This window comes from Carassius gibelio, chromosome A18 (genome assembly GCF_023724105.1).
Source record: "Carassius gibelio isolate Cgi1373 ecotype wild population from Czech Republic chromosome A18, carGib1.2-hapl.c, whole genome shotgun sequence".
Classification (NCBI taxonomy): domain Eukaryota; kingdom Metazoa; phylum Chordata; class Actinopteri; order Cypriniformes; family Cyprinidae; genus Carassius; species Carassius gibelio.
Window position 1 is genome coordinate 14297456 of NC_068388.1, and position 243793 is coordinate 14541248.

Sequence of the window (243793 nt, forward strand, 5' to 3'; positions counted from 1 at the left end):
AACATCTTTGAACAGGCCAGTCGATATGAGTTGTTCAGCTTTTTGTGTGGATTTTCCACCACTTGCTTTCATGGCTGTGAAGACGTCAATGGTTTGCTGAATGTGGCAACTTGCATCAACTAAAGATGTTTGTTTGCGTTGCAGTTTTAGCGACAGATTTTGTAGTTCTCGCAGGACATCCTTCATACATGCCAAATCAGCCAAAAAACCTGTGCTTGTAAGGAGTTTGTGCAGGCCCCTAAATTTCTGCCTCTCTGTGTCGCAGCGAGATGTGTCTTCCATGGCTGTTCTGAATTGGTGCGCCAGTGCAGGATAATCGTTCCATACTGCCTTCACAGTGTGAAAACTACTAGCCACCCAACGTATTGTAAAGATTTGACCTATTTTTAGGATTTGCATGTTCAAACCTGTAGCTGCCTCCTGGAGCAAACGGGCGTTTTTTGATGACTGGTTATAGAGGGCGTAAAGTTTTGAGATAAAAAACTAAAAATTGGTTACATCCAGCTACTTCCTTAAGTGAGTCTTTGACAGCTTACTCAAGTCGGTGAGCTAGACAGTGTATTGACTGAACTTTGGGGAAATCTTGTTTGAGTTTAGTGACGAGTCCGCCGACTCTGCCCGTCAGTACCACTGCTCCATCCGTTGCAATGCAGTTGAGATTTTTTCCCAGAAACTCATCATCCAGTCCCACTTGTCTCAAGCTTTTCCTCAAACTTTTGTACATCGATTCGGCATCCGTGCCTTCTGAAAGCTCAACGATATCTGAAAAAACATTATCCACTTCCCCCGTTCCTGTCATGTCACACCGCACATAAATGATCATATATGAACTGTGCTCTCATATATCGTGATACTGATTCGTGATCTCAGTTCTTTTATTTTTGAAACAAATTTAGCTCTCATTTCACTGGCAATATGTCCGATTATTTCAGCACAAGCATGGTCTGATTTCCCACATTTGCACCATTAGGTTTTTGAATGGACATTACAGCAGGGAGCTTTCTGTAGGTCATTTTTTCCTTGGCCACCATATAAGCAGATCTGAAAGACATAGCTGTTTCTTGCATTAAATTAGCATTTACTTCAAGTACCTTGTTTTGGAGCACATACTTTTCCTTCATCTTTGAAATCTCAACAACTCTTTTGTGTGGCAAACTGTCCCAATGCTTGTACATTTTTTTCCGCAGGTTATTCTGTGGTTATTCTGCAGGTTATTCCTCCATGCATACTGTACATCGTAACTTCTGATTTTTGGAGTAGAGCCATGTATTCCTGATTCTCCACTCCACTCCATTGCTTTGTTGTCCAGTTGAAAGGTGTTGCATGATCGCCTGGTCTGCCTGGTCCGCTGCAGGTCACAGCGGTGGTCTCTGGCGCCAAAGTCTCGCTATCCTCGGTGCTGGTGCTGTCACTAGCAGAAACTTTTAGCGGTGTTATAGCGGCGTTAAGCTAGTTGTAGCTGGTGCGCTGTCATCACTCCTCTTCGTTTGTTTTGTAAATCCAAATTGACTGAGGTTTGGCTGCTTTCTTTTTGACATTCTTATTAGTATCCACAGAGTGTTCCAAAAAACTAATAAAGTATGTTTTGAACTTGAAATTAAGCTAACATTCAAATACCAACTCAGTGAGAAGTTCAAGTGGTGACGTAAACGTAGTAATTTCAGTGCAGTGCCGCCACGCATGGATGGTCACAGCAGGAGACACAGTGGAAAATAGTGTTCGGAAATAGTAATGTAATGAGCGAATAAACACACAACATTGACACATTTTTAATATTATCATTTATTTCAGGAACCTTAATGTACAGAAAATCTAAATCTATATGTGACAAAAAAAATGGACAGTGTTTTAGAGCTCCCCCTAAATGTCTCAAAGTAGGTTTTCAGGGGAGCCCAGGTCCTTAGCTCCCCCGTTATTCGAACCTTGGCGTTACTCATGTATTGTGTAAAAGAGCATTCTGTGGCAATTTTTTTTGTTTGTTTGTTTTTTAAATATCTGAAGATGACTGATGTCAGTCTTACAAAAGTCACAAAATGACTCAGAATAAAAGTGATATTTACCTTGATTCCTTTACAAATAACACAAATCTCATCTTAAGCTCTTCATCTTAACTGTATCACTAGCGTTAAAAAAAAAGACAAAATAAAAGAAAAATAGAAGCAAAATTATTTGTTGGCAATGTGGTGGCTCATGAAATGGGAATTTTTTTTTTTATTGGCCTACAGTAAGATTTTTAATGTTTTTGAAATAAGTCTCTTGTGCTCACCAAGGCTGCATTTACTTGATCAAAATACACTAAAAGAGTAACATTTTGAAATATTATTACATTTTATTATTTTATTTTTACCTTAAAATTATTTATACATAATTTAAAATGTAATTTATTCCTATGTGTTACAATCATCTCTTGTTAGTTTTATAGTTGTGTTCTGTTTAGTTTATACTGTAGGTCAGGGTTGTCAATTGTCTCTGCTTGCACTGAGTTTTCATTAATTTGTTATCATGGTTTCTCATTAGTAACAAATCTGTTCCTTGTTTGTTGATAATCTGTTTCAATGTATTTAAGCCCTTTGTTCGTTGGTAAAGTAAGTGTTTAAGGTGTGTGTGTGTACTTCTGCTTTGTGGATCTCAACTGTTCAGTGGCACCCTGTCTGCTTTGGCTTAATCTACATACATGCCAATATGAAACTGTGATAGAAAAGCAGAAGTTTCAGCAGTCATTACTCCAGTATTCATTATCACATGACCTTCAGAAATGATTCTAATATGCTGATTTGGTGTTCAAGAAACTTTTGTTATTAATAAGAAAAAAAATATTTTTCCTGTATTGCTGTTCTTTATTATTATTATTGTTGTTATTATTATTATTTATTTATTTTGGTGTGTGTGTGATCCGTGTATATATATTTTATTTTTATTTTTTTTTGGGGGGGGGGGGGGGGGGGGCGGGGGGGTTATGAATATAATTTATTTGAAATAGATTTTTATTTTAATTATTATTTCTTTATTTTTTTTTACAAAGTAAAAGTGTAAACAAATTTCACCCAAAAAATAAATTTTATTGTTTATTTTAATACTTGTTTAGATTATAATAGTTTTCAACAAGTAGCCTTATAATTCAAATTTGTATTAAAAAAAATTCTATACTTTAATTCCTTAAATTTGAATCTGGGTCAAAGGGTAAAACAATAAAATCTACAAAAATTTATAGAAAATCTATAGTTAATCTAAGTTATGATAAAAAGTTTTTAAGGCTGTTGTAATGTGACCTGCATAGAATAAAATGTTTGAATAAAGATTAACCATGGAATACAGAGCAAAGTTTTTTTTCGGTTTTATTTCCAGGGTTCCAAAACAATTCCAATTACATTAATGTGAATGGTAAAATATAGCTTTCTCTAGGTGTGATTGGCCTCCTTGGTTTCTGTACTGTCAGGTGTTCCACATGATACCTCCATTTCCCCTCCTCCTGCCCTTTCCACACACAACCTTCTCCTTTTTCTCTTTCTTTGAAACACAATCCCACTGCAGTGTATGCCTCAGCTCAGGCCAATGTCACCCCAAACCTGCACACTCAAACCCACATAGCTCAGCATAGTGACACTGCACTTTCTATTCTGGGCTGTTACCATGGGCTTCTCATCTGTCACCCACACAGAGGGCATGGGACACACACACTCACTAACACAAACACACAATTCATTTCCTGAATGTAAATAGAAGCGATAACTTTTCCCCAAGCTTGTACAAATGAACGAACCATAATATCCTGAGCACAAAATGAACCCAGCCAGTTCCACCTGTGATGTCATTGAGGATACTATTAATATTATCACACATTAACAAACTATTTAAAAAACAAAAATTCATATTTAGTCAACTGTTTGTTTGCTCACATAACATAACCTTGAGTGTCGCTGCTTGTGGCTACATTCCTGTGGTGTGTGCTGGACATCTGAAATGAAGGGACATAGTCTTCTATTTGCTATTTATTTTTAAGTCTGGTGTACAACAAGGTTCCATTTAATGTTTAAAGCCATTTTTGTGTTTTATGTCATTTTTTCAGTAAATATTTCTGCATTTTACATTTTTACATTAGCATGTGGGAACAATTGACTATATTTAATTGAACCATTCACTCTACACCTACACATTCATTCAACAAAACAAGTGAGTTTAAGTGAGTAATTGAATGATTCACTCAAACAATTCATTTAAACTCTGAGACGTTAGCTGGCTGAGTTTGCTGTGATTCTGTTGCTTTCACTGGTGGAGCAAAATAAACCAATTAACTGCCAGTATTGACCTAAAATGTAAGTTAGTTGTTAACTAAATGCATATTATACATCCATTTCCATTTGTTAACATCTGAGGTGGACATAACTGCAAAAGGTCTTGAAGTATCGAAGAATAACAATAACATCTTTGATTCTTTTACTCTGAGCAAAGAGATTGTTAATCAATGGTACATACATTTGTTGAAGCCAGCAACCCACACTGACTCTTAAATCATATTCGCTTCACTGCTATTCTAAAATTATCTCAATAAATCCTCTGGCATGGGCTCATGGGATTGTAAAGTGTCCACTGCATGAACATTTTTGTCACCCTTGTAGCCGTTTTCATACTCTTTCACATTCACTTCATTTCACCTACTGTATAATAGGAAAGTATGCGATTTCGGATACAGCCTCAGTTTCTTAAACTACAAAAAAGAAAAGAAAAAGAAAAAGAAAAAGAAAAAGAAGAACCTACTTGTATATTTGTACTTGTATAAATCAATAGTTTTATATTTCTCTATTGTAATCAGCCAATCACAGTGACCTGGATGCACTACTCCCTTTCCTCCACAAAGGAATAATAAACACTGTTGTCTGAATATGCTGGTATAATTATTGAACAGTCATTGGATCAGTTACACATTATTTGATCTCCTATTTTGTATTAGGAGCAATAGTTCTGTTATTAGCTTATGGAGACTAGACGAGACACTTCCTTTAAAGCCAGACTAAGCATAAATGATCACTGCTCATATTCATATGTATTATATCCCAGTTGAGGAAGCTTGAGTCACAGCTGTGATCTGTGGGATGAGGGGACCACTGAGTCACTCGGTAGCATGGGAATTACGGCTTATTGCCAGTCTCTGAAACTATTCAGAGTGCCATTATTAGGTTGAGACATTATTCAAATTAGAGAATGTGTGTCTCTGTGTGTGTGACAGAGCAAGCAAGATAAGGAAACATTCAAAATTTTGTAGACATTGTTGTATGGTTTTAATTTTCATGCAAATAACTTCCTGCTATTCAACTCTATCAGCACAGATTTCAAATATATTCTAGCACAGCGGGTGCAATTATCTGAGATGAATGGTGAAAAGAAAGTTGCAGCTAGAATTAATAAAGTGAATGTCAATCATTTAGCTGAGACAACTGAGCTGTTGACTTGTGACACATTTAACAACCATACGACAATGTAGAAGAAATGCCACTGATGTGTAGTGCTAATCACATTTTTCTTTATTATTATTCTGTGTATTTTGATAACATCACTCTTATATCATTACTGAATTTCGATCTTAGTAAGAGGATGTTTATCAGGCATGATCATTAACACGACTGCAAATATGCAGGACTATCACACTTTTTCTGCTTTCAGTTGTTAACTGTGGTTTATTTATTTATATTTTAGCCTTTTTTATTTGAGAAATTATTTTATAATTTTTTTTACAGCTACAGGTATAAAGCTCTCAGGATGGGCTTGATATGTAGGCAAATGAAATTCTGTATTTTGCATTAAATTAAACCAAACAAAAAAGAATATTAGCAACAACATCATGATTTTCTTAAAGGGATACTCCACCGTGTTTTCATATTTAAGTATGTTTTTCCCTTAACTAAGACGAGTTGATACATACCTCTCTCGTCTCAGTGCGTTCACTCAATCGCTTTGACACGCGGTGACACTTTGAAAGCACTTAGCTTAGCCCATTCATTCAATATGGGCCAAGCTGAGAAGCTACCAAACACCTCCACGTTTTCCCTATTTAAATACAGTTACTCGCGTAGTGTAACTCGACCTAGGACGGTAACACAAAACAAAACGTTGCGCTTTTCTAAGCGTGTAAAATGGATAACTATATTCTATGGCGGAATACCATGGCAAGTGCCTGTAGTGACTTACAACAGAGTCACAGGTTTTATTCTGGCTATTTCTCAAGTCTCAACTGCCAAAGCAAAGTTTTCCTTAAAGTGTTCATTTTGGACATTGGTTAGGATATTCAGTGCTGTGTGGGACAAAATTTAGCAATTTCCTGTTTCACAATTTTCTTGTGACTTTGTGATACTTTAATTTATGCGTTTCAATTGCCACTCATGAAGTCAAGGCCTGTTGTGTAATATTCCATGTGGTAGTAATTAGCATTACATTAGGAGACTGTTGAGTTCAGCTGAGCTTGCAGAATTGAATGCTAAAAGAACGGATCAGTGGACCCTCCATTGTTTCATTAATCACTCTCTAAAATGCACTTTTGATTAATGCCAAATAGGCAAAAAAAAAAAAAAAAAAAAAACCCCGAATTGAATCGAATTGACCAATTTATCAATAATGTGTTTATTATCATAATGTATGCACTAAACAAAGAATTACAAATACATTACTTAAGATAATAAATCACACAGAGATATTCTTTTAATTTACAAAACTATTTATCTATAATATGTATTTTGTTAAAGTTTGTTTTTGTGAAAAGTGGGGACATCCCATAGGCGTAATGGTTTTTATACTGTACAAACTGTATATTCTATGGCCCTTCACCAACCCTACACCTAACCCTAACCCTCACAGGAAACTTTGTGCAGATTTACTTTCTCAAAAAAAAACAAAAAAAACTAATTCTGTAAGGTTTATAAGCATTTTGAAAAATGGGGACATGGGTTATGTCCCCATAAGACACCCTCTCCCTGTAATACCTGTGACATAACCATGTTATTATACAGAGTTGTGTCCTGATATGTCACAAACCCCCCCCCCCCACACACACACACACACTTTTGTAGCAATGATACTTTGTAAGATAGCAAAACTTTCAAATGTCTTAATTTTCAGCAGTGATGAAGCTTGATACGGCAAAGCAAAACTCTCTCTATATAATTATATCCATACCAGTATCCCCCCCATATTTTGGTACACATATAAAAGGCTAGAAACATAACTTATTTAACATCGACATGACCTGAAAATCAACTTATGAACCAGATACATCTGTACATTTTACCTCAAAATATGTGATGTTCATGCATGATAATGATTATATCCTTGTAGCTCATTTTTTAACGTGGCCTAGTCAGTAACTACAATGTGTCACTGTAGTGACCTGTATGTGTGACGTCTTAAAAAAAAATCTATATTTTCATCATTATACTTTTTATCTTTCAACAGTTGTCCTGTTTCTTCCCAGTCCTTGCTCTGCCCCGTAACCCCGCTGATATAATGCATTGTAAATGTGTCATTCCAGTACACCGATGTTATCAGACGTCCGTTCCCAGGAGTTCAAGAAAAGAGATATGTGTGTAAATCTATCTGAGCAAGGATCCATGTCTGTGGTCATGTTGTTAATCATCATTTTGACCAGCCACAGTGTGGCTGAAGAACAGTATAGGGAATACATCTGCATGCCTGCATGGTAAACATGGACATCTATTCTCTTTTACTAACATAGTTTCCTTCGAGACATATTTCACCTTTTCTATCACCTAAGACACAACAACAGAAGTCTTTTCATACATGCTATTTCAAATGGCAAAGCTCCATTTACCCACCATCACCTCCCAGCTTAGCCTGGCTGAGAGCTGATAAACCTCTAATGGCCGCTGGGGTGAATGCAATCACATGACAGCACCTGCCGCCTCCTGAACATTAACAATCATCTGCTCTTTGTTTACTGGGGTGGATTAGGCTTGAGAACAGTTGGATATGTGAAGCCCAATCAGATGTTCAATGCTTCAGACAGGAAGAGACACCTCTCATAATTATTTAGGTTTCAGCATGGTGGCATAGCAATGCTGGCTAATGAGGCCTATCCACAGAAGACAACAATGGGAGTAAATGACAGGTACATTTACATTTTGATGAATTTTGAAGATGCTTTGCATTTAACTTCAAGCTATTATTTATTTATTTTTTTCAGTATATGCATTTCAGCCCAGGCTTATTGGGAAAACGTGCCTATGGCCACATGCCTGCATGTTTTATAAAACTTTCAAAGTGTATTGTTCAAAAATTAAAAATAAAAAGGTAAAAATACATTTATTTATAATTTACAATTTACAATTACCAGTTTTGCAAAAATGCAGGTAGAGTCGTGTTTTCCCAGTGAGTTAATGTTAAAGCATTTCCTTGGAATCAAATTCACGACTATGGTGTTGCTGGCACCATATTTTATCGATAAGAATATAATTTTATAGTGTGTATAAAGTTACATATTCTCTTTTCTCATACGTTTAAATACCTCTTATATAACATATGAGATGACTGGTATTTTTAAGAAATAAAAGCTATAATAATAATAATAATAATAATAATAATAATAATAATAATAATAATAATAATAATAATAATAATAATAATAGATGTAAACCACTGCCATATAGGATAGTTGCTGCATTAAGAGACTGGAGGTGAAAACTTTTTGCATTTGAAGATCAGGATAAACTGAATATATATTCTGGGAAACATGTAAGTATCTTCTGGAGCTTCTGAAGGGCATTACTAAATGAAAAAAAGAAAAGAAAAAAAGATAATACCTTAGGGAGCATCAGTTACCATTTGAACCTATTGTAATAGTTGCATATCAGTCCTTCATTTGCCGCAATGTGAAAAGATGGATCTGAAAATTATACAATCATTGTTGGAAAGGCTCAAATACACAAAAGATGTTGGAAAATCACCAAATTTGACACCATGAGGGATTTTTCTGAAGAACAGTGGGCAGTGTGAAATATCTCATTCAGGTCAGTACTTAATAAAAAAATAACATGCATTTTATATGATCCCTCTTATTTTGGTTAAATAATTAACACACACACACGCACGCACACACACGCACACACACACACGCACACACACACACACACACACACACACACACACACAAACATTATTTTGATTAGCAATTTTGTTTTATTGTTTACATTTTTGTTGAAAAGCCTGTAGTCTGTTAAAGATTATGTTCCGTTGCGACATCCATATTAATGTGACAAAATTGTATTTTATACAAACCAGTTTTATCTTTTTTTATGTTACTTTTCTCTAACAATGAGAAATGGTCCTATAAAAAAGCAAGGTCATGGGTTGATTAAGAGAATGAACTTGATAAAATGTATACCTTGAATACAGAATAAAAAATAAATAAAAGTGTCCGCCAAATGCATAAATGTAAATTCCTTTTGTGTGTGTGTGTGTGTGTGTGTCATGAATTGTTTTGTATTTTTATTACCTCAAATTGTAAGTTTACCCCATTTAACCTTTTATATTATACCTTTTAAAAGTGGAAATGGTTTCTAAATAAATAACCAAACAAATAAAGATTAATTATTTGATACAATACAAGTCCCGTAGTTCACAATGTGGCATCCAAAGTGTCGATGCCATCAAAAACACCAGGTTTTCATTATGCATTTTGATGAGAAATCGGCTGAACATGATGTGTTTAGTTATTTATTCACATTCCTCTTTGCAGATAAAAAATAAATAAAAATAATTATCATAATCCAAACACGAAGAAAGGATTTTTGGATCCAGAAATGAGAAGGGGGGGGGGGGGGGGGGCGCTGGTGGCTTCACTTTAGTTGTACAGAGATGGCAAGCAGCTTGTTACGAGTCAAGGATAAGATGTTATGATCACTTTTACTTGAGGCAGGGTTACATCTTATCACCCAACATGTCAGGAAATTAGGCATGCACTGTAGTAGGATACATATTTTTGTGAAAAAGGTGAGATAAAGCCATCCTTTCTTCTTCTGGTTCTTTGTGTGCTGGCCAACTGTTCATGTCCCATCTCTAAAATGTCATGCAGAACACAAGGAAAGATATTCAGTATCACCTGCTGCAGATACACATGGCAGAATTGATCAATATGAGCTGAAACAGGGCTGCTGTTAGAGCTCAGTACGCCGCCTTTGACAAATGAGCTGAGCTCTGGCAAGCACATGCTGAGCTCAAATACTCAATCTTCCCACTTTTCGATGCTGATTACAGAGGAAAGTGACATTCTTTGAAATGAAGAGAAACAAAAGATGAATGGAATTCTCTTTTTAGGGCTTGGTCTTTTTTGTCACTGAAAAGAGATTAAATAAACAAGAAACCAGATTTTTTTAATTATTTTTTTTTACAAAGCCACGGCTGGACCGAGGCGGTTCCCCTCTGCCAGGCGATGCTCTTTTATCTGTAGGATGCAGACGTGTTTAATGTATTCAAATGCCATAGGCAAAACATTATTCTGGAAAGAAGAAAATGACAAGCACCTCTTCTGGCATTGTTTCTGCCCTAGATGCAGCATTGCCACCTGTTTATCTGAAGGAGGGGCTTAAAGGTTCATCAGTGTGAGCGCAATGATATGGAAGCATAATTTCCCCATCCGCAGCAATCTGCCATGCCACTTCGTAGCACTGACATGACAATCTGTCACATAGAGCAGAATATTATCATCCCTGTCCTTCAGCGCAACTGACAGCCTGTCCCTAAGCTGTCTGACTGACACTATGCAAAATATGTTAACGAGACCGACAACAGCGCACCCCTTGCATTGTAGCTTTTAGTTGTAAACACAAAAATCAAGAAAGATACTAATGTAGGGGATCTATTAGATCTATACTGACCAACAAATCTCAAGAGATGGTTGGTTTTTGCCGTCTGTCTTTTATTTATTTGCCACTAGAGAGGCATTGTGGGAGTGAATATCTGCCCGTTAAGAGGTTTGATAACAGATTGTATCATTTAACTCTTATTTTCATGTCACATGTCATTTGTAGTTGATAATATGACTTGTTGAGAGTGATCGCATCTGTCAGCACGTCTTTTCTAATAGATGATTTTGTAAAACTTCACATTGTCTGTTATTAGTTAAATTGTAACTTCCACTTTTTCTAGTAAAATGTGTTGATATTTACAATATTATAGTAATAACTTACTGTACAAAAACCTATACTTGAACTTGCCATTGTGTTTTCCTAATATCGTAGATCTAATGATAAATAACTTTAAATGAGGACATTTGCAGGGTCTGCTAAATTAATAAAAGTAATGTAATGTAATTGTTGTGAGGGAACTCTATGGGGTTTGCGAGTATTCATATATCCCAAAACAAAAAGCTTTGGGTTTACAGTTAAACAAGTGCTATATAAATGCAACATTCATTCATCTATACATTTATAGTGCACTGAAGCCAGAGATTTATGCCACTGAGCTTGAAGTACTTTATATGTCCCATCACCACTGTAGTCATAAATAATGGAGCAAAATGCAATGGGAGCTTGTTTGCCATGGTAAATCAGTGAAAAGTTCACTGGGTTTCATGGTTGTGCTTGAAAAACTGAGAATAAAGTCTTGCAGTGAATCTTGCAGGAGGAAAAGATTTGAAAAGCAGATTATCCTTTCATGGTGCACAGGATTGTGATGACTCTCATCATGAATATAAAAAGTGACTTTGAAATGCACTTGTTCCAAAAACAGACATTTTCTGAGTGCTGTAAGCTTTAAAAGTATTATTTTGTTTGATGTACCAATACAGCAAGCTTATTCACTTGTGACTGTCAGACGCTGAATATTTATTCTAAAGTACATGATTTGTCCTTTTAACATTTACTGTGGCTAAAAATCAGAGGCATTGCACTGGTTTCAAATCTGATTCTATGATTAAACCTTTTGAAAAAGCAGTGTTTCAAAAATAGCAGTTCATCTATTTCGTTTTCATCTGCGAAACACTGTGTACTGTTGAAGGACGCAACGAGACTCTTGATCATTCAAGAGCCTTTGAACCCTTGCTTCAGTTAAAACTATAGCCAAGCAGCAAACAACTTCTGCCTTATGGCCAATCATGCAGCAGGGAAACTTGGGGATACATTCCTTCCACTTCTATAGACGGTTTCAACGGCATCAACATAAACAAACGTTAATGCGCGTGAGCGCTTTTGTGGACCTAACTTAACTTCCGGTAGACTCCAAATAGAATCAATAACAACAGCCAAGTCCCTCTAGAGTAGATATTTTTTGATAACAAACAAAATGTGTTTTCTGTGTGGATCAGGCGGACTTAATGAAAATGCTAATTCATTATTTGCCAGCAGGAGATGTTTTAAAGCATAGACATAAAGCGCGAGAAATAGAGGTTTCCCCAGTAACAGCCGTAAACAAAGCAGAGCTGGTACGCTCACACGCTGCTTTATCAGGCATATAACATGCAAGTCTTCTTTCAGGAATACATCGATATAAAAACACCCGTGCCTCGTTTTGATATTTAAACATAAATGTAAGGAATTATTATTATTAAACGTGCAGTACGTTACGTAACGTTACGTTACTCATGTTTATTTAACGAAGCCTTTTTGAAAATCGATCAGTTTTAAAATTGTTGCGAGTCTCCAAAAATAAATAAATGTATGGGAAACACATCCCGCAGCACAGCCACCTGAGCCCAACTTCAGTCTACTCATCACCTTGACTTTAACTGCGTTTGTAGATGGCACCGCAGCCAGACCGATATACACAACACAGACCGGAAGTTAACTTAGGTCCAGGCGCGTGCGCCCGATGAAACCGTCTATAAGTTTTTAACCCCCTGCATATTCATTAAGAATAAAATGACCAAACAAAATCCAAATGGACATGTTGGTAATGTACAAGCAATAAGTGTTAATCACAGGAATTACGTACCAATCATTGTCTTTTAGAAAATCAGTTCAAAATTCACATCACATTATTAATCTTATTTAAATTTGTGAATATTGTAAAATATGCCTTCCTGAACTTCATATATATTACTAGAAATGCCATATGCAGACGTGTCTGGTTGGTAATTATAGCCAAAGAGTATCAACATCTTCTCGGACAGTCCAGACCAATACAAAGGTGTCACACTTTAAAAGCAAGTGATTTTCAATAAATGAGACTGTACAAGAAAAGAAAATACAAAAAATATATTTTGTCAAGAGAAGGCAATAGGCACAATGTTAATTGATTTCTTTACTATGACCAGTTTTGGGAAGCTCATCTAATTACGAATGATGGAAACAGAAACCACTCATTTCACACTAAAAGGCCAGTGGTAATTTAGAAAGGGATTAGTAGAATTATTTGAAGGTTTAGATGTAGGTATGTTGTTTCATTTCAGGACATGCTCTACTAAGTTTTGTTATTGCACTATTTTTCTTTGCATATTGTATATACAGTCTACTATATGTTTTGAGAATATCCAATTTGTGTGGGGAGAGAGGTTTTATACCAATAAGCACCATTCTGAAAAGTTTTTATGCAGTTGTTTATAAGTATATTTTATCCTTTGACTGTTATCATGCATACATTTTATGCCGTCCAGATATAATTGTTGAAATAAATGTGCTTCTTTCACTGTCACAGCTGCATTGTAGAGGTCAAGGATATTAGGTGTCAGAAGGTAGCTCAAACCGTGAAAATGACATTTTCACTCCTGGTGCGACTTTTCCTTCTTGGTTCCCAAATATTCCCAAACTAATTACTGGAGAGCAGTCTGCAGTGATCCTTCCCCACTATCTGCTGTGACACAGCTGCAGGTTAATCAAGGCTTTTCAAACTAATTATGGAAATTGTCTGGAGGAAAATGTGATTAAACTTGCTTCACATCTCCTATCTGCAAATACAAGACAAACAAAGTATGACAACGTCAGAGCATTGTCCAGATGGAATGTAAATTCACAGGCGATGGAAAGTTTTGTCATCAATCAGGACTTTCATTAATGATTAAGATCTTTGCTAACATCTTTTGGGGTTAAAAAAGCGATGGTCAGGATTTAATGACATGTAGTAAGCTATGAAATTGGCTATGAAAATATGCATTTGTATGAGTTTCCCTTTTATGAATTTTGATGACCTACAAGACCACACACTCAGGAAGGGATGTGATGGTAGATTAATACCAGGCTTGATTGGTGTTGGGATGTGGAGTGCATCAGTATTCGGGTAATTGTGAATGAGTGGGTAGACCTAAAGGATCTGGGGTTACTGCTGACTCTGTGACAGTACCCCCTTGTCCACGCAAGATGCCAGGCCAAGGACTGCCACGGCCCCTGGATACTGGATGGTCTGGATGATGAGTGTGGAACTCTGTCAATAACTCAGGATCAAGCCTATCATCACGTGCTCTCCTTGGGGTTGAATCCCTCACAGCTATTGGAGTTGGAAGGAGGGAAGTCCTTAATGAAGTCTGCTTTAAAGTGGGACCGGGGTCGATGAGGAGTGGTTAATATTGGGTTAGTTATTTAGTTAGTTAACGTGGGTGGTGGGTTTGTTCCCCCTTGCCTAGGGGTGGAAGATATATGACAAAAAAAAAGATTTTTATAATCACAATTCATGATTTTATCATGATTCTTTTTTCATGTTGGTTTTTCTATTTTGCAAGCTGTCTGAGCATTACAGCAAAACAAATGTCACCATTATAAAGACAAATCCTTTCAAAGTAAGAAAATCTAATAAAAGGACAGATATTCCAGTTGGTTAGCTCCCTCCAACCAGTGTCGCCAAATCTCTATGGAAAGATCTGCTCTGCCAGAAACATCTTCCTAGAGGAGAAGGCACATGGAAAGAGTGTAGGAGGCTCTCCATGACAATACCACTCCTACTGTATATTTATTTATTCTTAATCTTAAGTAGTAAGGTGAGAGGTGCACAGATCTCACTAAAGTCAGCAAAGAAATGGTGGTAGGAACTGGCAAAGACCAGGAATATGCTTCACATGATGGCGTTCTTTGGCCAGGTTCCAGGAGAAGATGAGGATATCATTGATGTATACAATGATGAACCAATGGAGGAACTCCTGGAACACCTCATTCATTAATCATGGAAGACAGAGGGTGAGTTGGAGAGGCCATACGGCATCACCTGTTATTCATAGTGACCTGATGGTGTTATGAAGGCAGTCTTCCATTCATCATTCACCCTCGTGGATTCGAATAAAGTTGTGAGCACTACACAGGTCCAGTTAGGAGAAGATGCGAGCCCCACAAAGCTGTTCCAGGATGGCTGGAACCAGAGGAAGTGGGTAGCGATATTTTACATTTTGTGCCTTCAGGATATTGTAATCGATACATGGCCTTAAGCCTCCATACAGTACTTCTTGCTGACAAAAATGAAACTGGATTCTACTGGTGAAGTAGAAGGGCGGATGAATTCCTGCTTGAGAGCCTCCTCGATGTACTCCTCCATGGCCCTCTGTTCAGGGATGGACAGTTTGTATACCATGGATACCAGAATGGTAGCATGGCCTCAGGCAGCAGGTCAATTTAGCAGTCCCATGGCTGATAAGGTGGCAATTCCGTTGCTGCCTGCCTGCTGAAGAAATCCTGGAATGCCCTGTAGTGAGGTGGAATCTCAGGAGGTTTCTGGACTCTCCATAGCCACGGAAAAGATGGACACCTAAGTATTCGTGGATGAGGATGGAGCTGTAGATAACTTCTGAACAGGAAGCATTCAGTTTTGGAGATAAACATCACTCCATTGGAGCATCTCACCTGTGTCCCTCTTGACTTGAGGGTAATGTTAAGTCAGCCAAGGACCTCCCAGGTTAATATTGGCAGGATATCGGCAGGGTGATAACAGTCCGGCACCAGAAAGGAGATGGATTCCCGATGCAGACAGCCAATGCGGAGCATGATGGTAGGATCTTGCCTCTTGCTCGCGGTTTTCCCAGGATAGTGTGAGTTTTGAGCGGTTGAGAGCAGGTTTTTCTCTTGAGGTTTAATATTTGTTAGAGATCCAAAGAGGGCTTGCGCTGAAACAAAATGGTGAGCAGAGGTTACCCACATGGTGGTGCATGATATAGTGCAATCATAGGTTGCAAATGTAGGTACTCACGACTGGGCATGGTGGACAAACTGTGCAGACCAAAATCAGATGTCCTGCTACTCTGCAGTACAAGAACAATCCATTAATAATTCTCTGTTGACTTAGCTGAATAATCACACTGGTGTCTTTGCAGGTGGTGATGGACCCGGACAGCTGAACCGAAGACTAAAGATGAACAGGTAAGAAGATCAGGTAAGGAGCCAGGGATGTTGATGCAAGAATGTGAACAACAAGACAAGAAAATGGGGAAGGGATGAAGGGAGATGACTTTATACGGGCTTGATTGTTGTTGACAGGTGAAATCCATCAGTATTCGGGTGATTGTGAATGAGCAGGAGGAGCTGAAGGATTTGCCATTGCTGTTGACTCCGTGACAGTGGCTACATTTATATGCAACCAAATAATATGTTTGAAATCGGATTGAGGGCTCAATCGTACTAAAAAGCCTTCATGTAAACACCTCAATCAATCCAACTGAGCTTGATCATAATGAAATTTCGATCAGATTGAAATGGGTGGTTTATTCCTCTCGATCGGATTGAACCACGAAACACAAATGACTGCGCATGTGCAATGATGCAGAAATAAGTAATAACATATGATATGCAGAAGGAGCAGCTCTTCTATGAAGTTAATTTATTGGCAAAAAGATTTGCATACACAGGGTAAGAGTTGTTTAAGTGAACATAAGACTGTAAGCGTAAATTACATTTGCATGCGCAAGAGAAGCTTTTTGTAAAGGTGTAAACTTGCAAATCACTGTTCACAGGCTTGCAGTGCTTTTGACCGTCTTTTAGTGAAAACAACGTGCCAAAAGTGTAAGCACGGAAAAATGAAAGTCAGAAGAATTTAGATCATATTTATTTAGCTTTAGCATGAAGCTGTAGTTTCACAAAACTTGAATTACACATATGAGTAACAGTAAAATGCTGCAAATCAGTTTTTTCTTATGCTTGAAATGCGATTTACACCTTTACAAAGCTTCTCTTGCGCATTTATATTTAATTTATGCTAATGTAGCGGGTAGGGCGTAGGCAGCTGGAATTGCGCCTTGATTGAATCAGGTGGTGGGCGTTTGGCGTTGCACCTTTAAATGTAGCAAGCTGGCGGTTCCTCTGATTAGTGTTACTATAGATTCTTGGTTCCTTGGACTCTTGGTTGGTTGTACGAGTTGATCTCGACTCGGTGTTTGTGGGTTATTCAGTGCGGTGGTTACATCTAGCCCCGTCTTCACGAGCCCTCACCGGCTACGGATTGTGTCTGCGCGTTTCAATGAAAATTCGCTGATTTAGAGTATGACCTCTACGAAGTTTGCCGAGTGCGGTTTGTTGTGCTGAGAATATTGGCCTGGGAATGTATGAGTAAAAACCAGACGGAATAAGGCGATTGCTACAGTATTACAACTAAACAAGCTCTTGGTTCGACGCTGCGGTCTGTGTCCATACAGGAGGACCGTCATATGCCATCTTGGCCACTGTTTTTCCTGTGCCCTGTTTTTAGTATTCAGTTGTGTGTGTGTGTGTGTGTGTGTGGGAGGAAGGCCCACTGTGTTGCTCATTAGTCTTCATCTGTGTGCGTTGCTGTATGTTTTATGTTTGTATCTTGGGCCATTGGGTTGGTGCAATATCCTGGGACAGGGAATAACAATTTTGTTGTGTGGTCACTGGTTTACTGAGTGTAAATTTATTTTGTTTTCTGTGCATATGATTTGTGATGTGCCTTATTTATTCTGTATTTGCTGATTTGAGTTTTGCTGATTTTTGTTATACACATTTTGATTCTGCACTTTGTTGTCCCTGTCCCTGAATTTGTTGACCAGAGGCCTAATGTTTGTTATTTTAAGTGTGTCTAACTGGAGAAAAATAAAATAAACTGTTTCTATTTTTATAATACTCCAGTCCCTCTCTCTCCTTTTATTTCCCTTTATTGGGATAGCCTGCTTGTGAATATATACAATTTAGATTGGTTTGACATGGCCCCCTAGGGGTTACATTTGGCGTAGTCGGCAGGGTGCGATTGGGACTGGTGTAATTTGTTGTTGTTGTTTTTTTGTGTGTATGTATTGAGTGCAGGTAGAGTACAGGAAAAGCAGTGGTTGAGGACTGGGCCTGGACGGCGGTTCTGCAAGTGACCAGTGGTTTGTATATATAAAAAAAAAAAACTTTCTCTCTTCCCTTCTGGCTTTGTTCGGTTCGAAATGTCCCAGGATTTGGAGGAACGGGTCGGGCAGCTAATGGAGCAGATTAAACAGTTGCAGGTTGACAATGAAAGGCTACGTCAGGGAAGTGTAGCATCTGCTGGGGCTGTAGAACAGGGAGAGCAGAGTCAGCAAGAGCCAAATCGCCAAGAGCCAAATACTCAGGAGCCAGGGTCTTCCGGATTAAGATATGTGTATGTTCCTAGAGAACATAAATATCCTAGGTTCTCTGGTAGTTCAGAGTCTCCTCCGGTGGAGGAATGGATTGAAGAGGTCCGTCGATGTTTACAGGTTAGGCATATGTCCATAGGTGAGCAGGCGCATTTCGTGTATGATCTTCTGGATGGGGAGGCAAAGCTAGAAATTAAACTCCATCCAGCTCCAGTTAGATCCGAACCTGAGAATATTTTCTCTATACTAACTGAGACTTTTGGCTGTAGCCAGTCTTATATTGACGCTCAACAAAAATTTTTCCAATGTCGTCAACGGGAGGGAGAAACGTTGCATGAATTTTCACACTCATTAATGTCACTTATGGAAGTCGCACAACGTAAAAATACAACTGCAATTGCTAAACCTGATTGTGTTCTCCGTGATCAATTTGTAGAAAACGTTAGAGACAAAATGCTGCGTAGAGAATTAAAACAATACATCCGCCTTAATCCTGATTCCTCCTTTTTGGACTTGCGTCGTGAGGCATTTCGCTGGGCCGATGATGGTGAGGGGCCCCGTCCTGTTCGTGCAAGGGCATTTTCGTGTGACGCTAGTTCAAGGGTGGTGGGAGCGCAGCAGGCAGAAGCTCAGGTTGTTGTAGCACAACAAAGTAATGAATTGACCGAGCTGAAAGACTGTTTGCGTAGGCAGCAGGCCCAATTAGATACTATTCTTAAACATCTGTCCTCTGGCTCAGGGCCATCCAATCTACCAAATAGGCAGACCAATCATCAGAGGCGGTTTCGTTTTGATGTGGATGGCAGACCTATTTGTCTGCGTTGTGAGCAAGTAGGCCATATGGCTAGGGATTGTCCGGTTGGCTCCCGGCAGACACAGCGTGTGGGGGTTGGGCCTAGGCTGCCCATTGGGAATGGGAGGGATGACTCTTCCAGCAGGCAACAGGGAAACTAGCACCCTCTAGTGCATGGAGCCAAGCACTGGAAGGGGGTTTGATGGGCTCAGACTCGTTTATATCTTCTTTGTCCTGTCCTTCTGCATTGGTGGGCGAGTGTCCAGTGGCAGATGTTCAGATGGGCGGTGTAGCTGTTACTTGTCTTATAGATACCGGTTCTATGGTATCTACTATCACGGAGTCCTTCTTTAATGACCATTTTCGAGTTTTGGGGTGTGATCAGTTACGTTCTTGTGGTTGGTTACAGTTAAAAGCAGCCAATGGCCTGGATATCCCATATCGAGGATATTTAGAATTGGATGTAGAAGTCTTAGGAAAAGTTCTTCCTTCCATAGGCGTCTTGGTGGTTCAAGATCCACCGGACTCCAGACTTAAGACAAACAAGGACTCTGTCCCAGGATTGATCGGGATGAATGTCCTCCGTTGCTGCCTGCAAGAGTTTTTTTGCCAAGACGGTGCAAGTTTGTTTATTTCCGGGTTAACAGTCCCAGCCATTTGGGAACATGCCTTAGTAGCGTGTCAACGCTTCGAGGACTTTTCTACGTCTGGGGTTCTAGGCAGGGTTTTGACTGCCCCTGGGTCCTCTATCTGTGTTCCAGCTGGATCTTTAAAGTTTGTGTCAGCCACTTGTAGGCAGGGGCTTGGCCCATTGATTTCTTCTGTACTGTTAGAACCAGCAGGGACAGGGTGGCCACCAGACTTAATTGTTCCAATCTCCTTGCTCCCCATTGGAAATGGTACCGTACAAGTGCCAGTTGTTAACGTGGGCCAGGTAGATCGGTGGATAAAACCACGTACCCTGTTGGGGGAAATGTATTTGATCACTGCACATTCCGCTAGTAAATCCATCTGCTTCCAGGAAGAAAATGGCACCCAAGGCCCTGTCGCGTTTATTCGGTCAATGGAGGCTGCTACAACTCCCTCGCTGGGGTTTGCGGACCTTTCCTGGCCTAATTTAACTGAGTCCGAGCAATGGGAAGCAAAGTCTTTACTTCAGAAGTATAGTGACACTTTTAGCTGTAGTGAGGCACTTTTAGGCTGTACTGACTTGATCGAGCACGAGATTCCTTTGACTGACGACATTCCGGTGCGGCAGCGCTATAGACGACTTCCACCATCCCAGTATGATGTAGTGAAGACTCATATCCAGGAGCTGTTAGATCAGGGAGTGGTAAAACCAAGCTGTAGTCCTTATTCCTCACCCATCGTGGTGGTGGAGAAAAAAGATGGATCTATTCGTCTTTGTGTTGACTATAGACAACTAAACGCAAAGACCAGGAAAGATGCCTTTCCTTTGCCAAGAATTGAGGAATCTTTGGATGCCCTCACAGGTGCGTCTCTCTTCTCCACTCTTGACCTTGCGAGTGGTTATAATCAGGTGTCAGTTGCTGAAAGGGATCGGGCTAAAACCGCTTTTTGCACGCCCTTTGGCCTGTTTGAGTTCCAGAGGATGCCATATGGGTTGTGCAACGCACCCGGGACTTTTCAGCGGCTGATGGAAAGAATATTTGGGGACCAGCATTTCCATTCCCTTCTCCTGTATTTAGATGATGTGGTCGTTTTTTCATCCACGTTCAAACAACATCTGGAACGTTGGAGTCAGTATTTAGTCGTCTACGCGAGCACTGTCTTAAGCTTAAACTAAAGAAGTGTCATTTTTTTCAGCCTGAAGTAAAGTTCTTGGGCCATGTTGTTTCAGCCTCTGGGGTTTCTACAGACCCTGACAAGATCAGCGCAGTTAGGGATTGGAGCACTCCATCTACAGTCGCAGAGTTGCGATCGTTCCTTGGGTTTGCATCGTATTATCGGCGTTTTGTGCAGGGGTTTGCGAGGTATGCGGCTCCTCTACATAAATTGGTGGCAAAGCTCCAGCCACACCCTAACAGAAATAGGATGGGACGTAATGCCAATTTGCGGGACCATTGGGACTGGGGTTGTGATCAAGCGTTCAATACTTTGAGGGACAAATTGATAAGCGCACCAGTTTTGGGTTACGCCGACTTTAGTAAACCATTCGTCCTCGAGGTAGATGCTAGTGGGCTTGGGCTTGGTGCCGTTTTATCTCAAGAACAGGACGGAAGACCTCGGCGTCCAGTCGCGTATGCAAGCAGGGGCTTGCGACCAACTGAGCGAAACATGGATAACTACTCAGCCATGAAACTTGAACTGTTGGCACTTAAGTGGGCAGTAACAGACAAGTTTCGGGATTATCTGCTCGGTACCAAATTTACTGTTCTGACCGATAATAATCCGCTCTGTTACTTACAGACAGCTAAGTTAGGAGCTGTAGAGCAACGTTGGGCTGCGCAACTAGCTCTTTTTGATTTCACCATCGAGTACCGTCCTGGCGTATGTAACAAGAATGCGGACGCATTATCCCGCTTGCCGGCACCACCAGTCTCAGTCTCTATGGATGGGATTACCTCGGGGATCTTTGTGCCGGCCGAAATTAAGAGTGTGGTCGTGTCCCCTTCTGTTGAAATACAGACCATAGATGCATGCCCTACAAGAACTAGGGCAAATCTCCAACTTTTGCAGGCTGAGGATCCTGTTTTGAAGGCCTTCCTTGTATATTGGAAGAGGGGTAGTCCTCCTACAGCCTCAGAGAGGTCCACTGAGTCCCCTGCTGTTGTGGAGCTTGTCCGTCAATGGGCAGACCTAGTAGTCTATGAGGGGGTCCTATACAGGAAGACGCATGTCCCTGGCAGTACTGAAAAGGTCTTGCAACTACTGCTGCCCCAGGCTCTTCAGACAGAAGTGCTCACAGCCTTGCATGATGATCATGGCCACCAGGGGGTAGATCGAACAGTTAGTCTTGTCCGCCAGCGATGTTATTGGCCCTTTATGCGGAAGGATGTCGACCGGTGGTGCCGTGAATGTCGGCGGTGTGTGGTGGCCAAGGCAACTCAGCCAAAACTGAGGACCTTTATGGGTAGTCTGTTGGCATCAAGTCCCCTAGAAATTGTAGCCATTGACTTTTCCATATTGGAAAAATCTAGTGATGGGAAAGAGAATCTTTTGGTTGTTACTGATGTGTTCTCTAAATTTGCACAGGCATATCCTACAGCAGACCAGAAGTCGTCAACGGTAGCTCGAGTCTTGACAGAGCAGTGGTTTTACACTTATGGTGTTCCACTACGTATCCATACTGATCAAGGGCGAAATTTTGAAGGTGAGCTGTTCCAACAATTGTGCAGAGTGTATGGAATTCGTAAATCTCGCACTAGCCCATATCATCCAGAAGGCAATGGACAATGTGAGCGATTTAATCGCACATTGCATGACTTGCTTCGTACACTACCTCCTGAAAAGAAGAGACGGTGGCCGTACCATCTACCACAGGTTTTGTTTGCTTATAACACCACAGTCCATCAGTCTACGGGGTTTTCTCTGTATGAACTGATGTTTGGGCGTAAGCCCACTCTTCCACTTGATTCCTTGTTGGGCACAATTGATATTCCATCAGACTCTACTACTGCCGAGTGGGTTCAAGAACACCAGAAGCATCTCTCAGCAATCTATAGCCAGGCCCGGGCTCATTTGGAGGCAGCCGCTCAACAACGAGCAAAGAATCATTTGGCTCCTTTGCCACTCCTGCGCCCTGGTACACTGGTGTATCGTCGCAGTCACCCGCATGGACGGCACAAGATTAGTGATCATTGGGAAAATGTGGTGTATGAGATTGTGAGGTGCCTTGATGAGGTTGGTACACTTTATAAAATTAGGCCAAGAGATCAGTTAGGTCCCGAGAAGAATATCAATCGGAAAGAACTGCGCCCCCTCCCAACTGACCCAGGTTTACCACATCTTGTATATGGGGGTGAGATGCTTAATGTAAGCATGCCAAATTTCATAGGGGATGATGTTGATGGCAGTATGGATGAAGGTGATGATTGTGGAGTATTGGTGGCAATTGATGCACCTCCTGTAAGAGGATCAATACCTTCCATGGAGTTTGGAGTGTCGCAGCCTCTAGCTCTTGAACAGCAGGGGCAGAGCACACCTCAACATTTAATACGTGACTCCTTGGGTGTTGAAGGGGAAGTATCAACATCTGGTAAAACCCTTGTTTCAAGGAGAACTGTTAGAACAAATGCAGGCCACCATCCCAATCCTCACAACCTCCTATGCACGACTGTCAGAAGACCACCTGTGGCCTTGGCAGAAAGCGCTTTGACTATCTCCTCCCATAGCACTGGTTTTAGGCCTTGGGTTTGACCCTTGCCCTAGCCACCGGGACGGTGACATTTAAGGGTGGGTGAATGTAGCGGGTAGGGCGTAGGCAGCGGGAATTGCGCCTTGATTGAATCAGGTGGTGGGCGTTTGGCGTTGCACCTTTAAATGTAGCAAGCTGGCGGTTCCTCTGATTAGTGTTACTATAGATTCTTGGTTCCTTGGACTCTTGGTTGGTTGTACGAGTTGATCTCGACTCGGTGTTTGTGGGTTATTCAGTGCGGTGGTTACATCTAGCCCCGTCTTCACGAGCCCTCACCGGCTACGGATTGTGTCTGCGCGTTTCAATGAAAATTCGCTGATTTAGAGTATGACCTCTACGAAGTTTGCCGAGTGCGGTTTGTTGTGCTGAGAATATTGGCCTGGGAATGTATGAGTAAAAACCAGACGGAATAAGGCGATTGCTACAGTATTACAACTAAACAAGCTCTTGGTTCGACGCTGCGGTCTGTGTCCATACAGGAGGACCGTCATATGCCATCTTGGCCACTGTTTTTCCTGTGCCCTGTTTTTAGTATTCAGTTGTGTGTGTGTGTGTGTGTGGGAGGAAGGCCCACTGTGTTGCTCATTAGTCTTCATCTGTGTGCGTTGCTGTATGTTTTATGTTTGTATCTTGGGCCATTGGGTTGGTGCAATATCCTGGGACGGGGAATAACAATTTTGTTGTGTGGTCACTGGTTTGCTGAGTGTAAATTTATTTTGTTTTCTGTGCATATGATTTGTGATGTGCCTTATTTATTCTGTATTTGCTGATTTGAGTTTTGCTGATTTTTGTTATACACATTTTGATTCTGCACTTTGTTGTCCCTGTCCCTGAATTTGTTGACCAGAGGCCTAATGTTTGTTATTTTAAGTGTGTCTAACTGGAGAAAAATAAAATAAACTGTTTCTATTTTTATAATACTCCAGTCCCTCTCTCTCCTTTTATTTCCCTTTATTGGGATAGCCTGCTTGTGAATATATACAATTTAGATTGGTTTGACATGGCCCCCTAGGGGTTACACTTACAGTCTTATGTACACTTCCACAACTCTTACCCTGCATAGGCAAATCTTTTTGCCATTAAATTACCTTCATACTCTTCCTTTTGAATGAAGTGTTGTATAAATGCCTGTCCTGTCATTATAAAACTTTTCTTTCACTCTTTAACTGTGAAGTGGAGCAGGACCACCTCCCACCAGTCCTTGTTTTGATAACTCATCCACAGGCAAGCATTTTGGGTGCGGGGAGGGGCTTTTTTGTATGTGGGTGTGATAAATATGAGCAGCACGGCACAGCACAGCAGTATATATGTTTATTTATCCATAAGATTTATACCCCTAAACAGATAAATATCAGTTCTGCTGTTAAAAACAAACAAAGAAACTGTGTAAGAGAGTGGTTATTATGTACAAACAGTGAGAAACTCTATATTTGTGTAGTGTGAACATGTCAAAAAAAAGAATCAATTCTGATTTGAAGCTTGTGACACATAAATGTCACTTTATTTAGCATTCATGTAAACACTACAGTCAGATTCATCAATCGGAATGAATTCAGTCCGATTTAACTAAAACTTTTGCATGTAAACGTAGCCAGTGTGTATATTGCAGACTGAATAATTTATATACGTTTTTATTAATCTCAATCTTAATCTTTCATCTTTTCAAAAAATAGAATGCAAAATTAATTCCAAATGTAGAATTTTAAATATGGATATGCACAGTATGTTGCTACATAATAAATGTAAATGAGTTTCTAAGCGCATTACACAGGAATAAATATGTCACTGATTAAATAAGTGATATTTTAAGGTCATATCCAGAAGACATATTTTTCATGGAACAAGATTAACTTATAATGAGTACCGTAGGCAAGCAAATGAAAGAAAATCCTATTGAATGCCTTGACTAACACAAGGTGTGAAGAGGATGAATGTGTGCATCGGTGTATCTCAGTTTCTAATCAAAAACGCATCTAGGGACCACAAATATGTGTAGTTCTATTTTGTAATTAGTTTTGTTGGGCTTGATTTTGGTTGATGAATCGCTGCTTTGTAAGTGAGATTAAGTGCAGGGATGAAAATGTCATGAATTTGTGCCTAATAATTAAAGTGTCACATTTTATAAGCGCTGACTTATTAAACATTTTGCAGTGTGTTGATATCTGCATCACTTTGCACCTTTTAAGTTGATTCAGGGAAAATTATCATGAACATTATCTAGAACTTGTTTTCTTTCAAATATGGCAAGCTCAACTGTTGGATTGTTCATGTTTTTTTTTTTCTTTTTTTTATATAGATAGAATTTTTTTATACAGAAAGAATTTAACATATCAATGAAATTGGAAATATTAATTTGATGGCTTAGTACCTCATACTATTCGGTTGTTAAGTGATGACGTAAGAAGCGCTGCTTCCGGGTCCAAGCCTCAACTCGCTTCACTTGAGAATACTACCTCAGCAGCCGTTTATGAGCACTGTTTATTCATATTAATCATTAAAGCTAAACGCTTTCAAATTTACGGTATACACTACATTGTCTGGCTATCTGGGACTTCAGTATGGAGTTAAAGGTTAAGATTATAACTTTTTCGCTAGTATTCTATCACATTGTGAGTTTATATTAGCACCTTTTGTTGTTTTCTCGTGGTAACTGATAGAGCGTGTTGACTCGTGTGTTATAAATGAACTGGCAAAGAGCACTGCTTTATAATCTGTGGGTTTATTGACCGCACGTACACATCACACCACCTCCAGAGTGAGGGGGAGAGACGGGGCTTGTTAGGGAGGTCACGTAATCACGTACAATTGGTGATGTCACACATATCAATGTACTACATCCCCTTTCCTAAGCATGGTCTCTAAACATAAAGCAAGATTAGACTCTGGATGTGTTTACATCAGATTTCTTCTTTAGAACATCAAAGGTATTTTAAACTAGCAACAGTAGCAATGACCAACAGGAACTATTATGTAATGTAAATTAATAAAATGTAAATTAAACATATTGCACTATAAAGAAACTGGTATTGTTAACCAAGATAACAATTAAATAAAATAAATGTGCAATTCAGCAACATATCAAACATTTCAGTCTTTGTACTTAGGGTTCGGGCATACAGTGTGTCCGGATCGTGTCACATAAGGACTGTCTTTCTTTTGTGCTCGTGTTTGAGGGGTTACTTGACCTGTGGTTCTGTGAATAAGTACATCTGGTACTTTTACAACTGGATCATTCACTCTGGTTGGACCAGGGATCACCTGGTGACCCTCATCATCATTATCATCAAGTTGACTTGGCCTAGGCTCTTTCACAGTTAGGAGATGTCTGCGGTTCCTCCTATATTCTTTTCCTCCAGACAGGACAATGTAAGATCTTGGTTCACTGCAGACTTCCTTCACAACTGCCTTACTGTCATAACCATGAGGGGTTTGCATCCTCACTACTTGCCCTTTTGAGAGAATGCTCAGTTGTTTACTGCTTTTGTCATAACTGATCTTTTGACAGAGTCTTTTCTTCGTTAACTGTGCACGAATTTCATTGGAAGCCAGAGGTGAAGGTTCCAGTAAAGAGCTGTGGAGTGGCAGGGTGGTGCAAGTTTGTCTGGACATTAATCTCTGAGCTGGAGAGCCAAGCTTAGGATCTCGTGGAACATTTCGCAGATTCAGCAAGTTGAGATAGATGTCAGTACCATCTCGTTTGGACTTGTCCATGAGTTGTTTAGTGCTGCGGACTGCGCGCTCCGCCAGGCCATTAGATTGAGGATAGTATGGACTGCTGGTTTTATGAACAAAGTCCCAGGCCATGGCGAAGTCTTTAAACTCTTTGCTCACAAACTGTCTCCCATTGTCTGTGATGAAGGTGTGAGGCGATCCATGGACAGAAAAATGTCTCTTTAGCTTTTGTATAACACCTGATGAGGTCAAATTCTGTAGCTGATCGATCTCGTACCATCCTGAATACGAGTCAACAAGCACCAAGAACTGATGACTGTTCCAGTCAAAGATGTCAGCTGCTACTATTGACCATGGCAGGCTTGGAACTGCATGCAGCTGAAGGGGTTCTTTTTGCTGATGGGGTTTGGTGCTGTTGCATGTGGCACAAGATGTGATGTAAGCATCAATGTCTTTTGTCATGTTAGGCCAAAAGAATATGCCACGTGCGCGTTGCTTGGTAGATTCGGCTCCAGGATGACCTCTATGAACGATTTGCATGTACTCCAGCTTAAGTGTTTCAGGGATGATCACTTTGTGGCCTTTCCATACAAGTCCATCATCTGTGATCAGTTCATGTCTGTATGGGTGAAATGGTCTTATTGCTGGGGGGAGACTGTGCAGTTTAGTTGGCCATCCATGCCTGATTGTGTTGACAAGCATCTAAAGCGTGGTGTCGTTGTCTGTTTGGCGTTTCAGTTCATCCATACGTGATGGTGAGATGTTGCAAACATTCATTACCTCAAAGGTATTTTCTTCCATGGCCTGTTCATGTACAGATTCTTGTGGCGCCCGTGACAAAGTGTCTACTATATACATGTGTTTTCCTTTTTTGTAGATAAGGGTGATGTTGTATCGTTGGAGCTGGAGCAACATTCGTTGGAGTCGCGCAGGAGTGCTGTGTATTGGACGTCTGGTGATTGTCACCAAAGGCTGGTGGTCAGTTTCAATGGTTACTGGTTTACCATAGATGTAATCATTGAACTTAGTGCAAGCAAAAACTACAGCTAGGAGCTCTTTTTCTATCTGCGCATAGCGCATTTCAGTTTGTGTTAGGACTCGTGAGGCGTAAGCGATAGGCTTGTTGTCCTGCAGGCACGCAGCTCCTAAACCAAACTGAGAGGAGTCGCATGTTAAAGTGACAGGCCTATCGACGTTGTAATACGACAGGACTGGAGGACATGTGAGGCATTTTTTCAAGGCTTGGAAAGCATCCTGGTGCTGTTGCAGCCAACACCATACTGTGTCTTTGTGTGTGAGCTGGCGGAGTGGGGCAGCTATGTCACTGAGGTTAGGGATAAACTTGCCCATGTAGTTGACCATGCCAAGAAATCTCTGAAGAGCTGTCGTGTTTGTAGGTTCTGGCATGTCACTGATAGCTTTGATCTTTGATGGATCAGCATGCAGGCCATCACTGCTGAAGACATGGCCCACGTAGCTCACTTCCTTCAGTCTGAATTTGCATTTCAGTGGATTCAGCCTCAGATTAACTTGTCTCGCCCGCTCTAGCACCCTTTCTAGGTTTTCATCGTGTTCTTTTACTGTGCATCCACCGACCAATATATCATCTACAATTACAGCACAAGGGTAACCAGCGTAGATTTGCTCCATTGAGCGTTGGAAAACTTCACTAGCTGAGTTTATACCAAAAGGCATTTTTAGGAATCGATATCGGCCAAAAGGGGTGCTGAAAGTTGTAAGTAGTGATGATTTATGGTCTAAGGATATTTGCCAGAACAAATTTTTTGCGTCTAGCACAGAAAAGATGGTGGAATTTGACATCTGGGCAGCAACTTCCTCGACTGTTCTCATTGGGTGGTGGGGTCTTTGTATAGCTGTGTTCCGGTCTCTCGGGTCTATACAAATTTGGATGTTGTTAGAGTCTTTTTTATGAGCAGCAACCATAGAAGACACCCACTCACTTGGTTCAGAGATTGGCGTAATGACACCAAGATCAGTCATCCGTTGAAGTTCCTTTTTCACCTTGTCTTGCATAGCGACTGGGATGCGTCTTGCTGGTCGGACGACTGGCAGTATGGTGGGGTCGATTTTCATGGAATATGTGACAGGTAGTCTTCCTACCTCATCTTTGAAAAGGTCAGCATATTTGGTGAGAATTCTGTCTGTGAATTCATCCTGACTGGATGTGTTCAGCTGGTGGACTTCTTTGTCAAGTGTAAGAAGTCCCATGCGTAGACAGTCAGGTAGACCCAATAGTGGCTGTGCAGAGCTTTTGATGACATAGAACAGCAGGTCATAAGTCTGTCTGGCTAGACAGCATGGTAATGCGACTGTGCCAAGTGTGTGTAGCTCACTGCCACCGTATGCTATTAGCTTTGTTGTGTTTAACACGTTAAGTTCTTCCTCTTTTCGCAAGTGCTGAAAAGTGTTAAAATCCATTACATTACATTTGGCTCCAGTGTCCACTTTTAGTTCCACTGGCTTGCCATATACGTGTACAGTGCTGTACAGTTCACTTTTTTGTGTTAGGTCAGTCATGGAATCAACAGACTTTGAAGTTACTCCATCAATGAAGAACGAATCACTCTCTTCACTGTTTGTCTGGTCTGGTTCAACATTGTGGACAGTTCTGGTATAACCACGTTTTGCTTGGTTTGGTTTAGTGGACCTACAGCATTTTTTAAAGTGGTTCCACTTCTTGCAGCTGTTGCATTGTTGACCGAATGCAGGGCACTTATCTCTTTTGGCTGGGTGGTCACTACCACAATTGTTACAGTTCTTTATGATCGGCGGTGCTTTGCTATCTGGTTTGTGGTTTGATTTGGAATGTCTAGTCCTTCTTGCAAACGCCTGGTGCACAGCATTGACCGTCGCAGTTGTTGTTTGGAGTGTTGCAAGGTCTTTAGTGTGCTGTTCAGTTTGTTCATAGATCTGACATGCTGATATGGCTCTAGTTAAAGTAAGTTCTGGATCACGCAGCATTGATTTTCTTAGAATGTCACTGTTTACTCCACAAACTAGTCGATCACGAATGAGTTCGTCTTGTAATGTACCAAATTTGCAGCTTTTTGCTTTCAGCTTTAAATCGCTGATATAAGATTCAAAAGTCTCACCGGGCTTCTGTGATCTCATGTTGAACTTGTGTCGTTCCATTGTGATGTTGATATGGGGAGCGCAAATCTCGCGGAACTTTCTCTTTAAACAGTCAGGGTCTTCCCTTGACTCAGCCGGCGTAATGATAATGACACTGTCATTTTCACCGGGAACGCTCACCTCTTGTGCATAAACAAAGGACCATTCACGTTCGATGGCTTCGGGACCCGCGAGGTTGAGGAAAATGAAAGCTTGTGTTCGACGCGGTTTGTCTCCATGAGCTGCAGCAATGAAGATATCAAACTCTTGTTCAAATATACGCCAGTTCTCTGCAATATTTTCATTGAAAACGAGAGGATCGGGTCTTCGGAATTCCCCTGCCATTGCTGGCGCGTGTGATGCAGCAGTTTACGTAGCTTAGCGGCTAGTTAGTTATTTAGGAGTCGAGAGACTTGCATGGACACTTTTCCAGTGTAGACTAAACTCACTTTCGCGTGTAGTTGTAGGACACTTCTGACACCATGTTGACTCGTGTGTGATAAATGAACTGGCAAAGAGCACTGCTTTATAATCTGTAGGTTTATTGACCGCACGTACACATCACACCACCTCCAGAGTGAGGGGGAGAGACAGGGCTTGTTAGGGAGGTCACGTAATCACGTACAATTGGTGATGTCACACATATCAATGTACTACAGAGCGTTTGGACACGGAAGCGCTGCTACGTGACGTCAGACTTAACAAGCGAATAATGCTTGATTTCCACTGTGACCAGTCCTCAGATCACACTAGCTTTGCTTTGGGACCTATCAATCTTTCTTCAGCTCACACTATTTTATCCACAATAAACATCTGAATTCCAATACAAATCTCTAAACAGGGAGCAATGAATTAAGTGCTCATTTGGAGCTATCTAATGTGCTGACTAGCCAGCTAAACTCATTACTTGCCAAGCGCAGTTTTTCAGTGGATCAAGAAATCTCTGACTCTGGCCAAGAGGTGAGGAGGGCAAAATACTCCATTATGTTAATATATGAGATGCTATGCAAAAACAAAGGCTTTACATAATTCTTTTACAGGATACTAAATAGAAATACTACCAAATGTCATCAACTCTGTGTTACCCCAGTGTATATTGTGTTATGTGCATGAATTCAGAATTCATCTCGTGTCTTTCTGTTAGTAAACATACATTCTGTGAATATCTGCTTAAGATATTTACACTTTTATCAGAAACTAAAATTGAACTGAAACTTTAAAATTAAAAATTAAAGTGTAACTGGCCTTTGAAGGCTCATAATATATTTCATGAGTCATATGGGCAATTTATGATTCTTTTGTGGTGTTTTTCTTTTTCAGATCTTGGCAGCTGTGGCAACTTTGGAAAATATGTGCATGAAGGTTCTTATTTTGTGTGTGTGTTCCATGGAATAAACAACCACAAATGACAATGACATGACGATAATGATTTTCGTATATATGTGCTGTGTTCATACACAATGATTTAGATGGAAAACCTTGCAATGAATGCTAATCATGAATAAACTGAGGATGACATGGATGATAAACATAAGCACATATATGTAGTGGAAAAATTAATGACTGTTTGATGGAAAAAGTTCAAGCTACTTGCAAAAAATACACACAAGTAGTAATTTATATTCTCATGTTGCACTAAAAAAAGTATGCAGCATTTTCTATCTCTCTCTCTCTCTCTCTCTCTCTCTATATATATATATATATATATTCATCATTACACACTAAAATACTGTAAAATGTCCCCTTCACAAACGAGATATGACACTTTTCTGAAGAATTTACATGAATATAAACTGTTCATCACCAAGATATTAGAAAAATGCACAAATCTATAAAAGTGATATTTGTGCTCCATATTGAGATATTGTTGTATGAGTTTAATTGACATGTAGGGTGCTGTTCTTATTTTGACAGAGAAAAAGTGCAGCAGAATGACCTATCGCCTCAGGCTCTTCTGAAATGAAAGTGTTTTCCACTAACAGGCAGCAAGGCGACTGCATATCAGCTGAGGCTATGCATGAAATTCAAGTCCATGATCACATTACTCTGAAAAACTCATGTGAATGCTCATAATACTGAGCCTTTTTTTAGGTATATGTAAACACTTTGCAAAGCATTTAGTACATAAAATGCTTTAAAAGACTGTGTATTTTCTAGATGGAGGCTCTAGATTCCAGCAATTTAATTCCAACAATATTCCAGGGCATAACTTTGAGGAAAGAGGGAACTACTTTTACTTTATTATTTTTTTTTTTAGATGTGTTTGATTAGGAAGAGTTTGAAAATGTATGTGCCTCCATTAAAAGGTTGAGAAAGACTGCTTCAGAAATAGTTAAAAAAGGGTACCTTAACCCTTGTACTCGGATGCAGTTGTTTCTGCATGAATATCAATTCAGTTGGAAATTGGACATATTCAAACTTACACCTATAGGCCAGATACTAACCCCTAAGACATTTAAACAGTTCTGTCTTCATGTTGATGACCCACTTCTCTGAAACAAGGCTTTTTGAATCTATGATCTATAACCCACCCCTTTAACACCATAACCCTTTTTTGTGTGAAAAAGTACATTGAAGTACCTTTCAATACAGTAGAGTTAAGCAGCTAATGCATAACTGAAATAAGGTGATTTAATGAGTGATCTTTGCTACTGTCACAACTGAAATGTTTGGTGTATGGTGGTAGGACGTGTACTGATTAATATTGATATCCAATTCTTCAGTGAAATGCTCTAACTGTTAAAGGATTCAGAGGACTGCAGATGCGTTTGTGAGTGAATTGCTCTTGGATACTGTGCACATGTATGCATATGATTTAAAAAGCCATATATTTTATTATGGGAAAATTGATTTAATGCATATTATTTATCACTTCTTAAAAATAGACAGCATAGCTGAGTGGCAGAGGCAGAGGCGGAGCTCTAGATCTAGAGTCAAGAAAATGGCTGAAGGGCCAAGATGGCTGTGACTCTAGCACTAGAAACACGCTTTGTTAGGACCCTTTGTGATCTTGTTGACTTGAGTAAGAGAGTTTTTTGCAGTCGAAGAGCTCTCTCTCAAGTTATCTGGATCTTAGGGTGGCCTTTGTTGATGTTCAGATCAGTGTCAATTTCATTGACTAAATATTTTCGTCATTATTTTCGTCACGAATATGTTTTTGCGGACGAAAACGAAACGAAAACTAAAAAATAAGTCACTGATGGAGACTAAAACTATGACTAAATTGATTGACATTAGCGTCAACGAATAAAGGACGAGACGAAAATAGAATGTGACGAAAATCCAATCAGCAGACGGGAGAGATGAGTGAAAAGTGAAGTGACATTCAGCCAAGTATGGTGATCCATACTCAGAATTTGTGCTCTGCATTTAACCCATCCGAAATGCACACACACAGAGCAGTGAACACACACACACACACTGTGAGCACACACCCGGAGCAGTGGGCAGCCATTTATGCTGCGGCGCCCGGGGAGCAGTTGGGGGTTCGATGCCTTGCTCAAGGGCACCTAAGTCATGGTATTGAAGGTGGAGAGAGAGCTGTTCATGCACTACCCCCACCTACAATTCCGTCCGGCCCGAGACTAGAACTCATAACCCTTCGATTGGGAGTCCAACCCTCTAACCATTAGGCCACGACATCCCCGATGCGAGGAATCACCAAAAGAACCGGCAAAACGGAACATACTGCAATGAGAGAAGAGAACCAATCAGAGCCTGACTTATTGAGACGTGAAGGGAAGGTATTCAGTTTTTGACTGAGCTCCCGGGAAGTCGGCATTCGAAGAGGTAATGTCTAAAAGAGCGACAAAATGTCCACAGCTGGGAGAAAAAGAAGGGGAGGCTTGTGGGCTCACTTCACGTGTGACGACGAACAAAACAAAACAAAGTGTAAGGCATGCGGAGCGATCATTCGTGGCAAGAACACAACCAATTTGAAAAGACATTTACAGTCGAGCCACTCTGACATTTTCTCAAAGGTAAATTCACAACGATGTTGAAAAGTACTGTAAAATAGCCCCTTCTTCAAGTTAGATGAGAGCACCATACTAATACGTAAAATTATGCGACATACATTTGATTAATTCTAATGTTTAGTATATTTTATAATGTTCTACTTGTTGACAATATCACAAATATTTATAGATTAGTGATGTGAAACGTGATCATTATACATACTAATCTAGCAATATTGTGGTATTTAAAACATACAATATTGCTAGACAAATGAATACCTTATAAAATCTTGTACTTTTTTTTATCCACCTAGCTGCCAACTTATTAAAGGGACACTGAGTAGGAATTACTCCCATCTAGTGGTGAAATTGTATTTTGCATTCAAACTAATTTTGCTCTCCAGTGCCTCGCTTTTTCAAATGCACGTTGCATCTACGGTAGGCGATATGAACCAAAAAGCTTTGACAGGATGTATTCTAATAGCACTTCGTCGAGTTTTCCTTCAGGTGAACAGGTGTGTTATTTCAAACAAACTGCAACATGACAACTAACAAACGAATGTTACAGTATGAATTACTGACTGTGGAAAACATGAAATATTGTAATTAGTAGTTATGTCTAATTTATTCGTTATATTTTCTAAATTATATGCATTGTTATATATAAAAAAAATATTATAATATAGACTGTAACACTGACTTACCTGTCGAGAAGAAAACTGGCCACTTCAGCGTCTCTTTTGAAATCTTTATCAAGCATTAGCTCTTTCCACCTAGAAAAAGCTTCCCCGACATTAACTCTTGTTTTCTGTAATCTACAGTCACGTTTCCTTTTACGTTCTATTTTTGACTGTTTTGGCGACGATGTTTTCTTCTCCTGTGGCGCGGCATATGTATGGTCCATAATAAGAATGCAATCCAGACTTTTAAACTTGCCGGTGCAGTTTCAAGCGCCTCTCACTGCTCTGCACCTGCGTTTCTGGCTCTGACCGAAAACGCGCTGTGGAAACGCGTTGGCTTAGTACTTTTTGTCCCTCTCTGCTATTATAGTTTTGCAAGATGGCGGAACTACATGGAAGCCTCCGTCGACCTACCCGTCCCATGTATATAAAGATAATAAATTCTTCATTTACAAGGATTAGTTTAAACATTGGCATAGGTATTTGTACACCATTGAGGGCATATTTATGAATAAAAATATTGATTTTAGATAATAAAATACCTAAAAAGTTACTTATTGTCCCTTTAAATATTTACTTTAAATTAAAAATGTTTGCACTTATTTTTCAGCTCAGCTGTAAGCTTTAAGGTCCTGGACCTAACTTTATTTTTCTTTTATTGATGGTCAATTGGCAGCTAGTAATTGTTTACATTATCATGACAGTGTTTGTTGCTGCATAAAAGCTTTTGAATTGAAATAAAGACACAGTTGTGTTGTAATAAAGTTGAATTTGTGTTTTATATGTGGAATAGACCAGGAATAGACCACTGAATGTTCCTTCAGTGATTACTCTTGACGGACATGAAATACAGACTGTTACAACTTATAAGTATCTTGGAATTGTTATTGATGATTGCCTGTCATTTAAGCCTCATGTTCACTGTCTAGTGAGAAAGTTGAAGCTAAAATTGGGTTTTTACTTTCGAAATAAGCTGTGTTATTCTTTTAATGTTAAAAAACGGTTAGTGGCATCCACTTTTTTATCTGTGCTGGACTATGGTGATATATTATATATGCATTCATCTGCTCAATGCCTTCAAATGATTGACGCAGCCTATCATGCATCACTGAGATTTATTACTAATTGTAAAGCTCGCACCCACCACTGTGAGCTGTACTCTCGTGTAGGGTGGTCTGCTCTGGCCACACGGAGGCTTTGTCATTGGTACATATTTATATATAAGGCTATTCTTGGTGTGCTTCCATCCTATTTATGTTCACTTCTTATGAAAAAAAGTGCTGGTCATTACTCTCTGCGTTCTCAGGCTGTTGTCTTGTTTTCTGTCCCACATATCAGTACTGAGCTGGGTAAAAAGGCCTTTGTTTATTCTGCTCCTTTTACATGGAATTTGCTGCAGAACAACTTAAAACTTAGTAAATTGATTCCTTTGAGTGTTTTTAAGTTAAGAATGAGATGTTTTGAGTTGGACTCCCTCACATGTCAATGTTTTTAATTGAGATTTCATTGTAAGTGCATAATTGGCTTTCAAACTGTTTCTATTAATTAATATTTTATTTTCATGGTTTTTTGAGTGTGTGTCTTTGTACGTATGTAATGATGTGATGTAATTCAGCTGCCTATCTTGGCCAGGTCTCCCTTGCAAAAGAGATTTTTAATCTCAATGGGCTTCTCCTGGTTAAATAAAGGATAAATAAAAAAAAAAAAAAAAAAAAAATATATATATATATATATATATATATTTTGGTTAAGTTTGTTTCCTATACCAGCTGTAAAAAATTGTCTAGTAAATCGATTATTGATTTTAGTCTTATTTTAGTCGACTAAAATACCAAGCAATTTTAGTCGACTAAAATAAGACTAAAATTAAAACAAATCAGATGACTAAAACTAAAAAGAATTATAGTCAAAAGACTAAGACTAAAACTTAATTAAAATTTTGTGTCAAAATTAACACTGGTTCAGATTAGCGGATATAGGAAGAATCTACTTATATGCCTTCTTCTATAGGTCCAACTGAATAGGATGACAGGAAGTGTACTTCTGTCATGACAGGGGAGTCAGGGCCAGTGAGTTATAGACCCGAATGGAATGCTGAATAAATTGTTCCAGACCCATGATGTCATTGTACTTGAGGGTAGTATTAAGTCCTTGTGATGGTCTTCTAAAATGAGTGGACACTAAAGGAGGAGGACCGCATTCTTCCTCCAAACCTGAAGATTTCACTGGAGTAGCAAAGAGGCCTGTAGGCTGCCCAACGTGTATCAGAGAAGACCAAGTGGTGGTAGATACACCTACTGATACAGAGGTTGATGCAGGAGCGATTGGAAAGCTGAATCGGGGATAACTCATGGTTGCAGCAGAGGTAGCAATGAGTTGAGTTTCTAGTTGAGTAATCCACCAAAAAACAAAACAAACAAACAAACAAAAAAAAACTCTAAATGTCAGCAGCATCTTGCACGGTGACATGCTATACTACATCTAAAATTGAAAACATTCACGTTCCAGTAAAACACACATTAAGGAGCTTATATTATATTAAAGGGTACATAACATACACAGTTTCACCTAATCTCATGTTAACCTTGAGTACGAGTAGTACTGCATCTTTCATATCTCCAAAAGGTCTTTAGCTTTATCATATTCATAAAAAAAAAATACACCTTTCCTATTCTCCCTGGAAAAAGCTGAGCTCCTGAAAGGCGTACCGTGGGCGGAGTCATAATATTGATGTTTCGTGTTGTTTCCATGAACATATATTCACTTATGTGCTGATTTCCAACAAAAGACAGAAATCTGATGCAGATTTACTTACATTAATTTTTTTTTTTTTTATCACTGGGACCACTTCATTTTTTCATAGCAAACGATCCAGCATCGACCTGGGCCTTGTTTATAAAACATTCGTCACTGAAATGACGAGAACACACAAAGGCACTTGATAAACTCCGTTGCTGCCCCGTAAAAACAAACTGCATCCACTGTTCATGTAACGCTGGGTTCTTTGGGAACTTTCCCTCACATCCAAAAACACACTTATTTGGAGACATTCTCGAACAAATCCTATGCAGCGCTGCCGACGATTTCCCAATGAAGCGCGTTGATGTGTGCGGTCTCGCTCTCCTCTGGTCGACGTGTGCATGGGCACACTTTTCTAAGAGAAATGCTCATATAAGGAGTTCCACCATTGTCTACATCATTAGATCCATGATCGAAAAAACTGCTGAAACTTCGACCAATCCGGAAGTACGATGTTCGGCACAAAAATTTTGTCATTCTTCCAAATAACTTTTTACAACTTTTGCCATGTTTAACATAAGAATCCATCTCTTTGACACTGTTCACAACTCTGAATACACAAAACACCATTGTACCCCCCTTTAAACACTGTAGGACTATTTGTTCCACATTTGCTCTTTGCTGTTTTCCATCAGGACAGGGAAGGGAAATTCTAGATTGGAGAAGAAATTAAAATGGTAGTATGGCTTTGCAGATATTGAATTAAGAGTTTGTGTGTTTTGACAATAAACAAACCCTTAATTCTTGTTGCCAGTTTGCTATTATTTTCCAAAGACAAGCTCCTCCTAATTGGAGTTTAGAGGACATCACAGATCAGGCTTGTTGTTGGAGGATGTCAACAAAGAACCTGGAGTGGGGAGGCTGTCGGTACTCCAATCAGATGTAGGGCAGACTAGAGCGGGATAGACATTAGTGCTCCAATCAGACACTGGAGCTTGGAGGACATTAACATCGATCCCAGCCTGGCCAGTGGGGAGGACTTCTGGGACACTGGTACAAGGTTCCCGATGATTTTGTATCTCCTCAATTAGAATGACTGCCACTTTAGCATGATTGAAGATGTACATTTTTCCTTTGTGGCCATATTCAACCAGAGTTTATTTATATGTCTCCCATTTCTCAATTTCATTCAGAAACATCAAATTGGAATGTTCAGTCTTAATCTTTGGAGCAAATGAAAAGAAAGATGGGAAACCAAAAATATGAATTTATTTGTACCACAGTAAAAATTGGATTAGAAATCTTGCTGAAAAAGCTTCCAAAATATGCACCTGAAACTTCATTCAAAGTGTCTGATTTTGTAAAGTTAGGTTTACGATGTTTGTTTCTTCACATTTTTGAACATATCATTTCAGCACAGTAAAGCAGGAGAGGCTAGGGCTAGATGTCACATGGTGCTGTATATGAAAATCATCTTATATACGATTTTTGTTCATTACAATTTATATTTTTTTACTGTTTCATGTTTTTTTTTTTCATTTGTTTTACTGTTGTTTTGTGTTTATACAAACCATGATCCATTATAAAAATATATCAATTATAGTGTGACGGTTATGCAGAAAATAAAAAAAAATGTAAAAATGTATTAACCTCCTAAGAAATATTAAACAATACTTTAATTTCTTTGTTCTCAGTTGTGGGGTGGTTTGGTGTATTAAATAGGGTCATTATGATTAACTGCATCAGGGTTAATCAGCAAGAGCAAAAAATCGACAGTGAATAAAAAGATGACAAAGGGTGGGAATGAACTGTCAAAGGAGTGAAGTACCATTCATTATTATTATTATCATCATCAGAATATGGTATAAAAAGTGTGTGTGTGTGTGTGTGTGTGTGTGAACAGAATAATAGCCATCGGGTGGACTCTACCTTTACTGACAGTGAAAAAATTATTAACATTAAGTGTCCTAACCTCAGAAGATGTATTCACTTCTCATGCTTGTGAACTTATAACTAGTTTTGGTAAGAACATCTCTGAAAATAAAAAAACATAAAAGGAAAACAAAGAACCAGGACACAGTTAATGACACAAATAATTTGTCTAAATATAATTGTAAATGTGAAAATTTGTGAAAAATAAACTCATTATAATAATATGCTTTAATTCCTGACACAAGAAACCCACAAAATCTATATAGATTAATTCCACAAAGCCGGGACTAGAAATACAAGGTCAAAATCACCAGGATAAACCCTCAATCTATGTATTGATGTCAATTACTCAAGCAAGCACTTAGCGTAGCAAAACAGGCTAAATTTACTCATCAGTCTTGGAAAGAGATTAGACTGCATTATTGAGAGATGATCAATGTCTAATGCTATAAATGATCTAGTTGGATTCCCCAAGCTGCTTTGGTTTGTTGGAGTATTGAAATAAGGTCTTAGAAAGACACTTCACCATCCACTGGGAAATGTGATATGTGATATTTTTTCTCTCTCTCATTCTGTGGGAGTCTGGTTAAATCAGATCAAACATATTTCTCAGGATGCTGCAGACTTGAGGCCAAACTAACAGAAAGAAACACACTGCTATCCACTATCAAACAAATTCAACTGTTCTCTAGCCTCAGTTCAGGTCACAGAGGTGTATGTTTTGCTTGCTTCTGCTAGCCAGCAGAGAGTAGAGTTATACTTTCCAATATACTGCTAATGTGATCAAACAACGATGTACATGTAGCTAGATAATATGTACTGTTGCTTGGAATTATGGGTAACACTTTATCTTTTTTATTTTGAAATCCTGTTGTATCAATAATGAATAACTACACAGGAACAATATTAACATTCTAGTACCTATTATTTACTAACAGACTTATTAACAAATTAGTAATAACACAGTAATAGCAGGCAGTTGACTATTAACTACAATTTTTTCATACTTTGCAGAACACTACTAAGAACTACTATTTCCAAGTTCATAATTAAAGTGAATACATAATGTATTATTTATTTTATAAATGAAGATCATGGTTTTTTAAACCATTTAAAATAAAAGGCCCAACTTCCTTAATAATTTTAGTTTAGTTAGTACATACAGCATAATAATATTTTACAAATTTTGCATAGTTTGACAAAATAACAGCTTGATTGGAAATGAAATAGTAATAAAGAAATCATGTTTACCTGAGATATTTTAAGATATTTAATCTCCTAATATTTTCTCCTTTCTGAAACTTTGTAAATGTGTACACAAATGTTTGATATACACAATTGAGGGATAAAATACTTTACGTATTTATTTAAAATTAGTAAATATATAAATATGCATTTCACTCATTGTTTAGATTAGACCTCAGTTTTATGCATACAACGTAATGAATTGTGCTGTATGATGATAAGTCTGGAATTAGTAAAACTGTAAAGAAACTACAACAATATATATTATTATATTAAATATTATTATAATATTATATATAATATTGCATTGAAATTTTCTGGTTTTAATAAAAATCAATGCCATGACATAAAAGTGCCTTTTAAAGAAACATTTATTACTTTTGAAAATTCTTTCCCCATTCCTGGAAACAACTCACTTTGGCTACAATGTTTGCTTTTTAATATTGCTTTTTCAATAAGGGAGACATGCTCATTTCATCTGTTGTCTCACTTCACAGATAAACTTCTTTTCTTTTAATAAAGCAGAGAGTGTAGCCAATTAAAAACATTAAATAAATATGGTGCACTAAAGAGCATGTAATTAATAGGCCTATTAGTAGCATTCGAATAAACATGATCAGTGCTGTGTGGTTTCAATTTGACATTACCTGTACATAAATAAATAAATTAATTAATTAATTTAAAAAACTTGCAATTGCACTGCAATTAGGTAAAAATTATAGCAATCATGCAAATAGATCAAGTCTGTAATTTCAATCAAGATCGCCTACAGACATGATATGCAACAGGTAAGAGCATCCATTTGACACCTTGTTTCCTCAACTGCACCATTTGAATTTGAATATACTTGCTATACTGGTTTATAATTTTTTTTTTTTTTTGTGTGTGTGTGTGCTTTGTTGTAGCCCTTGTCTAGTAATAGCTAATAAAAAAGCATATTCAGGATTGTACAGAGTCAGGATTGCACCAAACTTTTATTACAATAAAAATTAATAACCATTCAACATTTTTCATAATCAGTTCATTAACGATTATTTACAAAATTAATGCAAAAAAAAAAAAAAAAAGTCTTTGTAGTAGATCTTTTGAGGGGTCATTATTTACCGTTACCTAAGTAAACGTCATCTGTTTTATGTTGCTATGTGAATTGTGATTAGGATCTACCTGCTCTTCACAGAAGCCTGTTACCGATTGTGAGAGCATGTTCTCAATTCCACTTACAACAGTCACCTTATCTGTTTCCACAGAATCATCTTTTGAGTTTTCTGAGACCACACTCACCTCATGCGAGGTACTCGGTGTAGCACCTTCAACAACTGACACCTCCAATGATACAACAGTCATATTTAACTCACTACTTGCCTGGTTGTTACTTTATTAACAGCGGCAACCTTGATATTAACTTTCACTCCATTTTTATTCAGACAAGACTGCTGAACATGCCCAAATTCTCCGCACACAAAACATTAAACCGTCTCTGAACTAATAAAAATCGTATAATCTTTACCATCAATACTCAACTTGACGGACAAGTTCAAAGCCTCATTCTGGGAATTAAAAATCATAATTGCTTGGCGTCCAAATGACATTACATGTTTAAGTTCGACACACATACAAGTCCCACAAGTGGGATCAGCGTGATAGGACCCATTAGCTTACTGTACCTCCAAAGTATCTCCTCAAAATTTTCACTTCTTACAAGCACCGGTACATATGAAAGAACAACTTTTTTTGTTGGACTTGACAGAGGTAGAACAGGCACAAATGTGTCCTTAATTGTTTAACCATGCTCAATCAAAGTATCCTCCAACTGAATTTCACTTAGAAACAGCACTATAGCCGTATTAATGCATTATGCAGACCTAATGTTTGCGCCACTGATCACAGAACTCACAGCTAATATAAATCCTTCACTGAGACCGAGGCATCTGGGATGCATTTACACTTATGCCTAACAGTCATCCCCAGACAATCTCCTGCATTTGTCTCCATTACTCGGAGCACACTGACCAAAGGCTTTTAATCCAACTAAAAAACTGCACAAAAATAGAAAGTAGAAAAATTAAACTCACTCAAGAACGCTCACTCATGCCAACCAACTCCACTGTACTCACATATGTGCGCACAGATACACACATGCACGCAAGCACACAAACATACAAGCACACACACAAACACACACACACACACACACAGAGAGAGAGAAAGAGAGAGAGAGAGAGAGAGAGAGAGAGAGAGAGAGATTATTTCATGAAACTGAAGGTGTGTTTATCAATTCTTCCAATTTAACAAATTAACATTGTCTTATTATATCACTGTCTAACTAGTTTCAATAACCACTGCTCATATGCCCTCAGAGCTGATTCACTACTGGGCCTGCTGTGTAAAGCTAATAATTTACTAACAAAGCTGACAAATTCCCTTGCCTGCCATTTGTTTAGCCTTTTGCTAGCATTTTACCATAAAGTTCACATCTATTATGCATTGCAGGTGCATGCATTATAAATAGGCTAAAAGGGCACTATAATAAGACCAGCACCTGCAGAGTTCTAAGAATTGGTACTAAGCAGCCAACATCAACATTATAAATGTACAAAAAGTCATAAATATATTTTGAATTACACATGAACCCTTTACCCATTTTGAAAATAAACACCACAGGAGCTAACCATTCCTCCTTTTACTGTTTAATAATATTCAGAGGCTGTGTTTACAGTCATGTATACAATGTCAGCCTAAATGTATAACTCTGATGGTTCTGTTATTAATACAAGGATGTAACTGTGTAATTGAATCTATTTGACATAAAACATAATGAAAAAGTTTAAGGTCATTCTGTATACATGTTTTGGCTGATTTTCTCAACATTCCCATTTGTTTGCAACAAGAAACAGCAGGAGTCTTTAACAAATTGGCTATAGTTTCCATGGACCGAATTTAGATTGGATTCAAGAGGGTTATTCTGAAAGTCAGGAGATTACTGATTGGGCTTAACAGATGAGCTGTTAGAGAAATAAACTGAAGCAATTCAGTAAAAGGATGGATAAATTATGAATATACATGATGTTACTCTTATTCCAATAGTTTGATTAATTTTAATCAGTGGTTTTGTCAAGGAAGCAGTATAAAGCTTCAGCTGTAAAATGAAGTGATTGCCATAATTCTGAGGTTGAATATGTGTGTGTGTGTGCTCTTGTGACATATCAGGACACAACTTTGTATAATGACATGGGTATGACACAGTATTACAAGGAGAGGGTGACTTATGAGGACATAACCCCATGTCCCCATTTTCAAAACGCTTATAAATCAAACAGAATGTGTTTTTTTGTTTGAGAAAGTAAAAATGCACAAAGTTTCATGTTAGGGTTAGGGTTAGGTGTAGGGTTGGTGTATGGCCATAAAATATACAGTTTCCACAGTATAAAAACCATTATACCTATGGGATGTACCCACTTTTCACAAAAACAAACATGTGTGTGTTTTGTGTGTATGTATATGTACAGTATATGATAAATAGGATTTTTGATGCACTGAAATTTCTTATTACCAATTTCAATATCACAAAAAATACTTGCCCAAGTAAAACATAGTTTACTAGGTGGCTTATTCGTTCGAATGAGCACACCTAACCCCACCCCTAAACCTAACCCTCATGCTAAATTATGACTTACTGAGCATATACATTATACGAGCACATCCGTTCCCTGGGATCGAACCCATGATAGCATGATTGCATATCAAGGTATACCGCAATAATCTACCTACAGAACTACACGAGACGCAAATCACAGTGCAAATAAAAGACTACAAAACATTAATATGAAAACTAACTTTTGCCGATGGGGCACAATTGTAGTATACGCTCTGGTGGGTCGTATTTCAGGGATTTGGACAAACGACCTATATGAGCATATTGGTTGGAGGACAGGTTGTATAAAACAGTAGTCCAACAACAACTTCAGTGATTCCTATAAAAAAAACTCTGTCCACCCAGTGTGTCGTTAAACTTAGCAAAGACATGGGGCACACGTCGGAGCTCCAAATGTTTGTGGTAAAGCTGATTGCATGCCCGTCTTTCAGCATACACAAAATGTGTTCCCTAACTGTCTCGTATAATTTAGGAGGCGCAGTTTCAGAGATATATTTATGACCTGGCAAACAGTCCATTGGCTCCAAATGCTCCATTAAGCGGCGCAATCCCACATTTTCAAAAACATACAGGGGTTGGTCATCCAGGACAATAAACTCTGCAATTTTGTTGGTTATTTTTGTTGCTTTTTGGCTGTCTTTGGGAAATTTATCTCGTCGATGGAAGGCAGTTTCCAGAGTTTGCTGATGCAGTTTTCGGCGTGCTCTTTAATGAACTTTAAAGAACTGTAAGCTAACAGAGCTAACCAGTAAATAGATTCCTATTTCTAATAAATTACATGGTATCGGATCGGTGCCTGGCCTCAAGTACTCGCTGATTCCGATGCCAGAATTTTCTGCAGTATCGGAGGCATTTCCAATAGTGGTATCAGAATCGGAACAACTCTAGTAGCAATCACCTGATAGATACGTGTAGTTCATTCAAAAGTCAAATACAGAATAAATGCATTTGATTGGTAAACCAAATTCAAATGTGACGTTTCTATTTCTAATGGTAATACACAGAATTTATGGCAAAACTCCACTAAATAATAACGCTAATAAGTGGGGGCATGGTTGGGTGTTTTCGCAATTGCCACTCCAGTCAATCTACTCCACAGCCAATCACAGGCATCCTCCTTGCTCGGGCCCTGGGGCTTCTGCCCCACCTAGCCCTATTATTAATCCGGCCCTGATGTCCAGTAATCCACTGTTGTCTTTAATTAAAAAACGGCAGTACTGATTCTATCTAAATTATGAAATAAGACTCATTAAGCAAATCATTGATAAATGTACTTATTCTTTCTGATCATATTGACTCTGGGTGTAGTGCCTCTCATTAACATTACTGACACTGAGACTCATGTTAGGTTATGCAGAAGGCAAGCAATCTTCATCACTTCAATAATAATGGTAATTGCTATGGTTTATAATTGAATATAGCTAGCTGTCATTCAGTTCTGGTTTCAGTTTCATGGACTTTTAGTTTTGCATCTTATTGTTTCCCGTGTTTTCTTTTCAGTTTCCATAGTTGTCATGGTTTCTCAGTGTGTTCCAATTTGTTATAGTTTAGCCATTCAAGTCATGTTTACTTTACTTTTTTATACTGTTATCAAGACTATAATTGTGTAATACAAACCCGATTCCAAAAAAGTTGGGAGACTGTACAAATTGTGAGTGAAAAAAGGAATGGAATAATTTACAAATCTCATAAATTATATTTTATTCACAATAGAGCATAGATAACATATCAAATGTTGAAAGTAAGATGTCATGCCAAATATTGGCTCATTTGGATTTCATGAGAGCTACACATTACAAAAAAGTTGGGAGAAGTAGCAATAAGAGAAAGAGAAAGAGAAATGTACATATAAGGAACAGCTGGAGGAACAATTTGCAACTTATTAGGTCAATTGGCAATATGGTTGGTCATAAAAAAAAACTCTCAGAGTGGCAGTGTCTCTCAGAAGTCAAGATGGGCAGAGGATCACCAATTCCCACAATGCTGAGGCGAACAATAGTCGAGCAATATCAGAAAGGAGTTTCTCCGAGGGAAATTGAAAAGAGTTTGAAATTATCATCATCTACAGTGCATAATATTATCCAAAGACTCAGAGAATCTGGAACAATCTCTGTGCGTAAGGGTCAAGGCCGGAAAAGCATACTGGATGCCCGTGATCTTCAGGCCCTTAGACAGCACTGCATCACATACAGGAATGCTACTGTAATGGAAATCACAACATGGGCTCAGGAATACTTCCAGAATACATTGTCGGTGAGCAAAATCCACCGTGCCATTCGCCATTGCCGGCTAAATCTCTATAGGTCAAAAAAGAAGCCATATCTAAATCAAGAAGCGAAAGTTGTTTTCTCTGGCCCAAGGCTCATTTAAAATGTACTATGGCAAAAAAGAAAACCGTTCTGTGGTTAGACAGATCAAAATTTGAATATCTTTTTGGAAAATTTGGACGCCATGTCGTCCGGACTAAAGAGGACAAGGACAACCAACAAGTTGTTATCAGCGCTCAGTTCAGAACCCTGCATCTCTGATGGTATGGGGTTACATGAGTGCGTGTGGCATGGGCAGCTTACACATCTGGAAAGGCACCATCAATGCTGGAAGGTATATCCAAGTTTATGCTCCATCATATGCTCCCATCTAGACGTCATTTCTTTCAGGGAAGACCTTGCATTTTCCAACATGACAATGCCAGACCACGTACTGCATCAATTACAACACCATGGCTGCATAGAAGAAGGATCCGGGTACTGAAATTGCCAGCCTGCAGTCCAGATCTTTCACCCACTGAAAACATTTGGTGCATCATAAAGAGGAAGATGCTACAAAGAAAACCTAAGACAGTTGAGCAACTAGAAGCCTGTATTAGACAAGAATAGGACAACACCTCCTCAGTCCCCAGACATTTGCAGACTGTTACAAAAAGAAGAGGGGATGCCACACAGTGGTAAACATGATCAACTTATTTTTCCCTTAAAATGATACATGTTCTCAGTTTAAACATTTGATATGTCATCTATGTTGTATTCTGAATAAAATATTGAAATTTGAAACTTCCACATAATTGCATTCTGTTTTTATTCACAATTTGTACAGTGTCCCAACTTTTTTGGAATCAGGTTTGTATAATTATACATTTAACATTTAGCAACAACAACAACTAACATGTAAAACAATATAAAAATAAATTAAGTTTGGAAAAGTGTTACTTATGACCCAGCTCAGAGAAGGCTTTCATATGCACTGCAGTGCTGTTGTTACTCTCTGCACAGCAAGGGTTTCTAATGTGCATACAGCATAGACTTTTAAAAAAAGTTTCTTTACTGGCATTGATGGCTCCATGAAAGAACCTTTAACAGCCATGGACCCTTTCAAATGCACAAAAGGTTCTTTACAGTAAAAAAAGGTTCTTCAGATTATTTAAATATTCTTCACATTAAGAAATGGTTCCTTTATGACAAGTGAAAGGTTCTTTAGGAAAATCAAAGAGGTTCTTCTATGGCATCGCTGTAAAAACCTCTTTTTGAGTGTACAGACCAATGTTCTTCAGGGTCAAGCCCCTTAATGACATGTAAAACTTTCTCTCCACTGCTCTTATTGAAATCAAAGTGAGTATTTTTGTCATAATCCATGAATCTAGCCTTTTGTGAACAATTGCATTGCACATAAATCAGACGTTTTCATTGTACATGTTTCTTTAATGACCAGTGAAGGTGAGAGGAATGCTGATGGGACATTGTGACCTACTAAAAGGGCAAAGATGGTAGCGGCATGTGGCAAGAGCTCCGTTGATGACTCAAATAATGTTATTTAAGCTTTACAAATCCATTTCAGTCACTTTTCCTTTGCAGAGTTATAGCTGCAGAGCTTTGAATAAATCAATAGAAAGCCTCAATCAATAAGCTATTTGGGATTAAATTCTGTCACTGTCCTCTCTCTGGAGCTGGACTGGCACAGGTTCCATGAGACAGCCAAGAAATGCATCCTCTCGCTAAATGCTGGAAAGTGTGATAGCAAATGTGTTTGTGAGAGAGTGTTTGTCCAGGGTTTTTTCTTTTTCTTTTGGCTCACTGTTTGGTGTCTTTTATCAAAGTCTCAGATGGATGCTGTCTTGGCATGTGGCTTTAGGTTTTCAAATATCAATGTATAAATAAATATTTCTAAAGCTCTTTAAAAATCTTAGCTAAACCCTGATGGGTAAAACCAGGCCTAAAGTAGTTTGATGGTTTTCACTAGTTTAGGTTGATCTAGTTGGTCTCTCTTCCTGGCCAAACTGGTTGCTGGTTTTGATTATTACATTAGTATTTATCTCAGTTTTGTTGAAATATTATAATATATATATATATATATTAATATACTATTAAGACATGTAATTTGCTAATTCTGTGTTTCAGGTTCAAATTAATCAGTAGTTAATCAAATTAGATTTAGTCAGTTGTTATCTGTGAATCAGATTGCATCCAAAACGAATGCTCTAGTACTTAGAAAATAGCATCTTTAGTAGTAGTCAAAAGCAGTAGTTTGACAAACTTTAAATTTACATAATTGTACACTTGTAGTTAGTTGGTCAGTGCAAGAGGTCTACAAAACAAAATCAGGATGTGGCTCTGTCTCTAGCTGAATTTTTTTTTTACAGTTCATAGCCTTTTACAATTCAGTTCAAGGTGCTGTGGCACTTATGGTGCTTAAGATTTTATAATTGGGATTTGAACATTTTCTCCTAATAAATACATTGACAATGACGTTATTGACAGGCAAGAAAAAAATATGTAGAGACAAAAAATATATGTAAAATAGCCCTACCAGTGTGAAAAACAAACATATGGCCTTGTCCACAGGTAACATGAAATATGATTTGAGTACTCAAAAACAGCACTTGGCTAGGATCCAACCCATTTGTTTTTGAGCTAAATTATAAAGCTTTTTAGTCAACATGTTTGTATTGCAACCTGAAAGACTATGCGAAAGTATTATGGTAACCACTCTTTAGAATCTTTTGGCAAACGCATTGCTTCATTGGTGTCCAATTAATGAGACAAAAGGCTGTATGCACCACTGTTGTCTTTAGAGCTCAGTGGTGCAAACACATTGCTGTCATTTCTGAACATATTTCTTTTTGTTTGCTTCTGGCATGAAACACCCTTGGTGAAAGCAAAAATCCTACATTTTCTCAGTGAAACCTGTACTGTGACACTGTAAATGTGAGAGTACATCAAAAAAGGTTTTTCCCTGTTGCTTACAGTTAAATATTTGTTGTCCGTTTGTTAAGGTATTATTCAATGTGCATTTTGTTTTGTTTGATTTTTGTTTTGTTAATCTCTTCATCTGTGAACTGAAGTGGATTTTTAAAACGACGATTGAAAAAGACAGCAAATTCTGTTCTATATAGCACTTAATTTACCACTTAGTTGAGACCACACAATAGAAAATGGGATCTCTATTGAATTTCAGTGCTGATGTAATAGGCCTAGACACAAATCATGAAGTTACAAACCCTCTTAGCTCCACATTCAGGCAAAGGTTGACCCAATTCATTAGATAAAGGTTGCCATAATAAATGGGCCTATAATTAGAACTCACAGGCATTATTTAATGGTGAAAGATCTCTCAACGATGATTACCCCCAATTAAAATATCTGTAATGCTAGCTTTTGCTTGTGAATTAGAAGCATTTTTCACTGTACATTAATTGCAATGCAATACATTTATGTGCCTACAGTTTCTTTTAAGATTTGTGTCTTTCTTCCAAGCCAGCTGAAGCAAATTACAGAGACCAATTTGACTTCAAGAGATAGAATCAGCACACACACACACACACACACACTATTTGACTGACAAAAATACTCCTCCCATATGCAAGCAGTTTTCAAACAACATACATTCATTTCATTCACATTCAGCATTATTAAAGCTGTGAAAGTAGGCCACAGTTTAGCTGTTCACAAACTGTCAGGTTTTCTTTTTCACTCATCATCAGGTTAAGCAGTGCTAAACGAAGAGGAGATATGAATGTTTAATTTCTTAAGACCTGGCAAAACATTTTAGGAAACAAACTTTTTTATTATTATTACTATTATTTTAACAATTACATTGTTTAGAGCATAAAAATGAATGTATGAATGACATGAATGTACATGCAGAGGCAAAAAACTATATATATATGGGAGCTGGGTCTATACTAAGCAAGCTATGATGACTTTCACCTTGATATTTTATATAACCGACTAGCTGAGGCCAGCCTAAAAAGATGCTCAGGACTGTTGACGGGCCACTGCTGCGCATCGTCACTAAAGCTTATATTTTTTCACGTGTTTTTAAAACTGCGGTAGGTAACTTTTGACGCTCTAGCGGTTAATAAACAGAACTGCTTGCGTCTTGCGGAAGAACATCGTAGCCGGAGCTACTTCTCTCTGTTTATGTCTATGAAGAATCACAAAGGTACTGGGTTACTCCGCCGCGGTACCCCCGAAGCAATCTGAAATAGTCAGAATATAAACACTTATTATAGGTGCACCCTAGTTATTCAGGAGAAGCTAAAAACACGGTTTGGAAAATTGATTCATGGTGTATTCGCTTATTATATACATTTTTCTACATTTTGAACACAAACAAAGTTACAGACCGCAACTCTGATTGGTTATTTTTTACCAGGAGTGATTGAGTTTCTGCAAATGGCAATAGGACTACTGGGAGGAGCCAGAGGAGCTTGATTTTTTCACAGATTATCTGTGTCATATTCTACTGTCAGGACATAATGACAGGTTTAACAAATATGTAAAAAATATATTTTTACAAAAGTTACCTACTGCAGCTTTAAGCCTTACCGCTTGTCACTTTAATGCTTTAATTTAAACATTAAAGCATCGAAAAACAAGATGCGGAAAAGCTTAACAGAGTAGCTGGTTACTCGCGCGCTGTATTCGGTGTGCACGAGAGAGAGAGAGAGAGAGAGAGAGAGAGACACGCATCACGGACAGCGACACTGAACCGAGCTCTCTTCTGCGAAGTTCTCCTCGAAGTACCCCCTGCAACTGAACGAACAAATACAAATCGCAGTTTGAACAAACAAAAAGATGTGAAAGAGCCCAATTCAGTACTCGCGATGTTCTGGTGTTGTGGGCTCACGCAGAGAAAGGAGTCTCAAAATGCTTGTACATTGAATTTGCTTGTTTTTGCTCTTGTGCCGACAAATATATACAAAATATGTCATAATATGTACCTTGGAAATTATGCCCGAAAAAACTGTCAGTTATTTCTTAAGTGAAAGTAAACAGTTGAAGAAAAAAATGGGATGTGTATTACATTGGATGCGTTCATCGTCTCTTAAAGTGACCGCGCCTAATTTAGCTACTGGCTGCAGTAATGTTAATCCAAGAAAATGAAAGAAAATTACTCACTGCTCTTGACTGAATTACTTTGTAGTTTTAACAGTCAAACCAAAACTTTTTCAGACACTAGACACTGTAATAATGTGCAAAATATTGAAGGTGTCTGGATAAATGTAGGTTTGACTGTATATTTCATTTTTACATTGAAGACTATCCAGTGCTATTTTACATTTAATTATTTGGTTTCTGTACCTTGACACCTACAAACTTGAAAAAAACTTAAACATTGTGTAAATAGCACAAATAAATAAAAATAAATTAACATACAAATTAAACTATTTCAAACAGGGCCCACTGGTACAACCTTCACCGGGTCCCCGCTGACCCTAGCTAAGGCCCTGTTCACACCTGTTTCACACATACTTCGTCTGTAGTGCGTATGCAGTCCGTGTGCATATTAATGTGTTATTGGGGCAACTTGTAATGAAAAAAATAAATGTAATAATGGGAGTAATAATTGACAAGATTTTCATGGTAATATTAAAGGAATATTGAAATATAATTTATTTCCCTATTCATTTGTCATGTCTACCAAAATGTGTAATAAACATGATTTTAGTCACGGTGTCTGTTTTGTAACAGAAAGTTATATTTTGATTTGAAACCCCATAACATTTTCCTGAAATGTTGATTTATGACACAAAGTTTAAAAATTAGTCAGATTGAAATGCTAATTACAAAATATTATAAGTCCACCCAAGTAGAGGGAGTGGTCATGGTGAAACATCCAAACATATAGTCTCTGTAAAAAGCCCTGGATGTGCTCTGTACAGGACATCCAGACTTAAAAATGTGGCATGTACAGTCTCAGAGACAATAAAATATAATCTCCTCATATGAGGATGCTGGGTCTCAGGAGGATAACACAACTAAACACTAAATAAATGTCTCATCAAGAATATGAAATTGTTAATAAATTATATTTCTTTTAAATGTACTGTACCACCTCTCAAATGCCTTAGTTTATTCTTATATCAAAACATTTCTTTTTGACTATCTAAAGCAACTCTGTTCTCTAGCCAATGTATGAGACTATCGTCAACAAACTGTCTGAGCATCATGATGACTCATGGAGCCTGAACCTTCTGTATTACTCTTCACAGCGAGACATTCAGCGGAAAGTTCAATTTTTTATTCAAAGAGCTGCAGAGGACACTCGCTCTCCCCATGTCATTCTTGAGAAACAAACTGGGGTCATTTCCACAGCTCACCCCCACATGCTGGGCTCTCTGGAGGTTTAGCACATTTGTTTTTGAGGTCATTTGGGAGGCTTTAAGACAGACTAAGTCTTTTATGTACAGATTTTCCTTGACTTCGTCTTTTATTATAGAGGCTAATACACACACAGTCTCTCTTTCATTGCTTAAGTGTGCTTTATGAGCATTCAAATAGGAGTAGAGACTGAGACAATAATTAATTAAACAGAACAGAGCAAAACATAAAGTCAGTATTTTAAGTAAATAAATATATATTGAAAGAAAATTTAAAATAATAAGGAAGACAAGGCAGATGTGCTTTTTTATGTGTTTTCATGAACGCCAAATCAGTCAAAACAATAATTAAAGATTGCAAAAATCCCATTCTGTAGCTAAAGCTATGTGCTAAAGCTATATCTGTGGCCTAAGCGAGAAACAGAAGCCAGCAAAGCATGTCAACTTGAATGTTCTCATGAAATACATTTCTTATACATATAAGCATCATGAAAATCACTTTCTTTATTATATCAGAGGTAAATTATATATGTTACAAAGGAGTCTTCTGGCATATCTTCTAGTATATCTCTTCATGTTTAACTGGGCCACTGTTATCAGATAAACGTCTTGAACGATAATGGCATCTTGGATCTGAAATTGCATCCCATGAAGTGTAGCCAATTAAACTGACTGGATATGTCTACATGGAATGTCTTCTAAAAAAGAGTGACTGATTTATGCAATGAATTTGTAACAAATTCAGAGTACTTCTGAACATTGCTGTCTGGAAGCCTAGGCCTGCTTAAGAAAATTAATAAATCTTTAAGAAAGTGCAAATGTTCACGTTTTATGCTGTAGGTATTTTATTCTATTTTAACATTAACTATTGATACAAACATTTGTATTTAATTGTGCACATATTAGCTTATTAATGGCAAGTGTGTCATGTATATGTGATTTGCCTTAATGTATAATTAGTTTTTAAAAAATGAACATTAATTTGAAAAATCACAGAAATAAACAGTATCAGTATTGTTAAACTTGTAACAAAGTATTGCATCTAAATAGAGACCTAAATATTCTAAATCATATAATAATATGGAACAATTCTAACTCCTCTAACTTTAACAGATTTTAATAATAATAATAATAATAATAATAATAATAATAATAATAATAATAAACTTACATTGCTAAATCAACATTACTGCAGGTACTATCAAATGCAATTTTTAAGAGTCTGATTAACTAAAAGTAAACCATATTTTTTTATCAGTTTGAAATATACAGTGCAGAAATGGCAAGATAATCATTCATCAATGAGGGACACGTTTAAAATATAATATTTAATGAAAAAAAAAAAATCAGAAAGCTTTTCCAGTCCAAAGTGTTCAGTATTTGTGGGTCACTGATGTAAAGTAGAATCTGTGTACAGTTCCATTCTATATTAATAACGAGGTGGACAAGGAAATTTGAATTCACAATCTGAACAAGAGCAAGACGGGTTTGGTATAACAGCCTACTTGTCAAACTAACTTTGCTGTAGTATAACAGCATAAGAATGTAACTCAGCTTCAATTCTGTGGTGTGTCTTCTGGGAAATGCCGTACTTGCTGTGTTGTTATTCAGGCATACTGCTGAGAGGCTCTCCTTCCATTGGCTGGGGAAGTCTGCATCTCAAATTCTATTAGATTTACTGAGAGAAAAGGGCTGCTTCCACCAACTTGCTTCACATATTCTATTCCTCCCAACGCTCTGTGTCCTACATATGCATAACTGTATATTACAGTTCAGCTGTATTACCATAATTCCCCCCCACCCGGTACTCCTGTTAAATTCAATACATTTAACATCTTAGCAATTCATGAGACTGGCATTTTCAGCTGTATATATCGTTGTTTTTGCCTGAACATAGCAGAGCATTTGAAATGTCTCCTGAGTAAGGTGCACAAAAGGTAGGTTAATGCAACTCTGTTTGTGGATTTCAATATACCATCTATATGAGCAAATAATGTTGCTTACCAGCAAATAAAATCTCAGAGACAATGTGAACTCTCAAAGGCACATTCAATAACTGTGAACCTGGACAATATAGAAAACAATGGCTTCCACTGCACTGCATTTTTATAAATTTGGTGACCATTACTGTAAATCTACTTTCATGCCTGTCAGAGGAGTGCAGCAATAACCCAGAATTGATCTCACTGAGATGCAGTCTATTAATCTGCTCAAGTCACTGTCAATCAAGTTGTCTCAATATTAAAGGTATGGTTCACCCAAAAGAAAAGAAAAAAGAAAATGAATATTTAAATATTATTATTTTCTCTCTCTCTCTCTCTCTCTCTATGTGTGTGTGCATACTATATATATATATATATATATTGTAACAACTTGTAGTTGTTCTATTACCGTGGGCTGACTAGAGCTAAGCTAGACTGTTTGTTTTTAATCTAACGGCTAGCAGGGTGCTAACGTCTATACGTCGCAACTTATCTTCACCAGCGGGCAGAGCGAGCACTCGCGTCCCATACACCGCACGACCGTGAGTGTCTCTGTGAGCAGAGTTATTAACAAACCAGCCAACAGGAGGCAATAAGTGTCTGTTACTCTTTAATTCAGAACACAATCAACAAACTGCACAGGCAAGGCCATATCACAAGTCACTCCTCAACACATCTCTCTCCATGACGGTGACAGTCATCCTTTTTTATAACATGGCAGTAAATGAACCCAAATCAACTCCAATTAACTTAGACATGAACATGTATAACATTACTAATATTAGAACTCAACCATCTTGCTTAAATAACCCATAATTGAACGCTAAACAAATACCCATAATGCACCTGGCTGTCAGTGCTGACTTTCGGGTCATTACATAGCCCCCCCCCAAGAGGGTTAGTGTCCCCACAACCCTATTCTCCCACAACAAAATCTAACAAATGTCCTGGCCAACGTCGAACACGCTTCGGCCTCTCGGATGTTTTACCCCCAGCGCCAGGCTCAACCCTGAGTCCGTTATTGTCCGTTGCAGCGCTGGGAGTGGATGGTGGGGAGCCTCCCTGGCCTCCACCATTCTCTTGTTCTGGGGCCAGTGGGTGGTACGGTGCCAACCGATCCTTGTGAAGCACCACCCGCCTACCCCGTCCAGGCATTCGGACCCGGAAAACCACCTCCGAAATTTGATTTAGAATCTCTCCAGGTCCCTGCCAATGATGAGTCAGTTTGGGTGACAACCCGCGCTTCCTCTGGGGGCAGAACACCCACACTCTGTCCCCTGGCTTAAGGGTAGGCCCGTGGCCCGGGTATCGTACGCCCGCTTCTGGCGGGCTCCAGCGTCCTCTAGAGCCTCTCTGGCCAGTTGATGGACTGTGCCCAGACGCTCCTTTAATCGCCGGAAGTAGTCCAGTTCTGGTCCACCAGCAATCTCCGGCTCGGGAGGCGACCCGAACACCAAGTCCACCGGCGTGCGGAGCTCCCTTCCAAACATCAGCGCTGCCGGCGTGCACTGACTTGACTCCTGCACTGCTGTCCTATATGCCCACAGGACCAGGGGCAGATGCTGGTCCGAATCTCTCTCTGACTGCTGACTAGTCAAGATGGCAAGTTGGGTGGCCAGGGTGCGGTTGAACCGCTCAACCAGTCCATCGCTTTGAGGGTGGAGGGGAGTGGTTCTTGTTTTCTTTACCCCCAGCCGCTGACACACCTCACTGAACAACCGACTTTCAAAGTTCCGCCCCTGGTCACTGTGAAGTTCGTCCGGCACCCCGAAACGGGCAAACATCTCATCCACTAGTCGCTGTGCCGATGTGGAAGCACTCTGATCCGGCACCGCATATGCTTCAGGCCACTTTGTAAAATAGTCCATAGCTACCAGGACAAAGCGGATGCCGGCCTCTGTGATGGGAAATGGTCCCAAGATATCCACTCCGATCCTCTCCATGGGTGCCCCTACTAGGTACTGCTGCAACGGTGCGTGAGAGCGTTGGCTGGGTCCCTTCTGCGCCGTGCAGACATCGCAGCAGTGAACATGTAGCTCTGCATCCTGCCGACACCCCGGCCAGTAGAACCGCTGCCGCAGCCGCCGCACTGTTTTGGAGTTCCCGAAATGGCCAGCTCCAGCTGCCCCATGAACCCAATGGAGGACTTCTGGCCGCAGAGCGTGGGGAACTAGAAGTTGGAGATGGTCAACTCCCCCCCTGGGTGCCTGCCACCGCCTGTAGATCACGTCATCGTGGAGCTCCAGGCTGCCCCACTGAGCATGAAGTGATTTGATCTCAGGCCCCTGTGAGGACACCGCTGGCCAGTCCGGACGTGCTCGAGCCTCCAGCCAACCCTTCACCTTCACCAGAACTTGGTCATTTGCCTGCTGTTGTCTCAGCTGCTCGATGGTGAATGGCCCTCCGTCTCCATCACTGCCACCCGGCTCTGTGGCTGCCGACGATGGGCCCAGATCTCGTTCTTCCTGACGAGCACAATACCGACATTCATCAGCAAGGCATGGACGTCTGGAGAGGGCATCAGCGTTGGCATGCTGCCGCCCTGGTCGGTGCTGAACCTCGAAGTCATACTCTTGGAGGATCTCCAGCCACCTTGCCACCTGACCCTCTGGTTGGCGGAAGTTCAGCATCCAGGTGAGGCTAGCGTGGTCGGTCCTCAGTGTGAACCTGGTGCCCAAGAGGTAGGGCCTGAAGTGACGGACTGCCAGGACCACAGCTAACAACTCCCGCCGGGTGACACAGTAGTTTCTTTCAGAACGACTGAGGCTGCAGCTATAATAGGCCACCACTCGCTCTCCAGTCTCCCCCTTCTGGGAGAGTATGGCGCCAACCCCCACGTTGCTGGCATCAGTGTCCACCAGGAAAGGTTTGTTGGGATCAGGGTAGGCCAAAACAGGAGCATCTATAAGAGCGGCTTTTAGCTGGTGGAAGGCTGCCGCACAGTCCTCGGACCACCCAAATCGCCGACCCTTATTTGTCAGCTGATGTAAGGGGCTGGCGATGGTGGCAAAGTCTCTGACATACCTTCTATAATAGGAGGCCAGGCCTAAGAAACTCCGCAACTCAGTGAGGTTGGTTGGTGGGGGCCAGTCCCTCACTGTGGCCACCTTTGTTGGGTCGGTGGCCACTCCGCTCTCACTAACAACATGACCCAGGAACTGCGTTTGGCGGGTGAGCAAGTTACACTTGGCCGGGTTCAACCGCAGCCCAGCATTACGGATGGCTGTCAGAACCTCCCTTAAATTGTGGACAGCGTGGTCAAAGTCTCTGGCATGGACTAACAGATCATCCAAATAGACCACACAGCGGGTACGGGGAATGTCTTTAAGGACCCGCTCCATAAGCCTCTCAAAGGTGGCTGGGGCATTACACAGCCCAAAGGGCATCACCTTAAACTGCCACAGTCCTTGCCCTATGGTAAACGCAGTTTTGGGCCGGGCCTCCGCCGCCAGCTCCACTTGCCAATACCCACTGCGCAAGTCCAAAGAGCTGAACCAACAGGATCCAGCAACATAATCCAATGCGTCATCAATGCGCGGAAGTGGGTATGAGTCCTTGCGGGTGACCGAATTTAGCCGACGAAAGTCCACGCAAGGGCGCCACCCCCCCGTTTTCTTCCGCACCATGACCATAGGTGCAGCCCAGGGACTGTCTGAGGGCTCTATAATGCCATTAGCTGCCATATCTCTGATCATTTCCTCAGCAGCCTGGCGCTTGGCGAGAGGCAGTCTGTGGGGCCGCAAGCGAATGGGAGCAGCGGGACCAGTGTCAATGTGATGCTGCACCAAAGCTGTTCTAGTACAGTCCTCCTCTCGAGCTGCAAAAATGTCCACAAAGTCTTTCAATAGGCATTGCAGCTGCTCCTGCTGCAGCACGCTCAGATGCTCACTACTTCGTCGCCCCAACTCCTCAACAGCAGCAACAGTCTCAGGTGATGGATGGGTGAAAGGAGCGTGCACTGATAATGACTGGGATGCACTGGTCTGAGTTGCAATACACCCCGGGAGCACCCCTTGAGTCTCTAGAGATCTTGTATGGCGGCTGGGGGCTGGAGCCAGTGAACACTGGTGTCTAAGCGGTGGCAGCGGGGCGGCAGCCTCTCCATGATGGCTCCGACCCGACCGGAGTGGCACTCTCTCGTTACCTAAGCACAGTGTGGGCCCCAGCACGTCGACACATGCTCCCCAGTGGGCTAACAAGTCCAAACCAACAATGCACTCATCTCTGATGTCGGCGAGCCAGAACTCATGGCTTGTCTGGCTCATCCCCACCGATACAGACAACAACTTCTTCCCAGGCATTACTGTCTTTTCACCCGTGACGGTGAGGAGTTCGGTATTGGTGGGGGTCCAGTCCCCTGGAAGAGGACCGGCTGTCCCTGGCAACAATCCTTTTTGTAATAAGCAAATGGTGGACCCCGTATCCACCAGGGCACTGCAGGGCTGTCCGTCAATAACACAGTCAAGGTACAATCCTCTGATAAGCCCACAGCGCCCCACAACAGGGCAGTCATTGTGGAGGGGTGCCAAAGAACGGGGTGAGGGTCCCCTCACTGCCTCACTCCAAGGTCGTTTCCCGGGGGTGATGTTGCCCGGGGCCGGGGACTCGGGGCAGGGCAGTCCCTGGCGAAGTGCCCCGGCTCTCCACAGCGGTAGCAGCGGTCTAGTTTCGACCTCCGTCGGGGGGTCACTGGTTGAACCCGGCTGACCTCCTCCTCCTGAGGCTGAACTCCGTCAAGCCCTTTTCTGCTGCTCTCGTCAGCTGGCGCTGTAGTTGAGATCGACCTGTTGTCGGCCCAGCCTGCAGCACCTCCTCAGCTCGCTCAGCCTCTCTCAGTGCCTCACTCAGGTCTTGGGGTGATGACAAACGGACATGCTGACGTAGGCGCTCAGGTGTCAGGCCCCGCAGGAAAGCGTGGAGGCTCAGCTCTTCCCTCGCTGTGGCTGGGAAGGTAGGGTAGCCTTTCCGAGTATGGACCCGTATGTCAGCGGGGAATGCACCCACACTCTCTCCTTCACGTCGACGTCGGTTAGTAAGCTCTTCCCTGCTCTGCTCTGCAGAAGTTCTCTGCCCGAAGCGGCTGTTAAGGGCAGCGGTGAGGGCCTGGATATCACGCCGCTCTTCGGGAGACAGATCGCTGAGGACCTGAAGTGCAGGACCCTCCAGGGCGAGGGCCAAGTGAGTGGCAGTCTCCTCGCGGGTCCATCCATCGTGGAGAGCAGCCAGATCGACCTGGGCCAGGTAGGGTTCCAGGGGCGTCAACCCGCTGTATCGTGGTAGCTTTGCGGGTGATCGTGGAAGGAGGCTAGACTGGACACTAATTTGGTGCATTGGTGTGACAGTCGAAGGTTCATTCTGCCCATGCATAGGAGAGCGATGCACAGTCCGGGGAACGCTGGCGCCATCAGGCCAGTACGGAGCCCTTCTCCGCGTCGACTCATTTGTCAAGCGCTCCAACGTGATTCGGTTCTCTCTGAGAGCACGCTCTATTTCGCCTATACTTCGCTCCATAGCTGCGTCTTCTAAACGGCCTAGATCCCGCTTCTGACACCAGTGTAACAACTTGTAGTTGTTCTATTACCGTGGGCTGACTAGAGCTAAGCTAGACTGTTTGTTTTTAATCTAACGGCTAGCAGTGTGCTAGCGTCTATAAGTCGCAACTTATCTTCACCAGCGGGCAGAGCGAGCACTCGCGTCCCATACACCGCACGACCGTGAGTGTCTCTGTGAGCAGAGTTATTAACAAACCAGCCAACAGGAGGCAATAAGTGTCTGTTACTCTTTAATTCAGAACACAATCAACAAACTGCACAGGCAAGGCCATATCACAAGTCACTCCTCAACACATCTCTCTCCATGACGGTGACAGTCATCCTTTTTTATAACATGGCAGTAAATGAACCCAAATCAACTCCAATTAACTTAGACATGAACATGTATAACATTACTAATATTAGAACTCAACCATCTTGCTTAAATAACCCATAATTGAACGCTAAACAAATACCCATAATGCACCTGGCTGTCAGTGCTGACTTTCGGGTCATTACAATATATATATATATATATATATAAATATAAATATATATATATATATATATATATATATATATATATATATATATATATATATATATATATATGGAATTCTGCCTTAACAGTAGAGAATAAAAAAGGAGGACTGTCGGATTAAAAAAAATTATATATGTTAAAGGGAGCTTATCATCTGAACACTGAATTTTATTAACAAAAAGATAGACGAGTAAATAACACTACTACTAAATATGGAAGAAGATTAGGCCAAGCAATAATAATAATACAAAACTTAAAAAAACATCTCGAGATTAAAGTCATTATAATGCAAGATTAAACTCGTTTAATTTCAAGAAAATATCAAAATAAAATGTTGAGAATAAACTCATTATATTATGAGTAAAAACTTGCTAAATTTAGATAAAATAAAGCTGAAACTAAATGTTGAGACTCATGAAATTAAAGAAATAAAGTCGAAATAAAATGCTTAGAATAAACACACTTATGTCATGTTCATTTTATATTGTTGGACAGTGTTAGTGAGCATCTGCATTGGCGTAGGGTGTCGGGCGTAGATCGTAGACAGTATTACTCGTGAGTGAAGCATATGCAGTCGACCAGAGTTCAAATGCCCTTTTGCCGAACTCGCTCTACTTACTTTTTCATCACGTCACGTTGGATGTTGTTTACACTAAGTAAAAATAATGATATATTCTATTTACACTACAGTAGCATTTTCAGTGATGTGCTATTTACATTAAAGCTGCGGTAGTTAACTTTTGACGCTCTAGCGGTTAATAAACAGAACTGCTTGCATCTTGCGGAAGAACATTGTAGCCGGAACTACTTCTCTCTGTTTATGTCTATGAAGAATCACAAAGGTACTGGGTTACTCCGCCGCGGTACCACCGAAGCAATCTAAAATAGTCCGAATATAAACACTTATTATAGGTGTACCCTAGTGATTCAGGACAAGCTAAAAACACGGTTTGGAAAATGGATTCATGGTGTACTCGCTTATTATGTTCATTTTTCTACATTTTGAACACAAACAAAGTTACGGACCGCAGCTCTGATTGGTTGTTTTTTACCGGGAGCGCATGACTTTCTGCAAATGGCAATAGGAGCACTGGGAGGAGCCAGGGGAGCTAGATTTTTTTCACAGATTATCTGTCTCATATTCTACTGTCAGGACATAATGACAGGTTTAATAAATATGTAAAAAATATTTTTTTACAAAAGTTCCCTACAGCACCTTTAAGTGAAAAATAGCATTACTAAAGTATTTATGCTATGTAAAAGTAGCACTATTACTATGTAAATATTAATTCGGTGCTATTTATACTTATAAATGGTGACAGACAGTATTTTATACATTAACAGGATGCAATAATTGGGCCTAATTGGGGCAACAAAGTCCTCCCTATACCCTACCTACTCATAAACCTACTCAATTAATACATCATCATTAAACACTCTTTAAGCAATTGATTTTCCCTCTCTGATGTGATATTTAATGAAAAAAAGAAGAGTGAGTTCGGCAAAAGGTGGATTTGCACTCTGGTTGACCACATATGCTACATCCACGAGCATTGCTTGCTACGATCTGCGCTACTACTGCTGATTAATATTGTCCAATGAGATAACATGACATGAGTGTGTTTATTATCAGCATTTTATTTAGATTTTTTTCAATTAATTTAATGAGTTTATTCTCAACATTTAATGTCAACAATTTTTCTTGAAATTTAATGAGTTTTTCCTTTAAAACCCCTTAACTGTCACTCACATTTTTGAACATTGACTTTGTAGTGCACAATCCAAATTTACATTTTTATAATTCGTGAATGAAAATATTTTATAACATGATATTGATGTACCATTTACATGGTAATGCACTGTCTGATTTTAAAATGGGTTTTAAAGGATGAGTTTTGAGATTTTAAGTTTTCAGCAGATATATAATTTCTGATTATTTCTGAAATGTGATAGAGAAAAAGGCAACAAAGAAGTCTTTTTTTTAAACAAAGGTCAAAACTCCTGTTATAATTTAGATTTTTGAGGGTGCACTCTTGTCATAACTAAATCAGTTACTCTTCCTACATAATTTTTAACAAAAATATTGGTAAAATATATATTTGGGAGTCTTAGACCTTTCCAACGAGATATAGTTTGTCAAGATTAGATTAGATTTAATTGTAATATGGTGAAGTAAATGTAGGCGTCCCACAGAGGGGACGGGTGACAGTTAACTTAAACACAATGACTTTTTTTCGTGTAATTTAATCTTAAATCTCAGAAAAAAATATAAATAAAATAATAATCTGCCATTATAATGACTCTAATCTCAAAATGGTTTTAAATTTTTTATTATTACTTGGCCATAATCCTCTTCCGTAACTTCATATACTTCATTATACCATGAATGGGTAAAAATATAAAGTGCTTAAGATGCACACAGTATAACGTAAGTGATTAAGAATATAATGATGAATAATTAGGAATAATCTGCTTCTCTAAATATAATAATGTGAAATCCCTTATTATACATCAAACAAATAAATGGAACATCATTTGTTGTTAACTGTGACATCAGCTACTTTATATAATATCTAATGCAAAATTGGAAAACATTGGCAATTGAATGAGCACTCTGTAATGAGGCTTTATATTGCTTTCCCCACATCAGTACACTCCATAAACCATAATGACAAAGCAAACAACAGAATTATGATAACTTCATTAATATATATAAATATATATATATATATAAATATATATATATATATATATATATATATATATAAATATATATATATATATATATATATATATATATATATATATATATATATTAATGAAGTTATCATAATTCTATACTTACATTTCGTAAGTATATCCCTTAACGCAGAAGCCTCAGGTCTATTTGGGTATGACAGTTACCCACGGATTATGGGGATTTTCTGACATTCTTTTTAGCAGATCATCTCAAACTCTGTCAGATTGGATGGAGACTGTTAGCGGACAGCCATTGTCAGGACTTTCCAGAGTTGTTTGATTGGGTTCAAGTCGAAGCTAAGGCTGAGCTACTCAAACATAACCACAGAGTTGTCCTTACCTTAAGAAACCTTGATTTGTCTTGGCTGTGTCCATATCGAGTGTGCTTTTGGAAGGTGCTCCTACCCTGATCAGTTCCTCAGGCCCTGCCAAAAATACCCCAACAGCATCATGCTTTCACAACAACTCTGGCACTGGTATTGTGCGGGTCCTGTGTCTGAGCACTGAAAGGAGTTATTTTGATCACGTGGCTTGATTTTTGCTCTAATAAGCATGTTATCACAAATCTGGTTTATCACAAATGCTCTTTTTTTTTGTCAATATGGGGTATGGAGTGTTGACTGATTTAAATTAGGAATATGGGTTGTCAAGCTGATTATTTGACAACATCTTAAATGTGGTTTATAACAAGAGCAGACAGTACATTTTTCTAAGTATATTTTTATTTTTTACGTCAACTATTCCAATTCAAATGGGATTAAATACAGAGAACACTGTTGTTTAAGGCTGAAATATCCTTTTTATGGCATTAGTCTGTATTCACCAGAAATATTTGGCAGTCTATAGCTGTAATCTCAGAGGACGTGAGAGGACTGTTTCAATATTTCATTGAGCGAGTAACCATAGTGTCTAAAAAGTGAATTTCTAGACACATAGGTCACTTACTGTGAAGTCACATATCAAAGAGGCAATGAATAAAGGCTGAAGTTGAGACAGACTTGTGATCAAGGGAATACAATAGCAGACAGATGCTCTATCTGCAAAGTTGCCACTAAATCAATATTCGCTGCTTAGAAAACAACAGTTGACACAGAATGTGGAGCCACATAGTCAGACACTGGAGAGATGGGTGGACATATAAAAACCGGTGAGTCCGATAGTAGCAGCAGGTCGAGCAGCAATAATGACTCCCACTGAAAACAGCCCTTAAGTCTACCTGACTTTAAATCCTACTTGGTTATTAGGCTGCTTGGGTTCCATTCTAGCTGTACTCCATTGAAATGTCATGCTTTGGAGAGGCTTTAAGATCATCCTCATGTCTGAGTGCTCATTTAAGGACTTTGCTTTCCATTAAAGCCTCAACGAGACTGAACCTCACTGCTTCTGGCCAAACGTGGCTCATCTTCGGAAATTGCTCTGAAAGGTGCTTGAAAGAGTCTGATGTGATCCCACCATGGTGGCTCACCCTCCCTTGTGGTCCTCTCTGCAAGGGTTTATGATTGAGAGCAGTGCAATAGTGTTATAATGGAGTCTAGCATTACCCTTGAGCATAGTATGGTTTAAGCCACATAACTAAGAGCTTTATTCTGTTTCTTTTGGGTGAGGGTCTCCATCTCCCACACGGCATGTGAGACAGCCAGATCCATCTGCCTGCCTGGCATTCTGCTCTATAGGGATGGAGCCATTTTTCTCTGGCTCTCTTAGTTGATTGACAGGATTGTTTGGAGTCAAATTTGTATATCTTGGAGATGTATGATGTGAACAAAGTACTTTACAGTGGGACATACCTCAACTCTGACATGATGGAGAGAACACAGATGACATTAAGTTGCACAATTAAAAATGTCAGTGTATATGAAACATGGGAATTTTATTATCAGTATTTTTATTAATATTATACCATACAGTGTCATAGATTTTATATATTTACTGTGAACTGACATCGTACATGATTTGGTGGTAGTTTCTGCACCACTATCATCACCAAAAGGAACTGACAGATTTTCTGAGCCAACACTACAGACTTGTATACGAAACTCTGAGGAGAAGATATTTTATCTTTAACACATTTTCATGACAGTATGTAAATATGGTGGCTAATTCAATCTTACTTATACATTTTCATACTACCTGATTACACCTCACTGACAATAAGTTTAAGGGGTGAACCTCCTAGTTCACATTGTACAAATTAATACGAAATCACCATGTCGTAAAATAGTTATATATTCTGGGTTTTGTGTGTATATATATATATATATATATATATATATATATATATATATATATATATATATATATATATATATATATATATATATATATATATATATATATATTATATACAGGCAACCAAATTGTATTGTAACCAAATTGTAACCAAATTATTTTAATTTCAATGAATGTCATTATCATTCAATTTCTGTTCTGTTTTTTTTTTTTTGGAGTTTGATTTTGTTAATTAGTAAGCATATTTAATATGCTTGTGTTGGCACATTTATTAATATGCCAAATTTGTTGATCTGTTCAAGATGCGTCCTAGATAATGCTAACAAATAAATAATTGCATTTGTGATTGAAAAATCAAAGTCAAAGCAACCAAATATATTTTTTGATCAAATTCTTGAATTTCCGTGAACCTGTGATGAGAATAAACAAGAACATGCAGTGGTTTAGCTAAATAAATGCTGCAGAACAATTTTAAAAAATCAAACTGTTGAAAGTGGTTTTGGCTGAAAAGAACTTCATAATAACTGCTTGTATTGATTCGATACATATCATATACACCTTAAATCTTGCTCCCCCCACTAATCAAGGCACTTGTTCATCCACCCTTTCTTTTGAACTGTTTGCATTGTACCATTACAGACAGCTAAATGTCAATATTCTTTCTCCTGAGAACTGCTGGCTCTGAAAAAGGGAGTCATTATGAAGGCCTTTGAATAAAAGAGAAAGTGTTGTGAGTTTCTTTCAAAACGCATTGCACCTTGAGGTTCAGACACTTTTGGCTCTGAATCAATATGTCCATAAATATGGTCTTGTGGCCTGGCAGAAGAATTTACATCACAATATCAGTGTAGCTTTTAATACTGTAGGTGGCTGTTTTTTGTTTGTTTGTTTTTTAAGTGTTTTTTTCAATATACTATTAATATATATATATATATATATATATATATATATATATATATATATATATATATATATATATATATATATATACATATACAGTACAGACCAAAAGTTTGGACACACCTCATTCAAAGAGTTTTCTTTATTTTCATGACTATGAAAATTGTAGAGTCACACTGAAGGCATCAAGGGCTATTTGACCAAGAAGGAGAGTGATGGGGTGCTGCGCCAGATGACCTGGCCTCCACAGTCACCGGACCTGAACCCAATCGAGATGGTTTAGGGGTGAGCTAGACCGCAAGTGCCAACAAGTGCTAAGCATCTCTCGGGGAACTCCAACAAGACTGTTGGAAGACCATTTCAGGTGACTACCTCTTGAAGCTCATTGAGAGAATGCCAAGAGTGTGCAAAGCAGTAATCAAAGCAAAAGGTGGCTACTTTGAAGAACCTAGAATATTTTCAGTTGTTTCACACTTTTTTATGTATATAATTCCATATATAATTCCACATGTGTTAATTTATAGTTTTGATGCCTTCAGTGTGAATCTACAATTTTCATAGTCATGAAAATAAAGAACTCTTTGAATGAGAAGGTGTGTCCAAAATTTTGGTCTGTACTGTATATATATATATTATTTACATTTATATGTACATTAATTAATGTGTACAGATTATTTTCATTATTAGTCTGAAAAAACAAAAACAAACAAACAAACGTAGTTTGAATAAAGTATAAATTCCCTGCCTATAGAATAAAGATGAATTTGTTAGCTTCCTAGATACACATCAAAGATACATGTTTGATGCCTGACTCTAATTTGCATATCAAACAGTTCAGACTATGAAAAGACAATGCAGAAATGCAGAGCGGATGTGGCGGAAGATGAAACTTGAAATTCACTATAGCATCTATAAAGACATGCTTTTAATGTGAACCTAGCCACAGCTAGCCAGAATTTCCTCTCAAACCTTATAAGCAGTAACTTAAACAACACTCATACTCTTTTTGCCACTGTTAAGAGATTGACAAAACCCCCAAGTCAGATTCCCAGTGAAATGCTTTCGGACAGCAAATGCAAAGAGTTTGCTTCCTTCTTTTCTGAGAAGATCATCAATATCAGGAAGGCGATTAGCACATCCTCAAGTAATTCAGAAGTCAGATTCAGCCAAAATATCAAAAGATACTATGCCTATTTTTGAAGCAATTGATAGCAAATTTTGGAAAAAATAGTGCAGCACCTAAAATTGTCAACCTGCTATCTTGACACACTTCCCACATCTTTTTTTCAAAAGTGTGCTTAACTGTTTAGAAGCCTTAAAGTGGTGAATTCCTCACTTCTTTCTAGGACATTTACAAACTCCCTGAAAACTGCAGTTGTTAAGCGCCTCCTGAAAAAGAGCAATCTTGATAACACCATTTTGAGCAATTATAGACCAATATCTAATCTTCCTTTTATAGGCAATGTTATAGAAAAGGTAGTTCAGACAGGACCAATTGGCAAGTTTACTTGAGTTTATTGAACACAATTTATCTTTGGCAGTATTGTTCCTTATGGGGGTTCTTGCTCCCAAAATAACTGAACATACAAGAGCTTTAAACATTAACCCCCCAAACCTAATAAGAGGTATTACTGCCTGAAGAAGAACCCCCCAAAACCAACCTTGTTCCATTCCTGCAAAAGAGAAAAGACAAGTATTATTGAGATATTTGTAACGGAAATGCAGGTCATCGATTCATGGGTTCTGAACTAATGAATCACGGTTCGTTGAATCTAAAACAATGCAAACCCAACACTTGTAGATTTTGAATTCAGACAGATTCAGACAATGTAACTTCATGTTTTGATAATTTATATATGTTATTTTTGGTATCTGTTTAATCGTCATGCTTTGACATACTCACTTATATAAAAGAAATGAATGAAAAATGTATTAATCTGGAATTACAAACTTGCTAGAATATCACTGTTGAAATCTGATAAGCCCGATGTTTTAAGGGTGGGTGTTTCCACAGAGACAAAGGAACTTTTTCCCGCTTCAGATCACGGACAGTCATTGGTTGTTCACGCGAACAGAGGCGAGATCCATGTCAAGCTATAAGAGCTGACCCAGGAAGTTCCTCGCACTCTTCGACCCTCTTAGCTCTTCGCTTCCGCACTTCTGCTCGTCCCTCTGCGCAGCCTTGGGCCGTTCTCCTATCGCCGTCCCTCTCAGCACGGCGGCTGAGAGGACAGCCGTTCTCATGGCTCCCTCGGGAGCTTCCATTTCCGTTGTTTTAGTCTAGCCACAGAGACCATGCTCACTCAGAGACCATCCTCTCTCTCGTCCTTTCTCTCTCATTCATTCTCTCTCTCTCTCTCTCTCTCCCTCATTTGGATTCCGTTATGTCTTGTACAAAGTTTACTGTCTGTATTGTCGTACGCGTATTTACTCTGTGTGATTTGTAGTTTGATGTATTATTAGTTCAATTATTAAAGACCAATATATATTCATGATTGCCTCTGAACCGCTTACATTACGAGTCAATGAAGTGTCTGATCTAGCTACACGCTCTTTACTTTTTAGAAAACAATTTCATAATGATAGGATAATGTTTTCATGGCCAGAGAATATTTTCCTTGAATTATAAGAAGTGATAACTTTATTGAAAATTGATAAGTTAATCTTACGGCCGTTTGCTGGACAAACCACTGTTTGATTTGCAGTAATTTACAGTAAGAGATATCACTATAATTGATATGAAGAATGGAATATTGACATATTAATGAGTAAATTACAGTGCCCTGTAATGAGTTATTGATATAAGCAAATGAGCTATTTTTCATCTTCAACAATTTTAATGTAACTGTCATATGAGATATATGTATTAATCATATTCCTGATTAATTATTCAAATTCCCTATATCAGTGGTTCCCAACCTTTTTCAACTCGCAAACACACAACCAAACACATATGTTTGCGCGGCCCACCTCAAAAAAATTAACTGACCCCGCTATTGTTGGGTTAATAACTTAGTACTCAGAAGCTAGATTTTAAACTGCATTTATTGAATAAACTAGGGCTGTGTGATATGGACAAAAAAAAAAAAAAAAACTATCACGATTTTTTTCATCAATTTTGCAATTGTGACACACACCGATATGCTTTTACAGTCATAAATGCATTCAGGATTAATTTGAAACATATTTCCAAAAGAAAACCAATCAGAGCTTTAACAAAAATCTCTAGAACAGACATAAGTCAAAATTATCACTATAGTGAAGATGTAAAAAAATGTAGAGACTTGTGGCAAAAAAAAAAACAAAAAAAAACAAATCCTGTATACAGGGACTTTTTTTTCTTTTTTGCCATGCATTGTTCATAGAGCTCATTAATTGTAGCGGTGCCTGAGGTGTTTGCAGTGTGTATACAGTATGTGTATGCGGTCAGCAGTGAGAGCGCATAAGTATAACACGAAAGCACATTAAAATAATGCACGAGTGCGAATCTCTCTGTTCGCAGCAGATTTCCTTTGCTCTGTCACAAAACCAGTCGTGCTTGCTCAGATACACGCTGCTTTGCGAGGAGAGAGTGTGCACACTTAAAAAGTGTCTCCTCTCACTTAAACTGCATCCTGTTCACTAACAAATTCACTCTATGCTCATGTGTTAGACATGAATTATTTTCGCACGTTTTTATTTCTAGCCTTTTACCGCAGTGAGAACGCTCTGATCCGTCAACATTAGCTCAGAAAAAGGCGCATCACAGACAGTGTGTGAACCTGGAGTTAGGCATATGCCCAGTCTCTGTTCTCGCGCTAGGCGCAACGCATTCTGATGGGATCGGATACGGGAGGTCATGGCCGCGGAAAATTGTGCTATAAAGCGATTTAGAAATCGCACACGCTCAAATCGTGATTTTAGGACGTTTTCTTTAAATCGCACAGCCCTAGAATAAACTGGAAATGAACAGAAAATAATTGGCGGTCCACCTGCAATACCACCGCAGCCCACCAGAATAGACTCCCCAAAATTGTCCTTGATCCATTCCTGCAAAAGAGAAGATAATGTGCTTAATGCAGCCTATTAGCTAGGAGAGGGGTATTCTCCCATCCAAACAGGAGAGAGAGAATAGCAGTCCCCTCTATAATTTAAGTAGCAGGGGTGATATCCCCTGCTGAGGGATGAACAGCAGTCCCCTACAGTTATGGCAGCAAAGGGTGTTCTCTCCAGCTGGAGAAAACAGCAGTCCCTTTTTCTTTTTTGAGGGGTGTTCGTCCTTCACTGAGGGATAGAAAAGCAGTCCCCTACAGTTATGGCAGCAAAGGGTGTTCTCTCCAGCTGGAGAAAACAGCAGTCCCTTTTTCTTTTTTGAGGGGTGTTCGTCCTTCACTGAGGGATAGAAAAGCAGTCCCCTACAGTTATGGCAGCAAAGGGTGTTCTCTCCAGCTGGAGAAAACAGCAGTCCCTTTTTCTTTTTTTGATGGGTGCTGTCCCTCACTGAGGGATAGAACAGCAGTCCCCTACAGTTATGTGAAATTCAATCTTGAAACAGCTGTGTCGTCTTCATTGCTCCTGCAGTCACTCTTGAGAACTGCAGCGGCTGAGTCAGCCGGCTGCCCTCCAAATACTCTCATGGTACTTAAATGCTACACATGACGGTCATGTGGTGCCGGCGTCTTAAGTTGGACAAAATTTCAAAAAGTCAGATTGCGATCGGTTTGCGCAGTGCTGTTCGAGCCGAACGCACCCAATGCCTGATACTCAGCTGCCAGACTCAGAGTCATGTAAACAAAACCAAGCAGAATTTACGGGGCTACTCATATTTCTATCTCATTTTACCTTAATTTGTCATTCTGAGCCATTGCTGACTGAGCAGCACCCTCCGCAAGGTGTTTTTTTCTTCTAATGGAGGGAGCGCGTAAATAAAGAGCACGCTACAGCCACACACGCAGACTCGAGCGGAGCTGCTTATTTTATGAAACCATGATTAAGCATTCAGTAAGACAGCTAATTATTATGACCCAATGCACTGCATTTTCAAGCACTTATCTAAATCCAAGCATTTTTAATTAAACCTTGAAAACACTGCAATAAATTTCAGGCATTTTCGAGGATTTCAAACACCTGTATGACCCTGTACGACGGTGAATGTGACGAGTATAAAGCCTTGACGTTTGGTTGGGTGCGCGTGTAGTCCGCGGATGCTTGCAAGTGGAGCCAGCGAATGCATAAATCCTGCTTATGCAACGGCAGATCTAGCAGCACATGATACTGGACACTATATACGCCTCACAAGCAAGCAGTCCCAATACCCTGATAGCTTTAAGCAAAGACCTTCTTAAGTGCAAAGAGTGGGGCAGGATCCCTTTAAAGAAGAATCGAAGTAGTGGAGGGTGCTCTTTTAAAACAGCTAAAAAGATCAGCATGCACCTTTAAAGCAGTACACGATGTGGTCAGTAACGTTACTCGAATTTAGGCAACAGCATTAGCCTTGTCCAGATAAAGTTTTAGGATTGATACGAGTTGTACATGTAGTATCAATTACTTTATCGATACACTAGCTTGGGCAACATCAAATCACTGATTTAAACCCAGTGTGTTGGAAATAGTCGGAAAAGTTTAATGAAATCATCCCCAATAGATGAGCCTGAAGCAGGAGCCCATTAATATCAACAGCCTCCATTGCCTGACTGAACTAACACTGCACTAAATTTTTTAATCAGCTGAACAAATACTTATACTTTAATGGATACCTGGACAATTTTCAATCTGGTTTCTGACTGCATCACAGCACGGAGACAGCACTCATTAAGATAATAAATTATATTCGCTTAAATTCTGACTCTGGCAAAATATCAGTGCTGATATTGCTAGATCTCATTGCTGCGTTTGACACTATCAGTCATAACATACTACTAGAGAGACTGGAAAACTGGGTCAGGCTTTCTGGGATGGTACTCAAATGGTTCAGATCATACTTAGAAGGGAGAGGTTATTATGTGAGTCTAGGAGAGCATAAGTCTAAGTGGACGTCCATGAAATGCAGAGTCCCACAAGGCTCAATTCTTGCACCGCTCTTGTTTAGCCTGTACAGTATATGCTGCCACTAAGTCAAATAATGAGAATCAACCAAATTTTCTATCACAGCTATGCTGATGATACCGATTTACCTAGCCTTATAAATGACTACAGCCATATTGACTCCCTCTGCCAATGTATTGAATAAATTAATAGTTGGATGTGCCAAAACTTTCTTCAGTTAAACAAGGAAAAAACTGAAGTTATTGCATTTGGAAACAAAGATAAAGTTAGTAAGGTGAATGCATAGCTTGACTCTAGGGGTCAAACAACTAAAACTCAAGTCAGGAATCTTGGTGTGATTCTGGAGACAGACCTTAGTTTTAGTAGTTATGTAAAAGCAGTAACTAAATCAGCATACTATCATCTAAAAAAACATTGCAAGAATTAGATATTTTGTTTCCAGTCAAGACTTGGAGAACTTGTTCAAGACTTTATCACCAGCAGGGTTGACTATTGTAATGGTATCCTCACCGGCCTTCACAAGAAGACCATAAGCATATAACATCAATGCTTTAGTTTTGATGTGCAGCTGTTAATTACATACAAATAAAATAAGCATTTGGGAAATGATTCTTACACATATTTGAAGAATGATCCTCTGAAACCTGTTGTTTGTACTTGATGTGAGCTTAAAACATTTCAAATAAAGCTCCCGTGTTCTTCTCCTAGGATCTACAGTAATAAATGGAAACACACTGATGATGTGTGGAGTTGTTATGACTTTGTGTCAAGCCATCTTTCTGAAATAAATGGTCGCCTGTTTATTTTTGGCACCCATGGGTAACATACAAGTAGGCACAGCAAGAGTGTCTTAGAAAAAGAAAACAACATGAAATCAAATCTGTTGTGCTGTAATGCACCTCCGGACACACTATTAAACCCATGAGCCACATTTCAAAATTTCATTATGCCACCAATTTGCCTTCTTGCTGTGCCCTATAGGAGTGATATTCAGCATTAACAGCAGCTTAAACAGAAAACTGGCAATAACACAGGTCTGGTCAACACACATATATTGACAAATTTACATGCCAAGACATTGGCTGCATTACACTGGAGAATGTGGACTACCTGATGATTCTGAACACATATGTTATCATATACAGTATTGTTCAAAATAATAGCAGTACAATGTGACTAACCAGAATAATCAAGGTTTTTAGTATATTTTTTATTGCTACGTGGCAAACAAGTTACCAGTAGGTTCAGTAGATTGTCAGAAAACAAACAAGACCCAGCATTCATGATATGCACGCTCTTAAGGCTGTGCAATTGGGCAATTAGTTGAAAGGGGTGTGTTCAAAAAAATAGCAGTGTCTACCTTTGACTGTACAAACTCAAAACTATTTTGTACAAACATTTTTTTTTTCTGGGATTTAGCAATCCTGTGAATCACTAAACTAATATTTAGTTGTATGACCACAGTTTTTTAAAACTGCTTGACATCTGTGTGGCATGGAGTCAACCAACTTGTGGCACCTCTCAGCTGTTATTCCACTCCATGATTCTTTAACAACATTCCACAATTCATTCACATTTCTTGGTTTTGCTTCAGAAACAGCATTTTTGATATCACCCCACAAGTTCTCAATTGGATTAAGGTCTGGAGATTGGGCTGGCCACTCCATAACATTAATTTTGTTGGTTTGGAACCAAGACTTTGCCCGTTTACTAGTGTGTTTTGGGTCATTGTCTTGTTGAAACAACCATTTCAAGGGCATGTCCTCTTCAGCATAGGGCAACATGACCTCTTCAAGTATTTCAACATATGCAAACTGATCCATGATCCCTGGTATGCGATAAATAGGCCCAACACCATAGTAGGAGAAACATGCCCATATCATGATGCTTGCACCTCCATGCTTCACTGTCTTCACTGTGTACTGTGGCTTGAATTCAGAGTTTGGGGGTCGTCTCACAAACTGCCTGTGGCCCTTGGACCCAAAAAGAACAATTTTACTCTCATCAGTCCACAAAATGTTCCTCCATTTCTCTTTAGGCCAGTTGATGTGTTCTTTGGCAAATTGTAACCTCTTCTGCACATGCCTTTTTTTTAACAGAGGGACTTTGCGGGGGATTCTTGAAAATAGATTAGCTTCACACAGACGTCTTCTAACTGTCACAGTACTTACAGGTAACTCCAGACTGTCTTTGATCATCCTGGAGGTGATCATTGGCTGAGCCTTTGCCATTCTGGTTATTCTTCTATCCATTTTGATGGTTGTCTTCCGTTTTCTTCCACGTCTCTCTGGTTTTGCTCTCCATTTTAAGGCATTGGAGATCATTTTAGCTGAACAGCCTATCATTTTTTGCACCTCTTTATAGGTTTTCCCCTCTCTAATCAACTTTTTAATCAAAGTACGCTGTTCTTCTGAACAATGTCTTGAACGACCCATTTTCCTCAGCTTTCAAATGCATGTTCAACAAGTGTTGGCTTCATCCTTAAATAGGGGCCACCTGATTCACACCTGTTTCTTCACAAAATTGATGACCTCAGTGATTGAATGCCACGCTGCTATTTTTTTGAACACACCCCTTTCAACTAATTCAACTAATTGCCCAATTGCACAGCCTTAAGAGCGTGCATATCATGAATGCTGGGTCTCATTTGTTTTCTGAGAATCTACTGAACCTACTGGTAACTTGTTTGCCACGTAGCAATAAAAAAATATACGAAAAACCTTGATTATTCTGGTTAGTCACATTGTACTGCTATTATTTTGAACAATACTGTACAGAGTCTTTGACAAATCTTCAGACCAAAGCCTCACATCTTTCAACAATGATGAAAGTTTTAAATGCATCTGTACTGCTTAATAGTAGCATTTGTTTATGTTTGTACCATAAACACTTTTTACTAGCAGATAATTTCTTATTATGTTAATGGCTTACCGTCTGTTGATCACAACAGCTGAAAATATGTGAAACTAAACACTTTTTGTAAGTTGCTTTGGATATGAGCCATGGATGATTGTGGATCCTATTTAGGGGGGCTTCACTCCCTTAAATATCTGTGATCTCCCCACCCCCCTTAAAATACATTATTATGTGCTGCTTAGTGCTTAGTAAAAAATTCATTTAAACATTCAAGTGGCAATAAGACTGTTATACTCTTTAAACACTACATTCCTAAAACAAAATACCATGTAAACTGGAATTTATAGGTAACAATAACCTATTTCTTTCTATTAAGAGAAATATCTAGTTGATTTGGCAACTAATTTTGAAAAAGCAAAATACTCAAAGTAGTTTGAGTTTAATTATTTATTTATTTGACCTAAAAATAAACACCATACACACGTGTTGCTTCACATGTGTTACATTAACATACACAACAGCAGCTGCTATATTCTCATATTCTCACATCCCAAACTGTAAGCTTTGTACTGGCTCCTTGTTCTATTCTTGTTCTACTTTTGTCTTTGTCAAACACCAATTTACCAGGACAAATTCCTTGTACATGTTTACATACAGTACTTTGCAATAAATGTGACTCTGGTTCTGATTTATTGAATTATTTGTTTTGATTTATTCTGGCGATGATGAAAGGCCTAAGGAATTACACATCTAGTAAAGCAGCAGATTTTACTGTGCACATGTTAATAAAAATAAATAAGAAATAGAGTACAAATTAAAAATACATAAATAATAATAATCCAATAATTGTTACAGACACGCCAGGCTCCAACACCAACCAATCACAGCGCACACCCTCAACTGAATACTAATTACACCCACCTGCAATCAGCCAAAAGTCACACACGCAGTCACCGTCCGGTCTCGTTCGCAACTAGGTCAATACCTACCTGCTAATTCTAAAGGACTAACCATTTACCTGACTTACCTCTCTCCAGCGTCTTCCAGTCCCCATTGTGTGTGTGTGTGTGTGTGTGTGTGTGTGTGTCGTCTGCCTCCATCGCCTTGTACTACTACCCTCCGGATCATCTCACCACTCCAGTCACCAGCACCTTATTCTCACCTATTGCTTCTCCATTCATCACCTGCTCCTCTGCTTGTGTCTTAATAAACCATCATTCTCTGTTATTCCAGTCTCCTGTCCCTGACTACCGTAACAATAATACAGTCTTATACGAATTGTGATTAAGCTGGTAACTTTTTATTAGAACATTTCCCTGAGATTAACTTTTCTGATGTACTTCAGTGAAACAGGGTCATTTTATAATATTTACTTTATATTTTATTTACTTATATAAATGGCACAGGACTGGCACTTAATATGTGGTTCATATGTTGATTTTAGCCACCAGTGCTAAAAATGCAGGTTAGCTTAATGTTTATAATAATCATGATCAAATTGATGATGGCAGCCCTGTTGATATATTGTTGGTGATTCTTGCCTTAAGGATTTAGCATATAACAACATGACATTTTGTTATGAGGTTCATCATGATAATATCAAAGGTAAAGGCAAATATGAAGGCCTTTGATGGGGGGTAGTGTGAATACAACTTCAGCATGGTGTTTATATGCAGGTGCCCCAATTTGAAATCCACCGTGCTGTATTATGTTAACTATTAACATTTATAATGGTAAGAAATGTTTAGTACCAAATCAGCATATTGGCAGGTATAATGGCTGCGTGCTAGGTGACTGGGGTAAGCAATCCTTATTCAGCCTTATTCAGACATTGCGTGTAAAAGATGTAATGTAAGGTGGGTAGTTTGGTGCCTATAATGATTTCAGCTTCTCTCACGACTTTCTGGAGAGCTTTGCGATCACTGATGGAGCAGCTTCCATACCAGACAACCAAGCACCTGTCATGATGCTTTCAGTGGTGCATCTATAGAAGTTTGTGAGGATTTTGGGGGAGAGGCCAAACTTCTTGAGCCTCTATAGAAATTAGAGTCGCTGACGGGCAGACTGTACTACTGACATGACATGCAGGGACCAGGACAGGTCATCAGAGAGGTGCACACAGAGAAACTTGATGCTCCTGACACTTTCCACAGCAGTTCTTTCAATGTGTAGGTGTCACGATCTCGGTGGGTTCTGAGGCCTTGTTGTCTTGGAGCACATGTCCTTTTGTTTTGATGGCCCGCCATGTGTTCCGCTGCGATCGCTATGTTTTCTCAGTCCCTCTTGTCATCCCTGTTACCATGTTCTCCCTCACCTGCACCCTGTTTTTTTCTGATTATCTTCCCTTTATTATCCCCTTGTGTTTGCTATTTTGTGTCAGTTTATAAGCATTGTTAGAAGCTCTGATCTTTTCATTGCCAGTCGTCTTTCTGACCCAAGCCTTGTTTGTTTATTTTTTCCAGTTTAGTCAGTCTGGTGTTCCGTTTTTTTCTTTTACTCGCCTGCTCCTCTAGGACTCTGGGGTGCTTTCCACCTTGTCTCTTGCTTTTCGTAGCCAGGGTCTTCTAGGCAGCTGACTCCACTCTGCTCACTCTCGCCGCTGCCTCTGGAATTCAGTGGCGGCTATACACCGCTATAATTAGTGTCAGAACAGCCCCACCTACTGTTCAAAAGATATATAAAAATTGACATTTCTTCTTATAACTTATGACCAGTTATACAATGTTCCTATGTTGGTCTTTTTGGCCATCTGTCATTTTGAGTTTTGTAGTAAAATGCTGTATCAACAAATGTCTTTAACAGGGGTCTCCAACCCTGCTCCTGGAGAGCTACCATACTGTAGAGTTCAGCTTCAACCTTAATCAAACAGATCTGAAACTTCTAATCAAGGTGTTCAGGGCTACTTAATTGCAGACAGGCGTGTTGAAGTAGGGTTGGAACCTATAAAGCCGGGCATACACTGTGCGATTTCGGCAAGGTACCAACTAACACTGTATGAGTAGGTCGCATGCGTTGTAAAGCCAAAGCTCACGATTTTTATGTGTTCACTTTACAGTCCGATCGTCGAGTTGCGATTTGACTGCTCACACTATACTTGGGGAATCAACAAGTAGGTTCCCTCAGAACCCAGATGTTTGTGGCTGTTTCAGAATAAACATGCTTTTTTGAAACGTCAAAAAAAAAAAAAAAAAAACGGCGTATCTGGATGCAGATACGTGCATCCAGAAGACGTGGCCAATATGGTTTATCAATTTTGCAACGTGAACTGGAGGTAAGCAGGCGTTTTCTTCCCTCTTTTATTTTTATTTTTCTTTGGCATAACTTCACAACTTTCCACTCCATCACTTCAGTCCACACTACAAGCCGTGTCACCATGGTTTCATTTATGGATTCGCGCATGTGCAGTGAGGGAAACGTGGAAAATCGGTTCGTAGGCCTCACAAGAGGCAACCAAAATTTCGGACATGTCAGAAATCCATCCGATCAACCGACTGCCGGTCGGGAGAGGTTAATTTCCTCTTGTTTCCCCTTGTACACTGCACGGACACTGCATGACAAACGACGCATGAAAATGCTGAAAATCGGCCCGACCCGAAAAAGAGACACACGAGTCAGAATTCGGCTCAAAATCGTATGAAAATCGCACAGTGTATGCCCGGCTTTAGTCTGCAGGAAGGTAGCTCTCCAGGAGTAGGGCTGGAGAACCCTGGTCTTTACTGAGTAATTAAAGACAGCTCCTTGGCTCTTCATTTTACCGGTTGTGCATCTATATTTATTATTTTTATTAATATTTTATTTTAAAAATGATAAAAATCTGTATAAAATACAACAAAAATATTCTCTAACACACTTAGCAATTTCTGCCTCAACAAATATCATGAATTTTGGCCAGGGTTTTTTTCAGGGTGTTCATAAAAATGAACGAAACTTTATAAAACTGAATGTAACTCTTTCAATGCAAAAATTTAACAGGCTCTTCAAATATGCTTCATTCTTTGTTAATGTTTTTCAAAGATTTGTTTTCACTTATCATGGATTCTGAATGCATTGCCACAGATTTTGCTTATGCTTCGCAGTTTTTCATTTGGTGTTTTGAAACAAACTTCTCGTGGGGGCGGGCTTAACAGTGATCTACTCTGATTGGATAGTGAGCTTTTGATGGACAGGTGTTCTCTGACCGGGAAGTATAGACGTGAAAAATGCCACCTCACAAAGTTCAGCTATACACCATAGCAACATTGATAGCCTGCGAGGTCAAACAAACCATGTGTATAAAGACAACCTTGTGAAGGCAGTAAGGATGGCTTTTTCTCATCTCAGGAAAAACAAAGCCAAAATCTTTATTAATGCAGTGAGTGTAGGACAGACATGTGACTGTAATGTGAAGACAGCCAATGAGAGAGTCAGTGTGCCTAAACGTACCTCCTTCCAAATCAAGTGTCGAGTAGAGGCACCACTTTTCAGAGAGGATAAGACTCTTATCTTTGAACCTGATGATAACCCACGTTGGCCTGAAGGACTAGAGTTTTGTGGCACTCTTGTGTCAGTGAAGGCAGGGGTGACCCCGAAAATTATTGACATTATGCTGTCTGTGAGGACTGTTATTGGAACTGTACAGTCGGCCGGGTAAGTGTATCCTGCCAACATATTTAAAACAGATAACCTACCAACCGCATCCATTCACCATGTCTAGGCTCAGAATTCTAGTGGAAGCACCCCTGCCCAAGAACAATGGGAACCTCCTGTTGATTTGACTCACCTTAATGAACACCAGAGGTAGACAGTCGGTCAGATGTTAAGAGAAGAGTCAGAGTCATTCTCCAGGTCTGAAAATGACATAGGCTGTGCAGAGAATCTGCTAATAGACATTTCACTAAAATACAGTGATCTAGTGTCAAGAACGTACCTCTCTTTTCCAAAACCTTTATATAGAGAGATGAAAGACTATTTACAGGACTTGATAGCACAAGGGTGGGATGAAAAACCGACCTCTTCCTACTCCTCTCTAGTTGTTTGTGTCAGAAAAAAAGATGGTACTATGCGCTTATGCATTGACTACAGGGAGCTCAACAAGAAAACCCATCCAGATCACCATCCCCAGAGTGCAGGATATTATGGACACCCTGGGAGGAAACCTCTTTTCACTGCTGGATCAGGGTAAGGTGTACCACCAGGGATTCATGGCAAAGGGAAGTAGACATTTGACAGCTTTTGTTACCCCATGGGGCCTATATGAGTGGCTTCGGATCCTGTTTGGACTCATGAATGCACCTGCAGCATTCCAATGTTGCATGGAACAGTGCTTAGAAGGCTTAAGGGATGAAATATGTTATTGCAAAAACACTTGAACGAGCTGTGTTCAAACAAGTCTCTACATTTCCACACACAACAATCTCCTTGACAGCAACCAATCTGGCTTCAGAAGTGGACATTCAACTGAGACGGCCTTGCTCTCAGTTGTTGAAGCTATAAGACTGGCAAGAGCAGAATCCAAATCTTCAGTACTTATCCTGCTTGATCTGTCCGCTTCTTTTGACACGGTTAACCACCAGATCCTCCTATCAACGCTACTGGTGAAAGGCATCTCAGGAACAACACTTCAATGGTTTGAGTCTTACCTATCAGATAGGTCCTTCAAAGTATCTTGGAGAGGTGAGGTGTCCAAATCTCAACATCTAACTACTGGGGTGCCTCAGGGCTCAGTTCTTGGACCACCTCTCTTCTCTGTCTACATGGCATCATTAGGTTCTGTCATTCAGAAACATGGCTTTTCATACCACTGCTATGCTGATGACACTCAACTCTACCTCTCATTCCATCCTGATGATCCGACGGTAACTATTCGCATCTCAGCTTGTCTAACAGACATTTCTTCCTGGATGATGGACCATCACCTTCAACTCAACCTTGCCAAGACAGAACTGCTTGTGATTCCAGCAAACCCATCGTTCCATCACAATTTCACCATCAAGTTAGGCACATCAACCATAACTCCTTCAAAAACAGCTAGATGCCTTGGAGTTATGATTGATGATCAGCTGACTTTCTCAGACCACATTGCTAAAACTGTCCTATCCTGCAGATTTGCTTTATCCAACATCAAGAAGATCAAGCCCTTTCTTTCGAAACATGCTACACAACTCCTTGTTCAAGCTCTTGTTCTGTCCAGGCTGGACTATTGCAATGCCCTCTTGGCAGGTCTTCCAGCCAATTCTATCAAACCTTTACAATTAATTCAGAAGATTAATTTTTAATGAGCCAAAAAGAATACACGTCACACCTCTGTTTATCAATTTGCACTGGCTTCCAATAGCTGCTCGCATAAAATTCAAGGCGTTGATGCTTGCCTACAAAACTACCACTGGCTCTGCACCCATTTACCTAAATTTGTTACTTCAGACTTATGTGCCCTCTAGAAGCTTGCGTTCTGCAAGTGAACGTGGCTTGATTGTGCCATCCCAAAGAAGCACAAAGTCACTTTTACGGACTTTTAAATTAAATGTTCCCTTCTGGTGGAATGAACTCCCCAACTCAATCTGAGCAGCTGAGTCCTTAGCCATCTTCAAGAATCAGCTTAAAACACATCGCTTCCATCTTTATTTGACCCTCTAACTTTAACACTCACTATTTTAATTCTAATCTTTAAAAAATCTAACTACCTTTCTAATCTTTTTGTATTCTATTTTCTTTTCATTTATTATGCAATTGTATATGTATGTGTGTGTGTATGTGTAAAGACCTCTAACTAGCTTGCTCTATTCTTTTATTTTTTATTCTATCTGTTTTCTTTTTATTTATTATATTAGTTAAAATCCCATGCTACGTGTACTGTGTTAACCTAACTGAGACTTGTTATAGCACTTATATATCATTGCTCTTTTTGTTGTTTTTGATTGCTTCCACTGTCTTCATCTGTAAGTCGCTTTGGATAAAAGCGTCTGCTAAATGAATAAATGTAAATGTAAATGTAAATATGTGTGCCATATCTCGATGATGTTCTTGTTTTTAGCAGAACGTTTGAGGATCATGTCATTGATGTCAGAAAGGTGCTGCAATGGCTGAGGTAGCATGGGATAAAACTGAAACCCAGAAAATGTGACCTGTTTAATAGAGAAGTGCGGTACCTTGGGAGAATTGTGTCTGCTGAGGGAAACAGAATGGACCCTGTTGATACTGCTGCGGTAAGAGCCCTAAAAGTTAAGCAACCAGTTACTGTTGGCGAGTTGAGAGCATTTTAGGACTGTTGAGTTATTATCGGCAGTATATCAAGGATTTTTCATCTATTGCCAGCCCCTGCTCAAAGCACCTGTCGAGACGGAGACCCTGAAAAATAAAAAGAGAAAGTGGCAAACAAAACAAAACAGTAGAGGAGTTCCATCCTTTGACCATATTTGAACAGTTGATAGACTATATATATAGTCTTATTCAGCCCCCTGTTCTAGGTTTCCCAGAATTTTTACAGCTATTCACCCTCCATACTGACCCTTCCAATCAGGGGCTAGGGGTGGTAATATATCAAGGACAGAATGGAAAGCTACATGTGATTGTATATGGCTCCCGTACTTTGACTGCAGCAGAGAAAAATTATCATTTGCACTCAGGCAAGTTAGAGTTTCTAGCCCTAAAGTGGGCGATCACACAGAAATTTTCTGACTACTTATACTATGCACCATTCTTCACCATCTACAGTGACAATAATCCACTCACCTATGTGCTGTCCACTGCTACACTGAATGCAACAGGCTGCCGCTGGGTAGCAGAGCTGGCCGATTTCCATTTCACAATAAAATACCACACTGGTAAAGAAAATATAGATGCAGACAGTTTGTCCAGAATGCCTTTGGATGAGGAGACGTTTATGAAAGAGTGTTCAGAGGAAATGGCATATGATGTGATTGGAAAAGCGACACAAGCAGTGGAAAGTCAGGATAAGTCCAGCGTATCTTGGTCCATGGGTATCTCAACTGAATGGAAAATGCTAGCTACAGACACATTACTCAGTTACAAATGACCAGAGGAATGACCCCACTGTGGGACCCGTGGTTCATTTCAAATTGACAGGAGATAAGCCATCAGGTAACAAACTAAGACAGCTCAGCCCACAGAACACAAGCCTTCTTAGAGTGTGGGACAAACTGGACATGAACAAAAACGGGATATTGCACAGGAAAACGACAAGCAGAAAACAACTGGTGCTTCCAGAAAAATATAAAAGTACTGTGTTAAAGGAGCCTCACGATGAAATGGGCCACCAAGGTGTAGACAGGACTACGTCACTGATCCGAGACCAGTTTTACTGGCCCTATATGCAACGAGAGATAGAAGACTTTGTCACAAGGAAGTGTGCTTGACTCAAACACAAGAAGCCAAGCCGTGAGACCAGAGCCCCCATGACGAGCATTGTCACCACTCAACCATTCGGACTTGTCTCAGTGGATTTCTTACATCTTGACAAGTGTAAAGGTGGCTACAAATGTATTCTTGTAATCCTTGACCACTTTACATGTTTTGCCCAGGCATATGCCACAACTTCAAAATCAGGAAAAACAGCAGCAGACAAAATATTTAATGACTATACACTGAGATTTGGCATCTCCACAAGAATACACCACAATCAAGGTGGTGAATTTGAAAATCAACTGTTCACACAGTTGAAAAAGTACTGTGGAGTTGCTGGGTCAAGAACTACTCCCTACCGACCCCAAGGGCATGGACAGGTAGAGTGGTTTAACCCAACACTACACACAGCAAGTGATAGCAGAAAGCACACGGGGACCTGCACCTGCACTTGCATTACAGTGATAGATATTTTCATATGTACTAACCCCTTAAAGCTAAAAATAAATTGAACTGTATGAGATTTATCATGAATTATTTCAATACTGCCTAAGTAAAACAATTCTTCATATCTGTCTGCATTATGCCTGACATATGGTATTACTTCATAATGTTGTTATTAGTGAATCAGAATGCGATCATGTCCATTATTTCGACAATCCTCTTTATATGAATCCGTGTCCTGTGCTTCTCTATGGGCAAACAAATTCTTATGCCTTGAAGGGTTTGTTCAGAAAAAAATAAGAATTAGTCAATAAATTACTCACCCTCAAGTCATCCTAGGTGTATATAAAAAATTGTTAAATGTCAAGCCATTTAATGCCACTCAGTGGGTGTTGCATACATCAGTCCAAAAGATGTTAAATAAAAAGCGCCCATCCATAAAAAATAAGTGTCTCACCTGACTGCGGGGGTGAACAAAGGCCTCATGTAGAGAATGAATGCGTTTTTGTAAGAAAAATATAAATGTTCAAAATGTAATAATCATTTTAATGTAGTTGCACTCACTGTTGTAAACGGAAGCAGTTCCAAGGGAATGATGTATGAGGTCAGAGGTCAGAATCAAAGCGGAGAGATCAAAACAAAACAATGGTCAAAACAACAGTCACTACTTAGAAGTACAAATCGAGGATTTCGAAATAAGCCAAGAGGAGACTGGTTTCCCTTTGCTAAAGTTAGGAAACTTTGCTTCCTGTGATCTTGTAAACAAACGCTGATATTCACAAGACCCACTGGCGCATGTGCAGGGCCGACCTCATACATCATCACCTTGGAGCTGCTTCTGTGTACAACTGTTGGTGCAAGCTACATTAAAGTGAAAAAACGATTGATTTGATGTAGGAGGCCTTTGTTCAATGCCCGGAGCTGTGTGAGACACTTTTTTTTATTTTTATGGATGGGCGCATGTTTTTTTTTTTTTTTTTTACATCTTTTGGACTGATGCATGCAACACCTGCTGAGTGCCTTTAAACAGCTTGAAAGATCAAAGATATTTTTTTAATTTGAAAGAAGAAAGTCATATACACCTAGGGTGACTAGAGGCTGAGTAATGTATGGGCTTTTTTTGGGGGGGGGGGGTGAACTCATCCTTTAAACATTAGCTTTTTATTTCTGTCATCAAAAGATGAGCAGATAATTTTGCCCTCTAGAAATGGAGCCAAAGCCAAACTTTCTTGGCTTTATGACCTCTACCTCACCCTCAGTCCATCTGGCTGAATATGTCTCAACTAACCAGAGAGTTTTGGAGTTGCATTATCCCATATGTGCATGAAAATCCTGCCTTTCACAGTTCAGTTGGCTGCAATATAACTTCTGTTTCAGCCAGCATGCTTCTTTATTGCTAGATGGATACTGTCCAATCCTACTGCTGCTGAGAATGCTGATTATCCTCAAAGATCAGTGAAGGATGGTAAATTATGCTATAATTCATACCCCACAGTAAATTTGTTCTTTGATTCCACTTGCATGGGCTCTGTTACTGAAGGGCTGTTGGCGGGAGAACCAGACTGGTGGACTGCTTCAACAATTGTGCAGGTGGCTAGGTGCTGTGATATGCGATTGGCCTTTAGCATAAAGTTCTCCAATCCGATGGAGTCTTCATAGATCGCCATCTGTGCATGGATCCGAAGATTAAGATCTTGACGATGGGTGCTTAGAAGCGCTGCTTCATTCTATCCACTAGCTGGCAATGTTTGAAACAGGAAGGTGTATTCACTTGTCGTTTCACCCTGATGCAACTGCAGTAGTTGATCGTCTATATATATTTCATCCACAGATGAGCTGAACACTTCTTCAAAGTGGGCGTAAAAGCTTCATAAGAGTTATTTATGGCTCTGTTTGCATCCCATATGCCCTTTGCCCATTGCGGGGTTCAACCAGACAGTAGAGAAATTAGGAAGGCTAACTTGGAACAATTGGTGGAGAATTTCTGCGGTTGCGCCTCAGCGAGACCTGGAGAAGAAAGCCGCCACATCCAGCTGATTCCCCCGCATTTAACGCAGGCAGTGCCATGGGACTGGCGGAGGCAGATCGGGGAGTGGATGAAGCGGTGAGTGCTGACCGGAGGAGGTTGCCCAGCTCCTGCGGAAGGTCTACAGGAGAGGATGACTGGTTGATGGAAGTGGATGTTGATCTTTTGTCACAAACGAAGATGGAGGCAGAGGGTTTTATTGCCAGTGAACAGTTTATAAGTGGTAATGTGACAAGGTGTCGTTGAGATGATCACTGTCAGAGCTCTGAAGAGTAACACACAGAAAGTCAGCTAAGGAATGTCACTGGAGATCGTCGTTGGGATATCTGAAGACATAGGAGAGACAGGTTATTAGAGAGAGGTCGGGCACCAGTTCGGGGTAGTGGGAGGTAGACCGGACATCGGTGATTGGGATCGTGGTTGATGAGAGTCAGGTGAGGGTGATGATTAGGGTGACTGTGATGGAGATTTCCTGACAGTAACATAGAACTTTTGAAGGTGTAAGCTGAATATTTATATAATAAAACATTAAATTAATCTGAATTATTTAGAGTTAGAAATGAATGCATTATTGATCATGTTGACTTCAAAAATGTCTTTATTCATTACTTTAAACTAGATAGCCACTTCACTTCAAAAACAGGCAGTTTTATCAAGGCAGTTTTAAGTTTTAACTGAAACATAGGGTGCAAAAAATGTGTGTGTGATTAAACTATGCTTTCTCTTAATGACAAATTTTTTTATTTATCTTATATAATATTTAAATTACATTATTAAAAATATAAAACTCTTCACATGAATTAATATTGCAATAAGCACAATGACAAATACATTTAGGCCAGGGTTTATACAATATGAGGTGTCAGTGAGTCAACAAAGAGTTATTAGCGTGAAATCATTGTTTTAGCTCACTGTAACCCTTTTACTCGGTCTGGCAAAGAAAGCTTCTTTTTAGTAAATATATCCCTTCATCACGTCACACATATTTCAAAACAAGCAGAATGAAACAGGACAAACAAAGTCACTGCACTTCAAACCAAATCATTTCTTATTCATAGAGGTTTAACTATATGTTTTCTGTTGCATGGGACATCCTCTAGTCTCTTCATTTATCTGTGCTCCGAGTTATCTCTTCTTCTCTTTTATTTTTCTGCTGCCCTCCGTTGCTCTCCAGCATGCGCTCTGCAGAGCTGCTTGTCTCCTGGATCCTACACTTTGATGTGCAGGAGAGAAAGCAAAAGAGCCTGCTTGCTGAGGGCAAAGTCACACTAACACATTATTCGCTCAGTGGCGATAAGGAGACTTTATGCCATTTTGTCCAAAATGCTTTCATTAACATCACTATTTCCCCCAGCTCCTGTATACATTTGGCCACTAACATCCACTGCCAAGTCTTTATCTTCTCAGGGGCATGTGGGAAAAGCTATCTTGTGTGGGGGAATAAAATATTGCTATATTAGTCCCATTAGCCCTTATTTGACAATCCAAACTTGGTTGCATGCCAAGTTTGGTGCTTTCATATTCAGGGTAGTGGAAAAGTATGATGTAGAAACTGAAACCCATGAATTCATATCAGAATTGAAAGTCTGAGTCTTGTCTGGTTTTTTATCTTTAAGTATCTGCTATGAGCAGATATGAAATATTTGAATCTTATGTGATTAATATTAGAACAAGATTTACAATTATCAAACCAAACATAGTGACCTTGGAAGGCTATTTCCATATTTGTACCTGAAATTACACGAGAGATAAAGGCAGAGATAGGTTATTCAAAATTAAAAACCATGACTGTGTTTGCTTGGAAACCTCCAAACGCTTGGCGCAAGAAGTTAAATGACTGCTTGATTTTGATTAGCTGAATAAGATGACCTAGATACAGTATATTGTCTGCAGTAATATGGAAGAGAAAGCAACTGAGACACTAATGGCACTTTTCCACTGCATAGTATGACTTGGCTCGATACGGCTCATTATGGGACAGTATGGCATGGCTTGAAATGGTTTTAATGATGGGTCGTTCTTGAACAATTTGTTCATTTGAACGAATCTTTAATGTGACTTGGGAATAACACGTTCAGTCACGTATGCGCAAAATTCTATAGGTTCTGTACTGGAATCTGTACTGGTTATTCTACTAGTTCACCTGCTACAGTCAATGCAGTCCTGAGCCGGAAAGAGAATTGATTAGTTCATCTCATGAGTCACTGGGTTCATCATGAGTCTTCGTTCATCACGTGAACAATATATATTTCAACCCACAGATGTCAGGATCACTGCACTGAGAACTACTTTCCATATGTACATTATGTTCTATGGACACATAAGCATTAACCTATGCAATCTGAACCAGAAAGATACTTAAAGGGGGGGTGAAATGCTATTTCATGCATACTGAGTTTTTTACACTGTTAAAGAGTTGGATTCCCATGCTAAACATGGACAAAGTTTCAAAAATTAAGTTGTACGTTTGAAGGAGTATTTCTGTTCCAAAAATACTACTTCCGGTTTGTCACAAGTTTCAGAAAGTTTTTTTTCGAGTATCGCTCTGTGTAACGTTAGATGGAGCGGAATTTTTCTTATATGGGTCCTAAGGGCACGTCTGCCGGATGAGCGCGCGCTCCCGTATAGCATTGAAAAATCGGTACAGACTATATTTCTCTTATGAATATAATAAAACTAAAGACTTTTTCGAAATATGAAGGATGTAGTACTACTCTATAGGTACTCAAGATTAACAGGATATTGAGTGAAAAGAGCATTTCACCCCCCCTTTAATAATAATGATAACCAACTTTTCATTACATTTGTTACAACATTCAGTGTATGGAAAATAATAAAAAATAAAAATATTTATATACAATAGTATATAAACTATACTATATAGACTACATTGTAAACTATAATTAAAAAGCTACAATTTGAGACCAGAAACGCAGAAACTGTAAGAGTAAATAATAATTATAATAATGATGATAATGATGAGGATGATAATAATAATGAATATGCACCCGTTTATAAGTAAGCTTCAAAATTCATTTCTCTATCCAATGCTGTCATGTCACGTAACAAAAGAACAAACGATAGGTTCAAGCATTTTATATAGTCTTTGTTTTCTTTTTTTATTAAACAATACAAACATTAAAACATTAAGGCAGTACATTTAAAATCAGAAAGACAAAAATATACACACAGATTTGTTGCCAGGGTAACTCCTTTTATACAGTCTATGGTCAAAGCTTTTGGGTCTGTCATGTGATGAACAAACAACTCAAACCCGATGACTCATGAAATGAACTAATCAATTCTCTTTCCGGCTCAAGAGCATAGGTTAAATCTTATGGGGCTGTCACATGATGAAAGAACGACTCAAACCCGAAGACTTGTCAAATAAGAGGTGAGGTGAACTAATCATAAATTGAAGTTCCAGGTAAACAATTAATTAATCTTTTTTGTTTCTTACAGCATTATAGTTTTGTATTGTTTGTAGTGTGATCAACGTTTGTCGGTAAAATGATCCGAACTTCCCATCACTACTTGGTTTGCGTTTCCACTGCTTTAGAGTGGGTGGGATTATTCACATGCCATTATTGTTGCGCTGCCTCTATTGCAGCGACTCGTGAAAAACATTTTCATTCTGCGCCGCCTCCCCATCAAGCTCTCACTGAATCTGAAGGCTCACCAGAAGACAAGTTGGAAAGCCCATGTGATTGACACTGTGTAGCTAAAGGACATCAGCTCATTAGGCTATTGAAGACAGTTGAAAGAGGGGACTAGATGGTGGACCTATTTTTGTATTTCAGCACATAAGTATGAGCCACCGGTTAGCTGCATCAGCAGATCTGTCACATTCACTGAGAAAGCAATCTCTCACTAGACAGAGCTATGACATTTTCACACTATAATGAGCCATCAAATCCCTAGCTGATTAGTGTGTGGAGAGGTGTTTCTGAAGAAATTCCATAGAACACAATGTAAATATGGAAAGTAGTTCTCAGTGCAGTGGTCCTGACATCTGTGGGTTGAAATATATATTGTTCACAACTCTATTTACATCACACAAACCATTTAAAGGTAAAGTTGACCCGAAAAACTATAACTTATGGCATTCCTTTATGGTGTGCAAAGCATTCCCGTATCAGTGTAACAGGAGAGCATTGTGCTAGCAGTTGGCTAGATCATGGGTTTGATTCTCAAGGAAAGTAAGAACTAATAAAACAATGTAATGCAATGTAAATCTGACAAAAGTGTCTGCCAAATGCATAAATGTAAGTTACTTTTTTCTTCAGTGAATCACAAAAATATATATTTGAATAAAGTTTCAGCTGCTTTTATCAATATTATGAAAGTCGATGGGACACAAATTTTTCAAGCATCAGACAGCACGCAAACGTTGTGTGAAATTAATCCATACTTTGTATAATGAAGGAAATATTAAAAATGTATGCCTTTATTTACTCAAATCAAAATACTGATCAATGCATACAGTATGCATCAAATATAGTGACATAAACCTCAAACGTGCTAACATTAGTGTTCAAACCTCAATGATTCTTGCATGTGACCCAACTTTGTGACATTTCAGGCTGGTGTTGTAAATTAAGCTTTTATCACATATACATTTTATTTAAATTCAGTGTATTTTAAAAGTCTTTATCTTCAGGGAATAAAGTGAAAGTGAAAGTGAAGTGACATTCAGCCAAGTATGGTGACCCATACTCAGAATTTGTGCTCTGCATTTAACCCATCCAAAATGCACACACACAGAGCAGTGAACACACACACACTGTGAGCACACACCCGGAGCAGTGGGCAGCCATTTAATGCCTTGCTCAAGGGCACCTAAGTCGTGGTATTGAAGGTGGAGAGAGAGCTGTTCATGCACTCCCCCCACCCACAATTCCGTCTGGCCCGAGACTAGAACCCACAACCCTTCGATTGGGAGTCCAACCCTCTAACCATTAGGCCACGACTTCCCCCAGGTCCAAAATATCAATGACTCAAATTGCATTTTAAGCAAGCAAATGTAAAGGCTACTGGCTATTAAAAAATTACATGTCCGTCCCCAAACTTCCTGTTTTAATTGGTAATATGTTGACACAAGACAGAAAACTGCAGTTTTATGGGGTCTTCATAGGTAAAGATGAGAGCACCCATAGAGTTTAGCTGGCAGGGCTTAGTATGGGCTGGGAAATTGTTTGCTGAGGGGGAAAATGACAGTCAGTTTCCCGCTGTCAAGCTGCCGGGAAGGAGAGCAGCAAAAACACACTCTCAGGCCAAGACTCATGCTGGGACCAGCAGAAAGAACAGAATGGAGAGAGGAACGCAGAGACTGAAGAGCGCGATGTTGAGAGATGGAACGCAGACTAAAAATATGAAAGAAAACACACCATCATTGTCGAAATAGCTGGCTCATTCGACATTTTCTCATAGGGTGAGTATTACAAGTTTTAGGGTGTTTGCTATACTTAAATGTGAATTGACTATTGGCATAATTTTGTGAGTGTAATATCCAAATGGGTGGCTACCTGCTGGCATTAAGTAACATCCTTTACTCCTGCACAGTCTAACCGAAGCTTCCATGAAGAAATCCATATCGACTGATACACATGACTTCAGACACAGGCCTCTTGTCATTTCCACTTGAATTACCAATGAGACCATCACTGCAATGCATCGGGAGCTGTGTGGTTTACATGTATGAATGAAGGGAAAAGCCAAAAAAAAAAAGAAGCTAATGGAAATAAAAAAATAAGTATGATAGGTGTCCAAGCTGCAGACCTAATGAAGTCTGGTCTCAGTTGGGCCCCTGACATGATTGATTGAGGTAATTTCACTCCTTTACGAGTGGATGAGGAGAAACAAGTGTCCTGGAGCAAAATTCATGAGCCACTGTAGTGAAATCTGACAGCACGTCATTTCTTCAGATGGCCAATTTGTCAACCCACTGGTGAAACAAAAGTGAATGTGATGTGATATATCCCCTAAAGTAAGTCTTTCATAAATACCCATTAGAGGAAAAGAAAAGTAGTCATACACTTTTATTTTGCAGAGAACATGGAGAACTAAAGTCAAGATCTACAAGAAAGGTGCAGACTACATTCTTTTACCAAAATTCACACCCATGATCATCAAAAATGAAAAGAAACTTGAGGATATATATATATATATATATATATATATATATATATATATATATATATATATATATATATTATATATATATATATATATATATATATATATATATTTTTTTTTTTTTTTTTTTTACCGCAATATATTATTTTTCCTGGTGTCTATCAGATTTGGAGTGCATTCCACCAGTATTTTCTTTGTATAGCTTTTGTCTTCCTGGTCAAGTCATTTCAAAATGCTAGCCAATTTAGAAAACCTGTCATTCATTTTCGTAATATATTTTGTCTCAGCTGGCCTGTCTGAACGGGCTTTTGTTTATATGTGGAAACTGTGTGGTTATTTAGTGCATTCGTAAGTGTAGAGAACTGAAGGAATATTAAATATCTTAATGATTTCATTGATTGAGATTATCGCACATCATAACAACGTAAAGATATATGAAATATATTAATTTATTATTTATAATTTTATGACAAAATTTAAGCCAGTCAAAGTGTGTTAACGTGTTAATCAATGTAGAATTTTAAAATTAAAGTTGCATCATTAAACATGCCTTATAAAGTCTCTCTGTCCTAAGGGGTAAGTTAGGCAACAAACAGTGCATTCATATTTCACTCCAAAACATAAATCACCAAATAAACTGCCTACATGAGCATGACTGCTGCCTTATCGTATGCTTAGCTTTTCCTTTGGAGCAATTTATATTTTTAACAAACAAAATATTTTATGTATGCCATGTAAATTCATTACCATACGGTTTAGCTGTTTTGTGCAGATGAAGTACTGAAGATATTGGAAAATGAATCAACTTAGTAAAATAAATTTCTATAGTGCAGAAATAATACTTTAGGAACAATATGATAACCACAGTCATTTGGTTACATGCCAATCAGCTAATCAATTTAAAACACCTATAAAGGTTTCCTGAGCCTTCAAAATGGTCTCTCAGTTTGGTTCACTAGGCTACACAATCATGGGGTAGACTGCTGATCTGACAGTTAAAAAAAATCCAGAAGACAATCATTGACACCCTTCCCAAGGAGGGTAAACTTAAAAGATTCATTGCAAAAAAGAAGCTGGGTGTTCACAGAGTGCTGTATCCAAGCAAGTTAAAAGAAAGTTGAGTTGAAGGAAAAAAGTGTGGAAGAAAAAGCTGGACTGAGGCTGGGTTAAAGGAATTTGGTGTCAAGGAATTTGGTTACAGTTGTCGTATTTCTCTTGTTAAACCACCCCTGAACCACAGACAGTGTCAGAGGTGTCTTACCTGAGCTTAGGAGAAGAAAAACTGGGCTGTTGCCCAGTGGTCCAAAGTCCTCTTTCAGATCAGAGCCAGTTTTGTATTTCATTTGGAAACCAAGGTCCTAGGGTTTGGAGTACTTGAAGTCTAGTGTTACGTTTTCATAGTCTGTGATGATTTGGGGTGCAATGTCATCTGCTGGTGTTGGTCCATTGTGTTTTTTTGAAAACCAAAGTCACTACACCCATTTACCAATAAATTTTGGAGCGCTTCATGCTTCATTCTGCTGACCAGCTTTTTGAAGATGCAGATTTCATTTTCCAGCAGGATTTGGCACCTGCCCACACTGCCAAAAGCACCAAAAGTTGGTTCAATGACCATGGTGTTGGTTTGCTTGACTGACCAGCAAATTCACCAGACCATCAGATAGACCAAGAAGGCCTGCACCCCACTCAGCACAAAGTTGAGGCTATTGTAAATGCCCCAAAGCCCACAAATGTCTCTGAGTTGCTTGCTTATTTGGAGCTGTTGAACTGTTGGAGCTGTTATTATGGCCGCTTTCTGAGAAACTTGTCTAGTGTGCTTCAGCCGGAGCTGGACACCTGGATGTGAGGAAGCCTTTATGAAAGGTAAAGAGATGTTACTGAGCAGCACGGTTCTGGTACATTATGACACAGAGAAGCCGTTGAGATTGGCATGTGAACGCATCCCCATTCAGGGTGGGTGCAGTCATTTCTCATGTGATGGACAATGGAGATGAGAGACCAGTTGCGTTTGCCTCACGCACTCTTACTGAGGCCGAACAAAAGTATGCCCAAATAGAAAAGAGGCACTGTTGATCATTTACGGAGTGAGGAAATTTCACAAGTATTTATATGGACGCAAATTTACTCTCATCACTGATCACAAACCCTTGCCGACTATTTTGGGTCCAAAATCAGTGGTGCCTACATTGGCAGCTTTGCGCATGCAGCGCTGGGCGTTGATTCTCATGGCTTACAGTTATGAGCTAGAACACAAGGAGTCATCAGACCACCTTAATGCTGATGCTATGTCCAGGCTGCCTGTGACTGAGTTGGACAACACAGCACAGGAATCCAACATTTTCTACTTCTCACATGTGAAAGAGTTGCCAGTAACAGCTCAGGACATTAAAGTAGGCACCAGCAGATATCCGTTGTTGAGCAAGGTTTGGAGCTATACTATGAATGGATGGCCTAATTACCTGAACTATGAAAGCCTGAAACCATACTTTGTCAGGAGGCATGAGCTGTCAGCAGATCAAGATTGTGATTTGTGGGGTCTCAGAATCATTATTCCTCAAATGCCATGGCCGCAGATTCTCAAAGACCTGCACCATGAACACCCGGGCATCTGTAAGATGAAGTCCCTAGCTCACAGTTATGTGTGGTGGCCAGGTTTGGATGGCTAGATTGAGAACAGGGTCCAAAACTGTGCTGTGTGCCAAAAAGTGCAGAAAGTACCTGCGGTGGCACCGCTCCATCCCTGGCGGTGGCCTTTCAGAGTGTGGCAGAGGATTCATCTGAACTTTGCAGAGAAGGATAGACAGTACTACCTAGTGATAGTGGATAGTCATTCTAAATGGCTGGAGGTTTTCCACATGACCTCCATAACAGCAAGCTGAACCATAGAGTCATCTCGGATAATGGACCCCAGTTAGTCTCCGCAGAATTCAAGCAGTTCCTTGACAACAATGGAGTAAAACAAACTCTGGTTCCACCATATCATCCAGCATCGAATGGAGCGGATGAGAGGTCAGTGCAAATACTAAAGCGTGCTCTTGTGAAGCAGGTTCTAGACGCAAGTGGACAGCTCAGCATCTCACTGCAGCACAGGCTGTCAAACTTTCTGCTAATGTATAGGGCTACGCCACACTCAGTCACAGGTCGCTCTCCAGCTGAGCTATTTTTAAAGAGAGAACTTCGCACCCGTTTCAGTCTTTTGAGACCAGATATGTCGAGCACTATAGACCACCAGCAGGCGAAACAAAAGCTGTATCATGACAAAGAGACACTGGAATTGAGAGAGTTTTCAGGAAAATGATAAAGTCCAATGAAAAATTTCAGGGGAGGAGAAGAGAAATGGACTGCCGCTTCTGTCATAAAGCACTTCGGTCCTGTGATGTACTGTGTCTGGGAGGGAAACAGACAGCGGTCCGTTCATTTTGACCACATGCTGTGGAGAAAAGGAGAACTCAAGGAACTGGAGCCATGCACACCTTTTGATGGCCTAAACATTGCATCTGAGGTTTCAGCAGAGCCTGACCCGGTATTGGCCAGCAGAGTCAACCTGCCTGACCTCCAGCAGGGTCAGGCAATGTTACGTCCCCTCTGGGCAGCCATAACAGCACTGCCACTGTACCTCCAGGAGTTCAGCCAAGGAGAAATCCAGAGAGACTCAGGAATGCTCCCAAGAGACTGGACTTGTAAAGTGTTAAAGCTGCAGTAGGTAACATTTGTAAAAATATATATTTTTTACATATTTGTTAAACCTGTCATTATGTCCTGACAGTAGAATATGAGACAGATAATCTGTGAAAAAAAATCAAGCTCCTCTGGGTCCTCCCAGTGGTCCTATTGCCATTTGCAGAAAAGTCATACGCTCCCGGTAAGAAACAACCAATCAGAGCTGCGGTCCGTAACTTTGTTTGTGTTCAAAATGTAGAAAAATGTAAATATTAAGTGAGTACACCATGAATCCATTTTCCAAACCATGTTAGGCGGCAGGGGTTTGATGGGGATGGGTGTCAAATCTCATTAATTACACACATTCTTACAAATGAAATAATATTTATTAAATTCCGCATTTATTTGTGTGTGTGTGTGAGAATGTGAGTGAGTGAGTGACAGAGAGAGAGAGAAAATGGTCAGTGTTGTTTATTGTTTATTGTCTTATAGCACTGCGGTTCCAGGACAGCCATTTTTTTACTGTCGTGATGGATGACAGGCTTCCATCAAGTGCAAATGCTGTTCCTGGTTTTGGTCGTTTAATCCCACCATGGAGAAACCCCTCTCATCATAGGCATTTGAATGAGGGAGCACTAACACCAATGCAGCTTTTTAGAAATCCTCCCTGCTTATGTCCTTCAACACCTTGATGGACACAGGAGTTCTCGTCTGCAGACTAAGCACCAGTAAAAAGAGCTAGTGGTTCCCATTGTGATGAATGGCCATCGGGTTGACCACTCCTTCTTAAAGGAACACCTATAGGTGCCTGCTCTACTTAACCCTCTCTTTTTCCCTGTTTCCAGTGGGTTCTCCACTGTTTCCTCTATGGTGTCCTCCACAGTCTCTTCCATGGACCCATCCTCTACTGGCACCCTAACTGCCTCCTCCACTGACCTAGCCACCTTTTTAGGGAGCTGATCTTTTAGAGCAAAGCATGAAAGAAAGCTCCTTTGCCTCTTCCCCTGACATCTTTGAAATAGACGAATGCAATAATTAATATTATACATTGGATAAAATAATGAAATATCCTAGGCAAAACGTTTTCAAAATGGGGACCAGGATGTTGTGCAGTAAAAATAAAAGGAAAGAAAAAACTACAAATAATTCAAACTATTATGGGTACTGCCAAAAAGTATTATGGATAGGCCTATTATAGAAGTCTCTTATATAAAACTGTCAGAGTAGCTCCGCACTCTCTTCAACGTGTAACGTTAGCTATAAAAAAATAATAGTGGACTAATAATAGGCGCAAAAACTACGGCCGACCACGTACGATGGCCAAAATTGCGTGTGTGTCAGGGTCATAATAACCATCAGACCAAAATATATCTTAGACTGTTTAAAAAAAATTGAAAATTCATATATTGATAAAAATAATAATCATATAGTGAAAATAGGGGTCATTCTCTTGGCAAGTCAATGGAGTTGAACACAAACTGGGTAAAGTATGTAGAAATTAGTTCGGCGACATGTAAATCATTTAAAATGTGACAGCCGCTGTCCTCTTCTGTAACCGTTACGTTACCTATTTCAGCGAGAGTCTGAATCTGTGTCTGTGTTGCACACCAGCCTGTGGAAATCTTACCCAGATACAGCAAAGCTATTTTCTTATTGGCTGATCGGTAGCAATATATTTTTTTATTCGATTAGCTGGTGCGTCTCAGGGCCGTTGGGGAACTCACTTGAATCCTCTACCTGTTTCACTGTTTAAAAAATAGCGCCGCAACTTGTTATCCTCGTAATGTCTCTGCATGAGAATGAGAATTTCAAGGTGTGGCGTGTGAGCGGGTTAAAACGCGTGGGTCTCACGCCCAATGCGTGAGACTTGAGAGCCCTAATGTTCTTCCGCAAGACGCAAGCAGTTCTGTTTATTAACCGCTAGAGCGTCAAAAGTTACCTACCGCAGCTTTAAATGTAGGGGTAAAACAAAAAAGTTCAGGTACTGCAAGAAGACCTAGTGAGTTAAGGTCGTTAATTTTAGTAAACGGGTATAAAACTTAAAGGGGAGGAATGTAGTAGACTGGGTTTCTCATGTTGTGAAATGCTGTTATGTAATTGTTTTTTGGGATCATGTGCTTCGGGGCGGGGGGCAGAAAGTATCTGCTGTTGTTTTCGGCTGTTTTCAGTAAAAGTTATTGAGTTATCCAACCCAAAGACTAACTTTTTTTTTTTTTTTTTTTTTTTTACAATGAAGCAAATATTTTTAAATATCTTTAAAAAAAAACTCTGATGTCTTTATTATTATTAATTTTTTTTTAGCCTAAATTTGGCCAAAATCAAGAAAAGATGATGTTAGATCTCTATTTTTTCTTTTTCTTTTTGAGTAAATAAAACACTGTACTTTATTATTATTACATTACTATTATTGTAGGGAGTGAAACTTAAGGTTAAAATTAATGTTCTATAACTTTATAAAGTTATAAACTTGCGCGCAGTTGTGAGAGGTAGAGAGAGAGAGAGAGAGAGATGACACACTATGTAATCAGACTAATTCTGATGTGGCTAATTCCTGATGTTCACCTCTTCATGTTTAATAAATCAAGTGCTATGATCTGCCGAGCTCCCTGTCGGTGTCCTCCTTCCAACAAAGCCAACGAGCTAGCGCACGGTAAGAACTATAAAGCCTGCATATAGAAACGATGCACGTTACATTATTATTAGAGAAAAATTCTACTCAGCTGTTTTCAGCACTGACTACTTGTCCACCACAGAGATTTCTGCTCCAAAATTGTGCTTGTTATTTAGTGTTTATATTTGGGCTTGACAGATTTTTGCTCAAATGTTAGATTTCGTCGGAAGAATACAACAGGGGTGAGGAGCCTACACACGATCAGCAAATTGGAGGCAGTGGTGTGGTGAAAACTGTATGCAAACACTGGCACATGGAAACAACAAATGATCTTAAAAACAAAGGCTTCATTATGATTGGATAAGAGTGAATGAATACACTACCACAGCTAATCTATTTTATAGCATTCCATTTTCAAATGCTCACCTACTACACCAGTACAAAGAGGAAACTTACGGCTGTCAGGACAGCATTTAAAACCACAAACTCTTGAATAAGCACTGGAAAAAAAAGACAAGTTTAATCTCTGCCTCTATTGCTCCAGGTCTCTAAATGCAAATATAAATGAATGTCAGGAAGTGAAATCATATGTCAGCTCTTGCACATTAGCATTCCACAAACATTTTTCTAATTACAGTCTTCCAGTACTTGTGAAATTCCAATACTAAATTAATTCAAAACTTATACTAAACTCAAACCCAACACTGCATATGTACAGTACATACATAAATAAAGGAATAAAATTAAATTAAAACACCAAAAAGTTATAAAAGCCAAAATGGAACATCACTCATCATCCAGAAATATTCTAGAAGGTGAAATGTCAATTTTTTCCAATCATTTTTTTTGGTGGAGAGAGAGAGAGAGAGAGAGAGAGAGGATTAAGACACTTTTATTTTATCAACAATTATAAACAGACATGTTTGTTCAACACAATATAATGATGATGATGACAACAATCATTCATCATCACAACAAATAAATAAATAAACATTAAAATTTCAACACCAATTCATCTTCATAAACTGTACACAAGACATGGTTTATCCCCCAAATTTCCCGGGAATCTCTCAACGCACCCTTCCTGGACCCACGGGGAAACCAGTGTGCATGCACAGGGAATAGACCGGTCTCTCAAGGAGAGGTGTGTTGGGCTTTTAAACAGCGGCGGTGATGAGGCTCCATTTCCTTCAGGTGTGCCCCATCACACGCCACCAGCCCTGGCTCATCCAGCACCCCTCCTCTCTCACATACCCACTCCTGTCGGGAGCCTGGTGAAGGGCGGCGATTTAAGACGGGGTGCCGATGACAATCAGGGAGGAGGCAGTTGACTCGTAACCAAACCCCCATACCCCCCCCCCCCCCCACAAGCGACACCCCTGCCGCCAATACGTTACTCTCAGACCCGTTACTCTCAGAAAATTCTGTTCAGTCATTTCTATGCATCTTGGTCTGAAGATTATGTGAGCAAATTTTGGGAAGAATTAGGCCAGATTTGAAGGGGGAGTAGCGAAAAAAAATAAAACTGTAATTTTCAAAATGGCTGCTACTGTAAAGGGCGGAGATTTAATGTAAGGTATTGAATGTAATAGGTATTGAATGTAGTTTTAATTTTGTAGAATTAGGGGTTCAAGAGTCATAACAATTTAAATGTTGAATTTGCTCTAGAGACCCCAAAGTTGGTCAGATCACTATTCATGGCCATCACTACAAGTGTGCCAAATTTCATCATTTTCTTATGTTCCCTTCATAGGGCTGCCATAAACTCCCGTTGGCGAAGAAGAAGAAGAAGAAGAAGAAGAAGAAATCCTACAGAAACAATAGGGGCAACAGCAAGAGGGAAGTGGCTAGGGGGGCATCAAGTTCCTCCCTGATGGCAGCAGACTGAAGAAGCTGTGTGACACGTGTGTGGGATCACCCACAATGCAGAGGTCTTAACGGGTGAGACGGGTTCCATAAATGTCTTGGAGGGAGGGGAGAGAGACACCAATGATCTTCTCAGCTGCTCTCACTATGCATGACAGAGTCTTCCGGCAGGACACATTGCACACCGAAGTCCCAGCTGGACCAGTTAAATGTAAATGAGCTGTTGAGGTATGATTGTGTTGAATGCTGAACTCAAGTCCATGAACAGCATTCTGACATATAAGTCCTTTTTGTCTAGATGTGTGAGTGCTGAGTGGAGGGGAGTTGCATCGGTTGAGCGGTTGGACCGGTATGCAAACTGAAAGGGGTCCAGGGAGCGGGGGAGGGTGCAGACTTGAGCCGTTTAAAGCACTTCATGAAGATGGGAGTAAGTTCAACAGGATGGTAGTCATTGAAGAAGGATGGAGATGGCTTCTTAGGGACTGGAATGATCGTGGTAGCTTTGAAACATGTGGGAACAACAGCCTGACTGAAGCGAGATGTTGAAAATGTCTGTGAAGACATCAGTGAGTTCTGCTGAACAGTCTCTCAGTACATGCCCAGGGATGTTGGCAGGAACCGGAGCTTTGTATGCATTGAAACTGCTGAAGGATCTCCTCATGCTGTCTTGGGTCAGCATCATCACCTGGTCACCAGGAGGAGGTGGAGTCTTCTCTGCAGTGTTGCTATTTTGTTTCTCAAAGCGAGCGAAGAAGGTGTTCAGCTCATTCAGCAGAGAGATGTTGCTGTCACAGGTCCGTGGTGGGGGCTTGTAGTCTGTAATGGTCTGTATCCCCTGCCACAGGCTCCAAGTGTCTCTGCTGTCACAGAATTGATGGGCTTTCCTCCTGGAGTACTGTCTCTTAAATTCTTTCAGGCCGCAGGACAGTTTGGCCCCAGCTCTTCTCAGGCCCACCTCATCTCCAGTTATGAAGGCAGCGTTCCGCATCTTCAGGAGTCTGTAGAACCTCCCGTCATCCACGGATTCTGGTTGGCCCGGACTGGTTGACTGTTACATCATCAATACACTTGTTGATGTAGGTAGTGACAGCCTCTGAGTACTCTTGGAGGTCTGTGGTGTTATTGTATGTGGCAGCCTGATTAAACATATTCCAGTCAGTTGTGTCAAAGCAGTCTTGAAGACCCTCTGGAATCTGTTTTTGAACTGGTTTGGTGACTTTAATGAACAGTCTGTATGCAGGCATTAGCATGACAGTGATGTGGTTTGAGGCTCCGAGGTGGGGGAGAGGGAGGGCTTTGTAAGTGCTTCTCTGTGTGGTGTAAACAAAGTCTAAAATGTAATTACCTTGTGTTGTAAAGTTAATGTGTTGGTGTATTTTTGGAAACACACTCTTTAAGTCAGCATGGATGAAATCCCCAGCTATGATGAGAAAAGCATCAGGGTGTGCTGTCTGCTGCTCACTGATGTGCTGGTACAGTTCATTTAGTGAATCATTCCCGTTGCTGCTGTTGTCATTTGGGGGAATAAACAGAAAAGAGCAGTATGGCTGTATATTCCCTTGGCAGATAGAATGGCCAGCCCTTAACAATAATAAATTCCACCAGGGGTGAGCAGTGTTCGCAGATCACAACAGCATCGCGGCACCATGCATCATTGATGTAAACACAAAGCCCGCTGCTGCGGGTTTTTCCTCCCGCGACGAGAGCTCTGTCCACTCGATGGCACGTCAGCTGGTCGAGCTGAATAGCTCCGACTGGAATGCTGTTGCTAAGCCATGTTTCCCTGAACACAAAAACACAACAGTCTTTTACAGGTCCTCAGAGTTGAGTGCAGTAATCAGATGTAAACCAGTTTATTGTCCAAAGAGCGTATGTTCTACAGTCACATCTCAATGCTTACCCATCTTCTGCTTCCTCTCAAGCCACTTGTGGCGCTCCGCTGTGGGTGAGATGCAGCAGTGGGGGGGTCACTGATGGTGAAGACCTCTGGAGCAGTCCGATATCCCGCAGCTCCTCGACATGCGCAGAGTTTAACTCTAAAAAGTGGTTCTGCCAACATTGAGCAGAAACTCACAACTGTATGTGTGCTTAAAGACAGGTAGAAGCGATGGAGACGTACAAAAACACTGCAACTCACAAGTCAAAAACATGAAAACACTGATGGGAGTGAGAGAAGCCACTGTGTGTGGATGCGCTGCCATCGTTGTGTGTGCACATCACAGAGGACCTCTCCTGGACTGACAACAGCTCAGCACTGGCCAAGAAAGCACAGCAGCATCTCTACTTCCTCCAAAAACTGAGAAGAGCCAGAGCCCGGCCCCCATCGTGTGCACCTTTAACAGAGGCACCATCAAGGGCATCCCGACTAGCTGCATCACTGTGTGGTATGGTGCCTGCAACACGCCCTACCGGAAGACTCTTCAACATATAGTGAGAGCAGCTGAGAAGATTTTTTGTGTCTCTCTCCCCTCCCTCCAGGACATTTATGGAACCCTTCTCACCCGTAAAGCCCTCTGATCCCACCCATCCGTCACACAGCTTTCTCAGTCTGCTGCCATCAGGGAGGAGATTGAGGAGTCTCCAGGCCAGGACCAGCAGACCGGAGGACAGCTTCTTTCATCAGGCTGTCAGGAAGCTAAACCCCCCCAACCCCCCCCCCCCTTTTCTTCCCCATGCACCACTGAACTCTGAACCTCAGTTCCATCTCCAATCTCGCACTAACACACTGGGACCTGCACCAGACACTTTGTAAAGCACTGGTCTGCTCACTACCTAATTTAGCATTTAACTGACTCTCTGAGATTTTTGACATGTTAATTAGAATGAATAAGCTCTTTTGCACTACAATCATTATATCTGCACTATTTACTTCACTGGTTTTCACTCTGTCTGCCATGTGCCTTGTGCTGCTTTACTGGTCTTTTTTACGTATTTGTATAGTTGCACTTTATATTTTATTATCTATGTTTAATGTTCTACTGTTAATGTAATATTTATGCACCAAGGGTCTGAGAGTAATGCAATTTCAATTCTCTGTATGTATGTACTGTACATGTGGAAGAATTGACAATAAAGCAAGACTTGACTTGACTTGAAATTTTGCCTCCCTCCTCTGGATTAAGCTGTTGTTATTGTTTGTTTCCCACAAACTGTCACTAATGTTGTCCTTGCCATTCATTTCATACTTCTGGATGGTCATTTTAATGTCTCTGTTCTGACAATCTAATGATAATTAGCACTTTAGAATGTCGAGGGTGATCATCATTAGTGGAATAGGCAATTTAAATGATTTTTTGTTAGATTTAATCCTCTCTCTCCACTTGACTTTAAATGTTTCTCTCTTTATCTCTTCCTTTGCCTTTTTCACATTCCTTAAATGAGAAAAGCAAGATTACATAGCAGACGGGTGAAATGTGCCTCTATTTGTCTACAATTAAATAACACACACACACACACACACACACACACATGGACAATCACATTAAGGACCATTGTAAACATCTCTGGTGTCCCTGCATGTCTGATCATTATGTATTTCTGCATATTTTAATCATTTAAATTCAAAATGCTTCTTTGTTCTCCTTTCATTAGTCTATTTATTGAATCTTGTAATGTATGCTGAGACTGGTACATTCAGTGTGTAGTAGACAACGAGCTCAGAATTTTTTGTCCTGCAGTAGGCTTTGCCCAGTTTCTTAATACTGTGATTTTTCAGTTGCTTTACTCACAAAATGCTTCTGACCAAAATTGTTGTTTTCGAGCCAAATAAAATGTTTAAATGTATTTTTATAACTGGGCAGTTGGTAATGTGTGCTTTCGCTAAGTTGTTTCTATACTGCAGTCCAAATGCAAAAGTAACTATCTAAAATTATGTATTGGTATTTTTGGGACATTCAAGACAACCTTTATTATGTGTATAAGTATCTTGAGTAAATTTTGTGTTTTTTTCCGAGAAAATAACGGGTCGTCTCAACTGTTACTTCGAAAAGCCCCAGAGAAGCCAAGGTAGAGTACCACATAAGTTACAGCTCTTTCACTTTGTTTGGAATGCACTAATTGAGTTATGCCGTTCTGTCTTTGTTTAACTGTGCATCAAAATGAAGTTTTAAGTTTTAATGTAAAAGTTGTTTTACTCTTGTAATAATAAAATCTCCATATTCATCCGGAAGAAGGTGGCGGAACCGGCGCACAATCAAAATGAAACTTTAATGACAAAAAGAAACACAAAACAGCACATCAGCCCCTCACGGACGACTGGTGCACACAAAATAAAAAGCAAACATAAAATATTGCCCAGGCCAGGTCCTCTCTCGTCCTTCACTATCGTCGCTCCAGTTTTATATCCTTCCATCTCCTCTGTGGGACTTAAGACCGGCGGTGGGGCGCAGGTGTCGCGGATTTCCCAATCACTCTACTGGCCTCGCTCATTCCCACATCTCTCGGCCCCGCCCCACTCGTCACAACTGTCCATTAAAGTCGGCCACATTTGAATTACGATGTAGACAAATAAATTAGACAGATCGCTATCTACCAAACAGCTCCATATGACAAAGCACTGTAAAGACTAGATACCTAGGCAGCAATACATAACCTTGGAGAACCTTTAAAGATTTTATTTTCTTTTTGTAATGCAGATTATTCACCAGACTGTCTCTTCTAGTTATACGCGTGTGGGCTCGAATGCCGTAGCTGGCATGATCAATCATAAAATCTGTAGCCTAATCGAGCGCAGCGTTAGTTCAGTCAGGCCACAAAGGCATAGGCTGCGACCAGCTGATGCGGTCAGCTGTCAAATTGCTCCAGTCACTACCACTCTCCTATTAGACACACGACATATATATGTGGCACCACTGCTCAGTAAGCATGCTCAAATGGCTTGCAAGCATTGCAATACAGCTACAAACTAGGGATGCACCGAATCCATATTTTTGGGGTTCTGAAGATCACACACATCTCCTGCATCAAAATTAAATTAATGTAAATCCTCTAATATTTCACATGAAATGAGTTTAATAAAAAAAAATAAAAAATAAAACAAGACGCTCTGATTCGGTGCATCCCTACTACAAACAGCATGAAAATTAAGTTTATGTTATTTCTTTCACATCTTACCTGCTGCTTCCTGGTCATGGATACTTCGGACATCCTAGTAAAAATCCTATCCAAAGAGTCTCCGGACGAGATCCTGGATCATCACACCGAAGACCTCGATCCAACCCAGCCAGTGAGACGCAGCTCTAGGATAGCAGCGAGGAATACTTTTTCTATCAACGAATGGCCCATAGAAAGGATACTGTCCACCTTGTACTATCTTAATGTACAAGTGCCTCCGAATCTGGAACATGATCAGCTCTTGACTCTTTTACAAGAAGTCAATCAAGACCCGCAGCCCACATCTACCAACACAGTATCTTCTCTTCCCAGATCTACCGGCAATAAAGCCTCTGAGAAAAGAAGAAATATCTCCACCGATCAAGTGTATCCAACTCCAAAGAAGGTAAAAACAGCATGTGCCTCTTAAGCTCCAGCACAAGGAGAAGACAGGATTCTCTCAGCACTACTGTCAATTCAATGAACCCTCTCCATCATGGACAACAGGATCCAGGCACTGGAATAACAGCACTCATCTCCCGCACCGGTTGACAGACAGATTTCCAGCTCAAACTGCGCCATTACTACTGACTTGGCTCTTCCTAGTAGATCTCTCGGATCAGCTTTACCTGCCACTTCCACTGGGCTGCCCTTCCTCCCCCCAGCACCTTCCATTTCTCCCAATCTGCATGCTCAAATCCTGTCAGGTAACGACATTAACTTGGTTAAAATATTGCTATGTGCAGAAACTAACGAAAGAAGGATTGTGGATTGTGGGGATATATTTGTCATTCTTAAAGATAATGATCCAAGACTCACCAAAAGTTTAACCATGGCTTGCTTTTTGCTTTTTGACCACGTTGCTTTTGGCGTGTTCAGAGACATTATCTGTGAGGAGTATCCAGACAGGAGGAAGGAATTAGATACTTATCTAGCCATCATTTCAGATCTCGCTATGTCTTACGGAGGCACACTATTCTACGAATATCACAAATCATTTTCATCTAAAGCCGCTATGTACATACACTGCTCTTGCTGCAGTTTGTTTTACCACACCGCATCTCTCTGCCCTAAGACCGCGTCAACTTACGACCCTAGCAATTCGGTGCCAGAACAGGTGAAGCCTGGATGACAAACCCCTCTTTGTTATAATTTAAATGAGAAAGTTATAATTGCGGGAACAGTCACCCAAAGTTTTCTGTCCAAATCTCACAAAATTTCCAAAAAAGAAACAAACACACGGTGAACACTAAGGAGTTATCCAAAGCTCTGGAAAGGCATCCAAATCGCTGTTTTGTGTCTTACCCCATTTTAAGGCTCATGCATGGGTTTCTAGCTGGTCTTTCCTATCTGCCCACTTTCTCATTCACCTGTCAAAATCTCCAGTCGGCTATCAAAGAACCACAGGCCATAGATGATCTGATGGGGAAAGAAATAAAGAAGGGGTACATGATCATACCTTTTGATCAACCTCCTTTCAAACTGTTCTACATTAACCCTTTAGGAGTAGCAGTTAGGAAATACTTGGGGAAAAACTTCTAATTATTGATTTATCAGCTCCCCACTCCACAGTAGGGGTTCCTAGCATTAACAGTTTAATTCCCTCAGAACCATTTTCCCTGGCTTATTCTACAGTGGACAATGCAATTAAACTCATTAAATTAGCCGGCAGAAGAGTGTTGCTCAGTAACGCAGATATTACCAACGCCTTCAAAATCATGCCCCTACACCCCTTTCAATGGCACCTTTTGGCAAGAGAAATTTTTTTTTTCAGTCAGACTCACCTTCGGGTGTAAAAGCAGCCCAACGATTTTTGATACACTGTTGGAAGCACTCTGCTAGGTCTTACTAAATAATTTTAAATTATCTTATTTTCTTATTTTTTATTTTATTATTATTCGGTATTCACCTGTTGGATGACTTCCTGCTCATTGACCTTCCAGATGCCAACCCATCGCATAGCATCAATTCCCTGATTAAAGCATTCAATAATTCCAGCATTCCTCTCGCAGAAGAAAAAACTAAAGGCCCATTTCGTGTCCTCGATTTTCTGGGGATCATGCTAGATTCATTGAAAATGCAAGCATCTCTTCTGCTAGACAAACTAGAAAGGATTAGAGGTTTCATCAGAACTTTTTCCCGATTACATACCCTAACAAAAAGGCATCTTCTTTCTCTGTTGGGCCGTCTCAATTTTGCAATGAGGATTATTCCCCAAGGTCGTTCCTTCATTTCCATACTTTTAGATCTGTCTAAAACGGTCAAGAGGATGCATGACACGGTCACGTTAGATGAAGGCTGAAGGTTCGATTAAAAATTCTGGTCAAAGTTATGAAACAACTGGAACGGCATTTCCTTCGAAGAAGACATAGAAACCTCAATTAAACTACAGTTCTTCACTGACGCAGCTCCTTCAGTCGGGTTCGGGGGGATTTTTAACAAACAATGGTTTGCAGAAAGATGGCCAAAAGAACTTAAGGAACTGGCTCCCTCTATTCAATTTACAGCACTCACATTTACAACATCCTCGTGTTGTGATAACAAAGCCGCAGTGAACATCATTAACAAGGGTCGCTCCTCCGTGCCTTTCAGTAACCGTTTTACTAGGCGTTTAACCTGGATCTTAATCATGAACAATTTTACTATTAAAGCTACACATATATCTGGGCTGGATAATAAAATAGCTGACTCTGTGTCTCGCTTTAATTTCCGGGAATTCAGACGCCTGTGAACGGGAGCTGCTTCATCACGACTGGGCTGCCCGAACTTCAGTCAAACAGTCCTAGAATGAATGCAACATTGCAAAAATAACTTAATTCAGCCACACACTACATGAGATCAGGGCTAGCAAAAACGACACTTAAAACTTACGACTTGGCCAGGTCCTCTTTTTCAGATTTCTGCAACGCTTTCTCTGTGCCTAAACTCCCAGCTAACATACTGTACCTATCATATGTGTTTTCATTACACACTGGTTCAAATCCATGAAGCATAAGCCTTCCACCATCAAGATATTAATATCAGGCATTCAATTCCACATTAGATGTTTAGATCCCTCCTCTCAAAGCCTGTTACAAAATCCCTCTATATGCTATCTTCTTAACGGATTAAAAAAGGAAAGCCCTGCAATTCCAGACAAACGACTACCACGCTCTCTCTCACAGGTGCACACGATTGTGGATAAATTAAGTTCAGGTCTTTTCACTTCGCACTCAAACTTGCTTCTAGAAACAGCATTCTTTGATGGATTTCTCAGAAGAGGGGAATTCACAATTAACACCAAAAATTTCTACTCTTTTCACAATCTCATAATGAATGACATATCATTCCACACCGATTACTTTTCCATCTATCTGAAACATTCCAAAACAGACAGAGATAGTAATGAGAGTACCATCAACATTTCTAGAACCAACGATGGATATTGTCCCCTCACAGCCATGAACTGGCTGGTAAGCTCACTCAGTAAATCCAATCCTGATCCAGATCCACTTTTCATCACAGAGAAAGGAGAAGCTATGGCAAAGCATTGGTTTGCATCACGTCTCCGAACCGCATGCCTGCATTGTGTCATGGACCCCGCACTTTATACCAGCCCGTCCTTTCACATATCCGTGGCAACTACCACAGCTTCAACTGTCTCTATACCTATGCTCAAATCCATGGGTTGGTGGTCTTCTTCAGCATATCATCGATACATTAGGCCTACAGCACAGGACGTTATATCAGCGCAAAAAGCCGTCAAAAAAATTTAATAATTAAATAAATAAATAAATATATACCCTTGCTGCTTTAACTACAGGGGACTGCTGTTCTATTCCTCAGCGTGGGACGAACACCCCTCAAAAAATAAAAAGGGACCTTAAAATTAAAGAGGGGCCTGCTATTCTCTCCCTCCTGTTTAGAGTGGAGAATACCCCTTTCCTAGACAATAGGCTGCTTTAAAGAAAGCATCTCAATAACATTATCTTTCTCTTTTGCAGGAATGGAACAACGAACAATTTCGGGGGGTCTTCACTCTACTCTCCTACCCCTCATACCAAGCTCAGGGACATGCTGCTCGTCTTGTGGTTCTCCCGCTGGAGAGAATACCCTTCTCTGCTATAACTCGCTAATTTAATTAAAGAGAGGCCTGCTATTCTCTGTCTCATTAGAGGGGAGAATACCCCTTTGCTAGCCAGTAGGCTATATTAAGAATATCCCCATAACATAACAATAACAATGTATTTTCTCTTTTGCAGGAATGGAACAAGGATTGTTTTGGGGGGTTCGTCTTCAGGCAGTAATACCTCTCATTATGTTTGGGGGGGGTTAATGTTTAAAGCTCTTGTATGTTCAATTATTTGGGGAGCAAGAACCCCCATAAGGAACCATACCGCCAAAGATAAATTGTGTTCAATAAACTCAAGTAAACTTGCCAAAGTGGTCCTTGTCTGAACTAACAGTTCTCAATTAAATCCATATCTTACCTTTTCTTGTAACCTGATCAAAATAATCCATGGCTATGAATGTCATCAGAGATGTTAAAGCCTTGTTCATTCTGAGCATTATTCGATCCTGCTTGCTGGTGTTCACATCTGTCCACAAGTCTCATTCTTTTAGTTTAGGCTATTTCATACAAGTCTATATAAAAGCAATTATGCATTTTTTTCTAGCATTGTTTTATATTACGGACCAAAGCAAATAAATTGGTATCCACTCTAATGTTTTACTTTACTGTGCTTGTTTTGGTCAAAAAAAAAAAAAAAAAAAAAAAAAAACATTAATACAGTCACATTACTATATGAAATAGACTGTATGAGACAACCCATGATCACTAGATCTTATACAGGTGTTACTATAACTATTTTGTGTATAGTGATCAGCAACCAAATATTGATAAAGTGGGAGTTACTGCCTTTTGCCTTGGTGTGACTTCTCACGTTTTGCAGACAAGTGCAGTGTACATTCATTTCAAAATAGGGGTAAAAATCAAGTTTGAGCTCACAATTTTTTTTAATGTAGATAATTTTCATTACTAAAACATCTAATTGTTAAATTTCCAGTGTCCTTACCTATAAATAATTTGGCTGGACAAGTAGAAAACTTTAAAGTAATTTTTTTCAGTTTCACACTCTAGCCTAGCGAGTTAAGGTCTTTTGCCTTTGTAGGACACTATAGTAACCTGACATCATAAAACATACCAAGGCAAAGAGAAATATAGTATAATGGTTCGCTTTATATTTCTGACTTTCTAAATCAGAGGTGTCAGATTTTTGTTTTCTTTAATCTGAATTGTCTGAATTTAAATGTCTGTAGTTTTTTAATGCTTTTTATTCGTGTTTGTATTTGTCAACAGAATCATTCATCAAAGCGCATTGGATTAGTGGGTATTATTAGCTATTAGACTTTACACGGATCCACACTTCAAAAATTAACCTGAAATAGTAGACCATCTTGGGACTTTTGGCATACTCTTTTCAACATACTATGCTTTAGGACACACAAATTCTAATCTCACATACTATTTAGGATGGATACTATAAACATTGAGTTATGCTTCAGACACCGGTCATGCCGGAGGCATTCCCCGTAGCGCTCTCTAGGGGATACAGCATCTCATTCCCCTTCTGAGGGATATTTACATGCGTAACCTGCAACATTTTTTTTTAGCAGTATAGAGTTGTTATTCATCTTTGGCCCTTTATACCCGACTGCTGACATTCTTCCTCCAGAGGACTCATATGTTTTGAAGCTTTAGATCTATAGCCAAACATCTAAAGTTGAGGATTTGTGTATTTGTTTATTCTGTTATATTATTCTGTGTTTAGAATAATAATTGATGCTGTTGGTCTTAAAGTCGGAATGAAATGGATTTTTTTTTAAACGCATGTTATTCGCATTCTTCTTATGAACAATTGATCTGTGCATGTGTTTTATACATTCATTCATGTTTGTATGTATGTATGTATGGTCTTGTAGCTTTTAATCATAATTTCTAAACTTAATTTTCCAGTAAAATTACTTTTCAATTTCCAGTGAAATTACAACTTCTCTCTGGTGATGTATGCAAGACGTCTCCAATCATTTAGTCAGCTTAAACCCTGCTCTTTACAATTGACTGCAAGATCACATTCAGATTGGCCTCTGTATCGTTAAAAAAGTTAAGTCCATTCGTTAACCTGTTTCACATCACAGTATGGAATAAACTGTTGCTACTTCTGTTACATTGCAACTTTAACGATGGGAATCATAAGGAATTTAATGATTCTGGTTGTGATACTAATTCTAGCTAATGGTTCATTCAATGATTATTTTCATCTTGACACAGATAACTCCATAGTTTATTTTCATGCTATGGCCAATATGTGATAAATGGGTGGGTTAAAAGATTGATTATAAGATATTTTTTTATTCATTTAATGTATTTGTTTAATGGTTGTTGTGCAATAAAGATATTGTATGTGGTGGGATAATTCATATATGATGGAATTTTTTTTATGGTTATATAAGGGGTGGGAAAATAACAAGCTTTTTGCTTCATCCTGCTCCTTTTCGAACACATGTAAATTTTATTTTTGATACTGCGTTTATGTGTAACACAATTGTTGTATGTTCATATTTTACTTTATTTTTATTTTTCATATTTTATTGGTTGTTGTTCGAAAAAATAAATAAATAAATAAATGTGATAAAATTATATATTATTTAAAAGACTAAAAACTAAAATCAACTAGTTGAGGCATCCCAAAATTGTAGTTTATGAAATTTACGGTATGAAAAATGGATATTGATTTTGAAATTAGCTAAAAATTGTAACACTGTAAATGTGCAACTGTGAATGTGAATGTGACTGCATCTCCTCTTGTATATATAATTTATACAGCACACTTGCTACAAAAACACAAAAGTACTTTCACAAATCTCTTATGTACTTTCTCTCCACAAGTTCTTTCACATCCTATTGTCAATCACTCATCTCCTTGAGCTGTCTTAGACAATGAAGGTCTATGAAAAATGCATTGTCCCTTCAGTAATGAGAAGCCCTAAGCCCAAGGCCAAAGACACTGACAAGCCATCACAAGAGAGTTCAAAGAGCTGTTAAAAACATCACAATACTGTAATGCACTAGTAAGACTTTCTTATAAAGAAACCCATCAAGACATTTTTACTTCAAACTGTTGCTTCTGGATAAAATACGATTCTTCTATCCATAACATTTCTTTCATCAGTGCAAAAAAACTTTTCACATTTTTTTTTATCTGGATGGCCTGAGGGTGAGTATATTTCTTTAGAAAATGTTCAATATTTTACTTAAATATACCTTTAAAACTTGTGTTCAAGTGTTCGGCACGGAGTACTGCCCCAAGCACAGCTGTCACAGATAGCTTCCCATGGTTGGATGTCACATCTAAACACTTTCCATTACAATTAAATCACAAAATTTTATGTGATTTAATTGTGCCACAGTCTGCTGACAAACAGTTGGTTGTTTATTTAAAAAGTTGCCAGATGAGTCATGGCCACTTGCATTTACATATACAAACATGATTCAACACTTATACTTAATTACTCAGCGTAATGTTTAGACCATTTCATATTTGATGTTCAAATAACAAACCTTCTTTTTTATTTTAAATTTGTCCAAATTTCACTTTTATTTGTCACAAGTGATTTACAGTGACATTTATGGCTGTAGCTCAACTAAATACCCACAGATTATGACTCACACTGCGAAGGTCTGAAAGCCACAAATGTGTCACCCTCAAAATACTACATAATGTCCTTCAGCTGAATGTAACATGCAACCGCTGGATCCAAGCTCATGCTTCAGCAGCTTTTCATCTTTTCCACTAACATTATATTCTGCCTCTTGATTCCAAGCACTTCTGTCGGTTCTCCATCAGAAACTCCTAAATAGCATAAAGAAAGTTCACAATAGAGTACTGAGAAATGTTACAACTTTATGGACATTTTAAGCCACAGAAAAGAAAAGAAAAGAAAAGAAAAGAAAAACAAGAAAGGGCTAAGCTTAATAGAGCATTTAACAATAAAATTCAAATTATTATATTAAAAGTGATCCAGTTAACTTAGAGTTCTCTTAAGAAAACTGACCATGCATATCCAGGTTGTGCACCATATAAAAAGTAATATATAAAATTGCTTTCTCCAGTGAAAAAGTAATCTCATCTGAATCAGGAGAGACATATGCACTAGGGCTGTGAATCTTTGGGTAGACAGTGAATCGATTCGATTCACGATTCATAGATTTTTGCTTTGATTGAAGAATGATTTTTGCAAATTTAGAACAATTCGATTCGATTCGATTCACAATTAAATTTTATTTGATTAAATTTTAACTATTCGATTCTTCATTCTTTAAGTGCATTCACGGATTATTTAAATGCTTCACCTAAATTATTTAAATGCTTAGTCAGGGGACAAATTACACAACAGCCTTTATGGTTAAAGAACCATAGGTTAGAAAGAAAAAAACAAACAAACAAGGTAACACTTTCTGTGAAGCCTGTAATTATAATACATTATGAGGGTATCAATATTATCAAGAATGCATAATGCATTGTATTATACATATATATTGTTTTATAAATTGTATAATATGTTATATCAAGTCATGAATTAACATAACAACAATTATAATACATCATAATACTTATGTATTTGTGGTTATAAGTTTAAGAGTATGATTATTTATAACACACATTGAACACCATATTAAATCTACTTAATTTATAGTATAATGGTCTGTAAATCTTGACATTGTTTATTTAAGATCTGCACAGTATCTTACTACAGCTTCTGATTGGTTAGATGTTGAGTGCTATTTGAGTGTTTCCTGTGGAGCTAATGTTAATTAATTGATGTGAGCTTAATACTCCAACTGAAAAAAAATGCATTGTTTTATATGGTTACATTTTATTTTGATGGTCCTCTTAAAGGGGGGGTGAAATGCTATTTCATGCATACTGAGTTTTTTACACTGTTAAAGAGTTGGATTCCCATGCTAAACATGGACAAAGTTTCAAAAATTAAGTTGTACGTTTGAAGGAATATTTTTCGTTCCAAAAATACCTCTTCCGGTTTGTCAAAAGTTTCGGAAAGTTTTTTTCGAGTATGAGTCTGTGTGACGTTAGATGGAGCGGAATTTCCTTATACGGGTCCTAAGGGCACTTCTCCCGGAAGAGCATGCGCTCCCGTAGAGCAGAGCAATGAGAGGCTGATCACAGACAATCACTGATCAGAGCGAGAGACCGAAATGTCACAAAAGAAGTGTGTTTTTGGTTGCCAGGGCAAGACAACCCTGCACAGATTACCAAAAAAAAAAAAAAAAACAGCATTAAGGGACCAGTGGATGGAGTTTATTTTTACAGAGCATCAACGGAGTTGTGCAAGTGTTTTTGTTTGTTCCCTGCATTTCGAAGATGCTTGTTTTACAAACAAGGCCCAGTTTGACACCGGATTTGCATATCGTTTATTTCTTAAGGATAATGCAGTCCCAACGAAAAAGGGTCACGATCGTGTGTTGGAACCGCAGGCGGTGAGTAAAACTGCTACAAATATCTCTTTGTTGTTAACTTAGCTATCGGCACGTAAGCACATCAAGTAAACAACATGCGATGTTGTCATCAAACTGCCCTTCCCACATGTACACCTTAAAAAAAACAAAAAACAAAAACAAAGACGACATAAAGTGGAACTTAGTCATTTTCCAAAAGCGCTAAGCAAATATATAGTTTCAATACATACCACATAGAGACGTCCTGCTGTAGTCGTTGCTGCTGCTGATCTTGTTAAATTTCAGCTGATTCTGGATCATAAATAAAGGGCTGAATCTGACTGTTAGCCATGGTTTGTTTTGAATGATGTCTTTTTCCTCACGGTAATGTCACAGCTTCCAAAAGCTCTCAACGCAAAAGCCTACTGGCGTTCGTGATTCTTTAGCTCCGCCCACATGTCACGCCTCCAGGCGCTCGTGTTTTTTCGGGAATAATCGGTACAGACTATCTTTCTCTTATAAATATAATAAAACTAAAGACTTTTTGGAGTTATGAAGGATGCAGTACTACTCTATAGGTACTCAAGATTAACAGGATATTGAGTGAACGAGCATTTCACCCCCCCTTTAATCAGAGAAACTCTGCAACTACATGCCAACTTACACTCACTGGAGTATTAGTATGCTCAAGAATGGTAGAATCTAGTATGGCAGAATAAGCTGAAGTATAGTAATTTTATCTGATGGTTGAAATCAAAAATAAAGTGTTTGCATATATTTACAGTAGCAGACATACTAATACTCCTATGAATGCTAGTTAATGTAGTTGCAGAGTTACTTACCAACAGCTGTCTAAAGTGTACCATCAGAATAATCAAACTGATACAGTATTACCGTACAGTCAAAATAGTTCAAAGCAAATGTGTCGTATTACACATTCATCTGATCTGATATCTGACATTATGGTTGTTTTAGAGAAATAAAATGTTGCTGTTATTATTATTATTATTACTATTACTACTTATAAGTGGTCTTTGACTGCTTTAAGTAGCATCAGAAAAATTGCAAGATATGAGACTTATAATACATTATAACTATGAGAAGAATACTCCATTGTAAAAGTTGATGCAACATGTTCATTGTGTTATAAATCATCATACTCTTAAAAGCTATAACCACAAATAAGTAAATATTATAATATATTAAAACTGTTCTTATGAATATTCTTGAGAGGATACAACATATTTTAAGGTTTTTTATATAATGCATTATGCATTCATTATAATGCCTTAAGAAAATACTTATAAAGTATTATGAATACAGGCTTCATAGAAAGTGTTATCAAAAAAACCTTTTGTCCATTGTTAAATGCTAGTTTAATGATGCTATGGCATGACATGTATAACTGATCAAGCACTGTTAACAAGTGCTATTTGTGTCCTCTTTTAGAATGCCAAATAAAGTAGTTTCACTTTCACAACGAAACACAACGTCACACACGGCAGGCTTGAGTGAGTGGCAGTGGGCTGGACTCCGCTTCGTCCACGGTGAAAGCCAGTCCGGCAATCCATGGCACAAACTTGTCTCCAAACTTTCATAAAGAAGTCTTTGCAACTTTACAGATCTTCTTTATGCAGCAAGAGCTTGTAACACTCCAAAGAGAAAGGGAAATGTAAAATTTGTCGTATCATATGACCCCGGGACCGTTCACATATCGCGTCATTTGCACGCTCATTTTCATTATTTCCAATGTAGGCGTGCGGTATGCGCGCTCATAATGGAAGCTACGCACTCATTTTTTCCAGGAGTGTCCGCACCTCATCGAGTTAAAAACATCTCAACTTTTCAGAGAACCGCAAGCGCACCAAGGGTTATGTGACAAGAACTAGCCAGTCAGCTTCATCCTTTCCTGTAACAATGTTGAAAACTCAGCCAAGATGAAGGAACAGCTGACCATAGTTGTATATGGATTGCCATTTTGAAATAAATTTAGTAGCAGAGCTACTGCAAGCAATTTTTAGAGCTGCAAATCCATTTATCCTTTGCTGAAATGTCTGCATCTTCATGGAGAGAGCACGTCATTGTTGCTTAGCAATGGAAGACGCCTTAGGGGCGCAACTGCCCAAGCGCTTTGGAAAGAAGGAGAAAGTGGAGTGCCTTAGTGTTTTCCATGCGTTTTTAGGCGCGATATGTGAACGGCCCCTAAAAATTTTAAAATGAAGGTTGTAAGATGTAATCAAACAAATGAATGAACAAAAATAAAATAACATAATTATTCACATAAAATTCATATTATTTATAATTGTTTATTTAAACATCCAACACTGATTGCACTTAATCTCTTTTTTTTGTCATTCCAATTCCTATTCATTATCCTGTGGGACATGGCCAAATCAATTCAAATTCATCTTATTTGTACATTTTGTCTGTATTCTAAGTGCTTACTGGTTCCCTCTCTACAGCTGACTGACCTCAGTGCTTGTTGACAGTCATCCTCTGTGTCAAACTTGAATAATTTCTCTTCTTCTGGTTGAGGCTACACAAACACTGAGTTGTCTTATGCTCTCATGCTCTCATGCTGTCAACGGGTGGTACACCACAAACTAATGTTTATTTAAAATGTCTCACCATCATTTTATTCCAAGAGCTCTGAATGTTCTCTCACCACTAGGCTGACCCATCACTTTAAGAGGGGCTTGTACACTCTGTCTGTATATATTTATCAAGACAGCATCAACCCTGCAAGGACTGGGCTTTTGTATCCCACGGCACAGCCGACAGATCATTTCTGCATATAAAATGCGTCAGGAAGTATAGAATTTATGTTTATGGCTGATCGAAAAGTGAGTTTGTTAAATCATCCCCTTATTACAATTAAATGGCATGAATGTATTGACATAAAATCCAATGCATTTCTGACATAAATTCCCTTGTGTTTTCATACCATTAGATGTCAAACAGAATGGTGGATCTCCCCTCTAAATGATTAATTACTTTGAACTTGAATGACTTTGCCTATGCATTATTCATCAGTTTATAAATCAGTTGTTTCCAACACAATAGAAAGGACTTTGCCAGGCCAGAGTTAGAGGTGACACAGATGCATATTTGATCATGCACTCCAGACTGCACAGACTGCACATGTGCTGATGCCATTGGCCACATGTCCAAATGTTTAATATTCCCACACAATTCCAAAATGTTGCCTGGCTTTTTGGAAACGAGCCCAGATATAAAAGTCCCACTAAGAATTGGCTCTCAAGGGATGATGGAAAGAGAGGCTATACAGAAATGACATTTAAAAGAGTAAAATACAGAAAGACTGTGAGCAAATATATAGGAACTGGGTACATTTGAAGTAAATGTGATGGGTGCTATTTTGTCTCAAATTAAACGTAGCCTACCCTTGTGTCTCTATGATATTCAATGAGATATGGTTGGAGTGTGCTGTTACATGGTTCCTAAGGTGTTCTGTATGGTTGCTAGGGTGTTTCTAGGCAGTTGCTATTGTGTTATGGACTCTTGGCTGGGATCAAAAGAACAAACGTCTCTCTAATACTCTCTTCTCAAGATACTGTATGATGCTTCTTACTTACTGTTTTTATTATGACAATTTTTGTTTTTTATTATTAATTTTTTTTTCTTAAGCAGGCAGGCAGATGATCACTTAGAAACACTATGATGATCTAGAAAATTCAAGATGCACACTTTGACATGTACCATTCATGGATTAAGCAGATATTTTTTTTTTCCAAAATTATTTATGAATTCCCTGGCAATCAAGCCCATGACCTTGCTATTGCTATATTATACAAACTTCAGTATAATTTCTGGATTCCTTTTCATATTACCGGTAATATGCAAAAATCTTGAGAGAACAGAGATGACTACATCATGATTTAAAGGCACAAACAGACAGGGTATTTAAACACAAGTCGATGACTAACACATCCGTGTAGCGCGGCTGACACAGAAGTGTGGTTATTTTTGTTTTCTTTGCATACAAAAAGTATTCTCATCACTTCATAACTTTACGGTTGAACCACTGATGGGAGATGGACTATTCTGACGATGCTTTTCATACTTTTTCAGACCTTGACAGTGTATTTTACTTGGCAGTCTATGCGACTGTCACAAGCCTCCCGGTTTTCATCCAAAATATCTTAAAATGTGTTCTGAAGATGAACTAAGCTTTTACTGGTTTGGAACGACATGGGGGTAAGTGATTAATGACAAAATGTGACCCGTCATGGAAACCGTTTCATTGTCTGTCTGTATTTCCATACTGGATAAGCCGGCTTTTGTTTCTTTTGTTATTGCCCCCGCCCTCCGAGGGAAGCGTGGCTACTTGTTATGCAGCGCTCTGGCCGGCTCTAGCTGATGTCAAAATTCAATGAAGATGGACGCCGCAAAGATGATCGCAGACGAGCTGAACCGTGGCCGTTACACCGAAAATATTTTGAAGTACTTCTTCGACAATCCGGATGCTTATGAACAAGCGCTCACTGATTCTGAAGACGATCTGAGCGACGATGAAATTGGCATAGTAAGACTGTATAATATCCCTAATCTACAACTGAGCGAAGATGACGACGAGGAAGAATGTATTGGACTGGCGTCAGACGAGTTGGACCATAAGATATCAGAGGTTATATTGATAGTAACATTTGATGGGGATAAAGACAAACAGACGCACAGTATATACTTCGGAGATGGTTACATCCACAAAGAAGACCCCGACAAAGAGAAATTGTGCCCGAACGACTTATTTCATTGGAGTCATCTAAATGAGATGTAAATGAGCCCCATTGTCACTCGCAGCAGTGAGAACAGGTGAGAACTGCACAATCTTTAAAGGCTATTTTTTTTGAATCCCTACCTTCAAAAGGCCACAACTTCTCCAAATATTATCAGATTTCCATGTGTTACACATCGTTGGAAAGCTTGGAGACTACACTTTCAGAATCTGTGAATAACTCAAAATGCCCCAGAACCGACTTGTGTCCCTACTTTCAGTGATTGGTCACAAATTGTCATTTTGGGGTGGAGAATCCCTTTAAAGGGGGGGGGGGGGGGGGGGGGTGAAATGCTCGTTTTCACTCAATGTCCTGTTAATCTTGAGTACCTATAGAGTAGTACTGCATCCTTCATAACTCCAAAAAGTATTTAGTTTTATTATATTCATGAGAGAAAGATAGTCTGTACCGATTTTTCTCGGAAAAACACGAGCGCCTGGAGGCGTGACGTGTGGGCGGAGCTAAAGAATAACGAGCGCCAGTTGCGTTGAGAGCGTTTGGAAGCTGTGACAGCTGTGAAGGCTGAAACTGAACGAGAACAGCAGCAGCAAGGACTCGCTCCAAGCGGGGCTCGAACCCGGGTCTCCAATGGGAGGCGGACGCACTAACAAGGAGGCAGAGATATTTGAAGCAGTTTTACTCACCGCCTGTGGTTCCAACACACAATCATGACCCTTTTTCGTTGGGATTGCATCATCCTTAAGAAATAAACGATACGCAAATCCGACGTCAAACTGGGCTTGTTTGTAAAACAAGCATTTTAGAAATGCAGGGAACAAACACAAACACTTAAAAATAAACTCCATCCACTGGTCCCTTAATGCTGTTTTTTCTTTGGTAATCTGTGCAGGGTTGTCTTGCCCTGGCAACCAAAAACACACTCCTTTTGTGACATTTCGCGACGCTCTCGCTCTGATCAGTGAATGTCTGTGCACAGCCTCTCTCTGCTCTGCTATACGGGAGCGCGCACTCTTCCGGCAAACGTGACCTCAAGACCCATATAAGGAAATTCCGCTCCATCTAACGTCACACAGAGCCATACTCGAAAAAAAACTTTCCGAAACTTGTGACAAACCGGAAGGAGTATTTTTGGAACAGACTTAGTTTTGGTACAACTTAATTTTTGAAACTGTGTCCATGTTTAGCATGGGAATCCAACTCTTTAACAGTGTAAAAAGCTCTGTATGCATGAAATAGCATTTCACTCCCCCTTTAATAAATATTTTTAGGAACACTTACTATTATACAATTAATGTGTGTGTGTGTGTGTGTGTGTGTGTATATATATATATATATATATATATATATATATATATATATATTGGGTCTCATTCATGAAACATTCGTAAATATACGAGTAAATATCTGAGTGATTTGCGCGTAAAGAGAACTTCCCGAAAACTCTTCTCCTGATTCACAAAAACTTCGTAACCGTCAGATGTGATAGTGAAATGTGTGTGTGTGTTAATGAATTCCAATCAGTAGTAAATGGGACGCGCGTGCACGCTTATTCTCAATTACCATAAATCCCGCCTATTAAATCCGACTGACAACTATATATGAGCATCATATTATGACACCAAACGAAGGATTTCAACATGTCTTCTCAAAAGCGACTGAAAAAGAAACATTTCTCAGCTGCAGAAATTGAAGTTTTATTGAAGTTCATTCAAAACACCACATTTTATTTTCAAGCGTACTAGTGGCGTATCAGGTCCTAAAAAAGGAAGTTTGGCAGCATATTACAGATCATATTACTGGCTCTCATAATAAAAGTTAAAAGAAAAACCGTATGTAATTACTATATATAATATTTTTTTCAAAATGCTGTGTAAATATGTACCTGATTAAGGTGAATTAAAATGCAGCTGTATTAATGAGCAAAACTTTCAGACGTTAAACGCACTATTTACGCGTGGCTGGGAGCAGGTGTAGATTTCTTTCGTACCAACTAACATTTGGAAAATACGAACGTTTTAATGAATCCGAAAATTTACGCCAAAACCACTTTACACGCGATTCACACAAAAATTTGTTTTGCTCATGTTTCATGAATGAGACCCATTGTGCGTGTGTGTGTCACTGTAATTAACAAATCTTTTTTGTGTGTGTGTGTGTGTGTGTGTGTGTGTGTGTGTGTGTATATATATATATATATATATATATATATATATATATATATATATAGCAATGTATTAATTTATAAACCATGAATTAACGATTTATAAGCACTTTGCTATATACTTACTATTATTTTACCAGTATCTTCATTTGTGTTCCATACAGAAGAAAATCAAACAGGTTTTGATTTACATGAGGGTGAGTAAATGATTCGAATTTTTAGGTGAACTCTATTTAAATGGTGCATATTTCAAATGTCTGTACTTCACTATTAAATCAAACAACAGTGGTGACAAGCAAAGACTTCATGTAAAAATTACAGTACAGCAAAATATTTCATGTTTGACTAATGTTCAATGACAGGAAGATATGTCAAACAATAACTGTACATGTAGAACCACTATACACTTAATTTACCCAACAAACCTATTTTTCCCCTTCTTGATAACCACCCCCCCACCCCCACTGCTCCTTCCCTCACAGCCCACCCTGCACTGAGCCATGGTGGTACATACCATTAGTGAGCACATCTTGAGCAAGGAGGGGGTCTCTGCCTCGCCGAGGAGGCTATGTTAGAGCCACATAAACACATTCAAAGATGTGTCTCCATGCATTCAGGCAGCCCGACTGAGCCACGACTGCCACGCTGAATGAAAACAGAGAAATCAGGGGGAGAGACAAAGAACAACCACCAAGCAAACTACCACACCATTTCTGCAGGGTCTTGCCCATTTCCCTCTCTCTCGGATTGTGAGAGCACGTCTGACAGGGAAGAGAGGAAAACAGGGGAGATCTACCGGCAGATTCGTCCCCCAGGCTCCCAATTACAACCCGTGTTTCCACTTTGAACTAGAAGCCACAGCACAAACAAATACAGGGATGCTCTGACCAAAAACAAAGAAGAGAAGAGGAGAATAAGAAATCAAGAGAGACAATGAGTGAGAGAAGGAGGGATTTTCAATGAATGGAGCATGCAGCATCATGTGGTGGAAATAACTGCATTTACGTAAGGTAAGACAAACCTTCTTTGTCTAATCTGTGATAGAGCACAAAAAAGGCACACAAATTCTGTGCTGACGAGCAACAGAGGCTGAGACTGACGTTTCTCCCTCACGATTGAGAGAGACTGCTGTGTGGATGAGCCCTGGAGAATAAGCCGCGCATATGTTAAGATGTACACGCTGATGAGCTTGTGACAGAGACCTGAGGCAAAGAAAAGAATCACTCGTAATCCGTACAGAGCTCAAAGAGCACCGTGGTGTCGGCTAGAAAGACTCGGTCACCAACTGGGAACCTTGGGAAACAGTTGTGTTCGTGTATATATTTGTGAGTCATTGCTCAGTATGGATCCGTTTTGCTTCTGTCGGATCTCTTGACAATAATGTACGTAGCATAGACTTTTAACATAATCTGCAACTCACAACTTTTAGGTTATTTAGTTCAGGTCATTTGTGGATAATTTTATATTTAGTTGCAGCTGGACAAAATAAGCATCAGTTTAATATGCATGTCATATCTGTGCTGCAATGACAACCACACACGTATTATAACAAAAGAAGTGTCGACACTAATGCTTCACTGCCAAGGGGGTGCATCACTGCTAGTTCTGATCAATACCTGGGTATTAGTGTTCAGTCATTAACGGCTTAGTTTAGGCCCCTCCCCCCACCTGACCCAGTGTCAAAACAAACCTGTATGCCGAAAAACAACCCCGGGAACAATGCACGGCCGGTGCTTAGTAAAAGCGTGATGGTAATTAGATAGAGAAAGCATTAACAAATATCGGTGCCATCAATGCTCTCTTTTATTGTGAAAAACTCACCTCTGCCAGCTGGTGAAGTAATAACAACCGTAGCTAAATATGTAAATCATTACATAAGAGCAGGAACTGTGCCGCTCCAGGGCAGGGATATGAAGCCATTAGTAAAGATGTATAGCAATATCAAGAGAAAGAACATCTCTTTAAAGATGAGTATTGGATGGAGTTCCACATTAAGGAACAGATTGGGCAAGTCTTAGTGGAAAGTTTAGCTCAGATGAGTCCATTGTGCCTTCAGAGATTTATGAGATCATTTGCCACATATCTTGGTTGTCTCATCGTGAAGTGAAGAATCGCAAAAGTTTTTGGCAAAATACTCAGAAGGTGAATTCCTGTCCTTCATCATTATCAACATCACAGTTAGCATGAAACAGCATCTGCAACCCGTTTTATTTGCCTAATAAGATGTATTGCCTATGAAACAAGATTTTCAATGGGAGAAATGGGGCACAACGTAATTTTATTGAACTGGGAATTGATTGGATAATAGAAACCAGGTGCTCTGTTCTACACCAGATTGGATACAGACCTGAATGTTAGATTGCAGAGATTATTGAGGACTTCTGGTTAAGGACTATCCACTGGTTCCTACTTTTGAATGAATCTTGGCTCTTGTTGCATCCTAATTTTGCAACAAGCACAAAATATGTTTTTGTTTTAGTTTTTTATGTATAGTGATTATATATTATCTGCACATTCTTTATTACGTTAATACTAAACAGCATTGAATTACTACTGGCAAGATTTCTATGTCCGTATTTGTAGTCAGTCTACATTACCTACAACAGCAGCCTAAAATAGTATATGTAAACTGTTAATATAATATAATATAATATAATATAATATAATATAATATAATATAATATAATATAATATAATATAATATAATATAATATAAGAAAAAATACAAAAGCTAACTGCTAAGCTTATTTGCAAGAGAAAACAGATGTTAAAAATATTATTATATAATTATAGTATATTACACTGTATTTCAGAAATTATGCTACAAGGTGAACTTTGCTGTTAAGTTGTCTCTCTCGTGGGAGCTCTCAAACCACTCAAACATTTTTAGCCTGCACTCAGCTTTGTGGTGTCAATACATAGCACTGTTGGCTTGAATTTCACCTTTAGCAATATTAAAGACTCGACAACAAAAAACAAAACATTCATACGAAATATTCAGCACTAGAATCTATAAAACCCCTGAATGATAAGCCATAACTTGTGTGATCACAAAGTGCTTGAGTAAGGGACAGAGACAAATATTCCAAGCCAACAATATCATTCTACTCCTCAGATAAATCGGTGTGGTTGCAAGGAATTCTGGATTAAGCAGAGTTCAAAAATATTTTGAAGTCCTGTGGGTGAAAGTCATAGTGTTTCTGTTGAAAACAGCTCTGACGTTGGCATTTGAAAGCACACTAGGCCAGAGCTACTTGCCGCAGGCACTCTTGCCTTCCCTCACACACACACACTCGTGTGCACTCTCACACAAGTTCGCACACTCAACCTCTCGTGCTCACATGTGAACAATTTGTTCACGTAGTAGACAAACACTCTGATTCATGCTGCAAGTGTTATGTCCTATTTCACACTTTTTTTCAAAGAAACGCCCACATAAAAACCTGTTTTCACGTGTGTCACAAAGGCAAGGCTAGTTTGCTGAGGGACTCCAAGCTCTTGAAAGAGTGTAAAAGCGATTCACAACACCATCTGAATCTCCATATCATGAATATTAACCAGCACAATTGTTCCCTGAGTGACGCTACCATGGATGCATTATTCATTCATCCCGACGCTGCCACAAAAAGTTACACTATGCTATGGCCAGATCTGCTTTGTAATAGCTTGTGGTGCCCGACGTGGAGCGCTAACACCCATAGCTCTCTCTCAATGGACAGCTAATGAACAGCTGAGAAACAGAATAAGGAAGAAGGAAGAGAGGAAAAAGGCAGGAAAACAGATTGCCAGGCCTCAGGCTGGGCTGTTACTCTGCCTTCTTGAATTCAGCACTGCGGGGCTTTGAGCTTGTGTTTGGCTGCCATCTCCGGCCCACTTTAGTTGTGCAGTCATAAACACACACACACACACACACACACACACACACACAAACACCCATTACTGAACTATAACAACCCCAGGGAGAGCAGCTGTTACCCCCGGAAGAGCTAGGCCCATAGTTGCAGAAGTGCTATGAAGCTAAAGTGAGAATGCCAGGCCATATTTCCTCAGCGGGGGTCTCATGTGGCCGCCCACCCTGTATGTGCCTAACAACTTCATCTATTCATGCTGTATAAGGCTCACCTTTCTCTTAATTATGTCTGACAGCTGTATAATAATGGCACAATCCTATTATGCTGAGTCCTTATTTTCTTGTTAAGAGAAGGTAATGATTGTGTGATTGTGTGACGACTGACATGCATTCTTGGCTCCTTTCTGAAGCACATGGGTGGCAGGGGTCCAGGAGTGTACTGTTCATACACACCTCACATGTGTTAGATGAAAGTAAATGGGTTATTCCATTTTGGAGGCAAGAGACTTAAAAAACCAACATGAGTATTTTTCTTTTTTTCTTTGATAGTTAACCATTGCTTGCTGTTGAAGGGATCACTCTCGAAAAAATATATAATTCTGACAATGAATATTCATAATTTATTGCCATACAAAAGCTGCTTGACTTTTTTTTTTCATACAATGACAGTCAGAGCAGTCCAAAACAACAATGGTCCAACCAGCTTCCATTAGATGGAACATTTTTCAAAATATCTTGTTATATTTTCTGCAGAAAAATCATATAGATTTGGAAATATAGATTGTTAAAAGTTATTTTTTCCCAATTAATCCATCTTATATTTCTCATTATATGAAGTGTTACCTTGGCAATGTTTCATTACTTTTTGACAGCATTCGCAGAAAATATCCAATAAAAATTGCATTTTAATGCAAAGGTATTACCAACTGTACCCTCTGACCCGTACATGACTTCTGCTAAATCTGAAGTCAGCTAATTCTGTGCATAACCTTCAGGAAAACATTTCTCTAAACCATGTTTATAAAGAATAGGTCAAATTAGTCAAGAGCGATTCACAAATTTCATGTTCTTGAAAAGAAGAAGAAGAAGAAAAAAAAAACCCTAGGCAGAATGGAATGAAACAGGCAAATTACTGAAATGCGTTCAACCTGAAACGTAGTTCAATTAGAACACTGATGAAACAGGTAATGCAACAACAACCACAAGATTTCTTTCTTGTGTGTACAACAGAGTGAGAGAGAGAGAATACACATCTGTGAACGTTCCCCACGTGAACTGTCTTTAAAATGGGTGATTTCACGAAGTGGGGAGAATTTTAAGAGCACAAATCCTGTCTATCCTGTCCTACTTTTATACTGTTGAAAATTCTGTAGTGTACCACATAAATGTCTATAAAGGCACTGTGTATTTTACAGTGTTCTTGATAAGAATGGATAAGGAGCACCAAGAGCCATGAGAGGATAATAAACAAATGACCTTTAAAAACAATAACGTCTTCCTTAAGTAAATCTAATTTTGCTAAGTATCTGTCCTCTGGAAAAGCAGTAATATATAGAGCCCACTCCCCACATGTGCTATTCCGTCTGGCAAAAGCCCCCAGTCCCTGAACAGCAGCTGCTAAATATCTGAGACCAATCAGATTTTCTAATCTTGTAGATTCACTATATAGTGACCATGACTATTCATCTCTGGATACCAAGTGCATTCATATTTAATTTGAATCTTCAGTCATGTCCCAATTACAGCATGAAACTGGATAGACACAGTGAAGCACATGGCCATAATGATTTAGCTGATGTTTGGGAAATTCACTTCTGCTGAAAGTTGTTGTTTGTCACATTCAGTTGGTTGGCCTCTTGCATTATATGTCTTGTACAACGAGTACAATTATGTTTAATAATAGTCTGATATTATAGTAGTATGAGATTTCAACTGATTAACAAACATTTCATTGTGAGATATAATTGCCTTGAAAATTGTAAATAATATTATTCAAAGAATTTGCATTGATTTGATTAATCTGTGTCTTGAGCTGCATTAATGCTTGCTAATCAACATTTATTATATTATATTAACAATGCAACAATTAACAATGCAACAATCCTGTCTTTTAAAACAGTATTCATAATTGTGAAGAACAACTCTAACTGCAGAAAGTGGGTTTGTGTTTGTCATCGGGTAGTTTCTCTAATGACCTGCTAGTTAAAGTAGTTACAGACAGCTTATTTTAAGCTCTTGCGTGCTGTCAAGTATGCTGTTAGGAATTATTGCTCCTCTTTTGAGTTAGAATCTGGCCAGAACATTGCAGATCACATCAGTGTCAGCTGGCAGGCTGTGTAATGTCTGATGCGACACTATGCTGCTTTCAGCTGCCTCTGGGTTTTGTTTTCGCTGAGCAGGATTCGTGACCTGTAACAGACTTTGCATGTATCTGACAGATCAACTGATGAAACTAGATAGTATTTTGTATGTTAACGATTTAACAAGATATTTAACAAGAGTTTAAACACTGTCTCATCAAGAAGACAACACTACAGTCTTGTCGTGGGCTTTAATAATCAGTGTAAAAACGGATTTAGTCAACCTCTGCCTCTTTAGCTTTGAATTAAACCACGCTCTTTCACGTTGATGTAGGTACTCAATTACCATATGAGCTACTCGTATAAGAAAATTTCTTAAAAAAAAGGATACTTCATGCATTAATAACTTGTGGGCAAACTTACTTTTTAATGCAGGTTAATTCAAATTTTATACTTTAGCTGTTTGCCAAAAAATTATCCAGTTGGGGCCGCATGTCAACCTATAGGCTCATAAAAAAAATACATGCCTCTTCCTACATTTTTATAAAACTACAAAACGCATATTTATGTGTGCAAGACACTGCAGTATCCAACTGAAATGAACACTACACAGAGTAAATCTTCAACAACTATTATTTATTTTTAAATAAAAAATATGATTTAAGAGGCAGATTATTGATTTGAAAAATTTTATTGTAAATGAATACATTTTGCATCACATAAGTTGATCCATATGAATGGCTTTTCTGATGTAGTAAACTTGCTCTGTAACTCACCAGGTACTTGCGATGTGAAGCTCTTCGGGTACGAATCCCACGAAACACAAATCGCGATAAAAGAGGTCCAACAACTGAACATTTTTAGCAAGCTAAAATGCCATGCTTGTTTCAGCAAATGTGTTTTTATCTCATGTTTGCTTTTGTCAGTTTTGGGTAGGTGGTGATTTTCAAATGCAAAACGTTAACCTTTTACCCCCTCTTAGTGGTCTGGATTTCACTTACGAATTGTGGCGATACATTTAACACCCAAACTAACAAAACATTTCCAGATTAATTTTCATCTGGTTTGGTTAAAACTGATTGTGTTTTAGCACCACTCACTTAACTTGTGGATAAAGATGTAAACTATGAATCGTTGAAATATCAGCATGAAAGTGAAACTGAATTTAAATCAGTATGAACAATGGCACTGCTAGTTCAAATATAGAAAAATAGATATTGTGCAGACCCAAATGGGTTATGTTATGCATCACAGTGATCATGGTAAACATTTACAACATTAATGTGTACAGCCCCAGAGGGCTCACAGGCAGCTTACACATTCACTTTAAACTGATCTGAGCCAAACTCACCATCATTTGACTCTGAAAGTGCAGTGAATCTCTGAAACTGGGAGACATGCCACTGGCCACTTTCATTTACCTTTCAAATGGCAATTTAATATGCTACTGAGATTTATTCACAGAGTACTATTTTCTGTCTTGGCTTGGTGTTTCTGCCCTGAGAGAGGATGTGTGTTTATTACATGGCTCTGGAATATTTCATCCTGTTTGAGACATTCTGTAGTCAGATATTTTTTTATAATTATGCTGAGCTGTAAAAATGCGGCCGATTAGAAAACAGATTCTACGATGCAGAAAAGATGTGGCCAGTAGAGGGCAGTCACATGTCATTCCTTAAACAATCACGGCTAGTAAATAGTTTTTTTATTATTATTATTGTTTTGTACATTTTAAAGTGTGTTCAGTGCCACAGTAGAAGAAGCCACTTCTTTTTTCATATACTACTTGAGCCTCAGAGCGTGCAGCCGAAATAAAATACACGTGATCGTGTTGCTCATCTTGCATTTAGTCGGCGGATGCCTGCTGTTTGGGACCGTAGTCATAAAAGACAGTTCTGGGAAATAATTATACCAAACCACTTTAATGAAAATATCAGGCATTTCAGAGTGATCAAAACAACATTTCAGATCGGTCTGCTGTTTAGACCAGTTATGTCGTCCCATTGCGCAGTCACATGTCCTTTTTGATGCGCATCATGTAGTTTATTTGGTAAATGTGCTTCTATCTTTGTGTATGTGCATGTTTTCTTGTTGGATAAAAAATGTATCCAATTCAGTTGAACACATACGTTTTTTAATGTGCATTCTATCACCAAGCTTTGTAAAAGGTGCCACCACCAAAATATTCACTGACCTGGAAAGCATAGCAACAGTTACTATGCTTCTTTGCTTTGTAATGTCAGCAAAAGATGATGAGGACACTGGGTGGCAGAAGGTTCATAAAATCTTTATACAATGTAGACCATCTATGCTAAAACGAAATATGCTGGTATTTTTGTCTGTTTTCCATTGCACAGGTTAAACTTAACACATTAAAACAGAACTACAGCTTCAGAATAACTTAATCTCCACAGCTGGCTATTGATTTTATACCCACAAAGTGAGATGTGATTTCAAGACTTCCTAATACTACTTTTCATTTTTAATTTGTCCAATCCATTTGTCCTCCTTCATTTGATTTTTACTGGTGTCTAGTGTCAAGTCTCCCAATGCTGAGATGTAGAGCGCATGTACTTTTGAAATAGCTATGGCAGCTTAATGAATGTCAGAGAAACCCCATTAAGGTCCATCAGTTGCACAAATTATGTTTACAAAGGAGGATTGAGCAGCTGGTGGTGATTTTTTTTCTCTCTCGAGAAGTGAGCCACCATTGGTGGAAGAATGAAGGGATTTGAAAACCACATCCAGCGATTGAACAAACATTTGTTTTATGCATAAAAATAACACAATGGACTTTTGACCACCTGAGAAAATTCCACTCTGTTTGGAAAAAGTTTACCAAGACCACTGGATAGTCTTACAAAATTACTTGACAGAATTTGTTGACTGAAAGATTTATGTGGTTGAATGACGAGGGGTGCCCAGGCTCTGACGCTGTTCAGTTGTTCCATAAATGCTAAATGAGATAAACAGAAAACTAATCGATTAGTCTGCAGTGAAAACATGTCAGAGGGAATTCCGAGGTTAAAGTGCCTGGTTTATCGACAACCTTGTGCTGTAGTAAACTAATCCCACTATGTCTTCAGTAGCATACTGTGCTGTTATTGACATGCTAGTGTTCTGTGTTAAAGACAGCAAGCATTTGAGTTTCATGGGGATTCCCTGTGCTCCCCATGCTGATCTAAAGCTTTTTACACCACTGCAGTCATTCGAAATGAGCTACAAAACCTGACTCTGACTAGAGGGAATTGGAAAACAAGGGCCCAGCACTTCTTCTAGCAACAAAGAGAATGGCTGATTTTCTTTTTCTCCCACCACAGTCTATCTAGATTCTTTTTTATTTAGGGAGAAAAAGCTTGTGGGGCTTGAAAATGCCAATTTGTTTCTTAGTCATCCTCCCGTCGTGAGCCTACTGCGATCCTCGTAGGTAATGAGTCTGGTGTGCCAACTATTTGCATAGCCAATTAAACCTCTCTGCCTTCAATAGGGGCACTTTAAGAGGATAATCAGGGCTGGATGGTAGGCTGAGACAGAAGCATGACTCATTTTAGACTATTGGGTGATTGAGAGTCAAACAGTAGCTTGGGTTTTGGATTAAAATATTAGCAGTGTTTTTTTTTCGCTGTTACCAGAGAGAGTTGGGGGTGGGGGTCTGAACTATAATTTTTTTTTTCTTTTTTTAAATAAATCAAAGGATGCAAGGACATTTTAGCATTCAAAAGTCAGTGTCAGAATCATCTAAACAACTGTACATAATCAGATTAATTAAGAGAAATCAGAAGGTTCCAATCATCCAAATAATGTGACCAAAATTAGTTCTTATTCAACACGCCAGACAGTATGTAGCACAAAGTTGCGGATCTCATTCATTGTAGAATCAATAAACGTACAAACGGCTTCATATCATGTTAGGTTATTCAGGTTATTACAGTCATTACAAGTGAAGTTGGTCATTTGACCCATTGCTGCATCAGCAAATTTTATTAGAGTGATTTAACTCTGGAGGGTTCTTAGTCCTCAAAGTGATGTGCCCTATATATGGAACATGCATTGACCTGTTAACTAAGCTTTACAACATTGACTTTACTGATTTTCCCATATGTCCTTTGCTGCCTTTAACCTGCGCTTCCGTAGATGCATATTCATGAAAGGTAAACTGATTTATTTTCTCAGTTGTATGTTCTGATGATATATAAGGCTGTTTCTTCATTTATTCATATATATAAAAAAAATCAAAACAGCATGTAGGACTCAGGAAACACAGGGCTTAAATACACATGGAAACTAATGAGGGAACACTTGGAAACAATGAACATGATGACATGAGGGAAAACACAGCTAGAAACAAATGAATCAGGGCAGGAACAGGAAGACCAAATAAGGGCATAAACAGAACATGGAGCATGTGGGGAAGAAAAACTCTAGACACATGACAGACAAGTGAAGACGGGATTAAAAATATTACTGCTGAAAATTGACCTTTTCCTTCATAAGTATAAATTAAATTTTGAAACATATAACAATTTATTTAAAAATAATAATAATAAATTGTAAAAAAAAAAAAAAGTTATTTTAAATTGTAATTTACAGTTGATATTACTGTTGTTACTGCATTTATCATCAAATAAATGTAGACTTGTTTAGCACAACATACATTAAAACCATAAAATATCATAATTTTTTTTTTTAAAAAAGCTTCCCAATGGAAACCTCGACAAGACGCACACCTGTTTCACACATAATCCGTCTGCAGTGTGTATGCAGTCCGTGTGCATTTCGTATGTGGTGCAGAAGCAGCACGGATTATGTGAGAAACAGACATAAGGTTGTTTGCACCTTGTGCAATGTGAATTAGTTTACAGCTTTCTCAAGCAGTTTGTGATGCATTTTGGAAACAGGAGATGAGCCCCTGATCTACAGCACCACCTGTCTTGAGAAACCCATTCTCAAAGACTTAACATTAATTTTAGTCATTATTTTATTTGGGTAGCACACATATTCTGAATGCCTTCGGCAGAATTCCAATGAGCCATTTTAATCTAGATTAATTCCAAGATTATAGTGAGATTAATCTAGATTAAAAAAATTAATCTATGCCTAACACTAATATATACATATTTATATATTCACTTCTAGTGACCAATGTACATAAACTAGCTGGAGTGTGAAAAGCATGTGTTAAGAGACTTTAAAGTGCCTATAAAAAACATCCATATGTCCTTGTCTGTCCAAATAGGTCCCAATTAATCTGTCTTTATATGGTCAAACTCAATTAAATTTAGATTTTTTTTTTCATTATTTGTCTGGTTCAGGAATAAAAAAAACACTCTCACAATAAAAAGTAGTTCTTATGATTCTACCCTTAAAAGCTAGCCTTGTGATATTTTGGAGTTGCATTAAATCTTGAAAACTATGGCTATTTTATAACTGACCTTCACCTTATCAGACAGAGGCGTTTTATCCTTTAGATAAGCATCTGTGCAATGGACATTACTGCCGTGGATTGTGTGGAACAGGCAGCCATTAGGCAGTGTGTAATTGATCGGTTCTCTGTCACCCGCACAGTGCACCAGGGGTGAATCATCACCTCTTAGGCTACTGCTAGACAGAGATGTGAGAAAAAGACTAATGGTGCAAGGGATACATTCTCATTTACAATCATTTGCACCACTGAATGGCCTACTACTGAGCTAAAGAAAACATTTTTGGTAGAATTTTAAACACGTGAGAAAGTCAATGCAAGATGCAAAAGTAATCTTTTTTGCTACTAATAGTTATTCAGCATCATGCAATGAGAGGGTGCATTTTTCAAATTGTTTCAGTCTGTAAATTGTGTCCCTGTGGACGACAGCCCTCCAGAGGAGGCATTTGCACACAGAGTTGTCCTTATCAGCCTAACTCAGTGAGAAAGACTGTCAAAACAATGGCCAATTAAAGGGCTCCATCTGTGCTATACAGGCAATTCGTTTGAGAAAGTGTAACATGGCTTCCAGGAGGTCATAATGTAATCTTAATACTGACTGTCGCGTTCAGTGCATGTGCAGCTTTAGTCCAGATGAACACAGACTTAATTTGTAGCCTGCGGATTAGTACAAATATCACGCTTGTAAGATAAAAACATGCACTTATGATTTTCCCCCTGGCTTTCTGTAATTTAGCACATGGTTGAACCAGTTGGTACAAAACCAATTGCAGTTTGTAAGAAAACACATTTATTCTCATGTTTCAACAGTGAAGACATATGTGATTTACAAACCACAGCTGAATCATTCTTAAAATATGGTGGCAAACATTGCTTGACTTTGTGTTACTTCCACACCCCTACTTCCGGCCAAAATCTATCTAAAATAGATAATAGTAATAAATGACATATTATTTATTTATTTATTTTTCTACTAACTTATTAACGGAGCCCTGCACATGACATGCAAGAAAAAATAAATAGATTGTGCGCACGATTTACTAATTTGTTTCCCTCAATGTACTAAAACGTGCACACGGTTACTATTGCGTTCCCTCAATTTACTATTGCGTTCCCTCGATTTGCCAAATCGTGCGCACGATTTAGCAAATCGAGCGAACGAATTAGGATTGTGCACATAATTTATACCGGTAAATCGAGTGAACGAAATAGTAAATCGAGGGAACGCAATAGTAATCGTGTGCACGTTTTTTGTACAGTGAGGGAACGATTTAGTAAATTGTCCACACGATTCAGTCTAATATTATTTCCTGCATGTCATGTGCGGGGCTCCGTACTTATTTATCATTTTGTTTACAAAGCATTATTGTGTCTAACAAGTCTGTAAAAATTTACTAATTAAAATGAATGAATTAAAAAGTTATTCATAAACTTACTTTTTATCACTTTATTTCACGTTATTAATTTTATAAACTATTATTTTGCATACTTCCAAGTTAAAAGTTCAGAGGAAAAAAATCTGTTTAAATGTGTACATGGTGAGTTAAGCATTTACCTTTCAATTTATTATTATTTTTTTTTTTTTTTGAAAAAAAAAAACTATCTTTTCCACAGAAAGCTGGCAAGTTTATCCTCAATCGTTGCTTCTCCAATACATTCAGAAATAATTACCATAAATATGTGTTTGGATAGTCTCAAACAAAGTCAGCAGTTTATGCAGTTTTTAATCAAGTTACTGCCAAAAATGTTTTACAATGCACACTTTATTCCAGCCCACATAGGAATCATATCCATTCAGTTTCTACCACTTTATAAGCCCACTTTAATCCACTATAAATTGTTGGTATCTTTCCTTTGGGATGTAATATAAAGCTCTTCAGAACAACAGTAACCAAGAGGGCTGGAGTTTCAGTTTTCAGTTCAGAAGGGTCAGTTCTTTGCTTCAAGTTAATTAGCTCACTTGCTTTTCCGGCCTAAAGAATTTAAATACGCAAACTGAACAATGACATCAGAAATTTTATTGAAAGGGTCAATCAGACTGAAGACATCATGTAGCAAGTGCAATAAATGCTCTGTGGAAAAAGAAACTCAAGCCTATTCCCAGCAGTCCTTCTGGAGCACGGGGTCCTGTGAGATTTTGATCGGGGAGTACTCTGCCTGCCAATGCCGACTCTGACAAGATCACAGGCGAGGGCGAGCAGGACACACTGGGCTGAGTTAAGACCTTGGCTCAGCGCTGCTGACTGGCAATACTGATTTGTTCCTACTGTTTCCACAGCAACGGCCATGCCTGGTTTGTCGTGCTGAACACACACAGGATGGAAGGGAAACAGACATCACACTGTATTTGTACCAGTTCACATCCATGTTGAGCAGCTACACAGCATGAGTTAAACATAACGATGTCCTTATTGTGATCAATGAAATCGATTATGAAATCAGTTCTGTTGTGCTTTGGTAACACAAAGAAAACCACTTATTTTTTTTATTTTTTTTACAGCTGTCATTCTGTTTTTTTTTTTTTTTTTTTCAGCACACAGGAATTATTTGCTCATTACTTTGTCAAGATCTCTTTATTCTCGATGTAAAATGTGTCTAAATTGCTCTTCAAGTTCCTGCTGTGTGGGTTCTGGTGCGAACGGAGGCAGCCAAGCCAGATGCTTTGCAATATATTACTGCATCTCCTGAGACTGCAAGTGTACAGCAGAGTTTTTAATCAAAAACCTGAATGTCACTGAGAGCAGAGGAAACAGATCTTCCTCAGACATGAAAAGTCTCAAAGCCAGCTGTAATAATAATCCCATTTCACAAAATAAATAAATAAAATAAATCCTTTGGATAAAAAATGTTCTAAATTTCTAATAGCATAATGCAAATCTGGGATTAAAAAACAAAAAACAAAAATTGTATATTTGTGAAAATGCTTTAAATGAGAAAGAGATGCAGAAAAGAAGCAAATTAACTAATGGTCTTAAACCGCTATTTTTGTATTCAATTGTAAAAAATAGCAATATATCAGAAAAAAAAAGCAATTTAGCTAATGGTCTTAAAAGTTTCCACCATGCTGTATATACTGTAGGGCACTACATCTAACAAGGAAGCAAAAGGCCAATCAAATTTTCCTAACAAAATGGAAAATATGGTTATGCATTGAGAAGCTGAAATGGTAATCAACCAATAAAATGCCCAGTTATTCCATATGAATATATGGCTAATTTTTACTCCTGTCTTATTGCTCTTTCTCATGGTGTCAAACACAATCAATAACACCTCCCTTTTCCTTATTGCTCAATCACTTTCCAAGTCAAATCACACCAAGACGATAAAAAACTGTATTAAATAACCATTTAAATCAGATATTGTTGGTCGTACCAATGCAGAAATTAACTGTGCAGCTTTATTTTCTAGTTGTAGCTACAGTATGCTGACGTACTGTATCACGTTTGTGGCAAAGAACTTTTATGATTTTTGGATCATATAAGAGCCGATATAAATCCAATAGTTTCATCTAGTCATCCAAACCGAACTTATGATTTTTGGATCATATAAGAGCTGATATAAATCCAATAGTTTTATCTAGTCATCCAAACCGACCTAACTTATGAAAGACATCACCATTAGTCTGATATTTCTCGTGTGGATAAGCCTGTGAAAGTCCATTTACCACCTTCTGTCTGTACTTGGCCAAACCATCCTGTCAGTTCGGGCATGCAGGCTTGATCCTCATTTACCATGTAAGCAGATTCAGGCATTACAACAGACTAGCTGTGGATGTACAGCCAGAGAGACCTGCTAAATATAACTGCTAGAGAGAGTTTTACAGGGTTTTCTGTCTATGTCTGGGTGTCCTAGAGCAGGAGGAGCTCAGAAAGAGGTTAGCAGTGTGTGTTACCCAGATAGTAAAAGGCTGAGCTGAGAGTTAAGAGGCATAAAAGCTTTTCAAATGGATAAGTAGAGATGATCCTAACAAGAGTGACAGGAAAATAACAAATCTGATAAGACTTCCTGTTTGGGTGTCATCAGCACAGCCATGAGCAATTTGTTTGCCATAAGCATCTATCAGACAAAGGGCTGTACCCGTGCAATAGTCATTTAAAATCGCACCGTGTTCTTGTAGAATTTCTTCAATCACGAACATGTTAGACTGAGACACATTAAACATATGCTTGGTAAACGTCTAAGCGCTTAACTTTGTGACAAATTGTAACAAAAAGTTGATTTTGAAAAGGCTTTTTTATAAATAATTTAAGTTGATGAAAGTGAAAACATGATGGCATGTCACTCAAAAAAAAATCACTTCAGTAAAAGTGAAACTCTGAGCAAATATACAGTAAGAGTAAGAGTCAATATGAGTTTTTAGGTATAGGAAAATTCATCAGCTCTGGACTTCAGATTGGGTGAATCATGACACATATGACATATTGGATTTATTTTATTTTATTAATTTATTTTCTCAGAAAAAAAATGTAATGATTTCTGGTATGTGAATTGGCAGATGTCCTTGTAATCCTTTGACACTGACATCATATATAGTAAATCTGACCATTCTTTCCTTGTATCCAGTTATATCACCAGTGATGTGTAACAAAGAACGGTTCTCCTTTGTGCTATTACAGGTCTTTTTTTCACCTTGCAGAAAGAGGATTCAATGAGAAACAAAATGATAAAATGGAATTTACCTTGAAGTAAAATGCATCAGGGTTGGTGTTCAGGTTATAAGCTAAGACAATGAAAAAGGGAAGCTGTGACGAAGAATTGAAAAGCAAAGGGAGACATTGCTTTCTATGATGTGTTGCATTTTTGACTCGAACGAGGCCCAGTAATGTAGATAAAGAGTCTATATAGAGCACCTTGGCCTGTGGAGGAGGGATCACTGCGTGGCTTGTTAGATTGCAGTGCAATGTCAATCCTGTGGATATAGACACAGATGACAGCATAACCCCATTTCTGCAAAGAACAGAGATGTGTCTTCAGTAATGCTTTAGGTCATCTAATACAGGTGCATCTCAGTAAATTAAAATGTTGTGGAAAAGTTCATTTCTATCAGTAACTCAACTCAGATTGTGAAACTCATGTATTAAATAAATCCAATGCACACAGACTGACACAGACTGAAGTAGTTTAAGTCTTTGGTTCTTTTAATTGTGATGGTTTGACTCACATTTAACAAAAACCCACCAACACCTGAAATAATCTTTTGACGGCATTCTAATTTATTAAAAACAACATTTGAGATATAGCTTATGATTCTGTCTCTTAAAGATTTTTATTTAATTTTTTTCCGCTGGAAAATGGAATATCAGACTACAGAAAAAAAAAAAAAATCTATTCTCACTATAATTTAATCTGTAATTTCACTACAGTATTTTCTTCAATATATTTTTATCCCATAGAATACTTGCTGATGGGGAAGAGCAAGAAAAGTTGTGCAAATAGAAAAGCCATGATTCTTCAGTTTGGTTCTTATATCTACCATAATTATATGAAATTCTAATCTAAAAAAAAAAAAAAAAAAAAAAAAAAAAAAAAAAAAAAAAAAACACTTAATAACTTATAATATACAATATAAATTTTTTTTTTAACCTAATTCAAATACCATAGGAAACTAACAAAATCGGATTTATTTATTTATTCATTCATTCATTCGTGGCTTGACCACATTTTGTTTCTAAGAGATTTGCATGTAATGCTGCTGCAAACATGCCAGCATATAAATATTTTTTTTGTTTTGTTTGGTCTATTAGAAACTGTCTAAGATAATTTATCAATATTCTTATATTTGCAGTAGACAGACAGACAGACAGATAGACAATCTGAAAGACAGATAAATAGACAGATAGATTTAATTATACTATTACAAGTATTGCATTATTCCTCACGCCTGCTTATTTTCTCTAATGTACAGTTTGCCTTAACCTCTAGAAAGCTGTGGTTTAACCTAATGAAACTGGAAGCAAATGTTAGTTAATATACAGAGAACCTATGAGATTAAATCAGATTTAAACTGACCATGTCGTTGGGTGACATGGAATGAGAATCTTCTACTGCACTTTGTGCGAACCACAGAGCCTGATGCATTTATGCCCTCCTTACTAGTTCATAAAACAGCCACCCTAAGCCCTGCAATGCTGTCTGGGGCTGCATACGGCATGACAAATAGCTTACCCTGCTTTTAGCTCAGTTCAATAAGGCCTAAATTGCCACTTACATTATTTTGCTGAGAGTATGGCAGATGAGGTTGAGACAGACAGTGCGTCCTTGTGTCAAAGCAATTTGGGTCTCACATTTCAAGTAGGTAAACGCAGTGATAGAGCTAATTTTGCAGACAGCTGTGAATAAAATAGAGTTTTCAGCAGATGCCTTTATTAAATCGAGGGTGCTCTCTGTCTCTCTCACTGTCAGTAGATGCCAGCTGTTAGAAAGATATAACTGAAAATATCCACGGCTGTCTCCATTTCTCATGTTTTTAAGTCAGGAGACAAAACAAGTGTCCAGCCATGAGCTACATTTAACTACTAGCAGAAAGATCATCATGGAGGATTAGGTTTCAAGATACTGTCCATTCCAGTGAGAGCAGCAAGCCTTGTTAGGTTTATTTAAAATCTCACAGCAGCAGTATTTCTTAATGCTATGTCAACTGGCATGAATACCTGGATGCTAGAAGTTTTTTTTTTCAACAACACACAACAGCGTTAAAAATGTGTCCATTAAATTACTTCACTTCAGGTCTTTACCATGCTGTTTGACTGTGTGAAAATGCTAAGATTAACCTCTGGGATAACAAAGTCATACTTTATCCTGATACCGTTCAAATTTTGACATTAGTCAGAATTATTATAATAATTTTTTTACTAATATTTTTATATTTTTATACAGCGAGGATGCTTTAAACTGATCAAAAGAAAGAATTTTACATTGATACATAAAAAAAAAAAAAAAAAACAACATGTTCTTTTGGATTCAAATAATCCTGAAAAATATTTTCACAAAAATATCAAGCAGCACACTTCTCAACATTGATGATATCCAAATCAGCATATATTGATCCTGATCGCCCTTGTGGGGTGTGTTTTATTTAAATAAACAGCTATTTAATTATTTGGAAAGGTGCCTTTTATGAATACTAATGAACTTTTAAGAATAATACAGTCAATCAATATTGCAGAATACAAACTCGCAAGTATAGTGCAACATTTCAAGCTTTCAAAAATTGCCTGTAAATAACAGTGATTTCCATAAAGCTGCTGTAAGCAATTCAGAAACATCAATATGAAAGAAAAAGATATAAACAAACCAAAAGATATCTTTAAGCAACCTTGGGCACCTTGAACAGTCTGATTCTTTTTCGCTTGTTCACGCGGCTGCTTGATTTTTGTGAGCTGAAGGGCAGATCTATGTGAAATGCTCTTACAGGCTGCTGTTATAGCTCCATCTGTGACCAAAACTCATTTCTCTGTTTGTCTTCACGCTGTGTATATTTTACAGCCAGTGATTTGTGATTGGTGTTCGGTCGGGTGTTTGCATATGTTATTGATTTTCTCCTAAGCACTCAGGGTGCTGAAAAGAATAAATAATCTGTGCAAAATTATTGCCTCCATGGCAAATTCTGCTTTGTTTGCGGAGGCTCCCTGGTGTGCTCTTTTAATCACACTGTGTTAATTGTAGCTTGAATTCACCAAAGCCAGCAAGACTACTGTAGGATAACAGGATCTTTGAGGCATGCACAGTGTGAAAGGCCTGTTTCAGTTGCTTGTGAAAAAGTAAACATGAATTCACATTGTGGGAAAATCTGTCAGGCCCTCAACGCCACCCCCACACACCCATATATCCATGTCAATGCAGATAAAATATAAGATGCTGCCTCCCTGCATCCACAGCTGAGCTACTGCATCTCCACAATGTTCTCTTGAATCTAACGAGACTCTTCAGTCTTGCACTGTAGGATGAGATTAACTATTGCCATCCAACTTTGCCAGGTGTGTTAGTCAGTGTAAATATGTTGTAATATTACATAAACTATTAAAATGATATTGTAATTTAATGTTTTAAGATTGGTGTAGAGAGATACACAGTGGGGTCAAAGAATTTGAGATCACTCTAAATCCAGATTTTTAGTTAATGGTTTAAGGAAACTAAACGCATCTTGATAATATAATTTGTAATATATTTTTTATTATTAGAACATTATATTTTAATATTATGAAATTTACACAATACATTTCACACAGAATAAGATTTGTAAACAGATGTTTGAAATATAAATTGATGCTGTAATTACCACAAAACTACTAAGAAATCATTAAATTAATAATAATTAATAAAAAAAGTATTATTTATTATTATTACAACTTTTTTCATTTTACTATTATAATAAAATGGTATATAGTAAATTAGACAAAATAAGATTTAAATTTTTATTTGATATTTATTATCATTATTATATATTATATAACTTTTGATTACGAAAGTGTTATGAAATCTTTCTATTTTTATTATTATAAAATGTATGTGATCAATTAGAAAAGAATGCTGAATAGAAGCATTTTTAGGCAGATAATTGGCCCTCGCTGTAAATAGGCAATGGTTTTCCATGTTGATTGTTGACATGGATGGAATATTCATCTGATGAAGGCAAGATGTGTGCAAGAGTCCCAGAGAGGGATATAAAAAAAAAAAAAAAAAAAAAAAAATCATGCTGTAGCCTTGTCTGAGCTGATAATGAGAATTTGATTGAAACAGATACTCTAAGCAAAAATGTTCTAAAAATGTGTTAGCATTAGTAAAAATGGCTTAGCAAATTAGCCTTGAGCTAACAGGAATTTCTGTTCAAATCCTGAAATCTTTGGACCTGCACCTGAAATTAAAATAGAAACAAAAATAGACAATTATTCTATACATATATATAGCATATATGTGTGTGTGTGTGTGTGTGTGTGTGTGTATTTATTGGCTATTTATTAGTATATTAGTATATATTATTATAAAGTACGTATAATGCATGACATCCATAATCCTACCCAATACCCTAAACTTAACAACAACCTTATAAACTATTAATAAGCAGCAAATAAGGAGTTAATTGAGGCAAAAGTCATAGTTAATGGTTAGCTAATAGTGAGCATATATATATATATAGATGTATAGATGTATAGATAGATAGATAGATAGATAGATAGATAGATAGATAAAGAGATGTAAATAAATTGCTACAATTATTTGCAGTGAATGTAAACATTAGAAAATCTTTATTTTTCTTTGTGTAATTCAAACACTGGGTCTAAAGCTTTTGCTTGCAAAATTCAATGAAGACTTTTTGTTTTAAAAACAAAATTTCTACAAAATAAAATGATATATCACAGCACAGGAGTGTAATTTGTAACCATTTATCATAAATTTAGCATGGTAAAGTTAGTTTAAGGTTTGATATTCACTGCATATTTGCTTAGGCTGCTTTAGGGACCGTCTACAAATTTACCTCGGTGAATTAACAATCCAAACCTTGACCTCCTGGTCTGGAAATTGCTTCATTCATATTTTTTTACTTCTTTTAGGTGGTGTAGAATTTATGTCCTGTTTTTTGTTGGAAAAATCTTTGCTATCCCACAGGCTAATCTTAGCATTTTCGCGCAGTGAAACAGCATAACGAAAATCTGAAGTGAAATGTGAATAATGAAAAGTCAATAGATGAGAGTACATCTGTAAAATAAACATGTGGGAGAAAACGCATGCATGCATAATCATAGAAAGTGAAAGAATGATCGCCTTTAGCAGAGTAAAACAACCAGTTAGCATGACTGAAACACTTAATCTGAAGGACTCAGTAACATCTCTCAGGAGAGAAAATCTTCAGAACATGAAGTGTCCTGAAAGATGGGTGTCTCTTATAAAGATCAGAGCCATACTTTCTTAGAATGAAGAGTATAATGCGCAAAGCAGCGACTCACACAATGTAGCGGTGCTCATTTCAAACGTATACAATTAAGCAAGTGCCCATAATGGCACTGATACTGAAACCTTCTCAGCTGTTAGAACCCCTCTCAAAAGACTTCAGAAGTGGAACATCATGGAGGCAAAAATGGAAAAGAACAAAGTGATAGGGACGGTCATATGTTCTAGGGTTCTTCAGGGAGCAGATGCAGGCAATCTCATTTAGTGTTAAACATGAGATGAGACGAGACACGCCTCCTCCTCTCTCACTCCCATTCACTCTCTCTTTATCTCTTGTCTCCTCCTCTCTCACTCCCTTTCTCTCTCTCTTTATCTGTCTCACACAAGCAAACTCGTTGGGAGTCTGATTATGTGGGCTTTGCACGAGCTGTAGAGAGCTGCCACTCATCCACTACAGAGTGACAAAACCCTCGGCGGTAATTTCAGCGAAAGCTTGGCAGCCCAGAGGAGGACTGTGGCTGAATGCGATTGGCCCCCTGATGCCTCTTTTGGAAGATGGTAGGACAGGCAGCTTGAAAAATGCACTGAAACTTAGAGAGAGGGAGAAGGAATGAGGGAGCTTGGAAAGAAACTACATTTCTACAGGTGCAATTTTGGAGTTGGGTCAAATTTGGAGACTTTGGGTGCATATTATGCCAAAATTAGTGTTGTGAACTAGCCAAATGGATGATTTGTTTCTTGGGTTTTGTGAACATTCTTTTGGAACCAGTATGTAGAGCTTGTATTCCATCTCACAAGACAAATACAAAAACATACATACATTACTGCACTGGTTCAGACACAAGAGACCCAGTGAAATGCTTCTCATTTCCAGCATATTATTAAGGCCATAATCAACTGGGTATCACGGTCCTCCTCTCGTCCCCACGTGGTTGTAATTACACTGACATGCAGACAGTGGCAAGCAAAGTGATTTTTACTCCCTGAAGAATTATCACTACCTCTATAACCTTCTACTCAGGTCGCTCAGGGAGCCACATGCAATTTCCATCCTCATTCAATTCAATTGCTGGAGCATGCTAATGGGATTTCTCATTGTTTGCTTGACTGCTTCAGTTGTAGTTCTTATTTGCAGGATGTAACCTTGTAACCACAGTGAGTAATATGTAAATGTATAAGGTCATGTGACGTTACCTGAAGTGGTCAGATTTTCAATGTTATGCGTATTTTATTCACAACTGACATACAGAATATGGAATTATTTAGTTCATTAGTAGTCTTAAAATCTAGGTATAATTTCTTTACATTAACTGAAAAATCATACAAAAGTATTAACCCTCTGGAGTCGATTAACGCGGATACACGTTATGAGTCATTTTCTCCTGATAACCCCGAAAAGAACTTAAATTACACTTTCAGTTTTAATCGTACAGATAAGAGCAATACATCAATCGAATCTGTAAAGGGTCTACTTTTTTTTTTGGGATACAGACATAACAACAACAAAACTTTGTGCACTTGTAAAATAAAGATAACAAACAAGGTGTGCTGTCTGCAGCCTTTGTCTGTGCTGATCTTCATTTACAAATATGTCATTAAAATGAACTGTAACTCAGTGAATACTCAACGAAAATACACGAGAGAGGTATCTATAGAAAGCTTGACATGTCTACTTTTAAACTAAACAAGTGCCGCTGAAAACAGATATTCTGGCATCAATCACTCACCAAACCTGTATGACATTCTTTTCTTTCTTTTTTTCTTACTGTGGAACAAACACACACACACACACAAACTCCTTTTGAGAATTTTTTTTGTATTATTATTATTATTTTTTTTTGTGATAAATAATGGATGGTAAATGGTGCATTGAAAAAAAAAAAACATTTGCTTGACCTTCAGCAAAAAGGTCTTATATTTCAGTCATGAGGTTTGCAGTAAATTCTACATACTCTATAAGCTTAGATCAGTCGGTCCTTCTAAAAGTCCTTGAGAAGGTTTTGGTGATAACCTGCTTTTCATGTACACCTTTATTACCTGGCTAACATCCTGCATGGACCAGCATATCTGTTTACATAGGACCGATGCAACCATTCTATTCCACTGGCTTAAAAGGAGCCATTCCCTTGGAAACCCTTGCATCAGACGAGTGAGTGCAGTTCACAGGTGTGCCAGAAGTCATAGACTGACCAATGATACTGCATAAATCCAGATCTGGCTGTTATCAGCATGCTTGCAGCTGGCAGGCTTTAGCGGACCTCTATTTTTCTCTGCAGGATGTTTCAAAGTGGGTTTTCATTTTAAGGAAGCAAAGAGAAAGTTTCAGCTTTGGGCTGAGAGATTTAACCCCTAAATAGGTTCCCTGGCTGTAGGATAGGTTATATGTAGGGGTTAAGAACACAAGACTGCGTGACATTGACATTTGTATTACCAGTCAGACTTCTTGAATCTAGCAGTGAAGTATCTACGGATTCTTGCACAGTTTGGAAACCTGTCTCCTTTGTCTTTCCACTGTAACTCCAAGTATTGAACATCTCCTTGTCTTGCTACATGGGGTCGAGGAGTAAGGAGACACGGGAGATGCTGGGAATTTCTTCAACATGGAATTTTAATTCAAAGACATGGAAAACACAGGAACTCAAATCACATTACATCCAAAGGCGAGGGAGGGTGGGAGAGCGGAGAAGCCTCTTAGGCTGTGGCCCCAGCCTCGGCCTCTACAGCTGGAGCCGTACTACCCTACCCCCGCCACCCCATAATACCTACAAACCCGATTCCAAAAAAGTTGGGATCAGGAGCCCTCCCTGGGCTTGACTCGGGAACAGGAAACCATCCTGGGCTTAAGTGGGGATCAGGAGCCTTCCATTGGTCAAATAGCCCTTTATGCCTTCAGTGTGACTCTACAATTTTCATAGTCATGAAAAAAGAAAACTCTTTGAATGAGAAGGTGTGTCCAAACTTTTGGTCTGTACTGTATATATAAGGGTAGAAGCAATTTGATTGTGTCCCCAAAGTAATCTTTTCTTCCCTCCCCCAGACATCCTCCACATATTCCCTCTCCGCTAGCCATAGGTACTGACTAGTTTCCATGGAGACAAACACTGATTGTATAAGGACTGTAACATTTCCGACATGCAGATGTGTGCAGCAGTCCGAGAGCAATAGAGCATCATTGAGATATTAAGGCTGACATTTCTTACTGACAAACACAATGTCAAGCTCCTTTCCCACTGGATTTATGGTGCGGTTGATGTGGTAAGTTGCGTTGACTGCACGGTAAAGTGGGGGCTGTATGAATACATCACAACAGAAAGCAATAGACTGTTGATTCATCCCCTGTCTGTGGGCTTGCACACTTGATCAATACTAATCCCTTCATCTGTCAGAGGTCACATCCAGTTGTATATCTCTCACTGTCAGCACATGAGCACACAATAAGTGACTCTCAGGACACTGCTTTAACAGTCTTCTGGGGTGAGTTGCTAAGAAGGCAGTACTTGTTAAGCTCTCTTTTTTCAGAACCTTCAGAATCTTGACGATTCGAGATTGTGATTTCTATATATATATATATATTTTACTAGTCAACTCAAAAACGTAACTACAACATGATTTAAGTAACATTTTCTTTATTAACGATGTAGTTAAAAAATAGATGCATTTTCTACACATGAAACTGTCAACATGGTGTAAATGTAACACAAATTTGCTCTCTTTGCAGAGAAAAATGCATGAAATTTGAAGGCGTATGTGTACAAACTTGTCCTAAACATATCCTGTATGTAAAAAAGAGAATAATAAATAACCAACTGTATTTATTTATTTATTAAATTATTATTAATTGTATATATATATTTTTTTTACTTCATTGCTTTGAGTTTTAGGGTTAACAGATTTTTATTTTTTACAGTGTAGGAACCCTATAGCAGTGATTATCAATCACATGTGAGCATTGCACTGGTAACTTCTACAAAAACTGTGATATACAGTATCACGTTCTGTACAGCTTAATTAATTAAAATCAGCTAAAATCTGATTTTGGGCATATCAGACCCAAATTGATTTGTATGTTGAAAAGCAACACTAATCCAAACTAAATTTGCAAGTGGATTGATATCCAATTAAAATAACATTTTTGAAAATGTGCTTTATTAAGAATCTTAACATTTATACAATTAACCTCTTATGTGCCTTTGTGAGTACTTCCTAAAACTGATCACACTTTCTGTATAAACAGAACGGATTTAATCACCTGAAAAACATCAGATTTGAATTACAAATCGGTTTGAGTGTAGTGTGAACACAACTTACAGTCCAGGTTTATTTGTATTCATATTTCAAACCATAAATTAGATCTTTAGCTAGTAATGAATGACGCCTACTCCAACCCTGTGCTCTCCTCATCCCCTGGTTCTCAATGCCTGCCTTTGTCTGAAGATGAGAATGATCCATTCTCTCTCTCTCTCTCACAGATGACCCCTCTTGTGTCCACAGCCGCCCGCTAAGGACGTGACTGCCCACGTGGTCTGTCTAGATGCCAGCAGCTCCCTCTCAGAGCCCCTGACGTCCCCTGGCAATCTGAGAAAGACATCCTCATCCTCCGTTTACACACTCTTGACCCCCCGGTCTGCGAGGATTATTGAGTCTCCGGATTACTGAAGTGTCCGGTTTAGCCGTGGGAGAAAGGGCACACTATTACTTGTGAGTATCCTCAGCTGCCTTTGCAATTACAGTCATTATGGGCTTTTGTGCTTACTTGGTGAAAAAGAAAATGCAGGGAAGACTTTAGAGCAAATGAAATGCTTCATCAAACATTATTGGCCATTACTTTAATTATCAGCATAACAGAATGAAATGAACAAAAACAGATCTTTCTTGCCTAGAGTCCTCGTATCTGAAATGGCTCAAGAGTAAATTGAAACCCGCTTTACATGACGTGAAGGAACTGGGACATTGCCAGCGATGTCATTCTGCTGTTTTGGCCACAAAATGCCAAGAGCGAGACTCCAGCATGTTAGGGATTCGGTTAGTGTCTATGTGAGCGAGTGCATAGTTTGTCAAACTACCACAATAAATGACTGAAACAAAATGTATGACAAGGTTGTGTGTAGGTTCGGCATTTGCTGAGGTTGCCAGCTCTCTGAAGATTTCCAGTTTCAGTGTGAGAATGATTTTAGAAACTCAATATATTCAGGGAGAGGCCACACATTATTTGATTTCAACAATCTGTGAGGACTGGGCTTCATGCTGCTGGTGCAGAATATCTTAGGTCTGCTATTACCTGACAGTGTTTGCCTGGGTCTACGGGCAAATAAAAGGTGAAATCCACAAATGATTTGGAATCCAAAATGAATTAATGCAATCTGAGATGAGGAACAGGGAGAGCCAAAGAGGCTACATAGATGGATTTTTCTGTATGTGTATGTGGGCTGCTTGAATCAGAAATCGATTGTAGTGATGAAACCAGTACACATGTCTGAATGGATGAAGAAAAACACAAAACACTAAATGCACAGGTCCAGAATTGAAAGAGAAAAGCTGTTCTTGTCTTTTTTTTTTTTGTCCATTAGAAAGATAAATTCAAAAAGGACCATATTTCCAGTCTTAATGGATGTTCCTTGTTATATTGTGTACAGCTCATAGGATAATTTTATTTCAAATAATAACCTTCAAATGTAACTTTTTTTTTTTAAATATATAAAATGAAACTCTGATGCTGCATTTAACTTATTTATGAAGATTTCATCACTTGCTCTTGGCTAAACTTTAAAATGTTAATTAAATAACTGATTAAAAATTCCATCATTTAATAATGATTTACTTCTGTTCTCTGTATAAGAAGCAAAAGGAGTTCCAAGGCTATAATGGAAGCCTCCAAAATGAAGTGAAAATGTTTCATGTATTTGGTGACGCAAGACAAAATTACATAACACTGTTTCTGATATATATGATTGAAAAGCAGAAACAGCAACAATCCTGAACTCAACCTAAATTAGTACCATTTACTAAAGAGACGGATGGCTAATCAGCAGTCTCCGATCAATCCGGGAGTCCAGCTGTCATACATCTCCCATCTGCTGTAGTGAACATCTACTCAGACTGCTAAATAAGTGTCAGGGGAGTCTTGCAAATTTAGATAGCAGCACAATGGCTGTCACAAACACACTCCAACATACAAAGGTGCACAAACATGGGCTGAAAGCACCAGGAGGCTGAATGTGAGGAACTGAATGGAAAGACTGTCCTTTCCAGCACAGCAGTGTTTCAGTGGCACATCCTGCTCCTGCAGAGAGAGTGTGGCTTAAAAGAGACCTGGGCTGATCAGCAGTTCTTGGAGTTAATTAACACCAGAGGTCTAGCAGCTGCTGTGCCTCACCCTACCTTTGTACTCCGTCCTTTTATGATTGCCATTTCAAGTCTATTCGAAACTAACTAAGATCAGTTAGAAATGGTCCAATATATGCAGTAGATAGACAGACAGACAGACAGACAGACAGACAGACAGATCTATTTGTGCAATAAGAAAATCTGAGGTATGAAAGTGCAGGGAACATTTTTTATAGTAATTTACTGGTAAAGCATAGAACGGACGGACAGATTAATTTTAAATGTACATATATTTTTATTATAATTTTTCCAACTTCCCTGAACTAGTGTTGCTCTATTGTATGCATTATAATTTTATAATGTCACATAACATCTTTTTTGTGTGTGTTTGTGTCCATAATCAAACTGAGACGGACTGTAATGCATTTTACTCATGTGCCCCATTAACTGATAGTACATTAAATCTGTATAACATAGATTTGCTGTGTGTTTGACTCCATCAGCATAGCACAAATGGAGGGACATGTGTCTATACATCCCACCCACGGGGATAATGTCATCTCACATTATACAAGAGCTTGAAGATCTGAAGTACTGTGGATTCATGAAAAGGCATCTATCCACTTGAGTGCAAAAAAAAAAAAAAAAAAATTATAAGATGTGGAATTTAAAAAAAAAAATTTTTTATTTGATATCTGTCCATCTGTCTTCTTTAAAGCAAAAAGGTTGATCACCCCAATTGTTTTATCACTTTTAGGCAGATGTGAGCAGGCCTAGAAAGCCTAGCAACTCTGGCACATGGATAATTTATGTTTCTAAGGGAAAACACTTAAGCCCATCCATTTCCATGCTCAGAGCAGTATGTTAAAAGAAGAAAGTAGCTTGTTTTCCAGTAGACTAAGTATTTGATTTGACATCCATGTGCCTCAGCAGCCTTGTGTGTTAAAATCCTCTCCCAATTTGGAACAGTAATTCATTTCTTAACGCTTTCTTTGGAGCCTTAAAATTTTATAAAGAATAATTTCTGCTCCTCTCTCTCAGCTGCGACGAGGAGTGGCACACATCCACAAAATATTCCATTATGGACCCAGAACAAGCTTTATTAATATGCTATTCTTTATCTGCTCATTAAGAAATCAATAGGATACGTCCACATTTGAAACAGGATGTGACCTTTGCGCCTGAGACTGATCTGATATCATCAGAAAATCCTCTGTTAAATTATAGCTGCTGTGATACTCAAAAGAGTCTACTTACAGCTGTGTGGGAGCGCGACTGATATGTTTGCAACTGAGTCGAACTCACAAATAAATCTATGAATGTCTGGCACAGTTACTGAGACAAACCCATGGCATTGTGGCTTGTTTATGTGACATGATTTTAGCATTGGTATGGCTGCGAGTAATAGAAATGCATGAGCCAAAGCGCATGTACTAAATCCACTCTAAATATTTTTTTCTTTTCTGTGTGCTTCTTTTTGATCTTTGGAGTAATCCCATCATTGTAGAGCATTCCCTGTGTGGAGGGTTTATCGCGAGTACTTCCATACGCCATTTACATGCTCCTAGCCTGTTGGCACACAGCTGCTAAGCTATGCAAACAGCAACACAAACTCAACACATCTTAATGCATGATAAATGTGTGTGAAGTGAGATGGGCAGTTTGGGAAAGAGAAGGTGAGGACATTAACATGGAAGACATTGCCTAGTACATATTAAAATCGGTAACACTTTAGAATACTAGAGTACATCATTAATAAATAACTGGACAGGAGGAAAATAACAATATTGGGGAGGACAAGAACCTTCACTGCTAAAAAATATAAATCCAAATACAATCGTCTGTGGGGATTTTCAAGATTCAACTTTTTAGCAGTTGCAAGCCCTGAGGCAGTACATGATAGTGGTCCTCCCTAATGTGATATGGAAGTTTTGTTTTCCAGTACGAAGAAGAATAAAAAAAAAACCTTGGTGCTGTAATGCAAGTTGTATAATGCCCACAATCTACGCAGTATGTATAGCATGCAAGATTAATGAATGTGTAAAATAGCCTTCGGTTAAAGTGATAGTTTTGCCAAAATGAAAATGTTGTCATCATTTACTCACTTTCAAATGATGGCATTCAGTTTTGGCAACCTACCCTTTCACTAAACATTTTATTTTAATGTTGTATAATATCCCTATAGATGTGCACAAAACCGGAAGCATTAACATGTTAATTCACAAGTGAGCTTGAGGATTTTTTATTGGAATTTAAAAAAAAATGGAACACAGCTAAGTAAGGGAAGAATTTTAATCTCATGCAGCGCAAGAGCAATCAATCTTTTCAATTCAGTCTGTCCCTCGGCTCTTGGGAATGAATTCAGTTTCATGTATTTTATCCAGTTCCCAAATCAAACAGTCCGAAACGACAGCATTACAAGTGAGAGAAGCATTAACCTCTTTGCCTTTGTGGGTGGCTGTGTAGATTGTCAGTATAAGAACTACAGTCTTATGAATGGCAGACTAGATTGAAGTTTGAAGTGTAGGCCATTATTTGCCATAATGAGTGTGCTTTGCTGGACTTAAAAGCTGTTCTGTTCTCCAACAAGACCCTCAAGGCAGATTTACACTATCTTTTCATGCAAGCGTCCATCTAATCTCAGCCCAGACAGAACTAGAGGTCATCATAGCTTTACATAGCAGAGGAGACACCGTATCCTTAAGAATAAAACATGAACAGATTAAAAAGAAGATTCGAAATAGCAGAGATTTATTTCTGGAGCACAATTATGCAATTTGACACCATGTATAGATAAACAAAGAACTATCTAAATCATTTGTGTATACAAGTTTTTGATGTGGGCAGTCAAAGGATCCTCTTACAGCCCTCAGAAATACAGCAGACACTAATTTATGATCTCTGAGTGAATATAAAGCTCATTACAGCCAACATCATTGCATCTTTGACCTCCACAATTCGATAAAAGTCTGCTTAAGTTAATACATTGCTTTACTCAGTAGCTGAATTCCCACTCACTTCCACTCAATCTGCAGTATTGCTATAGAGATTTGTTTGAGCTTTTGTTTTCCACTACTTTTATCGTTCAATGGTTTGGTCAGATGTTACACGTTTCCCCTTTTAATAATAAAAGCACCAGCAATGATGTTTGTTCTTCTTTTCCAAATATTAAAACAAATATAAAAGAGACATTATCTGTAATTAAATTAAACCAATACAGAATTGCATATGAAAAAAATAGGCATCAAGTGGAGCATTTATAAATAAAATTCAATTCAAGTTTATTTGTATAGCGCTTTTTATGATACAATTTTACATAAAATTAAGTTTAGTAGTAGCTTATCAGTGGTGACTGTCAGTTTATGCACATAATAGTGCTAGGCGATAAACCGGTTCATACCGAAAACTGGTGTATATTTTCGTTATGATATGAATTTTTTATATACCGCCATACCAATGTATTTAATTATTCAATGTTCAGAACGAACGTTATGTTGCGCCGCGGCCGTGCAACACCGTTTCAGACGGACCCTTTAAAATGTTGCACTTCTAAGCATTGACTGCGAGACGTGGTGAGGGTAAACATAGCAGTGCTCTGGTGTTATGTTACAGGGAAGATGGATGCTGCAGAACTAGAAGAACATGACACAGAAGAACTTGTGCCAAAAAGAGAACCCGGGTCTGTTGTTTGGAGATTTTTTGGAACTCATTGTGCTTTCACACAGGATGCGTTTGCAGCCCGCAACTGATCCGCGATTTCAAATCATGTTAAAAAAAATAATAATAATCTTTTTCGGCATTGTGACTCTTTTATCACGGAACAGTAACAGTCTTCCATAATCATAGAGTTTAAACTCAATAAATATAAACAACATATTCATGCATTTGATGTCTAGGTTTGTATAATAAGTTGCTCAAGCAAGCGGCAAAACATTCAAACATAACATTGTAGCCCACTTTTCTTGTAAGGATATCGCAAATTATTTAAAATTAAAACACCCACTAGCATGGGCGCATAAAAAATATGCAACACATATGCACTTCAGACTGAGTCAGCGGACTCCGCGCCCTCCACATCAGCAGGTAACATGGGAAAGCAAAAGAAAAGTCAAGCCAAATGTCACTTAAAGACACTTTTACTAGAGGGACTTACTACGAAAGAAAAAGCAAACGGTGTATCGATCTCGAACTCGATCACTAACCACATAGTCAAAGACATGGTCCTGCTAAATACAGTCAAAAAAGAAGGCTTATGCAAACCTGTATTGCTAGTGTCAAATTATTCTACAATATTTATTAATGACAGTAAAATAGACCATCCCAAGTAAATTTACAGCAGTAATTCCTCTCTCAACCAGTAGAAAATTCATTGAACACCTAAATAGGCATGAAAAAAAAAACCGTCATAAACCAGAAAACCTGCATAATTTTGAAAAAAAAAAAAACATGATATAAATTTTTGGTCAAACCGCCCAGCACTAGCGCATATGGCAGAAATTTTCGGAAAAATTTTAGTTGTAGTCAAACAGACGATGAACACTATTAACAGCAATTATAATGTGATGCAATCACACGTGTAGCAAAATTTGGTAGTTCTGTATGTTGGTTTAGGGTTAGCATCATCTGAAGACATCCTAGAGGGTGACATCATATCTTCTCAGGTGTTCTGGACCCAGACTGAAACTTCTGTGAATCCAAGCTAGTTTAACCCAAGCTAAATAATAATAATGCGCAGTTGATCAGACATAACTGCAGTCCAAAATTATGAGATGCATTATTTGATTTTTTTGGCCAAAGAGATGTGTCTTTAATCTTAATTTTAAACAGAGAGAGTGTGTCTGAACCCCAAACCTTATCAGGAAGGCTATTCCAGAGATTGGGAATGTGAAATGCGAAAAAGCTCTACCTCCTTTAGTGGACTTTCCTATCCTAGGAACTACCAAAAGTCCAGCGTTTTGTGACCTTAGAGAGCGTGATGAATTATAGCGTGGTAGAAGGCTAGTTACTGTAGGTACGCAGGAGCTAAACCATTTAGGGCCTTATAGGTAAGTAATAATATTTGGTTACTGATAAAGAACTTAATAGGTAGCCAGTGCAGTGACTGTAGAATTGGGGTAATATAATCATATTTTCTTGTTCTAGTAAGGACTCTAGCCACTGCATTTTGGACTACCTGTAGCTTGTTTATTGAAGATGCAGGACAACCACCTAGAAGTGCATTACAATAGACCAGTGTAGAGGTCATGAATGCATGAACTAGCTTTTCTGCATCAGAAACTGGTAACATGCTTCGTAGCTTGGCAATGTTTCTAAGATAGAAGAATGCTGTTTTTTTGTAGGATGGGAAATATGGTTTTCAAAAGACAAGTTACTGTCTAATATAATATCTAGGTTTTTGACTGTAGAGGAAGTAATAGTACATCTGTCTAGTTGCAAACTGTAATCTAATATATTATGTGTATATAATAAGATATTCTGTGTACTGTTTTTTTTTTTTTGGTCCAATAAGTAATATCTCTGTCTTATATGAATTTAATAGGAGAAAATTATTGATGATCCAATCTTTAATTTTTTTACCACCGTCTGTTAGCTTAGATAATTTAGAAGTTTCATCTGGTCTTGTTGAGATATATAGTATCATATACGATATAGAGTATCATCAGCATAACAGTGGAAACTAATACTGTATTTTCTAATAATATCACCAAGGGACAACATGTATATTGAAAATAGCAGAGGACCTAGGACAGATCCTTGTGGCACTCCATATTTTACTGGTGATAAATGAGATGAAGTTGTAGCGATCGGATCGGTAGGATCTAACCCATATTTAATATTGTCTTTGAATACCTGTATAGTTTTGTAATCGATCTATGAGTATGTCATGATCTATGGCAGGGGTTGGCAAATCACGGCACCCGTACCATCAGTGGCATGCAGAGGGATAATCGCTGGCATGCGAGCAATAGGGAAAACTGTATAATGACGTACATTTAAATACTATTAAAGTGTGACAATTAACTTGTCTACGGATGTGCGCAAATACTGCACATACTAGGCGCTTCAGATCAAACCGTCAGTGGTCTAACAGCGCTCGTCAATGTCAAAAGGAATGAGATGGCCAATCAAATCAAAGTAGGCGAGGTTTACTGTTCACAGAAGCAGACGGCGAACCACCAGTTTAACGTTAAAGAGAGGTAAGAAGAAGCTGCAAATCCTTTAATATTAGTCAACTTTTAATAAAACATTTTATGATAGAAATGTTAAATGACGACAGCTATATCCAGTGATGAAACATTTTCTGAAATGTGGCCATTTTGAGAGAGAGAGAGAGAGAGAGAGAGAGAGATGTGTAAATTGTCTACGTCTATCTCTCTCTACAAACAATGAAGGGATTTTGCCCACTTGTTGTTGAGAAATATAATGTAGCGATTTAGTAGCGATTAATAAAAGTCGCGTGAAGGCACTGAAAATATAAATGTCATAATTATAAAGTTTTTAAAATGTACATATGTAATTGTTGCATAAGGCTATACATTAATAAGTTTATTGATAAAAAAAAACCTTTTATGTGTTTTCGTTTACAATAGCATGAACCACGAGTAGTCAAGTAACTCAAGTTTTTTTAAATAAAAAAACTTGACTAGTAGAAATCAGTAGTCTTGCAACCCCTATACTGTACAACATTAATTAGTATTTCATTATTGTAAAGGGTAAGTTTAAGGCTATCTAGGTATAGACAAACAAAAACAAAATCTAACAGGTAGAAAATTAAGTTAGAAACATCTAAACTTTTAAGAACGCAGCAAGTGCATCGCTGGTCAAGCACATCCTTTCCCGTAACAAAAGTGAAAGCTAAGCCAAGATGGAGAAACAGCTGATCATAGCAGTACAATGATAGCCATTTTTAAAATCATTTTATTAGAGAAAAAAAAAAGAAGAAAAAAAAAGATTTTATTAGCAGAGCTACTCCAAGGGATTTTTAGTGCTGGAATAAATAGCGGACTCTGGAAATCAAAATAAAACTAGTGATAACAAGGCACTCTGATTTTTTTTTTTTTTTTAGAATATGATGGAAGAAATATTCACACATTATAGATATGAAAATTATGTGGTATAAAGATAGATTTTTAAGATAATAAAATATTTGATAAAGAATCAACTTGATGGAGCTCCAACTCAAGACACACGGCAGCAACAAACAGAAAGGTAAGCCATGCATAGACTCAACATGGGCTGGGAATCAACACATTTCCTGATTACGATTCGTAAGATTTTTATTAAAATTGTATTGGTTCTTGATTCACTAAAATAACAATTTTATAAGAGTAATTGCTTTGTGAATCAGGCTATAATGATCTTGTATGATTTTTCTTCACTTAAAAGAGTCATTGTTCTTAAATCAGACTACACTGGTCACACTTTTTGCCTGCAGCCCATGAAGACCATTCAACAGAAAGACATTACAATTGTATGTGGTAGACACAATGCTTCTTACAGAATCACATTCAATACAGATGGTAAATTTACATGAAAAATGCTGCAGGACACACAGATACAGGGAACATTCTAGCATTGTTTAAACCCAAACTATTCAAACTATTCTTTTGACAGAATGAAGTGACATGGATGACAGGAAGCGCAGCACAAATAAGCACTCACAGTGCAATCTTATAATAAGAATACCTGTTGGAATCATTAAAAACACAATCAGTTGGGGAAAATTAACTCAGCTAGACACAACAAAGCAAAATTATTAATGAGAAATAGAACCTGCTGAATAAGCTTAATAACAAAGTCTCTTTGATTATTTTAGTTTAACTGTTTATTTGTACTACGTTTACTTAACCCTATCAGAACAGACCTGTGTCCATTTATTTATTTATATTGCACTGCTGTTTCTTCTCTGCACCTGTTTCTGTCTCACTCCGGCTTAGTGTGCAGTCTCTTATCATCACTCTCTGCTTGTTCAAATGTCATGACGACACTGTTAGTGCTGCTACAATGGGTTAAGAAGCCAGTCAGGTGTCAGGTTTCTCTGCAAAGTCACTCATTGTGCTCTGAATCACTGACACTGCACCTCGGCCGCTGCCGATACAAAACATCCCCACGTGTCAGCAGTTCTTTCCTTCTCTCATATGAATCTGCCGCTGAGTACATTAAAATGTAACTTTGAAATAAGCACTCTGTGTATCGCTGTTTGTAAAATGCAAGAAAATGTTGGATGAGAAATCCTATAAGGTCAGAAGGAATGTCTGCTGTATTACATTTCCTTATTCAAGGTCATAACCTCTTGTGTAGAGCCACACTGAACAACCTGAGAACATACAAGCCACTGATTCGCTGATTCATGAAGTAACAAAAGGGACTATAGCTGCATCCAAAATCACATACTCCGAGTAGGTACTTTTTTGTTTGCTTACTTCACAACCATTACAATGCATGTTCTAAATACATAGTATGAATGTGTGCAGCATGAATGCAATCCAGACCTATTACATTTATCATGTTGTCATTGCCACAAGACTAGCGTTGGTTGTGTCAATTCACTGCGTAGTAAAGTGTGCATTGGCAGGTGTAGTCGATCACTAGGGTTTTGCATACGGTTGAATATTGTGAGTTTTGACATGTACACTTTTCTCACAGTTTTTTGCCTACTAGATGGTATAGAGAAGCATGAATATTCAACTGCAGCCTGCCTGTCTTTATAAAACAGTTGTTGAATCATTCAATACATCAATTTGTTTAAAAGTTAATTTGTTTAGTAACATAAGGGACTGTCTTTATAAAGGAGTCATTGAATCATTCACTCAACCAATTTGTTAAAAAACAGATTCATTCAGAAACGAAACAAGTCATTATATCACTCATTCATTCAGCACAACCGTCTGACTGGTGTAATATTACATTTGTTTCATAACTGCATATTCTCCTTTTTCTGTCCGCAATGCTTTCCAACTGACATATTTCAAAGAAATCATGCTGTAAGTAACACAATGACAGTTTTACTTCCATATTTACTTCTAGGATGTGATGGCCAGTCTTTATGGGATGTAATGATGTGGAAATTAATGCACTGAGTTCTAGTCAAATGGATCCGCAGTCCCTGGTGGGGGCAATGCTGGCATGCCTCCATCAGAGACTGTCTTTGTTCTTATAGTGCATATGCAGCAGTGCAAAATAATGTCCAACAGTATAAAGGAGGGTTTTTTATGGCTTGATGCTTCACTTGGAGAGGGCCATTCTAAAGCCATAAGCCAGTAAACAAGATTTCTTTCTATTAATCTCACAGATCCTTTAAGCACTGGTTGTGTTTTCCGGCATTCCTGGCCACAGAAAGTAATGGCATCATAGTCTATGTATATCCATTCAGAGAATATCTCCATTCATAAGCATATTTTGTCATACATTTGTCATGTGTTCATATAAATCCATTTTCTCAAGTTCATATTGTCATCCATTAAAACATGAGTTCCACAGGGATGGTGCTAACAGCTGTTTACTTTAATTACCCTTATGGTCAAGAGAGGCATCGTGTAAACCAACATATTATTGCGGCTTGCAGTGGCATACCTATGGTTCAGAGCATGTGACAGAGGACAGAATCACGCACATCACCAGTCTGCATAATTATGCAATTAAGAGGGCAACAGAGCTCTATTGATGTTTGCATAGAAAATTGCATAGGCACCATTTCGTGTGATGCAGTGTAAATTATTTTAATTGGTGTGGTAAGGTCTCGCAGTTCCTGTGGTTAATATTGACAAATAGAGAACATCAGGAAACGTGTTCTTACCTCTCCTTATCATGGTAAATGACTTTGTTCTTTACCCATGTGTGATAAACATAAGTTTATTATTGTGCCACAACATAATCTACCTTTCAAAAGGTTGGGATCTGTAAGAATGTACTATGTTTATTTAGCAAGGAAGCATTTAATTTATCAAAAGTGATGGTAAAGACATGTTAAAAAATATTCCTATTTGAAATAAATGATGTTTTCTATTCATAAAAAGAATCCACAAAAATATTAAGCTGTTTTGAACATAGATCTAAGAATTGTTTCTGGAGCACTCAATGAGGATAAGAATGACTTCTAAAGTATCATGGGACACTGAAAACTGGCATAACACCAACAACAAAAATCACAATATTGCTATTTTACTGGGTTTTTTTTTTTATCAAATACATGCAAATAGAGTTATGAATAGTATGTGTCAGATAACTCCACCTTAGACTTAAAAAAAAAAAACTGTGGTTGGTCACTCAATGTGCTGTAACACTATATGTAACTATAAAAAGAGGTCTTGGCAAGTATATGTTGCAATGCGTAACATGCTTTATGCCACATGACAACTTGAAGGAGACTAGCAGAGAATAGACCTTAAACATGTAATTGACCTTCAGAGAGTGTGAACCTCCTGTCCAGATTTCATAGGTCATGCAGCTTGATGTTCTAGGAAGAAAAAAAAAAAATGTGTACAATTCTTATGACTTTCACAATTAACAAAAACAGACCAGCTATCCTTGTGTAACAAACACTTGTGTTCAGCTTAATATATAAACTAAGAATTAAGAATTCTTAAACATGCAGCTTCAGAAAGGAACAGGAATGTAAAAGGAATAGTACAACCAAAAATTTAAATAAATGTACTCATGTTGTTAAAAATCTGTATGACTTCATTTGTTCTATGGGTCTTGAACTACTGAATGGTTCTAACAGAAATAATGTTACACCTGGACTAATTTTAGATAGGAACACACACCTGTCAGCTCACTCCAATTAGTCACTTATTAAAACCCACACCAATTAGTCTCCATCTGGGGGGTAAAAACTCTTTTCAACCCTAGGCGATTTCCCTATGGTTTAATTAGCAAAGATATGATTCCTAATTTTGATTTTTTTTTTTTTTTTTTTTTTGCATAATGTCCATGTATATTATTAGAAGCTGTGACTCAGAAAAGTCCCAAGAGTGAGAATTCCTCAACATCATTAGACAGCCTCCACTCTTTGCTTTCTCCCAGTTTGATTAACTTTTGAGTTAGCAACTAATAATGCTGTGATCAGTGAACTGATGATCAATGCTGGAAGGCTATTATCAGCATCCACACAACAGCTCCGTTCAGCTGAAAGTCTCTTATAGGGAGAAATATTGGGGCTGGGCTTCAATGACCTTTGACCATGTGATGAATGAAATACTTTGGTCATTAGTATATTAACATGATCATAGACAGCCCACCGCATGAAGTATGAGGCATCATATAGCTCTATTTGCTAACAAAACCTTAACAGGGTTCTTGTTTGTGCGATTCTGTAGACTTCAACAGTTAAGATAGATGTGTATTGATATTGTGTCTATTTACAGCATCAGGGCCAGTGTCCACTATAATAAAAAGCATGCACAATGGGATATTTCTGCACATGCTTTATTACTTTCACTTTAACAGTGGTAAATGAATGGTCAGTGGATATTTCATTATTTCTAAATGACTGCGCTTTATCAAAGCTTCAAATAAAAAAAATAAAAAAAGCAACAAAGATTTCTGAAATACAGTAAAAAGAAAGAAAGAAAAATACTGGGAACGAGACAAGTTGCGCATTAGACTTTGATCTGCATTTTGGACCACACAAGCTTTCCAAGAGTCTCATGTGAAAAGCAAACAGATTTACACTGGGTTTTATGTTATTGAAGTCTAATTAGGAGAGATATAAAAGAAATTCTGCTATAAGGCAAAAAAAATCTGTTTTTCTCAAATGAATCTGTTTTTGTTTTTTTCTTGGTTTTAAGCAATGTTGTATGTGAAGACAGTTTTTTTTTTTTTTTCTAAATATATTTAAAAGGGTTTAATAAGCACAATGTTGATAAATATGGCTCAGAGTCTTCAGAAATATCTCAGACCAACACAAGAGCCATCGTAACTAATCCACATCAGTCTGGGCACTAATTCCAGTTGCTGATCTCTGGCCTCAGCCTCAATTTTGTGGCTGGCCCTTCAGATTACTTTTTGCAAACTGAAAATAAATGGAATGGCGGAAGGAGGACAGGTCTTGGTGCTGGTTTTCAGTTTGACATGGCCAGCCTGAGGCTAGCCTTTCAATCTCTAGTCAGTGCTGAGCAAGTACGCTGAAGACAGGACTCTCACCATCAATCACATCTATCTCAATACTTAGACCGACTTCACTTACCCTTACTGAAAAAATACTCCCCTCTAAATCAAAGTGGGAATAGCATTTCCTCCATCTCCTTCTGGCTGATTAGGTTATTTAACAACACTGAGAGGAGCAAAGTATAGAGCTGATGCATACAAATGCAGAGATGTTAATCTGTATACAAAGCACCATGGGATGCCATGATGGAGCTGTTCCCTTTGTTCAAGAATTATGATTAAATGTTTAAGAACTTCATCGACAACTTGTAGAAAACATATAGACATAACTATATACTCAAACCTCTCAATGGCAGTGACTGATTAGATAGATCTGATTAAATAGACAGAGAGACTGCCAGACTATAGACCACGACAGACAGACAGACAGACAGATAGACAGATAGATAGAAAACCACAAAAACACTGGAGACAGGCATTCATCGGTTAATTTGGAGGACTTACTACTGGTGTCAAGCTTGCACTTTTTAGTCTTCATCTTTGCTGAGATCATCAGGTAAATGGGTTTCGTGAATATCAATAATGACCTGTCAGGCCACCTTTCTCAGCAGCGTTCTAAGTCATTATTGGGACACGTACAAAGCGGGGGGCAGCAGTCAGGAAATGAGTGAATATATAAGCAGGGACAGAAAATGAGCTGGACGGGGCTTTAATACGTTGTGCTTTATTCCATGCTCTCAGGTCTAGGAGTGCATTCCAATTAGCTTGTTCAGAGCAGTCGCAGCAGAAATATCAGCATTCATGAAACGATGCTTTATCAACTCCAGATTTCATTACTGAGATTAAAAATCCCCGGGCCATGTAACTCCAAATCTTCTTGTTAGTGATGGACACTGCACCAGCTTTTCTGCTTACAAACTTAGTGGGAGGTTGACTGAGATAAGTGAGTCCAGCATCTCTGAGAGACGACAACTATTTTTGCAGGTTCTCATCACAACTGGATGGTAGTTATCGACCTGCAGGCGTTCTGTTTACAGCTGGTTAAGTGTGGGTTGATGCATAACATTGTCAAGGTCACCCTGTCATACAGGGATTGATTATGAAGTATGTGATTCAGGCATTCTAACCTTGTTCTTCAGGCACCTTCTACTAATACAACTTTTAAAGCATTTTATAGGTGCTAATACCACACAGACAACTATTACCTGACATAAAATGTAGCTATTTCTGTAGCATTTCTCCTACCCTCCTCCCATTTTTTCTGGTCCCGCCTCAGAGGTCTTCAACCTTTAGCTGTATCTAACAGTTAAAATCATAAATGTTTTTGTTATATATCATTACTCCTTTATAACTAATATTATATTAAATGTACAAAAAAAAAATATATATATATATATTTTTTTAATGATTAATTACTTTTAATGACCGAATGCACAATCTTTTGATTCCTAAAGATTGTAACACCCAAGAATTGACATTATATGGACATTATTTGCAGCATGACATGTAAAAAATATGATAATAATAATAATAATAATAAATTACATTTCCTTTTTTTTTTGCCAACATTTGCTAGCCTTTCTCTCTAGTCACAGCTCAATTCAAACTAAATGGGCTACCCTCTTTCTTTCAGTCCTGTTATACATTTTGTTATTTTTTAAATTATATACATTTTGCGTATTATTACATTTAGGGGTGTGCAATGTATATACTGTCTGCGATAATATCGTAATTGTTGTTTTAACAATGTGCAAATTTGACATTATCTAGTATATTACAAAAAACTAACAAAACACCTATAGAGTGCATGCATACGTGACATGAAGTCTGGTAGGTTAGACTAGTGTGGGTGCACATTTAGACTGGATTCTTTTACTGCGTGATTCAGTCTATTAAAATTATTTTTGAATGAACACAAAATTCAAGATATGGGGCAGAAAATGTACAGGTGCATCTCAAATTTGAATGTTGTGGAAAAGTTCATTTATTTCAGTAATTCAACTCAAATTGTGAAACTTGTGTATTAAATAAATTAAATGCACACAGACTGATATAATTTAAGTCTTTGGTTCTTCTAATTGTGATGATTTTGGCTCACATTTAACAAAAATCTTAAACTAGAATATGGTGACATGCCAATCAGCTTATCAACTCAAAATACCTGCAAAGGTTTCCTGACCCTTCAAAATGGTCTCTTAGTTCGGTTCATTAGGATACACAATCATGGGGAAGATTCTGAACTGACAGTTGTCCAGAAGACAATCATTGACACCCTTCACAAGGAGGGTAAGCCACAAACATTCATTGCCAAATAAGCTGGCTGTTCACAGAGTGCTGTATCCAAGCATGTTAACTGAAGGCTGAGTAAGAAAAAGATGCACAACCAACGAGAGAACCGCAGCCTAATGAGGATTGTCAAGCAAAATTGATTCAAGAATTTGAGTGAACTTCACAATGAATGAACTGAGGCTGGGTTCAAGGCATCAAAGGCCACCAAGGAATTTGGCTGCAGTTGTTTTATTCCTCTTGTTAAGCCACTCTTGAACCACAAAAAAAAAAAAAAAAATTGTCAGAGACGTCTTACCTGAGCTAAGAAAAAGAAGAACTGGACTGTTGCCCAGTGGTCCGAAGTCCTCATTTCAGATGAGAGCAATTTTGTAATTCATTTGGAAACCAAGGTCCCAGAGTCTGGAGAAAGGATGGAGAAGTTTTCACAGTCTGTGATGATTTGGGGTGCAATGTCATCTGCTGGTGTGGGTCCATTGTGTTTTTTGAAAACCAAAGTCACTGCAACCATTTACCAAGAAATATTGGAGCACTTCATGCTTCCTTCTGCTGGCCAGCTTTTTGAAGATGCTGATTTCATTTTCCAGCAGGATTTAGCACCTGCCCAGACTGCAAAAAGCACCAAAGGTTGGTTTTAAATGACCATGGTGTTGGTGTGCTTGACTGGCCAGGAAACTCACCAGACCTGAACCCCATACACTGTAAAAAGTTTAACTATTATTTACTCAATTTTTTTGGTGAAACATTTTTACACTCAAAAAAATTGAGTAAATTTTAAAGCTGTGAAATCAATGAAATGTACTGTTTAAATTGAGTAATTGTAAGTAAAAAAATTAAGTAAATCTGAATAACTGAATAACTTTATATGAGAAATAAAATTAATTAGATATAATCAAAATTATAAAACACCACAACTGTAATTCTATGTAAAATAAACAAAAAATATTGAGTAGATATAATTGAAATATTGGATGAAATTTAACCAAACAAATGTGCTACGTTTACTACATGTAAAAGTGAATTTAACTTAATATTGGACTATAAATTATCAAAATGTTGCATTCACTTTTTTTTACACCATTTACCCTTTACAATTAATATAATAAAACCAAATAAAGAAAGAAACACATTTTTTATTAAACATTTATTTATCAATTAAACATCAGACAAAGTCTAAAATCAACCTTTGAAACATTTTATCCATTTTAATATTCCAGTAGATTGCAAAAATTAAAAACTGTAAAGCAGCCATAAGGGAAATGATTAAACCTTATGAAACATTTCATCCATCTTAGTATTCAAGTAGATTACATGTAAAATATGATAGCCGTAAGAGAAATGACATCTTACTTTGTTCCTGGTGCATACCAGCCATTTGCAGTCACACTCATTACCACTCATTAAACCATAAAAAAAAAGCAACACTTACATCAATATTAAAGGGATAGTTCACCCAAAAAGATGATGTTGTCATAATGTACTCGCTCTCAAGTTGTCCCAAACCTGTAGAGTTTCTTTCTTCTGTTGAACACAAAAGATATTTTAATGAATGTTGGTTAACAGACAGTTGAAAGTTGCCATTGACTTCCATGATAGGAAAAAAAAAAAAAAAAAGGCTACTATGCAAAGTCAATGGCAACCTTTAAATGCGTTAACCAACACTCTTTAATACTTGGCTGAATGTCACGTCACTTCACTTAAAATATCTTTTGTGTTCAACAGAAGAAAGAAACTCGTACAGGTTTGGGACAAATTGAGGGAGAGTAAATTATGACAACATCATCTTTTTGAGTGAACTATCCCTTCAACAGAATTAATCCGATAACAGAAACACTTCCATCAGGAATACCCATTCTGTGGGATGATCATGAACCACTACTGTGCAAGAAGATAATTTTTTAACCTCTGAACATTAACAGAGAGTTTTGGAGGATCCAGCTCAAGAAACAGTTTTTGGAACAACTCAAGTGAGTACAGGTCCTTCTCAAAAAAATTTTATATTATGATAAAAGTTCATTATTTTCCATAATGTATTGATAAAAATTAAACTTTCATATATTTTTGATTCATTGCACAACAACTGAAATATTTCAGGTCTTTTATTGTTTTAATAGTGATGATTTTGGCATATAGCATTATAATATAGCATAAAGCAAATTTTGGATGTCATTCGGAAATCAAGGTGCCAGAGTCTGGAGGAAGACTGGGGAGAAGGAAATGCCTGAAGTCCAGTGTCAAGTACCCACAGTCAGTGATGGTCTGGGGTGCCATGTCAGCTGCTGGTGTTGGTCCACTGTGTTTTATCAAGGGCAGGGTCAATGCAGCTAGTTACCAGGAGATTTTGGAGCACTTCATGCTTCCATCTGCTGAAAAGCTTTATGGAGATGAAGATTTCGTTTTTTCAGCACGACCTGGCACCTGCTGACAGTGCCAAAACCACTGGTAAATGGTTTACTGACCATGGTATTACTGTGCTCAATTGGCCTGCCAACTCTCCTGACCTGAACCCCATAGAGAATCTGTGGGATTTTGTGAAGAGAAAGTTGAGACGCAAGACCCAACACTCTGGATGAGCTTAAGGCCGCTATCGAAGCATCCTGGGCCTCCATAACACCTCAGCAGTGCCACAGGCTGATTGCCTCCATGCCACGCCGCATTGAAGCAGTCATTTCTGCAAAAGGATTCCCGAAGTATTGAGTGCATAACTGAACATAATTATTTAAAGGTTGACTTTTTTTTTTGTATTAAAAACACTTTTCTTTTATTGGTCGGATGAAATTTGCTAATGTTTTGAGAATTTGGGGTTTTCATGAGCTGTATGCCAAAATCATCAGTATTAAAACAATAAAAGACCTGAAATATTTCAGTTGGTTTGCAATGAATCTAAAATATATGAAAGTTTAATTTTTATCATTACATTATGGAAAATAATGAACTTTATCACAATAAGCTAATTTTTTGAGAAGGACCTGTATTTGTGGGTCTTGGGATATCTCAAATCCAATGCATACGTGACTCCCAAAAGATAGCAGCAGACTCTGCTGAGATTCCCAAGACTGCGGAGGACAGTGATGCCCTCAATCACAACTCCTACATCGCTGACTGCCCCATCATTGTCCCGAAGGATGTAGATTTTTATGACCTCCTCTGCCAACTCTGCGTGTACGAAGACGGGTAGATCAGCTGAACCCTACAGGCAAATTTTAAAGATAACTGGTTAGAGCTAACATTCAAACCTGAATGTTACAAGAAAGCGATAAATACACAAAACAAATAGCACCTGAAGAAGCAAACATTCTGTTGGACCGTATGATAGGTAAAATCTCAAACAAAGTTTACTAGGGGGAGGAGTTGCAAAAATTAACAGCATTCTTCTTAACAAGAGGACAGGTTAATTTTCTACATAGGGACATTTATTTTTAACAATAAACCTAAAAGAAAAATGAAAAGAGACTAACTGTGAGCTTCTATGCTTTAAATCAATGCTATAGGCTTTTATTGAGGTCCGCATTATTTCAACCAATTTCTTTATAAACATGTTTAATATTTAAGTAAAATGACTAATGGTTTTGAAACAAAAAAGCTTGTTTAATTGCACTACTTGAAAAAAAATATGCATTGCATTAACCCTCACACTCAACCCTTAACCCTCTAAATAATTCTGTGGCTTAGTAAATATTACAATAATATTTAACTTTATGAACTTAATAAAATCTCTGAATATTATAAGATTGTAAATGTGTACCTTGAAATGCAATGTAGTTGCTTTGGATAAAAGCGTCTGCCAAATACATAAATGTAAACATAATAATTGACTAAAAATACAACAGTTAATTTTATCTAAAATGTACAGTTATATTTTATCTTTTTTTTCCACTAAAACAATTTAGTATTTGACTAACAAATTGTTTATTTATAATACACATAATATATTTGTGAAATTTCTATCAAACTATTTAAGGATGCAAAATTAAACTGATCTGTTTCAGGGAACAAAAATATTACTTTAATTAAAATTAAAACAATGTACCCCTCCCCCAGCCTCCGCTGTCCTTCAATACCCACCAGGTCTGGATTTGTTTTGAAACAGCTGCGGTGACTGGAGTAATGGAATGAAAATTCGGCTTTAATGTATATATGTATGTATGTATGTGTATGTGTATATATATATATATATATATATATATATATATATATGTGTGTGTGTGTGTGTGTGTGTGTGTGTGTGTATATAAATATTATATCAGTCTGGCGAGTAACCCTAAAAAAATTACCAGCCAAATAGCCATAGAGGGTAGGGGGGGATAATAGACGGTTGTTTTTTCTGCATTATTTTTTTTTTTAAATAAATGCAAGCTTAATGAGCTTAAGAAACTTATTTTAGAAACATTAAAAAGCTTACTGTTTTCAAACTTTTGACCGATATTGTATGTGATCTAGGTTTCAGTGCACTAGAATGATTTTACAACGGAGCAGGCCTTAAACTGGCTGACTCCCTATAGTGGGAGCTGATTAAAACGCACCAGTCTATGTTATGTCCACGCCATTTTAAATACTTTTGCATGGTATTTTTAGTGGTTATTTAAGAGCTCATACTTGAGTTCATGTAGTAATTATGATGTTTTACAACAACGTGACAGCTTTTTACAAGACAGAATGTCATTTGAAAGTTCATAAATGATGTGTTCCCTTTTGACAAGCCACTGACCCCAAAGGGGAACCTATACAAAATCGTTTTCCATTGGGCATGTATAGTTATAGTTGCTGGACCACGGTACACTTATCGTTAGACTTTCAAATGGCGGTTAAACGGTGATCCAAATAGTACGAAAGTTAATCCACTCCAAAAAAAACCCCTAACATACATATCGCTGCCCCACTAACTAACTTAGAAAACTACACTGTTATGTACACGTACACACGGTCAATGTTTAAATCAACTTTTGAATAAAGTATTGCAAATATACATCGTTATAAAATGACTACTTACAGGAAATTCGAGTAATGCTGTTCACGTCAAGCAGTCCTTCAGTGACAGGTGCCTCTTGCTTGAGCCGCGAAACTCGTTAAACTTCTTAAGATGTCGCAAAATACAAACACAATTGTTAGGAAATCCTTAATAATTAACTTCTGAATTAAACATCACAAACATATTTAGTTTAAGCTGGCTAAATTACATAACGTACCCCGATATGAGAGGAGTGCGGGTCTTGCCGTTGCTGAGGAAACTCAGGAACGCCGTCCTTCAGGTGACCTCGATTAAGTTATGAAACTTGTTGAAGATGACGTAAAATACAAAGACAATTGTTAGGAAATGCTTAATTATTAACTTTATAATAAAGTGTTACAAACGTAAGTAGGATTAGCTGACTAACCTTACTTACCAGGAGTTGTGAGGAGTATGGCTAGTCGACGTCTCTGCTGAGGAAAGCAGATTTTTTTTTCCTGCGGAGCTGCACACGTGATCACTTTAGCCGCGAAATTTACTTAATTTATTTAAACCGTTTTTTATTAAGCTGGAACTTTATTTAGGAAAATTGGTAGGAAATACTTAATAATTTTAGTTTCTAAAACAGATCAGTACAAGTAAATAATTATCAAATATTTATATTAGAATTCACCAGAAATATTGAGGGTATATTAAAAATATAATTAGTTAGTTAAATACTTATTTATTTTCATTAAATAAACTTAAATAATATATGTAAATTTTAGAGAAATTATTTGTTGGATTTTTAATTATTATTTTTAACCTGACCCACTCAAAATATCACTTAAATGATTTCAAAAGATTTTATTAAGTAAATATAGCTCTTTATTTTTGTGAAATTTACTAAGCCACTGAATTATTTTTTACAGTGTAGGGAAAATCTATGGGCTATTGTCAAGAGGAAAATGAGAAACAAGAGACCAAAAAATGCAGATGAGCTGAAGGCCATTGTCAAAGAAACCTGGGCTTCCATACCACCTCAGCAGTGCCACAAACTGATCACCTCCATGCCATGCCAAATTGACGCAGTAATTAAAGCAAAAGGAGACCCTACCAAGTATTGAGTACATGTACAGTAAATGAACATTCATTCCAACAATTTTTTTCCTTCCAGCAATTTTTTTATTTGTCTTATGAAGTATTCTAGTTTGTTGAGATAGTGAATTGGTGGGTTTTTGTTAAATGTGAGCCAAAACATAATTAAAAGAACCAAAAACTTAAGTCTGTGTGCACTGAATTTATTTAATACACAAGTTTCACAATTTGAGTTGAATTACTGAAATAAATTAACTTTTCCACAACATTCAAAATTTGTTGAGATGAACATATATTGATTTATTTGAGTAAAAATTTGGTTTCTTTACCAAGAATGTGGCGAGATGAAAACAATAAACCAATCCAATAAATCAATGATACTTTTTTTTCCTCAAAATGCAAATGCAAAAAGCAATATGAAAGTTATTTTTCATATTTAAACTTAAGAAAATACACAACATAGTAAGTTGATCCACATGTGAAAGCCTGTGAACTTGGTCAATACTAATCTAATATACAGGCTCTGGACTAAAAATACATTCATCAGTCATCGCTTCCGAAGTGAATTCAATGGGTCATCTTGTTAATACTATAAATTAACTACAGCAATAAAATCACATTTCATAATGAACAAGAACATGAAAAACAATATCATATTAGACCACAGAAATTCTAAAATGACATTTCCCTTACATTCAACTTCCAAAAGTGCATTCTTCTTTGCCATGTTATATTCATTTAGTTGATTAGGGCTATGTGCTGTATTAACAAAAACTTTAATAAAAACACTAACACTGACCAGCTACGAAATATTGCTTTCATAATCGAATGCGATTCATCATCTGATGAACGCGATATAGCATAGCTTGTCACTGTTCTATGCCTCGTGTATTCAATGCATCTGAATAATTTCCATCTGAAAGCACGTGATGGAGATTTACCGGTACTATTAATCACAGAACCGGTATTTACCGACAAGATGCGCATGACAATCACATGCAATTTATCGTGCAGCCCTTGTTTGTTGATCACAAAGTAGATGAGAAAAACTAGGAGGCCAGGTGTATTCAAAGCCCTGCCATAACTGTAGAGTGCGTGGAATGGTGTGCTGTGATTGGTTGTTATTGTTTACAGTGCGTGGAATACACTTTTTTCTTATAAAATGCGTGTCCATAAATTTTGCGTCAACTCTGTTACCGTACCATACTTCGCCTTTAAATTGGTGGTATTATCTCCCACAACTATATATGATACAGGAAATAATGTCACTTTTACTCACAAGATCTGAAAAACTGAAAAGTATGTGTGTTCTCTTTGAGAAAATATTTGAATCTAAAAAGTTATTTGATCAACAGTTAGTTCGTAGAACTTCAACACTTTTACCACAATATTGAGAGGAAAATATACTTTATTACTGATCACACACTAGGTTATTTAAAGTCATGATTTCATTAGTGCCGTGCTCTTAACATTTCTGCTTGTAAGTGGAGTTTTTGTCAAAAATACAATAACATTGTCAATTCTGTTACCGTCAAACTCTGTTACCAAGGTAGAGTAACAATGCTGACAATTTTGTAACATAATTTACAGTTCACTGGATAATTCTGTCAATTCTGTTACTTTTCAGTTCTGTTCCTTAAAGGTTCAACTTGGTTTGTGAACTATTTCCACATAAAAACAATAAAATTGTTGTTTAAAATCTCAAACATTATTGAGATATTTTTGCACCCTTAAAATATTTCAATATTTCTATTATTTTTATTTTTTTACTGGATATTACATTTTCAGATGAAAAATATTTGCTCCAAGTGGACAATTCTGTGAAGTCCATTTAAAGTTTCTTTTTTGAACATTTGTTTGAAATGGTTTGATTCATTATTTAAAATAAATGTGGCGATTTTTGAATTGCCTAAATCATAAATGCAGCCGGGTTGAAGCCTGCAGTGATGTTTTTCATTTTTGTTATTGCAGCAGTCCACTCTGCATATATTTGTTTTGAGAATGTTGCACTCCTGTTGCAGTTTGTTATTCTGCACGAAACTTCATGCCAATAAATACACTCTTTATACATTAAAGCTGCAGTAGGTAACTTTTGACGCTCTAGCGGTTAATAAACAGAACTGCTTGCGTCTTGCGGAAGAACATCGTAGCCGGAACTACTTCTCTCTGTTTATGTCTATGAAGAATCACAAAGGTACTGGGTTACTCCACCGCGGTATCCCCGAAGCAATCTAAAATAGTCTGAATATAAACACTTATTATAGGTGTACCCTAGTGATTCAGGACAAGCTAAAAACATGTTTTGGAAAATGGATTCATGATGTACTCACTTATTATGTACATTTTTCTAAATTTTGAACACAAACAAAGTTACGGACCGCAGCTCTGATTGGTTGTTTTTTACCGGGAACGGTCTGTAACTGCAAATGGCAACAGGACCACTGGGAGGAGCCAGAGGAGCTTGATTTTTTTCACAGATTATCTGTCTCATATTCTACTGTCGGGGACATAATGACAGGTTTTTAAAAAATGTAAAAAATATATTTTTACAAAAGTTCCCTACTGCAGCTTTAATCCGTTATTTGGTGTTTTTAGACATGGAAAATCGATTTAGCAATCGATTCAATGACCACTTATGTCTTAAAAATCGAAAATGATTTTTTCACAAAAGTGACAGCCCTAATAGGTAGCCAGTGCAGAGACTGTAGAATTGGGGTAATATGATCATATTTTCTTGACCCGGTAAGGACTCTAGCATCTGCATTTTGGACTACCTGTAGCTTGTTTATTGAGGATCTAGAGTCTAGAGGTCAGTAATGCATGAACTAGCTTTTCTGCATCAGAAACAGATAACATGTTTCATAGCTTGGCAATGTTTCTAAGATAGAAGAATGCTGTTTGGGAAATATGGTTTTCAAAAGACAAGTTGCTGTTTAATATAGCACCCAGATTTCTGACTGTAGAGAAAGTAACAGTACATTTGTCTAGTTGCAAACTATAATCTATGAGATTCTGTTTACTGTTTTTTGCTCCAATAAGTAATGTCTCTGTCTTTAATTTAACAGGAGAAAATTATTGGTCTTACAATCTTTTACGTTTTTAACACACTCTGTTATCTTAGATAATTTTGAAGTTTCATTTGATCAGATTGGATTCATACCAAATTATAAAACATCAGACCACATCTTCACCCTACACACCCTGATCAACAAATACATTAAACAAAGCAAAACCAAAATATTTGCTTGCTTTGTAGATTTCCAGAAGGTCTTTGATTCAGTTTGGCATGAAGGTCTGTCGTCAAAACTTCTAGAACCAGATATTGGGGGTAAAACATACAATATTATAAAAACAATGTATTCAAAGAATCAATGCACAATTAAAATTGGAAATAAATGAACAGAATTCTTCACTCAAGGGCTGGTTGTGAGGCAGGGCTGTCCACTATCACCGACCCTCTTCAATATCTACATTATTGAATTAGCGAAATTCCTAGATCAGCAGCACCTGGCCTTACACTACATGACTCCAACATTAAGCTCTTGCTGTTTGCAGATGATCTGGTTGTGCGGTCTCCAACAGAAGAGGGTCTACAGCAGAATCTAGATATCCTGCACATGTTCTGTCAGAACTAGGCCCTGACCATTATTCCTAACAAAACTAAAGTACTAACATTCCAGAAAAGACCCAGAGTTCAGGGAAAGAGACAACTTCACCCCTTGGTATGACCAAAATTGAAGATGCAACAAACTACACATAACTCAGGCTGAAAATAAATGCAACTGGTATTTGCAAACTAAATTTGGCTGTGAATGAACTGCAGGCGACAAGGGCCTTTTATGCCATCAAATAAATCTATCCAAATTGAAATACCAATTCGACTCTGGCTCAAAATATTCCAATCAGTCATAGAACCTATTGCATTATATGGCAGTGAAGTGTGGGGTCCTCTCCCAAATCACAAATTTGAAAAAATGGGACAAAAATCTGATGGAAGCCCTGCATGTGGAGTTCTGTAAGAGTATCATCAGAGTCCAAAGTGACACTACGAACAACACATGCGGGGCATAATTAAGCAGATACCCTCTTCTAATGATCATTGAGAAACGAGCCCTCAAATTTTGGAAACCCCTAAAAACGAGCGACCCCAAGTCTTACCATTTTAAAGCCCTTAAAAACAATGAAGTGAACCATGAAAAAAGTCCCCTGATTCAGATGGTCCTGAAGCTCCAAAAACAAACTAACACGACTAACAACAGCCAGCATCAGGACACTGAAATATCCATCCACAAAATTTGGCCTAACCAAATTATAAAAGCACAGAAAGAAAATTATCTAAATTATTGGACTGAAACAACAGAAAAACAAATTAAACTTGAATGTTATTTGGCCCTAAATAGAGACTACACAACTGCAGGATATCTGAGTACAGTAAAAAACTGTAAAGAGAAGACAGATGACGAGGTACAGACTGAGCAATCATACTCTGACTATGGAGACAGGTAGATATTAACAGCACTGGCTGCCCAAAGAGAGCCTTTATCTGCCCTTACTGTAATCATGGAGAAGTGGATACAGAGCAACACTTCCTCACCAGCTGCTCTAACTATGAAGAAATTAGAAAGAAATGTTATCCCAAATTTGAAATACTTTACCCTGACTTCAAAATGTTAAACAAGAAAACATAACTTCAATATTTATTAGGTAAAAAAAAAGACTAGCAGCAAGATACATTGATTCCTGTCACAAAAATAGGGAGGAGTCAACAAATCAGTGATGAGCCTACACACACCACAAATTTACAAACACACACACACCACACTGATTTATCAATTGTAGAATTTTTAAATGTTATTTGTTCTACTTTTTAAATGTATATACATGCATGTTTTTGTTGCATATATATGTAAACACTATGCTTTGGCAATACATTGTAACAATTGTCATGACAATAAAGCACATATTGAATTGAATTGAACTGAATTGAATTGAGAGAGAGAGAGAGATTTCTCAAAATATTTCATCATGGTGAGTAAATGATAACAAAACAAAATTTTTTTTGTAATCTGTTATTTGAAATTTTCATTTGTAGACTTTTGTGTTTTCCCTATGGTGTTTATTACAGTGCCAACTACTGAAATATTTTGACTTAATAGGCTATTTATCTTCAAATATTCATTTTTTTAAATATATATCTGGACTACAAATGCCCTAGATATTGTTTGAAAGTGTTTTGATCTTTAATTGTTCATTCACACTTTACATTATGGCTTCATTAGTTAACATAAACTGCCAATGAAAAAAATTATTCTGAACATTCATTAATCTTAGGTATTTCAATATTTAATAACACATTGCTAAAATTGGAAGTTGCAACTGACTTAAGATTTTTTAACAAAGATTAATAACATCTATATCAAATGTAGCTATTGCTCATTGTTTAGCTGTGCATTTATTGAATGAGCACTATGCTATGTCCGAACTGATTACACTATATTTTATGCATTGCACTGTATTTTATGTAAAATCATTTTCTATTTTTAAACTGTCTTAAATTGCTTTTTTTGTTTTATTTTTGTAATTATTTTTCTTCATTACTTTTTTTTTTAACTTTCTTTTTGAATTACCATTGTGTACGAAATGTGCTATATAAATAAACTTGCCTTGCCTTGCATGTTAATGCATTAACCAAGGTTAACTAATGAGATTTTATTGTAAAGTGATAACTATTGGTTTTTATAGTTCTTTTGCACTTTAATGTGTAAAACATTTAACTTTTATATATTTTTCTCTATTGCTTTATTGTTTTAAATGTTTAGTTATTTTTGTAATAAGAAAAAAAAAGTTATTTTACCTGTTATACTGTATTATGACCACTTTTTAAAACAAAATTTAAAAGCATTATCAATTAACCGCAACAGGAAAATTTTATACCGGCATTTCCCTACTAATCACAGAACCAGCTTTACTAAAGAGACACGCATGACAATCATTATTTTTGCATAATGATGCTAAACAGATTGTCTTCCTTGGCAGCTACCCTCTTATAATATCTCCTTCTCACAAATGTCCATTTATTTAATTATTTGCCAAGTAGTCATGTAATAAGTGGGATTATGTACAGTCAGCCTTTCGTAGATAGAGATACTGTTGTTATTCAACCACATGCATTTCTAACCATGTATTTCTGCTTAAAATCAGAAAACACACACACACACACACACACACACACACACACACACATAGGGGCCATGCTGCTCTCAAAAAAATTAACTCTCTCTCTTCTCTTCAATTTTTCTGCCTCCAGAGAAGCTAAAAATACACTGTCGCTATACTGCAGTCAACCAGCATTTGTGCTACAGCCTACACACACACACATAGACAGGCTTGATTCAAGGCACAGCGTCATCATACCCAGCTTTCATATGTGTCTGGAGGGGTTTCAGTGATAATAGTTTCATAACAGAATTATTATTCTCTTAGGAAGAGGTTTGGCACAAAGGGCACCTGACAGCTAATTCATCTGTTCCTGTATTGCAAATATTACCACTGAGATTAAAGGAGAGTGAGAGCAAACAAATGCCACTCCAAATGCAAATGGATTCATTTATCAGCATTGGATTGCTCTACTAGGTATTATATTGTGATTTGGGACCAAGAAACATTCATCACTGTAACAGGAGGTGGAAGACAGACAACAAAATAATGGTCTCATCAACTATACCTTGTGGTTGTCTTCTCTGAAATTAACAGACAGAAGCTGCAGTTTGTGCATCAAAGATGTCTGTCTTTTGTGTGTTTTAGGAACTTTGGACCGCAGCATGAGATGCTCTGGGAGCCAGCAGCATGGTGGATGACCTCCAGCATGCGGTCGTCACAGCTGGACCTCACGCTCGTGGCCATCCGTCTTTTGTAACTAAGGGTGAGAAGTTAACAATAATAATGTTAACAATAATAATAATGAATACTAATAACTTTATTTATGATAAAAAAAAAATTGGTATGTGAAGCTTTAAATATAATATTAAAAGTATGAGTAATAATAATAATTATATGCTTCACTTGCCAAATAAAACAACAAAAACTACATTATAAATAAACATGTTCGACTTCTCTACATCCAGAGGTGTAGACATCATTTCAGAAGTGAAGTGGACAGAGGTGACAAATGTAATAATACTTAGGTTTTATCTAATTGAACAGTTTTTATCTAATTGAACATGATAATAATAACAACAACAACAACTATTAAAAATGTATTCTCTCTTTTAATCGGCAATCAAATCAAAATCAAATTCACTGCTGGACAATAACCAATATTCTAGATATTTTGAATGACATAAAACTAATGACAATTTTATGATTTTAACTTCGTTTTCTTTTTTTTTTTCTTTTTTACAGAATAAGGCCGAAAATATATTTTATAGTTTTTGTACTGTAATAAATGATATGTCAATAAGGATGTTATCATTTATATCATTTATATACTTTATTTATTACCTGGGGATGACTTGAAAAACACACATACAATTGTCAATATCGTTTTCAATGTGTTTTCTTTACTACTAGGTTGCACTAACTCACTATTAACACTGAAACCCCTCCAGACACATAACGAAAAAGTCAGAACGTTTCTGCTTTTTATTCAGCTAAGCGATAGCTGTACGGTTTCCTGACACGTCAAAAGTTATTAGATACTATGACTTTCTGCGCGAGCGCGTCCTCCGGCTTCTACTAACGACGAGTGAAACATACGGCATGAGAGTGTTCAGCGCTCTATGTTCACATAGTTTTGGGTCTGATTAAAAAGCATTCCAAACGATGTGACTTTTGTCTCTTCGAATTTAAATATATATATATATATATATATATATATTTACGTTTTATAAAAGGTTTAACGGTAAAAACAATTGTCTTTACCTTGATTACAATCGCCATTCATCAAAACTGCTGGTCTAGCGATGGCGTTATTCGAGCGTGTTTTATGCTCTTGTTGGATATATTCCGTTTAGTCCTCCTGTGTCTTGACAGTTATTTGGGAGATGTGGTTTCCTACCCGAACAATAATAAAATATGGCCAAATAGGGACTAATTTGATTTTCTTAATGCTGTCCTGTGGTCCATTCATTTTTTTTTATACATTTATTTAAACTTCAAAACATACAAAACAGAAAGACATACCACATAACAAACGACTATCCCACATTACACCTTCATACAAAAAATCTTTTGTGGTCCATTCATTACGCACAGCTCTTTATGACATGTTGAGCGCTCATTGAGTGATTGAGGTGGCCAATCAAATCAAAGGCGGGCTTTACTGTTTGAATTCCTGTCACGCTCCGTTTGCCACGGTGAAGGTAAGATGTAGGTTTCGTAGCAAAACGTTTAACGATATACATTTTAAATGACTGACAGCAACATCCAGTGAAGCAAACTCCTACACTTTTATAATTTTTTGTGTGGTTTTTATTCCAAAATATGTACTATAATTTGCGAGACATGACGGAAAATATATATCTGGCCTCAAATTAATAATTTCTTCCCACGACTCATTTTATTCTCTAATTTTCGTTTAATCATGGCTTTGAAAATAATTCGTTCCCTCGTCTTCATCGTGGATTGGAGTGGAGACTGGTTTGCACATGACGTCATTGTTGTGGTGCAAAATGCAGCTGGAGGGCAGGAAGTTAATTATATATATATGTGTGTGTGTGTGTGTGTGTGTGTGTGTGTGTGTGTGTGAATGAATCGCTTGCAGACACTCAAATGTTTTGCGTTGTTGGTGATGAAATCAGAAAAAGCTAGAAACCACTAGTAGCTTTTCTCATGTATGGAAAAGGGGGCTAAAGGCAAGAATTTTACAGAAAAAGTTTCTCTTAAACTGCGTCTGCTTTCGGGAGGAGCCTGGTCGGATAATGCTCATGCGTGCAAATGGTTAATACTATATTAAGGTATCAATAAATAAATATATAAAAAGATACAGGGCTGCCAACTCTCATGCAATCACCAGGAGACTGAATGCATGCAATGCCAAACGCTACACGTAACGTTAGAAACTGTAAATAAGATATTTTATGTGCAGTTTAGTGCTTTATTTATTATGACGTTACATTGTAAGATTGCGATGAATTGAAGTGAATGAATGCTTTTTAGTGATTATATGGACGTGCTATTAGTTCACTTTCTAGGCTATAATCAGTCAATTAAGAATTTGAATAAAAGTTGTTTTATGTGCTGCTAACAGGACCAACGGCCACATGCCCTGTACATGCAGCAATTCAGGAGTGACATATCCCGCATCCCTCATATTATTTCAATTTTAAAATGCTTTGTTTACAATCAGAGTTAAATTTGTTGCTTAGCCTATATCCGCCTCGATGCCAGGCAAGTATTTACATTTAGTTGAAATATCGCTCCTCTTCATAACATTAGGATCACGTCCAACATATGTTGTGATTTTCTGTTGTACCTTCATCTTGTAATAGTGCTTAAACCAGTAGAGTACGGACTTTCCTCCATCTCATCCATTCTGCTTTTCCATCTGAATTTCGCGCGTCATCAGAATCACGTGATTGCAAACCTATTATAATAGTTTCTTACGTGACGTCCCACCCTTAAAGGAACGCCCACATGGAGGGCAAAACTGACCGCCGCTTTTTTTTTTTTTTTTTTTTTAGGTTTGCATTAATTAATAATGCTTTTACTGTCTATGTAATAATGTAGTAAGAAAGTGATATTTAAATGCCAAATTAAGGATACACTTTATTTTTAAATGTTTTCCATAGAAAACCATTATAAAGAAGACGCAGCACCATTTAGCGCATTGCGTTCATGTTCCGGGCTCATTTGCTTATTTGCATAAAGTCAAATAAAATTGAGTGCGTAATCAATAAGATGTGTACTGAATTTGATCTTTTTAATATAACCGTTTAAAAGGCACTTTAAGTGTTTTCACATCAAACGTTTTAGAATGACCCGCTGTTTTTAGTGATTGAAATATTGCGGTGGGTGATTATGGATTGCTAATGGCCAAACCATGCATTTTGTTCACACGTCAGTTTTTTATTCTTTTGAGAAGATGATCTAAATATTTTTTGGATTGGAACAGATAAAAAAAAAATCGTCAGGGTTATGCTCCAGTTCTATGGAAGTTTTGGCGTCCAGGTCTTCGAACCAGTCACTTGACTGAAAACTGTCAGTTAAAAAAAAAAAAAAAAAAAAAAAAACTATGTTTACATTTTCCTTCATAGCTCACAGACAACTTGAATGCACTATTCATCTTTTGATACAAGAAACAAATATAGGTGGACTAATTAATAATTCAGTTGATATCGTTTCACTAATAAAGACAATTTTATAATATAAAATTAAATGCAAGAAGTCAGAGTGTAGCCCCCTTGATAAGTCAAATTATTTTGGATGTCAGGCATCATATGCATTCAAAAAGCAAAAATCTGTTTCTATTTTTGCAGAAGACTAGGCGAAATTATCTAGTGGTAAGTAGATTTAAATGATTTAAAATATATTTTATTTTAATAATATATATATATATTCCAAATTCGTAATATTGTGTTGGTCCCCCATTTGCTGCAAAAACAGCCCTAAGTTGATGAGGCACAGACAGGTGTGCTGTGGTATCTGGCACCAAGATGTTAACAGCAGATCCTTAAAGTCCTGTAAGTTGCGAGGTGGAGCCTCTACGGATCTGACTTGCTTTGTTCAGCACATCACAGATAATCAATTGGATAGAGATCTGGGAAATTTGGGGGCCGAGTTAACACCTTAAACACATTGTTGTGGTTCTTAAATTATTCCTTAGCCATTTTTGCTTTATGGCAGGGCACATTGACACATGAGAATAGCATTTCCATGAAACAGTGTACATGGTCTGCAACAATGCTTAGGTAGGTGGTACGTGTCATAGTAACATCCACATGGATGGCAGGACCCTAGGTTTCCCAGCAGAACATTGCCCAAAGCATCACACTGCCTTCGCCCGCTTGCGTTCTTCCAATAGTGCATCCTGGTGCCATGTGTTTTCCAGCTAATTGACAAACACGCATCTAGCCATCTATGAGATGTAAAGGAAAATGTGATTCATCAGACCACGCCACCACGTTACATTGCTCAGTGGTCCACTTCTGATGCCCACTGTTGGCACTTTCAGTGGTGTACAGGGATCAGCATGGGCAACCTGATGAGGAAACAAATTTTTATAACGTGACCACATTTACTAAAACAAGACAACTGATTAATAGAATGAAGGAATTCATTCTTAATTTGTAGCAACAAGAAATATATAATTTTTTGTCTCTATGTCATCTGCGGGGCTCTGTAGTAACCGTGCATTACGATAAACGTGTGCATGTTGTGAATTAATCAACTTGCTTTCTTGGTAGTCTTTCAGTTAATTTGTCTTAATAAATAATTCATAAACAAGACATGGGTAAGTTGTTATCATCAGACCTAAACCAGGACGAGGTAAAACTTGTTGCTGTCACTCAAATGTGAAATGTCCTAAACAAAAAGACATTATTTCCTTTACAATGAATTCCATTTTCCCCCAAATTCCCTTTAATTCTGTCTTTTGTACAAGATGCCCATCATACAGAATCTTTTCACCTATAATTTGTTTTATGTCAGGGCTTTGAATTACTTTATCTATGATGTTTCTGTAATGTTTGGTGTGGTTATATTTTGAGGAAACCATGAAAAAGAGACCTAAGATCCTTCTTTGGTCACTAAACAAAGTAACCAGAGATCTGAGACTGACAGTTTAGTGGTTTATTATTTTACTTGGCCACATGGAGCTCAAATAAAAAAGTGATGATAGTCATTTTGATCAGATTTAAATTCCCTGACACTTATGAGGTTCCCATTTTTCCATTTATATAGTCTCTAGTGTCTGATTCTTCATTTCCCTCTCTTAGGTAATGACCAGACATAGAACCAATCCTGGAGATGCCGAAGAGAAGAGATATTCTTGCCATCGTGTTGATTGTGTTACCATGGACCCTCCTCATCACTGTGTGGCACCAAAGTGCAATTGCCCCCCTGTTTGCCATCCGAAAGGGTACCAGTCTCTCTTACACATTTAACATGTTTTCATTGCCAATTCTGTTATCAATCAAAAGTACAAATTTCTGCACCAAGTCAAGTCACCTTTATTCATATAGCACTTTAAACAAAATACATTGCGTCAAAGCAACTGAACAACATTCATTTGGAAAACAGTGTCTCAATAATGCAAAATGATAGTTAAAGGCAGTTCATCATTGACTTCAGTGATGTCATCTCTGTTCAGTTAAATAGTGTCTGTGCATTTATTTGCAATCAAGTCAACGATATCGCTGTAGATGAAGTGACCCGAACTAGGAAGCCAGAGGCGACAGCGGCAAGGAATCGAAACTCCATCGGTGACAGAATGGAGAAAAAATCCTTGGGAGAAACCAGGCTCAGTTGGGGGGCCAGTTCTCCTCTGACCAGACGAAACCAGTAGTTCAATTCCGGGCTGCAGCAAAGTCAGATTGTGCAGAAGAATCATCTGTTTCCTGTGGTCTTGTCCTGGTGGTCATCTGAGACAAGGTCTTTACAGGGGATCTGTATCTGGGGCAATAGAGGTCCTTTCTAGGTGCTGAGCCACCATCTGGTCTGGATACGTACTGGATCCAGGTGACTGCAGTGACCTCGGAATAAGAGAGAAACAGACTAATATTAGCGTAGATGTCATTCTTCTAATGATGTAGTAAGTACATCGGGTGTTATGGGAAGTGTTCCTGGTTTACCTAATTAATGCAGCCTAAAAATCTTTTATCGGATTTGGATATTAAAAGCATATTAGTATGTTATGTGGAAGCCAGGTTAATATAGATTTAAACTGCAAGAGGTGCTAAACCATTCATGGCTTTATAAGTAATAAGCAATATTTTAAAATCTATACGATGTTTGATAGGGAGCCAGTGCAGTGTTGACAGGACCGCGCTAATATGGTCATACTTCCTGGTTCTAGTAAGAACTCTTGCTGCTGCATTTTGGACTAGCTGTAGTTTGTTTACCAAGCGTGCAGAACAACCACACAATAAAGCATTACAATAATCTAACCTTGAGGTCATAAATGCATGGATTAACATTTCTGCATTTGACATTGAGAGCCTAATAACAAAGCCTAATACACCCTGATAAACTCAGCAAGTCTATTAATTTGAGCTCAAGGTCACGTTAGAAAGAAATATATAGCATAATATTATTCTCGGTGCAAAATGATCTTTAAAAGAGCTTTAAAAGGGTGTGGCTAAACAATATTTATCTTCTTACCACTTGTTTTCTTTCTAAGCAACCACAAAATCGTGAATTAACTAAATATACTCCGTCTTTCAGCACAGTGTGCTTTCATTTCATGTGACATAAAAAATAACTATAGATTGAATAACTATAGATATAGACATGTAGATTAACACAAATCCCAGTTTGTAACACATCAGATGAGTTTCAGTTAATGTGCCTTACTTTAAGAGTCCTCTGACTCCAATGAAATTACCCAACAGCTTCTCGTTTATTCAGCTGCAGATGATTTCTCCAATAAAATCACACTCTGAGGAGCATTTCTGTTGGGTTTAACTTCAAATTACTTGTTTGCATGTAATCAGCTATTTTAGCACTTACATAAAAACATAAACTGTTATTTTTGGGGTCAATCTAATGGCTTCATGACAATCCATTAGTCACTGACCACCTCTAGCTCAAACTACAGGGAAATACAATCCCCAGCATTTGAAGATCTATGCATCCATATGTACATGTCGATACAGTCAGCTTATGGAGAATGTATTCATAGAAGTTATCATGAAGCAATTAATGCGAGTTTGTATGATGCCTAGGAGTCAGTGAACATCTGGACTGTTAATGGAGTGTGTTATTCTAATGGTGCTAATATGTCTGAAGTGAGAGCAGGGCACTAATTGAACAGTGATAAAGATCTGATATGTGAGGTGCCACCACGATTCCTATCAGCAGGAATGTGCTTGAACTGCCCACACCATCATTTTGTGAAAATATTCTGAAAAAAAAAAAAAATTGGTAACACTAGAGCTGTGTGATTAATCAGAATAAAGTTTCAATTTCAGCTTCCACCGATTATGAAAAAAAATAATAATCAAGATAAAATGATTATTTTGCAACCATTCCGCCCCTTTCCAGCTGTGCGCTTCCACTCTTCCATAAAAGCTCATTACTTTCACCGAGAAACCATTGCAGTCAATAAACTGAAATGAAAGGTATGGGAATTTAGCTCCAACCCCAATTATACACACCTCAACCAGTAATTGAAAATCTTTGAATGGATTACTAGAAACTTTGAGGCAGGTGTGTTAGAGCAGATTGGAGCTAAACTCTGCAGGATGTTGGCCCTCCAGGAGTAGGTTTTTACACAACGGCCTAAACAAATGCCTACATTTAACCACTTCTCAATAATATACATTCCTGTAAATTTTGTTTGTGGTGGGTGTCTTAATTTGAATTTGCTGTATCTTTGAAGAGAACTGACTGACTGTCTTTAGAAAAGTTTTGATTGCATTTAAATTTTCATCTTACCTCTGTATAATGCCTATAATTAGTGTTTACAGTTACAGCACTGCTCATGTATGGGGTGACTGAGGTAACCTCTGTGTGTCTCTTTATCCATAACACCATATGTTTAATTTTATAAAAAATCAGTTCAGTATGTTGCCATAGACCACGGCTCTTTAATCCATGTTGGAGGTTCACAGACCTGCAGTTTAACACCAGATTTCTCCAGTACACCTGCCTGGGTGTTTCGAGAAGTTGCAAAGACCTTGATTAGCTGATGTTTAACACTGGAATTCAATTCTGCATGTCTTTGGACCTCATTGGAGACCTCTGCCATAGACATTAGAATTGTTTCAAAGCCACATTGCTGCATAAACCTTAGCTCTATTCTAATGTCAGATTTTTCTGAAACAGTTTCAACGGATTACATTTTTTATTTTTATTTTTAGATTCATTTAATGAGTATTAATGAGTATTATTATAGTTGATGTCCCCGTCTTGTCCAATAAAGACATACAAGGCCAATATATATAATTATTATTATTATTATTATTATTGAAAAATAATTATTGTAAGTATATCAAACCAATCAGGCCTCATTTCAAGTCTTTCAAGGCCAAGTGAATGCCTTATTTGTGATAAATCTGATCAGTATTCCCACCCAACAAAATGCTCAAATCACAGGAACAGTCATGAAACATTACTGCAGCTTAGATGCTAAGTACTTTTTCCAAGAATACTGTGAGTCGTATTGATATTACCGGTGCTATTATTAGCATTATTAACTTGTTTGGTGTGTTTTGATACTTTTTTATAAATATGCCAGAATATTCTCCAAAATGTCTCCTTTTCTGCCTCAAGTAAGAAAGTCATAGTTTTAGAAAGACATGAGAATGTTTCTTTTTGTCTGAACTATCCCATTAAGAATTCAAGAGCAGATCATGCAGAACATGTGCTTTATGGGTTTAAATCAGTGCCTTTAACCCTTGTGGAGTAACCGTATTATGATCTCACGGTTCCTGCTCTCACCCTCTCCAGTCTGTCACCATCTAGTAAAAGAGATCTTAATCATACCAGAGCGTCTAACCATCCACCGGCAACGGCTAGCAGGTACTCATCTAAGGTTTGTGGCATGTGTCAGACATAAAGAGAGCAGCCCCGGGGTCCGCTAATGTCTTAATTCTCTTTTTCTGTCTGGCAGATGACGGGACAGAGACTAGGCACGACACTGGACCAGCCACAGACTCAAAGGAATATTGCTCACAGGACAAGGACATAGTGGAGGTGGTCCGTACAGAATACGTGTACACAAGACCTCCTCCCTGGTCTGATGTATTGCCCACCATCCACGTCATCACTCCAACATACAGCCGCCCCGTGCAGAAGGCCGAGCTAACACGATTGGCTAACACCTTCCTCCATGTGCCCAACCTGCACTGGATTCTGGTCGAGGACTCTCAGAGGAGAACTCCACTGGTCACGAGGCTTCTGAGGGAAACGGGGCTGAATTACACACACCTCAATGTGGAGACCCCACGGAACTACAAGCTGCGAGGGGACACGAGAGATCCCAGGATTCCACGTGGCACCATGCAGAGAAACCTGGCTCTGAGATGGCTACGGGAGACTTTCAAATCCAACAGCAGCCAGGCAGGAATCGTCTACTTTGCTGATGACGATAATACATACAGCTTGGAGCTGTTTGAGGAGGTGAGTTAAGACTTGAGGCATAACAATCATCTCCATCTGAAATGATACATAAATTGTGTACTGTAACATTAATTAATGGGTGATGGTAAGTGACTGCACTTGTAAAGAGTTTAACTTCATTGATTGTTAAGTAATAAGCAATGTTTGAGCGCTTCAACTGCATGATCATGTGACTTCAGTCACTATTTCGTCACCGATTACTCACTCTTGTTATTCTGTGGAGAATACAAGAAGATATCATGAAGAATGTGTCAGCAGTTTTTGTCTATATGATAAATATCAATGGGACTCAAACCCCCAAAAAAGACATTAAACGTTGCATGAAAATAATCAAAACGACTCTACTGGTATTCCTAGTCTTTTGAAGCAAAATGGGTTCAATTCAATTTACAGATTGATATTTAATTAAATCAAAACATTGATCAATGCGCTGACATTACTCATATAGACAAAAAAGCTGAAGCATTCGTCAAAATATCTTATGTTTCACAGAAGAAAGAAAATCATGCAGGTATGACCAGGCTTAGAAAGTCACACAGGTTTGGAACAACATAATAAAACAAGAAAGTCAAACAAGTTTGTAAATAATGACATCATTTTTACATTTGTGTAACTATTACTTGGATCTTATAATGCTACAGGTCCATAAATACCTGTCAGGACTTGCATCACTTGAAACGCCTTTCAAATCCCCTACATTTTGATGCCCTGCTGTGAAAAGAAAAATCATTGATGGTGGGTGGTAAAAAATTAAATTAAATAAAAAATTAGGCACCTACTTCAGAAACACTAGCAACAGAAGACAAAAGCTGCCATTTCTGTTGATAATTGTGGGTTGTACAAATGTACAAGATTAGTATTCATACTTAAAATACTTTAAATCGCATGCTTCTTTCCATGGACGTTGTAAAATGCAGATTTTCAACTCACTCATTTTCCTTTGTTAGTCAGGTTTGGTCTTAAATAATATGCATATAGTACAATATTAATGTATAACATTTGTTTAGATTTAACACTGTTGATCTATGGAGTCATATGTTTCATTACATTTTAATTCTCTTATTAATTTTAATGTGGTAAACTCCTTCCTAACTCAAGCTTTCATTGAAGTTATTGGATCTTTTTTTATTGCATATTTATATTTTTAAATAAATTAGTTTGTGATCAAGCTATAATTAGCAGACCCTCACAGTACCAACGCAGATCCCCTATGGTCTGTGAACTTTGTTGATAATACATTGTTTAAATATGATTAATAATAATAATAATAATTATTAAGCTCTTATTTAAAAATGCTTAGACAGGCACTCTGAATGACAGGGTATATTTACAGATGCTGTATATGTTTTTTTTTCACCACTGTTCTCCTGGCTTACCTTTCCACTATTGACTTTGCAGTAAGTGCTCTGACCTCAAGGGACACAGGCCACTTCCCCCTCTCCTCTGTGACTACTTCGGCTTGACAGAATCACTTCAACGTCTATTCTGAATAATGAGTCATCTGTATGTACGTCTAGGTCAGGCTTCCTCCAAAAAAAATGTGGATGAGAAAAAAAATCAACTGTACAAAAATAAAGCAGAACATACAATGCAGTTATAAAAAGCATAGTGATGGGTGACTGAACAGAACCCAACAAAATGTTACATTATAGAAGACAATGCCACTACATCACTGTGATGCTTCCGAATGGTTCACAAATCACTGGAGTAGGTCAAACTAGTGGAAAGACTGAAATAATTACAAACTAAATGCACACAATGCAAACCATGATCTAAATGACATTCATTTGAATTAATTGCCCATGCATCGGACTCTTTGCTAGAATATAATTATAATTTTATAAAGACTCATTTCTAGTGCGTGACAAAGTAAAATATTATAAACCCCGATTTTATTTTGACACATAAATAATTGGCTTCTATGCTGTTACTGTATTGATGTCGATATAGATTATTTAAACATTTTATCTGTTAACCGTGGTATTTCTAGTAAAACAAAAAATAATAATAAAAATATAAGTAAATGTTAGATGTATACACCTAAAGAGAAATATTTTCAATCAATAAATGTATATTTACTGGTATAGTGCTTTTTACAATATAAAATATTCATATATAATATAAAAAAATGCTTTGAATTCGCATTAAGTTAATGCTGCTGACAGCCAGAAAACAAAATGCATTCTTCATATAATGTAGCACCCCCTTGTCCCTAACACTTGAAAACACCTGTGCTAATATAAACATAATATTATAATCTAGTTTGCTTGTTGAAAGTAAAATGTAAATGTTGTTCCATAACCCCGGGGACTGCATAAATGTCAGATAGAAAAAACTAAAACAATTTTAAATGAACTGCTTCTCAAGTTAAGTCCACTTCACAGCACCATCAATAGGTTCTCTCCTTTTCTTCCATTCAAAATTCAGCATGAAGCACTTTAATTGAGAGGCAAAAAGCAGAAAACATCCGCTCATTATGCTAAACTAGGGCAGCCTAGCTTCAGGAGCCCTCCCCAATGACAGCTAGTTTAGAAAAGATTAATGTCATCCTGAATCTGCAACGAGCATGCATCCTTTTTAACACTTTCCCCATTCCTGTTGTTTTTGTTTCCACCAACAGTTACAGAAAATGTCCATCTCTTTCATTAATGAAAAATGGCAGTGGCACAATATAATATTAGTCGCTGCGGAAGTAATCAGATTGAGGGTGACATTTCGGCCAGGACTGTTCTCTTAATTCCTGATATGGTGGGAAAGGTTCACAGTCAATTACTTGAGCTAGATTTGGATCAGTGTGGACAAGCAGTAACAGTTCAGTCAACAAAACCATCCTTTACATTTAGCTGAGTCTTAATCAGTTTATTTTTACAAACACAGTGAGCGAGTGGTTTTCGTAAATGAGAAAGAAGCCCAGTGTTCCTTTCCATTTACAGTCCTTTTGTGTTTTTTTGCAAAACCTTCCCCTGGATACAGTGGGCGATGCATTATGGGTATAAAGACAACTGCTTCACTCGCCCGCTCTAGCCTTCACTATTCATTAGGCAGTTTCCTTTTCTGATGTGGACCACTTGCGCTGGGCGGCACACACAAAGCATTTGGAGGAGTGTAGGGAGCGTTTGAAGCAGGAAGATTAAAGGAGAATCTGTCTCTCTTTCTCTTTCTCACATGTTCTCTGTCTTTCACTGTCTTGCTTCGGATTGCTATTCACCTCCCGTGACCTGCTCGGGATGAATCCTCCAGTTAAGATCTATTTGTTTGTAGGTCTGAGTCTCCACACTGTCCAAAACATGATCATAGTAGGGTCTAATCAGGCCTGTGCTGTCACTTTGAGGAAGAACACTATAAACAGCAGGTGAAATGATATGGACACGATGAAGGCATGATTGAAGATTTGTGACATGTTTGTACAGCAGGGCTAAAACCTCTGGGTCCAAGGCCCTTTTGATTTGATTTCAGTCCAAGACACAAAAAATAAACAAAATGCACCACGGCAACCTTCCTGAACAACTGTGCTTATGTCCCTAAATATGGTGGCATTTTTGATTCATGACATCAATTAATTAATTTAAAGGATCATGAAACCCCAGACTACATTTTTTGTGATATTTTAGCAGAGGTGTTTGTGTTGCACATCATAGAAGACAATGTTAGCATCCGGTAATTTTAGCTTCTGGAGAAAACTGGTTAATTTTAAGCTTTTTTACGCTATTTTCATTTAACGGGTTTAAAATCTACATTGTGTCAAAGTCACAAATTGTGACATGGCAACGGACTATAGTACATTGATGACGTGTCAGTGTTTATTAAACTATTCATGAAACTGCATGTTCTTATCCTATGAGAAGACATGGAGTTAATTGGTATTAACTAAAGTTCGGGGGAAGGGGCACGCCTCACCTGACTTCTAACAACCTCCATATATACCGGGCCACGCCACACCGCACTGCTAGTCCCGTTCTCTCGATCCCACCCTTCCTTCCCTTCTCATCCATTTAGCCAACCTTCTCCCACATTATATCTCTATCAGGTTATATCGGGGGGTCCTCATTGTCTGGCCTAAATATATGCTAGTGCCCTCTATTCAAGATGCCCTGATCAACCTGACCATCATCTCATTCCCTCAACCCCTTCATCCTCTTCCTACTCTTCCCCGGTTTCTTAGCTTGTGAAATCTTGCTTAATTATTCATAACAGCATGTGTTTCAGACTGAGAGATAACTAACGTTCATGGATCGAAGTAGAGTGTTTGTTTTTGCTTAGTAATAAGAGTTCAGCACAAATGCAATTCATTCACTTGGTGAGCATAACCGTTTTTACAGCTCTGTCACACAACCCATCAAAATATAAATGCCACAGAATAAGCCTTAAACGTTCTCAGAGGTGCAACAGTGTGTTCATATATATGTTTTTGATGCAGAGCGCAAATGGCTTTGAATGTATTTGTGTTTGTAATGCAAAATGAAACTGTCTGAAACCGGAGCTGTATATGTGTTGTCTGTCTCCCCTCTTCCCCCTCCTCTGCTCCACTGCACACCACACCCACTTTTTTAGCCGTTTTAAAACTGTGGTGAGAACTAACCAGGGATGAAATGGGACGGGGTTCATTACCCTTAAAACAAAAGTTTAACCAGGACAAGTAACACATTTAAAACTACCTTTTAAAAGTACGGTATGAATTACTAGTGTCACCTAGCAGAATTACTATTTTATTTGGGGATTAAAAAATACTCCTCTTTCTTTTCTGCAGATGCGATCGACTCGTAAAGTATCAGTGTGGCCTGTAGCATTTGTTGGAGGTTTACGATACGAGTCTCCAAAGGTCAATGCAGCAGGAAAAGTGTACGGGTGGAAAACAGTATTCGACCCTCACCGGCCCTTTGCCATTGACATGGCGGGGTTTGCGATCAACCTACGACTCATTCTGTTTAAGCCTCAGGCCTACTTCAAGTTACGAGGGGTGAAGGGAGGCTACCAGGAGAGCAGTCTTCTCAGAGAGCTGGTCACTCTCAGTGACCTGGAACCCAAAGCGGCCAACTGCACTAAGGTGAGGAAACATTGTTCTGACTATGCCATTAATAACTCCTCATTATGTCCTTCCGACCCATGTGCAGTTTTTCAAAATTGATCTTTTTATAAAAATAAAATCTCATTCATGCCTTTCTGGGCTTTTGCGGAACATCGGAAGTAGGCTAAATTCAGGGTGACAAAAAATTTAAATTAAATTATTTGGTTCCATAAAGCAAATTTAACATGGGCCTAGATCAAGCTTAGTCACTGTGGCAACTTATGTTGGAAAACTGACCTCTAAACAGGTTAACTGTCAGACAAAGTGGAGTTCCTCTAACTCTGACCAATAGGAACCCAATGATGATATTACCACTATATACATATACATACTGCCTATTTAAATTAAGTTTGCGGAACAGATCATTAGAACATATAAACATATATTTGCTCTTTAAAGCATTTAAAATAACTATATTAAAAGTTAAAATCAATGAATTCAAAATGAAAATAAATAATGAAGAAAATTGCTATATTTTAACTGCTCTAAGAAACTCAGACTAACTTATTTGAGCTTAGTAATATGTATTGTACTAGCTTACATTTGATTTATCTGTTACAATAGTCCATTTACAGTTACTGCTATCATAAAAATACAATCATATATATATATATATATATATATATATATATATATATGTGTGTGTGTGTGTATCTGTATGTCTGTAGGATTAAAATTCTACAAAAGATGTATTTAATGTCCAACCACAAATATTTAAGAAAAAATTATATTTTGCTTCTATACTATTGCGCTCTGTCTGTTTAGTGTGCATGTGTTCAGCAGCGCTCGTTCACTCGCGTCAGCTTCGCCCACTCCTGCCAGTAAAATGGATATGTTTGCATGACTTTTTGACATTTTCAGCTGAAAAAATATACCTGTGACATGTCAGTTATGGACTGAGGAAAACTTAGCTTCTCTAAAGCATTAAACAGCACAGATATATTTACTGTTTGCGATGGTGGATGATCATGATCGACATTTAAGGGCTGCTTAAGAATAAACTTGCACAAATTAGAGATTGTGTGAACTTAATTTGTCTTTTATGGAACCGCTTTAACACCGATTGATTTGTTAAGTTATTTCAAGTCAGTTTTTGGACGTTAATCCTCACTTTTCCTCGGGTCTCATGGTTTTGTGATGCAATCACACAGCAGCAGTGATGAGAGAACGTGCTTGTAAAACAGTTCAGAGAGGAGAAATCAATCTACATATACAATATTAGTCACAGATTTTTGGTCACTTTCTAAACAGCAAAAGTATAGTGCATCCACTAGTTTTTATATGAAAATGAATAAGTTTTTACATATGCAAATAAGTTAGGAGCAATGCATCGCAATATAGCCTAAATGGCAACTTGTAGCCGATGCATCGGTTTAAAAAGAGTGCATCGCATCGTTAACTTTTTATGCCGATGCACCAAGAGAATCGGGGAATCATCCCTAATAGTTCCACATCAGATGTTTTTCCCCAGCTGCTCCCCAAACGTTCACTTAAGACATAACTCATGTCTTACTCAAGTTTGCATGAATACACGCCAAGACAGATATTTTAAAATACTGTGTGTATCTGGCCGCTTATGAATGCAGAGTCTTTCACTGTACTTCTGGTGTGTCAGTCAGTGCAAGTAACGCATTGAGATCTCTTTTATGGCTTATTGCGATTATTACTACTTTTAACATCAAGCACATCCTGCACTTTATTTACTCATTCATGCATGTTCTTTTCATAAAAAAAGGAAACATCAGATGCAAGTGCTTTGCTTCCAAGGGACATATAACACTTTTTATTTATACTGTATATAAGAGTTATTAAGCCTACAATATAATACATATTATTGCAATGTTTTATGTTTATTTCAATATTTTTTTAAACATCTTACCTATTCTTTTTTTTTTTTTTTTTTTGCATTGAAGCAGACTTGTTCATAGCATTGCACTTAATGAATGATAGAAATTCATCAACCGTAAGCACCAGCATCAAGATCACTATCCTAAATATTTTGACAAATTATGGACATAAAATCTCCCCAAACCTCAAAATAAGCTTGGCAGATTGTTGAGTTACAAAACAAATAAGCTATTCTTGAAATTTTGGTGATGCCACGAAAAAAATCCCTGCATAATATATATATATATATATATATATATATATATATATATATATATATATATATATATATATATGTATATGTATGTGTGTGTGTGTATATATATATATGTTGCAATTAATTCAAATTTCACATTTTTATGGCTATAACTACTTTACTTTATCTTATAAATTATGCAACTTTATCTTGGTATTCACAGGCGAGGTCACAATAGAGAAGAGCCTCACAACTTCTGTTTCATGCCGATTTTAAGATTCAGTTGTCACAGTGGTTGCACCAAGGATAAGTCTGAGAAGAATCTAGTTGCAGCAGTAAAAATTTTTATTAACAAGAACTCAAATTAGTAATCACTCAATAGAGAGATCAAGACACAGGAACAGAACAACCACTTAAATCTGATGTAAGAATGGAACTGGGAACTCATAAAAGCAAAGCTAAACATAAACCTGATATAAATTGTATATATGATATTTCACCTTAAACATGTTTTATCATATACAATGAAAGAGTAAGAAAACCTGTCTTTGTAAAAAAAGCTGTACAGGAATGGTTGTGGAAAGCCCTTATACTAAGGTGGCTTGGGCATGTTTTATGCAAATGCCTTAACTCGAGCCTGCAGTCGACTCATTTAGAATATTCCAAATTCATTACCATTACAGTAAGGTTAAGAACAAATGCATGAGTTGTAAAGTAGCTGGAAAGTTGAAATGATCCATCTTGCACGCACACAGTTGTTTTTTTATTGAATCAGACCAAATGTTTGTCTTTTGGAACAATATGTATAGTTTTTTTTTTTTTTTTTTATGTATAGTTGAACTACTCATTTAATACATGAAGCCAAGTCTCTCCCCATCTCCTAAAAAACACCAAACTGTATTAAAAATAAATAAATAAATTGTATCACAGTGTCTCATTCTCTCTGTACTAGCTCATATTTTCTGTGCTATTCTGGAATAATCTGCTGCAGCACTTCTCATGTTACTGACTCACCAGGATGAATCATTTCTGTTGTGGCATTCATAATTTTGAATAAAAAAAAAAAATTAAAATGCACGATATAATGGCACACAAGTTTGATGTCCATATGAGACCTGTCTGTAAATGGACATAGAAAAAGGAACTGGCTGTTTGATGTTTTAATTGGTGATTTGTGAAAGGACTGGCTAATTGATGGTTTAATTGATGTTACTGAGCTCAGGGATGCATTAAGACAAGACTAAATCAGGATTTAACCATTTAGAGAGAACCACTTCCTTTTCTCGCTGTCTGTTTACCCCAAAGAATAGAACATGTGCACAAGAGATTCCATGAACTGCATTCCACCGGAACAACCCAACAGATGCATCATTATTTCAAGTGACTGTTAACCTCCAATAGCAGCCCAAGTGAAAGTAGGGACTCCAGACCCATCTCAACACTATTAGAAATTATTCAGTAGGCAATGAGCAGAATGACAGTGGTTTCTGAAAAACAGCAACAAGGGAGATGAAAGAGAAAAGAGGAGTCAGACAGTGTTTCTACATCTGGACAACAAATTCCAGGATGTGTACTTCATTTTTTGTGCTGATTACTTAATGGCATAAATAGGTAGAGTTAAATATAATGCACACTGTCTCTTTTATCTCACTCCCATACCAAGAGACACATCAAACACACACTCAATAGAAATGATGTAATGGAGATGTTCCACACTCCATATGGATCACCATGCTAAATTTGGCATGTACTGTGGATGGTACACTGCTGCGGAGGAGAAACTTTATATCTGTGAGTGTTTGTGAGCACTACCGTGTAGGAGGCGGCTAACAGCAGATGATAGGACAGGGAGTGAGCTTACAGATATATAGAACACTCTGTGCAAAAAAAAAAAAACGATTCTAAAAACAAGACTCAACTAAAAGAACGACTTTAAAGTTGAGTCAATAACAAAGAAAAGTGTTCAAGAACAGAAAAACAAAACAAGCACAGGGAACAGGAAACTAAGCAACATAAATGTCCGAAATATAAAACGAGGGCACAAAGACAGGCACTACTTAAAACTATTTATGTTGGTTTTATATGGTTTAAATTTAGTATGGTTTTGAATTATTATATATGTATACACGCTGGCCACTGTATTAGATACACCTGGAAACATTCTTCTGAGATATTGGCCCGTATTGCTGCATTTAAACAATTCTCAGTTGGTACTAAGGGGCCCAAAGTTTCCAAGAAAATATCCCCCACACCATAACACCACCACCACCAGCCTGAATCGTTGAGACAAGGCAGGATGGATCTGTGCTTTCATGTTTTTTACCCCAAATTCTGACCCTACCATCTGAATGTCGCAGCAGAAATTGAAGCTCATCAGACCAGAAAACCTTTATATTGTTCGATTTTGGTGATCCCCTTACAAATGCTGGCATCGGTTTCTTGTTCTTCGCTGACAGAAATGGCACCCAGTGTGGTGATCTGCTGCTGTAGCCCATCTGCTTCATGGTTCGAACATGTTGTGCATTCAGCAATGCTCTTCTGCAAACCTTGATTGTAACAAGTCATTATTTGAGTTACTGTTCATTATCTATCAGCTCAAACTAGTCTGGCCATTTTCCTCTGGCTTCCGGCATCAACCAGGCATTTTTGCTCACAGAACTGCCACTCATTGGATTTTATTTATTTATTTCTCTTTTTTGCACAATTCTCTGTAAACCCTAGAGATGGTTGTGTGTGAAATTCCCAGTAGATCAGCAGTTTGTGAAATACTCCCAACAACCATGCCACATTCAAAGAGTATTAAATCCATGCTTTTGACAGCAGATTGTCTTGACCATGTCTACATGCATAAATGCAATAAGTTCTTGTCATATGATTGGCTGATTAGATAATTGCATTAACAGTTGACCACGTGTACTTAATTAAGAGGCCGGTGAGTGTATACTGTGTTTTAATTAATACAGAAATATAAAACATGCTTATCATAGATGGTGTATGGATTGCAATTTTAATGTATTTTAAAATAAATAAACATAAATAGATCCAGACTCATTTTTATTTACATGATGTCATTTACCCAGCTAAGAAAAACTGTCCATCATCACAGAATTTAATTTCCCTCTCTCCACTAATAAAATGTTTGTGGTTTTTTAAATTACAGATTCTTGTGTGGCACACACGAACAGAAAAACCTGTCCTGGTGAACGAAGGAAAGAAAGGCTTTACAGACCCCAACGTGGAGATCTGACACCTGCTTCAGTGTCGGTAATAAAATTGAAAAAAAAAGAAAAAGCAATCTGTTCAGACTTAATCATCTTGGGTGTCACTGAGCAAATATGGGGTCATTGTAGGACATGAACCATGTGTTTAAAATGCATCTGCCCTTCTAAGTGACAGAAGTGTGGCTTTGTACACTGAACATTCTTCTTTCTTTGTGTTGCAGGGATGCCCCCAGAAGGACCCAAAAGGGGATGGCAGGGAAATATTACCCAATACCAGATTTTTGAACAGTTTGGATGCTTATTCCTATAAACCACACCTAAACAAGCTCAACAATATGGACCTATTATTCTAAAGCACAGATTAGTCTTTTTTTTTAAGGCAATATCATCAGTATTTTGCAAGAACAAAACCAGAGGGCACTAGACAGAAAGGAAATTAAGTATATTGATGAAGGAACATGTGAGAACTGCTAAAACTCCTCACTTCCATGGATTTATAAACTCTGGACGAAGAGGAGACACAACACTCTCAAAGACTGACCAAGAGCGAACTGTTATCCATCTATGAACCCATCTATGATGTTCCTTCATGTCTAATGGATTGATACTTAAACATAAAGAAGGGAATGTCTTCTTTTTACATAATGTGTATTTTAAGTTTGTTTTTGTTGTTTACATTACTGTCTTGCTAGCACAGCACTACTGATATTTTGCCTTCAAATTCAGCGTCACTTTGCAGTATTAAACCAGTTCTATCATATACCAGGGCTAGATGCTATACTGGATTTAGTGATTACGAAGTTGTAACAAGGTTCTCATGACTAAGACCTAAATGATATGAATAGCACTCAAATTTGTTCCTGTGCGTCCATTGTTCCTGTTAGGACATGCGTTGTAAATATAATTTAAAGATGAACAATCAGAGACTTTAAAATAAAGTGGTCTAGCATTCAACAGAACAAACAATGTAACTACTGTGTTTGTTACTGTATCAGTTTAAAGTAAGAATCCATAGTTTACTATTACAACTTCCATAAAACTTCACACGTTCACAGTAGTTAAACCAAAGGAGATAAAACTGATGTGTAGGGTTTCACAATGTTAGTATTCAGTATTAATTGGGCTAGCCTCCGAGAGCAGCACAGAGCTCACCTTAGTAAATATTCAGATGTATTTATGTCAAACCGAAGCTTTGGGCTTTGTAGTGGGGATCTGTCATGAAGACATGTTGCTGTACTAATGAAGCTAATACTGAGACACCTGGGAATCTCGAGTGAACAGAATGTCTTTGCATAAAACTGTGAGCATGTGAATATTAAAGGCACATCAATGAAACTGCATGTGCAAAAAAATCTTAACCTGTACGAATTTTACGATAAATCTGGCGTGATTAGCATTAGACAAAATTTGTGGATCTCTTTAAGCTGCCTTTTCACTGCTTACGTCAGATTATAAACCCAGATTTTTTCACAATGATCTGATCCTCTGTGGACAATAGCGTTGTTAAAAATGAGGTTCTCCATTGGGACCTTAAGTGATACCATTGGCTTAAAGAACTTTTAATGGGTACTCTCTTTAGCACCGGATTACAATTACTACTAAATCATGTTATATGTAATTTGAAGTCTGTTTTTGATATCCTACACAAAAGCATAGCAAACAGATTAATTTTATCCTTTTATTAAATGATGACTTTGCTAATTTTCAACCAAGTTTGCATTATTACAATGTTATAATGTAGTAGCTATAGGAATGGTCAATCATCAAATGACATATTTTTCACCATTTGACAGACATTTCCTGACAAATAATTAGGGATATCTCAGTGCGGGTAACATGTAGAAGTAGTACAAATCATACAACATTGTAACAATATAAAGCTGGTTGAAAATTGCGTAAGTTGAAAGAATGTAAACTATCGATTCTGTAGAATAGGCGTTAATAATAAATAAACATAATTATTTACAGTGTTTCTATTCTCCAAAATTAGTCTTTTTACTGCATGTTTTCAGCTATTCATTAACCGTAAGGTAAATGCTTGTGCTGTGATGCTCCTTTACTGGAGACATGAACAGAAACACTGTAGCTTCACAAACAAATGCATTTTCCACTGCCAATAGGGGACAAGTGCGTAGACAATGAAAAGGTGGCTTTAACCCTTTAGAACCTAAGGCTAAAATTGGCCGTTTTCACTCATTTTGGTTTATTGAGTATAAAATTATAACATAATGTGGTATCTTCAAGTGTAAGGTGTCATTTTTTTCAGAAAAAAATAGGCTTTCAGGAAATTACAGTTATTGTACATTATTTAGTGTAATGAGTTAGTAAATAGAATTAAAATAGACAAAAAAATTAAAAACGGGAAGAAATTGTACTGGTTTTTATTTAGAAAAAATCTGAAAACTCATGATCGAAAGAATCTAATGCCTCAATCTTGAAAAAGGAACTATAATACATATATACAAGTATTTTTGAGACACTGGATTGCACGGTTTTCACTCAGGAGCCATTTGTGGTACTCCAGTTCTCCAGGCGTTTTTGGATCCTTCAATCCAGTCATTTAAATGTGGGGCTCTCTGAAGCAGTTCCTGTCTACAGGACTGCAAGCATAGTCCCACATCACATTCCTGGCATGTCCATGGGGTGCTCCTTTTGCATCGTATGCAACTTTGTGAAAGGTCTTGAGTATCACTCACAGGAACAGGCAGATGATCGCATCTGCATTCCCATCCAGGGGAACATCTGTGAGCGGAGCAGCTAGCAGCTCCTGAAAGTTTTGCCGTGTCATGAGCTTATCATGGTGGATGGCACACAGCTCTTTGTGTAAAATGAAGCTGTTGGTCACTGCAATATCTAGGAAATGCTGGAAAATGGTCACATACGACTTGTTTTATGGGGCACCGACTTTGTTCTGAGCATCTTGTTGGAGGTGTCAAGTCCCCCCATGTACTTATTATACAGCTACAGCTGCGACCACGGCCCCGGCCCCTCTGAGATGGTGTTGTGTTCGATGTAGATGGCCCATTTGCTTCTTCGTAGATAACTGGAGAAGCCACACTAAAAAAAGAAGCAACATGTGTTACAAACTCACTATATATGTACATAAAAATACTTTTTTATTATGAAGCAATTTATTAGTAAGAAAATTTGTAAAAAAAATAAAAATAAATATATAATAAATAACTATAATAATACAATAAAATAATAAAAATAAACCCTGCAGTTACTTACACACATTTGCATACACACAATCACACATACATACATGCACCTACTCAGTACTCACACACACATATACAGATATAGACATAAATGTATGCATGCACAGTCACGCATGCACGTACGTACACACACATCATAGACTGTATAAGACACACACATGCACACATACACAAACAGATACATGTGCACACAGATACACACAAACAGATATACACATAAACAAACACACAGATATACAAATGCACACATTAGCAGTAGCACACACAAACGTATGCACACATGCATGCACACAAACATACATATACACATGCACGCACACATTCGCATACACACACACGCACCTTTACTTACACACACACACACACACACACACACACACGCACACACACACACACGCACGCACACATACTTGCACACACACACACAGATATGTCCATGCACTTACATACACACAGAAAATTATGTATGCATGCACACGCACCCATAGACATAACGCTAACGGTACATGAGCAAATATGAACGCATGCATGCACATGCGCGCTTACAAATGTTTGCAACGCACATTTTATTCATTTCTCATCGATTAATCAGCAAGAAACAAATAAATAAGCTTCACTTACCAATCCACGACTGGATCAAAGCCAGCAGCATACGCCTCAACATCTGAATACAGACTCCGGGTCCGATGAATCATGTTCAGCCTCTTCCCAGGTGTCATCAGAGATCAAATCAATCGCCTCCTCTCATGTAAAACCTTTTTTCGCCATGTTTTTTGTTCGTTTTTGTTTATATTTCACACTTTCAAACTTTCAAACCTGCTGCGCTCTGTATCTCCCGCTTCAACTCCGCCCTTCCCCCTCTCCCCGAAAGCTGCTGTGATTTGCTGCTGGAAAGCATGCAGTTATCGTATTAAGCTGTATATTGTCTTAAAGCGCAAGATGTCTTCTATCAGACGCAATTTGATTTTTTTTCATAGTGCAAACGGTTGCTGAGTTATGAAAACATTAATACCGCATGGTAAATTGTGTCGGCGCCGACACGTTCGGTTTTAAAGGGTTAAGCCCAAAGTATACTTCAGGTTTTTATGCTTATGCTAAGATATGCGTACACTGCGCTTGATTTAAATATCATCATCAACATCGCTAAGTGTTTGCGCCAAAGCCCAAAGTATACTTTGGGCTTAAGTCCAGAGACTGACACAATAAACAAGCACTTTAATTAATACATACACGGCACTCTTGTTTAAATGTGTGAAGAGACATGTTTGTCAGTCATAACTTCTGGAAAGAAATGGCGCAGACACTAGACAAGGATGAAGCATTCTACTGTGTATGTTTGGGGAGTATATTTTGAAAGTGTTTGCATCAAAAATAAATTATACTTTGGGCTTTAAATTGGCTTAAAAGAAGCAGCAGTACATTGCAGCCCTCTGCCCACCTATAATCAACTCACTGTAAACAATTGTATCATGAAAAATACATATACTTCTTAACCCTGAGCACAAAAGTAAAAAAGGAAAGAAAGCGAGCCCTCCAGCTGTTTCATCTGGAAAACACATTTATGGGTACATGTCGGGTTTTGATGCATTACTCGTAGCTACGTGTAAGCAGTGTTTAAAAAAACTAAACATAAAGCACAAATAGTTCATATGTCTGACCATAGAACAATAAGGAAACAATTAAGGAACAGAAGTTTCCCTCTGTCAGTTCATTCTCACTTTGGGTGTCAGTGAAAGATTTGAAAGGGTTAGTAATTCTTGTACTGTCACTTTAACAACCCATAACTAGCTCATCAATCAGTTTTGAGGCTTGGGGTGCACAGCACATGTTTAATGGGATAAAACTCTTCAAACTTTGAGGACAAAACTCCTTCTGGGATGTGATGAATTATGCCTGTAGGACGTTTCAAAAAAAGCGACTCCTCGTTTCATTTTAATTTCTGAAGTTTGTGCGAATCAAAGCCTTCAGTGAGCACCCACATAATAACACACAGCTCTGCGCTCTTATCTGCGGCTAACTAAGTACCACAATCCTACTGGGTTTCAAAAGCCTCTTCTGGCCTTCAAAACGGCCTGACAATACACATGCAGACTAATGAAGGACAGGGGACTGTCATTAAACTGAAAGACTCTTTTTTTTTCCCCCTTCAACTCACATTCTCTTTTATTCGGCAATTAGCAAGCTCAGTCCATTAAAAGATGAAAACCGTAGAAAAACGAGAACATTGTCTGAAATGCATCCATCTTTATGGAGGTACTTGCAGTAGCTTTCATTTGATTCACATCTGTGTTTCCAGTATTTCATTAGTCTGTGGTTCAAAAGGGGTCGACTTCTCTGCCAGGTTTGTTTTCCTTTCATGCTTTTAAAAAACACATCCATCCTTTCTTTCCACATTCACCTCCAGAGCACACGAGTGCATGTATACTAAATGCAAGACCATAACCATGGCACCTGTTAGTTAATTTAAACGGTGATGCCGAGATAAAATAGTTTTCTTTAGAACCACAACACGATAGCTGAGGCAAAGCCAAGCAAACCATAAAGATGACACATGTGAATTCATTCGTCAAGAACTTGCCTTCTAGCCGGTTTCATTTTCGCAGCTGCATCGGTTTTCTGTCAGATGCTGCCACAAACTCCCCACTTAATGTATTGTGGAAGAAAAACAACTTGTAAGAGGTTTATGTATTTATTCTATATTGATATATTTATTTACATTACTTATGAAGCTGAACTTCTGCTCAAATATAAAACGCCAATATGTTTATTTCATGAAACACTGGCTGAGCACACAAACAGCACAGACCCATTGTTGTTTTCTCATATTGCTACTGAACTGGGACTTGATTGATGGACTAACAAAACAGGCTACTCATTAAAAAGCTGTTGACGAAACCGACATAACCGTAGGGTTATGACCTGCGACACAAGCCTTCAGTAATCAAGGACATATCTCCTGATTTCCAATCTGATTCCGAGCCACATTAACCCCGTTGTATAATTATCCAGAATCATGCCAGGCTGTTTGGTCATCTATTTTTGTTTCCTCAAGAAAACTGGTGTTCCAACAATAAATGAAAAAGCATTGAAATATATATTTTTTCTCCCTTCTATTTTTTTTTTTTTTACCATCACTGTGTCCCTTTAGGGGCTCCATATTAAATAGAACCAGGGGCATAGCAATCATTGTAAGTGGGGAACATATGACGTGAGAGTATGAATGTATGTTATTGCTGAAGAAAACCAGTCTATATGAATGAGCCAATGAAACCTCATGCTTGTGAACACCACAGAAAATGTGAAACCCACAAAAATATTCACAAGATCTGTTGCATCACACAACACCAGGCATCTGACAGTCTTTAACAGTCAGACACAAGCTGTTGTTGTGACAGAGCTCATCAAATCCGCCATAATGTTCCTGTTTGTACTCATCATTTATGCTAATCAGACCCATTGCTATGGCACATACTGATCTTGTATTGCTCTCTCTATGTGCTTGCGCCATTTAATCTGTATTCCAAGTTCTATCACATTCCATTCAACATTGTAGTTTAAGTTTGTATTAGAGGGATTTACTCAAACGAAGTAAATTTAAGAGATGCATACCTCATTTGGGAAAAGAAGGAATGATTTTTAAGAAGAAAGTATAAGTTGGCAAGTATGATAGAAATACTATATCTAATATGTTGTATCTGTTGGTTATACAAGGTCCAGTATGTGAGCACCAGAGACTCACAGCTTCAAACTATAGGGAATTGTTTGCAAAAAGCAATCTTAAGGACAGCCAGGAATACTTCTGGTATAAAATGTAAATACTGCACAATCTACATTTCATGGTGATACTATGTGAAGACATGGTGTCAATTCAGCTCAATTTGTTTTTTAATATTTACACTAAATTGAAACTATATTTTGTTATCTTTTATATAAAAATCTAGGTATAAATTCATGGGCAAATTTTGCTCACATTTAACTAGATCAAGCTTGAGGATGATTTTTTTTTTTTTTTGTGATGCTTGCTGCTGCTGCTGCTGCATAATGGTGCCCCAGAGTTGTGTCCAATGTTTCTGCATTTTGTCATGTACATGTTATGATGGCTTTCAGTCATGTTGTAGACCACACAATAGCAATTGATTTAAAGTTGAGATACAGGTTTTCACATAATATAAATGATAAACCTCAAAACTGAGCTGTTAAACCATGTTTTAAATGAATGAGTATGAATCATAAGTATAAAGTATTGTATTAATTTAAAACAGGGTTATTTGGGTGGCTCTTCACATTATTCTGATCAAAAACTGCAGACTGGATTATTGAAAATGCACAATCATTCTCAGCCAGCAGCTTTTGGAACTTCAGGAATATAGCAGTTTCCCTGGTAACGGCTGTAAACAAAGCAGCTTTGCGCTCGTAAACGCTACTTTATCAAATAAAATGAAAGGGTGCACCTATAATAAGTGTTTATATTCTGACTATTTTAGATTGCTTCGGGGGTACCGCGGCGGATTAACCAAGTACCTTTGTGATTCTTCATAGACATAAACAGAGAAGTAGCTCCGGCTACGAAGACACAAGCAGTTCTGTTTATTAACTGCTAGAGTGTCAAAAGTTACCTACCGCAGCTTTAATGTAAAAACTTGAATTAGTGAAATGAAAAAATATAGCCTATATTGACGAGGAAAGTCCACTGATGAGTTACCAGCATAAGACTGTGTGCCTACACTCTCCAAAGGCTCTTATTCTAAACTTTAATATACTTGTCACAATCACCCACTAGCTTGTAAATTAATTTCTATTCAAAGCTTTCAAGTCACTTGACAAAAGAACGAACTATAGGTTAAAACCACTCATCTATATTTTCTATATTATAGATCAGCGGTTAAAGCCTTTTATACAGTTTGTGGTTAAATCTTATGTGGCTGTCACTTGATGAAGGAACGATTCAACCCGAAAATTTGTCAGACAAGAGGTGAGGAGAGCTAATCATAGACTGAAGATCCAGGTAAACAATGAGTTCAACTTTTATGTTTCTTATAGCATTATAGTTTTGTATTGTTTGTAGTGTGATCAACGTTTTCGTAAGTACTGGTAGATATGTTAGGGAAGTAACACTTTAATTTAATTCTAATTTAATTTAACAACAATTTAATTATATTTGATAGAATGAACGAAATGACTCGAAAAAAAGATTTATTCATTTTGCTGAACGAGACTCAAAGGTGAGTCGGTAAAATGATTCGAACTTCCTATCACTATATAATGTTGATCCAGGAACATGTCTTACTTGGCAAAATCACGGTGACCGAAGATTGCATCCCCTACTGGACACAAACAGCACAAATTATAAAATTAATGCTATTATGAATTGTTTGTTATATTGTGTATGCATTAATTATTGAGGTTAAGTCTCACAGTGTTCCTGGAACAGGGAAAAAAAGTTTTATTTTTATAAAACAAATCATTTTGCATCAAATTTGACAAGGGTGCATTATTTATCCACATATTATTTTATTCAAAACTCAAACTTAACGTTAAACTATAACCATGGGTAAAATATACCTAATGTATAAGGCTGCATTTATGTGATCAAAAATACAGGGAAAACAAATTATATAGTAAAATTATGTAAAATGTTTTTTTCTATTTCAATATACAATAAAATCTAATTTATTTCTGTGATGCAAAGCTGAATTTTCAGCATCATTACTCCAGTCTTCAGTGTCACATGATCTTTCAAAAATCATTCTAATATGTTGATTTATTATCAGTGTTGATTAATATTTTTGGGGGAACCTGTGATACTCTTTTCAGGATTCTTTGAGGAATAAAAAGTCAAAAGAAGATCATTTATTTTAAACAGAAATATTTTCTAACAATGTAAACTACAGTTCAAAAGGTTGGGGTCAGTACATTTTTGTTTTTAAAGAAATTTAAACTTTTAATCACCAAGGATGTGTTAAATTGATAAGAAGTGATAGCAAAGATTTATATTTCAATTAAATGCTGTTCTTTTTAACTTTTTATTCATCAAAGAATCGTGAAAAAAGTATTGCACTTTCCAAAAGAATATTTGGCAGCACAACTGTTAATAACGTTAATAATTCTAATAATAAATCACCATATTAGAATGATTTCTGAAGGATCATGTGACACATTATACTGGAGTAATGGCTGATGGAAATTAAGCTTTGCATCACAGAAATGAACTATATTTTAATAACATTTTGCAAGATTCTTTTTTTTTTTTTTTTGATCAAATAAATGCAGCCTTGATGAGCATAAGAGACCTCTTTCAGAAACATTACAGATCTTACTGATCCCAAACTTTTGACCGGTAAGTGTACATGGGTGCATCTTGTGAAATAGCAATTTAAAAAATTATGATTCAAATCAAGTTATAATTTATTATATCATTCTGGAATGGTAAAATTTATTTATTACGCAAGTCTTCCGTGTCACATGATCCTTCAGAAATCATACTAACATGCCGATTTGGTGATCAAAAATATAATAATTCTTATCATCGTTGAAAACAGTAGTGGTGCTTAATACTTAAAGAAGTCTTTCATTGACCTCCAGTTTACTTTGCATTCAAATCATTCCTCTGGACTAAAGTTACCAGTTTGTTCAGCCCTCATTCATAATGAACTCTTCACAACACAATGAACATTATTAGTCCGCATAACACTTCAATCTCCAGCAGTTATTACGTACTTAAACCCACCGTGCTCTCCATAAAACAGGCCTCAAGGCAATACAACATTCTCTTATAGGCTACGTACAGTAAGCACTTCACTATATCAGTGATTGCATTTTTGTGAGGATTTCTATCGTTTAAAATATAATTTACAAACCTCTAAAGCCAATCGGAATACATCTTGCACAACACAACAATCCTCATGTCTTGTAACAGTGAGATCAGTCTCACACAGTAAGTTTGTTCAGTTCATTATTAAACAAAAGAATCGCAGCTCAATGTCATTAGCAACAGCATCATCATCATCATCATCATCATCATCTGTGGGGAGAAATGAACAGGACACAAACCAGATCATTACAGTAACTGTATATTGTATATTTAAAAAATGAGCCTTTCACAAAGCATGTGTCACACTAACATCACCATTAATAAATATTAGTGTGGTTTGTGGAAAAATAAGAAACAAATGCTGAACATTTACAGTGATTTGAAAACCCATATTCTAAAGATACTTCATGAAGAACACTTGATGTTGATGAGATAAGAAAAATGTACTGATACTGTATTCATGGGCTGTTCTTTTCTGAACATTCCTTCTTTTACATGGCTTTCCAAGGCACAAAATGACAGTACAGAGGCCTCTAGTGGCAAATGTTGAAGATAGCAATACATCTTTCACTATTTGTGTTTTTAATGCAACAAAACCATAGAAACGGAGAAAAAACCCTATTCAGACAAACTGACACGTGCAAGATGGTTCCCAGTTGTGTCCACTCATGGCTCATGGATTATTTTTCGTAGAGATCGAGTGGGTAATGCTCTTTATACTGCTGGATATGCTGCCACATGGCAACTCTCTGCTTGGCTATTGGAGGAATCAGCTCATCGTAGACATCCGTGAACAGCAGCTCGGGATTGGGTTTCAGACGTCTCTCGGCTCTTTCGAAGGCCTCCATGACGAGTTTTCGGGACTGCTTCCTCCAGGCCTTCTCCTCGTCCTCGCCCCACCAGTGTCGGGCGTTCATGTAGTGTCGCAGGCGAGAGATGGGGTGGTCCTGCTTGTCCCAGTAGTTCACCTCGTCGACTGAGCGGTATGCAGAGCTGTCGTCACTGGTGCTGTGATGACCGATCCTGGAGGGGGAAGAGGAAATAAAGGCTTTGCTTATTTCACAACACTAGGGATGCAATGAAATAATTGCAGAAAAGGCTACACTGGCTGACAGAATGACACTGTTGAATGACTTTGGATCAAAGTGGATTGAGAACTCTAGTTCTAGAGCCCTAGTTCTTTCCAATGCTTTGTAGCACATAAGGGATTGCAAAAAAACACAATGTTAAAAGTTGCTTTAAATTATTAAATGAAATTGGTGAACACATGCCCTGCTTTGTATCTCATTATCTGGAACTAAAATGAACTACCGCCTGTGTTTCTGCATGGTTGGGAAAATTGTGCAATTAAGTACAGATATTGCTTTTATGAAATGGGAATGGAAGTGTCCATATAGACAAATATTTGTTAAGATCTTCATGTGGTGATGGCAGATATGAATCAATGATTGTGTATGAAGGAACAGCCCGAGTCTGCACCCATCCCACAAGTAAGCCGGGAAAAACCCACGAGTAGAGGTTTGTGCATCCATGGTATAATGGTATTCCTCTTTTTTTAGGAAACATTAGAACAAAGAACTGTAAACTTTTGAATTACAGCCTTTATTGTCTATTTATTTGTCTGTCCTTGGATATGGACCTTTGAGTCTGAAATAACATAATATCTATAAACATTCACATATTTTACACAGCTCTACAAAATTCTTCAAGAGTCACAGTGAGCAATTTATGTGGTGAAAAACTGTGTATTAAGCAGTATGACTGCATTATCCTTTACATTTTTGTCTTGTTCCTCTTGGCTCAACACTGTTTGTTAGGAACTGTTTTAATTGAAGTAAAATTAATTAATACTTTCATTCAGCAAGGCTGCAGAATTGATCAAAAGTGACAGTGAAGACTTTTATATTGCTCCAAAACATTTCTATTTCAAATAAAAGCTGTTCTTTTGATTCGTCAAAGAATTCTGAAAAAATGTAACATGATTTCCAGAAAACAATTAAACACCACAACTGTATAATAATTATTACAATCGTTCTTAAGCACCAAATCAGCATATCAGAATGATTTCTGAAGGACTGTTCAAATTATTTCTGGGTTACTCTATTCCATCAATTATAAAGCAGTTATCAGAAGTGGGCCTCTCAGGAACTTAAGAAACCAAATCTACATAAAGAGGAAGATCAAATTTACATTCAGCTGGTAATGAATGGACAAACAGAATCCAAACCCCAAGGGGAAAACTATAATCTGCTTAAACTGCCTGTATCCAACCAGATTCACTGCATGGAAAATGCTGTTTCTGTGTGATAAATCTCGCATCAAACCTAACGCACGCTTTTTTCTTCAAGCAATAGGCAAGTAGATCTCCCACAAACATTATATGCTGTTTCATAAAAGCCTACACTGCAAAACATTGTGTTGATAAATAGGTTTACAGTGCATCGCATAGTGTTTTCTGCTGAGTTTGCCACCCTACACACTGTAATACCAGGCTCTACCCAAACGGCACTCTTGTGGCCTCCTCAAAGTCTACACTGTGCCAAATGGGCTGCTTATATTTAATAGAATGCAGTGGAAGTTGTACTTCCTAAAATTCAGCTAGTTTAATTCACTTGGTTTATGCGATGAGAGACTCTACCTGTAGGTCATGGCTTCAATGAGGAAGGGCTGGTTTTCAGCCACCGCTCTACGTCGTGCCTCCTTCGTGGCATTGTACACTGCAAAAACATCATTTCCGTCTACACGTATCGACATCAGTCCGTATCCTGGACCTCGAGCAGCTATCGGCGAAAAAGGGAGAATAAAAACCACATCCGACAAATGAAACGCAGCGATTCACATGAGAGTCTGTGACATATATACTTACCAATACCATCTCCTCTGTACTGCTCATTGGTCGGTGTGGAGATAGCGTAACCATTGTTGCGGCAGAAGAATATGACAGGACACTCAAGTGTGGCGGAAAAATTAAATCCAGCATGTGCGTCTCCCTCGCTGGCGGCCCCCTCTCCAAAGTAACAGACCACCACACGGTTTGAGTTCTCCCTCTTCACTGCGTACGCCGCTCCGGCCGCTACAGCAGGTGGAACAGATCAAAGAAGATTTTTTTTTTTTTTTTGACAAATTTCCATCCAAAACAAATGCTGTTCTTTTTTTAACTATCTATTCATCTGAGAATCCTGTAAATATGCATCATGGTTTATAAAAATGATCAAGCCGCACAACTGTTTTCACAATCGATAATAATAAAAAGAAATGTTTCCAGAGCACCAAACTGTCATTATCATGATTTCTGAAGGATCATGTGACACTGAAGACTGACGCAATGGCTGCTCAACATATTACAATAGAAAACGGTTAGTTTAAATTCTAATAATATTTCACCATATTACTGGGTTTTGGATCAAACAAAGGTGAGCTTGGTGAGCATTAAAGGGATAGTTCACCCGAAAATCTAAATTTGATGTTTATCTGCTTTCCCCCAGGGCATCCAAGATGTAGATGACTTTGTTTCTTCAGTAGAACACAAACTGATATTTTAAACTCAAACCATTGCAGTCTGTCAGTCTTATAATGTAAGTGGATGGGAATCACGGCTAAAACATTTAATAATAAAAAGAGAAAAAAAAAACATACACAAACAAAACCAAATTAAACCCTGAGGCTCGTGACGATACATTGATGTGTAAAGACACAAAACGATCGGTCTGTGTAAGAAACTGAACAGTATTTATATTGTTTGTTTTTTTACCTCTGATTCACGCAATGTGCAAACTTTAAGAACTCTCCTGAGCGCGTTCTTCTTGCTTTACAGGAGATCGCAGACTTATAAGTGCATTACTGCCACTTATCTCTCAAGTGGACCATTGACACTCTATCTACAATCTCAATCAGGAGTGTCCGTTGCACTTTATTTTACAGTACGTGTACTAACATGTACTTATAGTGTACTTACAGTGTATTTATCTAAGAAAGTTCTGGTAATACAAGGTAACTACATGGGGTAGGGTTAGGTTTACGGGTAGGTTCAGGGTTAGTACCTAGTTATTACATAGTTATTGTAATTACTATAATAAGTACATAGTATGTACATGGGGAACAGGACTGTAAAATAAAGTGCTACCGTGTCAATTGTCCACCTGAGAGATAGGTGGTGGTAATGCACTTATAAGTCTGCATCCTCTGTAAAGAAGAAGCCTCCTCACACGCCTGCTTGAGAACGCACTCAAGGGGACGTGCTAAAGAGAGTTCGAACAGTTTGCACATTACATGAATCAGTTGTTGAATTGTTTTATTGATTCCAATCCACTTACATTATAAGACTGACAGACTGCAATGGTTTGAGTTCAAATTGTCATTCTCATGAACTATCCCTTTAAGAATTTTCAAAACAACAACTAAAAAGCAGGCCCCAAACTTTTGCACAATAGTGTGTATAATATTTGTGATGACTGTTCTGTGTAACAGACATGTTCCCTTCTCACCTTGGGGGAGCTGAGTGGCAAGTGGGGAGGAGATTGTTACAAAATTGAGATCTTTGCAGCCATAGTGCACTGGCATTTGTCTGCCCTTGCCAAGGTCATCAGCGTTGGCATAGCACTGTGCCATAAACAGATCCAGAGGGAAGCCTCTGTACATCAATACACCTAAGGAAATCCAGAAAAAATACAATTATATCTGATCAAATATGAATCAAGAAAAACACATTTAAATCAAATATCAAAGCATAGATCAAATGCATAGAATTTTCATTGCAACCAAAGTAGAAGAATAATAGGGAAAACCTCAAGTGCTAGACTTAGCATTAACTCACACCAGGTGTTCTCAGGAAACACATGTTAGGAGAAAATTGTTAGCCTGAATGCAATGTAAGTTGCTTTGGATAAAAGCGTCTGCTAAATGCATAAATGTAAATGTTCTATAACTGAGCACATCTGACCCCCAAAGTCCATTTCGTTTGACTAGTGTGAATGCTCTGTAGTGCACCCAGGCCCATTTGAAGAGGTGAGCTTGGGCACAGGTGTGGAACACATATAGTATGAGCGCCAACCATGCCAGAGCACAGATCTTGAAACCCATGCCACTGATAATGCAACTGTTCTATGTTAGGCAGCATATTACACACGACAGGACCATGTGTCCTGCACCCAAAATGACTCCGTTGTGCTAAGTAAGAGATCTTTTCTTCCAGTTTTCTTCAAACCAATTTCATCGTAAAGATGTAAGCGTGTTCAGGCCCAGAATATTTAAGTGCAATGTGAGTGGGGGAGGAGGGGTGATTGCGCTTGAGCAAGTTACAAGGCTAACGTGTCTAGTGAGTGTATGTACGTATAATAACAAAACAGGTAGAGCCACTATTGTATCTCCAGCTTGTAAGCATTCTCACCAGCTTCTCGGTATTGGCCAAAGACCAAATCAGTAGGTTCAAGAGCCGCAGCGCTTCCAATGTGTGTGCCCTCCTCACCATAATTGGTCATGTAGAAAGAGATGCGGCCCTTGAACATAAAAGCACCCCAAACTGAAGCATTATAAATGCCCAGACGTCATTTTAGATGGAATAAGCACTACACTAAAATGCACTGCATCTCTCACCTGCCTCTGAGACTCATAAAGAATACGATCCATTGTGTTGAGTAATGTCATCTTCTGATAGAAATTTAAAACCATCTCTTTTGAAAGCTGCAACAGACAAGTAATGCTGTGTTACATGCGAACAGATTAAGAAATTATTATTGTCATGTTTTTTGTGAATGCTATTTAGTAACCTGCTACTAGAATTTTCCACACATTAAATGTAACATGTTGTACTAACGATAGACTCCACACCTTAGGATCTTCAGACGGGTTGATGATCTGGCCCTGTCTGTCCATCACCCTATACACAGGGATTCCTGAGATCACATTTGGCTGGATAAATTCCAGGTGATCAATGAACTCCGCCGAGGCCCCGGGAAACTGCGGCTTCTCTGCTGAAGAATCAAACGGCTGCTGGCGAAGAGCTCCCTGAAGACAAAGACAGAGGATCAGGGAGTAAAATACACGAGCAACAGAGCAGCAGTTCATGAGACCATGCATTTTGAGATCTGATCACAAGCTTTAACAATCAAAGACAAAAACTGCAAAAAAATTCCCACAGAAACCAGCCAGATATATTGTTAGTTAACTAAAACTAAAATCATTTGAAAAAAAACTTTCTGTTAACTGAAATAATAATATAATATAATAATAACAAAACATTAAAAAAAATTAACTTACTTTATTTCGGCAAGTCTAATTTTCATTTTAACTGGATGTAATAAAATAACTAAAAGTGAAACAAATTTTTATTAAATTTTTACAGACATATATCTGTGTGTGTGTATATTGTTTTGGTTTAGAGGTAATAACTTTGATGCAAAACTAAAGTAGCACTAAAATAAATACAATATATGATTAAATATTAAGAAAAACTGTAAAGTGTTCATATGAGATAATGCCTTGATACATAAATTTCCCTTGGAATTTGTTAGTGAGCAGTGCACTTGGCATGAAATCAAAGATTTTGAAACAACTGTAAATGAATGTATGTAAACTATGAATGTCAAAATATTTTTTAAGTGCACGTTTTATGTATTGCTGCACATCTTTATATCAGCAGGCAGATTTATCTTCATCAGCAGGTAGGATCACACAGAATCTTAATGCACATGAGACACTGTTTAATGTACACTTTTAATATAAGATCATCCAATGCTCGGAAGAGAAAGACAGAATATATTTCAATGACACATGGCTGCAGAGATCAGCTTTGTGTTTCCCTCCACACCCCCACCCCCAGCCAATCGGCTCTCAGTCTAAATCTACAGCCTTGTGAAGGTTGAACAGTCCATCATTACCTGTCCTACAACAATACACAGAGATTTGACCAATGGTTATTTGATTAAAACAATTTAGTTACTAACATTAGTTGATTAGATTGCATGATCAACTATACCATTTCCAGGTCAGATGAGGCATGCCTATACATAAATAATAAAAGACTTGAGATTATTTTAAGACTAAGATCATGCGTTTTATTTTTCAGTGATTTACTATTGGTATACGTTTTATACAATTCAAATTACACCAATGTTTTGAGGTTCACGCAGCTAAGTTACACAGTTTGTCTGGTTAGAAACTTTTTCTATTGAGAAAAGTCCGTTCAAGGACTATATACACGTAAAACTCACATTTACGCGAAATGCTCTTTGCTGGAGAAACTTGGTAGCTTTTAACGAAGTATTTTGACCAATTGCGTGAAGTCCGATTCCGTATAATTTCTTGACAACTCTAGCAGCCGCCATCTTTACGTCAAGTGCGTGCGTGTCTTGCGTCTGTTCTGTCTGTTCTTGCCTGTGAAAATCCTATACAGTGCGCCCCCTGCTGGACAGTATCATACAACACAAACATTCATCCCATTTTTTACGTCTATATCTGGGAAAGTATAATTTGAATTACATAATTAATTTTATTGACCAACTCCTCGTAAAACTACAATTTAGATTCAGATACATTTTTGATTAAATCGGTCATGGGTTTCTGGAAGCGTGGTCATTGCGATCGTCTTACCGCTAGAGGGCGAACGTATACCATGTCGTCATTATGGTGCGCTCAAAACATGACGCGTATGAGCGCGACGAGAGGATTGTGCATGAGGACCATGATGGAGTTGGATCAAAGTTGTTCAGTTTTAAGAGAATATGGAAGTGAGCAGAGTTTGTTATCCAAGCCTGACGGATCTTCCACCTTTGTTCAAGGTATATATGTCAGTATGTAACTGATGTCTTTCTTTTGTTCAGCGTAAGTGGTTGCCTGCCAAGCTTATGTCCAGAAATCTATTTGATTCATTCATATATTTATCGTTCTGAATTTGTATATGTATTTTCAGGTGATACTAGTATCCTTGCTGGAGTTTATGGACCAGCTGAGGTTAAAGTCAGTAAGGAAATCTATGACCGAGCTACTGTAGAGGTTCTTATTCAGCCTAAAATGGGGCTTCCAGGTATGCATTTTCGAAATCAACTCATTTGCATTAGTCTTATGCTGTACATATTCATAATTAATTATATAAAAGTTTAATACAGCTTCCTCCTCCCCCTGTACATTAAAATGTTCCGTTCAATTTAATTTTGTTTGTTTTTTTTTCTGAGCAAAAATAATGACAATCATTTTACCATTATTTATAGAAGACACCCAGAGTCATTCACTATAACAATAGTTCATATACCAAAACATCTTGTCAGGTATATTTAGAAGAAGAATCATTAGATGACAACCTTAAAGGGGTACTAAATCCCAAAATTTTAGTAATTACTTACCCCCATGTAAAAGCTTTGTTCATCTTCGGAACACAATTTAAGATATTTTGGATGAAAACTGGGAGGCTTCTGACTTAAGTAAATAACAGTGTAATGGTCCAGAAAAGTATGAAAATCATCATCAGAATTGTCCATCTGCCATCAGTGGTTCAACCATAACGTTATGAAGCGATATGTGCTCAGTTATGGTTGCAGTGTACGTAGCAAGTGTATATGGAATGAATAACATGAGGTTCAGTAAATAATTACATAATAAGTATTTCAGGGTGAACTAATTATTTACCGAATGTTGCAATATTTTGCTGTTTGCCCAATGTAGCATTTAGAAGAAGAAAAAATACAGTTCTCACTGATATAAAGAGTACTGCGTAAATCCACTTTAAATTCATGAAAGCCTGCCATTAAATTTGCATTTAGTTAGTATTTTAGCCAGTTGTGTGTTTTATTTATTTGCTTATAAACACATTATTTGTAGGGCTTTTACCTACAAGTTGTTTGAACAGCTGTTAAAAATTAATAATCGTACAAATGCATGAATAATAATCATGTCAGGTGTTTAATAATGAGTGTCTTTCATTTCGGTAATTACATTTGTTCAAACACTCCTGTGAGCCGACACCTTCAGTTCTGTTTTTCGTCTCGGCTTGCACTTCCAGTTCTCTCCGTCAGGTGGCAGTGTGGTGCAGACGCAGTTTTCCACTCATGTTGTTGTGTTCCTTCAGGAGTGCGCGAGCGCGCGAGAGAGCAGTGTGTTCGTGAGACGTGCGAGGCCGCGCTTCTGCTGACGCTTCATCCTCGTTCTTCTGTCACAGTCGTCCTGCAGGTCATCCACGATGATGGCTCTGTATCCTAAACACCAGCAAAACTAGTGCTAACGTGATAAATTAAGAGAAGGGTGTATGTGATGCGTTTGTGTTATTTGACAATTTTTAAGAACTCCCTGTTGAACAGAACTGTTTGTTTATTTGTTCATAACTAGTTTGGGGTCAGTGAGGCTAACTCAACCTCAATCATCACATGGAAGAACTAACAAAGCACTCTCCCTATTGTCCTTTCCATAAAATATTGCTTTATTAATTTTACACAACAGGTGTCTTCCGCTTGAGGGTAACCGTGGGGAAAAAGAGTTTTGGACAGACATTCAAATGTCATGTGACTTAAAAATATCACATCATTGTCTACCTTAAGGCCTGCCCTTTCAATTCCCATCTTGTAATAAAAAAATGTGTGTCTGTGTGTGTTTATATATATATATATATATATATATATATATATATATATATATATATATATATATATGTGTGTGTGTTTATATGTGTTTATATATATATAATTTTTTATTTTTTTTTCTTCAGAATAACAAGAAAATGAGTAGAAATTAATTCATACCATATGACAACTTCGTTCCATAAAGGGGAATATATGAATCCCTGTTTACACACAAATTGTAAACATTGAAAATATTAAGAAATAAAAAAAAACGTTTTTCAAAAACATAAAAAAATGACCCCACACTTCCACATTACTGTTAATTAGTTATTTTTCTGGCCCTTCATACTTTTTTCTTGCGTTCACACTTCGTGTCCTTACAGTATGGGTCCTTATCTAACTGTCAGCTGCTGTCGTGCTGCCTGAATGCTGCCTGCATGGCTCTAATGGATGCCGGGCTGCCCATGAGCCACCTTTTTTGTGGTGTGACCTGTGCTATTAGCAAAGAAGGCCAGATAATCATTGATCCCACGGCTCGGCAGGAGAAGGTACACCGCACTTCCTGTTCCCTAGGGCTGGCACAAACCATAGCGCACAGGTTAAGCTCTCAATCTGGCTTTTATGTTTTCTTTTTCAGGAATGTCGAGCGTTGTTAACGTTTGCTATTGATAGTGCTGAGTGTAATGTCTTGATGTCATCAACCACAGGCTCTTTTTCAGTCCAGGAGGTGAGCTCGAATGCAGCATTTCATTCTTGTGTGTGATTCATTGCTCTGTTTGTGGCGATGATACATAGGTACTTGTCTGTGTTTCGTAACGTGCTTGAATTTTCTACAAGGCAATGACATAAATGTGTTTTCTTCCTACACAGCTGCAGCAGTGCATCGCAATCAGTCAAAAGGCTTCTGAACAAATCTTCCAGTTTTATAGGGATTCTGTCAAACGGCGATATTCAAAGATACAATAAAACATGCTTGTTATGATTTTTACCTTGAGTTTGCATCATCATTTTCTCACTAAATAAGAATATGAGTAGGACCTGTATGTGTGTGTGTGTGTGTGTAAATTAGTTTTAACTTATAGTTAATTATATTGTGCTACAACATAGCATATGCATTCATATGCAATGATAGTTAAGTCAAAAAATCATGTATCATGAGTTATGCTTTTACCCCAAAAGCTTTAAAGAGCTAATGTTGGACTCCAGATGTGTTTTTTTAGCTCACTCCAATTTAATTAGATTATTATTTTTGGAACCGTAATGAAAAAGTGTTTTTATGCTGTGCTAAGAATAAACAAAATATTGCTACCTAGCAAAAACAAGCTCTCGATAGTGTCAAAGTGAGTAAAATAGACCATAATGCTGCTTTTTTTGTGTGTAACCCAAAGCAGGTTTGAATTTGAAATAGCAATTTAAGACCACTGCCTTGGGAACCGTAGCTTTCAAAATGAAAAAGTGATCGAAATTTCCATTAGACTGTGTAAGCTGGGTCAGTGAGATAATTACTTGGTATATTAATATGCATTATCATTAATTGCTGTTCACCGCAGTTGTGCTTGATCTTCCATTCAGTTCCTCTAGAGTGTAGATGTGTGTTGTAGTGAGGATCATTACGTTTTATAAAGGCAAAACCAAATTAAAGTTTCAATCAAGTGCATTTATTCGTTCATAACAGTTACCTTCAAAATGTCCATACACATTTACACAAGATTAATGTAGAGGAGGAATAGAAGAATGACTGGAGAGGATTTCCCTGGTCTGTATTCCTGTCCTGAGACTCGACCGCAGCACTTTGACCTGTGCACTGGACTCTTTAAGGTACTCTTCTGTGATCCAACACAGGCAATGATAGCTTACCGGAGGGGGCTGTGTTATCGCTCCTCTCCTCTGCTCGATGGGGCAGCTTGTTGTAGAAGTAATACATGATTTCCTACCATGATGTGACCCAATTTCTAACTGTGGGGGGCTCGAAGGGCACCTGCCAAGGCAGTTGATGCTGACCGCTGTTTGCGGCTGTAATCTTTTGGAACAGGCCACATTTCAACTTATAAATCACGTTTTCTGATTGTAGTATCATGCACTTGACATCTGAATGTAGACTTTCTCCATAATGTACACAACCATCCAAATGTTTGGGGGGCAGTAAGATTTTTCTTGTTTTTGAAAGACTCATGCTCACCAAGGCTGCATTCACTTAATAAAAAAATACTGTAAAATCAGTAATATTGTGAAATATTTTAACAATTTAAAATAAATGTTTTCTATTTGAATGTATTTTAAAATGTCATGTATTTCTGCGATGGCAAAGCTGAATTTTCAGCAGCCATTTGTTAAATCTTCAGCCATTGTTCAATAAATAAATATATATATATATATATATATATATATATATATATATAATATTATTATTATATATATTTATTTTGTGGAAACCATTAGTCTTACATTTTGATTTGAAATTTTTTTTTTTTTTTACTGTCCTAAAACATTTGAATGATTGTGTATTGTTTTTATTTCAGGCTTTTATATATCGTCTAGTTTAGCATAATATTAACAGTTCACCAGTCAAATTAATGAACAGACAATCTACAAAGTAAGTTTATAAACACCGATATCCTGCTTTAAAAAGGTAGTGTCATTAATTGTACATATATGCAGATGGTGTGAAAAATGCGATGTGTTTGATACTCCGAGACACTTCCTATGGTAGCAACTAAAGCACTTCAGTCGGAGCGTTGTGTTTGGCACTGCTCATCGCTCGCCTCTGAGGTTATCAAGGCGAAATGTAGGCCCACAAAAGGGATTTAAGTAAAGAGTAAAGTGCAGCAACAAAATAGAGTGCCCAGTAGTAGAAAGGTCACTGACATTGAGCTTCCTTTAACACAGAATTCTCTTTTAATCTAGTGGATTTCATTATCTCAAGTGTTTGCCTTCAATCGCATGAATGCAGCTTCAAGTAACTGCCAAGGGAAAGGCAAATACCCTTTATTTCAGACCTACAAATTGAACATGTTATATGCTCAGTTATTCATCATGAATATAAATTAAGATCTCACAGATGTTTATATACCTGCAAACACAACATCTTTGGGCGTAACTTGAATGTAGCTTTGAAGGGAACTGACTGTCTTTAGAAAGTGCCATTTTCTTTTCATCCTCTGGATAATGTCTAAGACTATGTTGTTTAAAAGCACACATGATTGGTGTACAGGGGTAACCACTGTATTTCTGCTTTTCCATAAGTGTCATCTACAGTATACTGTCAGAGAGCTGCATTAGAATTTTCATTCAGCCTGTTTGCTGTTTTTGTTCAGACCTTTTGTATTTTTAAGTACATGACTGTTTATTCATCCCTTTTCTTAAAAAAAAATGGTGTGAAGGCTGAAATAAGGTTTGGCTTTTTAATAAAACTTTGTCAAAAGTTATATTTGAACTGTAAAGCTGTTAAAATCATTTTTATGGTCCTTTTACTGTTAATGTTACTATAAAGATTTGTGTTGTTTCAAAACATCTGGGTTACATAAACAACGTGTAGTTCTATTCAAATGTCAGAATCTTTTCAAAATTATTTCAGCTTCTGGCTTGCATGAAAATCTTAATTCCCTAAGATAAAAGTTCGTAAAAAATGTTCCTAAATACAGTTTTTGTTAAACAATTGTAAAAAAAAAACACAAAAACAATTTAACATATACATTGGTGTTGTTTGATTGAACGGTGGTTTATGCCAAAGATTTGCTGATCAACTCAACCACAGGCATAATTATCAGAATAATGTTCTAATTCTTAATGCTTGAAATGAAACACAATGTTCATTAAACGTCTGCATATATATTTACGCATCACAGTTACGATTTGTTTCTAAGAACATTTTCAGGAATTCAAATGAGAACAATCATAAGAAATGTTTTTGGGAATACAAAACATTCTTAAATTAGAGGAAAAAGGAGAAGATATCAGTTAGGAAAGGTTTTATTTTTTTTTAACAATGTTTGGTGAATCTGTGCCGATTACTGATTCATCATCTTTTTTGCCATTTTATATGTTTGCAGGCATGGTTTAGCTGAATCATATGAAATGTCTCGGTACGGTTTTGTTCGTACAGTAGGTGGAAAATGAAGAGTCTACATTTATGAAGCTATGAATAGAGCCATGTACTTTCGTCTGCATATTTGTTATGCATCCTCACATTTGCAGAGTCCGTCTGAACTTGTACTCGTTTTCTATCTGACATTTTCCAGCGGAGGTCTGAAGCCATTTACTGTGGTGTTTTCAAATTTGGAGAGTGGTTCAATGGCCAGCTTTAGAGCTCCGACAGAAAATGACCCAGTTTGCTGGAGTCATGTGTCTCAGAGGGCACGTCCTGCTGTTTCACAGCCAAGTCCGTTGTGATCTGATCTCACAGTCCTTGTCTAGTTCCCTTCTAACAAACCCTTAGGCCTCAATCACTCCCTCCCCTGCCAACTTAGACACAAGTGCCAAAACAGAGCGCAGGTCTCTCTTTCAGAATTGGATGTCATCTTTTTTTTGACCCAAATACAAAGATTTCAGCTGAAACTACCCCTTTTGCATTTTTGTATCTTAAATGACAGCTGTGAACTTGCAGAAATTGTTACAAAGGTGGTGCCTCTGCTAAACTAATGTACTTTTTACAGGTGTAGGTGAATGTATGTAAGGAGCAGCGGTTTGTGTAATTAGGAGCCAGGGAGTTACGTTTCTGGAAGAATTGCGAGTGGATACCGATACAGTAGTCTTTAAGGTGGTTTCCCGGAGAGATAGGAGATCAGGGCAGCGATGGCACAGATGTAAGTGATGATGCCGAACACGATTGAAAGGACAGAGAGCCAAAGAGCCTGCCGAGATGCAGCACTGGCACCCTGGAAATCTCCTTGTGCTGATGCTTTGTTCGTCTGGAGTGGAGAGAAGAGACGGTACACATCAGCATTAAACACAGTGAATGATGGACGTCCCTCTGCTCTCTCCAGGTTGTTTACCGTATGACTGCAGTGATTCGCTTTCACGCAGGATCGGTCAAAGGCGAGCATGTTTTCCATCATTCCACAACCCTCTCTTTTATCCATTTCGTTTCTCCTTTCAACTTTGATCCCCTCATTTTCGACAACACCTCATGCTCTATTGGAAATCAATCACCAGAGGACTGTCATTATGACACTAATTAAAGTCTGAACCGAAATCCATTGATCAGATCCTAGTCTCGTCAGCTATGTGGGCTGAACGTCTGCAGTGCCACCCCCGCAGTAAACAGGCTTGAAGAGAATAAAAGTTGCTTCATGTTGACTAATCCACACACAAGAGAAAAAAAAAACACTTTATGTAAAGGTGGCCAATCAGAATCCAGCTTTCAAGATTGAGAAGAAGCTTTTGCATTTGATTTAAATCAGGCGATCAGCAAAGGGTAGAGTATGTGGGTTCGTCTGGGGATGAGACAAAGCTGAATAATTTAAGTGCCTTGACTTGTGTTATTCTTATGTGTGGCACTTTGATTCGCTGGTGGCATAATCCTGCAAATCTCAGTGTAATCCTGCCTAAACCCTCAGGTGTAATTCTGTAATGTCCACACTCACTCCCTCCCAAAAGAGCGCTTGTCTTTATTGCTAATCTCTGCCACTTTTAGTCCAACTGACCTTTTGCCATATAATTAACTCTATGCTTAATCTGCAGTGTTGGGGAAAGTTCCTTTTAAAATTGATAAATTACAGTATTGCAATAGAAAAGTATTGGGTTACTTAGTAACTTTTTATGGAAAGTAATGCATTGTTACTTTTGCGTACCAGGTTTTTATAACTCAGATATTTCATTGTAAATTTAAAAGTAAAGTGTTACTTTACTAGTTACTTTAAAAAAAGGTCATTATATTACGTAACTTGTGTTACTTGTAATGCATTACCCGAACACTGGATATCGGTTTGCCTAAATATCTGTTGTTTGATCTTCTTTATTGGCAAAGTCTATTTAAATGTGTTATAATCAGGCAGTATGGAGCACTGCTGCAGTCTTCTATATAAATGACTTCTAAGTATGATTTATGAGTTGTGTCCTTTTTATTGTCCTTTCCAGTGTTGGCATTGCAGTCTGTTTTCTTTAATGCATCATCTGCCATCTTCATAAAATTTCACTGAAAGATATGAATGACATTAGAATTCTTTATGCTGACAAAAGATGATCGCTTATGAGTAACAGGATAAAGATAATAGCGCTGTCAGTCAGTTTAGAAGAGTCTATTGATAGATCAGTACAAGTATTTGAGCATTGCATATGACTCCTACTTCTGTACTGGAGAGGTATTGATATGCAGACATTGTTGTTTAAACAACTAGAATTATATATTCACAATATAATGAGATGTAATTGGCAGTGGCACATGTAGCTGTAAAGCAGTTATTATGTATGTCCCGTATTTCTGACAGTTGAACCAACGATGCCAATAATTCGTGAATTAGTCTTTCTTTTCTGTCAATTTTTTCTTTGTAGTGAATTGGTATAACGTTTTTGTCTGAATTGATAAACATTCGTTCGGACCTCTCTCTTAATAAATCATCTGAAGCAGTTTCTCAGTCAGTAAAATGGAAAGTATCAAAATACTAAAAAATATAAGCAGCACTGAAAGAAGTGTACATTCACCTACTGTACAATAAAAATAATAAAAAAGAGTACTGTTTGAGAGGTAACTATAAGCTACTCCTGTGTGTCATGAATAAGCAGCTGTCTACACAGTGTTTTTGTGTTCAACTCCACTGTTTCTCAGTTGTTTTCCTGTTCAATATGTACTAGATGGATGTCTTTGACCAATTCTTTTTTTTTCTTAATCATTTTCAAAAACATTTTGTTCTCCTGGTGTGCATTACTCTCGCTGTTCGTTTGGTCCAAGAAGTCTCATATAAGTCTTAAAAGTGCATATACAGCTACAAAAATTCTAGACATACTCAAGAAAATTAAAACTTGAGAGTTTAATATTTCACGAGTCCCATGAAAAAAAAAAACTTGTCTCTTACCTTTTGGGAAAGATAGAATGCAGCAATGCCCAGAGGCCAGAAGCAACAGAGCATGGAGAAGAAAGCCAGGCCCAGGTAATCTTGAGGGATCATGATGGGGAAGTTGCTTTCACTGTCTGTGTCACTGAAGTCATCACTGGAGGAGTCCTGTGGGGGATTTCACAATCATCAGCACCAGCGAGGTTACATCATCTTACATTATGTCAATGGAAATTATTTGTTAGTCAGAAATTATATTTAATTTACTTTGTCATGGGATAAACCTTTTATTAATGTATTATTTAGTGTATGTTGTACTCAATTCTTCATAGGATCCTAAGAAAGGGAGTTTCGGAGATATGGTTCATTTAAAATTGTAGGTTATATAAATTGCTTTTGTAACACGTGAACTTCACATGCAATTAGGTTTTATCCAACAAAGGCAATGGCTTGCGTTTATTTTTAAATGTATCTGTTGCCGGGTTTCACGGTTCCTGTAAGATAATGTGACTGAATGAGGTTATGCCAAATGTGCAGTAGCGGTGCTGCCTACGGGCAAATTCTGACTCACGTCGTTTCAGAAAAGAGCCGTGTTTTCAATCTGTCTCTTCCTCTAGAACCGTGTCTGACAACTCTGCTCTACAGCCGTAGTGTTTACGTCCTCCAGATGTGTGTCATGTATTTTGTACTTTGTGTTGACTACATAAAAAAGGATAAACGTATACTAAAAAGTACGGGAAAAAGGGAAACAGTTAATCTACAGTTTCCACTGGACTCAGACACTGATATGATGTTTGTGTGATACGAAAATCTACTTTTTTTCAACATGGAGCAGTGTAGCATGACACAATGCAATAGTATTGATATAAAGGCTATGAATAATTTAAAAAAGTAGCCTTGCAATCAAGCTACCATGTTCCACAACACTTTTAAGTGCTTACTGGTATTTAAATAGAATACTATTTTATTAATGCTGTGTCATAGAGCAGGTCCTCATAAAGCAGTACAGTCACTCGCTCCAGTTTTGCCACCTTCACAGTCGTCTCGTCTCTTTGTTAGCACTGTCTCCGCTCAGAACAGGTTTTTAAATATTTCAATGGCAGCGGTTTTACACTTGATCTCCTGATGAAAAGCGCTGATGACATGACAGCATGTGTAATCAGTGCTGACAGAGAGAACCTCAAGTGCTTTTTTTAAAGGGACTGTTTGTGCTATGTGACAAGACGCTTTTCAGAGGAATGCTTTTGTGCTCTGAGCCAGAATGCTAAGTGTTCAAGTATGTTTTGTTTGAGCTGCTTGTGGTGGCGCAAAGTCAATCGTGTCATATTTTTTTTGACAGGTATACATGGTCTGATACTTTGATCTGCTCTTGGCTGTCTGTCACAGGTAGAGAAACACCTTTATTAAGCATATCAATCAAAATGATTAGTGGGTAAGCCGAATCTGTAATATGGATCTATGCTTTTTCGGCCTAGACCTTGTTTGCTGGTGTATGAAATAGAAGTTGGCATGGAGCTCATCATCATAGTGGCATGATTATTCACACATCAATGGACACAGAGCTTTCAATAATCATGCTGGGTTTGAAGGCCAGTGTCCGCGTTCAACATCCCCACTGCTATTCATGCCTTTTGATTTTTCAATTTAGAAGCTCATTCACCTATTACTGACTGCTGCATTTAAAATTGTGCTGCAATATCCAGAGCATTGGAGGAAATACAGGGCTTAATGGCTAGGTGATTTTCTATTTTTCCAATGCAGGAAGCAATGACGATTTGGACTGTGAATGAACAGAATAAACAGAGAGTGACTTGGCAAGTCATATATCCTCTTCTGACTATTATTAATTCCTCATTGTCATTAGGATATGTCCCCAAAACCTTCAAACTGGCTGTTATTAAGCCTCTCATCAAAAAACCACAACTTGACCCCAAAGAACTAGTTAATTATAGACCAATCTCAAATCTCCCTTTTCTGTCCAAGATACTAGAAAAGGTGGTATCCTCACAATTATATTCCTTCTTAGAGAAAAATGGTATATGTGAGGATTTCCAGTCAGGATTTAGACTGTATCATAGTACTGAGACTGCTCTCCTTAGAGTTGCAAATGACCTGGTCTTATCATCTGATCGTGGTTGTATCTCTCTATTAGTTTTATTGGATCTTAGTGCTGCGTTTGACATAATTGACCACAACATTCTTTTGCATAGACTTGAACACTTTGATAGCATTAATGGAAATGCATTAGCATGGTTTAAATCGTACTTATATGACCGCCGTCAGTTCATAGTAGTGAATGAAGATGTTTCATATCGATCACAAGTACAGTATGGAGTACCTCAAGGCTCAGTACTAGGGCCGCTACTCTTCATGCTTTATATGTTACCCTTGGGAGATATCATCAGGAAACATGGTGTTAGCTTTCACTGTTATGCTGATGATACTCAGCTCTATATTTCTTTGCGGCCCTGTGAAACACACCAATTCATCAAAATGAATGGAATGCATAGTCGATATAAAAAACTGGATGACGAGTAATTTCTTACTGCTAAATTCCTAAAAACCTAAAAACTCTGCATGTAATAACCTAGAACACTGTCTAAGACTTGATGGCTGCTCTGTCAATTCTTTGTCATCAGTTAGGAACCTAGGTGTGCTATTTGATCGCAATCTTTCCTTAGAAAGTCACATTTCTAGCATTTGTAAAACTGCATTTTTCCATCTAAAAAATATATCTAAATTACGGCCTACGCTCTCAATGTCAAGTGCAGAAATGTTAATCCATGCATTTATGACCTCAAGGTTAGATTACTGTAATGCTTTATTGGGTGGTTGTTCTGCACGCTTAGTAAACAAACTACAGCTAGTCCAAAATGCAGCAGCAAGAGTTCTTACTAGAACCAGGAAGTATGACCATTTTAGCCTGGTCCTGCCAACACTTCACTGGCTCCCTATCAAACATCGTATAGATTTTAAAATATTGCTTATTACTTACAAATCCCTGAATAGTTTAGCACCTCAGTATTTGAATGAGCTCCTTTTACATTATAATCCTCTACGTCCGCTACATTCTCAAAACTCAGGCAATTTGATAATACCTGGGATATCAAAATCAACTGCGGGCGGCAGATCCTTTTCCTATTTGGTGCCTAAACTCTGGAATAACCTACCTAACATTGTTCGGGAGGCAGACACACTCTTGCACACTCTTTAATCTCTAGATTAAAGACCCATCTCTTTAACCTGGCTTACACATAACATACTAATATGCTTTTAATATCCAAATTTGATAAAGGATTTTTAGGCTGCATTAATTAGGTAAACCGGAACCAGGAACACTTCCCATAACACCCGATGTACTTTCTACATCATTAGAAGAATGGCATCTATGCTAATATTATTCTGTTTCTCTCTTATTCCGAGGTCACCGTAGCTACCAGATCCAGTCTGTATCCAGATCAGAGGGTCACTGCAGTCACCCGAATCCAGTACGTATCCAGACCATATGGTGTATCAGCACCTAGAAAGGTCCTCTACATCCCTGAAAGACAGCGGAGACCAGGACAACTAGAGCCCCAGATACAGATCCCCTCTAAAGACCTTGTCTCAGAAGATCACCAGGACAAGACCACAGGAAACAGATGATTCTTCTGCACAATCTGACTTTGCTGTAGCCTGGAATTGAACTACTGGTTTCGTCTGGTCAGAGGAGAACTGGCCCCCCACCTGAGCCTGGTTTCTCCCAAGGTTTTTTTCTCCATTCTGTCACCGATGGAGTTTCGGTTCCTTGCCGCTGTCGCCTCTGGCTTGCTTAGTTGGGGTCACTTCATCTACAGCGATATCGTTGACTTGATTGCAAATAAATGCACAGACACAATTTAAACTGAACAGAGATGACATCACTGAAGTCAATGATGAACTGCCTTTAACTATCTTTTGCATTATTGACACACTGTTTTCCTAATGAATGTTGTTCAGTTTCTTTGACGCAATGTATTTTGTTTAAAGCGCTATATAAATAAAGGTGACTTGACTTGACAAACTCAGTTCCCTCAGCTTTTCAGAGTTCAACTGCTACAACAATGAATAAATGGGCAGAAACAAGAAAAATCAAACAGGCAGCCACTGCCACCATGGTGGCATTTTGGCAAGACCGACCCGAGATGAAAACAACAAGCTGAAAGTATGTTTGTACTGTGCCGTAATGGCCAAGAGTATTGGCAGTGACATACATTTTGTCTTTTGCAAAATTCACTGCTTAAGCTGTTGTGGTGTTCATTCACATTGTTTCTTAATTATGTCACTGCTTATACTTGTAGAAGCAATGTGAATGAACACCAGTTTAAAACAACAGTTTAAGTAGCAAATTTTGCAAAACGCAAAACTGATGTCACTGCCAAATATTTTTGGAAAATGTTTGGGGTCAGTAAGATTTTTTTCAATGTCTCATGCCCACCATATTTTTTAATGTTATTTATTCCAATTATAACAAAGCTGAATTTTCAGCAGCCATTACTCCACTCTTCAGAGACACGTGATCTTTCAGAAATATTAATAATATGTAATATCAAATGAACAATTATTTTATCATTGATATTTTATACTTACATGTTTTTGTGAAAACATGATTCTTGGATGAATAGAAAGTTCAAATAACCAGCATTTATTTGAAATAGAAATCTTTTTGTATCAATATAAAACTCTTTACTGTCATTTTGGATCAATTTCATGCGCCCTTGCTGAGATCAAGTTTATGAACTGTAGTGTAAATAAAGAACTAAATAATATAAGGCATGGTAATTACTTATATGTATGAATCTTTATGGTTTTACCCATGTCTCAGTATTTAAACAAATGTGGATTATTACATTAAATCTCAGAGTAAGTATAAATCATTTCAGTTTTAATTTAAATGTGTTTTTCAAGACACTTTATTTTCTATTAGAACACATGGCCAAAACTGCCATTAGTTGAAGAAACACTCATGTTTTTATATTCCGGAGGAAAAGTCTTACCTCAAAGTCTGGCAAAAGGTCATCCCCATCTTCCATGCTGTAGGATACACTATGGACATCTCTTGTCTCTGCCAGTAACTTCCTTTCCAATGGTGAACCAGGGCCAATGTCCACAAAAGTGGTTTCCAGGTACTCCTTACTGTGGATGCCCAAGGAATCAGCAGCAGCCCAAATGCTAGTAGGAGGATAAAGAGTCTCTAGTGTACTAGGCAATGAACATGGATCCAGTAGCTGCTGCCGTTGGATGTCTGTAGACCGGCAATAATTCCTCCAGTCCAGAGGGGGCCGTCTTTTGTCCTCCTCATTTCTCATCAATATGCTTTTGAACAGTCCACTACCACTAGTGCCTGTTTCACTTGAGTTTATGGGGCTGCTGTCACCCAACAATGGATGTTCCAGTTCGTCCAGATTCTTCATTTTCCCAGATCTGGATTGGACATCAACTAATGCTTTCCGTCAGATCTGGCCAACAATTTTACTTTTAGGAAAATGTCATATATATGAAAGCAGACACATTACAATTTTTTATTTTTTTTGGTTGATTTCACACAGATACAAGCATAAACCTTAATGGGGAAACTAACTCATGTGCTCCTCCATCTCCTCCCAGCTTGCAACCATGATTTTATTCCATGTGTTTAAGTGCACAGAGCTCTTGAATACTCCTTTTTCTTCACATGTCAGAAGCTATTTGTTCCTTTGCTTGATGACTGAATGCAAGCTCTGTGTAGCACGTTGTACACAACTGGATATATCTCAGTCCATAAATATGCTAATGTGCTTCATTTTGCATGAAAAAAGATGGAAGTCGCTTCTGATGATGGAAAACCGTGATTAGCCACAGACTGTAGACAGGTTGTGAAATAGTGACGATTTTAAGCGTGAACTTCCCCTTCTGCTCTCACTCGTTCAGATGAGAGAACCGAAATGTTTTGAACAGAATTGTGAAGTGGGAGACTTTTATCTAAATATGTAGAATGGAATAAAAATAGCTGCGATTTAGTCCAAAGCTGATAGGAATATTCTCTGAAGTGCCAAAAGCTTTGAAGGAAGCGTAAACATAAGCTTAAAAAAAGAACATTGACAGGTGATCGAAAGACTTATCAGCTTTTTCAACTATGCACATCTATATAAATATACTGTTTTAGGTATCCGGTGTGTTTTCAGAGCCGCAGTGTGAAACAAACTTGAAAAAATAGTATTCTCTGGAGTGCGGCTTTTCAGCAAGTGATCAAGAAACCCATTCCGTTTGTAGCAATGTCTTGATGAAGAAATCAGAGTGCTCGGGTATTGATTTACAGCGCTAGCTGAGACCAGAAAGCTCTTGTGGGGACCTGTATTTTTAATGCGCCACTCACTCCCAGCCGTGCAAGGTCTCTCAGAGTCGTGTCCAGCACCCCTCACCTCTCATGGTGGTACTTGGACTGTGCTGCCAAAAGAAAAGAACAAAGTCAGAAAAAGCATTTAGTGCACACAGAACAGCTCTTGATAAGTGATCCCCAAGTGTCTCTATTTTAAAAGGCTGGTCTGCTATAGTGTTTGAGTGGCGGGATGTTATGTGCCAAGGAACGGACACTAATGAACTCAACATCTGCCTTTGAACACTTCTAAGCGGGTCTATTCCAGGAGCACGTCTGTCTCAAAGGCAAAGAGGATCAGTGAAAGGGCAGAAGACTCGTTGGTTTGGAAATATGTTCTGCAGTTAGAGGGCATCAGCCCAAGTTCTCTTTTAAAATGTTAGATGGGCATGGTGGTTCAAGAGCCATTGCTGCAGCACACCCTCTGGCGAATCACGATGCACTGCCCGTCATCTAGTCCACTTACTCACTCCGCATACAAATCTCTGTGGCCCTCACCTAAAAACACCCGGACAACCTTGGTAACAGCATCTGAATATGTCACCAAAGAGAAATTGAGGTCCAGGAGAGGTCTGCGGCTCCAGGCGGTGTATTTATAAAATATTTCCAATGTAAACACCTGGACGAATGCCTAGTTATATAGGATAGTCAGTGTGAAATGGATCTTATGATGTGGTGACGTCCTCCCTCTATGATATGCCCTTCAGCTTGTTTATTCTGTCAGACTCATTTGTCATCAGGATGTGAGCCATCTTGATTATTCATCAAATGGTGACCGCTTTTCTTCTCCACAAAAGCCTCTGGTTTACAAAACCAATTACTGAATGCACTGTATATTGTAAGGTGTATCTTGTCATGTACATACATCTTGTATTTATTGTAACTATAGCTGCATGCTGGACAAGTGTGACCATGAACAACTGTGGTCACTCATATGTACTGGCAAATAAAAGAGATTAATCAATCTAATTGAAAAGAATCTTGCTGTTCTGACACTATAGTTGCTATAAACAATATATTCAGTATTGTTCAGATGCTGTTAAGTTGTTTATTTGGGTAAGTTGCATTTGAAAGTGTACACTGCTAAACAGAGCACTTGTTGTGCATTACAGCCTCATAGTCACAGAAATGCTAATTCAAGTAGGAAAGGAATAATTTTGAACTGTTTGTAAATACTATTTTAAAATATCCATTATTTGTATTGCCTAATGTTGAAAATGCCAAACGTTTCTGGTCTCGTCACATTGACTTCTGAATTACGTGGATCACGGAAATGACATCATGATTTTGATTCAAAACAGACAGATTTCAGAAAAAGGTTGAGTAGTTTGCATCACTGGATTTTACTCTCAGTCTTTTAATTTGTATCTGCCAACTTGCATACTGCCACATTGAATTTTTTCTCTAATCAAAATGTAAACTTGACCACATGACAGTGTAATTCAATATGGAGCTCATACTCATGGAGAAATAAATAAAACCTCAATATTATTTCAAACTGATCAAAATTATGCAATTTGGTGCAGTTGATGATATTTATATGGCTAAAAAGTAACATGAAATTCTGATTGCTTGTAATCTAAACTAATTAGATTTTTTTAACAGTATAGGCTGCTTACATAAAATGCATATAAATATCAGTAGTCAGTTTATATCTCCCAATAATATGTCTCAGTAAGCTGATATTCATATGCTTAATTTCATATTCAAATCTCTGGAACGTTATTCTTACTTTCGAAAAATAAGTAAAGATTTAAAATAAAAAACCCTCATGTACCTCAACCTGATCAAGTGTTACATTTTTTTTTTTTAATTATCCTAAGAGGCATTATATTTGCCAAAAAAGTGCACAAAATTTGACCAGCAGGCTTTTTAAAGGGTTAAGATTATAAATATGCTTTTTTGGCAGGGGGGGGGGGGGGGGGGGAGTGATAATTATTTGGTGTATGGAACATTTTAGGGTTTTGAAAAAGCCAGATAAATGAGCCCAGGGTTCAAAATGAATCAGACGATCATGAAAGGCACAACTGCTTCCTTAAAATGCCTATCATCTTTACATTCCACTAACTGCCTTTGTTAAGAGCTTCAGTTACTCCCCTTATGAATAGAGTCCCATTACTGCAGTGAACTTTATGTGTGGTTTAAAGTCTATAGTCTATATAGTCTCCAATTCTGTGAAATTTCACTTGATGTAGACTTTCATTTGATCAATCATTACTGGCTGAAGAGTCAGTGCTAAAGACGGCGACCTGGTGTGATCAGAATCTGCTGTCACATTTCCCAGGGGCCCCTCTGTCAGTCACTCAGCCCCTGAAAAACCAGGATGACAGTCTCAGAACGATAGGCATCTGGTGCAGGTGAGTGTCTGCCTCTCATTGCTAACCTTGTGCTGTTTTCGATCAGTCCTCTACATGCCTGTCTGCACCAGTCTAGCAGATCTGAAATCATCTCTGTCAGTGGCAATATGGAGCTTCTAGAAATTACCCGAGGCATAGCTATTTATTTAGTCATTTATTATGTAAATGGTTTAGATTTAGGATGCACGTTGCATCCTTTAAACTAGTTGTTAATGGAAACTTTGGTAAAAGGATCAAGCATACTTAATATTAATGATATGCAAGAATACTGTATTAGAATAAAAAATATTTTAATTTATTTCATTTAAATTTGGATTTTAATGATTTCCTCAAGGCAATAATTTGCCCTCCCCAGAGTGTGTGTGAATATAATATAAATATCCAGTAAAGAGATTTTGAAAAGTTTAGCTAAATGTCCGAGTTATTCTTTGCGATGTAAAGAAAGTGAATGGCGGCCACATCTTTCAAGAAGGAATTTAAGTGAATCATTTCTGTCTCATCCTCACAGAAACCTTTTGTATGATTTCAGAGGGTTTGGAATATAGTGCACAATGGATAACTTATAATAATATGATTTAACTGTGCATTTTTGTTCCCCATCCACTTCCATTATATTCAAGAGAGCAGCTTGAACATTCTGCCTAATATCTCCATTTGTGTTCCACTGAAAAAAAGCCCATACAAGTCATACAGGTTTGGAACAATATAAGAGTAGGTTAATAATGTCAATTTACAATTTTTGATGAACCATCACATTAAACGCAGAAGTCTTAATTCAGCAAGAATACATTCAAATAAACAATCTTTAAACACTGATAAGGTTGATAAGATTATCAGTGTTTGGTAAGGTTTGACAAAGAAGAAAGGCTACTTGGGCAACAAATCCGCATATATAAGAATACTTATCAGATAATGACTGCTGACAATTTAGCTTCATCATCAAAGACATAAAAATGTTCAAATATATTTGAATGGGTTATTTTAAATTGTACTGTTTTCAGTACTGTGTTACTGTTTTTAATGAATTAATGTATAGTGCAATGAACAGGGTCTATTTTAATGCTTTTGTCAGTTGTTTTTCTTAGATCTTTTGGTTACAACGTGAGTGCAGTTTTGAAAATGAAGCTAACAAACAGATGGAAAACAGCTGCCCACTCATTAGATCATTAGGAATTTATTTGGAAGGCATAACATGCGAGTCAGTTCTGGTTTAAGGTTTTGACACTGTGTTATATTTTGATGAAACACCTACAGTGCAGCATATTTTAATTGGCAAAGGAATATAAAAATTCAGTCAAAATTAGCCCATGCCTCATATCCAGCTGCTTTTCTTCAAATAGAAAATAAAAAAGGAAATCTGATTCCAGCAGCACCTAGACTGGCATGATAAAGAAAGAAATTGACTCTATGGTGGTGCATTTAGATCAATAAAGTAGACGCTAAATCGAACTGCATCTGATTTTAAACATTATCCATTACCGTACAGAGCATCATGAAGATATATGGAGCACCGTCGTATGAGTGCAGGTCTGGCAACATAATGGTGGTCTGGATTGTGGCAGCGAGTGAAGAAGCACGCATTACTCTGCTTCATTTTGCTTTGCTGTGCTCCCCTGTCTTTCTCTTCCTCCACTGGTCGTCGTGCACTTGAGTGACGAGAGAACGCCAGGGTGATAATTCAGGAGCAGATCCCTGCTCTCCCTCACATCAACATTGCTGCAGTGCACCTCTGGACACCAGGAGAACAGGCAGGATGGAGAGGGCCACAAATATCAGGAAAAAAACGTGGACAGACGTACACCCACACACATTCACATTGTTTATTTAATGTGCATCTGTTAAAACAGAAATGAGCTATTTTCTATTTTAATATACTTTCATTGTAATTTATTCTTGTGATGACAGAGCTCTCAGTCCCTCCATTGAAACTTTGTGTATGGTCTACTGTCCTTGTCCAGAAAGGTAAGAAAAACTTAATCGAAGTAGTCCATGTGACATCAGAGGGTCAGTTTGAAAATTTTGAAGCATCGAAAATACATTTTGGTCCAAAAATAGCAAAAACTACGACTTTATTCATCATTGTCTTCTCTTACGGTCTGTTGTGAGAGAGACTTCAAAACAAAGCAGTTTGTGATATCTGGTTTGCGAATGAATCATTTGATGTAACCTGATCCTTTTGAACCAGTTCACCAAATTGAACTGAATCCTTTTAAACGGTTCTCGTCTCCAAAAAGCATTAATCCACAAATTACTTAAGTTGTTAACTTTTTTAATGTGGATGACACTCCCTCTGAATTAAAACAAACCAATATCCTGGAGTAATTCATGCACTCAAACAGTACACTGACTGAACTGCTGAATGAACACCGGGCCGAGCCAGATAACGAACAAAAGACTGACTCGTTCTCGAGTCCGGGATATGCAGCCTTTTTGAACATGGACACTTGTAAAAAAAAAAAAAAAAAAAAAAGAACGTGATGGAATCCAAAATTATTTCAATAAGATTACTTAATTATTAAACAAATGTGTCTAGTAGTGTGCATGTAATGTCTAATTCATTATCAAATCATTCTTTTGAGTCAGATCAAAGCTCTATTTCAGAAAAATAGCATAAATACTTTTATGGTGCATTTTTTTTAGCTTGCAAATTCCAGTACCCATTTTTTGATATTATATGGAAATGAGGAAATATTCAAAATATCTGCTTTTAGGTTCCAGAGAAGAAAACAAGTCAAGTTTGAAACATCATGAGGGTGAGTAATTGGTGGCATTATTTAAATTTTAAGGTGAACTATCCCTTTAAGCTATGCTGGCTTGCTTCCAGAGAAGATGCACTCAGCTTTATTGCTAACCCCCCAACCCCATCCAGTCACCATAAAAGGACTGCTGTCAGCCGCATTATAAGCCTGCCTCCCTTTCTGATTGCTGCCTCACACATAAAACACCCGGTCAGTTGGACCGAGCTCTACAAGGACAGCACAGCAAATCAGCACCAGCACATTTATAGAGAACCGCTTCCCTCTCTTTTGCTCCGTTTCATTTTTTATTTTTATTTTTTTCTGACTACTTCATCTTCTTTTTGAGCTGTTTATTACTAACCTCTGTCTTTTATTTGATTCCTTTAGCCTGTTCAGCATTATTTCAGCTTAACCAACAAACTCAGGGTCCCCTTATAAATATGCTTTCAAAGCAAAAAAAAAGTATATATATATATATATAAGTATATATATGAATGTACATTCCTTATTAATAACACTGGGCTTTTTAAAGAAAAAGAGATTTTGCTGTACTTTTTTAAAGTAATTTATTCACTGCATCACCAATAAATAGCATACAGTAAGCAAATAAACAAGAAAATAAATGAATGAATGAATGAATGAATGAATGAATGAATGTACTTTATGTTTCCAGACAAGTTTCTTGAAAATGCGCCCCATCTGTCACTGATCAAACTAATGTTTTACTCAAACTCATACCATTGATTGAGCCATATTTGCTATTTGTAGGTCAATCAAAACAATGTATAATGACCTACAAAGGCAAAAGACCTAAATTTGCTAGTGTGAAGCTAAGAAAAACAACTTTTTACTTGTCTAGCCAAATTAATTATAGGTAGGACACTGGAAATTTAACAATTAGATGTTTTAGTAATGAAAATGATCTACATTGAAAAAAATTGTGAGCTCAAACTTGATTTTTACCCCTATTTTTAATTAATGTACTCTGCCTTAGCATTGTCTGCAAAGCATGAGAAGTCACACCAAGGCAAAAGGCAGTAACTTCCACATATCAATATCTGGTTGATTATCACCATTTACAAAATTGCTGTAGTAACAAAAATAGTTTTTCCTAAAAGCTTACTAAAAGCTAAACTTGAGTGAATACCTTGGATACCAATTTATTTGCTATGCTCACTAACGTAAAATATTGCTAGACACAGCACCATTGCTTTTATCAGAATCAGAATTTATCTTTATATTGACTTGTATGAAATAGCTTAACCTAAAAGAAGGACTTGTGGATTGATGTGAACACCAACAAGTGAGAATAATGCTTATCGATTAAACATCTCCGATGACATTTAACACCATGTATTGATTTTATCAGGTTACTAGAAAAGGTAGGATATGGTTTTAATTGTGAACTGTTAGTAGGCTACTGATTCTATTATTTATCATGCTAGCTATGGCATTCTAGTCCACACGCGTCCAAATACAAGTGACAGCCAAATAATCTGCATTAGAAAAAGAAAGATTTTTTTTTTTTAAAGGTTCTTCACGATTTTGTATTGCTGGCAAGGTATCTTGTCTTTACAGTGCTTTGATACATGGAGCTGTTTGGTAGATCGCGATCTATCTAATTTGTTTGTCTACACCGTAATTAAACTGCGGCATACTTTAATGGACAGTAAAACAAAGGCAGAACACCGTCTAACTCCAAACCGGCACCGTAACTTCATATTGACGCATGGCTAAACAAAGTCAGAATGCCGTAACTCAACGTGAACTGGTGTTACGTTGTTTTGCCTTGGTATCTTCGGGGCTTTTCGAAGTTGAGACGAGCCATTATTTTCTCTGAAAAACAATGAAATTGACTCAAGATACTTATGCACACAATAAAGGATGTCTTGAATCTCTCAAAAATATAAATAACTCATTTTTCGGGCAAAAATCCAAGTTACGGTCTTTTGCCTTTGCACAGCAGTATAAACAGTGTTTGCATTTTTTTTTGCATTGATGATTAAATGCTGAAAACAATTGTGTTGCTTAATATTTTTGTTGAAATTGGTTTTTTGTTTTTTCAGGATTTTCTGATCAAATTTGAATAACAGCATTTATTTGAAGTTGAACTCTTTGTAATGTTGTCTTTGCTTCACTGATTTTAATAAACCCTTGCTAAATAAAATTATTAATTTCTTTCTGAAATTTTTTTTTCTGTACACTTGTCATTATTTGCATTTTCTAATGGACGACAGATAAAGCACTGACAGGCAATATCAAGCACAGAGACCCACTCACAGTACACTCACCCTTTATACACCCTCCATGACTGAAACAAAGCATGACAGTGAACAGCTGCATTTTGCTAATTAAAGCAGAAATGGACTCTAAGTCTATGGATCTATATAACCTTTATTTATAGATATATAGATATATATAACCTAATAAAACCTTCCAGTGATTAATGAGCCAAAGTCTAATTTGTCATTTCTGTGCTGTACGTCTCTGCTTATAGAAGTGAGCCTTGATCATTCCAGCACAATAACTCTTTGCGCCCGACAGTGTCACATTACACTCAGGATGGAAAGATACATAATTCCTCCCTAAATGACATTATAATGGAAAAAGGAATTCAGCATCACTGAGGGAGGGGTGCTTTCACGATCCAGCATTCTGTGCATGTGTTTGGAAATGAGCTCATTTATCAGGCATCTTTCAAGTCCAATTGTTCCTACCTTCCTTCTCTCTCTCTGTCTCACTGTTCTCGCTGTTGCCAGGGTTACAAAACAGTACTTTGTCTATACCATGGTATAGTGAGGGTATTCTATACCGATGTGATGTACATCTCGCAGATTCCACCTGCTTTTCTATTGTTAAACGTGCTAGCGATACACTCAAATATCCAGGCCCAAATATTTTTGGAAGCATACATTTCCAAAAACCATGCTATTACCATGGAAATTTTGTCAGTGGTTTTTGCAGTACTTTCCCTCTGCCTTGTCCTCCATTCCTTTCCCTGTCATTCCCTCTTCTCTCCCCCGATGCTCTCTATCTCTCATTCTCTCCCTGGAGTTGGCGAGAGCAGTCAGTGTTTCAGAGGAGCCATTTGCACATATCTTAGCTGGGTGATTTCTCTCATCCCTCAGGCCCCATTGTGCCCCACACCAGCTGTGCCTGAGAGAGGGAGACAGACAGTGAACATACAGACACTGTAGGGGCTTTTCCCTTCCACCGGCTGATGTGTGTTTGTGTACGAGACTCTATATGTTTGTCTATGAGCCATGAACTCATAGACTCTATGTGTGTGACTCTTTCTCATTATCTGTAATCTGTTTATAATGGGACATCTCATTATTCTTGCTGATCCACTTGGGTGCTGAAAAGGGCACAAGGGCTTGACAGATCTATATTTGTGACAATAAAGAATGAGAGAAAAACAGAGCCAAGTGAAGATAAAAATGTCCTTCTTTCATCTAGCTGTGCTGAATGTTGGGGTTTGATTTCTAGATGCACGTCTAAATTCTTTGTGCATGTTGCTCTAGTTGCTGTGGTGTCCAAAAGAAGAATTATGCTGCTTTTGCAGGCAGTATCCGGAGGCTGGAAAGCATCAAGGCATGTCCGAATGCAGTATTTGCATAACATCCTGTTGACTGAGATGCCTTCATAAGGTTCGTTGAAAGCAACATGGATATCCTTTGCTGCCTATGATATCCCACAAACCTGGCATGCAATTCAAAGGCTGACTGAACAAACATTAATAAAAAATGACATTCAGTGAAGCAGCTGAAAAAAAAAAAAAAAAAAAAATTCATTTATAATGTCTATTTTTATGTCAGCTTTTTTACTAAGATGTTTTGGGAAGAAAATATAATTTCAGATGATAAAAAAAGCTAATAAAGAAATAATTAAATGTAATAAACTATAATTAAAATATTACAGAATATATATATATATATACACACCGGTATATTTATATTTATTTATTTATTTATTTGTATTTATTATTTTGTTTAATGTTTGTATTTATCATTATTATTAAATACTGCATTTCTATTTTACAGTGAAATATTAAAGTTAAATAATAATTTAATAATTATTATTTTAAATCAAGCATTAAACCATCAAGCTTTTATTCTGGCTGGAAACCACAGGGAGCCCTTGATGCTTGTCTTTTGTTGTCAGCAGTGGGTTTATAAGCACTTACAAGTTTGGGAAATTTTTGGTGCATGTTCCGTTCCCAAATGCTCACGATTCCTTTATACAGAAAACATTGCCTGTTTAAACACTGACTGGACAGCGAGGCAGATGTCCACAGCCACTTGTTCAGACCTCCATTTCATTCTCATTTGGTGTGAGATGGGTCTTTTTATCTCGTGCCAGTGCTTGTTAACTGAGACGGCTACAAGACATGATAGCTGTGCTGTGCTGTGCATAGGGAGCAAAACACGATCAATCAGAGCTGCTGGTATATTGTGCTCTTACACTTCCAGCTCTATGTTGAGGAGTACTGTACTACACAAGCAGCTTCCCAATGCTTGAGGGCATTTTATAAATTAAAAGGCTTATGATGGTGCATCAAGGACCCAACAAGTCTCCAGGCTTATTTTGATGCTCGAGTTGGATGTGGGAGGGGAACATATTTCAGATTGAGCTTAGGTTCGCACTGCTCATGTAAGTGACACATTTATTTCAGCTGGATTACAGTATTCATGCTGCCTGTGTAACACTGGTAGCAGAAGCGTAGCTGTACAGTAAGTATAGTTTCCATGCTATGCCTATTCTGTCACACAGTATACTAAATCAAGATAAATAAACTGTATTTTTGAGTTGAAACTTGAAAATGCACCATAAACCTACAATGTTGGCTTGAAATAATATGAATAATATAAAATAATGCAGTGTAAAAAGTTTGATAAAAGTTTGGCACACAGTGACAATAGTTTGACGACAAGCAGGAAATGTTTATAGGTCAGTGTCATCACCGCATTAAAACTGTTCTGTGTAGATTAGTTATCATATGGATGATCCATCTCCTTACATTTCATGATCATTTTATGGCCCAAATAGATGACTAATGTCTTTTTGATATTTTTAGGGCATAAAGCACAGCAAATGTAAAACAAGTAAGCAAATTTTTTGTGTGTGTGTGTCTGTGTTATACACACAAAATTTGCTAAATTGTTTTTATATTAATAAACCATAACAATAAAATAATATTTTTGTGATATATGTGGTGTATGTGTGTGTGTGTGTGTGTGTGTGTGTGTGTGTGTGTGTGTAAGAGAGAGAGGTAATTTTTTATGTGTGTGTGTGTGTGTGTGTGTATATATATATACTGTATATATATATATATATATATATATATATATATATATATATATATATATATATATATATATATATATATATATATATATATATATATATATTACCATATAGTCACTATTAAATAATCAAAAAAAAATCAAAGTTGTGACCAAGAAATCAGTTAAATTATTTACGATTTAAGGATAAGCATTTATAACAATATTTCCATTATAAGAATGCAGTTTGGTTGCACAATGTGAAAGCACAACATGATCATGGGGCAGCTTCTCTTGTTTATGAGAGCAGTTTGAAACAGACCTATAGCATAGAATTAAAGCACTCTCAGTGGCCTGACCTCTTACTGGCCTTCTCTTCCACCATCTGAGTCAGAGACAGCAGACACACACAAACACACACACACACATATACATGAAGAGCGCCCATCCCACTGACTCGCGATACATGCAATATTTAAATATACAAGTAATCTAAAAACAGTCTCTTTGCACTTCATAATACCAGTACAGCAGACACAAATAAGACAACATCACTGAGAACACATCTAATCAAATGAGAATTCCTCTCACATGTCGCACATAATTAACGGCTAATTGTTTATTACTCAAGCTAAGTAAAAGGTTATCTCACCAGCATGTGGCAGGCTGGGGGATATGGCAACACACTGCATGTGACAGCACAGTGCTGATAAACAAGAAGAGCTGTAGTGTGTGTGTGTGTGTGTGTGTGTCTGTACAGGACAGTTTGGATTAGTAGCGAGATTTGTGCAACAGAGGGGGTGCACGGAGACTTTTAGGATAATAACGCACATGACCGTATGTCATGAAATAATCTCCTTTTTATTGTAATGTGGAAATTTGATTTGTTGACCGAATTTAATGCTTTGTGTGTGAGTGAAGGGTGTCTGGGGGGTAGGAGCAAACTGATTGGAGTGTCTCCTTTTTTCTGCTTTTTAGTAAACATGAAATATTGTTTTACTTCGAGTAACTGTCTTGATGCATTTCTAAACATAGGAATTAATTTATCCCTGCAATCTCTTGGGAGCATCTACTACATGAATCACTACAGAGGCAACAGTGGATCGCAGATACAGTGACTAACAATAGAAATATCTCTCGCTAATGGGAACCGCAGCAGTTCTCCTTAACAATAGCAGAGAGTGTGTCCTTGGCCAAACCAGCCCATGTACTGCTGAGCAACAACGTCCTTGTGTCAGTGACACAATAATAATGGTGAACCTATGATTACCAGAAATATCATCACATGCCATGCAAGAGGCACAGAAGAGTTTGACTTCACAATTTTAGATTGTCCGAATAACCGCACAGCAAAATTAAAAAAATGTTCAATGCTTATCCAGGATGTGACATGAAATTTTAATCATCCAAAGAGGAATGCAGATAAAGCCAGCCTTTATACACCCAGAACACCCACAAAGAAACTGTATGGTATGAATATACTGGACAACACTGGTACAGTTTCAGCAAAAACAGGAAATACTTGCAAATTGAAAATATTATAACCTGTACTTTTTTATATATAAAAAACAATATATATATATATAAAAAACAATATATATATATATATATATATATATATATATATATATATATATATATATATATATATAGATATATATATATATATATATATATATATAGATATAGATAGATAGATAGATAGATAGATAGATGGATAGATATATAGATATATAGATATATCTTAATAGAGAGAGAGAGAGAGAGAGAGAGAGAGAGAGAGAGATGTGTGTGTGTGTGTGTGTTATACCATGCATATATATTACAATGTTTTACATTATTTATATACACATCTACATATACAATTATTTTTAAATATTGTTTTATTTTTTAAATATTATATAATTGAAATGTTTGTTTAAAATGGAAAATATTAATCATATTATTATAAATTATTATTGATACTACTACTACTACTACTTTAAAATAAATGTAAAATTAAAAGTATTTTATACTTTTTTTCTTACAAAAGACAAAAGCAAAACCTACCTCTTCCACTGATCGTGAACTCTGTGATGGTGTCCAGCGGGACTGGATGAAGCAAAACAGACGAATCCAGTGGCCCAGGCTGAACTTGAGCAATACTTCAGCACAAAGATATATTCTCCATTTGTGTGTACGAGCCTTTCTGAACGAGAGAGAGAAGGACAGGCTGGTGTTCGAGTGAGAGTTCACTTGACGCTGCTTGAGAAGTGACGGTTCTTGTCTCCCAAGTTGAGTTGATGTAGTAAAGCGAGCTCCTGTTTGCGTGTGTACAGACACACTGCAGTACACACCGCTCCTGATGCTTGCACTTTATTCTCTCTCTCTCTCTCTCTCTCTCCCTCTCTCTCTCTGCTTGTCTCTCTCACTTCACACCTCTCTGATGGAGTCAGTAGTTGCTCTTTTAATCCAGTTTATGCTGGGTATTTATACCACCAACGCTCTTCTAAGTCCCCTTGGCAAGACTTTTAAACTACGGCAGCGAAGCGAATCCTTGCATCTTCCTCTCCTTTTTTCTCTCCACATCTCTCTTTCCCTCCTCCAATGTCATTTGCGCCCCCCCCCCCCCCCCCCCCCCCCCTAGAGCAGCAGTACTGCAGGGTCCTAGAGCCGGGTGGCGTTTGCTGACGTGTTTGTGTGTACAGTGGATTCCTGCGACTGGACACACATCAGCTCGACACAATTCTCCACTCTCACTCTTGTAATACCTTTCTTGCTCTTTTTTCCCCCCACTTCTCCAGAAGATGCTTCAGAACAGTCGATAACAGAGCCACAGAGTGGACTGTCACTGAGAGATCCTGTCCACTTGGGTGAATCCTTCAGAAAGATAACTGAAAAACCTGCTAATTTCAAAATCAAATCAAACCATATTGCGTTTCTCAGTGCCCAGTTCTGCTCCTATTGTATGAATGATTCACCATTTAAAACTTTGCGGTCATTAAGATTTTTTTTTTTTCATTG

The 243793-nt window shown here is 37.9% G+C and overlaps 4 protein-coding genes and 2 long non-coding RNA genes across 10 annotated transcripts; 2 read left to right on the forward strand and 4 right to left on the reverse strand.

The window, feature by feature from the left end:
- Positions 1-123181: 123181 nt before the first annotated feature.
- Positions 123182-199441, forward strand: LOC127934018 (galactosylgalactosylxylosylprotein 3-beta-glucuronosyltransferase 1). 5 transcript variants are annotated; one of them, XM_052531178.1, is made up of 9 exons: positions 123182-123631; positions 148551-148779; positions 177629-177746; positions 182758-182900; positions 186431-186502; positions 186594-187102; positions 191850-192146; positions 197411-197514; positions 197693-199441. In XM_052531178.1, the coding sequence occupies exons 4-8, from the start codon at positions 182789-182791 to the stop codon at positions 197495-197497; spliced, it is 1077 nt and encodes a 358-aa protein (XP_052387138.1). In that variant the 5' UTR covers positions 123182-123631; positions 148551-148779; positions 177629-177746; positions 182758-182788; the 3' UTR covers positions 197498-197514; positions 197693-199441. The 5 variants fall into 5 exon arrangements, with proteins under 5 accessions (XP_052387138.1, XP_052387139.1, XP_052387143.1 ...); XM_052531179.1 differs by having other exon boundaries at positions 148573-148779; XM_052531183.1 differs by lacking the exon at positions 186431-186502.
- LOC127934020 (uncharacterized) lies at positions 167350-170072 on the reverse strand. The gene is made up of 3 exons (XR_008147668.1): positions 169986-170072; positions 169790-169873; positions 167350-167989 (listed from the first exon to the last, which is right to left on the reverse strand). It is a non-coding gene; the product is annotated as an uncharacterized LOC127934020 (long non-coding RNA).
- Positions 199442-199836: 395 nt separating the features above from the next.
- On the reverse strand, positions 199837-201891 carry LOC127934019 (uncharacterized). Its single transcript, XR_008147667.1, has 2 exons — positions 201314-201891; positions 199837-200528 (listed from the first exon to the last, which is right to left on the reverse strand). It is a non-coding gene; the product is annotated as an uncharacterized LOC127934019 (long non-coding RNA).
- Positions 201892-206696: 4805 nt separating this feature from the next.
- Positions 206697-214870, reverse strand: LOC127934021 (2-oxoisovalerate dehydrogenase subunit alpha, mitochondrial). Its single transcript, XM_052531184.1, has 8 exons — positions 214712-214870; positions 213330-213506; positions 213096-213182; positions 212890-212998; positions 211988-212149; positions 210370-210576; positions 210142-210283; positions 206697-208526 (listed from the first exon to the last, which is right to left on the reverse strand). Exons 1-8 carry the CDS (start codon positions 214823-214825, stop codon positions 208184-208186), a joined length of 1341 nt encoding a protein of 446 aa, XP_052387144.1. The 5' UTR covers positions 214826-214870; the 3' UTR covers positions 206697-208183.
- A 242-nt stretch (positions 214871-215112) lies between these two features.
- LOC127934022 (exosome complex component RRP46) lies at positions 215113-218036 on the forward strand. Its single transcript, XM_052531185.1, has 6 exons — positions 215113-215278; positions 215410-215523; positions 216562-216683; positions 217456-217596; positions 217686-217775; positions 217919-218036. The coding sequence occupies exons 1-6, from the start codon at positions 215113-215115 to the stop codon at positions 218012-218014; spliced, it is 729 nt and encodes a 242-aa protein (XP_052387145.1). The 3' UTR covers positions 218015-218036.
- A 648-nt stretch (positions 218037-218684) lies between these two features.
- On the reverse strand, positions 218685-243374 carry LOC127934023 (transmembrane protein 91). Its single transcript, XM_052531186.1, has 4 exons — positions 242840-243374; positions 229053-230481; positions 224059-224205; positions 218685-221955 (listed from the first exon to the last, which is right to left on the reverse strand). The coding sequence occupies exons 2-4, from the start codon at positions 229467-229469 to the stop codon at positions 221800-221802; spliced, it is 720 nt and encodes a 239-aa protein (XP_052387146.1). The 5' UTR covers positions 229470-230481; positions 242840-243374; the 3' UTR covers positions 218685-221799.
- Positions 243375-243793: the final 419 nt, after the last annotated feature.

Excerpts from the sequence above, each read along its gene's own strand:
- LOC127934018 (XM_052531178.1), top strand. The coding sequence starts at position 182,789 with ATGCCGAAGAGAAGAGATATTCTTGCCATCGTGTTGATTGTGTTACCA. Across the intron at positions 186,503-186,593 it reads CCACCGGCAACGGCTAGCAG|ATGACGGGACAGAGACTAGG; the intron begins GTACTCATCTAA and ends TCTGTCTGGCAG. Across the intron at positions 187,103-191,849 it reads GCTTGGAGCTGTTTGAGGAG|ATGCGATCGACTCGTAAAGT; the intron begins GTGAGTTAAGAC and ends TCTTTTCTGCAG.
- LOC127934021 (XM_052531184.1), bottom strand. The coding sequence starts at position 214,825 with ATGGCGGCTGCTAGAGTTGTCAAGAAATTATACGGAATCGGACTTCAC. Across the intron at positions 213,507-214,711 it reads AAAGAGCATTTCGCGTAAAT|GGAGCTCTTCGCCAGCAGCC; the intron begins GTGAGTTTTACG and ends CTTTGTCTTCAG. Across the intron at positions 212,150-212,889 it reads TGGCCAATACCGAGAAGCTG|GTGTATTGATGTACAGAGGC; the intron begins GTGAGAATGCTT and ends GGATTTCCTTAG.
- LOC127934022 (XM_052531185.1), top strand. The coding sequence starts at position 215,113 with ATGTCGTCATTATGGTGCGCTCAAAACATGACGCGTATGAGCGCGACG. Across the intron at positions 215,524-216,561 it reads GCCTAAAATGGGGCTTCCAG|GAGTGCGCGAGCGCGCGAGA; the intron begins GTATGCATTTTC and ends GTGTTCCTTCAG. Across the intron at positions 216,684-217,455 it reads TCATCCACGATGATGGCTCT|CTGCTGTCGTGCTGCCTGAA; the intron begins GTATCCTAAACA and ends TCTAACTGTCAG.
- LOC127934023 (XM_052531186.1), bottom strand. The coding sequence starts at position 229,469 with ATGAAGAATCTGGACGAACTGGAACATCCATTGTTGGGTGACAGCAGC. Across the intron at positions 224,206-229,052 it reads ACCTTTTGCCAGACTTTGAG|GACTCCTCCAGTGATGACTT; the intron begins GTAAGACTTTTC and ends AATCCCCCACAG. Across the intron at positions 221,956-224,058 it reads CATTCTATCTTTCCCAAAAG|ACGAACAAAGCATCAGCACA; the intron begins GTAAGAGACAAG and ends TCTCCACTCCAG.